The sequence below is a fragment of the Choristoneura fumiferana genome, chromosome 10 (genome assembly GCF_025370935.1).
Source record: "Choristoneura fumiferana chromosome 10, NRCan_CFum_1, whole genome shotgun sequence".
Taxonomy (NCBI): Eukaryota; Metazoa; Arthropoda; class Insecta; order Lepidoptera; family Tortricidae; genus Choristoneura; species Choristoneura fumiferana.
Genome location: NC_133481.1, coordinates 3,124,187 through 3,374,527, shown reverse-complemented (window position 1 = coordinate 3,374,527; position 250,341 = coordinate 3,124,187). Strand labels below are relative to the sequence as shown.

The 250,341-nt window shown below is 37.0% G+C and overlaps 8 protein-coding genes across 13 annotated transcripts; 3 read left to right on the top strand and 5 right to left on the bottom strand.

Moving 5' to 3' along the window:
* Positions 1–3,926: 3,926 nt before the first annotated feature.
* Positions 3,927–17,127, bottom strand: LOC141431556 (uncharacterized). The gene is made up of 7 exons (XM_074092731.1): positions 16,965–17,127; positions 11,414–11,644; positions 10,153–10,281; positions 9,102–9,216; positions 6,934–7,112; positions 6,194–6,259; positions 3,927–4,157 (listed from the first exon to the last, which is right to left on the bottom strand). The coding sequence occupies exons 1-7, from the start codon at positions 17,005–17,007 to the stop codon at positions 4,069–4,071; spliced, it is 852 nt and encodes a 283-aa protein (XP_073948832.1). The 5' UTR covers positions 17,008–17,127; the 3' UTR covers positions 3,927–4,068.
* Positions 17,128–38,306: 21,179 nt separating this feature from the next.
* Positions 38,307–55,932, bottom strand: LOC141431555 (phospholipase A1-like). Its single transcript, XM_074092730.1, has 8 exons — positions 55,851–55,932; positions 48,433–48,481; positions 47,816–47,925; positions 47,045–47,202; positions 43,292–43,440; positions 40,263–40,486; positions 39,253–39,415; positions 38,307–38,442 (listed from the first exon to the last, which is right to left on the bottom strand). The coding sequence occupies exons 1-8, from the start codon at positions 55,897–55,899 to the stop codon at positions 38,373–38,375; spliced, it is 972 nt and encodes a 323-aa protein (XP_073948831.1). The 5' UTR covers positions 55,900–55,932; the 3' UTR covers positions 38,307–38,372.
* Positions 55,933–61,896: 5,964 nt separating this feature from the next.
* toc (toucan) lies at positions 61,897–193,634 on the bottom strand. Its single transcript, XM_074093062.1, has 12 exons — positions 193,436–193,634; positions 166,984–169,334; positions 164,269–164,405; positions 132,688–132,777; positions 127,385–127,537; positions 68,911–69,074; positions 67,532–67,664; positions 67,102–67,232; positions 66,326–66,607; positions 65,627–65,926; positions 64,818–65,041; positions 61,897–64,301 (listed from the first exon to the last, which is right to left on the bottom strand). The coding sequence occupies exons 1-12, from the start codon at positions 193,442–193,444 to the stop codon at positions 64,076–64,078; spliced, it is 4,200 nt and encodes a 1,399-aa protein (XP_073949163.1). The 5' UTR covers positions 193,445–193,634; the 3' UTR covers positions 61,897–64,075.
* A 6,728-nt stretch (positions 193,635–200,362) lies between these two features.
* GABPI (zinc finger DHHC-type palmitoyltransferase GABPI) lies at positions 200,363–207,777 on the top strand. Its single transcript, XM_074093061.1, has 6 exons — positions 200,363–200,746; positions 201,467–201,676; positions 202,324–202,401; positions 202,968–203,144; positions 203,636–203,739; positions 205,118–207,777. The coding sequence occupies exons 1-6, from the start codon at positions 200,532–200,534 to the stop codon at positions 205,156–205,158; spliced, it is 825 nt and encodes a 274-aa protein (XP_073949162.1). The 5' UTR covers positions 200,363–200,531; the 3' UTR covers positions 205,159–207,777.
* A 1,696-nt stretch (positions 207,778–209,473) lies between these two features.
* On the bottom strand, positions 209,474–217,946 carry LOC141431836 (uncharacterized). 3 transcript variants are annotated; one of them, XM_074093056.1, is made up of 9 exons: positions 217,856–217,946; positions 215,124–215,173; positions 214,084–214,133; positions 213,100–214,017; positions 212,790–213,010; positions 212,534–212,679; positions 211,987–212,370; positions 211,755–211,909; positions 209,474–210,725 (listed from the first exon to the last, which is right to left on the bottom strand). In XM_074093056.1, exons 2-9 carry the CDS (start codon positions 215,124–215,126, stop codon positions 210,584–210,586), a joined length of 2,019 nt encoding a protein of 672 aa, XP_073949157.1. In that variant the 5' UTR covers positions 215,127–215,173; positions 217,856–217,946; the 3' UTR covers positions 209,474–210,583. The 3 variants fall into 3 exon arrangements, with proteins under 3 accessions (XP_073949157.1, XP_073949156.1, XP_073949155.1); XM_074093055.1 differs by having other exon boundaries at positions 215,124–215,292; positions 217,856–217,945; XM_074093054.1 differs by lacking the exon at positions 217,856–217,946 and having other exon boundaries at positions 215,124–215,387.
* Positions 217,947–218,155: 209 nt separating this feature from the next.
* LOC141431837 (post-GPI attachment to proteins factor 2-like) lies at positions 218,156–222,039 on the top strand. 3 transcript variants are annotated; one of them, XM_074093058.1, is made up of 4 exons: positions 218,156–218,237; positions 219,352–219,978; positions 220,275–220,493; positions 221,116–222,039. In XM_074093058.1, exons 2-4 carry the CDS (start codon positions 219,567–219,569, stop codon positions 221,241–221,243), a joined length of 759 nt encoding a protein of 252 aa, XP_073949159.1. In that variant the 5' UTR covers positions 218,156–218,237; positions 219,352–219,566; the 3' UTR covers positions 221,244–222,039. The 3 variants fall into 3 exon arrangements, with proteins under 3 accessions (XP_073949159.1, XP_073949160.1, XP_073949158.1); XM_074093059.1 differs by lacking the exon at positions 218,156–218,237 and adding an exon at positions 218,292–218,349; XM_074093057.1 differs by lacking the exon at positions 218,156–218,237 and adding an exon at positions 218,307–218,383.
* A 1,542-nt stretch (positions 222,040–223,581) lies between these two features.
* Positions 223,582–230,732, bottom strand: L2HGDH (L-2-hydroxyglutarate dehydrogenase). Of its 2 annotated transcripts, XM_074093053.1 has the most exons (5): positions 230,571–230,732; positions 230,318–230,477; positions 229,343–230,212; positions 227,558–227,778; positions 223,582–226,320 (listed from the first exon to the last, which is right to left on the bottom strand). In XM_074093053.1, exons 2-5 carry the CDS (start codon positions 230,389–230,391, stop codon positions 226,133–226,135), a joined length of 1,353 nt encoding a protein of 450 aa, XP_073949154.1. In that variant the 5' UTR covers positions 230,392–230,477; positions 230,571–230,732; the 3' UTR covers positions 223,582–226,132. The 2 variants fall into 2 exon arrangements, with proteins under 2 accessions (XP_073949154.1, XP_073949153.1); XM_074093052.1 differs by having other exon boundaries at positions 230,318–230,732.
* Positions 230,733–231,143: 411 nt separating this feature from the next.
* LOC141431834 (GRIP and coiled-coil domain-containing protein 1-like) lies at positions 231,144–241,649 on the top strand. The gene is given in 13 exon segments (XM_074093050.1): positions 231,144–231,491; positions 232,756–232,851; positions 233,632–233,741; positions 234,908–235,053; positions 235,139–235,221; positions 235,314–235,486; positions 235,910–236,126; positions 236,506–236,628; positions 236,631–236,896; positions 237,305–237,508; positions 238,035–238,144; positions 238,677–238,754; positions 239,835–241,649. Coding segments are annotated over 13 exon segments (1,875 nt in total). The 5' UTR covers positions 231,144–231,406; the 3' UTR covers positions 240,019–241,649.
* Positions 241,650–250,341: the final 8,692 nt, after the last annotated feature.

Genomic DNA, 250,341 nt, shown 5'->3' with positions numbered 1-250,341 from the left:
TAATCGAGTTTTTATTCTTTTGAGCAAAAATTAGACCAACACGACTCGATTGTTGAAAGCGTACAAGCCTGTTCAGACATTTTTGATTGAATCTTTGCTCAGAAGTATAAGAACTCGACCGTACTTATATAGTTGAAAATTTATGTACACCCCATACATTTGCTCAAAGCTTTTGAAAGCCAGTATACGCTTCCACTTAAACAGTTTGTTAGTGAAACTTTTGGCGCGGACACTTCCGATTCCCCTAAAGTAATCAGTGTTTCCGGGAAGCACCGCGAGACTTTTGTAAAACCTCATTTCCTCAGGGATCATGCCACTCCGCTGCTACACACTGATAAATAAAACAGGCATTAACTTGTTCAAACTAGTGGCACTTTGTCGACGCAAATATACATCGATTTATTTTTGGCAGCCATTTTATGTAGTACTTATTATAGGTAGATACGAGTTTACTGTTTTACTAAAGCATCTATTATTACACTCGCTAAAGCGTGGTGCTCGTGGTGGTTTGTATACAAACGCACGTTCGAAGTTCGTTTCAAATGCGTTTGTATCGATACAAACGCGCGTTCGAAGTTCGTTTCAAATGCGTTTGTATCGATACAAACGCGCGCTTCATTTGCTAGAAAAAAACGTATAATCTGCCAAAACGCGATAAAGACGCGCAGAGGGCACGCGCATCAAAAACGCGCGTCGTCAGCGCGTAAAAAACCGTCGCGTGGAACCTTCCTAGAGGTCCGGTGTAAGTACTTTCATGCAGCGGATCGTTGAACGTTAAACTAAGTTAATAATAACTATTAGAAAGAAAGAAGACATGTATTCACTAATACAGAAGACAAACAAATACAACAAAACACACAAATAAACAAAAAATGGAAACGCACATGAAAATAGTAAGTACATAATATACAAGCTTGCAATTATTTCTAATTTCAATTAATGAATCCGCTCCGAAAAATAGCGCAAGTTGCATTACATTGCGGTGCTCGATTGACCGCAACAAACTCGTTGGCTTTACGGCCTCGCAATGTGATGCAACTTGCACGATTTTTCTTGCAACTCTAAACTCGCTTTAGGCAAGGTCCTGAAGATGCTATTTTGAACCCCCGACACAAAAAGATGGGTGTTATAAGTTTGACCGCTATGTGTCTGTGTCTGTGGCACCGTAGCTCTTAAGTGGGTGAACAGATTTGAATGAGGTTTTTTTTATTTGGAAGCAGGTTTTCTAGCAATGGTTCTTAGATATGTTTTATCAAAATCGGTTTAACCGTTTTTGAGATATTGAACTTTGAAGCGACGAAGTCGGGGGTTTTCCAACTTTGTTAGGTTATTACTATATAGGTATTCGAATCGTCAACGATCTTATTTATCTCAAAGAAATACCATTCCCAGCTTGCCGGCTTTCCAACCTGCATGTCGCACTCTCCTCCAGGACACGTACGCAGCTACGTGTTTGCCCGATGTTGCCCGATGTTGCCCGATGTTGCCCGCTGTTGCCCGCTTTACCCCATTTCCGCAAAGTGAAGTGCAATTAGGAACTTATCGCGGAGATACTGACTAACTCGGCCCTTATTACCCGGGATTGCGGGTCACGATTAGGGGTTGCCTCTAATGCAACCTCTGAAACGATTGCCTACAGAGAACCGGTTGTAGAAATTAGGTAAGTTCACATAGGATAAGATCACATATCTTGAAATCGAAACTAATTATCCAAAAGCGGTGAAAAATTATACTAATCTTCTTTATATTATAATATAAATTAAGTACCTAACTAACCCACGCCGTGGTGGTCGAGTGGTTTGACCTATGGCCTCTCAAACAGAGGATCGTGGGTTCAAACCCCGGCTCGCACCTCTGAGTTTTTCGAAGTTCATGTGCGGAATTACATTTGAAATTTACCACGAGCTTTACGGTGAAGGAAAACGTCGTGAGGAAAGTAATTCAATGGTGTGTGCGAAGTTCCCAATCCGCACTGGGCCCGCGTGGGAACTACTGCTCAAGCTCTGCAGTGGGACGTATATAGGCTGGGATGATGAAGTACCTAACCTACCTAACTTTTTTATACCATTTGAAGAGGCCGCAGCCTGTATACAGATTTAAATGCGATGCTCACCATCGATAAGGTTTTTTTACACCGCAGGTTTATAAATTTGATATATTATTAGCGTTGCTCTCCGGTTTCGCATGGGCGTAATTTTTGGGATATTTATTTTGAAGATATTGAGCAACTTTCTTATTTACTGTTGTCTGGTCAACATAGCTAAGCTAACCGTATTATTGAATTTATCGATAAATCCAAATGGTTGCCAACCCTAATAATCCTACGAGGGGATATACCTATACATACACGCTTTCAAACAATTAACCAAGTCGTGTTGTTCAGAGATGCTTTTTGAATCAACTCATTACATTTTGTGATAGGGATGATGCTATGAGCAAATATTATGCTTGGGTAACTCTGTCTGTCTATCTATCTGTCTGTCTGTCTGCCTGCCTATTCGCTTTTGAAACCACTGAACCAATTTTGACGAAATTAATTAATCGGACCTCAATAAAATTCTTTTATCAATCATGCGAGATGACGTTTTATTGGAAATAAAAAAAAAACTACTGTTGCGTGATGTGCAACTAAAAGTTTTTACACAACTACGCATTACAAAACTTGCATGTCGGCTCGTTTTATATACCCGTGCTTCTCATTATATAACAGTCACATAAACTACTATTTCAAACTGTGTTTTTGCATAGGGTTTTCAATATACTACTCGTTATGATAGGCATTGAGGTAAATGTAATAGTCATCGACGTGATAATTTCCATTAGATGACACCCTGGTGTGCTCCATTGAAAATTAGAGATCTTGGGGCCTATTGATATTTGTTATGTAACGTCTTTAGAACCTTTCTTGAAGCTTGCGTGGTCATTAAGGGGCTGTTTCACCATCCATTGACTAGTGTGAACTGACGGTTAAATGTGATGCCGTCTCTATTTGTTTTGTTCGAATAGACGGAGACGGCATCACATTTAACCGTCGTTAACACTAATCAATGGATGGTGAAACAGCCCCTCAGTGTCGTAAGTATAGCTAATTCTATCTTTTTCTATTCACATACAGCTTTTTTCTTCGAGCGTCAAAATACATTTTATTTATAAATCTCAGAAAACATTGCCCGTGCCATAAGCTGCCAATTTCAGAGGATCCTTCCAACGACAAGATAAAGAAGATGGGTGAATATTACATAGAATCACTATCCTCCCATAATGTTTACCAATATAGAAAGACTAGTCGCCAGAACTTTGATCAAACTAGACTCAATATCGACTGTCGACCGATTTTGGTACTAACTTTCTTCTACCTATTTAAGTACCAGACTACTCCCATAGAAATATTCCCAAAATCGGTTAAGCAAATATAGTTTTATTTACTGTCTACATTTATAGCATATTATTATTGGTTAATGCTTGCAAACATCGTCAAGTAATGTATCTTATTGGTGTATAATTTTAATTGAACTTTAATTTATAATTATATTTTTTTCTGCGTTCTTTGTCCATTGAAATAATGAGTACTTACCTATGTTGGTATCTCTGTATTAAAAAAGTTTAAACTATCAAATAAGATTATGCAAGACACAAAAGCATCTCAATTATGAAAAAAACATTGATTGTACCAATTTATTCCAAGAACGTCCTCGGGCAACACTTATTTTTCGAGGCGGTTGATTACGAACGAGATTTACTCATTTCTGAAATATGATAACGAGCTTCAGGTTTCTCGAACATTGAATACTTTACTTGATTGGCTAAAATAATATTAATTCGCTAATTTACGCTTCTTCACTACCTTTTTTTTCTTTGAAACTATTACAAGCGAAAAAGAAACGATGAAATCAACGTTGTTTATGGTTTCGTCTCCTCAAATTTATTCGAAATAAAACATCAACATTTGTACAGTAATATTTAACTAAAAGAAATGCAATTTAAATTACTTAATTTTATAGTCAGACGTAATACATTCAGTTCATCAATTTAATTAAATAGCAGACTATTTTTATAAAACTACATTTTTTAAACGAGATTAAACATTTTCAGTTGTCTGCTTGTAAAGACTAATGTAGTAAAAATCAACTTGAGATCTTCTTTCAAAGCTTTCGATTCTGAAAACAGAAATTTAAACTTTCTTAGTGAAATATAAACTGACTAAGTAGGTACTTACTTAGTGTAAATAGTGGGGCTTCTTGTACATACACTGGTTCGTCTACTCATTTTAAATTCACTTATGACTAGTCTAGTTCGTATTACATACATTATCATAATATAGTATGCAGTAGAGAGAGCATTGAGTCGAATTTACTATGAAAATATTCTGTCTATTCCTAGCCTAAAGTACCATTACTCTAAACACAAACTAGCCAGTTCGTTCATCGCGGCTTTGCCTTAGTTGCGACTTGCGAAATAGGCAAGTGTCCTTCTATTTGAGTACCTATATCTCAAAAAGTTGCCCCGTCATGAATTTGACAAGAAATCAGTTTTGTCAAGAAATTATTAACCTAAGGACGAGATCATAAAACAAACTACACCAAACATCCAAATTATCTTGACGTCAAGAAAACGTCACGAAATCTTGTGAGGAAAAAATTGAAATTTTGTAACTACATCGAAACTTTCTATTGGATCCAACAACAAAGATTATCTGCTTTTTATCACTTTTACCACAAGGTTTTTTATATTATATTTAAAAAGAATATTACTTATTTTTTGTGGTGAAGTAGCGTCAGGATTTTTCTTAAATACGTGAACAACTGAAAAATTGAAAAATGTACAACTTTTTGTGAAATAGTCATATATCTGTTTTTCCTTTTTTTTATATATGGCTCCGTCCATTGGAGGATAATTTTGCCAGTGTTCTGCCGTTGTACGGTAAAGAAATTCTAGAAAACGAAATATGAGAGGTAATACTGGATGAACGATGACAGCGCGACCTCTATATATTTAATTACTCGCAGTGTGTCAGGTAGCTCATCAGAATATGTTCGACAAGTATTTTTTCCTTTGTCAATAAAAAAAGAAAATATGAAGATATAGCCAGGTAAAGCCACGTGACGTCAGCCCGTCAATAATTAATTAATCGGAACAAATTTCGCAATAAATAGAGTAAGAAAAAATGTTTCTGTTCACTACTTTAGGAATCAACCTATACAAGGTGCGCCCTGTAATAGGAGCTAAAAATTAAACCACAGCTTCCACTCTTCATCTTGAGCTAATTTAGTTCTACAACTTTTGAAAATAATTTGTATTGTGATTTTTATTACAGCTTAAAGTTTAATTGGACAGGCATGTATTGCGAAATCTGTCATTTTGTAACGTGATAGACGATGTCATTTAGGCTATATTGGATGGCGTAGGTACATAGAAAATACCATTTTATTTGTTTAGAATAATTATAACGATGAAATTACTTAATTTCTGAAAGTTGCAGAACTAAAGGGGATGGGATCATAACGACTACTTTGTCAAAACGACCAAATCATCATAAAAGGTCTAAAGGACCATCTCTTTAGTTCCATTTGAGTAGCAGAACCTGTGTTTTAATTTTTTGCTCCTGTTACAGGGCCCACCCCGTATACAATGCAGGAGACATTGCCATTAGTGGTTGCTAACAAGATAAAGATACTGATTACCAAAAACAGAAAAAAGTTGGAGTCGAGTATCTACTTTCATTTTACATAAATATGTGGCTTTTTAGCCAGATATCTCGCGGAAAACTCGCGTGACATTTTGATTCCTCTTTTTAATAATTCTGTGATTTTACACCTCTACTTTAAATTTATGCACACTGAAGAACTTTACAGCTAAAGTTTTGGGTGTCTCTCAAATGTATAAAGTTATCTTTGTAGACGGGATGGTACTGTGTTAAAATATGAATGAGTATGCATTGAAGCTGAATAATAACGTTGCTGAAAATAGACTACACGGCGTGTATTTTTACACAAACACAAACAGTAAGTTATTGGTTTTAGTGCTATGGAATATTACAATAAATTTCAAGTTGGAGCAATAAAAATCTCAGCCCTTGTCAAGCATGCTATCCTATATCGTAATACAAATCGAGTATTAAGGACCCTTCCAATCTCTCTCTTCTATTTCGTGTGTTTTACCGACTTTATTATGCTTATAAAATTATTTTACTTACTATTGGTGTGTCTTTCTTGTGGTTTGGCCACTTCAATGGCAGCACTGTATGCTGTTGGCATTAAACCTGTAACAATAAACCCAATGAGGATCCGGTGATTAGCTAACTTTTTTTTAAAGAGGTGCAGGTTATTATTTTTTCGATAGTCCGTCGTCTCTTTAGCTCTTGCTAGAAACTGAATAGAATAGAATAGAATAGAATAGAAGACATTTATTCACATTCACAAAGACACACGAATACAACCAAACTAAAAAACAACAACAGCAAACACAAATAAAAAAAAAAAAAAAAAAAGAATACAAAATTAAATATATGATTTTGTGTGTCCTCGCAAAAGTTAAACGCCTGCAGCGCTGATATTCTGTCAGAACCGTCTGTGACTCGCGCAACTGCACTCTATACTTGATATTTCCTATAGTTTTGTGTTTTTTTTTGTGAGTCGACAGTTGCACCGGTAATGACAGACAAGCTAGCTACTAAGCCTTCATGCTTGAAGAAAATTGAATCGAAGTTTAATCGGTATCGTGAGCCTAATGACGTGAATGTGGATGAATCCATACTAACATTTCTACGCGATATTCTGCGGCCTGGCAACCGAATTATCAATCACTTTTTTCAATCTTATTCCCTGTTGAGGCTGCGAAGCTGTTAGCTTTATCACACTTGCGAACTCTTTGCGTGATCGCCTTTATACAAAATAGGCTCGCTACTCGCAAGTGCGATAAGACCCTTACACTCACCCGGATAATACGCCGTAGTCCGGTTATCCGTATAGTTGGCCGGCGGCAGCGTCAGGAGGCACACGAACTCCTCCCAGGGCCTCGCGACGTCATCGTCGTGCACCACGGCGCTACACGTCATCGAGTACAGCCCCCAAGAGTCCATTTCTGTTTTAGTTTCTAACTGTTTTAAGGGGTTCCTATGAAAACAGCAATGTATAATGAGCTTTGCAAATCTGTCGTTCAAATTCCCTTTTATTTTTAAGTTATATTTCTGAGATATTTCTTATATTTATCTGCCTTATTTCTGAGTTTAAGTATTCGTTAATCTTTCATACGAGTAGATATCGACTGGTCGAAAATTGTTTGTCATAACAGTGGACCCCGCTATCGGAGGTGCAATTTGGTAGCTTGACAGTCTTAGGGATGAGTAAGAAATATTATAAATGCGAAAGTGTGTATGTTTGCACGTCTTTTACGCTGAAACGGAGCGACGGATCGATGTGATTTTTGGCACAGAGATAGTTTATGGGCCTGAGAGTGACATAGGCTACTTTTTATCCCGGAAAAATGCACAGTTCACGAGGGAACAATATGTCTTCGACTTCAGGCTTCTAATAGACTCTCGTTCGTAATTCCTTATTTACCGCCCTTAAGACACAATGTACTATTACAGAATAATGATGTTCGTGTCCTCACTGGTGTAAAATGTGACTGCGTATATTATAATTGCCGTTATTTTTGCAGCGAACGACGCCACAACAGTCATGACGTCATGACCCATTTCTTTGCTTTTATTTGAACTGAAATACTTAAATTTTGACAGCCAGTCATCCGAATTTACTTAAAAATTTTGCCATGTTGTGCGCTGCGATCGTTGTTTATCTGTACCCCCACATGGAAAAAAGGATGTCTTAGATTAATACAAATACCCTTGGTCAAGACAATAAATAATATTCCGTATACCGGGTGTGGCCTGTAACACGGGCAAATAATTAAAACACAGATCGTACTCGTCAAACTGAACAACACTTCAGCGACTTTTAAAAATAATGTATAGCCGGACGCCATATTGTATTGGATGAAAAATATTGTCTTGGGTTAAAACTATTATCTTACTTAAAGAAAATTATTACCTCGATTTAGACAAAAAAAAATTAGACAATATTTCTGAGACTATGAATATCCTTTGTCAAAGAATTCATTCATTCATTTTTGCACCACCCGCTTCGCACATAGCCAATAGGGCCGCCACATACATTCGGAATTCCGAACGCAGTAATTCCATACAAATCTATGAACCTACCACATACAAAAAGTAGTTTTCCGTCCGAAGTTATTTCCGATTCGAAATTCCGTATGGTGGCCTGTGCGTACAGAATTGACATAAATGTATGTGTGTGATGTCTGATGTATTTAAGATTGAATTGAGATACTATAAGATGTAGATTGGATACGAAGCTAAGAAAAATAAGTTTTACTTTGAAGAAAATTTCAGCAGATAAGCCCAAGTAAGGAGTAATATTGTATTAAATCGAAGGCTTTGAACTGTGAAAAAGAAAAATAGATGAGCCATATTCGGAAGGATCTGTTTACTTATATTTCTCATGGTTTAAACATTATAATACCCGCACAAAATAAGTGTTTATACTCTTAGTGTGAAAGGAACAACAAAATATTGTAATGAAATGGTTTTTGCTCATAAATATGTTAATAACTATTTTATATTAATAACTATATAGATATGTGAGCGTGTCGAGTATTTTTTGTATGAGTACAAACTATAGATGTTATCGAAAGACAAGCAGTTGACAAAAGGAAAAATTAAAATAATTACCTACTAATATTCGATTGAAAAGTCTGAGTTGAACTAAACTATAGTTAAAGTGAGAAAAGTTTTTCCATGTCAAAGTATTTATGATTGATTTTTACTCGGCCTGTGTAAAAACTTTATTCACTACATCACCACAGCTACTGCCGCTGTACAGAGTCAAACAAACTGAATCATGTACCACGGTTGGAACTTTTGTGCTACTAATGTCATGTTGATATACTACTTTTGTCAGGGAAATCATAGTGAAATTGATAATGAAAAGGTTCCACCCTGGCGCATGAATCAGTTTGCTCGACTGTATCTGTTTGCACTTACTAATGTAGTGTAATGTAGTGGTGATGTTTTGAGAACTTACCCCTTGGACAGAATGGTCATTGTGGGCTTAGGGTACAACTCTTCAGCTACGCAAGTTAGCGTTACTAAGAACACGTACTTTTTTTCTTGGACAAAGTGGAAGTTTTTTCCGGGACCTGAAAAAAAACGTTAGTAGGTACATCCTTCATCAGAATATTTAGAACAATGCCTGAATAATTTACGGAAAGTAACTGGAAGGGTTGGAGGGGTGGAAGTTCCCAATCCGCACTGGGCCCGCGTGGGAACTATGGCCCAAGCCCTCTTGTTCTGAGAGGAGGCCTGTGCCCAGCAGTGGGACGAATATAGGCTGGGATGATGATGATGAACTGGAAGGGTGAAGCCAGATGAGCGTAATTTTTTGAGTTGTGAGTTAGGTCGCGTAATTTCTGCTGCATTCGGGTTTATACCGGGTGTGGCATAAAACATAGATCGTACTCGTCAAACTGAACAACATTAGTTCAGCGACTTTTAAAAAATGATTCGTTTATTTTTATATTAGTCGAAGAAGCAATGAAAAGCAAAATGTTTGATATTTGTAGCCTCTGTTTTTAATATTATCGCTGGTTCTGGGCCACACACTGTACAAAGGTCCAGTTAACGTGCCACACGGCGTCTCAAAATGGATTGTTCACAAATAGTACTTTTGTATGAAACCAAAATTACGCGACCGATAACACACGACTCACAACTTCAAAATTACGCTTCACCCTAAAATAAACTATAATTATGTACCTACGTAGATGTTAGAGTATATCAATAGACATTCAGCCACCAAGTCAGAATGAAAAGGTTCACGTTATGTGTTTCGCATAAAAAGCTCGCATCCTTTGTAGTAACTATGACATTAGCTTCACGGGATATCGATAAACAGTAAAAACTTGTAGTACCCATTATCATCGAGAAAGAATGGCCATCATAAAATTTCCATACTAGAATAATAAGGGGGTGCTCACTTTATACATACTGTAACATAGGTTGAGTATTGCAATCGCTCCTTTTGGCTGCTTACTTCAAATATGGGCATAGATATTAATTGGGATAATAATACTTACTATACACTAACATGGATCGAGTCTTTCTGTCTTCTTTCTCAAATGTTGATACGACACATGTGTAGTTGCCGCTTAAATGTGTCGATGGTTTTAATATTTTGATTGCCCTGTACGCCTGCAGCGGTTCGTCTTGTAACAAATGAAACTACATTCCTTTAAGAGAACTTAACACTTAAATAAACTGATTGCGAAGGGTTCCGAACCGAACGAGAAAAGAAATAAACGTGTAACTAAACTAATTAACAATTAATTAATAATTGATCGAGTGAGCGCAAAGAGCCTCCGTTTCAGCTTGAGCGAAGATTTTTTTAACCGAATTCAAAACAAGGAGGACATGTCCATGATTGGCGCAGTCACGCTGTTGCATTCAAATTTTCTTCGTTTTGATCGAATAAATTTATATTTAGTAGCTTCAAAACAACAGCACGAAACGTAAGGTAGACGGGCAGTTGTTACAATATGTCGACGAGTAACCCTATTTAGGCCAATCAGTCTCTTTCAGCCACAGACAAGACAAGGAAGTCGAAAGACGGATCCAAAACGCCTGGAAGAGCTATTGGTCCATGAAAGAACACATGAAGGGCGATCTTCCGCTAGCCCTAAAGCGAAGGCTCGTCGACATGGTCTCCATCATGGTCGTCATGGTGCCTGTCCTAACTTACGGTGCTCAAACATCACTTACTGAGTTACAGAAGACCAAATTGAAGGTTTGCCAGAGAGCAATGGAGCGCAGTATGTTGGGAGTGAAACGGGTTGACCGGATCCGGAACACTATATTGCGCTCCAAAACACGCATTGCTGATGTGGATGTCAAGACTGCCAGGCTGAAATGGGACTGGGCAGGCCACGTCAGCCGTATGGAACCCAATAAGTGGGCTAAAATAGCCACAGACTGGATACCACAAAACGGACTTCGGCAGCGTGGCAGACCCAGGCGTCGATGGCGGGATGATCTGGACGCCTTTCTTCGCAACTGGTCATAGATCGCTCAAGAACGGGTATAGTGGAGGACATGGGGGGAGGCCTTTGCCCAGCAGTGGGACACCTCTACAGGCTTCTAAATAATAATAATAATAGCTTCAAAGCACGACGTATTAAACTTAACTCAATCAAAACTATACTTAAAACGGGTAAATGATGGATTATTTCTCTGTTCTATTGGTCGTTGTTTAAATTTATTACGCGAGGAATTAACTTTACTAACCTTTCCTGAACCATCAATTATCCAGTTTCGGAACCCTTCTTAATATCCAGGACTCACCGGAAATCCTAAACGACAGGTCGACTTTTCCTTTCAGCAGACCAATGACCTGCGGTCTCCTGGGAGGTATCCACTGGTACACCAGCCCTGAGGCTCCGTTGAAGAACCACTTCATCACGAGTCCTGGCAGCAGTGATTGCGTGTCGTACTCACAATCCAGGATTATCGAGGCGGTGCCCATCTCCACTAGGGCGGGTACGTCTATCCGCTTTATGTTTACTGCTACGCATTCTACGGACAATTTGTTGAATTTATTTATTTACTTTTATTTAACAGGATGGAAAACGAGCAAGTGAGTCACGTTATGGTAAGAGATCACCACCGCCCATATACACCTGCAACACCAGGGGTATTTCAGATGCGTTGCCAACCTAGAGGCCTAAGATGGCATACCTCAAGTGCCAGTAATTTCACCGGCTGTCTTACTCTCCACGCCGAAACACAACAGTGCAAGCACTGCTGCTTCAAGCCAGGATTAGCAGCAAGATGGTGGTAGCAATCCAAGCGGACCTTGCACAAAAACCTGCATGGAAGCAAGGTGGAGACTTCCTTAAAATATCCTACTAATATTATAAATGCGAAAGTTTGTAAGTCTGTTTGTTTGTCCTTCATCACGTCTAAACCATTGAACCGATATAAATGAAATTCGGTAAACAGATAGTTTGAGCCCCGCAGAAGATCATAGGATAGTTTTATCCCGGAATATTGCATAGTTCCCACGGGATAACGATAAACGAATTCTATGCGGACGGAGTCACAGGTAACGGCTAGTATATTTTAAATTTCATCTAAATCAGTTCAGCGGTTAAAGCATGAAGAGGTAATAGATGCCTAGACAGAGTTACTCTCTTTACTTGCTAGATTTTGCTTGCGACTCCGTCTGCAAAAAAAAACATTTATCGCTATCCCGCAGAAACTGCAATTTTCTGAGATAAAACTATATTATGTCCTTCTCAAGGCTTTAAACTGTTCTATCTTCATACCAAGTTTCATTTAACGCATTTATAATATTAGTAAAGATAAAAAGCTAAATACCTACTTAGTATACCGCTCGTAATCATATAGTTATCTTGGAAATAAGATATTTACATACATATGTATAAACGAAAAATAATTTATACAATTATATATATTTAGCATATATTTAGTATAAATATTAAACAGTTATTTTCTGCCAGACTACTAAACACATTTTGAGTTGCTTATTCCAGCAAATCTGAGAGTAAAGAAGGACTAAGAAAATTACATTAGAAAGTCAATTTCTACGAAAAGGTAGCTACAGCGACCTTGAATTTCATAAAGGTCTGATTGCCTAATTGTAGGGCCTATAAAGCCGTGTTATTTAGCCGTGGTGGCCGAGTGGTTTGACCTATGGCCTCTCAAGCAGAGGATTGTGGGTTCAAACCCCGGCTCGCACCTCTGAGTTTTTCGAAATTCATGTGCGGAATTACATTTGAAATTTACCGCGAGCTTTACGGTGAAGGAAAAACATCGTGAGGAAACCTGCACAAACCTGCGAAGTAATTCAACGGTGTGTGTGAAGTTCCCAATCCGCACTGGGCCCGCGTGGGAACTAGTGCCCAAGCCCTCTCATTCTGAAAGGAGGCCTGTGCCTTGCAGTGGGACATATATAGGCTGGGATGATGATGATGAGGGCCTATAAAGGGACCAGTAACTTATTTTAACAACTAGACACCTGTCTAAAGTACCTAAGAAACTGAACCATAGAAATTAGCTATTCAGAGATGAACGCTGCCAGCATCTTTAGAACCTTGCCTAAGGGTAATCCTTTAAATAATTTGTTTTAGTTTTTTTATGTAGGTTCTTAAGAGCGTGATAAGGCTGACGATTTGCGGACGAGTTGAAAGCGAGGCGAGCGAGCAGCGACTTCGCCGCGAGCGTGCAGCGACTTCGCCGCGGTCGTGCAACGAATTCGCTGCGCACTCGTGGGAAGTCCGTGACGCTGACGCGACTAGTCTTGTGAATAGGGAATCTGGCCCTATACACTATTAATACTACGAAGCGCAAAACTCGAAGTTCGTATGTTGCCGTCCCGCTAACGCTTATGTCATTTAATACGCGAGTGAAAGGGACGATGCGATACGAACTTCGTTTTTCGAGTTTCGTAGTAGCCATTCTGAGAGCGAGCCCGGGGGTTTGATTCCCGGTTAGAGTAGATATTCGTATAAAAATACGAATGTCTGTTCTCGAGTGTTAAGTGTTTAATATGTATTTGAGTATCTATCCGTTGTCGGATGTATGTATATCCGCTGCCTCGTACCAATAACACAGGTTTACCTACTCTGGGACTAGATCAATTGGAGTGAAGTGTTTGTGGTATTTTTAATTATTTTCATTTTATATTTTAAATAATTATAATGTACCTAAGTATCTATTTTAAAATAGATACATTCTATAAATAATAATAAACATAATGTATCTGGTTTGTCATGTGTCGCTATTTAAAAGACCAATCTTACTTACCATGTCTAAAGCAAAAGAAACTAGGTATTTCTTACATGTAGACTTCAACAGTTCAACTTTTATAATGAATATTTTGAAAATTATACCTATATTAAGAATACGAAAGTTTGTGAGTACATGCGTGTATCTGTTAGGTACTTTTTGGACGAATAAAAGTTTTCCGACAGGCAAAAATATCGCTAGATGGCGTTAGTATCGTGATAGTATAATATAAATGATAAAAGCCAATAGAAATAGTATAAAATGGCAGAATGTTTACAAGTCCTGTTTCTGCAAGGCAATCATTCACATTTAAGTGAAGCCAGACGAGCGTAATTTTTTGAGCTGTGAGTCGCGTAATTTCTGCTGCGTTTAGTTTTATACAAAAGTTCCGTTTGTGCCACACAGCGACTCAAAATGACTCTTAACAAATAGTGCAGAAGTACCGTTTGTGGCCACTGTACCGTGTATGGCCATTTATTGTTTAAATATACGTTTGAAGTAAATTTATAGTAATAAATCATTACACACTTTATTCGTTTCAGTATAAACTTTTGAAAGCTCACTAAACATGTTATTTTAATACTAAAACTTTTTATATATGGCTTTAAATGTCAACTGGCCAAAAACGGGTTAAGGTGGCCTAAACCGATACTTCTGCCCTAAGACTTTTGTATGAAAACAAAATTACGCAACTCAAAACTCAAAAAATTACGCCCGTCTTGCTTCACACATAGTATTAGTAGGATTTTTACGAAGAAAATTTTCGTAATACTAGTACTTTTAATGCTAGGGGCTATAGTCTAAGTTAGACACATTCAACTTTATTAGAACAAATGGACTAGTTGCCCTCGCTCGTCCAAACAAGCAATCAATATAATTCCAGTATGCAAATTGAACACTCAAGCTGATGCTGATACAAGTACTCAGGTATTCGTCTTCATATCGCGCAATATTATTTCCTGCGTCTGCGGTTCATGAATAACGTATTTTCAGGACGTAATGTATTATACAACTGTCCTCGGGCTTTCAGGCAAATTGAAACGTGCTGAGTTGTAATGTAATAACATATATTTATTTGTATCTAATAAGTTATTGTTTTGTTTGGCTTGAGAACTTGGCATTATAATTAGAACCGAAATTTTATTTAACAATTTTTTTTTTTTATTCTGATTGACAAATCGGAACCCTTATAGGACCACACTCGTGTGCTTGTCTCTCTGTCTATAACAGTATAACAATATTAGCTTCAAATTCACTGGATAGATTAAGTTGAAATTTGTTACGAGTATGAATTGTATACCTTCTTACATATTTATAAAAAGAAGTCGCCAATATTAAGTAATTTGGTCGTTGTTGTTGTCGTCGTGGTTATTTTTCGGATATTTTCTCGTTTATTAACCTAGCTTTGATAAAGAAGTAGTATTCATGTGGTGTTTGTAGCAGTTGGACTCCGCGTTGAAGTATGAAAAATAGTTTACGTCATATTCTCAGACCTACGGTAAATATACAAAAAAAAAACATAAAAATCGGTCAAGCCGTTTCGGAGGTGTTTGGTCACAAACACTGACACGAGAATTTTATATATTAGAAGATAAGAAGAAGTTTTATTAACGAACAGCACTAGGCTTCGTCAATAAGGACTATATAACAATTTAAACACATGTCACTACTTAATCATCATCTCGGCCTATATACGCCCCATTACTGGGCACAGGCCTCCTCTTAGATCAAGAGGGCTTGTGCCGTAGTTCTCAAAACACAAAAGCCTAATAGGAACTTCACAAACATCATTGAATTTCTTCCCAGGTTGTGATAAATTATTAATTAAAGCTCATGATAAATTTCAAATGTTATTTCACGCATACTACATATACGCATATACGCGTATTAGAAGCCGTGGTGGCATAGTGGTTTGACCTATCGCCTCTCAAGCTGAGGGTCGTGGGCTCAAACCCCGGCTCGCACCTCTGAGTTTTTCGAAATTCATGTGCGGAATTACATTTGAAATTTATCACGAGCTTTGCGGTGAAGGAAAACATCGTGAGGAAACCTGTACAAACCTGCGAAGCAATTCAATGGTGTGTGTGAAGTTCCCAATCCGCACTGTGCCCGCGTGGGAACTATGGCCCAAGCCCTCTTGTTCTGAGAGGAGGCCTGTGCCCAGCAGTGGGACATGTATAGGCTGGGATGATGAATGATGATGATTTCACGCATAAGGTTAGATAAATTCAGAGATGCAAGCCCGGGCTTAACCTACGACTCTCTGCTTGAGAGGCGATACATTAAACAACTAAGCTACCAAGGCTCACTGCCACTAATACTTTAATAAAAAAAATGTCTAACCCAACTCTAAATTTCATATTTGAAATGTGTCTCAGAAGTTTGAAGTTATATGTTGTACAGAGTGTAACACGACCCTCTTAACTCTGCCGCAGTTGGGTAACAATCACAAATTGGTCGGCTGTTTATCACCGGTCTCGCGTTATTTACGAGTAAACTTTGTTCTGCGGCTTTGAGCGCACTTTGTTCGAGAATGTTCTCTCTTTATAAATGGGTTTTTAAAAAAGTGTTCATTCCACAAAGAATACATTTTTAATTTAAAAAAATTGGGTGATCTCATCATATCTCATCAGGTTAATAGGATTAATGCCGTGGTGGCCTAGTGGTTTGACTTATCGCCTTTCAAGCAGAGGATCATGGGTTCAAGCCCCGGCTCGCACCTCTGAGTTTTTAGAAATTCATGTGCGAAATTACATTTGAAATTTACCACGAGCTTTACGGTGAAGGGAAACATCGTGAGGAAACCTGCACAAAACTGCGAAGTAATTCAATGGTGTGTGTGAAGTTCCCAATCCGCACTAGGCCCGCGTGGGAACTACAACCCAAGCCCTCTAATTCTGAGTGGAGGCCTGTGCCCAGCAGTGGGACTTATTACAGGCTGGGATGGAAACACCACATAGCAAGCAATACTGAAAACGGCACATAGAGAAAAAGTACAAGGAACTCTTCATTAAAAAAAAGAAAGCACAAAAACACAAGTCACGAACAAAAATAAACAAAATTCTGTAATATAAACAATACAAACTCGAGCATAGAACGAGAACCACCAATTTAGCCGAATAATGCATTGTCCATAATCTGCAACCCCGTCAACATCAACGGTTTCAAAACAAATCGGTCAACTCGTCAATTTGAAACAACTCGTCAACTCGCAACTTGTCAAGTTAGCGGCGGCTACAGGCGACCGGGCCGGCCAAAACAACCCGACTGCAAACTTTCTGTGGAGACATTTGTTGGTACCAGAGCGCATGCGTACAGCAAAAGTTTTCCGTTGTTTTGGGTTGAAATTTGGTTGTACATTGCACGTACATGTGTTAGTAAGTAAAACTACAAGTCATAAACTATAGTGTAGTTGGAGTTAGCCAGATACGAGTGTATGTAGGTATATCTAGAAATATGGCAAATGCTGTTCTGTGCCCAAGATTGCTGATGACACTAATTTTAGAGATTTCATCATCATCATCCAAGCCTATACACAGTGTTATTTTTGATATCCGTTAACTTTAAGGGGACAATCTAGAGGTCAAATGAAGTTAATCTCTCTAAGATACTAGTGGTCTAACTCTTACTGTTTAAAAAGAATCAAGAGTTAAGATAATTAATTATTAGCAGTAAAACAGCGTTAAGGTCCTTAATTTGTGTTTTTTTTTTTAAAGACCATATCTAATCCGCGTTTAATTCACACAAATTTAGCAAAAAAAAGTTAATAATGTGGATTTTTTGATGCCTCTCTTATGTGTCACGTCAATGTCACTTCTCAAGTTTGTTTATTTCACAATTTAATAATTAACAATGAATGTGAAGCTATTATATGCAAGAAAAAATATTTTTTTTTTCAATTTCGCGGAAAAGTTAATTATCAGGTAGTTCATATCAATGAACTGAGTCGTCTGCCGAAGTTAACGGATATCAAAAATAACACGGTGTATATACGTAGAGAGCGAATTTGAAGTAGCGATTACAAGTACAAGAAGGGATAAGTCCGCCTTTGTACTTAACACAACTTTTATTTATGTAACCTTTTTGTTTTTCCTTTTTGTACAATAAAGAGTATAAATAAACAAACAAACAAACAAACAAGTTTAATATGGATAAGACTAATATAAGTAAGTATTTATTTTTACCAAAAAGGTGCGTAATAAATAGGATCTATTATGTTTTATGTTTGAGTTGCATAAAACTCCTTTAATTAGAATAAAATATTTTTCTTAGCATATAATTTGTTGCAAGAATAAAATTGCATTGCGGTAAGTAATAAGATAACTGTAAGACCAATAAACAACATGATAATCTAATAAATAAATCTATCTATCTAACCGATCGCACTAGAGTCATATCCATATTAAACTTGTAATCGCTACTTCAGATCCGCTCTCTACATATACGTCCCATTGCTCGGCACAGGCCTGTTCTAAGTATCCCACGCGGGCCCAGTGTGGATTAAGAACTTTACGCATACCACTGATTTATACCCCATATTTTTTAAGCGCGCCGTCGACGCGCGTTGATTGCGCGATTTTTAATCCCCGACGCAAAAAGAGGGGCGTTATAAGTTTGATGTAGTTTCATAGCGCACTACCCAACAAGCAGATTGCTCTTGAGCATTGCATCTTATATTATAATGCTATATGTCCTAGACTAGTCACAGAAAAGCTATGGATAATGTTTGTCGTCTTATAAACGCATTGGTGAAGGAAAAAGAGGGGCGTTATAAGTTTGATGTAGTTTCATAGCGCACTACCCAACAAGCAGATTGCTCTTGAGCATTGCATCTTATATTATAATGCTATATGTCCTAGACTAGTCACAGAAAAGCTATGGATAATGTTTGCCGTCTTATAAACGCATTGGTAAAGGAAAAAGAGGGGCGTTATAAGTTTGATGTAGTTTCAGCAGATTGCTCTTGAGCATTGCATCTTATATTATAATGCTATATGTCCTAGACTAGTCACAGAAAAGCTATGGATAATGTTTGTCGTCTTATAAACGCATTGGTGAAAGAAAAAGAGGGGCGTTATAAGTTTGATGTAGTTTCATAGCGCACTACCCAACAAGCAGATTGCTCTTGAGCATTGCATCTTATATTATAATGCTATATGTCCTAGACTACTCACAGGAAAGCTATGGATAATGTTTGCCGTCTTATAAACGCATTGGTAAAGGAAAAAGAGGGCGTTATAAGTTTGATGTAGTTTCATAGCGCACTACCCAACAAGCAGATTGCTCTTGAGCATTGCATCTTATATTATAATGCTATATGTCCTAGACTAGTCACAGAAAAGCTATGGATAATGTTTGTCGTCTTATAAACGCATTGGTAAAGGAAAAAGAGGGGCGTTATAAGTTTGATGTAGTTTCAGCAGATTGCTCTTGAGCATTGCATCTTATATTATAATGCTATATGTCCTAGACTACTCACAGGAAAGCTATGGATAATGTTTGCCGTCTTATAAACGCATTGGTAAAGGAAAAAGAGGGGTGTTATAAGTTTGATGTAGTTTTATAACCACTATTACTTAAAAAAAGTGCTGCTTGAAAATTAGCATTCATTGCATAGTAACACCAGATCATGCATGGCCAGATTTCATTGTGTACACACTTTAGATTTTGCTACAGCCAGCAGAACCTCCTCTATCCGTGTGGATGCAGGCTGCTTCCAACCGAATACAATACTGGACGAGTAGGTACAATATTGGGGGTCCATATTGGCTCTCATAAAATCCTTATTCCTATCTTTTATTTTTCCATCCATTTGTGTTCATAATAATCACTCTTCATATTTTTTTACCTCATACTTTTTTTGTTCATATTTTTTATTACTAACATCAGAACTCATAACAGACAGCGTTCATATTTATTTTACTCATAATGTCATTACTAAGAACACATCTCAGCTCATAATGTTGTTTTTCAGAAAATTTTCCTTCATAACAGACGAATATCATAATTTTTTTATTAATAATGCAATGGCAAAATCAATATTATGAGTTCAATAAATGTTTTCTTATTAATGAATAAGAAAACATTTATTGAACTCATAATATTGTTTTTCATAACGGTAACTACCTATTCAAAATAAGATTTACTTATATTGTTAATTAATTTATATTATATTAGTATGAATGTCGAACATCCGTTTGAAACAAGAAGTTTGATCTTTATTACATCACATTTATTAGTATTAGTTAAAAAATATGTTCGGTAGGTAGGTACTGGCGCTTCGCAGGCCGCTGCCGCGGTACGCTCGCTTCGCTCGCACGGATCGCGCGCTGTAAGGTCACAGTTCTACCTAACATTTCTCCTCGCTTCACTCGTCGTCGTACCTAACGGAGTCCTTCCTTAGATACATCATTTCGCACTATCGAAAATTTTCCAAGTCCCTGCGCGTCAATAATGCGGATAAATAACACTTATGATTAAGAAATATATGGAAACAAATATTAGTAGGTTAACAAAGTTATGAATATTGGCGTTATGAATTAGAATGATTAGGAGTTTAAATCGTTAGTATAAGAAAATATAAATATATAAAAACCAATATTAGTATGAACTATGATTACTGATATTATGAATTCCGATGATTATGAGTTTCGATCGTTAGTATTAAAAAAAAATATGAAGAGTGATCGTTATGATGTAAAATGGTATGAGAAACATTTTCGGACTTCCGATAATAGGACTTAAAATGTTATGTGAAAAAATGCGCACCCCAATATTGGACATTCAATGACTGATATGATGATGATGATATTGATGATGAATAGAATATCGAGTCATAGTAGCGGAATAGTACGTGCCGGGGTAGAAGCTTTGTGCTACTAATGATATGTTGACATCCCATACATTTGCCAAAGAAATAAAAGCAAAGTTGATTATGAAAAGGTTCCACCCGGTGGTACGTAATTTAGTTTCCTCGACTATAATATGTACTGCTACTTCGGACCTAAATTTTTCGAGTTCGGAACGTAGTTTAGAAGCGCTTTTAGTCTTCAGTGAGTGGTAGTTCAGTCACCATTTCTTTCGAAAGTACGATACGTAAATAATTAGAATAAGAATTTTCAACATTGTGTAACAGAAATTGTTTCATTATGTCAGCAAAAATTTATAACAAAATTCCAATAGATATAAGAGCGCTGACTTATAAAATATTTGTAACCAAACTGCGGTTCTGGCTCAAGGAAAAATGTTTTTATACTATGTCTGAATTTTTTGAAATGTAGTAATAATTGTGACTAGTGGTATTATATAGGTGGTATGGTATAACATTAATTGATTATTTTTGTATATTGTTTTTTGTAACTACCTATTTTATTCTGACATTATTTCTATATAATTTAATAATAATGATTGAAATGTGAATTATTATTACTATGATTATTATTATGACTATGATTTTTATTATTATTATTTATTAAATCCGATTATAAATTTTGCATGCCAATGTATGGTAAATTTTGTTGATCTACACTGATTTTTTGTAACATCATTTGTACCATAAGTCGAGCAAATAAAACTTTGAACTTTGAAGCAAAATTTAAATATGCACTAGAATATCGTTATGCATAGATGAACCGAGTATGCATAGCATCGGAATAGTTTTGCGACCGATTCGTGAAGGAATACATTTGGATTCGTTTCAGTTTTCGTTTAAATATTTGACGAGGTTCGCCCGCGCGGTGGCTGACCCTCGACTGCTGCAGGGTTGCCAAACAAACTAAATAGTTTAAATGACTTTCCAGATCTGGGTTGCACTCTATCTAATTAAAAAGTTGTTTTTAATTTACCAAAGCGACATGTTCCTTGAGCCTCGTTCTTACTTCTGTCTATTGTGAAGGTTGACTGGAAGAGTTCGGCGAGTTCGGCTCTGGGGCGATAAGGCGGTCTATTGCTTACCTTGGAAAATCTCTATATACCTATGTTATCTGTACCGCTCGCTATGTGTTGGTGTTTTCTAAAGAGTAATTTTATTATTGGATTGAGAAGGACTGGACAATTTCTCGGGATAATTAGCCGATTAATATGGCATATGAAATATGGCATAGCATAAATTTGTCCAAGTTAAGATATTTTAATATCAATTTGGTAGTTCTACCTCCTTTCTACAAACAAATAAAAAGTTCACGTCTCACATATCAGAGTAGATTTCAGTCAACAAACAACAAAATTAAACGGGTATCGCTTTTTAAAATTACATTGAAAAGTAATTAGTTAATAATATCATCATCATCATCAGCCGTGGAAGACGTCCACTGGAATAAAATCCTCCCCCTTAGAAGGCTACAATAAACGACAACTTACCACTTGCATCCGCCGGTTGCCCGCAACTCTCACGATATCGAGTTTAAATACGAGTATAATAGTAAAAAAGTAGACGGTACATCTTTCATTTATATTCTCAACTAGTCGAAAATTTAATCTGAACTGTAATTTTATGACAATATACGGATTTTACTCACTTTCCAAGGGTATGTTCGAGTAATGTGATTAAAATTCGATTCTCTAGTTAGCAGTGCCAGCCCTACGCACCGTAAACTTAGAGATGTTTACTTTTTAATAATGAAATGCAGCACGAGTAGAAGTTCAATAAAGTGACGGACCCACAATTTATGAACACATTAAAGAGAGTAATGATGGTCAGTTTGACCTGCCCTGGGTCTTGAGACTGTTTGGAAATGTGGTCTTTCGAAACTGTCATGCCCTAGAAATGAGTAAGAATTCATAAATATCGCTCAAGAAATGACTGAAAGTCTGATGTAAATGAGAACTCATGCTTCATGCGTGTAGCAGATACGAGAATATATTATAGTAAGTAAATATGTACTGAATAACGTTTTGCCAGTGTATTTTGTTTGGAAAAGTTCGTATGTATTATGTATCTTACTTTCTCAACTAGCTTATTGAAGTTTACTGAAGCTAAATTGATAAAGCAAGATCAAAAGTGGCTCCAAATGGTTCGGGTAAAATTACACACGGTGCTGCTCGCCAGTTCTGTTAGCTTGGACTTGGCTTGACACGCTACCGCGAGTCTAAGATAAATACGAACTTATTCGACAAAAAACGATGAAAAATTGTTTTTAGCTGTACTGTACAGCTAGCTGTTTATTAAACTTTTGTGTAGGTATGTAGATATCTAGGTCTCGGGAATAACACATAGGCTACTTTTATTCCGATATTAATCTTCAAGATCAGTATTCAAGCATGTAAAATCCTATAATCTCAACCACCGAGTCTTTCGGAAAAAAAAAAATTGAACTACACCACTGCAGTCTTGTTTGCTTCTCGGTGACTCAGTCTCTTAAAGATACATCTTCCAGTTAACCGTCAAAAAGTACCTACTTACTACAATCAGCGAAAAAGTTAGTATCTAATAAAAATTGCTTTGCTTTTTTTTAATTTATTAATGCAGTTGCCTTGCATCAATCAATCAATCAACCATCAATCTTAGTGACAAGAAAAGTGGTTTCACAAAATATATTTTTCTGTGTTTAATGGTTGCAGAGTTACCTATGTCCAAACAAATTACTTAATGTCACACAAAATATCCCGTATTCTTTATCTCAAACATGAAAGCTCTTTACGTACTAACACGTCCTGTAACATGTAGGGCTAAATTCGTTTGTATAAATAAAGCACTGGGTTCACAAAGAACTACTCTAATCCCTCCCCCTTCTGTTTGAGGGGGTGATGTGAGAACGTGATAAGATTTCATTAAAAACCGGCCAAGAGCGTGTCGGACACGCCCGAAATAGGGTTCCGTAGCCATTACGAAAAAATTAAGTAATATTTTTCTAAGGACTTCGTATTTTGTACGGAATATTCCAAGTTTAGGTATATTTTATACTTTAGGCTGCTATTTACTCGTAAACTACTAATAATTTTCAAGAAAACTTAACCGTTATAGTTTTCCTAGTAAGTTTGATATACTTACTACCATCCTGATTTTTTTAAATTATTTCCACCCACCGGTTTTGATTTTAGAGGGGGCGGGGGACGCTCGCTTTTAATGAAAATTTGCACTTTAAACTTGAATATTTCGCAAAAAAATAAATAAATCGAAAAATCATTTAAGCAACCCCTAATGGTTTTAAAAGACCTATCCAACGATACCCCACACTACAAGGTCGGATGAGAAAAAAAAATCACCCCCAGTTTACGTCTATGGGAGGCACTCTAAAAAAAATTTATTTTAACTTTTTATTGTACCATTTTGTCGGCATAGTTTACATATATATTCGTGCAAAATTACAGCTGTCTAGCATTGATAGTCCCTGAGCAAAGCCGCGGACGGACAGACAGACAGACAGACAGACAGACATGGCGAAACTATAAGGGTTCCTTTTTTGCCATTTTGGCTACGAAACCCTAAAAAAGTCACCCCGCCTATTTACATACCTAGAACTGTGTGAATTGTCCGAATGGAACCTTTCCGCTTTAACAACTTCACTGTCCATGCTGTCACTCGTACATGCTTGTTGTACATGCTGAGGCAATAAAATAACTGAGGCATTGAAAAACGTTTAACGAAAATAATATCTCTTCACTTTACGCGCCGAGTATGCTACCGACTGCGCCATGTCACCTCCAACCATAAAGGATTCGCGAATTCAAAAAACGCCCACTGCACACGAAAACTTTTTTTTTTTTCAATGTACAACTAGTGAGGATATATCGGTCGTCAGAAAGGTGGTGCGGGGAATGACCACGTCACCCGCCAGTCTTTCAGTGGGTCGGTGGAATTAACTGAATTAAATTTGCCAAAAAATTGATCCTAGTCCCGAACCTATAACCCTGCGAGGCCATAGGTTAATAAAAGTTGGCTAACAAGGTTTTTCTCGCAGGTTTTTCTACAATTATATAAAATACTCCAATACCATAATTGAACAACCCAATACCCTGCGACTGTCGGTATGCCTACGCTCCGGGGTCCCGGTCTGCGCCCCACATCGGTGTCCCTGCGGAAGCGACGTGGACCGGCTTGGGTATCACGGTCTTTCCTGCCAGAGAAGTGCGGGTTGTTTCTCAAGACATGCTGCCCTTAATGATATTATCCGTCGGTATCTTGCTACGGTCAATGTGCCGGCTATTTTAGAGCCGACAGGCATATCTAGAAATGACGGCAAGAGACCGGACGGAATATCTCTGATTCCGTGGAGTATGGGACGTGTGCTAGTGTGGGATGCAACTTGTGTTGACACACTGGCCCCGTCTCATCTCCACCGAACATCAATAAGGGCAGCAGCAGCAGCAGAAATGGCAGAAACTGCCAAAGCAGGAAAATACAGTGGTCTCAGTGCCGAATATGATTTTGTACCTTTCGGCGTCGAGACCCTTGGTCCGTGGGGCCCGGGCGCTCTGAGTCTCTTCAAAGATCTATCAAAGAGACTCAGAGATACCACAGGAGACCGAAGAGCTGGCAATTTCCTCGCGCGGGGAAATGCTGCCAGCACCTTTGGTACCATGCCGCAGGGTCCATTTTTAGATTTATTATAGTTTTAGCTTATTTAATTTTATTGTACCTAATATACCTTTTTTTTAGTTGGACCTGTATTGTTCGGCAAATAATACATTAACAGGGCTCTAATCCAATTAAGGTATTAATAATTAAGATCCTGAACAGCAGTTAAAGCTTAAAATATTGATGAAATGCAAACTTTTATTATTCATTTGAAACCACGCCCAGTTCAACGTTAGTCTTGAATAGCTAGTTTATAACATAGGCTGCATTTCCACCAGAGATGTGCGTGGATGCGTTGCGACTAATGTGTTTGTCATTTAATTCGTCACGCTTCATATATCCTCGCTCAGCGCTGTTCTAGTGGATACCCTCTCATTAGACACACTATACAGATAGGTAGTCGTGGACAGCCACGATATTTTCAATAATAATATACTTCGACCCTCTCTACTCTTCTATGGATCCCCAATGAAATTCAAATCTTTATAGCTGCAAGGATTTAAGCTGTGGGCTGTCTGCCAATCAGTCAATCATGTTACGTTTTAATATTGATACAGATTGATTGATACTAAATAGCAAAAAAAGGGAGAAAATCCGGTCGTAAATGGAAGTCATGGCTGCGGCACATCCGGGAATGGCGGGAATAATAAAAACCCTTTCACCTTGCGAAGGTCTAAATAAAAAATACTAAGCTATCAACTAATCTGCTCAATAAGTTATCAATAGTTGGAAAGATCCGAAGATATTCATCATCATCATCATCCCAGCCTATATATGTCCCACTGCTGGGCACAGGCCTCCTCTCAGAACAAGAGGGCTTGGGCTATAGTTCCCACGCGGGCCCAGTGCGGATTGGGAACTTCACACGCGCCATTGAATTGCTTCGCAGGTTTGTGCAGGTTTCCTCACGATGTTTTCCTTCACCGCAAAGCTCGTGGTAAATTTCAAATGTAATTCCGCACATGAATTTGGAAAAACTCAGAGGTGCGAGCCGGGGTTTGAACCCACAACCCTCTGTTTGAGAGGCGATAGGTCAAACCACTAGGCCACCACGGCTTTTTGAAGATATTGTAAACAGATAATTGCCGAAGATAGTATTATTACTCGTACAAGCTAGCTTTTGCCCGCGGCTTCGCTCGCGCAGAATTACTAAGTAGTTGAAAACTTTTTGATCCCACAGGAACCATACATTACTTCAGAATAAAAAGTAGTCTATGTGTTAATCCAGGGTATATATGACCTGAATGCCAGATTTCATGCAAATCCGTTCAGTTGTTTTTGCGTGAAAGTGTAAGAAACATCCACCGATCCATCCATCCATACAAACTTTCCCGGTTACTTAATGTTACCTAGTGGGATTGAAAATGCTAACCTTTTGCTGCTTTTGTAACAACACAACAGGCTCATTATTCATTGGTCAAAATGTTGCTGTTACCGTTTGTTACTTTTTACGCGATAGCTCGAAGGAAAGTTATTTTTTTGAGCGTCTACTATGGTAAGTCTATTTCTTTGCTCCTCTCTGGAGCCTAAATATGGCTAGACGTTTTTCACCATACCATTGTCATTGTTTTTGCCAGAACTGTCAAAGTCAAAGTCAAAGTCAACTTGACTTTGACTTTGACTTTACAGGAACATTAATATGAACAGAGTATGAAATAAATCAAAAATTAAAAACTTGACTACTTAAAAAAAACATAAAATGACCCTTTAAGTTAGGTGTCTGCCGTTTTACACAAAAAAAAAATCAAGTTTCATTTGGGCAAATGATTAATTTCCCAACTATCAAATTTCTCCGAAACCATATTATTTTCGGAACTTTCATAAAACAAACCTAACCTGTGCTCTGTAAAACCATAAGAAAATACACTGAGATTTTTTTTGGTTTCGGAGTAATTTGATTTATTCAATAGGGAAATTAAAAAATTGGTGAAATAATGTGCAAAACAGCAGTTTAAGTTACTGAGCAGAACTCTAATCTAGAAGACATGTTTTTCTATTTTTATTCTTTTAGGGCAGTAGGTTTTTTTTACATTCATGATACAATCATTCTATATGGAAGCGCGTATCTCCCTATGTTCGTACGACAACAGCCCAGAAAGAAAGGCCTTACACAATCAACTATACCTTGTCCACGGAAATTCACAAAACAGTCATAGCTATAGCTACGAATTTCCGAATAGACTTAGGGGCTGTTTCACCATCCATTGATAAGCGTTAACTGGCGGTTAGGTCTGATGCCGTCTCTATTTGTTTTGTTCGAATAGACGGAGACGGCATCACATTTAACTGTCGGTTAACGCTAATCAATAGATGGTGAAACAGCCCCTTAGTAATTGACTAAAACTAATACTTAGCCCGCCGCTCCGTTCCCTGTAGTCTGCATAAATTATCAAACTACTGCTCCAAGGGGTTAATTTTCCTACTGCAAGTCTATAATTATCGTAAATGTGCATTCCTGGTGAACCGTATCACGACATAATGGTTCAGGCGCTGAAAATTCTGTTTGCTTTTTCTTAATATTTTTCTGAATATTTAATCTCGTGGAAACTATCCTATGTCCTTCCCCGGGATTCAAACTATCTGTACATCGATTTTCATCTAAAGCGGTTCAGCGGTTTAGTCGTGATGAGGTAACAAACAAATAAACAGACGTACGAAGTTTCGCATTTATTAGTGGGAAAAGCCGTGGTGGCCTAGTGGTTTGATCTATGGCCAAGTAAAGTATCATGGGTTCATACCCCGGGTCGCATCTTTAAGATTTTCGAAATTGATGTGCGAAATAATATTTGAAATTTACCACAAGCTTTACAGTGAAGGAAAGCATCGTTGGGAAACCTGCGCAAATCTGCGATAGAAGTCAATGGTGTGTGTGTTGTTCCCAATCCGCACTGAGCCCGTGTGGGAACTGTGGCCCAAGCCCTCTCATTTTGAGAGGAGGCCTGTGCTTGTGGGTCATATATAGGTTGAGACGATATGATTGTAATAAAATAAATTCAACTTAAACCAATCTGTAGCATTAAATTATTTTATGATCATTCATTATACCGGGTGTGGCCTGTAATACGAGCAAAAAACTAAAACAAAGATCCTCCTCGTCAAACTGAACAACATTATTTCAGCGACTTTTAAAAATAGTGGAGTCTTTGATCTTCCTTTTTTCATACAAATTAAATACTGCTATCAATGTTCGCCATTCTAGAATCCAACTGAGGTCGCCTGTCACGCTACAAACATCAAGCATTTTGCTTTACATTGCTTCTTTGAATAAACTAAAAAGTGTAATAAAAATTAAAAAAACAACTTTTTTTAAAGTCGCTGAACTAATGTTGTTCAGTTTGACGAGTATGATCTATGTTTTAATTATTTGCTCATATTACAGGCCACACCCGGTATATTCTTTTTAGACTTAAGAATAACATAAGAATAAGAATTGTTTTTTGGAATCTTTTGTATTTTTTAATTCAATTCCAAATTTTTACTTTTACGGTCATTCCGTAAAAACCTAAATTGAAAATACAAACTGAAATATAGATGCACAGAAAAAACAGAAAAATAAGACCATCACTGGGAATCGAACCCAGGTCCTCGTAATCCGTACCGCGTGCTATACCGCTACACCACTGATGGTCAACGGTACCGACACGAATTTCCCCTATGCACTCATATCTCTGCTTGTTTGTTTCTACTTAGTCACTTAAGCAGTGACGCTAGCGACATCTATGCCGTAGCTAGGGCTAGTGAAATTAGGTACAACGTAAATTCGGAATGCTAAAATTAAAAATTCGGCTTTTTGATGTTAGCTCTAGTGAAAGTAGTGTTAGTGAAAATAGGATAAATTTTTAAATAGGATAAATAGGAGTACCTTATGTACTTAGATATCAGTATACAAATACGAATTAACTGTCGATGTACCTGTTATATTGCAATATGTTACGATTTTCACAAATGTACCACAACGAAGCTCAATCCAATTGGTATAAAATTAATTTCGGTGTTCAATTTGCGGTTAATTAATTAAGCACGTAGTTTGTCCAATTAACAAAGTTTAACGTTGACTGTGAGTTATGATCCTAAACATACAGGTGTAAGTTTGGGGTTGTCTCAGTGTACGCCTAAACTTGTGACTTACAAAGCAGGCACTAGTAAATATACTACGTATGAATCTAATGTATGTATGCAAACTATTTTATGTAGGTATATAAAATATAAACAGACAAACGGAATTGACAAACGTTGAGATACAACATTCAATGGCGACTTATCTCTTTAAGGGAACTCTAGTATTCAACTTTTGAATGTAAATTGAATGTAAAATAAATTATCTTTATTTATTTAGCTAAATTAGTGGTCTAGTGGTTTGCCTCTAAAGCAGAAGGTCGTGGGATCAAACCCGGGTTCACATCTCTGAGTTTCGAAATTTCGAAACTCATGTGTGATACATTTGAAATTTAAAACGAGCTTTACGGCGAAGGTAAACAACGTGATAACCAGTAGGGCTACTATGAAATTCGAAAATCGTATCGTATTGTACCGTCCCTCTCACTCTCGTAAGAAATAATATTAGCGTCAGCGGGACGGTGCGATACGAACTTCGATTTTCAAATTTCGTAGTAGCCCTAAAGAGACCGGAATTTTCGCGCCATTTTCGATCTGTCATAGTGACTTCTCAATTATCGACTCTACCTAAATGATATCGATAATGATATTATCGTAAAATAATAATCGTAATATCTTTTATAAAGACACTTATGGAACACTTATTAGCACAACACTGTTGTCAAAGTCTGTACTTTGAATATGAAATTGAATTATAAAATTAGAAATTGTTTTCATTGCATAATGCCTATTTATGCCTATTTCACATTTTCAACTGCACAAAAGTTAATTGGAAGAGATCGCTCTTTAACGATAAAACCGTCTATTGTTGACCTCTACTTTTAATTTTTTTCTAACATATTCTGTATCGATATATCGATATCGAATATCGAATATCGATATCGAATATCGGTAGTCGATAAGTGAGAAGTCACTATGACAGATCAAAAATGCTGCGAAAATTTGCGGGAACTACAGCCGAATTAATCTCATTCTGGCAAGTGCCCAGCAGTGGGACGTAGGTACATGGGATGATGCTAATCCGACGTCGCACGGTGAATAAACCACGAAAGAACTCATCATCATGTCAGCCGAAAGACGTCCACTGCTGGACATAGGCCTCCCCAAGGCTCTCCACTCAGACCGGTCTTGTGCTTTTCGCATCCACCGCGATCCTGCGATCTTAACCAGGTCGTCGCTCCATCTTGTTGGAAGCCTACTGACAGCTCGTCTCCCGGTCCGCGGACGCCATTCGAGAACCTGGGTGGCTTTACGCTCATGAGGCTACGAAAAAACTAATCACATTAATTAATTTAATTACCGTTACAAAACGCTTGCCTGTTCTTGTTCAAATGTGTTGGTTACGATGAATTCTTATTACTTCTACTCTACAGAATAATAGCCCAGTAGGTACTATGAGTATTTCATTGAATGAGTGTTGCTAGGTATTTTGTTTGAAGATAAAGTCAGCATCTACTGGTTTATTGAAAATACAAATTGAAATATAGATGCACAGAAAAACCAGGAAAATAAGACGCTGGGTCCAGCAGTGGTGTAGCGGTATAGCACGTGGCACGAAATTCCGAGGACCTGGGTTCGATTGTCCAGCAGTGGTGTAGCGGTATAGCACGTGGCACGGAATGCCGAGGACCTGGGTTCGATTCCCAGTGCTGGTTATTTTTCTGGTTTTTCGGTGCATCTATATTTCAGTTTGTACTTTCAATTTAAGTTTTACGGGATGACCGTAAAAGTAAAAAATTGGAATTGAAATAAAAAATACAAAAAGATTCCAAAAAAAACAATCTTACTGGTTTATTTTCTGTTTCTCGTTTTTGATTCGTAATATCTCCTAACTTTTTCAAATCCAACCTGGCAACATTAAAGTGAATTACGAATTGACTTATATTTTGTAAATGTGGAAACGATTCTAATTAATTAAATAAGGCCTTTCCTTAAGCGTCTTAACTAACCGAGTTGCCGGGGAGATAAGGAGGCTAAGTCTTTTATGAACAATTGTAAATTCAATTTACAGTCGCTATTCTAAGAAATTTTAATCAAAACAAAAGATTCAAAGCCTATAGCGATAGAGCTACGCTTGTAAAACCTCGCCTAATTTCTGATGGATAACGTACCTAAATTATGATTTATTTTGTTACCATTGATGAACACTCTCCTGTAAGCATATCCTACCTACTATAATTATAAATGCAAAAGTTGGTGTGTGTACTTTTTTATCAGAGGTTCGGAGAACACATAATATTATCAGGACTTGTTCTTGTTGTGTCATTTTGTCTGGTGTATCGGACTGGAATTTTATCTATCGTCTAAAAAACTCAGTATCTATCTTCTGACTCTATTTGGATGTTATTTATACTCCCGCTTCTAATGATTTCCGCATGCGAAGCCACGGGTTAAGCTTAGTATATTTATAATGAAACGACAAATCGCACAATAAAATTGTATTCCAGTTAAAAGGATTTTTCTTAGCAATTGTAACCACTTAAGTCCAAATCCGGATATTCAATGAAATGTCTGACTTCTTTCATTCGTGTTTATTGAACGTACCTAACGCTGGCCATCAGTACAGTATATGGGCTGTCGTATTTTTGTATAATGAACAGCCCTGTCACTGTCTCCTATGAGGTTTTCTCGGAGCATTGTCATGTTTTAGAATGTACTTTTAATAAACTTATTTACATTATAGTTTCCTGACGAGTATATTAGCCTAAGTGAGGCTAGTAGGGAAGCGGTGTTCCTCCAAGCACTGTTGACGGAGCTTTTAATGTTGCGTTGCTGTAAAATAGTGCTGTATTCTGACAATCAGTCTGCTATGCAGCTTGCTATTAACCACGTACATCACAAGAGGAACAAACACATCGAAGTTCGATATCACTATGTTAGGAATATGATAGACCGCTTCAATGTTCAGATTTTATACATTCCTACAGATGTGATGGTAGCTGATGTTTTTACCAAGCCTCTTGGTTGCACAAAACATCAGTTATTTACGAGCCAACTTGGTGTGATATAGGTCACTGTATCAGTTCGTCAGGACTGATGATGTCCACGTTATGGGGGGGGGGGTATTGAACGTACCTAACGCTGGCCATCAGTACAGTCTATGGGCTGTCGTATTTTTGTATAACGAACAGCCCTGTCATTGTGTCCTATGAGGTTTTCTCGGGGCTTTGTCATGTTTTAGAATTTGCTTTTAATAAACTTATTTACATTATATTATTCGTAGTTTCCTGACCTTCTAATAGTTTTAAATAAATTATGGCTTTGAAAGAGAAATATTTACAGTGGGTAAGTAAATAAATAACCCTCCTTCTTCGCAGTCGGGTAAATACATGTAGGTCTTTAAATTTTGTCGAGCAAAAAATGTGACACAAGCGAATTTTATTTATAAAATATCTATTTATTGATTGCTGATTTGCGAACACTTCGTGAGATGCATTACTATTTTTTCATTTATTTTTATTCTTATTCTTATCCATTCTTACCATGTCACGAATAAATGATTTCTTTGTTTCATTCTTTACTCTATTTTTTCCCCAATTGTATTACCTTGGCATGTCACATGAATATTTCAACATGTTTTATTCGGAGTATCATCACCAAAATGCTTGTATTGAGTTTGTAATTAGTAGATTAATTACGAAAATAACGCTTCGCACGCAGCAGTCTAACAGTGAATACAAATTATGTAAATTTGCAAAAAATCCGGTGAGAATTCTCGAAACCGTGGATTTTATTAAGGTTGTGTAAAAAACAACCGCACCAAATTTGATGTACCTATCTAATCCTAGTGGTTGAAGTTTGAGATTTATCCTGATTTCGTGAAAAGAAAATAAAAATGCGTGTGTCCATCCAAATCCGTAAAACCCTTCAAAACGTAAAAGACTAACGAACGAACACACACACATATCACAAACTTTCACATTTATAATAATGGTATCCATTGATAACATTTATCCGTCAAATAAAATGAATCAATGGGAGGTGAAACCATGGTGAATGCCCCTAACTCTTTTAAATTGCGGGTTAAAATGATATTTGATAATCAATCTTGATTTCGTTGCTACGTATACCCCGAAACTTATTTTTTGTACTTAAATTTCAGCCATTTTCCAAAACGCCATAAAATATTAACCGCATGTGACATATACATATTATATTTCATGGGCCAGTAATAACACAGCGCGGTCGCCTCTAATTCTGCAAATCTCACCCGGGGCTAAACGGGGGCCGAAATTCGAGCGAATCGAACCGTTTGCTCGACAAAAATTTGAAGGCTTTAATTTACCCGGATGTTAATTCGTGCGCGACCGATTCAAAGGCACTGTCGCCCATTATTAAAAGCGTAAATTGTCAGGCAGATGTAGCGAACGACTTCGGTAGCGTCCCGCCTGTTTTAAAACGCAATGAAAATTACCGTACTCGGTTTGGGCCTTTGGCAATTTTGCCGGAACACAGCCGGTTAATTGATGATTGGTTAGTTTTAGTTAAAAGCGGTGCGATAATGTTTGTGTTGCAATTATGCTTTCATTAGGATCTAATTTTTAGGGCTCCCTACCCTAGCCAGCGAAAACGGAACCCTTGTAGGATCATTTTGTTGTCCATCCGTCTGTCTGTCAAGATCCTTTTTTTAGAAACACGTAGAGGTTATCAAGCTGAACTTCAAGTCATCGAAACAGTGAAAAAATGATAATTCTAAGTCAACGTTATCAAAAGATACTCGTATTGTTATACAAAATGCCGGGGAAGCAAAACCTACAGAGTGCCCACTTCCAGTCCCGGGGAAGCTCCGCGAATAGAAAAGCAGTACGCAAACGTCGCTCCGCTTTAAGGTGCGACCAAACCGCTGCTTAAAAAAACGGCGACGGCACGGAATCGCAGTGACGCACCGTACTCGTATCAGCACCGTTTTTATCGCATGCTCTCCACGCCGCCGCTTAAAATACGGAATCGCAGTGACGTGCCGTATGCGCACCGTTTTTAACGCATGCTCTCCACACCGCTGCTTAAAATACGGAATCGCAGTGACGTGTCGTAAACTTCAGCCCCCTGTACCACAGAAATTACAAGTGCTACAATTCTACAAAATTGTTACGTTTTACTAAGAGAAACTTAACAATTTTGTAGCATTGTAGCACTTGTAACTTTTGTGGTACAGGGGGCAGGTCTTTACCGAAGAAAAGTCGTGACGTTTGCGTATTTTAAGCAGCGGTGTGGAAAGCATGCAAAAAAAAACAGTGCGCATACGATGCGTCACTGCGATTCCGTATTTTAAGCAGCGGTGTGGAGATCATGCGATAAAAACGGTGCGCATACGGTGCGTCACTGCGATTCCGTGCCGTCACCGTTTTTTAAGCAGCAGTTTGGTCGCACCTTTACTTTCTCGCTCCGCTCCGCTGCGTAGCTCCGCGCCTCCGCAAGTCCGCTCCGCGTTCGCAATGTTTTTGAGGTTATTGCCACGACGGCAGTAATTTTTGTTTCACACAGAAGCTACGTCATAGTCTTGTTCATAGATTAATAATGTGTTCAATAAAATACAACACAATAAGTCTTTATTGCAACAAACACATGGTAAGCAAAGTAGTAGAGCTAACTTTGGGGGCGGCAGACGTGAACTTGCCTTCGAAATCCAAAAGCTTAATGGTTACTTGACCTGAAATGTATATTTCAGAACTACATTATTGTTATTATTATTTTAAAATTTATGACGGTGGAAGCATTCTACACTTCCACTGAACGTAGATATAGTTTAGATATACTTAGTGTTTAGTATTGTAACTAAGGGACCCCATACATCCCTGTATTTCTTTTATTATTATTTTTTATTTTTTTTTTCTTTTATTGTATAATATAGTTTTTAAGTATTTTATTTGTAATTATATTTTTATGAAAAAATGACTTTCTGCCAAGTTTCTTGCGGCGCATTCTTCTTGGCAATGATGGTCTTTCCGAAAGCGCTGGTAGTTTAAAAAATGACGTGTAAAAGTGCCCATTGCGGCCTATTTACTGAATAAATCATTTGAATTTGAATTTTTGAATTTGAGTACAGAAAAAACAGGTATTTACATAGATATTTTCTAAGGTAAGCAATGTTGTTCTTCTATTATATTTTTTTCTTTTTCCGTCTTTCGACTGGGACAAAGGTCGACTGGTTCATGCATACGTAGGTATTTAACGTGTTGGCTCCACAAAAAACCAGCGTTGCTGTACATTATGTGTGGCATCACATGCTGAGTAGAGGCCTTTTTGGTGTCCTGTCGTGTCACCACGTAACTTATGGAACCAAATAAATATTTTTTCTTTCATTCATTACTTTTTCGCTCAGTTCCGCTATCTAGCTCCTCGCCTATGGACAGACACAGTCTGCAACTCCAATTCAGCATTATCCCCTCGCTCCGCTCCATTGCCTCCCTCCGTTCCAATGGACAGGCAACCTAATACTGTGATCTAAACGGAGACGAACTTCGCCTAACCTTGGGACCACAATGGATTAGAATCGGAGCCGACATAGTGCAATGGAGAGTTAGAGGAGGCCTAAGAAAAACACCGAACTGAGCATTTTGTAACAACATACATAAAAATAGTGCAAGTAAATTACTAGATCGAAATAAAAGGGCTTTATTATTAAAGGAGACGAAACAGTACACTTCCAAGGGATTCCTTAGCAGTTCCATCAACGCTTTCAGCTTTCTGTTTACAGAGCGGCGCCTCCAGGCAGCGCCAGGGGACTCCACCGTGGTCGGTTTTAATGAGTTCTTTCCATCTCACGGTGAGATAGGATAGCTTACATAAAGGACATTCAGAGGTAATACCAGTTGGACGATTGCTAAATTAGTTTTTTTTTTACTAATTTTTGACAACTTTTTGTGCCAGTAGTATCTTTATGATGAACTAGAAACAGTAACCTCTCACCCGCGAACATGACATGGACCTCCGCAAAGTACAATGACGACGACAACGAGTACCTAACACCTGATTCAATAAATTATATTTATTATGATTGAATGCTACCAATCCTGAAAAGAAAAATAAATACATAAAACCATACATAGAATGAAACTGCAATGACAAATGTAAGGGCAGTCGGCAGTTGGCTGTTACGTTGCAGTTGGAATGCAGTACGTCTGCACTAGCCCTAAGGCAGTGTCAGTCAGTACACACACACACACACACACACACACACACACACACACACACACACACACACACGCACGCACGCACACACACACACACACACACACACACACACACACGCACACAGTTTTGAACTTTTTCCCAGGCATATATATACAGGTGCTTGAGAGGCCATAGGTCAAACCACTAAGCTCCCATGACTAAGATTAGTTAGATTTGAGTTTGACTTGAATTAATTCCCAACTATTTACTTAATAACTGCACCGAAAACCAACTTTTCATAAAACAAAAGCGGAATACTCTATAGATACCGCTCAGTATTGAAAATCCATTTGGCATACCAGACAAAAAATCCATTTCCCTTTTAAGTGCTTTAATGAGTCGCAAAAATTCCACGGGCAGTAATCATTCGCGAAATATTCGGGTGATTGTGCTTAATGATAGGCATTTGTTTATTAATTGATTTCTAAAGTGAGAAACTGTGGGCTTTACCATTTTTCTGATATTTATATACGTTGACGAAATATTTATCTACATAAAAAACGAAATAATATGTTCTTAAAAAGTATCTACCTATAAAGTATGGTAAAATATAGGTACTCGTACATTATGCTATGAACAGCCGTATCTATAAAAAATAATTTAAGTAGAAGATATACACGGAGTCGGATAATTTGGAACATCTATACAATTTTATTTTATTTCTACCTGACTGCTTAAAGGAGGGCTAAGTTTTTCAACCGTATGCATGTATGTATTTTTCATGAATATCCTCTGTAGTCTAAACTGCTGCCTCAACTTCAACTTATAAGGTATCATAAGATTCGTCATGAGCATTAAAGTGACATAGAGTATACCGGGTGAGTCCTGTAACAGGAGTAAAAAATTAAAAAAGGTTCTGCTACTCAAATGGAACTACTTTAGTTCTGCAACTTTCAAAAATTAAGTAATTTTATCATTATGTTTATTCCAAACAAATTAAATGGTATTTTCAATGTACAGCATCCAAATAGCATAAATATTGCTTGTCCAATTAAACTTTAAACTATAATAAAATAAAAATACAAGTTATTTTCAAAAGTTGTAGAACTAAATTAGCTAAAAATGAAGAGTGGAAGCTGTGGTTTTTTGTTTGCTCCTGTTGTAGAGCCCACCTTGAATACCTATTTATTTAAATATGGCGTCCGCGAAAAAAAAATTGAGGGGGTTAAAAAATGTTGTAGCAGTAAAAGTATAGATGTAGGTAGATAAAGTTTTGCTATCGTATTTTGTCGGAAAAGTTGGTAGGTATGTCTTGCTTTCTCAGCTAGTTTACTCAAGCTAATTGAGGAAGCAATATAAATATGTACGAACTTATCCGACAAATTTTTATATGTAAATTTGAGCTGTTTATTTCTAACTGTTCTTGAGATACATTTAAGACGGACAAACGGACAGATGAACAGTCAGTTATTAGGTTTCCTTTTGTCACCCTTAATAAGTTTTTTATAATGGATAAGTGATGAATTGATAAATTGACAGTTGTAGATACGATTGTCATGCAAGTGAGGCTTAGCAAATGTTATTCAAGAATATAATATAAAAATACCCTCGCGGAGCGAACGATAACAACAGCTTTTTATCGCGACGGAACATTTCCTTGGGGTTGATGGAAAAATAACAGGAATCGGAACATTTTATGGTTATTTTTTACGTTTATTGTATAAATTAAAGCTTTTTCCTAACTAGTGTTCAGAGGCCTGCCGTGCCCAGTCCGTAGGGCTCCGATGAGCTTGTTACGAAATAATAATTTCCCGCCAAACTGGAACAAAAACAAGATTGTAAGAAAAACATCAGTAAGTACCTATATTGTACTTACAGGTTGAAGAAACCGCATTACGTACACCAGGGAACCTTTTCATAATCAATTTCGCTATGATATGATTTCTTTGGCAAATGTAACATGACTTTCGTAGCAGAAGGGTTTAAATATTTGGACTTAGAATGCTGAAATTTTGGCATAGAGCTATCATTTATGAAGTCGAGAAAAATAAAGGATAATTATGTGTCAATCCGATTGAGAGAGCGAGTTCTGTAAAGCTGCCTGTTCACTGGAGCGGAGACAGGTAGCGGAACGGAGCAAGGGGGTAATGTAGAGCGGAATTGCGGACTGTTCTTCCATTAGCGGAGCTTCTCCGTTTCCCCGCTCTTCTTTATAGCTCCGTTTCCCGGTTTAGTATGAACTTTTAAGCTACAGATTTGCGACTACGATGGATGAAACAAATAAAAGGATAGTTGCTAAGTCCTGTTTATATATGCATAATTATGTGTTTAAAGCGCGAAAGTTAAATAAAATAATAAAATGTGAAAACTAAATAAATATTCTTTAACAAATTTATAGACAACATATCGAATTCATTAACTCTAATGAGGTCGCAACAGTATCGTATTCCTGAGCTCTGCATACTACTCGCGCACTAAGTATCTGTAGTTTTTAAGCTACCAACTCCCTGTCTGCTGAAGAGTAGCGGAGATTTGTTGCAATCCTATTGGTGGTTTTTTATTTGTCTAGGCAACTGGTTTCGACAGGCTACCTAACGCAAGCGCAATCTAGTAATGCTTAAGAACTTACACTCTCTTCCCAAAAGTGCCTAAGTCTAAAGTAATGGCATTCCTATCTTCTTTTGAATAATTCTTCCACATTCTATAGTTCTTCGCAAAGCTTCCCATCAGAGACCCTGGACGTTTGATGGCGTCCAATAGCAACTGCCAGCTCCGGTCGTGGTTGCACAGATCTAAAGCAAAACGAAATTATTAAAAACTAAAAATTATAACATCTTAATTATATTTTTGGACTTAAATCACGACTGAATTTATTGCTCAGATTACCCAGAAGTTTTGACCATATTGCAGCGGCTGTGGTCACGAGGTTTTACTACGAAGTATGATAATTTTTAGTAATAAATAATTAATGTGATTTAGTCCCGAAATATATAGCTTATGAGTGAAAATCGCAAAAGGTTAACATTAAACTAAAACTTTACCGCAATAATTTACAATACCAGCAGACATCCGAAAAACATCAACTTTTAAAAATCTAAGAATTCGTTTAATAAACACGGAATAGAAGAAAAATATTATTTTCCGAATCACGTACCAAATTACATTAAATTTGAAAAAATCATGGACCAATTACTGGTCATTTCATATAATCAAATTTCTCCGAAATTTCCCTCTTCACATAATTGCTATAAAATAAACCTGTAATAAAGTTTGCCTAATTATTAGTTCTACCGAACATTACATTACAATCAAATGAGCATTATGTATTTTCGCCTGTAGATCATAATTTATTCTTTTTAACTTTATTCATCTTGCCACGTTTTCATTTCCGTGGTACACAAAGTGCTTACCTTCTTAAGACTATGATTGGTTTTTTGGAGTCTTTTTGTATTTTTTATTTCAACTCCAAATTTGTTACTTTTCGGCTTTGTTTTTTTTTTTGTAGTTTTCAGCGGTGGTGTAGGGGTTATAGCAGGCAGCACGGATTGCTGAGGACCTGGGGTCGATTCCCAGCGCTGGTCTCTTTTTCTGGTTTTTCTGTGCAGCCATGTCTCAGTTTTGTATTTTTGATATGCTTACCCTCTGGTGAGAACCTTGGAGATGATTTGTCAGGACAGCCTGGCTGCAACACTCGGCCGTTCCTGTAGTTCGGCCAGAAGTCAACAGTGCCTATACTTCTCTTGAACCCATACTTGCTTGGGTCTGAATGGATAGCTACTACAACTGCCGCTGACCCAGGGTTCAGTCTTGAGAAGACTGGTTTGCTCTCGAAGGCTGCGTTGGCAGGGTCCAGTCCCGTTATCCTGAGAGTTTAGAGGTTGATGTAGTTGTTGTGAGGTTACTTGATTGCCAAAATGTAAAAAAATCAAGTTAAATGTCGATAATTAAATAAAGCCGCGGTGGCTAAGTAGTTTGCTTCTCAAGCAGATGGTCGTGGGTTCGAGCCCAGGGTCGCACATCTGTTTTTCTTATTCTATGTAGGTAGGTAGGCAGGTGGTAGGACCTTGTGCAAGGTCCGCCCGGATTGCTACCACCATCTTGCTCGTTAATCCTGCGTGAAGCAGCAGTGCTTGCACTGTTGTTTCGGCGTGGAGAGTAAGACAGCCGGTGAATTACTGGCACTTGAGGTATCCATCTTAGGCCTCTAGGTTGGCAACGCATCTGCAATCCCCCTGGTGTTGCAGGTGTCTATGGGCGGTGGTGATCTCTTACCATCAGGAGACCCACTTGCTCGTTTGCCATCCAATAGAATAAAAAAAAAAAAAAAAAAAGGTATTTTATCCTACGAGTAAAGTCGACAACATGGTTCCTAAAAACAAATCTTTGAATGTCTTATAGTAGTTAATAGACTTGCCCATACTGATCAATATATATAAATGTATCACCCTGTAGGTATCTGTATAGGTATACATCTAAATAAAAAGTTAGGTTGCTCAATAAAAACATGTTTTTTTTTATTCTTCTGGATGGCAAACGAGCAAGTGGGTCTCCTGATGGTAAGAGATCACCACCGCCCATAAACATCTGCAACACCAGGGGTATTGCAGATGCGTTGCCAACCTAGAGGCCTAAGATGGAATACCACAAGTGCCAGTAATTTCACCGGCTGTCTTACTCTCCACGCCGAAACACAACAGTGCAAGCACTACTGCTTCACGGCAGGATTAGCGAGCAAGATGGTGGTAGCAATCCGGGCGGACCACACACAAGGTCCTACCACCTGCAAAATTTTATTCCTAAGGACAAATCTTTGTATGTCTTATAGTAGTTAATAGACTTGCCCATACTGATCAATATATATAAATGTAGCATCCTGTAGGTATCTGTATAGGTAAACATCTACATAAAAAGTTAGTTCGCTCAATGAAAACATGATTTTAGTTTCTCACCATGGCAGCAAAATGCCTTTTTCCAGTAGATTATTGTATGTCTTATAGTAGTTAATAGACTTGCCCATACTGATCAATATATATAAATGTAGCATCCTGTAGGTATATGTATAGGTAAACATCTACATAAAAAGTTAGTTCGCTCAATGAAAACATGATTTTAGTTTCTCACCATGGCAGCAAAATGCCTTTTTCCAGTAGATTATTGTATGTCTTATAGTAGTTAATAGACTTGCCCATACTGATCAATATATATAAATGTAGCATCCTGTTGGTATATGTATAGGAAAACATCTACATAAAAGTTAGTTCGCTCAATGAAAACATGATTTTAGTTTCTCACCATGGCAGTAAAATGCCTTTTTCCAGTAGATTATTGTATGTCTTATAGTAGTTAATAGACTTGCCCATTCTGATCAATATATATAAATGTAGCATCCTGTAGGTATCTGTATAGGTATACATCTACATAAAAAGTTAGTTCGCTCAATGAAAACATGATTTTAGTTTCTCACCATGGCAGCAAAATGCCTTTTTCCAGTAGATTATTGTATGTCTTATAGTAGTTAATAGACTTGCCCATACTGATCAATATATATAAATGTAGCATCCTGTAGGTATCTGTATAGGTATACATCTACATAAAAAGTTAGTTCGCTCAATGAAAACATGATTTTAGTTTCTCACCATGGCAGCAAAATGCCTTTTTCCAGTAGATTATTGTATGTCTTATAGTAGTTAATAGACTTGCCCATACTGATCAATATATATAAATGTAGCATCCTGTAGGTATCTGTATAGGTATACATCTACATAAAAAGTTAGTTCGCTCAATGAAAACATGATTTTAGTTTCTCACCATGGCAGCAAAATGCCTTTTTCCAGTAGATTATTGTATGTCTTATAGTAGTTAATAGACTTGCCATACTGATCAATATATATAAATGTAGCATCCTGTAGGTATCTGTATAGGTATACATCTACATAAAAAGTTAGTTCGCTCAATGAAAACATGATTTTAGTTTCTCACCATGGCAGTTAAAATGCCTTTTTCCAGTAGATTATTGTATGTCTTATAGTAGTTAATAGACTTGCCCATACTGATCAATATATATAAATGTAGCATCCTGTAGGTATCTGTATAGGTATACATCTACATAAAAAGTTAGTTCGCTCAATGAAAACATGATTTTAGTTTCTCACCATGGCAGTAAAATGCCTTTTTCCAGTAGATTATTGTATGTCTTATAGTAGTTAATAGACTTGCCCATACTGATCAATATATATAAATGTAGCATCCTGTAGGTATCTGTATAGGTATACATCTACATAAAAAGTTAGTTCGCTCAATGAAAACATGATTTTAGTTTCTCACCATGGCAGCAAAATGCCTTTTTCCAGTAGATTATTGTATGTCTTATAGTAGTTAATAGACTTGCCCATACTGATCAATATATATAAATGTAGCATCCTGTAGGTATCTGTATAGGTATACATCTACATAAAAAGTTAGTTCGCTCAATGAAAACATGATTTTAGTTTCTCACCATGGCAGTAAAATGCCTTTTTCCAGTAGATTATTGTATGTCTTATAGTAGTTAATAGACTTGCCCATACTGATCAATATATATAAATGTAGCATCCTGTAGGTATCTGTATAGGTATACATCTACATAAAAAGTTAGTTCGCTCAATGAAAACATGATTTTAGTTTCTCACCATGGCAGTAAAATGCCTTTTTCCAGTAGATTATTGCCTGCAATTCCAAAGACATGGGCGCCGAGGGAATGGCCAATCAGATGCGTATTTGCCAGGTCCAGACCGACATTTGACAGCTTATATAGTGTGTCTGCTACGTATACTCCCAGCTGAAAATAACTATTCTGTTAGAAGGATCTTACCACACTTTTTGCCGAAAGAACGAAAGAAAACGAACATTGAAAGTTAAATAAAAATCCCACTAAACCTATATGTATGTATGTGTGTTTGTATGTTTGTCCGTCTTTCACGTCGAAACGGAGCGACGGATCGACGTGATTATTGGCATATAGATAGTTTATGGGCCAGAGAGTGAAATACCTACTTTTTATCCTGAAAAAATGCACAGTTCCCGAGGGAGCAGCACGCGATAACCGAATCCCACGCGGACGAAGCCGCGGGCAGAAGCTAGTAAATTTATAAACGCGAGGGTTTGTATGTGTGGATTGGATTTTAATGAAACTTTCTCATAAATTAGCTCATGCATCAGAATATCACATAGACTACTTTTTATCGCGATATTTCCACGGAATATTCCTGTGGGAATTTAGTGCGATCTCGGAATTTCATTTCAACCGCTATGTATTTAATGGTTTACCAATTAGTAATAAAAAGCCGTGGTGGCCTAGTGGTTTGACCTGTGGCCTCTCAAGCAGAGGATCGTGGGTTCAAACCCCGGCTCGCACCTCTGAGTTTTTCGAAATTCGTGTGCGAAATAACATTTGAAATTTACCACGAGCTTTGCGGTGAAGGAAAACATCGTGAGGAAACCTGCACAAACCTGCGAAGTAATTCAATCGTGTGTGTGTGGAGTTCTTAATCCGCACTGGGCCGCGTGGGAACTGCGGCCCAAGCCCTCTCACTCTGAGAGGAGGCCTGTGCCCAGCAATGGGACGTATATAAATAAACATAGGCTGAGATGATGATGAATAAATAAGTCAGAAGTAACCAAAACAAACAAAAGATGGAGTCAATAACATTCGGTGATACAAGAACCAATTGATGTTGCCGCAAATTCACGGAGATGATAAAATATTTAATTCATTGTGTCGATATAAATACCTAATTTGTTCCAAGTTGATTTTATTTCCAAAAGTAGAATTAAGTTGATTAGTCGATTTTGCTTTAGATACGTTCAAATTGGGTCAGAAAATAATAACAGTAATTATAGAAAATTATGGAAAAAAGTTCGTTACAATACGTTTTCCCCATTTAAATTTGAATAGGTAATTATAACTTAAGAAAAAATGGATCTAATTTTAATTTAAATACATATTTTGTATTGATTTGAATTTTTATCGTGGACTCGCAATTGCCATTTTGGCAGTTTAGCAGGTTAAGTCAAGTTAAGAGAAGTTTCCCTGCCGCCCGCGCGGCCGCGTTAGGTATTCGTTTGGGATATTGCTGTCTTTATCGCTCGTGACATAAGCGCTCGCAGCCGTCCCCCCCATGCTCCCCCTTGCCTTCCGCAACGACGTCCGCAATTTATATCGAGATAGCTGTAGGCTAGGGTAAGATTTGGGCGGTTGAATTTTGGGTTTCGTTGTCCTCATTATACGAAAAATATAGCACAGAAATCAATGATATTTTACAATCAAGATATTCATTATATTTTCTATGCTTGTGGTTTTTTCGATTTTTGTAAAAATGCTTTGTTAGTATGTAATTCTCGTTCAAAGTTGACATCTTTTTTTGTCGACTTTTGAGCTCCTGTAATTCTGATATTACACATTTATATGAAAACCTGAAAAACCACAGGCACAGATAATTACGTCTAGTCCATACTTACAAAATTTCGTCTATTTCTGTTGCCTAGTTTTAAAATGAGACCGGGACTACGTTTGTATGGAGAATGGAACGGAGACTTCTCTTATGGAAAATAAGGTGGTGTTTGAGTAGGTACAGTCCAATTCTTAAACTTCTGAGACCAAAAATATATGAATACGCCTACGTTACGCCGTGAATAATAGATTGGTTATTTGGAGACTTTTTGTATTAAAAAAAAAACACACTGTAAAACCATAAAACCATATCGAAAACCATATTTCGATGTGGTTTTACGGGATGACCATGAAAGTAACAAATTTGGAGTTGAAATAAAAAATACAAAAAGACTCCAAATAACCATTCATAATTTGATTGCTTAGTAGCGACATCTCTTGTCTGGGTGAGCAGTTAGTTCCAAAAGTGTGTTACGTCTCTCGATGAGAGCAAAACATAGATGTCGCTAGTGCTGCTACTTAAGTAGCGTAGTAGATATAAGCAACCTGAGATATGGGTGCATAGGAAAAATTCGTGTCTGTATTCCTGTCCAGTGGTAGTGTAGGGGTATGGCACGCAACACGGAATGCTGAGGACCTGGGTTCGATTCCCAGCGCTGGTCTCTTTTTCTGGTTTTTCTGTGCATCCATGTCTCAGTTTGTATTTTCGATTTGAACAATAGAGTAGTGGTCACATATTTTTTATCAAATTATTGCTCAGAAGTTTAAGAACTGGACTGTACAACACGATTTGATTGAAATTTACCATGAGCTTTACTGTAAAGGAAAACATCGGAAACTGCCCACTATCTCTATGTAAAGATCACGACGATCCGTCGCTACGTTTCGACGTGAAAGACGGACAAACATACAAACACACTCACTTTCGCATTTATAATATTAGTATGGATATTTCATGCTTTTAGGCCCTGTGCAGTGGTGCAGGTGATAGGTGAAGCTGTGTGAGAATAGGTATGTTATATTATTTTAGGGCGCTTCGTTTTCTTTAGCATTAGAAAAAGGGTAAACAATCTTAACGAGTATTTTTATTGAAAAACACTTTTGAAAAATAAGTCGCAGCAAATAGTAACAATTAGCAAGGACATTATGATCATTTACATGCTTTCGGTATCATACAATACAATATGAGTACAATAATAGATTATTGTCGTGGCCTGGAAGTAGGCAATTGCTGGCTGAGTATGAGTATTAAACGGACGAGCTTGCGAGTCCGTTTAACTAATACGAAGCCAGCAATTGCTATTCCAGCCGAGACTAATATAAAGCTTTTCTCAAAAATGGTGAATAATTCTGAAATAGAATAAACTTTTTCTCAAAATATATTATAAAATTTAATTTTATTCCAAAAAATTTCTTATGCTTTCCCGCTATTTTTCATTAAAAATAAACTGCAGGTGTATTTTTCCACCGAAAACACTACAAGCTATTTCAGACCCAATAGAAAAAGTCCGGAGTTCCAACAAAATATCTGATACCGGCCATTAGACTTGGCTGTATACGACTTGTGCCAACATTTCCATGGCCTTTTTAACTTTAAAAAAAATGTGAATGATTGCAGGCGCGCTAATTCATTATTGTCGAGCTAGCGCGCCTGCAATCATTTTAACTTTTTAATTTTTCGCTGACCATAAACTATGCACTTCACCTTCTGATATGTAAAGAATAATGTCAACTTTTACGGACATTTTTGAGAAATAACTCTTTATTGCACACCAACACAGTTAGCAGTACAGAAAACACATAAGTAATAGATACTGTTTTTCTAAAAACGTTTTTTAATAAAAAGACTCATCAAGATTGTTTATCCTTTTTCTAATGCTTTTAGACGAAGTATAGTTGGTAATACCCGTAGTATTGTGGGGTCCATTTTACAACTTTGCCGATACTAAAGCCATCTAGCGGTATTTTAATTTACCTCTTATCCTTCACGTACCTTCCGTGCATTCGGCACAGCCCAGTTGAAGTACGAATTCCCGAAGTTAGAGGTCACCACCGCAGCCATGCCAGCCCAATTTAAGAGTACCACGTTACTGTCTCCCCGCTGAAGGTATGCTGTCACCATGGTGGTCATGGTAGTGCCGTTGGGCTTGCCTGTAATGTCACCAGTAAAATAAATGTTAATAATGGCTGTTGTAAGTTGGCAGAGGAAACAGCGGGAATTAAAAAAAAAATTGGCAACACATTTTTGTAGGAAAACGAAAACCAAGGTTTACATTGAAAACCTGTAAATGGATGGAAGAAACAAAAGTGATGCTTTTTAAACCTATTTTTTTAGATTAGTATAAACGATCTATAAATATTTTGTTTGATATAAGACCAAACATTGTGTTCGGTAGTTACTTCTACATAAGAAAAATCTATTGTTGATGTGGGAAATAGATTCCATTTGGTTTATATAACCCTTAGCTGCATGATTTAATATTTTCCGTCGAAAACACGAAAAATTGTTAGAAAACACCATTTTTATAATGAGAAAAGTATTGAAAAAATTTAGGGTAAAAGTTCAAGTTATACATTTTATTTTTTAACGCTATGGTATCATTTTTGATACAATTGTATTCTGCTTGCAAAACAGAATAAGGTAGATACAGTCTTATAATAAAAACAATTAAACAGTTAGATATTTTTTTGAGGAAATGAAAAATCCCATAGTATCATTTTTGATACCATATGCATCTAGGGTTAATAGTAAACGCAGAAATACCTGTAAATCCATGTGCTATAAAGACGGTCGTCCGACTGGAATTGTACCACGTATAAGCGAATATGTTTGCCGCTTCCGCGAGGGGTAACTCCGTGAAGTGCTCAACACCACTGCAATTATTTAACACACAATATTATAACCTCATTCTCCCCATGTTATTTGTAAAGAACCAACGAAAAAATGAAATAAAAATGCTAGCCTGTATTATACGATTTTTTTTTATAATTTTTCAAATAAAGTCCTAGAAATTATTATATGTATGTATGTTGTTATTATATGTATGTATGTTGTATCGTAAAAATACAGGCATACAAAAAATCGGTAAATAACTACAGGCTATCATTTTTATTTTGCAATTTTTTTGTTATATTTTATGTAAGTAAGTATTATTTTGTGTATACCTACTCACAGACTGACTACCTACTTAAGAATTCGAGGTCAAAATTAAATTCACTAAGCTCTTAGTTTAAAAAATTTACCTCAGATTGTTATTTCGTCGTAACAAGGCCGTGGTGAAATATTTTTCAGCGATTCAAACACACACATTTTTTGCGCATTACTATATCTAACTAGACTTTATTAGGTGACTTTTCTTTTTAAACTTCATAATTTCTTACCTGTAGTAAAACCTAAGTTTTGGTGTGGTATCATCATTGGCGGAGTAAACTGAAAAGAAAATGCTATGTTTAGAGTGTTTCTAGACATATTAATGCAATATTGTGATGTGATTTCATGTCATACGTTCATACGATGAATTTTGTCAATTTTAGTCATAAATAAGATAATTTGTGAAGATGGTTTTATAAATTATGGTTTTTTAAATCTGGCCCTCAAATGTATTGCAGTAAAGGTATTTTTTATGTAGAGTGGGCAAAATTTTATGCCGCTGAGTATTATAATAATGCCATAGTTCCCGCAGCGCAGGATACCAACAAAGCAACGAGCAACCTCAGGTAGGTACCTAATCATTTAAATTTATCAACTTGAACTCGGCAAAATTCTCTAAAAGTTTTTTGACTTTGCGTACGGCGTGTATCACACATGTTGCGTTGCAATTGCAATGCCACGGTCGGCCGTTCGATCACTTCATCCATTAAAGTCCAAAAGCTCGCACTGTATTTTTCGCACCGTGTAAATAAATACTAGTAAATATGCGCTGTAGAGCGCACGAGTTTTTCAAAATGTAAACAAAAAGACTTCCAAACTTTCGCGTTTATAATATTAGTGGAATAAACACATGAAATTTACAGTTAACATGAGAAAGAGATGTATAGTCATAGTTCATACATATAGCAGCAACAGCGGAACAGCTCAAACGGAGCAAATATGCAGCCCTTGGGGAAGGCTATATTTTTGCGCCGTTTGGTGTTGAGACCCTAGGGCCGTTGGGGGCCAGGCGCACGAGATATCCGCGCGCCTCATTGATGTTTCAGGTGACCAGAGGGCTGGCAGCTATTTTGGGCAAAGGATTAGTCTTGCGATACAACGCGGGAATGCTGCCAGCCTTTTGGGCACAATGAACAGCGACGGTGACCTAGGAGGGATTTTTTATTTATAGGTTAGGCTAGCTTAAGTATATATTTTGTACATAGTCACATTTTTAAATGTTTAATGTATTGTGTTTTATTGCTTATTGTTATAAATAAAAATAATATATACATAGAAATATTACTTGTAAGTATAGATTTTAGGATTAGAGTAAGTAAGTTAGTTTTAGTTCTATTTTTATTTTTATTTATTTTTGATAATTTTTGTACCTATACATTACGTGTTATGTATTAAATAACATTTTTTCCCGTAAATATCTAATCTAATCTAAGTATGAATAAAAATCAAATCTATAATTATGAATTATACAAACTTAAGCACACAATTACTCATGATTATTTATAACACGTTAAGATTAACAACGTAAATACTCAACTAATTGTATTTGATATGCCATAATAAATATTTGATGGTTAAGGTAATAAACTATAGGTAAAATGCATTGTAAATCTGTTTAAAAGTATACCTCCTCGAATTTATTCGTGCCGGCTTCTTTTCAATAGAAGTTTTTTCAATCAGTAGAAGTTTTTTGACAATTTACCACTTTGTCCGTGTAATTAACTAGCACATGCATGCAAAATTAGCCTCCCGTAAGCCACAGACGGACATTGCGAAACTGTATTGTAGGATTACAAAACCCTAATAAAATTTGAATGAAAACCAAAATCAAAATTCGCGAATAGGTGCGAATGCGACTCTCTAGAGAGAGAGAGAGAGAGAGAGAGAGAGAGAGAGAGAGACAATACAAAAAAAAATCAAAAAGATCAAGAAGATGGAGTGATCTAATTTAATTAATTATCTGTAGTAATCTTGACAAAATGTTTAGCATGCTGATACTTTCCTTGGCACAGTTTATACCAGTGCGGCTACTCGTTTCAACATCCCATTCGACGAAATCGTTTACAACAGTTTTTATAACACAATACTTGGCTACCGTGTGTTTTAGATTGTTTGTGATGTAAGAGGTAAAAGAATATTGATTATAAATAAAACTTCAAATCATCATCATCATCATCATCTCAGTCTCTATATGCTTCTTTGCTGGGCACAGGCCTCCCCTCAGAACGAGAAGGTTTAAGCCAGAGGTTCTTACGCGGGCTCAGTGCAATCGGAAACTTTCCACATACCATTGAACGGCTTTTCAGGTTTTGCAGGTTTTCTCAAGATATTTTTCCTTACTGCACAACTTATGGTACCTATATTTGAAATGTTATTTCCCACATGAATTTTGAAAAATTCAGAGATGCGACCCCGAATTTTAACCCACGATCTTCTGCTTGAGAGGCCATTGGTCAAACCACGAGGCCACGATGGAATTTTAATATACTTAATTATACCAAAATAAATAAATGTAATGTAGCGGGATTGTTTAGATCAAGTGATCTAACTGTAGCAAAGGAAAACAAGGAATTCCTCGATTATTTTCGGTGTCCAGCATCTATACAACGAAGTGCAAAATTCGAACTTCCTCTCTTGCCGTCCCGCAGACGCTGATGTTATAGAAGACGAGAGTGAGCGGGGACTCGAATTTCGTAGTAGCCCATAACATGGATTCATAATATTTTCATATTATGAGAATCTGCTTTACCATTATTTTTTATGAAGAAGAAAATGCTATTAATATTATAGCTGATAGTAAACTGTAAATCTAAATATGGTGAAACAATTTATCTATATAGAAAGTGTAAAACTGATACACAAATTGTGACCATAAACTCGTGACCACGGCCGCTGCTATGTGGTGGAAACGTCGAGATAATTTTGTCGATAAATAAGATAAACGTCCGCGTGCTCGACATGCCCGATAGATGACACCCTGCTGTCATCTCAATTGATTATATAACGTAAAATCAAAGATGGCAACTACTGGGACAGTGAAGAGCATTCGTCAAAGTCAAAGTCAAAAAAGTCAAAATATCTTTATTCAATTCAATTCGTCTTACCTTATTAGTCGTGATTAGGTCCCGAAATATATTAGATATGAGTAAGAATTGTGAATGCTTAAAACATTACATATATTATATGTAGACCAATGATTGATAAATCAGGTAGATTAATAGATTTATCTTAATTAAAATCACACGTTATGTTACAGACAGGTCAAAACAAAAGGAATTCACGAAAAATCGTCGAGAAAAATAATATTGCAATAAAAACATGATCAAAATAAAAACAACCAACTAAAATAACACCAAAAATAAGTTTTTTCTTAAAAAAAATATGCATACTGATATGATTGACTGCTGGAAGTGGGTCAATTGACTGGGGATCCATAAAAAGAGACTACAATGGTTCTTAATTCGTAAACATTCGACTTTACGACATCAGTGATACTTTCATTACATTATCGGTATAATATAACCCATAATTTAAAAATCTGCTCTCTCCTTGCATCTTGTTTCCCGTTATTTTTGCGAATAACAACGGTTCTTTGGTTTTTTGTACTCAAACGTAAAGCTCATTATCGTTTTCTTCACTTATTTCGCAAAATAATAACATACTTTTAACCAGTTGGAAAGTTTTTTTATAAATAAGTTCATAATAAATAACAGATCGAAATATTTTATAGCAAATATTTTGTATAAAGGAAGACAATCACGATCGTTTTAAACTTTTGTTCAGTAAAATAACAGAGTATATTATTTTATTAACTTGTTTATTATGGAACAAACAATTTTACATTATATTGAGCTTGCATTGCAAAGCTTTTTGTACAACAAGTGTTGCCAGGAGGACAACTACAGAGAAGAAAAAGAAATGGAACTAAAGGTTCCTATTAATGTTCAATCATGTATTGAACAACTTTCGTAATATTTCACTCATAATTAATACCAGAATCAGGGCATATCACGCTACATACGAGTAAATACCACAAGTAGACCACGTGGAGTGTCTCCTCGTGACCACGGCCACTGTAAAGCACCATTGCGAGAACTTACGAGCACATGCAAAAAATTGTAATAAAATCAAGGGAATCAAATTAGAACAGAATATGTAAACAATTATTGTAATTTGTAGGGCTTGGCGGCTACGTACGCCGTAGCCGCGTTTGTTGTTTATTCCTCATTTTTTTTTTTAGTTATAGACAAAAGGATAAAGGAGTGTAGCTTATGCTTACTTGGTAACCTCATTTGTTATGTTGAGTCTTAGATAATTTTATGTTTAGTATTTTCTTTTGTATTTCTTTTTTTCTTTTTTAAACGTAATAAGTATTGTGTCGGTCTTCACTTTAGTAAAATACATTTATTATTAACTAGCTTTTACCCGCGGCTTTGCACGCGTAAACTATTCGGTCTGGTGGTTGCAATTGAAATTTTCGGGTTTTTACAAAATTCCCCTGGAAATTTCCAAAATTTATATCGTGGTCTTCATTGAGGTTGTGTTGTAAATATCTGTACAAAATTCAAGACTCTTATCCCAGTACTGAAATTTCAAAATGTTTCCCTATACAAATTCAAATTCAAATCATTTATTCAGTAAATAGGACGCAATGGGCACTTTTACACGTCATTTTTTAAACTACCAGCGCTTTCGGAAAGACCATCACTGCCAAGAAGAATGCGCCGCAAGAAACTTGGCAGAAAGTCATTTTTTCAAAATAAAAGAATTACAAATAAAATACTTCAAAACTACAATTAAAGAAAAAATTACAAAATAAAATAATAATTATAATACAGGGATGTATGCGGTCCCTTAGTTACAAAACTATCCCGTGGCAATATCGGGATAAAAAGTAGCGTATGTGTTATTCTAGACGTCCGGCTACATACATACCAAATTTCATGACTCTAAGCCCAGCGGCTATTATTTCGAGATTTTATCCCTATCCCGTGGGAATATCGGGATAAAAGTAGCCTATGTATTATTCTAGAGGTTCAGCTACCTACATACCAAATTTCATGGCTCTAAGCCCAGCCGTTGTTATTTCACTACATTAACAGAGTCGTATCTACAATTTGGCCATTTTAAGATTATTACGTCAAAGTCAATATATAAAAAACAGTATATTTGACTTTGGCACAATAATTGTAGATCCGACTCTGTTAATTGTCACGGTCGATTTGTTTGATCAACTGAATTCATTGTCTCTTAATAGTCTGTGATGTAATGCAACTTGCATGCAAGTTCTTGCATGGTCTAAATGAGGCCTTATGTGGTCGAAAAGTGGAGGTAATTATTACTCGTGTGTTAGTGTGATAAGTCTCGATTTGGGTATTAAATATACTAATTACGATCATTCATCTTTTCTTCCTTCCAACTGTTAAAGATAAGATAAAATAATGATTGTGAATGTCATGGCAAGTTGCAGTAAGCACGACTACCAGGCCTTCTTATCCTACTATCCTACTAATATTATAAATGTGAAAGTTTGTGAGTGAGTGAGTGAGTGAGTGAGTATGTTAGTTACTCCTTTACGCTGAAACGGCTAAACGGATTTGGATGAAATTTGGCAAAAAGTTAGTTTATAACCTGGATTAAAACATAGGATACTTTTTATCCCGATATTCCCACGGGATAGGGATAAAATCTTGAAATAATAAATAAATATCATGGGACAATTGACACCAATTAACCTAGTCCCAAACTAAGCAATTAAAGCGTGTACCTACTATGGGTATTACATAAATAAACACATACATATACGTATTAAACATCCAAGAGCCCAGAACAAACATTCGTATTATTCATACAAATATCTGCCCCGGCCCGGGATCGAACCCGGGAGCTAAAGCTTCATAGTCAGGTTCTCTAACCACTTGGCTATCCTTTCCTCAAAAGCTTCTTAGCTAACTCTTGACTTGAGTGGTCGTGGTCGTCGAACAGCAATCACTATTCAATGTCAAAGTCAAAGTCAAAATATCTTTATGCAATTTAGGCCACAACAAGCACTTATGAATGTAAAAAAAATCTACCACCGGTTCGGAAAAACCTCTGTTGAGAAGAATCCGAACTATAAGGGGCTGTTTCACCATCCATTGATTAGTGTTAACTGGCGGTTAGGTGTGATGCCGTCTCTATTTGTTTTGTTCGAATAGACGGAGATGGCATCACATTTAACCGTCGGTTAACGCTAATCAATGCAATACAATACAATACAAATATTCTTTATTGCACACCATAAAGCAGTACAAAAAACTTATGATATAAAATATAAACACTTAGATTCAGGGTAGACAATAGGCGGTCTTATCGCTTATAAGCGATCTCTTCCAGACAACCATGGATGGTGAAACAACCCCTAAATAACGTAGAGAATATTTCTTGAGTTAATAATATTGTTTCTTACAGAAGTTGTTTGTACCTCTGCCTCTTTAGTATTTTATAGGAAGGCATTTCTGTTTTTAAAAATATAGAATAAGTTTTTTTATTGTTTTTAAATTATGATATTATTAAGAAATTGCAAAGTTAATCTCACTAATATAATAAGTATTTATTATATATGCGAAATGTTATAAGTCTGTAGGTATGTTTGTTTGTTCATACCTCTTCATGTGTTAACCGCTGAACCGATTTACATGAAATTCGGTATACAGATAATACAAGTCCCGGGAAAGACATAGAATAAATTTTATCCCGGTAAATTGCATAGTTCCCACGGGATAGCAATAAACGAATTCTACTTGAACGGAGTCGCGGGCAACAGCCAGTTAATGAATAAATGAAAGTAATATTGATGTATTCGATATTTTAATTAGAATTAAGTTTGGACTGTACACTAAAAAAAACAATTTATTAAATTACTTCCTAAAGCGTGCACTATAAAGAGCCTATTTTCCTTCCGTCCATTCCTATCCTGAACAGACTGTAGCTGTCTTTGATCAAGCGAGCGCAAAATGGGAAGCGCCTCCGTTTGCCTTGGGCAAAAATACTTTGTATGCCAGTTGGGCTGTCTGTTCTTCTCTACATGTCACATTTTTCAACTTGCTCAAAAATTAAAATTGTGATAATTTAAAATTGTTTTTGTCGCTTAAGTAAATTATTTATACTTGATTTGGATAGGTATTTAACTAAATGTAAACAAACTTCAGCTGCCAGATTTGGTACATTCAAGGTTTTTCTACATTTTACTTATCTATCATTGTAATACAAACTAGACTAGTGTATATCACAACAGAAATGTAAATGTCTAGATAGTTTAATGGGGGAATTTCAATATTTAAGACACCAATTGACGATATTTTGTTTACATTTGGTTAAATACCTATCCAAAACAAGTACCTATAGCTTTAAGCTTTGCGAAGACAATAATACCTAAGCTCTCGCGAAACATTTTTAAACAAATTACAAAAACGAAACGGTTCAACTCAGAACTTATAAGACAGGAACTATCCCACTAGTTTCGATCATTTGAGAAGATCTTTTTCATAGGCAACAACACTATATGACAGCATTACGCTAACACACTTGTATTACAATTACAGCTTAAAGACCCACTGGCTACACACAATGCAATCTAAAAATTACAAAACAGTTGCAAAATACTTACCGGCGTGGATGCCGAGAATTAAAAGACACACGTGCGCCGCGACGGACATTGCTCGATTGGCTTGCGGTTTGGTGACATTCGGTCTCGGTTGTCGGTTATATTATGTAGATGCTAGCGTTTAACCGCGGCTTCGCACGCGTAAATCATTTGATACAGCAGTTGAATTGAAAGTCCGGGATTTTATTAAATTCTCGTGGGAATTCCCTAAAATTACATCGTGGTTTTCATTGACGTTATATTATAACAACCATGCCAGATTTCATGACTCTAAACACAGCGGTTGTTTTTTCGAGTTTTTATCCCTATCCCGTGGGAATATCGGGATAAAATGTAGCCTATGTGTTATTTCTGACGTCCAGCTACCAACATACCAAATTTCATGACTCTAAGCCCAGCGGTTGCTATTTAGAGATTTTATCCCAATCCCCTGGGAATATCGGGATAAAAAGTATCCTGTTTTAATCCAGGTTATAAACTAACTTTTGCCATATTTCATCTAAATAAGTCCAGCCGTTTCAGTGTGAAGAAGTAACAAACATACTCACTCACTCACTCACAAACTTTCACGTTTATAATATTAGTAGGATAATATCGTCATGTTCATGCATGAGGGCCAGTATCAGTTGTCGATGGTGGCGCCTTGACATCATCGTGCGACCCATTTATGATGGGGGTGGTTTCGATATTTAACCTTTCGTATCATCATCCTCATCATCGCAGCCTATACACGTCCCACTGCTGGGCAGCCTCCTCTCAGAATGAGAGGGCTTGGGTCGTAGTTCTCACGCGGGCCCAGTGCGGATTTGGAACTTCCCACACAACGTTGAATTGCTTCGCAGGTTTATGCAGGTTTTCCTTCACCCTTTCCTTCATGCTGAATACCAACATGTCGGGCTAAACTCGATTTAAGACGTGAGTTATCCGGGTCAATATATTTAATTTGAGTGAGTCTCACGGTAGTTTCATGTTCACCCTTTCCTTCCCTTGCTTTCTATCAACCTTTCGTATGCCTTGTCCAAAATTTAAGGCTACTTACGGCTATAATACGAGGCTATATTATGTAGTACCTACTGCACTGTGTGCAATGTCTTTCATTTAAAATAGTACCTACTTAGTTCTATTTCCATAGTATTACTATTTCTATAGTATGTTTTTGTAATGCTTTGTTTTAAACTTCAGGATAATTTAGTAAGGGACAACAAGTACAATATATATTGTACTTGTTGGAAATAGAACTAAGTATGTACTATTTTAAATGAAAGACATTGCACACAGTATATATATGTATATATATGTGTGTATATAAGTTTATCCCTATCCCGATTACAAAAACATACTATAAGTAAGGCCGTAATATTATCTAAGCGTCGTCTTTTTTTAATTTAGGTGACCTGCATCTGATTTTTTTTATAACTTAGGTAAATTCTTCGTATGTAGGTACATTATTTAGACGACCAGATGGCCTAGTGGTTAGAGAACCTGACTATTTATATGAAAAATACGAATGTTTGTTCTCGGGTCTTAGGTGTTTAATATGTATTGAAGAATGTATCTATATCTATATAATACAATTTCCCTGAGACTTGGGAATGCACCTCATATCTTCGCTGTGCAAAACTCGTTCAACGGGACGACATGTCTTTCGTGTGCTAGAAGCGCCGGCCGATTACCGTCATGGCACCATAAATGTTACGTCTCGCTTGACCGCGTCAGGCCTTCGGCTTAGAGTTTTTAAGGGATGGCTTCCAAACGGCGTCACCGGTGCCGTGGAACTCGGTAGTTGTGGACGCTACATCGTATTTTTCACTTCACTCTGTCACATCCAGTCACCAAGACCAGGGGACCCAAGAGCTGGTACGTATTCATCCCAGCGGATGCTTGCGGTCCAAAGTAAGCGGCCAGGCATCATGAACTCTCCACAGCAGACCTTTTGGACGGGGTTTTTTTATAATTTTTATTTCTATAGTAACATATAGATATATTAGTTAAGGTTTCTTAGGTAAGTTTCTTTGTCTTCTTCTTATTATTATTATTTTATTTTATTTAATCTGTACCCTTATAAATTAAATTTCTAATAAATAGAGTCTATCTATAATTATATTTATCCGTTGCTTAGTACCATAACACAGCTTTGCTAAGCTTACTTTGCGACTAGGTCAATTGGTGTGAATTGTCCTATGTTTTTTTTTATTTATTATTTTGAGACCGGTTCGACTTGAAACTTGGTACAGTTATGTAGCTTCCCTGTACAGATCTATTGAATAATGTTTTTCCATCGTATTTTGTCGCAAAAGTTCGTGTTTATCATTCTTTCTCAACTAGCTTACTGAAGTTTACTGAAACTACTAGACGAAGCAATTTAATTACGAACTTTTCCGACAAAATACGATGGGAAAACATTATTTAATACATCTGTAGTTAGCTAAATTCCCTAAATTCGAAAAAAAAAACACTACCAATTTAAATAATTTATTGAATCAGGCGTTACTTTGCGAAGGTCCATATCAATGAACTAAAAGAATAAGAAGAAGAAAGAAGAAAGGTCGCGGGTGAGCAAAGAAATTATTTTAGTTCACAACCAATTTACCATTTTCATTTACCTACCACAGCCTACCACCTATTAGGGTTATTCTCGTAATCCAGCTATGCCATGCCATAAAAAGCTTTTTTTTAAAGCTTTTATTAACTTGCAATGTATCTTGTATGTATGTGTCTATGTATGTGCGGGTCAAATCTTGCATGTTAAATTCGACCAACTTCCAGTAGTCGGATTGTCTTAAAATTTAGCATACTTATGTGAATTGCGTGACAATACAATAATCTCGTAGTAACATCCTGGTATTCCGTCCAGGATTGTCTCCACAGGACGGAACTCTTCAGTGGTTAATGGCATCGACTTGAAATATGGTACCTATGCAAATGTAGTTTGGGTGACAGTGCAACTAAAGTCGACAAAAAGTACAGTCAGCAAAAAAATTGTATTAAAAATGTTTTTTTACCAAAAACTCTTTCTAGTCAAGTAGTCCTAATCCTCAGATAAACAAAGTACGTAGAGAGGTTATGACCTTGAATTTCAAGGGAAAACCCCATTTACTATCATATTTACACTATTTAGTCATCTTACATCCATGACCTTCAGGTTCTAGGTGATATTTGAAAAAAACTGTTTATACTCCTATTTAACAGTCACGCTTAATGTGCCTTTTGCGGTCAAAGTCAAAGATAAGATATATATGTGTAAATATTTAATTTTTTTCTTCATCTACGGCAGCCGAATGTTGTCTACTGCTGGACCTTGGCTTCCTCCAAAGAACGCTGCAATGACAGAGGCGGGATCCTTTTTACTGCCATAATTTTATAAGTCATAATCTAGGTAATGTTTATTATAATTATTTTCAGTCATAATTTTTTTCCCGCTGAAACCGTACATTTTTCAAAAAAAAAATGGTCATCCTGTAGAACTCTATAGGTTAGGTTAGGTTAAGTTTGTTTTATAACAATTCTGAAAAATTAATGGTTTCAGAGAAAAAAAGAGTTATGTCAAACATTACATTATGACTAACAATTTCCGACCAGTCGATATAAACCCGCCGCATCCACATTTATCTATCGTGTTGTGTCGTAACGCATCAGAACGGTATCGGTTTCATACATTTTGTATGGTTGCATTTATATTTATCTGATGCAGTGTGTTGTGACGGGATTACTAATATATGGGCAAAAACATTTCCCAAAGTATCACATCCCAAAATATTTTATTCAAATAATCATTTGCTGAAACAACTTATCGCAATTTTACAGTTTTTTTTTTTGGCATATTATTGTTTCAAAAATAATTATTTAGTCATGTTTCATATTACCAAGTATTATTTAGTCAAATGTATCGTTTGGCATGAAGCACTCTTCCTAAAATATTGCATGGCATAATACTCTTACTTTTCTGATAGCAGGGGGCCTACCATGATCTTTTCATAAACGATCCAAATGCAGAGCAGTTCAATTTAGGCACCTAAACTGAATCATCGAAATTGGTACCACGACGTTTATTTCTCAGAGCTGAGTCTCAATGGTTTACAAGTGAACGAAAGACCGATATTGTCTCTGGTCCGAAACTGAAACGCTAAGTCGCGAAAGGGATGCCGCTATATGCAAACCAAATATTGTATACCTCTTTATTTTGGAAAACCATAACTCTATGTCATTCCGTGCTCTTAGCAACCGTTGTGTTGATTACAAATAAAATGTTTACGCTGTCACTAATCCCTCTAAGTCTCTTTTCTCACTGAAAAATTAGTTTTATCAATGAGGAGTTAAGAAGCACAATGTCGTGATAGTACCTATGAAAAGTTATAAAACTTGAATAAAAGTTTAAAAGTTCTTGAAATTTAAAAATATTCCAAGTAAAACACTTAAAATTCCAAAAAAATTGACAGAATGAGTAACTTATACTGAATCGCTAAATTTGACACTGAAGCGATTCAATTCCCACTCAAGTTAAGCGTCATGGTACGAAAACCGCTTGAAGTGAGTGAATGAAAACGTCTGTATCGCTGTCGCTGAACCGTGCTTGAACTGAATCGCAAAAGTAACGTCGTGGTACGAAATACCGATGCAGTTCAGTTTAGAGCCTAAACTGAATCGTATTAAGAGAGCGTGGTATGCCCCCAGTTTGTTTCTGCGGGGGACGCAGATCTAACCTAACCTACTTTTCTGATAGCAATTTGTTTCTGTGGGGGACGCAGTTTTAACTCTAACCTACCTAACCTATCCTACTTTTCTGGTATGGTAGCAGTTGGTTTCTATGGTTGGTTCGTGTGCGAAGAGTCATTTTGAACAAACATTTTTTTGAAATATAATATTAGCGAAAAGAAAACGTTTGCTTAATAAACGTTTGTCATAATAAAACTTGACAATGTAAAATTATGCCAATTGATAATTTGACCAAATGAATAAAATGCGAAATTTCAATATGCTAAAGATTCGTTTGGGAAATGAAACTACTGCGATAAGTTTTTTGGGAAGTAAAAAATGGCGAAAAATATTTTGCCGAAACGGCAGTACACCGTTGTGAACGTGTGACGGCTTGTGTTGTGTCGCATCATAAGCTATAGAGAGGGAGAGAGACAGAGAGCATCACAACATAACACGACAGATAAATGTAAATGCGGCTGGGCGCTGTTGTTCGTGATCGCATGCCTATCTCATTCTACCTTCATCTTTTACCATGTGATAGAAAGAAGTGGCGAAAACGATTGTGATTCCAAGTATGTTACACAATAAGGCCGGTACCTACTGACTCGTGCAACCTTTGAACAGGTCATCCAGACCAGTTTATATGGAAAGCTACCGAAGCTGTGACCGACCATGTCTCAGAGTCATGAGTAATCACTGGCAACACACACCCGGTCCGGTCAAAGGTTTATTCTGTGTATCGACCTCCCTCTCTCTCTCTCTCTCTCTTTTTCACACATACACATACACACACTAAGTTTCACACAGTCTTTCTCTTTCTCTAAGTTTAAAAATTTCAGTTCAACTGGTCAGATTTAATGTTTAAGCTCCGATTGAGTGAATGCAATTACGAGCATGAATGCGTGAATAAAGCCTTCGGGAGGCCGACTCGAAATCATAATTAAAGGCGTGAAAAATTAATTTTAAAAACTAGTGAAGAAGGTAATACTAGTTTGTACCCGCGATTTCATCTGTGAAAAAATCTTTTCTCGCTATCCCGCGGGAACTATGCAACTTTCCGGAAAAACTACTAAAGGGCCTTACACTATCTTCATACCAAATTTTATTGTATTGAAGAGGCGACAGACAGACATACTTTCGCAATTGCAGCCATATTTAATTTTGTCAACTGCTCTAACTAGAGTTGTAGTTATGTTTTTCTGTGATATAATAACAAAAATCACTTCCTTTCGACTCCGAATTTATGAGCGACGTGGCGCAATCTGAAGCATACTCGGCGCGTAAAGCCAAGAGAAGCGAGTTCGCATCCCGTCCGGAACACCAGAAATTTTTCCCTTTTAAAAAAAATCGAGAATCAAACTCCAAATAAAACGATGATTTATTTAGCCATTTTTATATTGATGTATTACTTACAATTTTTTAATTGGAATGGTATTATATTAGCTTAGAAAATAAATAAAAATTAAAATTACCTGACTTTAATGCACATGCAAATCGAACACGCTAAGAAAACGAAGAAGAATACAAAGAGTAGATAAACGCGACTCTTTGGTACGAATCATGTTTCCAGCGCGGCTAGCACCAGTGGCCGTGACTCGCTCTGGCGCTCAGTGTATGCCTTACTAAACAATCCGAAATAAAAGGGACACACCGAGCGACAAACGAACAACAGCATGTTGTGCTAGCCGTTCAAATGCAACCTGTTGCGATAGATACAAGACATTGACTCGTTAAAAAATGTGCCGGAGTGTTGGTCTTTATCGACGGACCTCAGAATGTCTCTCTCGCACTGGGCAAGTTGAAAACAGATAGAGGCTAAAATACACGCGATTTATACTCTATTCTTTCAGGAATTGAAACATTACAAATATACTGGCACGTGTCTCGATATATCAAATAATCAGATTAATCTGTTTGTTTATCTTGATTATCTGAATAATCGGGTAACGAAATATTAAAGTTGTTTCATAATAATTACCTGAAAAAATAAAATAAAAAACCAACACGGCCTTTTCACACTACTGCACTATACTTATATTTCAACGTAGTACATCTTAAATCTACGTAAGTTAATTTTCATCATTAAAATTGTTATTTGTACATAAAAATAATACAGTGCCAACAACCACGATAAACTATAATCAATTTATAAATATAAGTAATGAATACAAAACAATACAAAATGTTACAGCTTACTGACAACAGCGGTATAAACATTTATTTTCAACTAACGTAAATAAATAGAAACAATTTGCGCCAATATCAAGTGGGGAAATAGGATAGAGGAAAGACAGCCCCGATGGGGGGCACAGGCGATACAAAAAGAATCAAGGAGAAATAAAACAAGTACTTAACATGCACTTTAAATATCAGGACAGAAGAAGGATTACAGGGGAAGACATCCACAATAACACGGAACACAGTGAGTTACAGTACAACTGTAATGTATTATTGCACAGGACTAGATAATAAGAAAAACAAGAATGTTGCCACGTGTATTTCCTTTTAAAATCGCCCAACTCGCTAGATGGCGTTAGTATCGAGAAATCCGATTAACATAACAATCTCGGTTGCGATTGGCCCATTTATACTTTGTTTGGATAGGTATTTAACGAAATGTAAACAAAACAACACAATGATAGATAATTAAAATGTATAAAAACCTTGAATGTACTAAATCTGGCAGCTGAAGTTTGTTTACATTTAGTTAGATACCTATCCAAACCAAGTATAGTTATTGAACCAATCATAAACGTGACGCAATTGTCAAAGTTGTCAAACGGATTTCACGCATAGCGCCAACTAGCCTGTCATAGAAACCCTCATTGACGTTGTCGCTATTTCACCTATTCTGCTAATAGAGCACACAATGTAACCCCTTTTCAACATGTTTGGGTAATCAACTCGAACTGCGTTTACAGATTGAGCTGAGGACATAAGGCGCTACGCACTTTTAGCTCACGTGATATTATTGTTCCTCTTACCATTAGCACTGTGGTTATTTCTAAGGTTCACATTTGAACTCCTCAAGTCTAGTTCATGCGTATTTGTAGGTGCATATAGACACTTCTAATCGACGCAATTCACAGGTACAAAAACACTCTTCTTTAACAGCCAATCCATAAGCAAATAGTTCAATTTTATAGACCAGAAATTCAGGAAGCATACACGCCTATCATAGATCCTAATATCGCAATGCAAATTCTATATTTCTTACCTAAAGTTACATAAGAACTATATCATTCCAGCTACAGCGATAACGGGATACAATATATCAATGCTATGCAGATGCCCAACTGCACGCTCCACTAATTATGCGGAACGCCATTCGAAGCTAGGCATCGCTAAATTAATCTTTACGATTACAATAAATATGTTAGATTTCCAAACTGCAACTACCTACTAAATTATATAGGTACTAAAAAGACATTCCGGTCGGGTCCCTCATTTTTATAAAACTATGATTCCTCCGGCAAGAATAACAGTCTAATTTGCCAGAGCACTGACTTTCACTTCAACTCACTAGCTTCCCTTCAATACTGACGGTCGTCGTAGATATAGATGGCTTCTCCGGCGGACTCCTTTAGGGGCGGTGGGGGTGGGGGGAAGTCTAGTTCCCCGGGCCGGAACAGCTTGGAGGCGTTGGGGGCAGGCGAGGCCGGCGCGGGGGAGCCGCCCGGCGAGCCGCCGCCGCGGCGCTTCACGCCGGACGCGTTGGACGGCGAGGACGTCGCCCGGAACGATGAACGGCGCGCCAGTCTGTCAAAACAAAATGCTCGTTGTCATTTCATCATCACCATTAGCATATCAGCCTTAGGATATCGACTGTTGGACATAGGCTACAACGAAGAATATTTATTGTGCTATCTTGTCTTGACGGTGCCTAGGGCCCAACTCACACGAGTTGTAACCCTAAGTTGGCTCTATTTTAAGTTTAATTTGACTTAGTTACAATGCACTGCTTAATCGCTTAACTGTCGTACAGGGCGTTTCCCTTTAGTTCGTTTGGTACCAAGTATGCCTTCTTCACTGGCAATGTGACACTTGGCCGCACACCATAGGGGTAAATTACGAAAATTGGCGTTCGAGGTTATCCTATTCGGCTCGCTAAGACAGCGACACTAAAACTATGTAGTTCGCTAATGTCGCTCGGAACTCGACACAAAAGATAGGTTCTCTTTTTCTTTCTCATTTGAATCTTCAGAAAAACGGAGAAGCCGACGAGTCACGAGCGACATTAACATTCTGGTTAAACCGTAAGTATGTAGTACCAACCTGGATGCAACTTCCTCAGGGGTCTCCTCAATTTCCAGCACCCAGCTGACACTGTCGTGTTTTTCGACGACGCCCTTGACGGCGGGTATTGGCGCTTCGGCGGGCGCGGGCGACGCGGGCGACGGCGGTGACTCCGGCGACGCCGAGCGCAGCGACGAGCCCGACGCCGAGCGCGTGCGCATGCCGCGCTCGAGGTAACCGCCGCCGGCAAGGAGGGATACCACCTGGGGACACCATAGTTAAACTTAGTCGGTAAACAATATTGTGATCTGTATCAACGTTCGTTGTCTTTCCTTAACAATCCTTATGGTGCATTATACACGGACTCGTCTCCTAAACAATAAATTATTTTGTTTCAAAAATAATCTTAGGTATATTGTATAATATGTCACAGGGAGAGGGTCGAAAAAAAGAGTTAAACACTAAGGGATATGATATGAGTATGACAAAATCGTGCAAAATGTTCTGAGAATTCATTTTATCATTTGCCTAGAATAAATCAGTGATTTGATCAAACCCCTGAATATGTTTAGTGAAATGACGAAGTAAGCCAAAAAGGAGCACTTGTCTTTCATTTCAATAGACACGATCAGCTGTTTTGTTCTCGTTGGGCAAGGGCCTATACTATCTGACGCGGTTTGCACGATCGAGGCGGGTGGACGCTACACGCCTATTTATTGAAAAATAATATGTGCAGTGCCACAGAATAATAGATAATTGCTCGCGCCGCGTGCGACGGGTTCTACTTGTACCTGCACCCCATCTGCGCCAGCTAGCGTAGACCCTAAAAACCACTGCTACAGTCTCACCTGAGATTTCTGCCGCAGCTTATATCTGAGCTCTTCATTCACCGCAGCCACTCTGGTCGCGTGATCGCGGTCCCTGGCAGCGGACTCTCTTAGCCGCCGGTTGTCGTCTCTAAGTCTATCGGCCTCCCTCTGGCGGGCAGCAGCTCTCTCTCTCAGTTCTTCAGCGGCGTGGCGAGCGGCGCGCGCGTCGCGCTCGCAGGCCGCGCGACGCTCGCGCTCCAGCGAGAGTTCTGCGCGAGCGTCGCGGAGGGAAGCCATCTCGGCTTGTTTAAGCTCGATTACTGCGCGGAGGGAACGCACCTGGAAATGGATAATGATTCAGTGAGACGTGGTTGCTAAAAATGAATCTTTTTCTCGTAAAGGTAAAGTCTGCCGACGGGACATTTTACACGGATAAAAACATGGGTTATGTAAACTCCTGGTGTTGCGTGTTTTTCAATTTATTTTAGGTGTTATAAAAAATTAGATCCACAATATTTGGTGTGACGTATGGTTGTTGTAATAGGTAGGTATGGGTGTAATACAAACAAGGGATACATAGTTAATAGATAGATGAATACAATTACCATCCATTACTCAGGTACAAGCATTCATATCCATCTTACAATGATCTTTGGTTGGGGTAACCCTACCAAAATTCAATTCCAAAACTACAGTTCACTAAATAATATTTTATACCCTAATGGAAATCCGAAATACCTCAGCTGCCAATTCATTGGCATCGGTGCTCAACTCTTCATTAGCCCTGAGCCTCAGCTCGCACTCTTCCACCTCGCAGCACACCGGGTCGCACGCAGCGTCGCTCTTGTTGCAGGGCGCGTTGCAAGGCGTGTTACAAGTCGTGTTACAGACTGTGTTGGCGCGCTCAATCTCGGCCCGCGCCGCTTCGAGCTGCGCGCGCAATGTACGCTCGATCTCGCTGTGCGCGTGCAACCGCGCCCGGCTCTCGGCGACTTCGCGTTTAAGGGTGTCTATTGTGTCCTGGAATAAAGACGGCGGCGTAAAACATCATTCTTTACAAAAACCTACAGTAGGAACAGGCTGAAGCTACTTACTGTTCTAAGCCTAGCAACAACATCAAATTATGCTTCAAAAACCTAACCTAACCTTACCTAAACTAAACCTTAGAAAAGTTGAAAACTCTCGGCATTGTTATTTCAAAGTTCAATATCTCATAAACGCTCTCATATATCGCAGTCAATATCGAATAAATAAAATATAGCTAAGAATGATCTCGATTAAACTAGCTTTCGACTAAAAAAATCCGTATCAAAGTCGGATCTGTTTAGGAGCTGAGCTATAATGCTACAGACATGTAGACAGACACACAGACTAGTCCCACTTTTTGCGTCGGGGATTAATAACAAAATGGTTCAATTACCTCGAGTTAGTTAAGAAACTGTGTTACAATTCCAGGACTCTAACAAATAGGGATTCAGTACGTTTCGCAAATAAAGTATTTATTATTAAACTACCTTGAGCCCTTTGATATCGTTTGCCAGGGCAGCCACTTCATTCACGTGACTAGCCTGGAGTCGCGCGTTCGCCTCCTCTTTGGACGACACCTCCATTTCTAGCTCCGATATCTTGCCCAAGCATTCTGCGACTGGAAATAGAGAAATTCGCAATCAGTTTCAATCACCACATGTTCCTGAATAGACGCAAAAGTCATGGAGCTAAAAAAAAGACGAAATGGTCACGACAATTTTCTGTTCTTTGCACATGTTCCTGGATCGCTAATGCGGACATGTTCTCCGTAAGGCCTGCGCATTGCCACTTCATCGAAGCTAATTGGCTTGGCTATACCGGTGACCCTTCTACGTATGTCCTCATGTCTAATTGAATACAAGACTTATTACGCCATCAATGTTATGGCGACTATTCTAAGGGTGATCAAGTACTTACTGGTGTCTAGGTCTTTCTGCGCGCGTTGCTGCCTGTCGTGGTCTGCGCGTGCAGCGCTAGTGCGTTCGGCTGCGGCCACGCCGCGCCACCGCTCCGCCTCCACGCGCCAGGAGCCGCCATTTAGAGCGTCCAGCTGGAATAGGTAATTCAGGCAATTAGATGAGGCAACTCCACAGATGACTAGTTGTTGGGGCTGAAAAGTTCTCGAATGCAGGCCGTGGTTCGACACAGGCAGCATACGAAATGGATGGATGACCTAGTTAAAGCCGCAGGTTCATGGATGCAGTTCTCTTCCAACCGAAGCAACTGGAAGTCTATGGGGACAGTGGACGCCAAAGCCCTATGACTGATAATGCTGATATGTTTTTTTTGGGTCGAGTCGCCTTAAGGGCCAAAGACGCTATCCTTGCTTTTGTTTACTTTTTTTAGTTTTCCTAATTTAAAATTAGGTCCTTTATAGGAAATGGGGGCGTGCAGTCGGGAAACTGACAACTGGGAAGAAAGGTCCCAAACAATGCCGGATTCTCACTGGTCAAAAAACCCGGTTTCACGTTTCCAACTCCCTGAAACTTACTACGGGGAGGACAGGGTTGGAGAGGTTACTTATCTATCCTCAGTCTTGCATCAGCCATTTGCTAGAAAACCAGGAGAGGGCCTACATTATCCTATTAGACTCCGTGGGGGCTTGGGTCAGTCTTTTTTTTATCCCCATTAGTTTCTTCCTTGACCCCTGATATGATGTTTAGGCTGCGTTAATTACCACCAGAGATGTTCGAGAAATGTGCTTTTCCATGAACGAATGAGGGCTATCTCGTATAAATTCGCCGCTAGAGGCGCTAGTGTAGCGTGAGGTCTCCCAAATGTCAAATCTCATAGTTTTTGGGTGAGCTACGCGGGTTTATTTATAATTAGAATAATTTTGTGAATATTTTGCATTACCTGAAATTAATTATGCCAATTAAACGTTACGGGGCAATAAATGTCTGTGTTTTGAGATAGTTTTGTCTTTCGGAAACTTTTGTCCTCCTTTTTTTCCGAACAAAACGGGACTACGCAACACTGTAGTTGCTCGATATTTTTATGGTACGGTTTTAAGGTGTATTAAATATGATTTTAATGTAAGCTTTGTTTTCACACCCGTAATAACAGACTTTGAAAGCCACACTTAAAAACCTCACGCAACAGTGGCGCCATCTAGAAATGGCGACTATTGTCTAGAAAGACAAAAAACGATAGTCCTCATTGGAAACAGCTCGGTGTGAGGTAAATGAAATGTTTCTATTGGTCACGAAATACACATTCCTCGCAACAAATCCTCTCACATCTCTGATTCTGGTTGAAACGCAGCTTTATAATGATTTATACACTAATACACTTACCCGGAAGACCAGATACTGCACGAGCACCCCCAAAGCCTCGACGCCCTTGGCGGCGTGCGCGAGCGCGGCGGCCTGCGACTCGCGCGGCGCGGCGGGCGGCGCGCGCGCCGGTGTCGGGGCGCGCTTGCCGCGCGGGACCACCGCCGCTGTCACGCGCGCGGGCTCTGTAACAACAACAAACACAACATGTTATAACCACAGAACTAATACAAAATCAAGCAATTGGCTGATATGACGTCTTTAGTTCCTATGATTTCCACCAATCATACAATACAATACAATACAAGACTTTATTGTTATAGTAAGCGATACAGAAAACAAATTATTAAAATTACAAGGTGAGCAATAGGCGGCCTTATCGCTTAAGAGCGATCTCTTCCAGGCAACCTTTTTATCATAATAAAGCAAGCCTTGATTTTTAAATCGAAAAATATAATATTATCGATTTTTTCATCTAACAATTATCGTGTTCTTAGCTCTTGAAACGACGAAGAAAATTTTATTTTAATTTTCATTCTAATCTAATTGAAACTAGTTTTTGTGTTCCTCCTTGCCTAGACAAATACAAATGTAAAGAAATCGATATTCCCGTTATTTTATTTATGTGTTATAATTATCATTAGATATTATGAGCTAATGCTGTATTTATAAAATAACAAAAAAAAATTTTTATGTCGTGTATATAAATGTTATTCGAACAGAATCAATAAATTCAATTTTAAAATAACTCTCCTAAAAAGTATTACTTTCCGAGTTGTATCAATCATCACAGGAGGAACAGAACTTGCTCCACCATTAATCACACTATTCACATCCCACGGGGCATTCGTGTAAACCAGTTTATTTAGATTTGCACCACAATTCACTATTGTACACATGCATTACATAATTCCCATACAACTGGTGTCATCAGCTCATCACTATTATAAACAAAGACAAGAGATAACTATAGCCGAGGGAAACCCAAACAATTAAAAATAAGACGCTTAAAATTGTATGTTCCTTCCAGATCTACATTATTGGCCTATGGAAATGTAGTTTGGTTGAAAAAAACACGTAGGTACAATCAGCAAAAGAAAACTTGTTTTTATTTTGCTGATACATTTAGACATCCTCTGTAGGTCTTTTTTGAGCATTTGAATCTAAAAAATAATGGTTTTTAAGCCACATCAGTGCTTCGCCTATTTCTATTCCTTATTATTATTTCTGTGCAAAACATCACTTTATGCGTAACTCGAAATCATTTAACCGTAGAAAAGAACAAACACTAAATTAAAAAAAGTTGCGCATTCGTAATTTAATTACACAAACAGCCATTACAGAATCATTACGAACTTATCGGATTACAATCATGAAACGGGAGTGTTCATCGTTGAAATTGTTTCCACTGTATGCTAATACACGTCGCTAGTTTCCTTAGTTTGTTACACAACCTGGTTCTCACGCGCAGAAAAAACAATGACGCGCTCTGTAATGAGAAAAAATCGATAGCTCGTCTACTCAGTTTGAATAGCTAGCTGTTAGTATTTTCGCGTTGCCTTTTTGACATTCTTCGGCTTTTTTCTCAAGATGTTAACACATTCTTAATAGTAAACATCGACACCATAGATAGAACGCTATTTCCAAGACGAAACTCTAGTTAAATAACAAAATATTTAATTTAAGGGTTATTTTAGTTAAGGGTTAATTCCTTTCTAGACTAATTTTCACATGCCTGATGGCCGAACATATTGCGGATCGCTATAATAATGTACCTACCTTATGTATATGTACCATATGTTCTGTGAATAAATATTCATTCTCCATTCATTCATTCATTCAAGTAGGTGAATCAGTGATTTTTCTGATTTTTCCCTTTATTTGTGTGTTATGTGTGTGCTAGCCGAATTTCATAATTCTGCGTGAACTGGAAGTACCGTATATCTTTGTTCGTTCGACCTTAGAAAACTTAGTTTTTTCACAGCTTTAAGTCATTACAGATCTAAGTAGGTACCTGTTATTAATTTCAGCTTGACCTACACACGTTTCTGAGAAAAAGAATACTAACCGACTGACAAATAATGAAGTGATCAGAATCAGAATTTATTTGTCAAAACATAGGTTTATACAGGTTTTAGGTTTACATTAATCCTATTAAAAGTTTTTTCTTTTGAGGTACAGAACCCTAAATGCACAAAAACTCACTATTAACATAACGTATTCAAATCTTGTGCATGCTACGCTGACATGCATGTAACACGATACAAAAAAGCGCCACCAATAAAAATTGATATCAATTGCTGTTTTTTTTTTCATTTAATCACCGTATTACATAACGAGTAATCTTCGTAATGGGTGATTAAACCGACGCCTTATAATGACATAAGGCGTCGTTATAATGACATGGATTATACAACTTTAAGTGGGTGCGTGTTATTTTTGTATGTTAAAACTCGTCAATAATCTGTGTGAAACAAGAATTCGCTGACCTCTATTTAAATTAGTAGGTAAATCGAACAAGCTATCACAGATAAATATAGAAGAACTTAGGGCAGTAGCACTATATGTAAACTTATTGATATGCAACTGGAGTTACCGGTTCAACCTGGAGCTTTATTGTCTAACGCACTCGGAATCACAAGTATAATAAGTTTTGTGAAAAAAAAACATTTTAACACAAGCTTATTTTGCTGACTGTAGTTTTTGTCGACTTTACGTGCATTGTCACCCAAACTACATTTCCATACCAAATTTCAAATCAATGTCATTAACCGTTGAAGAGTTCCGTCCTGCGGAGACAATCCTGGCTGTCTACAAGAATGTCACTACCAGATTTCTGCATTGTCACGCAATTTACAGAAGTATGCCAAAGATGCCAAAGTTCAAGTCGATCAGACTACTGGAAGTTGGTCGAACTTAACTTGCAAGATTTGACTACAGACAGACAGACTAAATAAAAGCTTGTAACAAAGAGATGGTGAATGCAAATGCCTGTGCCAGAGCCTTAGACCATACAGTCATTGGGCTGCAATCATTTTAATACCCGTTTAGAGGTAGCGCTAACTTTGAACACCTCCAATATAATAGAGAAAACTGAACCACGCATGAGGATTGAGGATGGAACTTTGCCATAATCAAATTTCGCGATGATTACTTGGGCTGATGTATGGAATGCCAATGTGACATTTGCAGGGAAAAGCTTGGTACGGAATTCAGTTTCTTCGACAGCGACGTCTTCGTCGGGTCAAATAAATTTGCAGCCCTGTAGTCGAAGACATGTCATTTGTATTTTATATAGGCAATTATAAACAACAATTGTTTGTACTTTTCCTATCAATCATCGATAGGATTGGACTAATTTTCAATGAACCCACTACGTTGATACTTTTCTTAAACTTAATATTTCTCATATCACCGCGGCACCGTCCATATTAAAGGTTAGTCAGTTACGTAAATAAATAAAGTAACTAAGTATTTATTTATGTAGATATTAGTGCCTTCATTGACTTTAATAACCAATCACCAATTTTAATTTGCCAATGAGATCATTGAACTTTCGTCAACGGAAGCAATCCCTTCACTGCTCAAGACAGTTTACCTGAGTACAGTCAGAGTTAAAAGTCGTTGTTCACTTTTATACTTTACTTTATCGATGGGGTATGTCAAGCATTTTTTTTCTCGCCCCTCTTTTTTTATTATGACCCTCCCTTATTTTTTGTCAATTTTTACGTTACGTACAGCTTTGGATTAACAAGATACTTAATACAGTTAAAAAAGGGTATATATTCGTTCCCTTGGCGGTGGAGACGGCGGGCTGCTGGGGAGCGGATGCAAAGCGTTTTGTGGGTGATTTGGGCCGTCGACTCAGGCAAAAAGGGGAGGACCCTCGCTCCGAGTCGTTTCTGGTGCAAAGGCTGTCCATAGCTATCCAACGTGGAAATGCCGCGAGCGTTATGGGCACCTTTGTGCCGGGAATGGCGAGGGGCGAGTTATTTGACTAGGTCGTAGTTTTAATAATTTGTAATTTGACTAATGTTTTTTACATGATTTATTGAAAATGGAAAGTTAAAAAATTAAGATTGTTGCTCTACCGTTTGGCTGTAAAACCTATGTGACAAACGGACGGACGGACGGACGGAGGGACTCATGAGTGACAGCAATAGGGCTCCGTTTAGACCCTTCGGGTACGGAACCCTAGAAAAAGTGCAAAAAAGAATGAGGCGTTATGAAAAACACAATTCTGATTTACGTTACGCAAGAGGCTATATGTAAGGTACAGAAGAAACAGCTACTTTAGCTGACTGTACGTATTAAACTTAGGGTGCGAAGTGAAATCGATGACATATTACTATTCAGTACACGTAATAGTACACGACGCACCTGTTAACGACGCCCAAACATTTTTAACACGTACAATTTGAATAATTATCATATGGGTTAGCGGGTATTGCTTATCTTTCGTTTGCACGTGTTTATCAGTACAGTATAACTTCACTCAGACCAGTTTTACTCAACGTGCGGCTCGCTATTTTGTCAGTGTTGCCAAAAGCAATAGCTATTCAATCATAAGTTACCCATAGACATCTATAATACCGGAGCGATTGCAAAAGCGTGAACAAACCAGGGCTAACATGAAATTAATCATCCGCAATTTCCCATCACATCTCTACTGAACTCCTGAGAGCCTGGTACTATCAAAGTAGCCGTTATTAATTGGATACAAAGTCCGCTTTCATCACTTTGCGTTTCATCTGCATAGGAATAGTTCACAGCCCATTGCCGTTTCTTGTACGCTCAGCGCTCACGCATCAGCGCCCTGGGCGGCATTGGACGCCGCCCATTTCCGCCACACGATAGCAAGTTCATAAACAATTTAATAACGTAACCACTGAACCGTTTTGATAATGGAGCGAGCAGTTACGGTTACGTTTTTCGAATACTTTCAATGCGGGTGTTCTCGATTATTCACGCTATAAACGAGGCGAATGTGTGGAGGAAATGTTATTAAAAAAAAGTCATATCAATAAATAAGTACTTAATAGTCACCACCATCAATATCTGACACAACAGAGCGTGCATAAATATCTAGTAGAGCCGATAGGACGTGTCAGATATTTTTTCACGCTACGCTGTGAATGTACCACATGTACTCTTGTAAAGTTGTGTTTTATATAAATATGGTAAGAATTAATTAAATACATTATCGTAAAGTTAATTTAGAACGTCTTCACTACAGGAAACAGGAGAAATAAAACGAAACGACAAGATTTTTTTCCCGACCCTCAGAAATAATTAATAATTATACTTATTTAGAAACCTTTGGTATTTATGTTGAATAATTTTAACCGATCTAGAAACTTAAATAGCCTTTCATGTTGCCCAAGAGAACCCACTTGTGGTCAATATTATTCTGTTTTTGGCTAAAACTTGCTAAAACGCCCTATGTATGTTTATGTTGACTCAAGTAAAAACATCGTTTATAAAACTTTGATTTTTTTATGTATGGAGAAACGATGTAAGTACCCTTTTTCATCCCTTGTATATAATTTTTCTAATTATTTTAAATACATAACAACCAAAGCGTCCGACACTAGCCGGCTTAGTTGAAAATTATATTTATCATTCAAAGAAAATATGAATTATTGCATAATTAGAAAGTAGCTATATTACAACTAACACCAATAAATAGTTTTTTATTTCAATGTAATTAAGACGACTAAGCGCTTACGTGCAAAAATGTGATACCTGTATTAATTACAAATACCGTGCGATTAACTTGAATAAGAGCGTATTAGTTAATTTTCATACTCGTATTATCCTCTTAAAACTGCGCGTCGAATCTTACTTCATCTTCTTCTTCTTCGTACGAATCAACTAATCACCTACGGCGTAGGATCTTATAAACCTGCCTTGGCTATGATGCCTTAGATAACGTAAAGTTTTAAAAGCTAGACTCTTGAGCCTGAGGATTAAAGTTTTTTTTAATTCTAGATACCGAAACAGAATAATCGGTCGGCAACTTGTTGTAGCCATACTTAGTAAGTGTTGAAATGGTTCTTTGGGCTCACAAGCATTCATCTCATTGGTGTTCCAAAGGAAATAATTGCGGATGATGTCTCAATAGTAATTTGGTGAACGGTCAGAGAGGGTCAGCGGCGCGGGCGCAGGCGGCGCGTGGGCTTCAATTGAGCTGGTGACGCGACAAATTAACACGATAGGGCTGGTGGTGGGGTAAAGAAAGTTGCTATAGGAAATAAAACTGTTTATAATGTAAGAAAATTGCAGTGCCCTGATAGGGTATCATGTACCAACTGGCATGTTTAATTGTACACATACACACATACACACACACACACACACAAACATCACCGCTGTATTCCCAATAGGGTAGGCAGAGCACCCGAACGTTACTGCTTCGGAGCCACTTTTAGCAATTTTAAGTTTTAAGTTTGACAAAAGCGGTACAATAGTGACAGGTTCTAGCCTGCCGCCTACGGTATATTAACCTATATCCTCAGTCGCTCTTACGACATCCACGGAAGAAATGGAGAGGAGTAATTCTAACCCGACACCACACGGGATTTAATTGTACAAATGAACAAAATCGCAATGAATTAATATGAATATGAATGGCGACTGAAAATACCACTGCACCTACAGTACGACTAGAATGTTAGTGTCTCTCGGCACTCGTCGATTTTCTTAGTTTTCTTGAAGATTCAAATGAGCAAGAAAAAGAAAACCGATCTTTTGGTTCGAGTTCCGAACGGTATAGTAAACTAAAGTGTAATTGTAAATGGGAGACTTTTTAGGAAAACTAAGATTGGAATTGGAAAATGTTATTCATGTACAAGAAAACTTCAAAATTTAAATGATTTATATGAGAATTAGAAGTCAAAATTTATTTAGGGTTCCACGCGGACTCTGTTAAAGACGTGTTAGGGCCCGCCCTTGAAGTTGGTAAACGCTGGTGTAGTGAAACAATCAAAACATTAAATACTGTGAACCTGCAAATTAATCGGCAACCCTATTAAGCGCAAGCGACGAGCCCCGTCTATTCAAACTATTGTTAGCCCTTTTTACGAATTAGGAAATGCATCGTTCGCAGACACAAGTTGAATACGCAATGGGTACACGAAGCTTAGGTATAAACAAAACTGCGTTCTAAGCAAAGTAATGGTTAAAATCGAGACAGCTGATTGGTGTCCCACAGTGGAACTCTTTTACAGAAAAAATAACAGCGACATCGCATTGCTTGACAAGGGGATTCGTGAAGAATCTTACTGTGAGAACTTGTACAATGAGACACATATCAAATTAATCATTTTGAGTAAAAAAACTTACACGACACTGACGTGCAAATTTCAGTGTTGATCATTAACTCGTAATGTTTTTCAGCATAACAACTTTTTATTGGATTAAAATCTTGAAAGTCAAGTTTCAATCATTCCCAGTATTCAATATAGTTAAAATGGTGTAGATTGGATGACAATGTGAATATCTACAGCAATCAAAAATGGCAGTCACAACAAAAAGTTATGACTACTCAAGGCACTAAGGATAGATTCTCAACAGACGTGGCATCAAAATTATTAGATAGTTAACAGTATACTATAGTTTTTCGACAAGTCAATTGCTTGAGCCCAGTTTTATCATTACCCTGATGACTGTAGGTCATCACCATTAGCTGTTTTGTCGCTATCATCGCCTGCGGCTAACGGGGCTTGGGTTGGCAAGCCGTGAATACCCCATCGCCTTCGGAATAAGTTATTAACCATGCATGGATACCGTTGGGTTACCGAGCCGTTCACTTTGTGTAATAGGGAAGGATTATGGATGACTTTGGTGAGATATACCTCGCGATACTGTATCGATACCATTTAGTAAGTAGCATTTGAGGAATATGTACTTTAAGAGGCTAGTACCTACGTACAATGGAGGAAATTGAAACACGATTTTATGATGTTTTCTTTAGCAGATGGTATGCAATTTGTAGTGAAAATGTACGCGATTCAGTTTCTTTGATTGTACCTACAATCACCGATATAGCTCGAAGAATATGCAAGTTGGGGTGTCGGGCCACATGGCTCGAAGAACAGATAACCGTTGGGGGAGAAATATCCTCGAGTGGAGACCGCGAAATGGAAGACGAAGCGTTGGCAGGCCTCCCGCTAGATAGACTACACTGCAAGGGTGGTGCTGGTGGTGGTTGTGGTGGCTGAACAAACATACGAAATCACTACCGTATTTATAATATTAGTAGTAATGAGTACAGTTATATGAGACTAGCTGTTGCCCGTGACTCAAGCCGCGTAGAATTCGTTTATCGCTATCCCGCAGGAACTACATATGAATTTTCTGGATGAAAACTATCCTGTGTCCTTTTAAGGGACTCAAACTATCTGTAGACCGAATTTAGGTTTAAACGTGAAAAGTAACAAACATAAAGACTTACAAACTGTCGCAGTTAGGTATACACAATATCAGTGTATACCTAACTGGTATCAGTGGGATACACAATCATAATGAAAATGGAGAATTCGTAAATTACCCGAGTGCTTTCTTATATGACCGCTGCCATCGAAACATTAACACTTTTTCCTGACTCCTACAAAATTAGAAATCATCGATATTTCGCCATTGATTGACACATAAAACAAACATTCGCTTCCTATTCCAAGAAAACGGCGAAATTAACACATGGCGGCTGCAGTGCGACGCATGCTAGCGGTGTGGAAGACATAATAGCAATCGTCCGCTTCGCGTGAAAGTAACCGTTGTCGTCACGGTGCACGGAACATTGTGTTTTCCAACGCATAAGTGATATTTTTTATTATCTGACTGAAGTGGGATCCAGTCTTTAATCAAATGTATACAATACAAAAATACAATGACTCTATTGAACACCAGAACATGTATACACCAATACATAAATAAGAGATCACTTTTGTACCTTGTCATTTTAACATCATGTTTGAAAAGCCATACGAAATTGTGTACCGACTGAAAGCGACAACGTACAAAATCGATCACTTATTTATGACCTTGACTGGACCTACCTATGCAGTACAGAACACACAGGTGTATAGAGATTTTCCTACGTAAGCCTTATCGCTAGTGTATTAAGAATTTGATAGTCCGTGCCGTGCTTAGTTTTGGAATAGGACGAACCCTTCCAGTGGGTATCGTAAAAGGCGACTAAGGGACCTAATAATAATATGAAAGTGGGTGAGGCGGCGTTACCTATGATGGTGCAGGGTGTGCGTTGCACGCGGGCGCAGCGGTGCTAGGGGGCTCGGCTCTTTCAACGAACTTGGCACCGGGCGTTATAACTCGACCCCATGGCCATGTAATAACCTAACCAACAAAAATTTGGAAACTTTGTCACTTCAAAGTTCAATATCTCAAAAACAGCTACACCGACCGAAAACCTACTTTCAAATAAAAAAACCGCATTCAAATCGGCCCACCCGTTTAAGAGCTACGGTGCCAGTGACAGACACACATAGTGGTCAAATTTAAAACACCCCTCTTTTTGCGTCGGGGGTTAAAAAGAGCTCAGTAAATCCCTATCCTATTTTGACCGCACGCTTACTAGAAGACGCTAAAGTAATGATTACACACGGGCGCTCCATGGGCTAGAGACGCCTCTGTGAGCAGCAGCGTTTTCTATTGTCATCTACGAACTCCTGACTCCAGCATCAGAAGGTAAGGGGGAAAACACCACACTATTTTCCCAAGAAAGTCGTCTATAAAGGTTCGCTGATGCTCATCTGACGACCACGTTCATTCTATTAAGAATTATTTATTTTTTTATTAAGTAATATTGAAGAATTTAGACGACCAGATGGCCTAGTGGTTAGAGAACCTGACTACGAAGCTTGAGGTCCCGGGTTCGATTCCCGTGTCGGGGCAGATATTTGTATGAAAAATACGAATGTTTGTTCTCGGGTCTTGGGTGTTTACTATGTATTTAAGTATGTATCTATCTATATAATTATATTTATCCGTTGCTTAGTACCCATAACACAAGCTTTGCTAAGCTTACTTTAGGACTAGGTCAATTGGTGTGAATTGTCCCGTGATATTTATTTATTTATTTTTTAAGAATATATTGACTTAAAATAAATTATTCGATAAACATCAGTAGCACACTCAGTTAAAAATCGATTCTCAAATCGTACAAATGCTTTCTGGTGAATTAGTGAATCGACTGCATTGCTGATAAATGAATGAAATGTGGCGTTAAATGTTCAAACATAGCCTAAATAAACACTGACATCAAAATAATAAATTAAATTAAATTAGACAATCTGATACTGCATAAACCCCTGATGCGCCGTGTGCGCGGCGGCCCAACAGCCTCCTAGCCGCGGTGACGGATAACCCAGCTAGTTCAATGGCTAAGCACTGGAATTCCATTCAAATGGCTTCCAAGGGCGGCATTTACTCATATAAGCATTTGAATTAGAATATTCGAAAAATAAATTTTAATTTTGATTGTATTTATGACTGTATTTTATTTTGATTTTAATTAGTAATTTTGATGATAATTTTATTTAATTGTATTACTAACCCTTTTAAATAAGATTGCATGTTACTAACAATCTATGGACCCTGGCCTGCAATAAACGCTTATTATTATTATTATTAAAACATCATTGAAAGTTTATTTTCGCTTTAAACTCTACAAAAGTTAAATAGTGATAGACAATAGAGACCAAGCACACAAGACAAATAAAAAACAAATGAAAGATGTGATTAAATTTAAAAAGTTAAATCAAGATAGGTATAGACAGTAAAACCGATGAAAATGAGGCCAATATGCAAATGCATTTATAAATATACAAAATTACATACAATACGGTCTCTATACATAAACAATTCAATACCTTCAGCCGCTGCATGCTTACAAAAACGTAAATAACACTCCTTTATTTTTATTCATCGGATTGCGGCTGCAGTCAATAGATCAACCGAATATTTCGAACACATGACGATCTAATAATACAGTCGGTTTTCGTCTAGCGTGTAGTGAGAATCACAAGTCTAATATTAGGTTTGTTTGTATGTCAGGGGGCCGTGGCAAGCCCGCAGTGCTGTAAGGGTCATCTGCCGCCAGTGTCGCGCTATTCAGATGAGAATTTTAATTATTAAATTATCATAGATTCCCTAGTGAGGTTAGGGTAATTATTTGGAAGGAGCGGTCATGGCCCGGAGATGGTTAGGTTAGTAATTTCCTAGTTTTGCTAGGTAGCAATGTCATAACGTCAATAATAATAACTCGATTCCCATTGGGTTGCATTTTTGGGGTTCCGTACCCAAAGAGTGCCAACGGAACCCTATTACTGAGACTCCGCTGTCTGTCCGTCCATCCTTCTGTCACATGGCTCTATCTCTTGCGTCGTAATAGTTAGACACTTGAAATTTTCACAGATTATGTATTACTGTGACCGCTATAACAACAAATACTAAAAACAGAATAAAATAAACATTTAAGGGCGGCTCACATACAACAAACGTGATTGTTTTTCCGTTTTGTGCTTGATATTAATAACGTCAGCGGGTAGATGCTTGAAATATTCACAGAATATTTAGTTGTATAATCACTTTAAAAATAAATAATTAAATTAAAATAAAATAAATATTTAAGGGGGCTCCCATACAACCAACTTGATTTTTTGTCGTTTTTTTGCTAATGTCTAAAGTTGTATAGATACGTACGGAACCCTTCGTGCGCGAGATCGACTCGCACTTGGCCGGTTTTTTGCGCGATGTTTACCGATAATAAGGATAAGTATCGTAAAGATTATGTGCACAAGCTTACGCTTCTGTCACTCTCTAGATTGACTCTACGCCACTGTTATTTGAAATTACAGAAGCACAAATCGACCGTGACAATTATCAGAGTCGGATCTGCAATTATTGTGCCAAAGTCAAATATATTGATTTATATAGACTTTGTAGATCCGACTCTGTTAATTGTCACCCGTCAAAATGACTACGACGATATAGTTCCGAAATTTAATAGAGACCATTACTCAGCATTAGATAAATGTTGCAGAAGAGAGTAAAGAAATCCTAGTATGTAAGGCCCTCACAGTGATGGATAAAGAGTGTTAATCTAGATTAAAAGTAATAAATTATTCTAATACGACAAGTTAAAAGCCTGGTGTTAAGGTAACGATCACTTAAAAGGTCTGCCGCCTTGATCGGAGTCGAGTAGCATTCTTCACAAGTACCTACCTAACATCTAATGTCAAAGGTAAAAAAAAAACAAAGTGCTTGTCAAACTCGCACACGAAGCAGTGCAGTCAATTTGAATCCTAGGCCTCCAGAACCCTGTCTTCATGACAGTTACGTATGAAATTTAGGCTACTCAGTGGGGACTGGGGAATCGAGTTGCTTCCATCCCATGGCGGCAGCACGGCTGTATAGCTTCACAACATAAAAATATCCGCGTAAATAAATTGGAAAAGCACCACAACGCATTGGCACATCATTTGCGCTCTAATTAACTAAGCACAAAATAGATGCAGCGCCAAGTGAGATATGGAAAGCAGTCCCAACTGTCAAGGATGTGAATGACCGTAATCCTTAGATGAATTTTATACAACGTAAATCAAAGATAACTACCACCTAGGCTTAATGTCTTGTACATAAAGTCATGAAAATGTTTGGAAATGCCAGCAGAATGTCAATACCCTGGCATTTATTGACTGTACCACGATATCGACGCCGGTGCATAAACATGAATAATTATGATATTGAAATCAAGTCGCGTGTTACTGCATTAAAATTTCATGTTAACTAATGTTATAAATATTTACAGTAAAAAATGTGATTGTAGGCTCACATAGAAGCTGAGCGGAGCAGCGAACGTGTATAAACCGACCAATCGTATTCGATGAAATCCACGTCTCAGTCTGCTTTCCTTTTAAACACAATTTAAAAAGTCAGGGGCCACTTTTGGAAGACCAATTAAAAATATATTTATGTACATATATAGAAACCATATTATGCGACACATCAAAGAAAAGGTTAGTTGTGAGGATTTCAATTTATATTTATTTTAAGAAAAATACTTTTGAAATTCCTTAAGAACATAGGTGAAATTTACCATTAGGTACTTAACCGCTTATCGAAACTAGTGGACCTAAAAATATAAAAAAGTACAAAAAAATGTCTTTGTCTGCAGATTATTGGAAAACTTATAAAAAGAGTTTAGTTTAAATATGGAAGGCACAAGTAATAAAATAATTTTAAAATATGTCATCTTAAAGAACCTTCTCTACGTGAGTTCGATTCTTACTGGTCTGGTTTTTTACTGATTATTATAATCCTAATAAATATTATACTGAATTCCTGAACCTTAAAATAATATAAGAAACTTGTTGGTTGACTATTCATTTTCTAAATGTCTAAAGGCAACGTGTGAGTCTCTCAACATTGTTTATTGGGTTCACAGTGAATCTACGCCCGGCAGTTAACGCGGTAAATAGTAGATCTACTCTCGTCAATTCCTAGTTTTATCGGCCTATCAATCTACTTTCTGTAATGTTTTGTCTATTATTTAACCACATATACACGAGTACAACTACTGTTTATTTTTTATAAGCCCATTGAGTGTCTCCTGCTGGAAAAAGGTCTGATTATATTTTACCCGTTTCAGAGGAATCAATTTCGTAAAACAAACTTTCTTTGCTCTGCAATATGCTGATATGATCAAATAGTGCATTGTGTCTTAAGGGCGGTAAATAAGGAATTACGAACGAGAGTCTATTAGAAGCCCGAAGTCGAAGACTGAGGGCTTTAATGAGTCGATGTTCGTAATTCTAGTACCTACCGCCCGTGCGACATATAATGTTTTTCATCACATTTGCGAGTAAAATTGTATATTTGTAAAAGAAAAACTAATCTTTTATCAAAAATTGCCGATACCGCTGATTGCGCTCTTGGCAATCCGCAGCATGTGCATGGCGTGCGTGTGCAGCGCGCGCACGGAGCAGCAGCACACCATGCAGTAACAAACTCATTTACCGACCTTGGGCTTCATGGCATGAAAATTAGTACGGGCAATGACTCATTTACCGACCACGGGTTTCATGACAAGCACATTAAGGTCGAGGGTTTTATTTGGGGGGTTGCAACCAAGGTAGCCTGCATGTTACGACACTGTTTACGAGCAAGTGTGATGAAAAATATCTAAACACTAGCCTTGAGAATAGAGTGTATGTTCCGATATTTTTAACAACGTCGGCCGCTCCGATATATCCGATGGCAATTAGCGTTCTCGCTTTTAAAGATCACTTTTCTTATTGATTTAAAAATAAATAAGGAAAACGTTCGTCAATTGTGTTTTGTTTTTACATAATCTGTGAAAATTTCACGTGTCTAGCTATTACGGCTCAGGAGATAGAGCCCTGTGACAGACAGACGGACAGACAGACAGACAGACAGCGGAGTCTCAGTAATAGGGTACCGTAAGCACCCTTTGGGTAGGTACGGAACCCTAAAAAGGACTAGGTATGCCAACATTATTTTATTCCCTAATCATAAAGACTCAACTATTTTGCGAGTCGACGGATAAGTCAGCCAATATTAGCTAAAGGTAAATGATTTCCGACATGTTTAACTACATAAAGTCAAGGTAGTGTCCTCTCGATAAAAAACGGAAAACGCGCGTTACATTCATTCACTCATACAATTGACCTTTACTCTACAATATAACACAATACATGCATTGGAACCGAGCCTTGTTGTCCCATTATCATAAACGATGCATTTTACATAAAGGGCTTAGTTTATATAAAATAACATAAAAGTACACACATTTACTTATCGACAGAATAACACATTATTCTGACGTAAAATGAAACCAAGACGGTACGTTGCGCATGATTTTCGAGAAAGTTTAGTATTCTTTTTATAAAGGCAACTACTTATGCATTTATAACATGTGTAATGTGTCACTGGGTTTATAATAGTTATTTATGTGTGGCATGGTGCGATATGAGAGCCTAATTATGTATAGCCGCATACATAACTTTATCTACATGCATATCATAAGTTTTCTATAATATGTTCAGATATGGCTGTATTTTGACTTTGACTTTGACTTTGACTTTGACTTTGAATAATAATTATTATCTACATGCATGTCATAAGTTTTCTACAATATGTACAGGTATATGCATTGTTAAAAAAAGTATTACCTATACTTTAATGTAAATATTAATATGCACTGTACTTTAATGTGAACATTAAGATGCACCCGCAGATACCAGGTTTCTTAATAAAGGCCATTTGATAGTCGTTTCTGAACATATAATAGGGAAGTTATGATATGCATGTAGATAAAATATATTTTTTTCTATATGCACCGTGTTTTCTTAATTTTACGCAATTAACTTTTTACTTAATTGTTTTTAACACATAATATAACTTTACAGTCATTAACAACGGTCGCATTGCACAAACGGTCGCACAAACAGTGAACAGTGACATTGACGTGACACATAAGAGAGACATTAAAAAAACTCGCTTTTTTATCGTTCTTTTGATAAAATATCCATTTTTGCATTAAGCACTTTAGTAACGGACTTTAAAAAAAACATCGTAAATTAAGTACCTTTACACTGCTTTACGGCCCATAATATATAAAATATTTTTATTCTTCAATATTTAGGCTTCTCTAGATTCTTACAGAAATGATTACTTCTTTTGACCTATTGAATGTTCCCTTAAAGTTAACGGAAATTAAAAATAACACGTTGCATATTAAATAAACCCAGAAAGCTGATTTGTGATTTTGCAATATTCGACCCAGTTAATTTTGTATCACACATGCAAAATCACACCGATACGACGAAACTTGAACGAACTAGGTTGGCAAAAGCAGAATTTCAAAATCAACAAAAGTACTAACCCAGTATTATTTATTAAAGTTTCTCAGTGTATCTCGTTTGTTTCAGAATAGTCAGAAAGGATACATAGGTATACTAAAAGTGGTTAAATACTAAAATCAAATAAATAAAACCAAGGACCTAGTAACTTTGGCCTCTAAGTCGACTCAACCCAAAAAAAAAGATAAAAAAAGAAAACTAAAGAGTTTATACTTTCTTCTGCCAACCACACTTTGTTTGTTATTAAAGTTACTACAATGAGAGATGATTCACAACAAGTCGGTTCCGTATATCTGTCGCCACATAATAACGATACGCACGTCATAAAAGCTGTGTCGTTATTTTTCAAGTTTCTTAGTATCGCACAAAGGGTAGTACGAAAGTTTTTTTTTAGCTTTATTACCAACACGCACATTTGTAGCTGTTACACTTAAATAACAAAGGTCGTTATTTCGCCAAAACGGATTAAATATGGTATATTAAACCACCAATTAATTGACTTACTTTTTGAGAATTGTCAAAACACGATACCTATTCCTATAGGTTTTTTACAGCAATACTTTTGGATATGACGTCATTTATTTGTCAACGCAGAACACAACCGGCTAAGAAATTAAGTATTCGTTTAGCTTATAAATCTAAGTTAAATATCTGTTTGTAAGAGTTTTTAGGGTTCCGTACCTCAAAAGAAAAAAATTACAAAAACAACAAATTTGACAATTATTGACAAATTAGTGCCGACAATTAGCTGCAGTCCCCTTCTCATTTCCACCGAACATACCGTCAACATTCCCTCACATCTGTCGCGTCCAATGAAATCTCACTTAACGCGAGACTAATATAGTTTCACTTTTAATAATCTGTTTTATGGCATTGCGGTGTCAATATCCGGAGCAAAGCGGTGATTTGTGCTGTAAATTGATTCGTGAAATTGCATTGGTTGGTTAATTTATTTGGGCATCAAAACAAACAGGATTTTAAATATAAATAACAACTGAGTAATTAAATACCTACTATTCAATATTTATTAGGGAACTATTTATACATTATACCTTTCAAGTCTAATTTCAAGTGAAAATAAAAAATAAAATAAAAAAACTTAAACCTATAATCACAATCTAAGACTAACGCCTAAACTACATATAAACTAAGCTATCAACTGCAACTGAGTTACATTTATTTTCAACAAATAAGTCAAAACCAACAGGAAAAACTTTATGAGAGGAGGCCTGTGCCCAACAGTGGGACGTATATGGGCCGAGATGATGATGAACAGGTAAAACAAAGCGGTCCCATACTTTGCCTAATTTTGAGGGTTCCGTACCTCAAACGGAAAAAGAACCATTATATGATCACTTTGTTGTCCGTCTGTTAAGTCCGGAACGCAGGGGTATCAAGCTGAAATTAATATCAATTAAGTCTGCTACTCCACGAAGCAGTGAAAAAATCAAACTTCTAAGTCAACGCAATCAAAAGATACAGTCATTAACAAAAGGTATTTCCAATACAATTAGCCGTATCCCATAAATCTAAAAGTTTTTCAGATACCTACTTCCGATTGTCTTAGTCTTAGAAGCTTGAAAGGTATGAAAATCTATTCTTATCTTATTTTTTTATATCTATCTATGTCAGTAACCCCTCACAGTACACCTACATTTTGCTTAGAAGAGGGTCTCTGCTAACACCGGATATTCATATCTAGATACCCACAAATTTGTCCGGAACCCTCGATATGCGAGCCCAACTCAAGGTTTTTATTTTTCATAAACAATGACTCTAATGCGAAATGATTAGGAAATCGCCTCGATTTATACATCTGATAAGCCAAAACAAAAGAAGAGCTGAATTCAAATCTTAATTGCAAACGCTTGTTGCCGAAATAAACAGTACAATGGGTGGCGAGACAATCGTATCGCTAACATGGTGGATGGACGAGAATTGTTCTGTAAACCTCTTGCTTACTATTCGCATGGATTTATACACGAGTTTTAAAACACAATTAGGTGGTTTCCTGAAAAAAATATCAGTTAGATAATAAATAGAAAATATTGGACACGCATTTTTTCTTTTGTCAATCAAACAAAAAACAAAGATGAAGCATATCAAAGTTCGGTAGTGGGGCCCCGTGACGTCACGCCGTGCCAAATGTGTCGCACTCCTAAAAATTTGTACGGGACCCTCTGTCCACGAGTCTGACTCGCACTCGCTCGGTTTTTAGGTTTCCGGAGCCAAAATGGCAAAAACGGAACCCTTATAGTTTCGCCATGTCTGTCTGTCTGTCTGTCCGTCCGTACGCGGCTTTGCTCAGGGACTATTAATGCTAGAAGGCTGTTATTTTGCACGGATATATATGTAAGCTATGCCGACAAAATGGTACAATAAAAAAATAAAAATAAAAAATTTTTTAGTGTACCTCCCATAGACGTAAAGTGGGGGTGGTTTTTTTTCATCCAACCCTATAGTGTGGTATCGTTGGATAGGTCTTTTAAAACCATCAGGGGTATGCTAAGACAATTTTTCGATTCATTGATATGTTTGCGAAATATTCAACTTTAAAGTGCAAATTTTCACTAAAATCGAGCGTCCCCCCCCCTCTAAAATCTAAACCGGTGGGTGGAGAAATTTGAAAAAATTCAGGATGGTAGTAAGTATATCAAACTTTTAAGGACAACTATAACGGCTAAGTTTGCTCGATAATTATTAGTAGTTAAGTTATTAGTAGTTTAAATATACCTAAACTTGGAAGAATCCGTATAAAATACGAAATCCTTAGAAAAATATTACTAACTTTTTTCGTAATGGCTACGGAACCCTATTTTGGGCGTGACAGACACGCTCTTGGCCGGTTTTTTTTAAATAAAATCATAACGGCTGAAGTTATGGTGTGCAAGACCGAATGAAGACGTACTTAAGTTAAGTTACGCGATAACTATCTAGAAACGATTGCGGTAACGCACATTAGATAAGAGAAAGTTTGAAAGCAAACAGTGATGCGATTATCTTTGTAAACTAGGAAAATTATACACCTTATTGTCTAGTACAGTCGACTACAAAAAGATCGATACGGCCAAAGTTACAAACATGTCACGATTGTATTGACTTAAGTTTATTTTTGTTACTTTGACCGTAACGATCGATATTTTTGTGGTTGACTGTACTTGGACGAATGAGCTTTGATAGTTTTTTTATTTAATCATATTTTTTAGAAGATACTCGTACGTACTGAAATAAGCTTTAAAACTAAATCTTAAACAAAAAAAAATTAAGTCACGTCTGACCTATTTAGATTTGAATTAGGCTCATGACAGAGTTATCGAAATTACCGATTTTATAGCAATTTAGGTGCAATGGGTAAACGTTAGCGATATAATAGAGCCCTTAAGGAAAATTTGTTGACGCTATTTAGGTATACAGTTTATGGAACACCGCCAAAATTGTCGTTACTTTGTCTCCTCTAAAACTGATCTTAACTTCGTTATATCCTTATCTCTTTAGTCTAATGAATTTCAATGAACTAAAAGAATTTCCTTGCTCACCCTCTCTCTTTTCTTGCTCTTTTTTTTTGTTTTCCTTGTAAGGTCGCGGGTGAGCAAGGAAATTCTTTTAGTTCATTGATATGGACCTCCGCAAAGTAACGCCTGATTCAATAAATTAATGAATTTCAGAACGTCCTCGAGATCCGTGACGTGACGAACATGTATTGTCTAGAGTCCTGGCATCACGCCAATGTCAGCGTAAGAACAAGCGGTCACCACCTCATTTATTATATCGTTAGCCTTATAGTCTAATCGATAAAGACGCCAAATGAAGGTGCTGTTGGGCAATTGATAACAACGTGCCAAGCTTGCATACTTTATAATTTAACTATATTATTCATCATCATCATCATCATCGGCCTATCTTAGTCCACTGCTGGGCTGGACCGGCCTCTCCAATTGCACGCCACTGAGCGCGATCCTATGTTATTATCAAGGAGCAATTGGTTAAAAAAAAACTTTTTATAACTCAGAAAGTCACTATACTCTTGGCAGAGTGGTCGTGGTCAGTTGAAGATCAGTAGTGAACCATCATGACGACTTTCTTGAGAAAATAGTGCTGGAGTCCGAAGTTCGTAGTTGCCAATAGACAGCGCTGCTGCCCAGTCTCACATCATTACTATAACTAGCTCCTCAAAACAGCGGCGTAGCTAGGGACCAAAGGCCCTGGGGTAAAAAGTAAACTAGGGCCCCAACTTAACTAATTAAAATCGTTCGTTCCGTATTCCAAATGTGGGAGAAATTTTCACTAGTTTTTAAGTCAGAGTCCGAGGGGCCCCCTGAGCTTAGGGGCCCCCAGGGCACTGCCTCAAAATAAGCTTTTCGAATACAAACACTAAATATAACGGTTATCTCAAAACTATTTTCGGCCATAGAAACGGACCCCTTCCGCTTTCCAATTACACTTTAACATAAAAAATAAACGAATACGCAAAATAACTGAAATATCGCAAAAGGTAAACGGTTCCTACTTCACGGTTACTTGACGGAACGAAATTCGTGTAAATGATAGTTATTTTGCAATAAACGAAGTCATAGCGTGCATAGCGCCTAAGTCTCTAAGGTTACCTTGGAAAGTTAGTTGAAATATTGAACGTGATACAAAATTTGTGTTTCAAGCTCGAATGCTGGACAATATAAATTAACTCATTTGTTGTAATTAGTTGGATAAAATTTAGGATAATTTTTGTATAAACCTAGTTAAAGCTCTTTGTATCGCCATTTTATCCTATCAGACAGATTAGAATCGAATACTAGTGCTATTAAGTGAATTTAGACTATTACATTTTACTCGTGTCTATTGTGCAGTATAGCAGTAGTGATTTCTAAATCACACATGTAATGATAAAAGATGATTAGATGAAGCAAGGGAGAAAGACGAGCAAAGGTTACTGTTCCTTATAAAAAATGCTCAACGCAATACTAAGAACAATGACAACTCTGCAACCACCACACAACTGGGTACATGTCATTATGTCACTATGAGGTACTGAAACGTAAACAATGCGTCTTTTACATCATTTGCATCAGCTAAGTATTTGGTAATTGGTTCCTTGAACCGTGGAAGTATCGATTGATTTCTTCACGCTATGGAGAAACAATGGTGCGCCGTTCCGTGGAAATCGACGGCCTTGGCAGAGGCAAGGTCACCCGGAACTTTTCAAGTACACCGCTAACCCCTTAAAGAAACTGTCGGGTAATAAAATTTCTTCAAATGTAAGGTAAATGTCCGAATGTGCATGTCATATTTACTTATTAATTAGTTTAAGTAATGGTATAATAAAAAGGTAAAGTAGTTTTTAATGTTTCTATACGGGTAATGTCTGGAACTTTTAAATGAATTTTAAAAATTCTTCCACTAATGGAAAACAACGTAATCCTTGATCGAATTAGGCTTTGTTAGGGAATATCAAGGAAAACGCACAATTCCCATGGGGCAATGACGAAGTTGATGACGACAGCTATAATTCTAAAATTTCGTATCTTATAAATCTTTAAACGAACAATTCTGGGGATGTCTGAAACAACTCTAAAGATCAACAAAATGTGTAAATACGGGAGCTTTCGGAAGCAAAGAATAGATAGCTTGGTCCTATCTCTGGGAAAATGTGTTTTAAAATTTTTGTGGTTTCGTGGATTCAATTGGTAATATTGGATAGTTTTGTCATCAGCGTTTTGGTGCAGCTTTTTGTGTACGATGTGACATATGTGTATATATTGTGTGTACTCGTATATAAGAGTATCACCTGCTAAGTGTAGGTCTAGGGTTCCAATCTAGGGCGAATGTGACTTAATTTTTATGTAAGTATATATTAAATTTATTTATATAGTTTACGTTTTACTTTTAAAGTTTACTTTATTTAAATACGAATCTTCTCCAAAAATTTTAACAAAATCCAGATCAATCTGAGCAAAGATCATACGCCCAGGTACTGATTTTTTTATAGTAAGGAAATAGTTGACCTTTTTTAATTATTTATCCACCATAGACATTATCAGATGTCCTTTAAATAATAAACAGGGACAAAGGAAGCGATGATAGCCAAAGCGTGTTTGTAAACTTTGCCAAAAGATATTTCCACGCATTAGAATGGTCGCCAAAATAGTAAATTACTCATCACTCTCACCTACAAAGCACTTATAACGGGAGCAGCCAATGCATGTTTTCCTTTCTGCCAAAAGTACACGACCACCTTGATCATGAGCTACTTAATTTTTCTTATTTATGTGAGCATTTAGGTTTGCGTTTATAATCAATTTTTCTTCTCAGTTCACCAATGTTAAGGATTGTGATACCATCAATTTCAGTCTACAGACTTTCGTCACTCGCTCCGGTCTTCTACTAAATACTGAACCTGTGTATACATTTCCAGATTTTTAAAGATCTGGTCAGACAGACCATCTCAACAATTTTTTATATTAGTATGCGTAATACGCAGAGGTACGTTGTATATTGCTATAAACGCCGCCCACCTCAAGAAATGGCAAAAAAAAGCGTAGCGTGGAGTTCAAAACGACCGTATTAACCGGTAGTTACCATTAAAAATTACTGACTGGAAAAGTTCACGAAGCAAAATGAAAATTACCCTTTTAATTACATGGTTAAGTTTCTATTAGACAACGGTATGTTTCATAGGATTATTAACTATCAGTGTTAAATACCCCACTTTTTGAACTGTACAAACTAAAGCCAACATCCGTCGCAAGTGCTGTGTACTTTCATCTTTCTTTCCCATGGTTGACTGTACTTTGGATGTAACTATTTCGTTATTTATTAAAGCCTTAGACGGAAATCTAATGAATATGAAATAGATACGAACAGTAATGTATGGAATATTTATGTTGGCACATTTCTACATGCAATTGCATTGTAACACGCGACGTTATGTGATTCTTTTATATGCATTTATTCAGCCTAAATCATTGCTTTTTTTGTATTTCTACTTATGGAATTAGTTATTGATAACTATGAATTTTTAAATGTTGTTATAATAAAATCACCTTGACGTTTTGGCTACATTGCAGCAGCCTTGGTCACGAGTAGACTAAAGTATGGGGTACTTATAACTCGGTCGAGTTTTTCGAACCAATGAAATACAAATACAAATATTGGTATAGGTGGGAAAGTAGGTAGGTACCATCAGCCAAATATGTGGTCTACCACCCTAAAGTAGATATTCGTTTGCTTGTCATAAAAGAATAATGCCAATAGACGTGTCTGTCAACTTGAAAGTTCGACTTTAGCGGCATAGGGAACTTGTAGAAAAAATTGATAGACCACTTATTTGGCTGATGGTACCTGAATACCTGATATAAAAACTATTTCGCGCGAGTATGTAGGTATGTATGTAAAGCCTTTATTGCAAAAAAATCCCGGGAATCCCGGCAAGGCCCGGGAATGGTTGTAATTATGATAGAAAATCGTGAAACATGATGTTTCCTAATAGCTTCAAAAACCAATAAGCATCGTTTAAAACTAAGCAAAACTCACCACGTCCGTCCACAAACATTTGGAAAGGTCAGCACACTGTTTCATAATATGCCATGGTTTCCACCACATTCGAACATCACTTCACTAACACGAATGCCCATTGTACAAATGTTGGTCCCAACGTTCGACGATGAACGTGACGATGTGCGAGCGTGCGTCGACGCGCGCGACGCGTGTTCAACTGGCGTCCGAGCGATATTCGAATGCTCTTCTTCATTGGAGCTGATCTGATGCGGCAGAAAGCGCTGCATGCGGCATTCTGTGATGATCAAGGAATTCAATCGGAAATGATGGCCAAAGAGTGTATTGATCTTTTCCGCTCTTCCTCGCAGACATGTTCAGCTCAGTCCCACTGTAACTTAGCAGTCTTTATACTCATGTGGTAACCTCCTAAGTCCTGGCATTTTTTAACAAACTTAGCGTTTAAGACCTAGATGTGGTTGACCAGCTTTGTTATTTTGGATTTTATTTCAAAAATCTTAGAATTCTTTATTCAATGAACAATTTGTACTTTATAAAGATCATTCGGCCGTTATTCTTAGTGTTAATTAGTCCTTTATAAAGTACGCGAGGAGTTAGGAGGGTAAGAGTTTTCAGAATGAAAAAACCCGTAGTGCTTTTTTGCATCGTACTCGCTAATTCTGCCATTAAGTAACAGTACTTGTGTTATTGTGTTTCAGAACACACAGAAACTCGGAAGGTTCATTATTTCGAATTTCATAATCGCAAAAGTAACGCTCTGCTATACTCGTAACAAATCTTGTGAACAATACAGGTTAGATTCAAACCTGTATTGAAGTAAAAGAAACAAACCTTTGTTTCAAATCTTCTTCAAAAAATACAATTGAAAAAATGGCTTTTGACGTTACGAAAATTAAAAATAAAGATGCATTCGGAAACACATGTTTATCTTCTAATCTTATAGTGTATTCGGTATGTTTCAAAGCGAAGAGTCAAACAATAGCCACTAGCAGCCTAAGTGGCAAATCAACAGGTGTCCATGGATGGTTCCGCTCACTAATAGATGACGCAATTGATCATATGTCTTGTTACCCTTTCAGCTAATTATCGCAATTTGAGATTAGCTAAGTCGGTATTATGTGGAGAGAAGGAAAAGTCAATTCTTTAGTTACTGATTATACATTTAGCTGCGAATACAAGAGATATATAGCAATGTCACATAATAAATTACGATTAACTAACTAACCATGCGGGGGAACTGGAATGTAAATGATGCGTTTGAATATATGCTAAGGCATCAAGCAAGGCGTCCCGCGTGGTTAGCCAAAACTGCTTAGGGCCCTCGCCCACGGCGACTTTTTGTAGCGATGCTGTCGCACGTTTTGTAAACAACGCGCTACAGAAGCGATGCCAACGCGCTACTAACGCGCGCGACGGTTTCGGACGACATCGTGGACAGAACGGAGGGAGGGTGTGAAGGGAGGGAGGGTGAAGCGCGACAGTAGCGCGTTTGCATCGCGACTGAATCGTGGTTATGTGGGCGAGGGTACACAGCTAGCGACCGCATCACTACTGCATCGCTACAAAAAGTCGCCGTGGGCGAGCGGCCTTACGTGGCAAATCACAACAGGGGTCTTAGTACACCCCATTTCACATCAGCCTCAGCGTCGTTTGGAGCCTACAGGTTACCGCTGTTGGTAAACTTTTAGTTTTTTATTTAATCTTTATTTATATGGAACTTTAATCAACAGGTTATGAACATGTCAGTTCCAAAAGGCCTAATCTATAAAAACAATACGAAAACCACACGATTTAAATGAGTAACGACTCCTGCCACGAGGGATATGACACGTCCTCCAAACCATACCACCGGAACAGAATAAAAACTTAGTTCGTGCAATAAATATTTTCTTTGTTCTTCTTTCTTTCAAATATTTAACAAATAGTGTTTCACACTTACTTCAACCAACTTTCAGCGCTGCATAAAAGTGAAAATCGCAACTCGTATGCGATTGCAAGTGCATGAATGCAAATGAAGATGGCTGCAATTTACATCTTGACGCGATTTAGAATTGTTGCAACAAAACGTTGAATATTGGACCTTACAATGTTAACACACGGTAGTTTCTAAGATAATACAGTTGGTTGATAAAGCCGTGAAGAAACAAGTGCAGCACGCATGCGCGTAAAGTGGTTTTCCCTTTTGAACTGGGCGGTCATATGACACTTATTACAGGAGATGATTCCGCGCTACCCCTCTACCTCGAGAACGGGCTGTGTAAAAAACTATGAGATTATTCAAGACGTGTTAAAAATAATCCGTTCAAAAATCAATAAAAATAATCAAGGACTACTTACTTGTAATAAATAAGAGAAATTAAATTAAATGATATTGTAACGGAAAACTCACGTCTAAACATGTCGAGCTAAACTCGATTTAATACGTTACAATATCATTTAATATGAGTGAGTTTCACGGTAGTTTCATGTACAAATGAAATTGCCCTACAGTCACTTCTAGTCACTTCGTTTTATTTATTAATTAATATTATTTGACCTTCGCTTAAAAAATATTTATGTTCTATCAATGTTTAAACAAGTTCCTATCAAATGAATATGATGCTAAATTCGAACTTTTAAGTTGACGGACACGTCTATTGGCATTATTGTTTTGTGACTTGCAAACGATTATCAAGTTTAGGGTGGTAGACCACAAATATGGCTGATGGTACATTATTTAACTCATTTCGTGTAAAAAGATCAATTTTAGAACATAAAACAATATTTGCATGCCAATGTTTCTGACTAGACATGTCACTGCACATTAGCACTATAATTTATTATAAGAACAATTTTATCATGCTTAAAGCAAAATGAATTATTGTTAAAGACATTTTTTTTAATAGGTACAAGCTTTTTGCTGACTGTATTTTTTGTTGACTGTACTTTTTTACTGTCATCCTAGCATATTTATACCAAATTTGAAATCAATTCGACCATTAAAAATGGATCAAAATTAACATGCAAGATTAGGCACAAACAAAAAACACCAACAAACAGGGCAAACTAAATAACCGCTAATAAAGTATTTCGTTTCATAACGGTTTCGTTTTATTTTGACATGAAATCAGACGTGATACCTTCGTCATTCACGCTCCCAAAAAGTGTCCTTGTGCAACGATAAGAAAGACAACTCCCGTCGTTATATTCCATGTGGGCGGTTCAACGTACGGTCAGTCACAAGGAAAGTGGACAGGTACAAGTATCCGCAAGCTTTGGCCACCGGAACATTAACTAATGCTTGTTTTTCAAGCTTTCTTACTCTTCCTATTTCAGGGCGTGTAAGATAAGTCCAGCAGCATTCCAAGAGTGGGTATGCTTGGAGTTACAACTCAACTAAGCAATACCTGAGCAATATAGCACCAGACTGACAACATTGTGGACTGACAACATCGCGAGAGTTGCGAGCAACCGGTGGATACAATTCTAAAGGCCTTTGTTTAGCAGTGGACGTCTTTCGGCTGATGATGATGATTAAAACCCACCGCGGCAATTGAATACCTTGACCTCCATTTGATTGGATCAAATCTTCAAACGACCCTCATTCATCAATTAATCTTTCAATGGTAAATCATTGTAAACAATCATATCCGCTATATACGTCCTTTCATCAGCACAAACTTCTTACTGTACTTACCTGATTCACATACAATCCCGGCTACAAATAGCGCGACCGGCGCGCATCTTCCTAATCCATTGCGCGTATTCCCAATTAACTGTCCTGCAGTAAACGTGTCGACCGCGCAGTGAACGAAGGCTTTGCCGTGTCGGTCGCAGTCGTGGCGGAGCATCGCGTGTCGCTAATAAGGCATTGTTGTGTGACAATTAGCGCATACTAGGCCCCGATCGTAGCGGAAACTTGGTGACGCGCGCTGAATGCGCCCGGGCATCCGCTCGCTCCGTAGGGGAAAACAAAAAGCGATCGATGACTTTTAGCGCGTACTAGGAGTCCATAACTTAGGGACCCCTTTCTTATGCGTTTTAATGGAAAAGGACTAGAGAAGATGATAAAGAAGCTATTATCATCTAGTAGGGCTTTTCTACTTTAAATTACCTATATTAAAGGTAGACGTCCGAGTACTGGTCGTTGTGAGATCTTATTGAACGAGGGCAGTTCATTTATTATATCAAATTATTATTATTAACAGTGATATCTTGGCTATCAGGTCGTCAGTATCATGGTTTTTAAGTTTCAGTTCCGTGTCATGCCATTTTTTCTTTACAAAATTGAACAGTAATAACCAAAAAAAAGTTGGAAACCCCCGACATTGTCGCTTCAAAGTTCAATATCTCAAAAAAGCTGAACCGATTTTGATAAAGCATGTTTAAGAACCATCGCTAGAAAGCCTGCTTTCAAATAAAAAAACCGCATTCAAATCGGTTCACCCGTTTAAGAGCTACGGTGCCACAAACAAACAGACAGACAGACAGACACACATAGCGGTCAAACTTATAACACCCCTCTTTTTGCGTCTGGGGTTAAAAATGATAGTAAAAATCAATGAAATTAAATTCTAGCTAAGGATAAGACTAATATTATAAGCATGCATTAATATTTTAATAACATGAAATCAAATAAGCAGATGCCATACGTCACGATCTCGTCACAAAGTACTGTGAATAAATACCTAACATACGTAATTTCCTCCGACCCTAGTAACTAATCCCGCTAGATGGTAACTGCAATACCGATTTGGTCACTGCGCACCCTCTTCATCTATCACCATCAGAAAAACTCAACTTTCTTCAAACGTAAGTACTTCGCATAAGTAATCTGTTCGTTCATATCCAAGCGACAGAATAAATAATAGTACCCCAAGCGTGTCGTTTAATATTGATAACACGGCTGATTCAGAAAGGAGCATAATTAATATGTGACAAGACGATGCTGTTCTTATTAGGCGGGTTAATAAACTTTTACGACAAGACTAACCACCATTAAGTATTACTTACAATCCACATTGCTTATTTTCTATGATGATTGCGTTTTATTTGAAAAACACTCTTAATTTCCACCCTAAAAAAAATACCTAGAAGAAATTAGGGAAAGCCTATATATGCCCAGAGATAGGACGTGACGCTTAAATTAAAAAAAAAAAAAACAGAAAAAGAATTTTGAACATCAATTGAATTTTTTACCTTGATAATTCGTAATGATTAGTTAAAAAAGGAAGTTGGGTCTTAATTTCATCGATATGGCAGTAAAAAAGTAACAGCTAAATAAAAATCTATTATAGAAAAATTGATCATTTTCTTTATCTAGAACAACGTATTCCTAGGAACTAACTAACATGTGCATTATGATTGAGTAGCTCTAACAGACCGCCGTCTATATGTAAATTATTTAGAAACTGAAGTCAACGACTTATTGTATGGAAATATAAAAGCTACTGATATTTCGTTCCCATGACAGATAAGACAATCTAGACCGACGTGGATATAACATCTCCTTTGTTTGATTAAATCTCCGGACTGGTTAACAGATCAGTGTTGTTTCTCTTCCTAGAAAACGAAAAGTAGCCAAAAAAATTGTAGAAAACATAAATATTATTATTTTTAAACTGTAGATATTTAAATACTTACCCCCATTTTAACGTGCCACCTAACGCTAAACTATATTGTCAAAATGACCTCAACGTTTCAGCCATGTTGCAGTGGCCATGGTCTTCTCATGACTACATAATGTTAGTAACAAAAGACGTGTTTAAGTCCAGAATATGATGGAAACCGTAGGCGAAGTTTTGTTCCCAAATAGTCATAGCCACAATGTCTAGCCTTGTGATTCTTAGTCAACGTCAACAATAACGTTGACGCCTTAACCTTCCAACGGAAAATTTACGTCTTCTCGTTTCTACTCAACATTCTACACATAACTAACTTACGTGATCGCAATTGGTAATGCTTAATTAATAGTATCAACATCAACATGTCAGATTTATAGCAACTCGGTACGTGTTGGTTAGAAATATAGGAAGTCGTTCAGTATCGTTTTATCGTGTTTTAAAACATGACGCGGATACAGATTTGGTATCAGTTCAAAGACAATGTACCTATGTATAACTGGAAAAATTAAGTCAGGTGTTCTGATTGAAACCAGAAATTTTGAAATTCGAAAATAATAAATAAAAATTATGTACGGAGATAAATTCTTCATGTGACTCAACCTCCATACAACATTTACAAATTTTTTAACACCATTATGCATAAGGAACGAAATGGAAAAGTTTAACAACAATGAGACCGCCATTCATCGAGAAACACATCTAATAGAGACAACTGCAGCAGTCCATTGTTATCACAATTATTAGGCAATTGATAACGATGACAAATGTAAATTAGAATGCAATTTACTGCCGGCATTCGAATGAAGATCTCTTCAAATTTAACTCTCGCGACCCATATACCTAGTTCCGAGTTATTAAAAGGAGATGAATCATTGACGTGCAGGGAAATGTCGCTTTAGTGTTATCCAACATTTGGCGCGCACCTGAAACGTGTCCAGAAATAAAAATGTTTAAGGTAGACGTCCGAATGCTGGCCCTGTACTACGAAGTGAAAAATTCGTATCTTTTTATATTATTGAGTGGGAGGGATGGTACGATACGAAATTCGCGTCGAATTTCGTAGTAGCTCCCCTGGTCACCGTTCCTATTAGTAGCTGTTTTTTTTATTTATTCAAAATTAAGACAGCAAATGGTTCATCATCATCATCATGTCAGCCGAAAGCCGTCCACTGCTGGACATAGGCCTCCCCCAAGGCTCTCCACTCAGACCGGTCTTGTGCTTTCCGCATCCACCGCGATCCCGCGATCTCAAAAATGGTTCAATTGTTAGTAAACACAAAAATACTTACCTATGCTAGAGTACAGTCAAAAATGTTTTTTAAATTAAACATTGAAAAAGGCTTATGACCAATTGGGAGCTTCATATTCTGGGCAACCTGGGCAAAGTTACGCACGCAAGGCGAGTCATATCTATATATTTTATGTAATTAGCAACAGAAGTGATAGCACGCTGCCATTTATTGGGCATAAGTATGTCTACAATGGACACTAACCTTATACCCGTACCTACCAAAAACAAATACGTAACTACTTCGCTATAGGCGTGGGATACATAAAATAAACTGAGTAAAAATAAAGATGTTAAAGTTTCTAGCTAATAATATCTAAACAGATTTAAGATAGCCTTGAAGGAGACAGCCGAGAACTGGTAGCAATCTAAATGAACGCATTGCTCGTTGCTCTAAAATAAAATATCGTCAGTGCACTTGAAAATTGTACGAGATTTTTTTTAGCACGAAGAAATTCGCGCGTGTATTAATACACTCGAATGTTTTCTGCGAAAACAGAACGTAATCATTAGGGCATTGACTCTCATTATAAATCAGCATAACATTATGTTACGCACAATCGAAACGTTTAATTGTTATTAGGATAGTTATAAAATAAACGTTAGATATCGTACCATCAGCCAAATAAGTGGTCTGTCAATTTTTAATCAAGTTCCTATCAAATGAATATGTCGCTAAAGTCGAACTTTCAAGTTGACAGACACCTCTATTGGCATTATTGTTTTATGACATGCAAACGATTATCAGCTTTAGGGTGGTAGACCACATATTGTGGCTGTACATTTATATTTACTAACACAATCGGGACTTATCAAGCTAAACAACGTGTAATGAAATAAAATAAATCACGATAGTTAAAAACATTCTACAGACATTTAGTCTTTGGATACTTAAATAAAACTTCTAATTTCACACATTTTTCATGGTAATTTTTTTTGTAATCATCAAATTTTTTCGTAGATGAATTTCTGGTCAACGGAATTATTAATGGTGATCAGATCACTTTATTTGTTCCCTTTAGTAATATGAAATAGTAACGTCAGGACCAGGACACATTTTTAGGGTTCCGTATCTCAAAAGGAAAAACGGAACCCTTATCACTTTGCTGTCCGTCTGTCTGTCTGTCAAGACCCTTTTTCCCAGGAACGCGTGGAGGTTTCTAGCTGAAATTCATATCAAATACTCAGGTCTACTGTCCCTTAGAGCTGTGAGAAAATCAAACTTCTAAGCCAACGCAATCAAAAGATACAGCCGTTTATGCTGCAAATTTTCGACACCCGCAAGGCAATCAAGCATACATTTTTTTTTAGTTAGGTACATCATATAATAAAAATATTCGTACGGAACCCTCGGTGCGCGAGTCCGACTCGCACTTGGCCGGTTTTTGAGTTACGTGATAATTCACAACTGACATTGTAATTCCACGATTCCAGAGACTTATGTTATTTTAGCGACGACAAGGAAGGCCCGGTCGCGCGCTGAACCGATTCCGTGTGAAAACGATTAATTCTTTATTTTTAAACCGAAAGTTACATCATAAAGCTTAGCGAACTAACTGCTTTATTTATTATGTCTATTGGCATCATTCCCTGCTTTATGGTCCAGAATAGTTGTTTAAATTGACGATATGTTTGTGTGATAGTTTCTGTTTCCGCCTTCTTGTCTGTGAATGGGCTAAACTCTACTATTTGACTGAGTGTGAAGTGCGAGCAAATAATCATCATTTTAGCTTAGTCAAACATGCTTTTGAACGCCTAGTTGATGTCTTTTTTTTTATTCGACTGGATGGCTAACGAACAAGTGGTTCTCCTGATTAAAAGGGATCACCACCGCCCATAAACATCTGCAACACCACCAGGGGGGGGGGAGATGTCTTTCGGATTTTCGGTTTTTTCCCTCTACAGATCGTTTTTCTCAACTGATTCTCGTAAAACTTTGCGAGGTTCGATAAGTAAATTACATAATAAAAGTAGCTTCTGAAGAATTTGGTTTTGAAAAAAATTCAAATTAGCGAAAGACTTTCAAATTGGTGAAAACAACACTTAGAGCTTTAAAGACAAAAGTATATCCTCGTTCAATTAACTTTAGCACTCACACTGACAGCAATTAACAAAATATAAATATCCTTCACACGTTACGTACTCGTGCCTATTTAGCATACACACTACGGCCCGTCAAATCTAAACAGGTACCTAACCTAAATTACATTAGGTACCTACACACATTGCAATTGAACTAAAGCTCCTAAAATTACCATAAGTACTCGTAATTTACAAAGTTTGCACATTTATAACAAGAATCGACACGCTCACGGCGGATGTATACGAATACCCAACAGGATTGGCTGCACTCCATAACTCAGGTTCCCTTAGAACCGAAAGGAACTGGCAAGTCCAAACAACCAAAGCAAAGGAGTGCGAACACCTAAATCTTGCTAACTAAACTGGGATCACTTTACTCGCAATTAAGAAGGGGAAACATTTCTCGCTTGCGAAGCGGGCTCGTTTAAAAGTACGTGAGAGATTCTGTTAGTAATGAAGTTCTGATTTAATGGAGTCCCAATAAGGTAGACGACCAAGTGCAGAACACTGCCCCAATAGTTTATTTTTAACACCCGACGCAAAAAGAGGGGTGTTATAAGTTTGACCGCTATGTGTGTCTGTGTCTGTCTGTGGCATCGTAGCTCTTAAACGGGTGGGCCGATTTAAATGTGTTTTTTTTATTTGAAAGCAGGTTTTCTAGCGATGGTTCATCGCTACACGTTTTATAAAATCGGGGGTTTTCAAACTTTTTGTTGTCATCCCAGCCTATATACGTCCCACTGCAGTGCACAGGCCTCCCCTCAGAATGAGAGGGCTTGGGCAGTAGTTCTCACGCGGGCCCAGTGCAGATTGGGAACTTCACACATACCATTGAATTGCTTCGCAGGTTTGTGCTGGTTTCCTCACGATGTTTTCCTTCACCGTAAAGCTCGTGGTAAATTAGGTTATATTTTATAATATCATTAGCAGTGGAGGACAGGAATCTATTGAGGATCAGCATGATAAACACTGAGGCATATACGTCAGTTACATACGCAAAATAACGAACTGAAGTTCATAGACATGGAGTTCGTGGACATTAAGTTAAAATCTTACGAGTCATCAAACGTGTTTTCATTGAATATTGTTCTTTTAACATTGTCTGGACGCCGCTTACGAATAAAAAATGCAAAATATTACCTAAAACTCCTTTAGTAAAACACACACAAAATTCTGCGTATGAACAAGATAGATTTTAAATTCCACTTAGTCACAAGCAGATAAACCAAAACCAACTTGAGACAAAACATAAACCAGACTGTAACTATTAAAAAAAAATGAGTAAACAGACCTGTGGTTTTCATAGCAAAGTACACTTTCCTCACTCGACCAACCGCCATATGAAAGGCAAGCCCATAAATACTAAAAGAAGTTTGAATTTTACTTCCATGGACAACGTTTTAGCAAATAACAAAGACTTGATTGCTCTAACAAATAAAAGAAGATTGTGTTTTTTTTTTTTGGAATCTTTTTGTATTTTTTATTTCAATTCCAATTTTTTTCTTTTACGGCCATCCCGTAAAACCTAAATTGAAAATACAAACTGAAATATAGATGCACAGAAAAACCAGAAAAATAAGACCAGCACTGGGAATCGAACCCAGGTCCTCGGTATTCCGTACCGCGTGCTATACCGCTACACCACTGCTGACCAAATAAAAGAAGCTCAACTAACAGCAAACATCTCCATATTACAACTCGATATGCGTTGACAGCCAGCAAAACGCAGTTAATAACTTACACCAAAGTTATTTGTAATAACTGCACATCTAAACCGGGACACCAGTCATTAACTTACATGTCCACTGAACAAGCAGACAGATGCAACGAAAGTAAAAGGAACATCATGACCTGAACGATGTTGACATTACTGAATCATTCATAGTTAATGACAGGTTAAGAGCACTTGTCGGTTGTGGAGAAATATAAGATTTTAAGCTGTGCAAATGATTGGATTTTAATCTCAGAGTTATCAAGTTAATTTATAACGCAGACCATTTGGGTATCGATATCGAATAACTGCAAAAAAAATTTTTTTTTTAAAAGCTTTTATTTAGTTTCACCTTTCACCTGTCTCGATGTTTGTCATCAAATCCTGCAAGTTTAATTCGATCAACTTTCAGCAGCCGGATTTTTTTGAAATTTGGCATAATTATGTAAATTGCGTGACAAATTACAATAATCTGGTAGTGACATCGTGGTAGTCCGGCCAGGATCGCCTCCGCAGGACGGAACTCTTCAACAGTTAATGATATCGAATTAAAATTTGGTATGCAAATGTAGTTTGGGTGACAGTGTAAGTACACTCAACAAAAAGTACAGTCAGCAAAAAAAGTTTGGATTAAAAATGTTTTTTTTTTACCAAAAACTTATTAATTTAATCAGGCCGTGTATCCGGTATTAGAATAGGACAGGTCCAGTTCCCGTGGGTGTCGTAAAAGGCGACTAAGCGATCTGATGTCAGAGTTGGCAGCAGCATTCTCTATTGTCATCTATGAACTCCAGACTCCAGCTCTGTGGTGTGGAAAACAAAGGGAAAACACCATACTATTTTGCCAAGAAAGTCGTCACTAATGTTCACTACTGACCCTCAAGCGACGACCGCGGCGACTCTAACGAGAGTGTAGCGACTTTGAAGAGAATGTAGTAGTTAGTAGTTATTTGATGTAATTACTAGAAAAAATAGAAATGTTACAAGCGTATACTGCAATCACAGGATAGTATACATATAAATAGTAAATGTTTTAATTAGGAAGATAATTAAATAACCTCTTTGCAAGAAAAATAAGGCACATTTCAATGCCACTAATTAACCCCAGCCGATTTGCAAACAATGAGCACGCGTCACATCCGCCCACCCGCTTCATTGAATCCACCTGAACGAAAATACAAGTTCCCGCAACAATGAAACATTCCCAAAAGAGACGAAAAAGATACAGCTTCCGATACAAAAGCATCGCGGGTCCATTTCTGGGAAAGGGAACTAATGAAAGGTACATAAATAGTTAGACGGAACTGCGCGTCGACGCCCGCGCTTGACGGATCAGCGATTAGAAGCCACTGTCACAGTCTGACTTTTAAAATAGACTATCTTTATCCTTGGTTCACTTTAGGACATGACAGTACACGGTTAATTTTGTTTTTATTGGCAGAACATTTAATAAACGAATACCCCAATACTTTATGGAAGACGGCTATTCGTGTGACAAACATCGAATGTAAGCAAATATTCCGAAAGATTTATTTTTTGATAGAGGGCGTGTGGTGCCATCTATTGAGAGCGGCGTGCATTGCCAAATATTCACGGAAGACATATCATCATAATTTACGCTGATCCTATCTTAGCTGGCCAGCTATAAAATGCTAAACTGCAAAGCACTTTGAAAAGACAAAAATAAACGACCAGTAACTATTCTGGTACAATTTGTCATATAGGGGCAGGGGCACAAGACGCCATAAAATTAATCACTACTGTGCCGAGAGCACATTCACTGCACGGCTTATGCTTTATTAGACGTGCGAGAAATATCATGCGAATTGCTTTACATTGCTGTGTTTGATTGATGACTTATAAATTTTAACGTAGCTGCACCGCAATGAAACGCAACTCGCACGATATTTCAAAAATGAATGCATTCATTAATTACGCTTTAAGACGTCCATAAAGTTGATTACACACAGTCCGTTAGTGAATACAATTTGTAACAGATGTTTTTGATGTTTCACTTTAAAAGGAGAGTACTAAGGTCTGCTTTGGCACGGAACGGGGAGAGATGATATCAATCGGCGCATCTTGAGATGTGCATCAATGAGCTATGCAGGTCATTATCAGAGCAGAACTCAAGATCATGATGCACGATTTTGATTATCAAGGAAATTTTGTCAAGATTACGTTACTTTTTCTTTGACAGAGTTATGATTACTGTCTTAACTAACAATATTTTAACTATCGTTACTTAATTAAATATTTTTTGCAATTTAAAATATAATAACTTGGGCACGTGACAGCTGTGCAAAATGAAGGCTAGGCACTCTTGCGATTTTTTTAACATTCTTTTTACAAAATTTACAATTTGCTGACGAATTTTTAAAGTAGGCAACTGGCAGTTAACAAACTGGCAAAGCAAGAATTTTAAACTCAAAAGCAGATTAAAAAGTTTATCGGAATAAAAAAAGCGTGCGACCGAACGCGTGACATGACAGCACAACAGCTCATGCGGCTACACCATAGCAATTTGAATCGTAACTATTGCATATAGGGTTGAACTTAACAACAGTGTAAGTTACTTCATGCGGGTCGCGTAATGAACTTACTGGTTCACAACAACGGCTCTACCTACTCCACTTTTTAACCGATTTACGATAATCTAGAATGTACATAAACTTTCTTCTTTCCTCCGATTCGAGCTTCTATCAACATCTGTCGGCCATTACTACAGCCTTAGTTCTATATACATACCGCGTTCTATATAGTACTAAAAAAATCGGTCAAGTGCGAGTCAAACTGCACGAGGGTCCCGTACAAATTTGTGGGTATTTATAGATATTTCGTCTCTACTTTGAAAAAATCTCGTATCTAAAATCAATATTTGAACGAAATTGAACCTTGACACATTATTCTTAAAATTCACTAAGAAAAAATATCTATTTTGAGGTAAGAGTTTCTTTTTAAGTAGTGATGATTTGTAAGTGTAGGCTTTTTTAACGACTATATCTTTTGATTGCGTTGATTTTTTTTTCCCGACTGCGAAGAAAGATGGTTATTCACTACTTCAAATTGTATGGACTTGAATAATTTGTAATCAACTTGATACTTACACGCGTTCATGAGGAAAAAGGTAATGTGTTGATAGATAGACAGGTAGGCAGAGAGACAACCAGTGATCATATAAAGGTTTCGTACGTAATCCTAAAAACAGTTCAATTGAATTTATCCCTTCCGATCCGACTGGACAGGGAAAAACTCAGATAAGTACTTAATGGTTCGACAGGTTACTGTACTTATTCGGAAAGCATGTGCCACAAATATTATGGTGTAGGGTTGAAATCCCAGCCACATCTATATTTATCTGCAACTCCCGTTTTAGCAAAAATTATGACGACTTATACCAATCGCGTGTAACAATCACGGCATGACATCACCAGATGACTCAATAAGCTTTATCCATTATTTCTTATTGTTAACTTCACTTTAATTACTTCGAAGCTTCTGCATTAAGCACAGTGGCGCCATCTATCCACGTCAATTAGTTAACAAGTTGCAGGACTATATACGTGACTAACTTCAATGCTTACAATAACAAAACTATTACTCAACGCCATCTCCTGGCGTAGTGACTAAGTTACACTATTATCGTTTTAAAGCTCATGTTAACTATTATATTTTTATCTTAGTTCGTTATTGCAGAATAAGTTTATTTTTTTACTTTTTGAGATTCTCTTCAAATAAGGTTTTAGGCTCAGTTTAGACTAACAAGAAAAATCGTGCAAGTTGTATTACATAATTTTTTACTTCTAATGAAGACACAATACACGTAATGTCACTCGTAAAGATTCTAACGACCCTTTTTCTAGAGATGGACTTAGTAAAAGTAATGAGTTAGTGGAAATTGTATACGATCCAACATAATTAAACTGTGTTTATGACGTGGCTAACAAGAAAACATGGCGTTTACAATATTGCTGATAAAAGACGTTTGCAGTGGTTAAAATTATCTTACTTTCGATAGCTTTGTATTTACATTTAAAGAAGAGAGTTTGCCTGTGCCAGGATTTGTTATAGTACCTTTATGCACTATAACATATTTCTGACCGCTGAACTACCGCAATTGCCAAATAATAATCACTTATTTACGTAATGGTAAAAACTGCATCAAAATTTAAACGCTGGAAATTAATTTGCTCTACCTACAGATATTAGTCTTCCAAGTGTATATAAATAATCACTTTTCAAGTTTAGTATACTGCGTGCATCTTTGTTACTACAGCAAACTTTTAGAGTAGTTAATAAAGTTCCGTACACATTTATAGGTATATAAGTAAACGGGAATCGAGTCTTGAAAATATGTCTCGCTTTTTCAGAGTGATTTAATATATCCAGTGTCTGCAGAGCCCTACTCTTAAGCAAAATGTACGCAGTGTGGGGTCAGATTATATTGGTCATTGTCATTTACAGACAGACATAAAAAATCAAGATTTTCAGACTTTTCTAGTCGGTTGTCTTATAATAACTACCTTCATACCAAATTTCAAGATTCTGAGTTCACGGGAAGTACCTTGTAGGTTTTGATTCCCTTGCTAGTTTCGAAAATTTACAGAAATTTACAGCATAAACGGCTGCATCTTTTGATTGCGTTGACTTAGAAGTTTGATTTTTTCACAGCTCCAAGGGACAGTAGACCTTAGTATTTGATATAAATTTCAGCTTGATAGGTACCTCCACGCGTTCCCGAGAAAAAGGGTCTTGACAGACAGACAGACAGACAGACAAAAAGTGATCCTATAAGGGTTCCGTTTTTTCCTTTTGAGGTACGGAACCCTAAAAATGAGTCCGATAGAAACATAATTAGAAATCTCATGTTATAATTTTGCAATAGGTACTTCCAAACAAACAAGCCCGGGTTTCCCATTCCCAACGTTGCCAAAATACTTCTTATCAGCAGGATACGTAATGCTCTAATGGCACTTGAAAACTAGCCAGAGCCGACCCGCGCGTCTGGCCACTCGTGCGCACTGCGCATTATGATAAATGGCCGGCTTTAATGTTTACATGCGAAAAAATAATTTACAACCAATCGGAACGCGACTTTCATGTTTTTAAAGGGCCTTCGCACTGACACACAAATGTCGGGGGAAGAAATTAGATTGTAGGTACGTAGGTACTTACTGTATTGAACTTGATTATATATGTTTATACTTACACATTTGGCAGCCTGTTTATAGACTAGTAAAAATTCTATTGAATTGTTTACTTACTTTATAAATAAATTAAACATATAATAATGTACTTAGTTTGCCCAGCAGTTGTTAGTAGTTAAAAAAATGCACTTACTGAATTGTGAAGAACATTCAAATGTAAAATTAAATACCATGTACCAATTTTGTACCGCTTTTAGTGTTAGATATAGCCATAATAATCTAATACAAATAGGTGCTAAAAACAAAAACACAAAACGAATAAGGGAAATACTTCGTTTCTACGTTAAAAACATCATTTTCATTCATCAATTAAGTAGGTAGTTTCCTCGAGCATTTCAACAAGGTGCTGGTTAATAGTAAACCTTAACGAGCACGTGAATGAAATAAATAAATTAATAGGTAGCTAGAATAGTTCATAAAATAATAATTTTACTTTATCCCTTATTATTATTACTTACATAGATATAAGATTTTGTATCTAATAACATGGACTATGTAATTGTCTGAATAAAGAGTTTAATTATTATTATGAACCTACTTCAGAATTTAGTGCATTTCAGTTAGGCAGCGACAGAATCAGGAAGTGTGTAGTGTTTGTGTACTGATCCTTGACTGGTGTTTAATTTTTCATTTTCTCACAAGGTTTTGCAAAGTTTACCGCACCGAGTCCAATGTCAATATGCTAAAAATAACTAAGCGTAAACATTTCGGAGCTTTTACAGCCCAATTCATAATTTGGAAGCGGAAATTTATATTCAGTTTAATCGGTAAATATTAACACCGCTCAATGACGCTCGAGTGTAATTATAGAGTTGTGATGTGATACAAAAAGATTTGTATGTTCTTAAAATTTAAATATTATGTCTCCCGAAGTAATTAAGCTAAATCAAATTAAGAAACAAACGATTTAATAATTATTTACTTTAACGTTTCAGCTTTTTGGAATACTCAAATATCCGTGCCGCTTAAGGATATACCTACATATGTACTTATTTATATACTTACCACGAATTTCGAAAAATGTTGACTGCCAGAGACAGTTTCTTACCTAAAACAAAAACACACGATGTTCATTAAACTGTTAAAATAAAACTATTATTTTACACCTACAAACACACAAGTATACAATACGATACAATGACCCTTCATTGAACTCCAAAGCATAGTTAGCAGGGCAAAAAATACAACAGATAAGTAAGTATATAGAAATTTTCCAAGATAAGCAATAGGCAGATCTCCTCCACTCTAGACAACCTTTATAATATACATACCTACCTAATACAGCTGTGTAGGTGCCTAAATGTTTTAGGTGACTCGGTGTTACCTTGTTTAGAATTAACTTTAATTTAAAAACGCATTTATTTATTTTATAAGATCAAAATTGAGTTGAAAAATCCATTAATACCTAATGTAACCTTAGAGTTTTAAAATGCTTATATATACCTACTCTAAGAATGAAACATTTACTTCAGTAACTACTTTGAAAAAATCTCATATCTCAAATCCATACGTCAACAAAATTGACCTTTGAAATAATGTTCACTTAGAAAAGTATCAATTTTGAGTTACGAGCTTTTATCAAAGTAGCGACGAAATACTTAATCTGAATTATCTCTCTCATGGACCGCTAAACCATTAGATATACACCGTTAATATGTATCCATTACTGTTGTAACATTTGATGTGAAATGACACGGTCCATTGGCAACCTTCGGAGCATGGAACCACACAAAAATTCTACAAAAGTCAAATCGCATCCGATTTCACTTATGTTCCGCGATGCCATTGAGGCATCGGAACATACAATGAAACAATGCTATATTAAGATTTATTAGCCGTGCAGCTCGTACGACTTTCCAAACAATTGGTTAGACTGTAACAGAACGACTAGCACACAGTATAAAATCGGTAACTAATCTACAAACAACATCTCAAATTTGCTTTTCATCATCATCATCAAGTCAGCCGAAAGACGTTCACTGCTGGACATAGGCCTCCCCCAAGGCTCTCCACTCAGACCGGTCTTGTGCTTTCCGCATCCACCGCGATCCCGCGATCTTAACCAGGTCGTCGCTCCATCTTGTTGGAGGCCTACCGACAGCTCGTCTCCCGGTCCGCGGACGCCATTCGAGAACCTTTTGACCCCATCGGCCATCAGTCCTGCGAGCAATGTGCAAGTTTCGCAATTCTTCGGAATTTGCTTTTGCAAAAGAAATATACGACTTTTTTTTTAATCACATCCAAGACAATTACATTCGAATGCATCAAAAGTCTAAGTATGTATGTTATTCTCTTAATGATTAGGGCCCGCGGATCTAGCTCTGATTGTGTGTGGTATCTACATTGATCAACATCAAAAGCTGACTCTGTGTATATTCTAGCTAATGGTTCTTGATCGCTTTCTGTCGAGTGCCCATCGCTGAATCCACGGATGAGTATTATATAAAAAATTATACCCCTACGAGTACCTTCACAAATCGCCGCCGATCTCCGACGTATGAGCGAGCGCGGGATAGCGGACGGAACGGAATCGCTCAGATTTAATTTTACGCAGTTTGTAGATTAGTTGCTGGATATATACTGTGTCTGGGTCATGTTTTTGCTCACGATCAATCTCCATTGCGGTTCCTTCTTGCAATGGTTACATTCTAGCTGAGACATTTTCGGTGACGCTTTGTATTACGGGAAACTAGGTACCTACCTAAGTGTGCAGAACTGCTACTGATAAGAAGAATAGAAATGGCCGTTGGTTTTTTCAGCTCGCCTATAACATGTATTTATTTTGCCATATTGTCTTGTTATTACTTCTGTGATTACATTACATGCATAAGAAGCAGTTAATATACTTTTGTCTTTGAAAAAATACTGATTATTCTGAATTTGATTATTATAATATTTAAATTGAACAGTATACAGCGTATGTATACTGTTCAATTTGACAGGAACTTACCCGGTAGTAGTCAAAAACAAACATGTACAACTGACATACATAGATAAACAAGTGCTAACCAATTGCATAACAGAAAATAGACATAAGACTGAAGACCTAGTTGACCTACTGCGCTCGCGCGTCGAGCTATACTGTTACGAAACTCTATGATTGACATTTACACGCCTCTGAATGAACACGTTAAGTCAATAATTTGTTAAACTGTTCTGCTGTTACTTGGTTTTTAATGTCTTAAAGCGCTTTCACGTCACTGCGAATGCCAGCTCAGCTTTCATCGCTAAGCGTGATATGCTTATGCTATCTATAAATATTATTAAATCTTTTGAACAGAAATCGATGAATATAATTTTGTCAGTAACTAAAACAAACAATCATTTAAGAGTAGAATATAATAAGAAATAAAAATAAATTAAAATCAAAATTATAATACAATAAATGACTCTTTATTAAGCACCACTACACGATACAGTAAGAATTACAGAAAACAGTAGGTCGCCTTATCGCTTCAGAGCCATCTCTTCGGGTAACTTTTACAATAGAAAAAAGTAAAGAATAGTTTTCAGCAGGTGGTACAATTTAGATTAGAGTAATACTCGTAACAGAAATACATTTTAAAACTAATAACCATACAAAATATCTAGGTACTTTATAAGATTCCGTGCCCAAAAGATGACAAACTACAGGTTTCGCTAGGTTCCGCCGATTTAATTATGAAAATACACTTTTAAAAGTTTGTTTCATTTGATCAAGTGAAACAAACTTTTGAAAATACGTATAATTTATATGTGGAAAGTGCGTGCCCGTCTCGCGACTTCGCAATAACTTTCTTTGACTTTTTACTTTTATTTTGTTTTGTCTTAAACTGTACTATAAAACTGTTTTTGCGAATATCGAATAAATGATTCTTATCTTATCTTATCAAACGCGCAAACGGACAACGTAGTGATCCAGTTCCGTTTTTTTTTATTGAGCTATAGAACCCTAAAACATTATTGTGTTGATATTATCCAGCTATTCCGATTCGGAAATCACGATTACATTACGTAACTCGCGTAGCTTGTATAAAACAATAAAATCCGTGAAACGATAAAAATGGTACAGAATTTGACAGTTATTGGTAAAACAGTCACGACTGTAGATCGGGCTTTTCGGTTACACAAGAAGCGATCGTGATCGATTCCCGACCATTTTAATGTCTAGGTACTTTACTGACACTTACTTTTTGAAGTATGTTTTTGATAAAAAAATAATAGATACTGAAAAGCTCGTTTTTCATTTCAACCACTACAGTTTAGCTAAATTGTAGTTATACTTATTACACTGATCTTCTAGAGTTCGAGAGCAAGTAGCAGTGAGAGTAGTGTTCTAGAGATAGTTTATTTAAATATTTCACTATCAAATCGACAACAGAATTACTTCCCATAATACCTATTGCACCTTTAAAAAAGTAGCGTTTTTTATATTTATAAGTGGGGTGGACATATTCCTTGAAGATATACAGCTAGCCAATTTCTTTATCTTCTTCGCGGGTAAGAACTAGTTAGAAGACGAAGTAGATATTTCAGTAAATATATAACACTTTGATAATAATAGTCATCCCTTTAATTCAACTCAGTCAAACTAAGCTGGCATTTAAATCGACGCCAATTAATTTTAAAAACAAAACAAATCTTCAAACTGGCCGCATAGAAAGGCGTCGAAACAAAGAACTTGTATTAAAATTATCTGTGGCTCTAATTGGTTGACGCTTCTAAATGCGGACCCGAAATGGATTTAAAACTATATTCCCATCAGTTCAAAGCGTAACTAAACCGTTAATGGGTGAGGAATCTGCTGAGGGAACCGACTTCCGTGGTCGTTAGGTAAGGTTACATTCTACGGTAATGGCTTTATGCTCGGTAAATGTAATTCTTATCTCTACAATCCAAGGAGAACCTATTGAGTTTTATTTATTTTCTGCCTATTATGAATTGAGTGTTGAATAAAAACTAAGTACCTATATTGCGCCAACAAGATGGAGCGACGACCTAGTTAAGATTGCGGGATCGCGGTGGATGCGAAAAGCACAAGACCGGTCTGAGTGGAGAGCCTTGGGGAGGCCTATGTCCAGCAGTGGACGTCTTTCGGCTGACATGATGATGATGATGGTGACCTATATTGCGTAGCTGAAGTAAATCCGTGGATTCAACATAGCAATGTACCTAAACTAGTACTACTATTTACTACTACTAGGCACCTACACTGCTGTGTTCTGGACAGTAAGACAAGCCGGTAAAAATACTGGCCAATCTTTTCTATCGGCCCTCTACATAAGTAGCAACAAGCCTTTGGTGTTGCGAACGTCTATTGGTATTCACCTACCCAGTTGCTCGTTAGCTGCCGTATTTTATAAAAAGTAATGCGGAGTCCACATACCTATAACTGACAGACAGAGCAGTCCTCTAGACAGTACAGTCAATTATTTATATTTATTTTTGAGTGGTTCGAATAGATACTTACTTTTGCTCTGGACTGTACAAAATATCTTCGATACAAAAACCTTGCACATGATGTTCGTTCGTTTGACTTCTGACGTTCAGTAAATATCACCCCTGACCATGGTATTCATAAAAAAATTACCTAGTCCCAAACTAAGCAAAGCTTGTACTATGGATACTAGGTAACGGATAAACATACTTATAAAGATAAATACATAAAATAAATATAAATATCACGGGAATTCACACCAATTGACCTAGTCCAAAGTAAGCTTAGTAAAGCTTGTGTTATGGGTACCTACTAAGCAACGGATAAATATAATTATATAGATAGATACATACTTAAATACATATTAAACACCCAAGACCCGAAAACAAACATTCGTATTTTTCATACAAATATCTGGCCCGCACGGGAATCGAACCCGGGACCTCAAGCTTCGTAGTCAGGTTCTCTAACCACTAGGCCATCTGGTCGTTAATAAGTAACGGCGCCTATTACCGGGGGTATCGAAATCGACGGCCATCACCGCGGCAATTTAAAATACGCATTTTATAATCAAACCGATAGATTTCTCAAAAAATATATTTTACACGATAAAAGCTTATTTAGTCGACTCACGGATCTATTAGCGCTAGTGTATGTGAATGAATCAAAGATCTCGCAATTCGTGATTTTCCGAAATGGCACCGACGGAAGAGGATTTGCCATACTAACTCGTGACACCACATACAAGTGGACTCGAATCTTATTTAGTGTTTTACAAAATATTTATGGCAATTGATCTAATGTTATGGATTTTAAATGGCTTTTTATAGTTTTTTGTACGAGTTCTGAATACTTTTTGTATATTTTTTGGCCCGGAAATACGATTAAAATGGAAAATAAAATACAGCGGCGATAGGCGCCATTTTTAACTGTTGATTGTAATACCGTGGTATATCACGGTAATAGTTAAAGTGGTAGTTTTGGTTCTTCAAGCTTTATTTTTGGTATAAATTATCGTTTATATAATTTGTTACAGTTATTCCAATCTTGATCTATTCACGCTTTTAAAAAACTATTTCCGTGGTATGAAAAGTATTAACAAACTCTTAATTTTTAGCAATAACTTCAATACTGAATTTGTAGTTTCTATAGAAACCGTTATTTTGCCAAGTTGTTTAAATATTGCGATGAAATTTTATATTTACTTACCAGTTATGTAATTTTGGTTATATGCCAAGGATGTAATAAGTATATTTGATTTGTAATTCAAACACAACTCTATCCTATAGTTTTTATAGGTCGGAATTAGATTTTACAATACTACAAATTAAGCCAATTAACGATGGTATGATCGCATAACCCTCGGTAATAGAATGTTTGGGAATCTATTACCGACCCAATCAATTGTCTTTGGGTCGGTAATAGGTTCTTAAGAAGTCCCTATTACCGAGTGTCATTTTATTTTTCTGTTAAAATAATTCACATTTAGGTACCGTAAGTGCAGATTTTTTTTGATAAAGTTGTGACTTTTACTCAGCATGCATATATCAAACTATAACTGGTGGCATAAGCATAATAAAATACAATGGGCTGGATACACTATTCGAATCATACTTTAGTTTTTTATTTAAATTTTCTCAAAAAATATTTGGTGTACAATATATTATACAGAACCAAAGCCATTTCCTTTTTTTAATCCCTCGGTATTAAGTTCCAAAACATGTGTCGGGTTTCTTTTACCGATGGTAGAAAATTGCCGTTTTTTTATACCCTCGGTAATAGAAGCTCAATTCACGGTAATGGAATCACAGCCTGTCCATTACCACGGTAATAGAAGATTTGGGTATTTTGATTTCAAAATTAATTTTATCAAATACTAATAACTAAAACGAGCCCAAAAAGTTAAGACACTGAAAGTTCAATAAACGCTCTTAAACAAAAAAATATTCTCGTTTGTTAAGGAGATTTGATACCCTTAATTTTTGGACTCATTTGAAAACTTCCTTAAGTACCACGGTAATAGGCGCCGTTACCTTACATACTTAAATACATATTAAATATCCATACCCGAGAACATACATTCGTATTATTCAAACAAATATCTGCCCCGGCCGGGACCTCAAGCTTCGTAATCAGGTTCTCTAACCACTTGGCCATCCGGTCGTCAAGCACTACAAATCATAGTATTTTGTGCTAACTGTTCTGCTTCAAAAAGGGTACCCCAATCAGTTTTTACCCCAGAATTTCCTTTACATCGTAACCCGTGCAAATTTTAATCTCGACCACATTACCTTAATCGGAACCAGCTCGCAAATTAGCAAAATTACCATTCTCTCTGTAGCTTGGCCACATAATTATGACTTTCACTACTTATTAAGATTTCACCGAACAATAACAGGACGAAAGGAAGCAATAAATAGTGTCTGGGACGTCCCCGTCGGTTCCCGGGAACTATGATGTATTTTAGGACTTTGATGATTTGATGACAAGTCAAAGTGATTGGGTTTTTCGGGACTAAACAGAACTCTAAGAAATCGGGTTCTTTTGCCTACGAGCGAAAGTATTAGCTTTGTGCTAATTCAAAATTTCCTCAAACCGGTAGTAATCTAGTAATGACTATTTAAGTTTTTCTTTGCTTCTGACTAAAATAGAAAGAAAATAAATATTGTTCAAAATATTGAATGGACCATTCACATTGGCCGTTGAAGTTGGAGTGAAAATATATAAAATAATTAATTACACATACGAGTTAATATCATATACCTTTATGGTACAATGCCTCACTCTGCGCTGCATTTGGAAGACGTAACCCGCTTTAATTAATGTGTACTGTGTATTTTAGATAATAAATGTTTTTTGTGTTACGTTATTTTACTAGTGTTCAATAATTACAAAAACACTTTTATAAAATCCTTTAAACGAGCATTTCTTGGTAGTACATTCATATTTATTCAGTTTTAGGCAGAATAAATGTATCAAATTTATTCAAGCAGCAATGTATAAAAGAAGTTTTATCTTGTGATTTTATATTAAATTGTAAAAGACAAGCATATTAGGTAGGCGCGTGAACCTCTACTAATTGACGAAAAGTCATTACTCATTACTTTATCTACCTTACAAAACTTCTTTGAAACAAGGTATCAAGCCATTTAATCATTTATTAACACATGCCTTTAATGAAGACAATTAACCTGATATTTCTGAGTATTATTTGAAAGTGATCGTCCGCATTAAGGATGCAGTTTCCCAACGGCTGCCCACGGCCGGGCACAACACACTTTCTTCCATTGAAAGAACAACCCACGAGCATTGATTGGCACAAATTACGAATGTCTACGCGCATGACAGTGCGCAAGCCAAGTTACCGAAATATTAACACAACGCACGCAAGTCGCAATTCATACTTCGTTGCAAAACGCGCTTCAACTACGAAATTGGAATTAATAACATTATATTTTTGAAATTTGAAGCTTATTGCAGGGTCTCGTCATTATGGGATTAACGCGCATTCATTGGAACATAATCGTAATATTAGCGCAACTCATCACATCAACGTGAAACATTTACGATACAACACAGCAATACCTATTTTTTTATCTTAAAGCCAGTTTTTGTTTACTTTTTTCTCGTTTGCTACACAAACAGATGCAGCTGCACGCAATTAATACATATTTAATGGTAATCCCTACTAATAATATTATAAATGCGAAAGTAACTCTGTCTGTCTGTCTGTCTGTTACGCTTTCACGTCGAAACCACTGAACCGATTTTGATGAAATTTGGTATCTATATACTATGTAGTTTGAACCTCAAGGATCATCATAAGATACCTTTTATTCCGGTAGAAGGCGCCACCGCGCGATAACCTAGATCCGCGCAGACGAAGTCGCGGGCATAAAGCTAGTGGGATATAAAAACACTCTCACATAGTACAAATCGCGGCGCCTATGTGATTTTATAAGGGTTTTGATTATTTTTTTCTAGGTGAATCTATCTACCCTTAAAGCTACCCAAATAATCTTAAAAACTTTGAACACAACTAGCTTTAGGCACAAAGCATTAATTATATTATTTAAACACTCGCAACGTGCCCAAAACTACATTTTTCTAGGAACTGACAATGTCTAATGGTCGTCTAAGTTTAAGTTGCATTTACCTTATTTTTATAATTAAATCAATTAGGCGTTACTTCACAGAGCTCCAATCAATGAACTCGGGCGTTACTTTATACTTCACTAACCTAAATCTACAACCGAACTTGGCCAATTTTTACGTCACTAAATGTCGTCGGATACCGGTTCCAAAAAATAATACAGAAACTTGTAGCTTCAAGTGACATAACAGTCGCAATATTCTGCACACGTTACAGTCAAATTTACATATCTATTAAAATGTATCTGGATTAACTATTGGCGATATTAGATCTCGAGCCTTTCTAATGACTTAATTCAATTGAGCAATAAAGTTTGCCGCAATTTTTTACGGCAATTTTATGGGTTTCTGGTGCTTAATTCCCGTTCCAGTGTAGATTATTGCTTTAATTAACTATGTGTTTGTCTGTACTTATTTGAAAAGCGGGTCCTATACCACGAAGTGCACTACTCGAACTTCGTATTTATTGCTGTCCCGCTGACGGTGAGGGGGACGATCCCATAGAGCTTATGGGAACGGAAGCAATCCCATGCCCTCGGTACCGCTCTGCTTTCAGAGCATGACATGAGTACGTGTGAGCTAACTTTGGGGGCGGCAGACGTAAGCTTGCCTTCGGAATCCAAAAGCTCAATGGTTACTTGACCTGAAATGTAAATTTCAGAAGTAATTTATATATTTTTTTTTTATTTATGACGGTGGAAGCAGTCTACACTTCCACTGAACGTAGATAATAGTTAGTGTTTACTTTTGTAACTAAGGGACCCCATACATCCCTGTATTATTATTATTATGTTATATTTGTTTTATTTAATTGTATACTGTAGTTAAGTATTTTATTTGTAATTATTTTATGTTGAAAATATGACTTTCTGCAAAGTTTCTTGCGGCGCATTTTTCTTTGCAATGATGGTCTTTCCGAAAGCGCTGGTAGTTTAAAAAATGACGTGTAAAATTGCCCATTGCGGCCTATTTACTGAATACCTATAAGATGTGAAAATTTGAAATTTGGTACGATGCGAACTTTGATTTTCGAATTTTCCAGTAGCTCTCCAGGTTGTTATATGGACCTACCATGGCCTGAGAAGGTGTTCGAGCACGTCCGCGAGGCAGTAAAGGCCCGGTTACAAGGAGCCCAGCTAGAGCTGTCTATCATCCCGCTCGAGTCTCAAAGGGCTAACAATTTCAGCTCATTTAGACTCCAAGTGCCTGCCAAGCACCAGCAGATGTTCCTGCGCTCCGACTTCTGGCCGGAGGGTGTGGTGTTCCGTCGTTTTAGGGTAGCGACGAAGACTGCGTTCAAAAATCCCTAACTATTAATAGTTTTTTTTTAATGTATTTTATGTCTTTTTTTTGTACAATTTGAATTTTACAGCGCATTAGTGTCTAACTGTAATGCTGTAATTTTTTTTGTTGGAATAAATAAATAAATAACAAGTCGTTCGTGTGATAAGTCAACCATGTTGGAAAAGTTGAGAAACTCTCAACATTGTCATATCAAAGTTCAATATCGCAAAAATTGCTGAACCGAAACATAGCTCAGAACTTACCGCAAGGGAACACTCTTTCAGGTAAAAAACTGCGTCGAAATCAGTCCATCCCTTTGATAGCTATGATGCCAATAGACAAACGCAGACAGACAGATATTGGCGTCAAACTTATATTTAATACCCCTCTTTTTGAGTAGGAGTTTAAAAATATACAAGGACAAGTGAGAGTTTTTTTTTCAGCCCCTTTATCCGATTACTTAAAACAATTGAAAAGTAAAGAAATATATTGCCTTGTTTGAACTATAGGCTTATAATGTAAATCCATCTCTAAAATCAATAAAGCATGAAATCCTATTGGAAAATGCTCATAAATTGACAAAGACAAAGGACGATCTTAAGACAATAATAACAAACGGTGCGCGCGCAGAAACAATAAATACGATTTATACACAAGCAAGTTCAGTTTCCACGAACAATGAATTTTACTGCGCATTGGATTACATTGCGCCGTTCAATCAAAATAATTATAACCCGCTAGCACCACAGCCCCGCAATGGATTGCGACTTGCACAATTTTTCTTGCACGCTGAATGATTCGCGATGGGGTAGACATAATTAGGGCAGGAACACAAATAGAGGATTGGTAGATTGGTAATGGAGTCAACAATCAATGGGCCCACCCACCGTGTGTTTATAAATGGCAATGCGCATCCGTTGTACAGTCGGCTGAATTATTGATTGGTTCCGATGCTCGTAATTACTGAGCATGAACGTAAAATGTGCCGATGTTTTTTTTACCGACTGTACACAGACATAAGGGATTCATGTGATCGCGGTTATGGCCTAACGATAGTATAATTAGGTACGTACAGTCACCCTTAAACATGTGTTTCATTTTGATACCAGCGGTTGCCCGCGACTATGTGTGTGAATAATAAATTTATAGCGCCCCAGCAGGAACTATATTTTCCGAGATAAAAGTATCCTATGTGACATACGCTATGTCTTTCTCAGGGCTTCAAACTATCTTCATACAATCGGTTGAGTACTTTAGGCGGGAAACAAACTCACTTTTGTATTTATAATAATAGTAAATAAGTACTCTAGAAAATGTGTGCGGAGAAATTGAACGCGTAAAATACGTACGGGTTAAATTGAGCAAAATTGAGCCACTTCAATTTTAGCACAATTAAGGCTAATTCGTACTATTGATGTCTATTAAACAATTAAAAGGCGATTCGCGCACCTACGATTTAAATTACTTACTTCATAATTATATTATTAAATTTAGAGAGACGCTTTACTTTATTAATCATTGAAATTGTTTTCTAAATAATCATGTATGTATTAGATTCCTGTTAAAGTAATGGGGCATTTAAAAAAAAAGTGCACCTTTTCTTTCAAAATTTATTTAATTTTTTATACAACATTTTTTGAATCAGTTTTGTCACGCCACAAAACTGTAATTTTTGGGGGTTTTTTAAACTATCCCGATAGATCGATTGTGCTCTTGATTCTGAGTAGGAAAAACCATATTTTTTCCAAAATTGCAAAAAAGAAAAGATACACTTTTTTTGAAAACGCCAAATTACCTAAATCGCTATGATCATACCTTTATATCGTCGATTGATCGGACTAATCCCCCACTTCAAGTCCTCCAACTCACTACAAATGTTCAGTTCACTGAAGAAAATCTTCTGCTGTATCTTCTTCCGGCTTACATTAGTATCCGGTTGGAAGAACGACACAAACTTGTGGAGCGGACTCATTGTGACCCAAACTTTATTATTATTGTTATTTTAACTTGATCCAGATTGCACGTAACGGTTCTTTAAGAGTTCAACGCTCGTCAGTTAATTCGGCTATTAATAACGAAATTAACACGCATTTTAATTACTGCTTCAACTGGTACACTAAATGCAAACACTAGAGATTTTTTTATTTCTTTTTTTATTGACACTTAGTGCAAAGCCCGGCCGTTCAGACTATTTTTTGTCGCAGGCCGGCGCGTGCGACTCTGCCGCCGATCTTTTGACTATTGCGCGCTGCACTTTCTTCCCGGTCATCGGTGCTCACGCCAAATGTCAAGTCAATTATGAACGAACGTGCAATTATGAAAAAAACACTAGCGTTTGACAAAATTACTGGCAAGCGCGAAAGTGTGAGGAGGGGCGGGATTATCAGACCAGAGCGACGGACGCTATTAAGGTTTCTAAACTGATTTCCCGTCTGCGAAAGAAGTGGTTGGTTGTTTAACCGCTTCTTTCTACTAATGTTAGGGGGCATCCACTAATCCAAGGGAAAAAATTAAAATATCATCACTTATTGCTTTAAAATTGTGATATATAAAAAAATCATCATTTTTTTGGTTGAAATACATAATTTTCAAGAGCTAAGTGCCTACATGTAAAGGAGTTAGGTTGGGTTTATGTTATGTATGATGATTATCGTGTAAATTCGATGGTTCCACATCGATCATTCTACGAAACGTTACATCGGGATAGCAAAATTTCGATCACCCAATACAGACCCGTTTTGACTATACTATATGCACTTAAACTGATGGGCAAAATCAAACGATTTGGAAAAGATTTGTTCTTCTTGTTGTTTCTTTCTTCTTTCTAAAGATTTCTCAACAAAAACCATAATTGGAAAGCGGCGGGTCAAGGAATAGTAAAAAAACCCGCCAAGTGCGAGTCGGACCCGCGAACGAAAGGTTCCGTACCATTATCTATACAACATTAGACATTAGCATAAAAAAACGGCAAAAAAATCAAGTTTGTTGTATGGGAGCCCCCTTAAATATTTATTCTATTCTGTTTTTAGTATTTTTTGTTATAGCGGCTACAGTAATACATAATCTGTGAAAATTGGCTTCCGTTGGCATCCTTTAGGTACGAATCCCTAAAAATTGATAATTTCACGAAATATCACCAAGGGGGGGGGAGGCAAAGAAACTGTCAGAAACCTAACCAACTTGGAAAAAATAAAAATCCCCGACATTATCAGTTATCATTGTAAAGTTCAATATCTCAAACACGCATAAACCGATTTTTATCAACCATAGCTAAGAGCCAGGGCAAGAAAACTCGCTTTCACGGAAACAAAATCGCATCGGAATCAGTCCATCCGTTTGAGAGCTACGATGCCACAGACATACCGACAGATATTGACGTCAAACTTATAACTGGGTTGATAGTGTTTGTGATGGTTGGGTTTGTATGATTTGTGTGCGTGTTCTTACAGTGTGGAGGTGAAGGAGCTGGATAAGCACACATTTCTCGCAAAGACGTTGCTATTATAAGGTCGCGGGTGAGCAAAGTTATTGCTTTAAGGTCATTAAACTTACATTACCCCTCTATTTTAATCCTAAACACAAAAAGAGAAGTGTTATAAGTTTGAGTGCTGTGTGTCTGTCTGTCTGTGGCACCGTAACTCTTAAAAGGGTAGACCGATTTGAATGCGTTTTTTTTATTTGAAATCAGGTTTTCTAGCGATAGTTCTTAGACTTGTTTCATCAAAATCGGTTTAGCTGTTTTTGAGATATAGAACTTTGAAGTGACAAAGTCAGGGGGTTTTTTGTCGGGGGTCATAAAAACCTCATGTTAAACCGTCGCGTTTACATTATCGAATGAAACTTTTCCACTTTTAAACTCATCAACCACTTAGCCCATCGTATCTACCCACAGCCTTCAAGCCGAATTATAAATTAGTAAACATTCACACTCATAGAAAAATTGTAGGCGTGCGCTTCTTTACACAACACACCCACACATCCACCGTTGACCTGGATATAATTTGGCAACAAAACTCGCTTTATTCGTTTAATTTTACAAAAGTGTTTCGCAATTGTTTTTAATTTTAACAACACGATACGATTCCATGTGTATTTCAGAACAGTGCGTTATGTAAACGCGTATAACTATCGCGTAAGCTCATTATGATTCATGACTACTTTACTTATTTTAATAATTAAATTAAGCACCATAAAGTAATTTTCACTGTTTGCAGTGTAACGCTGCTTACATGTTTTCGTTCCCATTTGTATTATAGCATTCACTACTGAGTACAGAGATCCATTGAATTGCATAGCAATGAGCGCAGTATTGAGTAAACGTTAACTTATCGCTTAACACATTGATTTCAAGATGCATGAAATACTACTTTTCAATATGTAAAATGCAGATGGTACGGATAGATTTACTTGTACATTTTCAGTGACACTTCAGGCCTAAATAATATATCTATAGCCATTACTTCTAACTCTTCTACAGTCGAGTTCATAAACTTGTGAGCACACATTTGATCAAAAATATCTGAACACTACTCTATTGTTAACGGCGTAGAAGCGTGTTCAGATATTTTTGATCAGATTTTTGCTCACAAGTTGAACTTGCCCTCGACTGTACTTAGAAGTGTATACCTAGTGCCATTCACGAAGACGCGTGATTTTGTCAAAATTAGACATTAATGACATTGTAATAAGAACCACGGCACGCGTCATCGTGAATGACTCTACCTATAGCGACTGCGCTACGCTTAACAGATTATTAAGTAAATAATATTGTACCGGATAAATCACGTTTTAAATCGAGTTTAGCTCGACATGTTTAAGGCTAATTCGTACCCCTTCGCGTCAGCTTCGTACTAATAGAAACGCTTTATTTACCTACTAGCTTTTGCCCACGACTTCGCTTCTGGAATTCGGTTATCGCGCGCTGTTCCCACGGGAACTGTGTATGTTTCCGGGATAAAAAGTAGCCTATGTCACTCTCTGGCCTATAAACTATCTCTATGCCAAAAATCACGTCGATCCCTCGCTCCGTTTCGACGTGAAAGACGGACAAACATACAAACACATTTTCGCATTTATAATGTTAGTATGGATCCTCGCACAGCACCGCTCAGCGCTCAGGTGGAAACAGCTGAGCGGAGCGAGGCGAGGTAAATCAAGCGTTCCATCCTTGCACATCTCTGGTTGAAAAGCAAGCTTCAATCTGGTATGCGCCTCACACCATGACTTATTAACTCCAAAAGCAATTAAAACTACCAATTACAGACTATGGCAGAAAACAACACAATTTAATTCATACAATTAAGTCGTAAATCTCTATATGTTAATTTAGTACCGACGATTTCGAACGTGAACAGAACAGTTAAGGAAAGTGATGATTTCATTTAGTTACACATTCGCCTACGCAATCGGCAATTCTATTTACTGTTACTTTCTTTAGACTCCGATTGTGGTGATACAAAAAACTAGCCTTTAAATAATTTATTGAATCAGGCGTTAGGCACTTTGCGGAGGTCCATATCAATAAACTAAAACAAGACTAAAACAATTACTTTGCTCACCCTACAATACTAAATCTAGCAATAAATGCGCTATAGTTATTTGTGTCACAAGGGAGTAAAATGGTGTATTTACGGCGAGGGCGTACATTGAATCCAGAATGTAGCGAAGGATTCTTCAATAGAATCCTGAGCGTAGCGAGGGATTCTTAAGTAGAATCCTGAGCGTAATGAGGGATTCAAGTGTTAACGCCCAAGATGAAAATAATTTTGATCCCGAGTGGCTCATACAACTTTTCACACCGAGCATTAAGAAACTTGAAAAAGTAAATTCTAAATATTATTAAAGAACAACCAGCATAGAAAATGGTGTGGCTTTACAATTATCAACTTCAAAAAATGGCATTTGCAATAAAACACTTAGAAAAAGCCTTGAACAGAAAAGTTGTACTTTGCTCCCTCTCGTCAGGGAGGAAAAGTTACTTTTCTGAAGGAGAGGTGTGAAAACATTATTATCTGGTAGCATGGGGAAAGGTTGTGTTGCTCTGAAGATAAGCTCTGGTTCGAAACGCGTCAGCGTAGGTAGTGTGGTGGTGGTGATAGTTGGGTTTGTGTGATTTGTGTGTGTTCTTACAGGGTGGAGGTGGAGGAGCTGCAGGTACACTCTTTTGTTGCACTTAACTATCGTAAGGTCACGGGTGGTGTGTGAAGTATGTAATTGTTTTTCACACCTCTCCTTCAGAAAAGTAACTTTTCCTCCCTGACTAGAGGGAGCAAAGTGCAACTTTTCTGTTCAAGGCTTTTCTAAGTGTTTTATTGCAAATGCCAATTTTTGAAGTTGATAATTGTAAAGCGACGCTATTTTCTATGCTGGTTGTTCTTTAATAATATTTAGAAATTATTTTTTCCAAGTTTCTTAAATGCTCGGTGTGAAAAGTTGTATGAGCGACTCGGGAGCAAAATTATTTTCATCTTGGGCGTTAACACTTGAATCCCTCATTACGCTCAGGATTCTACTTTAGGATCCCTCGCTACGCTCAGGATTCTATTGTAGAATACTTCGCTACATTCTGGATTCAATGTACGCCCTCGCCGTAAATACGTACACCATTTTGCTCCCATGTGACACAAATAACTATTAATTGACTAGCATTTACGCGAAGTAAGAGTGTGGCAGCCAAGTTGATATTCTATAGGCTATGTAAGCCATCTTAGAGCGCAGGAGTCGAAGTGGTCGCCATGGCCGAAATCGGTCGGCACATCATCATCATTCTGTAATTTAACTAAATTATGATTAAGAATTCCTAAAATATATTGACCAGATTGTCCTCATTTACCTTGTCAAAATAACTAAAAATAAATTTAATGTCAACGCTTATTGGTTAAAGATTTTAGGGTTTTACTTCTCGTTGTTTTCTGATACAAAATCTGCTGCGTATAAGCAACCTATGAAATACTTATCATTACTCTAATTCGAGATTTTCTATTAAAATTCGATGTATTTATATCTTAAAGGATGATATACTTACACGGGTATCATTCACATGTTATGTGAATCGTATGAGAAAATAAGCATGGCAGTCATATTGCACACGTTGTCCCGACACATGTGTGAACTGTAATGCAATACGATGAATGTACAGACTACATTGTGCGACTGTTACACTGAAAGCATGTTCACAACTTTACTTTTGTGCGTCAATCAATATTACTCTTATTAAGAATTTAACATCAGATTTACTTAAAACAAACGAAGAGATAGATGCACCATGCTGTCACCTCTATTGCTATGAATGACATAATATTAGAGATCGCAGCTACTGGGACAAGTGACCAGTACTCGTTTACCTTACTTTTTCTGTTTTTTTTCTTACAATACATAGAAAACAATAGATACTTACAATGATTCTTATGTGATGATCGATAAATACTAAAAAGTCGTTATTTTTTACTGTACTCTGTCTTAGAACTGTTTTCTTTATAAAGTAAGTGCTTAACAAACAAAAAACTAAAGTTTAGTATATTTTACAATAATCAAGAAGTTTATTGGATGCATTTAATAAAATTCTAATAAGCAGTTGTAGTAAATCACGCAAGATGTCGTTACCGTACGATGATCTTCTCAACTTTTGATATAAGCGCCATCTATCGTTTGAGCGTTGAACGAACGTGTAACAAACGTGCTATAGCGGCTCGCAGTGATTGTAGCTCACGGCTCAATAACTAGATGGCAGCACTAGGTTTGTAGTTGAAACAGATCTCAGTCAATGAAGAGGTGAAAGGAGTAGTATTTTTTGTCGGTAACGATATCCAGATAAGTATTGGCGATTTTTACTACATGTACTTTAAGCGTTATTTAGATGGCTGAGATTAGAAAGACAGAGGTTGGGCTATAAACAGACACTTAGGTCGCAAAGACACCTACTACTACCCATAGCAAGATCATTTATTTACACGATATACCTACCTATAATAACGCAGTTTCATTATAATACACGAGAAACGTTGTTACGATTAATAAAAATTTGAAAAACGAAGCAGTGTTCCCGTTTTAGCAACTGTCCATTCAATCCCGGCTTTGAGGACTACGCTAGCGACTTTTTCTTAACAATTTCTTACATTATAGCAACATTGTTTTGATATAAGTGGTCCATAGCTAAATTTAGCGACATTAGGAACCAATTTCACGGTATCTTATGAACATTCTCAGCTACCTACTTTTGTAAAAGTTATACGGCAACACTGAAACGAAAAGAACTGGGTCACTTGCAGATAGTAGTGATAATACCGTGTATTTATTTTAAGCAGTCTTGTCTACCCATTGACCATACAGTAGCACCTACCTTTGTTAGTTGGTAGTGTGGTAGGCCGCTGCGCCGGCACTCGCCGCGCGGCCGGCTTCCGCGGGGAGGGGGGCGGGGCGAGAGACGTGCGCGCCCGCACCGCCACCGGCGAAGATGACAGCTTCGGGACGACGCCGATGCCATTTTTCTTCGCTGGAAAATTAAAAGTTAAATGTTATTAGGACAGAAATTATCATATGAAGGGCACTATATTGTCAATGTCAGAGTTAAGCTTCGGATAAGTACGAGGTCGGTTCGGCAAGGTAAATGTCCTAGTGTTCGACATTCTAAATAATGTTCAAAAAATTATAACCTGCTGTCACCTTTATTTCTAACAACATGACAAATAATTAAAAAAAAAACTATTGGGACAATAACCAACACGGACGTCTACTTCAGTTAAAAATTAATTATTTTGCATTAGGTAGGTAATCACACGAAAATTATAATGTTTTTAAGACTACTTATTATTATATTATGGCAGGTTTCTTATATTAGTTTAGATACCTAAATATTACAATACGTCACTATGGCATATAGGTGATAATAAATTTAGCAAACTAGGCACAGTCAGCCAAAAAGTAAAGGTTCAAATCTCTCGAAAGCACACGAATTACTAAAAAAACCCAAATTTGGTTGAACAAACATTCTGCTAAATAATAAGCAAAAAATAACCTTATCGATAAAGTTTACTAAAATACACGGTTCACGATAGCAATGTGTGTTTTATTAAATTTTAACAATATGTCTTACGAGAGTTTAAGTAATATTAATACCTTTTTTTAGACTTATCAAAATTATCACGCAAATTTACGTTTGTCAATTTGAATACTACAGCCTACACTAGACGGCGAAGGTTCCGTTAAGCCTAACTAATGGCTCCCCGTGAATGGCTGCGGCCGAACCAGTTGCATCTGACACACTTTTCAAAGGACAACCGTAGCTATTGTCTATACTTAATAGTTTGCATAATCGACGTTACGCAACGCGCCTTGTATGCACAGCTTAGCGGGAGTTTGGGATTGGATTAGATTTTTAATTGATGGGTTTTTAGGGTTCCGGAGCCAAAATGGCAAAAACGGAGCCCTTATAGTTTCGCCATGTCTGTCTGTCTGTATGTCTATCTGTCCGTCCGCGGCTTTGCTCAGGGACTATCAATGATAGAAAGTTGTAATTTTGCACGGATATATATGTAAACTATGCTGATAAAATGGTACAATAAAAACTTAAAAAAAAAAATTTAAGTTACCTCCCATAGACCTAAAGTGGGGGTCATTTTTTTTTCTCATCCCACCCTATAGTCTGGGGTATCGTTGGATAGGTATTTTAAAACCATTAGGGATTTGCTAAGACGATATTTCGATTCAGTGATATGTTTGCGAAATATTCAACTTTAAAGTGCAAATTTTCATGAAAATCGAGCGTCGTGCCCGCCTCTATAATCTAAACCGGTGGGTGAAAAAATTTGAAAAAATTCAGGATGCTAAGTATATCAAACTTTCAAGGAAAACTATAACGGTTAAGTTTGCTTGAGAATTATTAGTAGTTCAAGAGGAAATAGCAGCCTAAGGTATAAAATATATCTAAACAAACTATGGAAGATACCGTATAAAATACGAAATCCTTAGATAAATATTACTTAATTTTTTCGTAATGGCTACGGAACCTTATTTCGGGCGTGTCCGACACGCTCTTGGCCGGTTTTTATCGTAATGTACATCTACTGAGGGGTTACTACGAAATTCGAAAATCGAAGTTCGTATCGTACCTTCCCTCTCGCTCTCGTATTAAATAATATACGCGTTAGCGAGACGGTAACATACGCAGTTAGAATTTTGCACTTCGTTCGTAATATAGGGCCAGTTCAGCATCAAAATACTGAAATAGTCAAAAGACAGATGTAACTACCTATTTGTCTGTTTATATTAACGCCAATACTAAAATAGGAGCTGATCGAGGCTTACAAAGTAAGCTGACTTGAATTAAAGTTTCATTATTTACGAGATGTTGACTAACATTATCATCGAGAATTTGTGTAAAAGCGCCGATATCGTCTTCTTCATTCACATTTGCTTAATCTGATAGCTTATGAGCTGTTCTTATCTTTCCTGTTTTAGAGTTCGCCGTTTACTTTAGATAATCTCTGAAATTAATCAATTTATAAATAGCTACACTATCTTTGACATGCATATAGGTAAGTTTTTATCCTTTCATATGCAGTTTCCGCGGGGGGCAGAAGAAATGGCTATGTTACCATCGACATCTATGTATAGACTGCATGTTTCTTACATCAAAAGGGCGCATTTTTTTTTTTCAAAATAATATTGATGCTCCGCGCGGTTTGTTCCAAACAGCCAGTCTAGTGCCGTAAGGTAAATACATAGATGTCAATGCTACTTACTAATACATTGACTTGCCGATGTATACCTCTCTACATTGACAGTATTATGTTCTTTTTAAATTTTATGAAACATTATTCATATTTAGAAACTTTTGATACTTATCAGATCACTGCTCCTGTGTTGCCAGCAACACAAGTTTTTTATAGTTTCAGGTCCATACAGCTTTTTGCACTGACATTTCCGTTAATATGGTGGTCGCACTAACTAACTCTCTCATGTGTTAAACATAAATGTTTGCTTCTCTTATTGTAAGTGTTGGTGTTTGCTAATAACTCCATGAACCGCAGACTTTCCTTACAACGACCAGTCAGTAGTGAAATTCTACCCAGAAATGCTTACTTATAAGACAAGCTAATTTACAATAAAGCTTGTAATAAAACATCTGTTTTCCAGACCGCATAATACGTAAGATAAAAACATAGTGAGTGCTAAATCACACTAAGGAAATACCGCAGCCACTTAGGCTGGCTGAGTCGAGTAAAAGTGTCAAAGTAAAAACTACTATACCGGTTATTAGGAATTGATATCCGACCAGACTTCCCGCTTCGCTGACTGCCTGGCCGTACAGTCACCTTGGACATCACTTCACGTTACTCAAGATTTTTTAAAGATGGAGAAGACTCAAGATATTCAATTTAGGATTTACGCGTTTAATAAAAATATCTTAGATGGGAATGGTGGATAATTATAACGACAATTGGTGCCCTAACAGTTAGGGCATACTTAAATACAAAAGTTTGTGTGTGTGTTATTATGGTTACTTTTTCATGCTAGTTATAATAATTGGATGTATTTGGATGAAATTTCGTTTGTAGATAGCTATTTCGGATATACTACATAGGCTATTTTTTATTGTTATTTTTATCCTCATCATCATCATCATTCCAGCCTATATACGTCCTACTGCTGGGCACATGCCTCCTCTCAGAACTAGAGACCTTGAGCAGTAGTTCCCACGCGGGCCCAGTGCGGATTGGGAACTTCACACACACCATTGCTTCGCAGGTTTGTGCAGGTTTCCTCGCGATGTTTTCCTTCACCGTAAAGCTCGTGGTAAATTTCAAATGTAATTCCGCACATGAATTTCGAAAAACTCAGAGGTGCCAGCCGGATCAGGATTTTTATCCCATTTCCACGGAATCGAGATGAACGCATGTAAATGTAATAATCAACCACTAACTTTAGAGGCATGAGATTTTGCACGGGATCTTACAAAGAAAATGAAGAACACGCTAAAATTTTGAGAATTTATCACGAGAAATTAGTAATATTCCAAATTGTAATTGACAGATGTAAAGGCGGTAAAATAAATCGTTTCAGTAGTATATAGGTAGTTGTTAAAGTAAGTGCACGACGGACCGATTGACAAGTTCCTGCAGACCGGGTTCCGCCGCTATTACCGCTTTATTTCCTCAAGCACTGCCATTAGGGTTCAGTCAGAATATTCAGAACCATAAAATGGGTCTGTTAAATGCATGGCTTAAACTTATTGAAATAAGGTTCCGTCTGCTAATTTGATAAATATTCGATGAAAGCAAATCAAACCATTCAAACGTTTTGAAACGTACGTAAATAGTGCTTAACACTATTATAGGTACATAATTTTAGGTTTTCGTTACATTATTCTGTGATATAGTACCTACTATAGTACCCACCTGGGCGAGGCTGAAACCCGAAAACACGTGATTTCTCTTCTCAAAGATTACACCCAGCTTGATCAATCGTTCGAACCAAAAACCCTCAATACCAAGTTTTATCGAAATCGCTAAGGCCGCCTATTGCTTACCTTGTAATCGTCTCTATGTGTATCTGTTTTCTGTGTCGTATTCTATTTCTGGTATATAATAAAGAGTCTTTATATTGTATTGAAGACGCAAGTATAGGATAGTCTTTATTTCGGAAAATTTAATTATTCCCCGAGATAACAATAAACGAATTCTGATCATACACTGTCGCGGGCAAAACCCAATAAATAAACAAATTTACAATAATTGCTGGTTCAAAATATTAGATTAGATTCGATAAAACAAAATCATTTAGTAAACCAATTTCAAAATTTCAACGAAGTGTAAGCTGTGGAAGTATAAATTGTAAAAATTTACTAGGTATCTATTTGTACTGCAACAAATCGCTCAATTCAACTGAACAACATCGTTATAAAATCAACTATACTAGTTCACCCTTTTAGAGACTGGCAATAGTTTCCTCTTTTCCGCAGATAATCCCATTTATAATCCAGACTAACTCCAGCGGTACCTTTCTTGACGACATACCGTAAAAGCCCGCTCAATACTTAGCGATATGGTCATAGAAAGCTGTCAGATATGTTTCACAAAAGACCTGCCGCTAATGCTGTGGTCACAGACCACACGATCTGTCATTTATTTATTACGACACTTGCTTTACGAACCATTAATCTGTCATTGTTAGTAAATCTATTAGATTCGACATAATAACACGTTTTGCTTACCATGGTGTCTGTAGCAGTTAATGTGTATGAGAAGCCTATCTATCTACAATAATTGCATGTGTATTCCTATTTATGTATAAAACCTTAATTTTATTCAATAATTATAATGGGAAGAACTTAAATACTGCACGAGGAAAAAAGTTTGTGTTGTATATAAAAATGTTATCAAAGGCATTAAAATATTTGTGGGTTACCACAAGGCAATTTCGTGGGTCTAGTTTTTAATAATACTTATGATCTGACTAGAAGTGTTATAGATGCTGTGTAAGCTAACCTAAAAAAAAAATACACAGAGCACACATAGCTAGTCTATGTGTAGCTCCTCAAAACTTCAACGACAGTTGGCAACTTGCCTCCAATTTTCCACCCTTACATGCGTTGAATCATAAACTGGTGTATGTATATGTATGATTATATTGGGGATGACTCACCTTGGGCTGGAGGGGGTTGCGGTGGAGTTGCGGGGGGCCGTGCGGGTGGAGGCGGGGGGGCTGTGACACTGTCCCGCTTCTTACCGTTCCCTGGAAGAAACAAAAGATGTTGTGAGAAACTGGAAGGTACTAATGTATCCCGAACGTCTAGAGTCGGCTTGCTTTCGCTCAGTGTGTCCCTTTTCTATCGGGTTAGTCAGAAAAGGACGTACTACGCAACGAACGAGAAGCTAATCTCGTGGGTGTCGGGAGGCTGTTATTAAAGCAGTTTATTTTTTTAGAGATATGAGTATACCTACTAGGTAAATAACTAATACTATTACATGGTGTAAGATTTATTCCAGTTAGACACGTTACCAGATGCCAATGTCGTTATTTCATATAAATGTTACAAGCTCTGGATCCTTATAGGGATCCTAAGAATAAGAGATGCAATTAAGATTTAGTCTAATAAGTAGATTTAACACCAAACCAGTTCACCACCATTTCAGTTGAAAATCTGATTTTGTTTTCTAGATCATCTTTCCAATTTACAACTGGCTCCAAAAAAGTATTTAGAAATACCTTACATAAATATAATTTGTAATAGATATAATTTAAACATGCCATTCAGAAAAAAAAAATCACAAGAAATCGGACAAAAAATGTAATATTGACTCGTAGGCTTAATATTTCATTGTATTAGGCGTAGGTGGCGCCCTGCAGTAAACAACTCGCTTTAAAATCCCCTCAGGCATACTGACCAAAACATCGATAACAATGAAACTATTTACAAACAATTAGGTTTTTTATTAGCATTAAATGATCACAAGATTCAAAACCCACGCTGTGAAAGTGTAACATGTTTACGAACAAAAAGTGTGCATTGCCGTTACGACATCGTCTAGTAGGTATCTTGACTCGAATGTCGTGAAGACGATATCGTGGGAAGAGATGTTGCGCAAAACGATAAGGCAAAAACTGTATGAAAACGAAAACAATTCTATGTATAAGTACACTGGCACAAACTCGCGAAACTCATAAACACGTAATCTCAACCATAAACGAAGCAAGATATTAATTTTGGGTAATGTTTAACAACTAAAAGTGCTATGCAAATGGGTTACGCAATACAATTTTTAAGAGTGCCATAATTTTACGGTCTTGCTGCACGAAGTGAAGTTTATGGAAAAAAAAACATCGTATTTTAAAGTAGATAGACGTAATTTGATGGAAACGTAAAGAGAACCTAAAAAATTACGATACTAAGATACAGAATATTCACTGAACAACGAAGACAAAAGTTAAAGCCAAAATAGCACCCGAAGTTAAACAAAACGGAGAGAATTAAGTGTTAAAAATAACAACAAGAATGATCAAAGTCGTATTAAAGCAGCAATAAATGTGAGAATAAAGTTTCGTTCCAAAGCATTGGATGCAGTATGTAGTAGGTAGGTAGGTACTGCATTCTTTACGAATATCTTTTGGCAACAGTGCAACAAAATGTTTTTTTATACTTGATAGTGCTAAAAACAGGGGAGCAGGCGACTACTAAAGTTAAAGAAATTTAAAAGAATGCAAACATATTTTGTTGGAAAGATAATCTGCCTGAGTGATCTCCCATCTTACCGAATAACTTCAACCCCTGCACCTATTTAAACACTACTCCGTATAAAGCGAATACATACAGCAGGCACAGCTAAAGAAGTCGCGACGATGGAACATGGTAAGATAGCAATTTTAATAATGAAATATTTTTTCATATTTCAGATTGTTGCACTCCGTCAACTCACACGTCGCTTTTAATCCATAAAGACTCAATTTAAAAACTGAAATGGGCTGACCACACATTAAGGAAATCTAATGAATCAAAGGCGGCAGAAATGCAAAAATCTGGAGAACGACCAAATTCAGTATTGACAACGTAATAACTACATATAGGTACTTATGACATTAGGCCGTAAATATGTACCCGTACGTGTGTAAACACATTATAAATAATTATTATCTACGTGTTCTCATCTCATCACACAACAGAACAGATCATCACACATCACACAACTATTACCTATTTATTTACTAATTCTGTTTAGTTCTTGTATTGTAAACATCATATCATGCCACGTGTGCAAGGCAGATTATATCATGAAAGGCTTCCAAGCGCTGCTGCGGCTACATGTAGCCACAACAGATTTAGAAATATGTATTAAATTAAATATAACATCATAAATACCTAAACGCTTACCTTTCCAATATAAAATTTAAATAGTATTTAAACAGTCGTACTTTGATGCAATTCAAAAACATTGTTTCGTTAAATTTAATTTTATTAAAGGTAGTTTTGTCTCGTTTCTTAAACGTATACAAGTTAAAGTTTATGCAAGCATTCTGTGATAAATTTTAAGATCGTTATGTTGAATCTATTCCTTCAGCTAAAATTATTTTAACCCTGTCATTGTTCACCATTTTAGGTTAGTTCTTTTCTTTCATTTAATTCAAAGGTCAACGTATGAAGAGTGGTTAACCTTTCGGATTAGCGGCTACGTCAGCTATAAGGGAGCCAATAAACCTAACTTAATATTCAATGAAAGCTGAATGTACTTCAAGAACTACAACTAGACCTATTATTACATATTAATATAAATCAATCAACTAAAACACAATAATGTACAGATAGGCACTTTTTATTTAGCCTTCTATCCATTGTGGTATGCATTGTGCTATTGTGGCAAAGGACCTACCAACTTAGGTATAAATAGACGCATAATTTGACTTCTTTTATATTCTTTGTAATACAATATAAAGTTCTCTCACAAATACACTTTCGATGCCAACGAACCCAACTCTTACTCATATTAAAGAAACTATAAGTCGCGATCTTAAAACTTGTCAGGAAGGTCGGTGGGTCACTCACCCCGCTTGCGGTACCTAGCTGACTAACGTATTCTACAGAAAACGAGTCTTTCACCAAATTTTCCACTTTAGTGCTATTATAAGGCTACTTATTTGAGTTAAGTACCTAGTCCTTTCACCTAGTTAAATGTCTTTGTCCGCTAGAACGTAGACTTACGTACAATGTCTGAAATTCATCAAAAATTTAGAAATGTCTCTATTATCTTAACGATAACTAGCGTTGATAACATTTTGTTTGTCATCATTATCATACCCAATGAACACGTCGGAATATTGACATGTATTCAAAACGAAAGATCACGAAATATAGACGTTCTGTTTACCTCAGATGTACTCCAAAATGCTAACGAATACACTAACATTACAGAAACAAACGATAACATAATTGGGTAGTTTCATCATTAAGATTACGTGTTTTGTCTTTTATCAATCAAACAAACATTCGGGATTCAAAGTCAAAGTTCTGGATTGGTGACTTGTGACGTCACGCCGTGCTAAAAAGTGTTCCACGACGTGCGACTTCACACGGATCTTTAACTGGCTACCTATATCTTCACTATTCAATATTTTCTGATAATCTAGCTGATAGACTGTTTATCTTATTCGATTTTTTAGTACACTAATTTATTGCATTAGTTAAATGCTTACCTCTTTATATAATGTCAATTACACCTTATTTATACAACTCACCTCTTGCACCAAAAGAACCGAATCTCTCGCGGTTCACCGCTACTTTATACTTCTTGTCGTTAGGAACCGGTAGTTTGGACGGAAACTTCTCCGAGTTTGCCCTATAAAGCTTCTCCTTCGACCCGTGCGCTCCCATCTTCTAGGTTTCGTTAAAATCTAGGATTTCTGCATTATAAAGGTAGGAACTTCATCGTTTCTCCTGTCTTACTTTCACTTGAGTCACATCACTACTTTAAAACACTAATCAGTCTTGCTTATCACAATCCTTAGTCAGCTAGTTTCCATACCTATAAATCTTTAAAAACTTATACATCAAGTCGTTGAAGCTGAAGATTATATTTTCTTACGCGGTGTCATATTTTTATTTCACGTAGCTAGTTTATCTTTTCTTAAACTCAGTTTGATAGATGTGTTTGATTAGATTTGGAGGAAACGGAGCGATCATAAAAGCGCACACGTGTTGGTTTAGTGGTCAACAAAGCGCCGTTCGCTGATATAATTATTGCACTGGTTTAGTCATCTATTTCTGTATTCGACTCACTGCAACGGACTAGTATAAAGTGAGCCACACAACGACAGCAAACAAGTTAACTTTATAAGAACTCTGCTAGTCTTACAATGCAGTGGCTTAGTTCAACGCTCAGTGGACGCTGCCACACGTATTATGAAGTTTTCTGAGAGCTACTAAACTGCCATTTATCCAGCGTCAATCGTACACCATTCAACTTCTGAACACTACACGTTTTTGCTCTTCACACTATTAATCATATTGCCTAAGCATTCACTTTCAATGGTCGCTTTTTGTTGTTAGAAAGTTTAAGATGACTCTAATTTGCTGCGTGTATAAAATAGTCAAGCTTATCACGCTTAAGTCGCAACGTACTTATTGCATAAACGTAAATCCTGTCATTTCATCCAATTTGGTACGAAATGGAGAGAGCCGATATAAATTAGTTCCAGAATAGCCCTTATAAAACAAATATAATTTCTCGCGCGGCGTCCCATTTTAGCTCTAATAGTCAGTATTAGTCACTCGAAAACAGGCAAGTGTTACCAGTTCTCTTGGGATTTATGGCTATTTTGGTCAACGTTAGTTTCAGGGTTAAATAACTTAATACCGTGCTCAGATGTCCTTAGCGGTCGTGCACCTATGTTGAAATATGCACTTAACAAAAGTTACAAATGGCAAAAATAAGGGAAGAAATATTAGTGGGGGACTTACCACAAGGAAACAAACAACTTAAAGTAAAATAAATAAGTTTTTGTTGACAATTTCATTTTTTAGAGAACTTTTTTTATGCTGACTGCACTTTTTGTTGACTATACTTGCATATTCATCCAAACTACATCGTCAACAATAAGTTTCAAAGTCGATGCCTTTAACCGTTGATGAGTTCCATCCTGTGGAGACGAACTGGCTGAACCACCAGAATTTCACTACCAAATTATTGTACTGTCACCAGATTTACTTATGTATAGCAAATCCCAGCTCAAACAGACGCCAAAAGACAAACTCTGTTTTATTTTCAAAGCGTCAAACATAAATATGGCAAACTTCGCACGCTACTTAGAAGTTTAAACAAGGTAAGCCACTTTGACTGTACTATTTACTGTATGTCAACGCCGTCAACCGCTTAATGCGTTTGCGTCGTCACATAAATAGGTATAAAGTTTAGTTTAGTCATTAATTCTTAGAACAATGCTATTATGAGTTGATCCGAAAAAAAATATTCGTGAGACACGTCAGTCATAGTATTATTGTATATGCGACAGCACTGATTGTGACTGTCTGCTAAATCTTCGTGTACATATAAGCTGGCCTCGAGGAACAAGATCCTCAGAGCGAAAAACGATTGACAATAATAATATGGCTTTGTTTGTTAAAAAAAAATGCAACCTATTCTCAAACTTTTTTATGAACGTTTTGGCAGGATTTTTCACCGGACTTTTCAATTTTTCACGTGGCCCTAAGCAGGGGTGAAATCAGATGTAGAGTAGCAATAGCAAGACTGTAGTTCATAACAAGAGAAATTATTGTGTGGCTGTAAATTTATAAACTGATAACAAAAGTATGGACTGTTTTAATGGTATCTGAAAGAAAAAAATCAATACTTTGCGGAGAAGTCCCCGTCTCCGGGAATATTTTTGCAATTAAATAACTACTTTAACAAAAAAAATTAAGCGCGAACATAGCATATAGATATGAAAACATCGCGCTTCAAAGCAAACACTTCAACCGAAGAAGCAAGTTTGCTAACTTACTAAATAAACCTATATGTCCTTGACAGATGATGTTATACCTACCTGAGGCTGCGGCACTCACTTTTTTACTTGATTTGCCACTTTTCGACATTACATCACGTACCTCTAAATATAAACCCGACCACATCACTCGTATCGTAATGCGAGGTGCGATAAAACTGAACGTTACTCGATAAATTACCAAACGGATGCGCCATTTGCGAGCAAATTAACGTAATATAACTTTTTATTTCAAATTACTTTGTTTACGTCGTTGAAATTTGCAGCACCGTTTTTACCACAAAGACTTAGGGCCTCTGACCTCATGGGTTTCCCGTACTGAACTTTACACGTCGCTTAGGCGTAAACTATTAGATCTAGCACTAGAAATTCCCAAAAATTACAATACAATACAATACAATCTCTTTATTGTGCACCAGAAATAGTAAGCGATACAGAAAACAGGTACACAGAGAAAATTACAAGGTAAGCAATAGGCGGCCTTATCGCTTAAGAGATTACATTGTGGTCTTCATTAACTTTACCCATGATCATTTTTTTATCTCTAAACCTAGACAAAGTTACAAATTTTAGGATTTTATTCCGATCCTGTGAGAATATTGGGATAAAAAGTAGCGTTGCGTTTATGTTATTCCAAAAGTCCAGTTATCTTCATACCAAATACCATCTAAGTCCCGTCAGCCGTTTAGCGTGAAGGAATAACATATTATACACCCACGCACGCTTAATCTTTCGCATTAGAAATATTAGCAGAATATAATGTATTAAGTAGGCAGACAAGCTCGCGGCCTACATGATGGAAAGTGGAAACTGAGGTCCGTGGACATTAGGCTCTAGGCAACCAAGCAGATGCCTTATGCGTTGCTTATCCTGAGGACTAACATGGAAGGCCTCTATGTCTGTGCTAATAGGTAATTAATTAGACCGACTATCTTACCCCCAAACCAGACTTTTACACGAAGAACATCCCTATCCCGTAGGTATGTTGGAACAAAATTTAGCCCATGTGTTACTCTCAAGATTCAGTGAACTACGTACCAGATCCGTCCAGGCATTTAAGCTTGAATAAATAACGAATACACACACTTCAAATTTATAATATATATTAGTGAAATATCATCAAATTCACCTTTCCGAATCCGATTACAATATCAACTCACCCATATAATTTAAACTCAATATAGGACGCGTCCTGTTTAGCACGACGCGGTAACGACAAGACTACATCTAGAGATCTCTCTTTGGTTGCAAGGAATCTTTAAACTGGCTGGTTATTAGGTCGGAAAAGGTAGTCATGCGCAACTTTGATGTGCCCTAGCTAGGTACTAGGTAAATTACTGGAGCACGACTGAACGAAATATTCATCTGCGTCACCATTCCTAAATGTGTATCAGGTGAGGTCACTACATATGGATATTGGTACTAAAAACAGGCAAAATTTATGTTAACATACATGTACAGAGATCATATAAACATATTCCATTAGCAACATTAAGGTACATTCACAGAATAAATAATAGTACAAGGTATATTTCCTGTTATCATCCACTAAAGGCAATATTGAGTACCGGCGCGTGCGGCGCTGACAACATTAAACAGCGTGATATTGTTTCAAAGTCGGAACAAGTATCGGGCCTGCACTGCGCTTGTCTTGAGGTACTAACATATTGCAGCATTTGCAGCTGAATTTAGTTAAAATAAACTGTGGCGAATTAGGGCAGCTAGGATAAGCAAAATCTGCAACCGTAGCTAAGCTGAGTTAGATGATTCCAGCGTACAATTTACTTGAAAATTTAACGAAACAACAACAATATGGGAAGAACATTTCACGAAATCCGTAAAAAGGAATAAAGTACCAGCCACTATCATAAAGAGAACCTTAAGAGAGAGAGGCAACTTTCGGCTTTTTAGGTTCCAAGGATACTTAGCTTTAGCTGAAGACTTTATGAGTCCGTCAGTACTTCAGGACTTTTATTCCATATTCAATAAAAAGAACGGATTGAAAAGAAGCTGCACCAACAATAACATCCCTATCATCCAACACCAGGTTTATGGACTATTTTCGTATTCGCTTTATAGAAAATTGTTCCTTTTTAAGAAATATCAGGTGCAAGCATTCCACCATCCCATTTTATGTCGGAGACCGGGTTCCAGATCGCTTGGTGACGTCAGAAATACAACAAAGACTGGATCTAAAATTAACAACGACCACTATTAGACGCACGCAAAGCAGCTCATTTCGATGTATTCGGATAACTTATAAACCTACTTATTGAAACGGGTTTATAGTAACGTTTATGTTAAGTTGGGCGTTAACGTTAGTTAAGAAAAAATTAAGAAAAATAGCTTTGGCTGAAAACGAAATGAGTCCATTCAAATTAAAATAATTGTTTTGTAGAAGACTTTTTTGCTGAATATACTTGCATTGCCATCCAAAATACATATCCGTCCCAAATTGATGTCAATCGTATCACTATAGACGTGGGTGAATAACGAATTCCAAAATTTTAAGTAAGTCACATATCTACTTTCAAACTCAAACATTGTAACATTTGAAAGCTGCCTCAATAAAAGCTTGGAAAATAGACACATAATAGAAGTTTAAAAGTCCTACTAATGAACAATTTTGCATTCGTAACTATCTCGGAAGACGTTTGATTAAACAACAAAATGGAACCACTGCCATTTCTGCTCAATTTTAATTTGTTCCTTTGCTGAATTAATCCAATGTAGTTAAAAACCATGAACTTTAAAATAATCGACAACGACGAAGCGATGTTCATTGAACGAAACTAAATTAATTTATCTAAACACGCGTATAGTTTAAGTCAGGTAACTAATGGTTAATGACAAGGTCGTTGCCCCCGTCATGATGCGGTAGCCGCTTGAATAATGCATTTCCTTCCTTGCATTAACTGCTTATAAAAGTTTAGAAACTTGAACCGATCAGGAAACCATCGATAAATGTAATCCAAAAGTTTCACTTAAATACATTCTAAAATGCATCCTTTTTGATGAAATATTTCACATCTCAATAAAATTTTAGTTAGTAGGTATGTTTTAAAATATTTAGATAGGTAATTTAACTGATTGAGTTTATTGGCGGCAAAATAAGGCTTGATTTTTAACAATACAATTTTTATGAAGTTCAACATAGTCAGTAAATAATTAAATACATAAGTAACAAAAAACAGTAGAAATGCAACCCAACACTCAATAAGAATTTAAAACATGTTACAACAAAAATACAAACGCGCAAACAAAGAGACGAGACAAATCGATCAGCTAAAGCCAGCATACACGTTCGAAACAGAACTGGAAACTATGCATACTAATTTCAGCTTATCACAATTCAACCTAGTTTCTTCGACTACAAGAATAATATTCGAGGTAGGTAAAAGATCAACAGAACTCTATGTACTGTGTTTGAATTAGGTCGGTGCCACTGCAACATTTTTGGCCAAATTTCGTAATAAACAAACCGGGTGGGCACGGTGCCAAATGCAGTGGCCGTAAACGGAACCTGGGGGGCTACTACGAAATTCGGAAATCGAAGTTCTTATCCTACCGTCTCTCTCACTCACGTATTAAATAATATTAGCGTCAGCGGAACGGCAAGATACGAAGTTCGAATTTAGCACTTCGTAGTAAGTATAGGGCCTGCGTTAGATGCCATCGCGGCTCAACCGGTTCGTTTCTTTTTAATTAAAAAAAAATCAAAGCGTATTTTCTTTTCTTTGATGACTATGTGAAGCGTTGAAAGTAAGAAGTATGTAGCTTTCGCAAAAACCATTAAATTATTTTTAGATCGTCAATATTGATTGAATGTTTGTTTGATAAAACCTATTAACTCTCGCAGTTTCTCAAGCTACTTTTATACAAGTATTCCTAATCTTTAAATTATGTATGAATTGTCGTCAAGCAAGAATAGTTCAAAATCACGAATCATGATCCAGATATTTAGCGTGTTCCATCATCACTGGTTCACTGCTCATCATGTAGTTATCGTAATGTGTGTATTTTGGTATATTTGAGCATAAACATAGTACGAGGCGTACTATAGCGTTCATATAGGTTAGTTACAGATGAATTATTACATCGTGACGATCGTGATGGTCGCGACGTGCGCACATAGCTTAAATTGACATCCGGTAGGAATGTCAATCTGTTCATCCTCTTTTATACGGCTCAGCTGTTACATCGTAAATATAACAACAAAGCAGCGTGGGTGGGTCCATTGTATACAAAAGGGAACCTATTGGCGCAGTGTAACGACATGATTCTCACCGAGTTGCCTAAATTTTTTACGTGCATCAAGTTCATCATCATCATATCAGTCGTCCTCTATTCGACACAGGCCTCCCCCATAGATCTCCAGTTGCTTCGGTTGGACGCGGTTTGCATTCATCGTGAACCCGCGGCATTAATCAGGTCATCCGTCCATCTCGTTGGTGGACGTCCTACGTTGCGCTTGCCGATCCATGGTCCGCGGAGCGAAGGTTAAAAGCGAAGTTTTGCGCCTGAAAACACCTAACTAATAGCTTTTTTCACTCTCCGGGTTGCTTAACGAAAATGATCACCCTACACCATTGGACCTAGTAAATGTAACTTGACGCGTGAAAGTAAAAAATACAAAAAACCTCATGAGGTAATTGAAATCAATCGAGACATTACGCAAAACTGGCTGTTGCTATGTTCGTTTTGCCTCCGAAAGACGACAATATGCGAATTTAATAAGCGAAAATTCACTCAGTGTCCAAGCTATTACAGATGTCGATGTCTGTGTTATTGCCGTGGTTTTTGCACACATTCGTCGATATACTAGATTGGATTTCTATTGTGAAAAAAGCTTGATATTCTTCGAATTAGAAACCTTTAAAAATAGTTTAGTAACTTAAACCCATGAGCTTGTTTCGCGAGGCTGCTAAATGCAAATAAAAAGAGAGTTGAGTAGCAAAGAACAGATTTGTATAGACATCTCATTCTAATTAGTGCAAGAAAAGATCCTTTATGACTATATCTATTACTCTCTTGTCGCTTAATACAAGGATGATTACAAGTATGTAATAAGCGACAAGAGAGAAATAAGACTGGATTTTTGGAATCTTTTTGGATTTTTTATTTCAATTCCAAATTTTTACTTTTCCGGTCATCCCGTAAAACCTAAATTGAAAATACAAACTGAAATATAGATGCTCAGAAAAACCAGAGAAATAAGTACCAGCACTGGGAATCGAACCCAGGTCCTCGGTATTCCGTACCGCGTGCTATACCGCTACACCACTGCTGGTCAACGGTACAGACACGAATTTCCCCTATGCACCTCATATCTCAGCTTGTTTGTTTCTTATTTAGCCACTTAAGCAGTGACGCTAGCGACATCAATACCGTAGCCCTCATCGAGAAACTTTTCGGCACTCCATTGGAACTAACCGCTCACCAGGACAAGAGATGTCGTTACTAAGCAATCAAATTAAGATATCGATTAGATTAGATTATCTCTATTTAATTATCGAATGGCATAGTGAATTACATAAAAAATAGTAAAGTACCAAAGTTTCACGACTGACTTTTCCGGACCGGACTATTTCGCAAGAGTTTTCAATTTCAAAAGTAATTCTTGATTATTCTAAATAGTTGCTTGAACTAAAGGTGCCGTAAAGCTAACTCAAGGCATTAACATACACGCATGTTTTCCGAAAACCAATTAAAGCGCCCAGTAAAATTAGATAAACAATCCACAAGACTCGCCCATACGTTGCACATTTTGTATCCAACAAAAACAATGTAACGTATACCTAATGCTTTAGAAATAGGGGTAACATTGCAAGCCAACGCTTCGGTCGTTAATATGTTCCGTTAGACACACAAATATTCGCAACAAGATAATTTGTACCGCGGATTACAGCGTCAGCGTCGCAAATTTCCAAGAAAAACGTAAGCCTCAACACGACACTTAAACAAACAAATGAAGTAATAACTTGTAGGCAATCCTATGAACCAAGACTTAAGTTAACTTTAATACTCCATGACGAATTTTTGAATTACATCCGATGTTCCCATGATAAAGATTTCGTTAAATACCTCGCTGCCGCAAAATATCGAAAGTCAATTTATTAGAGTCACGTAACATTCAAATTAAGAGTCTGTGCGTGTAGCCATTACGCGAACGGACTCACTGACTTAGGCTAGTCTTAACTATCGGACTGATCGGAATTCATACAATAACGCTGCTAAATTATGTGATGCAATAATGTTGCTGTTAACCGGTCGTTTGGAAAACAAGCTTGCTAACCTGTGCTAGGTTAGTGCTCACACAGTAATTTTGAATAAATTGGGTTGGTATACCAATTAAATTGCTGCCAGCTCTAAAGCCTGGTTTAGACCTGCAAGAAAACTTGTGCAGGTTGCATTAGGTACATTGTTTTGTTAATGTAAGTACATGTACCTGATACTTTGTTGTAATGCTGTCGTTATGGCAGCGTAACTACCGTAGTTCTAAGTAGACGTTAAGTTAGTTTTAGTTTGGTTGGAGACTGAAAACCAGTGACCTCGCTGAGTCTTGTGTCCATTTTGGCTCACTTAATAATGTTATCTGTCAAGTATTGTAATTTTTAGATTGTGATGGTGAATAAAAATTTCTATTATTATTGTGCGATATATCGCCTTTTTTATTCTAGTTTTAATTTACAAAAGCGCTGCGCTAAGTCTGGCTGAAACGAAACGCAGCCGACGAAGGTATTGGCTATGGTCTGCGCGCGCAATTAGTGTCAATTTGAACTCGCCAGAAGAAGGCACATTTTATTTCAATATTTTATTAATTAATTAAATTAATTAAAATTAAAGGTCATTCTAAACATGTAATGCAACTTGCACGATTTTTCTTGCAAGTCTAAACTCGGCTTAAGGCTTAGCACGCATTGGCAACTTTGGTCGCCATGGCAATAATTATGTCTCATTTCTGCGCCTTAAAAAATGGCAACCCCAAAATCATAAATTCCTTCTGGGATAGTAATTGCACTACGGCAAAGAATTTTACGTGTGAAAATCCGACTTAATCGGTTTTTGATTTGATCTTGATAGTAAGAATCCGAAGTTACTGCACGAAAAAATAGAAATAATTTTAAATATTCGCTAATTTCGTGTGACCCGTTACCAATTTGCTTTATTCGATGAAAGAGATGAAGAACCTCACCAAAACTTCTGGAGACTTCTGCGCTGAAAAAGATGCGGGCAAAAGCTAGTAAAATATAAAACAACTGTTGACATATAAAATCGCTCTAATACTTCGCACTCCTAATACAAATAACTAATAAATCGCAGTATAAATCGATAGACCAGTTTTATCCGCTGTCATACCTTAAGCGAGATGGCACGCGGCAAAAACCACGTAACGGAACACTTGCACAGTTAGACAGAACTATTTATAAATACGCAATTACATTCAAATAGCATATCGCTAATTCATTTAACTTTTTTAATTTGAATATGGCACGCTCGTCTGAGCAGTAATTGATACTCGTGGCAGCGATAACTATGTGTAGATATTAAAACTGTAACACACATCAACATCATCTATAAACTAAACAGAGATTTAATTTGTTTTTTTTTTGTATAATTAGCAGGCAATCTCTGAAACTACAGAATGAATAGTAACTTTCGTTACAAGTAAGCTATTATTATAGTAGATTATCATAAGTTTACTTTTTATCCCGGAATGCAGACAAAATCGCGGGGAATAGCTCATAAATTATATATAGTTGAACGTCAACAACGTGCGTGTAAGATGTATTATTAGGTACTCTTAATTAGTTTAATTTGCTATTAATAATTTAGTGTAACACTGGTAATTTGCACTTCTGACTTTTATGTTAGTAATAAATGATAAACTAAAGTGGCAGTGGGCGGGGCACATTGCTCGCAGGACTGATGGCCGATGGGGTCAGATAGGTTCTCGAATGGCGACCGCGGACCGGGAGACGAGCTGTCGGTAGGCCTCCAACAAGATGGAGCGACGACTTGGTTAAGATTGCGGGATCGCGGTGGATGCGGAAAGCACAAGACCGGTCTGAGTGGAGAGCCTTGGGGGAGGCATGTCCAGCAGTGGACGTCTTTCGGCTGACATGATGATGATGAATAATATGATATAGGAAACAAATTATAAATATAAAACAATTTGACCACTTAATCATCACACAGGATACAGTTTTTTAGGACACAAGATAATAACAATTTATATTTAATAACGCAGACAGAAATTAACATTTTGCAACATTATTACAGACCACCATGCTAGAATTTTTTCCAATCAAATAAATAATTTAAATGCGTATCTTATAATAAGTCAAACGTGACCAATTCCAACTTGAAAATAACAAAAACATGACAGCAAAATATCTTTCCCGCCGATTTAATAAAGCTATCAGAAAATCAGTTATCGGTCTAAATTAGTTCCTATTTTCTAACGCTTAACGCGTGAAAAGCGGGCATTTTTTGCTGCCAACTGCAACCGTGGCACTGTTTATTATAGATAGATGAGAAATTGAGAATGCATGTACTAAGATCGGTGCAACGGCGCAGGTAAAAACTACCTTTAACCAGTAATTACTTCACTTTCGCAGCTATGCAAGTACTTTCTTCTAAGAGATCTCACGATACGGCAGCTAATCATTGTATAACCACAGTATGGAACACTGTCTACAAAGTTACCTTTGCATAGAGCATCGAAGAGAAGGCGGGAAGGTTAGCAACTGTACTGGTAATAATCCTCCTTTTCAGATACATCACATAAAGGGATAAGGGTTAAGTTCGCCTTTGTACATATATCTCATTAATTGTCAATTGTGTTTGTTTACTTACGTATTTTGTACAATAAAGAGTTTACATACGTACATACTACAACAGGTCCCTCTTCCCCACTGGGCACACAGGGCACGTGCCCACTGCCCAGGGCCCCGCGATGCATTGGGGCCTCCTAGTCCCTACTCCATTACCAAACCATAACACCTAACTACTCCACTCTCGCCTGAAAATCAGGCTTACCAAATGCAGCATGTTGTGCCAAGGGCCTCTAATAGAATAGGTGAAAGACGGCCCTGCACTCCAAGCAACAGTTGATTGAATCAGAAATATGAACTGAAACCATTGGTTGCATCGCACGTAGTGGAAGAGTGTAGCAAAGTGATGATAAAATAGATTACATAATTTATTATTCTATTGGTGCAATTAGTTGAGTTTATAGTTGACATACTGTTGGGCTTTGAGGTACTGCCGTTACGTTACCTAATAGAAGATATAATAATATGCTCTGACATCCCAGATTTTCAAGTGGATGTAGGCAAATTCTTATTCCCTTCAAACCACGAAACTGATATTTTGAAATCACATCTATGAAGATAGTATTCGATGGAGAAAAACTTAAATACGTGTGAAGTAGAACATTAACGCCGTCCTACTTCATTTTCACACTAATCAAAGATTTAATACGAACAGTAGGTACTTTTGTAACTACACACAAATTTTAATTATTTACTCATATGACTTCAAATATCGCTTCTCAGTACACACCAATCTAAGGTAGAACGTGAAGGAAGACGAGTGAAGGGCCTGTTACACCACACATTGACAAATTTTATGTGACAATATTATTATATGATGCCATCTCTGTTTATTCGGACAAAACAAACAGAGACCGCATCACAGGTATCTGAGACTCTGCCGTAAAATTAAAGACCAATTGAAATTTTATACCCCAGGCAGGATGTAGTGTAAACTCTAATCACTCCGTGTTTTGATTGCTGAAAGTTTCTCACAGCACGTGTCAAGAAACCTGGACAGGTCGTTAGCTCGTCGCGTTAAACACTCACGAAGCCTTTCTAATGGGATCCCGACAATCGTCTTACGTAAAAACAACCTGATACGAGTACAATTGTTTACGTCGCTCCAATTTCAGAGATCACTATCGCTGTAATACGCAAAGTCGAGAAACATACGTTGGTTAAACTACGTGCCTAACTTTCTATTAATGATAATGCTAGAAGAATACGAGAAGAATAAACCAGATAATTTTAACCTTCGTCGCCAAAAGAGGGGTATTATAAGTCTGACGACACTGTCTATCTTCTTGTTTCTCTCTTTCGTTCTAAAATCAGTCCAGCTATTTTCGAGATATTGAACTTTGAAATGACAATGTTGGGGTTTTTCAACTATTCTAAGTTTTTCTTATCTAAGTTAGTTAAAATCGAAATCAAAATGCCATTTATTTGCTAGACACAGGTTAGTAAATGTCTTAGTTATTGGTATCACATGATTCACATGGTATCCCCATGTTTTACCTGTCGGCGTACAAATAGCTTGCAGTACCTATATCATGCAACATGCTTGTTAGGTTATTCCATTTATCTTTTGTTAAAATTAAATGATTCAGAGCGTTTGTACTAGTCTAGACAACTATAATGTAAATGTGCACTAAATGCTAATGTCCAATAGATGACATGCTACTGTCACGCCTATTGCTAATGACATGAAATTAAAGATGGTAACTACTGGGTCAGTAACCAACACTCGATCGTTTAAATACTTATGAACAGCCACGTAAATATTAAAGTAACTGTTACAATATTATGTCCATGGTTAAGACATGTGAATGAGGCTGCCGATGTCGTCATTGGTAACAAGAGAGTGGTAATGAAGCTGTTAACCACTTGACACGAAAATAAGTTACTTGTTGTAAAACCGCTATTTCCAGTGGTCCGTACAGGGAAACAGCATTTAGTTAAAATATCAATCAATACCAATTTACATACATGAAACAGGAAAAAGGAAAATTATTGAGTTCCTAAAAGTCTCGTAGGTATCTAGTAATACTGAGTGTGCGTTGCACCAAGTTAAAATAATAATAACTATTGTCAAATCGTCTGTAAAATCCCTTAGATTCGACGGCTGGTTTAACATTGGTTAAAGTACCTAACTTGGTGCAACTCAGCCTAAGCAGTTGCGAAAACTTTTATAATTATTATTTTTATAAAATACATACTTACTGAATTATCTAATTCAAACTGCTAGGCGTAACGTGCTGTACTAGCAACATTAGCAACAACATCAACAGCTACACAAATAAAATCAACAGCTCAATTGTGTTGATGATTTAACCATTACCAACAGGTATTAATAAACACAGCGCATCACCGTATTAGACATCGATTTTGAACAATACCTCAAACCCGTTTCCTATTGAGATCCACCTGCGTTGCACCAGACCGGTTTGCAGTCGAAACCACACTTTACGCTTTGTTAGCCGGCTTCGAGACAGTAGGTACGCAGTGCAAGAGTCAGACTGTCATACCACAGCTGTACCTGTTCCACGAAGCTACATAGGTAGTTACAAACGGAGTTGCAACTTCCTTTTTGAGACTTTACAACTTTACTTTGTTATGTCTGCCTTCGTGAAACGGGACCTCGTGAGACAAAATAACCGGTATCGATTGCACTGTTAATCGAACTGTCCGCTCTCTTAGCCTAATTAGCTCTTAATTCACTTTTTAATTGATTTTTCAACATAAGGTATTAAAAGAACTAGTAATAAAAGTCACAATAAAAAGGTCTTATACTTGAAAAGTGACAGTTGCTTTAAAGACGCTACTGGCTCCAAGTAAAATAAATAATATAATAAAAGAGGTCCGCTTAAAAAATATGAAGTGGATTATAAACATTTGGTTTCCAGATTAAAATCCAGTACCGATAAATACAAACGGGATTAAAGGCTTATGTTATGAATAAAAGCAACACCGCTCATAAAACGTAAGTAGACGGAGAAATGAACTGGATTCATCAAACGTATGCGTATACGACTGACCGCGTTCGTAGAAACGCGTGCGCAAGTTAAAACAAGCCGTGGGATGGGACAAGCTCCAAACAATCACAGCGGGACGCGCTGGGAACTGTTCAGTTATACGCTGTATCATTAAAACGGTTAGTTTATCTGATGGTTGTACAATAACTAGAATTCAAGAGATACATCGAAAAATATCGATGCTGGTTGAAATAATAAATACTAAAACGGAAAAAAATCAATAAGCAGTGGCCTTTTACCAAGTACACAATTTGATCGTTTATTTTAATGAAACAATGATTAATGTTTATTATTCTTTCCGGTTCGACCTAATTTTTGGAACACTACTGATGCATTTTAATTTGGCATTATGTCGAGCTTGTCCTTGCTTTATCGTGGGAACACCATATGGATAGCCCCATAATATGGCACCACCGTGTATCATTGCGGTTATTAAATTTGCGACGTCTTTTGTATGTATAATAAATAGAGCAAAATTTAAATACGAACTAACTTCGCAGTAGTCGTTTCACCAAATTTAATTGTCCACGAAGTAAAGTTACGCCACGTAGAAGACTGCTGACTACAAGTTGTTTATCAAAAATATATAAAGTACTAACTACTTCAGTTTGTTGAATCAGCTGATTTCAACTCTCTTACTCCATGTAAACGTGTTAGTTATGTAATATTTCTTGTTTTCCTTTGTAACAATCGCAGAAAACAATTAGTTTATTTCTATAAAATATTCGGGATGATTTTCGTCACGCAAATACAACGCTGATCAAATTATTCTCTGACCCTATTTCAGCGTCCTACAAACTCTATCGTCGTCGCATCTAGAACAAACTAATGTTTGTTGGTACTAGGTAACTACCAACCAAGCAATTATTACTTAATATTAACAACATTATGCTATTATGCCGTGTCACGTAGGGTTTTCAGGACATAGACAAATAACAAAAGAATTTGGGTCAGATGACGCTGTGAAACGTATCGAGTCATGTTATAGAATCGATGTTGACATCGAAAACTGGGGCGCAGCATTAAGCCAAGTACATTAATCTTTGAAATTAACTACTACATCAAAAAGCTATTAAAATGTTCTTTCGTTTATATGTATGCTCGTAAAGATTCAGTTGATCAGAGGAATTTCGACTTCTGCCACCTGTCGCGCGTATTTGGCTCGAGAATTATCTTTAAAGTCATAAGCATTACAATTTATTAAAAGATATGTCTTTTGATAAATGATAGGCATCTGAAACGTGGAACCAATATCATATTTGTCAATGCCACCAGTTTTCTTAAAGCCGTGACTCTCGTGACACCTGGTGGGCGGTCTCTTGATTTAGAATATAGACGTAGGAGCAAATAGTTCACATAAACATTATATTTATCCATCTTATCATCTGACAGTGGAAATCAAGTGTTATCTTAGCAGAGATCTTGAAAACCGTGATATAACCGATCCAAGTTATGTGCAAGATGGATTTAGTGAATTTTGTTTTTGCTGTTTAAATTCCAGCGAGTGGTTTTTTCGGATAGTTATTTTGCATAACCAAACGATTTGTAAAAAGAAGATTAATATCACGTAATTCACATTAAAATGTATACACTGTAGGTTAGTTTTAAAACATCAGGAAAGAGAAAAAAGAATACAACTGATTAAATCTGAACAATAAATTACTTATTCCAACTATGTAATGGTCGTTGCCTACCATTTTGTTATACAGATTAAATCGAAAATTTTAACCACCCACATTCTCATGAGATGCTACAATATTCACATCATAAAGTTAAATTGCGTTAAACTTTTAACCAAATATGTAAAGTTCCATTCAAATTGCACATAATGCACATGAAGAACTGGATCAAAGTCTATTTCCGAAACTTTTCTACTACGCCAAGGGAAATGGTATGGTGGAGAACTAAATATTTTGTTTGCAGGGAATGTTATGATTTTTTTTGATGACATTAGCGTTCAAGTTGTTAAAGCCAGCCTTACCAATCAGCTACGCTATAAGCTTCTTGTATAAACTACATATATGACAGATCTAATTTGGCAAGTGTTCGTCGCTAGTTTTGTTGTCGTATCAAGTTAGTTCCGCCCACAAAATTTCGCAATACATGTCCGTCCTTTTGTACCTATTTTGCAACTCAATTTAACGTGAAGCTACGTCTTTGAAGGATGGCGTGCAAACTGGCTGTGGTTAGCGAGTGGGCTGAAGTGCTTACTTACGACTATTTACACAAGACCAAAGGCTGCGATCTAAGCTTTACTTTAGTAACACTATGAGATCTAGTAACTGAATGAAAATGTTTAAGTTTATGTTATAAATTAAATTGCGCATGCTTAAACGCAGATCGGTGAAAACTTTATGGCTATCTTTTTTTATTTTTACTTTTACCTATAGGTAACATTGCAGTTATTTTTTAGAAAGGTCATCATTGAACATGGATCAAAATATTATTACTTCGAATCGAGCTTAGTTAAAGAAAGGTAGCAATTCCTTAGTTCTTTATAGAAATCATATTCGTTTTAATAAAATACGACTAGAAGTAGAAGGTACGAATAAGAACGCCACAGGCGCTATTGATTTCGCTATGGAGAGTAAGACAGCCGATGAAATAAATAACTTTTTTTAACTTAAAACATACCCGTGATTGACCCCCATCTCCGGTGATAAAATGTGCAGATGAGGTCAAAGGTGTATCTCACTGCTACAGTAACAACCTACTCACTCTAGCCTTGAAGAGCCCCAGGTTTATATAGCACATAAGGTATATTTTAGTGGCTTCTCCCAAATTGGACAATTATGCCTTGTTGAGGGTTGCGTTTGGCACAGATAAAACATCAGACTTAGCGATAGACAGCGGCCTACAGGTATCTTCAGTGGAAGGCAACCGCTGCGCAAGCGCGGGGTCAACGCTTCGCCGCGTCAAACAAATCCGCCGACGAGAATAACTCGTTACACCGCGTCGCCTTTCAGCGGGTTTCGCTGGACTCCACAATCCATTAGGACGATAATCCTATGATTTAAAAATTGCATATAGAACGTCCTGAATCTGCCCAAAAAGGTAATAAGACTAAACCTAAGTTTGAACGTCAGTAAAAGGCAACTTTTGCAAAAGTTTGATACACTTAACTCCGAGTTCAAAGCGGAAGATTTTTTGTGAGTGTTCACAGATAACTTGAACATTTGTGATCCGTTTTGAAAGTGATGCAATAAAAAAAATCGGAGATGGCTCCACAATATTAATCAATGGATCCAATAGTCAAACTATAGAGGTAGGTTATGGTCGGATCCCATTTACTTGTACAACTCAACATTTCCATCAAACTGCAAAGGCCGAGATCACAAGCAAAGCAAGACTTCAGATTCCAACAAAAACATTCATATTTTAATTTGCCATTCAGTAGGTATCGTTAATAGAACACTATAAAGCATTTTTATCTTCTTCATTATGTGTGGATCTATGGAATTCAACAAATCTGGTCAAATCACTAAATATAACCAAAAATTCAAAATTTTACCAAAATAAACATGGCACTTTAATCGATGCCTAATCACATATCAAAATTAGGATCGTTACAAAAATCGCTTTATTTACGAGTAGAGAAATTGCAGTACGATAGTCGTCCCATTTTATTTAGCCTGTTTCCTTGGCCTTTTTTGCTTGTTGCTTTTTATATTTATTCGTCTCATCTGTATCAAGGAAACGTTCATTCAGTTACTTCTCGCGTGCTAGCATGTCACCAGTCACGGTGAAAGTCAGTTTAGCACAACAATATTCGGTATTCTCGATAACAATTTGACAGCTATGAAATTCGCCACGCCATGCCTAGAAGTTATTGAATTGCTTTCTATATTGGACATTTGAACTTGTGTGTGTTGTGTGTGATTTTTTTCCCGATGTCTAACAGGTTCTTTAATACTTGTTACTACGCAGCAGGTATTTACTTGATTTATCTGCTCCCATTTATTAAAAGCGTCGTAGGGCTTTAATGGCTCTAATTTATTTATTATCTTTCTACTTTATTCATTAAATTTATCGACAACTTTAAGTTTAAAGTATGTCTTTAAGTTTTGAAGTTACACCTTCAAATGTATGTCACTTTTAAAGTGGTTTGTATGTATCTATTAGCAAATTTTTCTGTAGCCTTTGAGTGGACAATCTGCAGCGAGTTAGAAATCCACTAAACATAATTGAAATGGTCTTTTGTTTCACAATATTGCCACGCTCCTTGAAAAGCGCTAAGTATTTTGTAAACAAATGACAACTAGCTCATGTTAATAAGCTAGAGGTATACAGTCAGAAGTTATATTTAGACATGTTTGGCAAAGCGCGAAGTTTTTTGCAATTGCAACATTCAAAGTAGCAAAAGACAAATTAATACCCTACGAGTATAATTATGTTTCCTCTGTTTGAATGTCCAATGTGCATAGTTATCGAACGATGAAATTACAAGTTTTTATTTTACATGCTTTGTTCGAATCGTGAGTTTTGTCTTTATGTTTTGCATCTTAAATTCACGAACTTATAATTTCAGATGTAAAGGGATAAATTATAGTTACTACTTGTTGATCAAATCTAGCAAGTCACCCACTTTTACTAGTCAGAAAGACTTTAAATTTGGCCTGAAGAACAATTAAGAAAGATAAAACACAAATGGGGAAGGAAATGTCTTTAGTAACACGAATTGAAAGATGCATCATTGGCAGCCCTCCCACTAGGTGGATCGGTGTTGTCCTGCTAATAAGATTTTGTTTTTGTTCAAAAGAACTGTCAAGTAGCCGGTATGCTCTTTTAATTACTTGACACTCGGTTGCACATGAAACCAGCGTGCATTGTGCACTTTCTATTTTGGTCTGTTATTTTCTTTGGTGTATAATTACTAATTAACTTGCAGTGCTTGGTTACATCGGCTTATGTAAGATGCGTTGTTAAATTCTACGTATGTTTTTATTGAAATTTTAAGCCGATCATAACAATGGTAGTATTGGTAGTTAGCAATGTTAACGTAATATCACGCAGAGGTTAAACTACTTAATTACTTTCTTTGGAAACGATAATAATAAGCAATCTCTTCAGAATCGACAATGTTAATATTTGCATAGATATTGATTACTTTATCACTTTTGCGCGGTGTTAATCATTAAACCGAAAACTTCAGACACTACAACTGTCTTTAATTTTAAAGTAATTTAATGTTATATTAGTATACTTATAAATAGCTAATATTACTTCTTAAAATATTCTTATGTTTTGCTTACTTAGTAATTCTAATTCTACACTCGCACTTCATATATTTATGTCATTTACGCTTCATCGTTCTATGAATAAAATCAAAAGTGACATAATAAGGGTCCGTAAATGTCTCTATAATATTGAAACCTCGCTTAGATATTTGGCAAGGGACAGTCAAAGAGGCGTTTAAAAGAAGAACGCAACCTGGTTTAAAGTTTAGTTTAATCGTTCTTCCTCTCGATTCTGAACAAACTAGTTACTTTCAGATTTTCGGTTATTTTATTAACAACTTGTATAACTTGTTATGTTCGTTTGTACAGTCACTTGCATTAATATCTGCCACAGCGGAGCGTGCAAAAATATCTGACATGACACGTCCTACCGTCTCTAGAAATAGAGTCGTATCAGATATTTATATGCGTTTTGCTGTGTCAGATATTGATGCTAGAGACAGTGACTGTACGAATATCAAATTTAGCAAACTGAATGTCATCCATTTTTAGTGATCGGATTGGGTTCGAAGGATCCTGGACCTAACGTTTGGAAAATGTGGTTTCAGTTAAATACCCTGAGATTTTGATATGTTATGATTTCAAAGTCTTGAATAAAGTCTCTAAAAAACCAAACTAAACTCTGAAAGGGACTCGGAAACAGAGACTTTTGTTCAGGACTTGGAAATCTATAACATATCAATATCCTATCCTTTAGTAATCGTTTCTATACTTAATCTGAATTTTACAGCGCATTGGTTTGAACTGTAATTCTGTATTTTTTTATTGACAAATAAATTGACAAATATTTTTAATAGGATGACAATGCAAATACAGTCAACACAGAATATCTACGGTCTGCAAGAAAACTTATTTCTTCAAAAAGTAGTAGGTAAGAGTTTCATGCTAGCAGGTAATGTATTGCACCGAATTTGCCCTTTAAGGCGCATTTAAACGATTGAAGAATATATAATTATTATTCTGATCAAAAGACGGTTTATTTCTCTCGAAGTTAATATTATTATAAGGTATGGGTAGCATTGTTTATAATTATAACCGTGCAAATTTTTTATCATGCAAACAAAATATTTACACAATCTGAATTTCAACAAGCATCCTGTCAACGCTTGCTTTGCATAACTAAAGAATTTCCTAAGAGCATCCAGCGTCCAGTCTTATGAAAGTGCAACAACAATAGACGTAGTTTATACTTAATATGACTTAAAATTACAATGGCAAAGAAACAGTCCACGGTGAAGTACAAGCCTAGACAGCAATAGGTACGTAGGTGTCGTTCTTGTTTACTTTTGAATGGCATCCCATACAGTCAACAAAATACTTAGCTGTTTAACCAGTTGCCGTTGATGGCGAAGGCCAGTTAAATTAAACTCGAAACTTAATCATACGCAACCAGCAACTGGCTGTTTTTATGAAAAATAAACAAATGATCACTCAAACGTGTGCGCTTTTAGAAAAAAAAAAACTCCGCATGTATCCATCCGCAAGATCGAACTGAAATTATGACACCGCACAAGAAAATACTGGAAAGTGAACCGTTTGAACGCGCCGCTTTTCACATCCGCCTTGTTAACACTTCACTGGCATATGGCACATTTTCGTCGTGAAAATGCGGTATGCGGTTAACCTATTGGGGAAGTCAGGAATCCATTGATTTTTCGCGGTGCAAGTTGACGTCAGCGACGCGACGGACGGGCGGCGGCGCGCGCCGGCGTCTGTTAAGAGACTGGCGAAGTGGCGGCCGGCTAGAGGAAATGCCAGAATGACAGGATGCCAGTTGCCATGCGGTCTAACTTGACAATAGCGTCCCGTGGCAGTGCCAGTGTTGACCTTCCGCATCGATTTGTGCTTGAGATTGCTCAGCTGATTTCTGATGGGGGTGGATGCTGTTTCGTTTTTAACCGACTTCAAAAAAGAAGGAGGTTCTATGTTCCAATGTTTGTATTATTATTTTTTTATGTATGTTCACCGATTATTAGAGTTCATGTTTATAAGTAGGTATAATGAGTTTAATAATGTTTGCGTTGGGCGAGTATATAACTGCTATAATGATGCCAAGTTTGATAAACAAGTAAGTAGGTATACATTTAGTTTTTTGTTCCGTTGGCAGGAAAATATGTCATTAATGTGAGTTTAATCTGAAATGACTGTAAAATTGAGGCTTGAATAATGGGCTGACTGTGTTATTTTCCTGTTCAAAGTAGGTATAAACTTAAAAATAAATAAATATGGTGTAATAAAAAACATATTGAAATAAAATTGCTAAGTAAATTAAATGATTCTTAATTATTAAGTTTGAATATGTGATTAACCCTTAAATGCCCAGAACTATTTCTACAATTATTCTCCTATCGTCAGACAAATGACACCTGATAAAGTATACTGGCAATCATTTCTATCATTCTTAAGAAAATGGCAAATAAACTGGCAATCTTTAAAAAGGCAAATAAATAACTTTAAATAGATACCTACGTAGAAATGAAGCGAGCGTTATGGGCACTTTTGCGCCGGGAATCGCAAGAGGAGGGTTAACTAGTTAAACTGTTATTTTTGTAAGAATTGTTTTACTCTCGAAAACGGCTCCAACGATTTCGTTGAAATTTGGTATGTAGGAGTCTTCGGGAATGACAAATCGATCTAGCTTGGTCTTATCTCTGAGAAAACCTGAAGGGAAAACGCTTATTATCGAGTTTTAGCCCGAGCAAAGCTCGGTCGCCCATGTTGTACCAGTAGCCAAATATGTGGTCTCCCACCCTAAAGTTGATAATCGTTTGCATGTCATACAACAATAATGCCAATAGACATGTCTGTCAACTTGAAAGTTCGACTATAGCGACATATTAATATGTTAGGCACTTGTTTAAAAATTGATAGACCACTTATTTGGCTGATGGTACTTTAAATCCATACTAATATTATAAATGCGAAAGTGTGTGTGTGTGTGTTTGTGTGTATGTTTGTCCGTCTTTCACGCCGTAACGGAGCGACGGATCGACGTGATTTTTGGCATAGAGATAGTTTATGGGCCCGAGAGTGACATAGGCTACTTTTTATCCCGGAAAAATGCACAGTTCCCGAGGGAACAGCGCGCGATAACCGAATTCCACGCGGGCGAAGCTGCGGGAAAAAGCTAGTTATTTATAAATGGCAAAAACAATTATTATTCAAACTTATTTAAATATTCAAAAGTTAGTACTGTAGTTTGAGCCTTATCTGTTATATACAGAAAAAACACATAACCAAACATGGATTAGGCGACACATTGAAATTTCGTCGACATACGATAGCGAAATACAAGTTTTCACGCCTGCTATATCTCTACGAGCAAACTCACTTTTTACGCACCGACACAAAATAACAGGCGTTTGTACAATAATGCCTGATACCGTAAATGAAAAGGCAATAGACATATTATAACACCCCTCTTTTTGCGTCGGGGGTTAACAAAATATAGCGATTTTCGGTGAACCAGCACACATCTGCCAAGCAGTTCCATAACGTGTATGCGGTCTCACTCAATGAGGGCTATCGTTTTTTGTCTCACTAGATGGCGTGAGGTTTTTAAGTATGGCTTTCAAAGTCTGTTATTACGGGCGTGAAAACAAAGTTTAGATTAAAATCATATTTAATACACCTTAAAACCGTACCATAAAAATATCGAGCATGCCACTGTGTTGCATAGTCCCCGTTTTGTTCGGAAAAAAGGGAGGACAAAGGTTTCCGAAAGACGAAACTGTCTCAAAACACAGACATTAATTGCCCCGGAACGCATATTTGCCATAATTAATTTCAGGTATTGCAAAATATTCACAAAATTATTCTAGTTAAACCCGCGTAGCTCACCCAAAAACTATGAGGTTTGACATTTCGGAGACCTCACGCTACACTAGCGCCTCTAGTGGCGAATTCATACGCGATAGCCCTCATTCGCACTGAACTGGGCCCAGAAACTACCTAACCCAAAGCACTCACAGAAAACCATTGCCCAGCAGTGGGACGCGTATATAAGTACAGTATGAAGCAAATCATGCAGCCAATTATACCAGAAAAATAATAAAAATACCGTAAACTGCTTCAACTTTGCCCTCTAGCCCCAACATTGCCTGATTCGATTTAGAGTCGATAACTTAGCACCCTTTAGGTTTTTAAACTTTTGTCTCCCCGTAATAATAATGTAGATAAAAGTTTAAAACCTATAAGAGTCCTAAGTTATCGACTCTAAATTAACTCAGGCAATGTTGGGGCCAGAGGGCAAAGTTGAATCAGTTTACGGTATTTACTGTTATGCCAGACACTGCGTAAATTGCTTTACATTGCGTGGCCGTTGGGCTATCGAGTTTTGAGCGACCGATCCAAACGCCGCAATGGGAAGTTAGAGTTCCGTATCTATTCCAAAAGGAAAAAAACGGGATCACTTATATAATCACTTTGTTGTCCGTCTGTCTGTCTGTGAAGTGCCCTTTTTCTCAGGAACTCAGCTCTACTACCCCTTGTAACAGTGAAAAAAAAAATGAAACTTCTAAGTCATTTGAAAAGCTGTTTCCATACAAATTTACGTAGTATTTACCTAACTGAAAAACCTATGGGCGTATGTCCTAGAAACTTGAAATTTGGTATGAAGGTATAGCACAACCAATGAGAAAAGTCCTAAAAGCTTTTTTTTATGTCTGTCTGTTCATGTCAATCAAAAAACTGGCCAAGTGCGAGTCGGACTCGCGCACAAAGGGTTCCGTACCATCTATACAACATTCATTAGACATTAGCAAAAAACGGCAAAAAAACACGTTTTTGTATGGGAGCCCCGCTTAAATATTTATTTTATTCGGTTTTTAGTATTAATATGTATTTCACACACACATATATCGGTCACAGTCGGTCACAGTTACACATATTATCTAATCTGTGAAAATTTCAACACAGTGACCGACGCACCGACAGACGGACGGACGGACAGCGAAGTCTTAGTAATAGGGTTTCCGTTTTTACCCTTTGGGTACGGAACCCTAAAAATGATCCTATAAACGAGTATACTGCGTAAGTAAATTTTGCATCGAGGCCCTCTGCTAACACAGGATATTCTGTGAATACAAATTTGCACGGAACCCGCGGTGTCGCATCCGAGTCGCGCATAGCCGGTATTTTCTTGCATATGTGTTTTTGTAAACTTGTTAAGTAAGCTTATATTATAAGTCATACAATACAATACAATACAAAGACTCTTTATTGTACACCAGACATAGTATGCGATACAGAAAACAAATTATTAAAATTACAAGGTGAGCAATAGGCGGCTTGAGAGCGATCTCTTCCAGGCAACCTTTTTTACAGAAAGAAGGAAGGACTCATTTACAACGGGTGGTGCATCAAAAGTAGATCAGAAAATTTAAACGTAACAGCAATACATCTACGAATACATACATAATTATATCGTACATATACTATACGTCCAAAATAAATATAAGTCATACTTAGCTACTTAACTGATCGCTCAGATCACGTGTTATTTGTTTGACCTCTAATTCGATTAGATGCTAGGTCACCCGCTTTATAGACTTAAGACTATATCAACTATGACCTAAGCGTGACGACGAGATTGTAAGGACGTTAAGTACCTATCTTTTTAATACGCTCTTACTTGTAACTATGTACCTATGGGGAATGAATCTTTAAACTTGATTTTCACCAATTTTTACTGTTGTATTGTCACGAAACTTGGCAATTATGCGTAACTCAACTTATGTTGTGGGTGTCCATGCGTGGCGGTGCTTGCTTTCCATCACAGGTGACGGTGACCCGCCTTCTCGTTTTCCCCCTATCATATTTAAAAAAAGTTTTGATAACAACAGTACTTAGTATGGTAACTATAAAGCTGATCTGAATCAGATCATCTGACGATGACCTCAAGAAATAAAAACATAAGTAAACTATGGTTGGTTTTTTTTATGATGAGTCTTTTTGTATTTTTTATTTCAACTCCAAATTTGTTACTTTTACGGGTATCCCGTGAAACCATATCGAAAATACAAACTGAGACATGGATGCAAAGTAAAACCAGAAAAAGAGACCAGCACTGGGAATCGAACCCAGGTCCTCAGCATTCTGTGCTGCGTGCTATAACCCCTACACCACTGCTGGACAGTAATCTAGGCACGAACTTTTCCTAGACGACGTGACGTTTTCGAGTGTGACGTCTGTCGACGCAACATAGATGTCGCTAGTACTGCTGCTTAAGTAGTAAAGTAGAAATAAGCAACCTGAGATATGTATGCATAGGAAAAGTTCGTGTCTAGATTCCTGTCCAGCAGTGGTGTAGGGGTTATAGCACGCAGCACGGATTGCTAAGGACCTGGGTTCGATTCCCAGTGCTGGTCTCTTTTTCTGGTTTTTCTGTGCTTCCATGTCTCAGTTTGTATTTTCGATATAAGTAAACTAGCCATTTCATGGGCTTGTTAGACCCTAAGACTATTCTTAGGGTGTACTGTAGGGTGGTATGCAATATTGCAATGATGATACTAGGGTCTGATGATGGAGCAGCTATGCAAGTTTACCATACGTTTTAACTAAGGTATATGAACTAATATCTGGTGCCCGCGGCTTCGCCCCCGGTGTACCTAGTTTTTTTTCTAAATCTTCTTTTATAAGAACCTTCTCCTGACAATAGCAAACACAACAAAAAAATAATTAGCGAAATCGGTGCAGCCGTTCACGCGTGATGCCGTGACCAAGGGAATTAGGGATTAATTTAATGCAAATTTGTTTCTTTAAAAAATAATGAGATAACTAAAGTATTTAATGTAGTTTCCCGCCAGAGCTCATCAATTTTTTCCACCCTCTGTATATACGTTGGCGAAGCGTAACCAAATATCTAAAGCCGAGTTTAGACTTGCAAGAAAAATCATGCAAGTTGCATTACATTGCGAGGCCGTAAAGCCAACGAGGCAACGAGTTTGTTTGTAGTGATCAATCGAGCGCCGCAATGTAATGCAACTTGCACGATTTTTCTTGCAAGTCTAAACTCGGCTTAAGATGTCTTTGAGCATTCGTTATACCTACTTATATAACCAAAAAAAAATGCTTTAATTATTTCCTTGACATTTTGTTTCACCCGCGCAATTAAATATTGCTCAAATTACATACGTTATTTATTATTGGCTTGTGAATAATAATGAAACGCCTACTGATTCCTTCGTAGCAAATTGCTATGAACAAAATTATAGGCACTGGACATAAATGGAGAACTGAATAAGAACTAAACTAAGTACAAATGCAAACTGTAATCTTGACCTTCACAGGAGGCCAGACGGGCGATGCACTTAGTTATAAAATCAATACTACACGATACTATACTATTAGATGTTATTTTTTTTATTCTTTCCATCTAATCTATTTTTATGTGTATCGAATATGCGTAAATAAATGTCTCTCTCTCTCTCTCTCTCTCTCTCTCTCTCTCTCTCCATACATGAAATACCTGTTTATTCGTTTTATTTAAAGTGAGTGACGTCTGGCATAAATTAATTATACCTATCTGAGGCGATAGGTACTTAATGTCACGCCTGTGAAAAACCCATGCAAAGAACCCATGATATAAATCATTGTTTTAAATTTGAAATTCGAATGAACTATTCGAAAACTTACCGGTATGGTATGAGTCTTCAAATTATCCAAAAAAAATATAGCAATATGGACACGGATTCATAATTTACGAATAGAATTTCGTGGGGTACCTAATTGAAAAGAGAAGACTTATAATCATGTCGCAGAGAATAAAACAGCCAGTGACATAACTGTCACTTGACTTGAGGTATTATAATTTAGCCCTTTAGGCTGGCAACACACCTGCAATACTCTGCAAAGAAGGGTGAATATTGAGCGTCTTTGCGACATTTCTTTCAGCCATTACCGTTTCGTCAGTATTGTTAAAAAAAGGTGATGCTCAGGTTTACATTTTTATGAAAACTAAAGATAATACCGATACTAACATCTATATCCTGACAACTTCGTACGTGGCACTTGGTGGAACCCTGTCGCAGGGAGGATCTGCTGTTCCTACTAAGTTTTTTTTATGAGTGCGGCAAATGTTGACTGCGACAGGAACAGAGGGGCTACATGAAACTCGCAAATCGAAGTTCGTATCGCACCGTCCCTTTCACTCGCGTATTAAATGACATAAGCGTCAGCGGGACGGCAAATACGAAGTTCGAGTTTTGCACTTCGTGGTATAGGGCTAGGATTCTACCGAGTGTGCTCATACAAGCTTGTCACGCTATAGCTATAGCGCTAAGCTATACGCTATAGCGTGAGCAAAATTCTTGCGGGTTGTCCTTCCGTTGTGCTAATAAACATGAGATAGTAACGCTTAACCACCTGTAAGTACCCTTAGTGTACGTTTTCGGTTACAAAATACGTCACGATCGCGTTCGCGTTAAAATCTCAATTTATATGGAAACACGAACAGCGGAACTCTAGCGGAAGGTTTGCGATACACTAAGGGCACCGATCAAAACCCGATGAAATGTAATTTATTTATTAATCAAGTGTATTTTGTTTCTATGATGTGTATTATTATTTTTTCTTTCCTTTTTGTGTTCTATGAGTCATGTTGCTTGAAAAAAAAAAGCTAGAATATACAAAATGTAAAAAAAGACTTACTCAGCAAAGGGAACCGGCTAGCGGGGTGCTTGCCAGGGGGCGAGCTGGTGGCACTGAGGTCGCTCTGCGAACTGTGGAGGCTGCTCTTGCCGCTGCCCGCCGCTGAACCAAGCTCCATGCGCACGCGCATGTGGCGGCTGCAATGGTAAATAAAACGTTACCAAGGTTCTATTCTATACAATACAATACAAAGACTCTTTATTGTACACTAACTAACCTAACCAACAAAAAGTTGAAAAAAACCCCGACCTTGTCACTTCAAAGTTCAATATCTCAAAAACGGCTGTACCGATTTTGATAAAACATGTCTAAGAACCATCGCTAAAAAACCTGCTTTCAATTAAAAAAAACCGCATTCAAATCGGTCCACCTGTTTAAGAGTTACGGTGCCCCAGACAGATACAGACACACATAGCGATCGAACTTATAACACCCCTCTTTTTGCGTCGGGGGTTAAGAATGACATGCATCAGTAATTTTCGTACAAAAATGTCTAAGTGACATTACTTTCGTTCAATCCATTCGTGACAGCTCTTGTGACTCGACCTGTACACGACACATTTAAGAAGTTATAATTTATAGATATTAATTAAGTATAAGTACGTCAGCAGCAGAAGTGGATGAGCGTGACTTCTACTGCCAAAGTAATATAATAAGAGATCATTTTGGGCACCGCAACCGCTCATTCACTTCAGCTGCTGACTGTACTCAGAATTCAAATAGCTCCAAACTGTCCTTAATTGCTTTAATGGGGAATCGAACTCCATCCTCTGCGACAGGAAACTGGCAATCTCCAATCGTGTCAAATGACCCAATCGTCGGGTCGGATGGCGAAGCAAAATTGCGGATTGGCATAGGTTCGTTCCGCTGATCGCAGTTGATCAATATTAAATGCATGTGATTGGAACAAATGAGGAGTGACCATTCTAATAGGCTCGATATCATGTGGATCATTTGTAGCATGTTAAATGTGCGTGCAATACGTTGATATATTTGGATCTAAGTCCTTACTCATGATAATCACTGTATTTAGCATTGAGTTTTTATAGTAACGCACTGGAATGACTGTCACTCGCGCTCCAAAATTACAATACAATAACTCATTATTGCACACCAACACCAATACAGTAAGCAGAACAGAAAACGCAAGTATAATATACTCGTACATAGAGATTTTCTAAGGTAAGCAATAGGCGGCCTTATCGCTTCAGAGCGATCTACCCTTTTTAATAATGGTTACGTTATTTGTATTTTGTTTTTATTTTATTGCTTTTGTATTAACGTTAGTGACTCTTCATTTAAATTTATAATTTATTAATTCTGTTCCTGGTTATGTTTTTCAATGTATTTTTAGGAGGTATACTTATTTGATCTTGGTTTTAATTTTAATTTTATGGCACTAACTTAGGTAATAAGACAATAAAATTGTTAACAATATGAACTTTATATGTTTGAAATAAATTATTAATGAACTAAAAGAATTTCCTTGCTCACCCGCGACCTTACGATAGCTAAGGCTACGTACACACTATGCGGCTAACCGTGCGGTTTTAGCGCGCCGTCCCTCTTCAAAGTATCGGTCGAGAAAGAGAAGACGCGCTAAAACCGCGCGGTTGGCCGCATAGTGCATACGTAGCCTAAGCTTATGCAAAATATGCGTGTTCATGCAGTTCATCCACCTCCACACTGTAAGAACACACACAAATCACACAAACCCAACCTTCCTCCCTGATATGGACCTCCGCAAAGTAACGCCTGATTCAATAAATTATTAATATAATGTATAATATTTACTGGGGAAAACCCTGTGGTAGCTTAACCAACAGCCTCTAAATCAGAGAGCAAAACACTAAAACAAACAATGATTTCTATGTTAATTCTGTTATTTCTTGAAACTCTACATTCATTAGTTGTGTAGCTTAATTAGATCGAAAGTGAACGAACCTTTAATTATGCTTATCACTCAGTTTGTTTTGACGATTTCAACATTTTTTGCAACTTAGTAAACAAGCAATTTGCGTGTTGATATCAATTCATGTTTAAGTGCACAAGCTCGATGAGAATTACTATGTATTAGAAATTAAATGCTAAATATGAAAAACGTAATCATAATTTGAAAGGTAAAGCTCAGACAATGGGGCTATCGTTTTTTGTCTCACTAGATGGCGCACTGTTGCGTGAGGTTTTTAAGAATGGTTTTGAAAGTCTGTTCTTACGGGCGTGGAAACAAAGTTTAGATTAAAATCATATTTAATACACCTTAAAACCGTACCATATAAATATTGAGCATGCCACAGTGTTGCATAGTCCCTGTTTTGTTCGGAAAAAAGGGAGGACAAAGGTTTCCGAAAGACAAAACTGTCTCAAAACACAGACATTCATTTCCCCGGAACGCATATTTGCCATAATCAATTTCATATATTGCAAAATATTCACAAAATTATTCTAATTATAAATAAACCCGCGTAGCTCACCCAAAAACTATGAGATTTGACATTTCGGAGATCTCACGCTACACTAGCGCCTCTAGCGGCGAATTCATTCGCGATAGCCCTCATTGAGGCCAATCATTAAAAATAGCATGAGCATGTAGTTAATATTGAAAACTAATTTAAAGATAGCTCAAATCACTTGAATTAAGGATTAGTTAAGGAAAAATAGCATTTGATACTACTTATTAATGAAAGTTAGAGATAAAATAATAATGCGAATTACCTCTTAGGCTTCAAGTTAGTGTTAGTCGATTTAGAACTTAACATCCTAGTAACACTGCAAGCAGTTTGAGATCTTTGCAAGGAGAATGAACAGTCCACCTTCGATTTAATATCTTTGAAAGATTTCATTTTGTAATCTGCCTTGAGGTCTATTGTGTTTTTCTTGGTAAGGCTTTCACGTCTTTCGGGCTTCTTTACTGTCTTTGGGCTGCTTTGGACGCTATTATCAGCATCTGTACTACGGTTTGCTAACATAGTTTTCAATTTACTTGGCACATCACGTTTAGGCATTTTGTACTTCTTAAGTGTGAAGCTCCTCTTTTCTTCCTTACTTTTAACAGTCGATCTAACATCTTTTTCGCTGTTCAGAGAATTACGCTTGCTGGCTTCTTTAGGAGTTTTGTCTTCGTCCACAACATGAGTCGCAGCTGGAGCATCTTGGTTCATAGATTCCTCGATAGGAGTAAAATAGGTATTTATTTGACCAGGACTAACATTCTTTTGACTGCATTCCGAGTGTGTCGACGGTGTCGAGCCTTCGGGAGACATATCATCGATGACATTTAAAAATACCGGTGACGTACGGTGATTTTCAAAGTCAGTGTAAACGCCACTGGATTCCATGCAGGAATCGTCGTTTCTGTTCACAATCAGAGGTGGATTTCCATTGCTACTTTTGCCACCATACAAGGCCCCATCTATTACTTGAGCTTTTCGGTCTCCTCTGTGCATGTGATCATCCAGACCGTCGGCGTCACTCTCGGTGAAGAAATCTGAATCAGTCATCGGATCTGCTCGTCTAGTCACGGGAACATTTTGCCATTCCATTTCTATAGCATCTTCACGGGGTTCTATAGAATGATCCGCGGCTCTGCTTACTGGCCTCGACATTTCACCATCACCTTGATACCCATCTAAACTCGTAATACTAGTAATACTTGTAATAAAACTATTGGACACTTTCGATGTTTCCATAGATTTTGGATACTCATTTTTATTGTCCGAGTAAGTCTGTGAATCGTGCAATGTAGAGCTAGAGAACTGAGAGTAAGTACTTATCTCACCGTTTATGTCAGAACTATCGAGAGGTAAATCTTCCGGTGATGGAGTTTGTTCAATTCTTTGAACTACTGATCGATTTTCATGTTTACAATCCAGAGGCAATTCTAAATTAACTGTTGTCTCAGCTATGGAACTGACTGGCTCTAAAATGCTACTGTGAATAGAAGGCATGAATTCTTCATCTATCATATTCGGAATAAATTCAGCTTTGACAACGTCGATTTCTTCAATTTTATTTTGTTTATCGTCACAAGTCACGATATCGGGAATAACTGACGTTGAACTTATGTTTTGAGCAGATAAATTATCACAAGACTTAGATACTATTATATCCTTCTTATTAGATTCAATATGTTTTACCATTATAGGTGCTGTGCAGTCATTCTTTTCAAATTCATCGTTTTGTATCGTTGAAACTGCTGAGTTGCTTTCAGTCTTATCAGTAGACGGCGTGTCACTATAATCGGGTGATACTTTACTCTCATTATTATCACAGAATATTGGAAGCCCCTCCACTGTTGGAGAAAAGGCGTTTTCTAAGTAGCAAATATCATCCATCTGGTCAGGCGTTAAAATACCCAAACTATCGTCAAGTGAATTCTCTTCATTTGTCCTACTTAGTGAATTATCATTAGGACTCAAATTTGAGTCAAATATTCGAGTATGTATTTGCGATTTGAGTTGCAAACAGAGGTCAGACCGGGAATGAGTATTAAAAGTTTTCGTAACAGGATAAGTTATTTGATTTTCGCATGAGTATTCGAATTCTCGCATTGGTTTGTCATCGAAGTTTATAACGTTAGGCAGCCTTTCGGCACTTTTATTTATGGAAATCATTGAATTCTTTAAACTTTGTGTGCTTAAAAGATCTCTTTCAGTGCTCTCTTTGAACGTAGATGTCGCTGGTTGGAGATCGAATAGAAGACTGTACGGTCCAGATTCATTTTGATCTTTCTCATCCACGAGTTGTGTGATACCGTTAATGAGCCCTTTAGTTTTTTTATCAACGTTCCGGTCCTGCTTCTTAGTTATTTCGTTTAATTTTTCTCTTAAATCTAATATTCGCGGGTTTTTCTCTAATCCCTTATCTAAGCTTAAGCTCATTTTTGGAACTAGGTTTAAGTAGTTGCTACGGAATAGCTCTTTATTGTCTCCTGTGGTTCCGGCATCTATGTTAGCCTTCTCCGCTCGTTCAGTAGCATGTTTATCTTTGGAAGAATTCATAGCATCGATACTTTTCATCGAGTAAATGCCTCGAATGCGCAGCTTGCCATTTCGGTCGATGGGGATCTGAAACAAACGAAATTAATATTAATGAGGTGTTTTTCCTTGACGCTGGCAACCTTGCTCGGTACTTTACTACTGATACCATGAGATTTTATCTCAATGCGGTAGCTGACGTCAGTTACTTCACTATATTGCACGACTATGATGTTTAAATCTCTTTGATACTACATATACCAGCAGGTTGTTGCAGATTTTTCTTTCTAATAATTATATATCTGTTTAATCAAATGGTACTACTTGTATATTAATTTATTTCGGGGATCTCAGAAACCATTCAAACTATTTTGATCAAATTTTTTATGTGGGGGATTTCGAGGGCTCGCTATAATCGCTACATTTGAAATTTACTACGGGCTTTAAGGTGGAAACTAAAAGCCAAACCCTTTCGCTCCGAGAGGAGCTCAGTATCAGTACCTAGCTGTGGAACAGCGTGAGATATATAAATTACCGTTATCCATTATCTACGACATCTCTAATTATCTTTAAGAATGTTGGCCAGTCTGCGCTGGCGCTGCCTTATAAGAGGTTTTGCCATACATAATGCATGGAGTGGATTGGCAGCCAATACATACACGTGTGACGACATATAAGTCACGCTTGCTGCATTCAAAAGCTTATGTTCAGTTCTGGATATATTTATCGTGAGTAAATCGTGTAAGTGTAAATTGCTCAGTAAGCCGTGGTGGCCTAGTAGATTGACCTATGCCCTCTCAAGCAGAGGATCGTGGGTTCAAACCCCGGCTTGCACCTCTGAGTTTTTCGAAATTCATGTGCGGAAATTACATTTGAAATTTACCACGACCTTTACAATATAATACAAATATTCTTTATTGATCACCAAAAGCAGTACAGAGACATTACAAAAATAATAGACAATAGGCGGTCTTATCGCTAAAAAGCGATCTCTTCCAGACAACCAACGGTGAAGGAGAACATCGTCAGGAACCTGAACAAACCTGCACCAGCAGTGGGTGGGTGGGATATAATATAGACTGGGATGATGAAATACCATAGGTTTTAACTGGGGTTACCAATGTTACCATGTCAACATTTTTAATTTCTTAGAAAATTCGGAAAACTTTTTTTTATATAAGAGGGGGAAAACAAGCATGTGGGTCACCTGATGGGAAGCAATCACCGCGGCCCATGGGCACCTGTCAACACGAGGGGTATCACAGGTGCGTTGCCGGCGTTGGTGGCGGTTGGGGTGCGGTATTCGGACATTTTTTATTTTATTTCAGAGTGTAAAACCGTGTCCACAAAACAAATAGGTACAGAAATCAATCTAGGTACATACAAAGTGCGCTCGAGCAACGCACACATAGACACTGCTCACGGACATCTCGGACCGGTTGGGAACACAGCGAGCGCGAGTGCCATCCGCTTGAGACACGCGTCTGTGAACTTTTTTGTGCAATAATGGAGAATGCGAACTTATTACACTCTAAAATATGACAATCGTGAATTTCGCCAATGTCGAAATCGTCGCAAGATATTTTCTGTGACGAATTTGTAATATAACAATGACATTAACATTAAGTGTTTTGATACTTACAGAATCGCACCTAAGTATATCGCGGAGTGCGCCGCGCCTGCCGTGAGCGAACATTTTGTATTATCCATACCTACAAAATTATCTGCCCCGACCGGGCATCGAAACCGGGACCTCAAGCTTCGTAGTTAGTCTTACCACTTGGCTATCCGGTCGTCAGACCAAATACGCTCTAACAGTGCTCCAAATTAAGGGTAGCCGCCATAAAGGAGATATTTTTGACGCCTTAGTAACGTACTCGTACATATAATAGTTATTTATGTGGCTGGTGCATAATGAGAGGCATCGAGTTTCATAATAAGATCACACGAGTGTTTTAATGCCTAATTATGTATAGCCGCATACATAACTTTATCTACATGCATATCATAAGTTTTCTATAATATGTTCAGATATGGCCTGTATTTTGACTTTGAATTTGACTTTGACTTTGACTTTGACTTTGACTTTGACTTTGACTTTGAATAATAATTATTATCTACATGCATGTCATAAGTTTTCTACAATATGTACAGATATGCATTGTTAAAAAAAGTATTAGGTACCGATACTTTAATGTAAACATTAAGATGCACTGTACTTTAATGTGAACATTAAGATGCACCCGCAGATACCAGGTTTCTTAATAAAGGCCATTTGATAGTCGTTTCTGAACATATAATAGGGAAGTTATGATATGCATGTAGATAATATTTATTTTAAGCCCTTTATAATCCCCATTTACCTACTTTACGTACACATTTACTTTATATGCTTACCCAATGTAACCAAACCGTTAGCTTTCTAATATATGCCATTGTCTAGCAGCAGCGCAATGGCGAACTATATTTTTAACTGAAAGAAATTATTACAATCTTAGCCTTCGATGTTTTACCTGTAGCCGTTCGATAATGTTTCGACATTAGCAATTATTTGCGACGCAGTAATTTTTGTCATTTCGAAACGAATTTTTATTGTACGCGTAATTAAACCACACGCTATAAGTAAGTATTTCCACGATTATTAAAGAAACAAAATACCTGGTAAAATGATGCAACTTTACATTACACGGAACTTCATGTTTTTATTTTCTAGAATATATCTTAAAGTATACTTCGTTAGTGGCCCTAGTTTTGGTACGTAAGCTAAATGAAGATATGAATCGCAGAAATTAGAGTTCAGCCTTGCGGCTGTCCTCTGCTAGACATTATGGCACTCATTGGGCGAGGCCTATGTCCAGCAGTGGACTGCTATGGGCTAATCATAGCCATAGCATGAATGTTTTAAATGTACAATCTTCAACCGTAATCGAATAATAATAGATGCAACTAATAATAATAACTAAGTACTATATTTTTGCCTGCTTCTCCACTACTAACAGAGGAACAAATACAAACACTATGTTCTTCTAGTAGCGAAGAAGAAAGGTATACATATATTGTAGTTCATTCATAAGGACCCTCACAAAGTAACTTCGGAATCAATAAATTATTTAAATTATGAAAGAGAGAGAGAGAGAGAGAGAGAGAACAACAACACAACACACAACATGGAAAAAAATAAGAATAAAATACGCATCATGACATGCCACGAAATGTTCCCAAACAAGTAATCTGCCGGTCGTTTGAAAGATGTTGATCTACCTTCGGGACCATCAGGTATACCTAAGTACGTTGAAAATACACTAAATCAAAATGAAACCGACACAAATTTCAAACTCCAAAACACAAACATTATAACCAATAAAAAAACAAATTCAATATTGCAAAAAATGACAAAAACATCGAGTATATTAGCAAGTTTATTGTCAATACAGAAACCCGGCTCGAGCATTTAGCAACACAATAGTCATTACTTGCATATTTGAATAAACGCATCAACTCACGATTATTTCCGTCGATGATAGCAGAAAACTTAGCGAAATCGATCCAATTCGATTTAATCGCTTGTGAAGTGAATTCCGGGTAATAAGGAACAGGCAGATATTCAATAAGCTTCCTTTTGTTACAAATACCATCCAATATTATCGAAAACGTTTCACGCAATCACATAATATTGCGTAAATATTTCCAGTGGCAATTTACTTAATACGTTGAAGGATATTTTCAGGCAATACCATTAGGGCGATGGGGATCACCAATTATGATCGACAGACTACAGTTCCGTTCTGTTTGGGCCGCGCGGCCGTAGAGGATGCCAGGTTACACCAATTTTTAATCGTTTCTACTAAGACTAAGCCATTGGACAAGAATAGCAAGTACATCTCGTACAATATACTATACTTAGATTGGCTAAAAATAAAAAGGTTAATTGCTTTTATTTCATAATTTATTTCAACTAGACTTAATGCAATAACAACGTTTTATGTGCTACAAACTACAAAGCTACCCGACAACGTGTAAGTGTCATTAGCTAACTAAATAGTAAGCAAAAAACCGGCCAAGAGCGTGTCGGACACGCCCGAAATAGTTCCGTAATCATTACGAAGAAATTAAGTAATATTTTTCCAAGGATTTCGAATTTTGTACGGAAGATTCCAAGTTTAGGTATATTTTATACCTTAGGCTGCTATTTACTCTTAAATACTAATAAATTCAACCGTTAAGTTTCCTTGTAAGTTTGATATACTTACTACCATCTTTTTTTTCAAATTTTTCCACCCACCGGTTTAGATTTTAGAGGGGGGAGGGGGGCCCGATTTAAATGAAAATTTGCACTTTAAAGTTGAATATTTTGCAAACAAATCACTGAGTCGAAAAATTGTTTGAACAACTCCGTAATGGTTTTAAAATACCTATCCAACGATATCCCACACTACAAGATAGGATGAGAAAAAAAAATCACCCCCACTTTACGTCTATGGGAGGTAAGTACCTACCATTTTGTCGGCATAGTTTACATATTATATTCGTGCAAAATTACAGCTTTCTAGCATTGATAGTCCCTGAGCAAAGCCGCGGACGGACAGACAGACAGACATGGGGAAACTATAAGAGTTCCGTTTTTGCCATTTTGGCTACGGAATCCTAAAAAAGGTTTTTGTACCTACCCCAAGTCACAAAATAGATAACAGTACAAGTACCCACCAGAAGATATTATGGGTCCGTCTTATTTTAAAACCAGGCACGGAATCACAAATACTCATGAAAAATGCGTGTTCAATTCATCTTATTCAATCTTTTGAAATATTCCAGATAATTCTAACAAATGATCTCTCTGCCTAGTCGCTTCCTCATGACTGTATGAGGATTATGGTCATCAACGAGCGGTATATACTTGAAATGGATTATTTTTGTTTCTATCAGCTTCTGGTCATCGGCCACATGGCCACATGTCCATCCTGATTTATCTCACTTTCGAAAAGTTACGTAGTTATTGGATAGGGATAAACGAATTCCTCATAGGCGAAGTCACGGACAACAGCTAGTTTAACAATGTATGTATTTGTCTAACCCATACAGTCTGCGGTTTGTTTGGAGCCGTTGAATTAAGTCGCTCACCACGGTTCAGGGAGTTGTCACGGATGGTGCCTCCGTGGGCTATACTGTCATAATGGCATTCTGAATGGACTCTGTACCAATACAACTTTATTTTATAGTTTTATTTTGACACAAGCTAATAGGCCCAACATCATCACACTATCAGCCGGATGATGTACACTGTTGAACAAAGGTCCCTTTAGAATGCCACAATGAGCGACGGCTGCCAGCAACTCTCATGATGTCGTCAGTCCACTAAAGAGGGTGGCTTGCCAACGTCTCGTCTCCCGATTTATGGTCGACGCTCTAGGAGATTTCTCCCTCAACGGTTATCTGTTCTTCGAGCCATGTGGTCCGCCCATTTCCACTTCAACTTGCGTATTCTTCGAGCTATGTCGGTAACTTTAGTTCTTCGGTGAATTTCCGTATTTCGATTTTATGACACAGTGTATGTAAATAAATATTGAACACTAATATACGAATGATTTATCCTTTGTTGGTAGGTACAGTCGAACCATTTGATTCCTGGCCCACCATAGAACGGTCACACAGTAAGTGTCACAATTAATTCCCTTGCCAAGCAATGTGAATGTTACTACCTATGACAAACCACCGTGGTTCGATAGTACGTTAGTTTTAAAGGTATACTCGTTATCGTGCAGTTTCTCGCGTTAGATGCCTTTAAGTAGATGCTCTTTAGCAAATAAACGAACGAAAAAAAATAAAGACGTTAAATCGTGTACTATTGTACTACTCGTACTCTCTACTATTGCGAGTCAGGCTGGAGGAAACGCAACGCGAAACATTTGAATCGCGGAAACCATTTTAAAAGTATTGCTATATCATTACGTATCTTTAACACTCACGCAATCCAATCTATCACTTGCCAAATTTATTGGAAACGAATGAAACTCAACGTCTACCTCCGCATGCTACCTATCAGAGCGCAAAAATACGAACGCATCTGCAATACGATGAATCGTTGATGCCGAATGAATCCATAATTGGCTTGGGTGCGGAGAGCATATCACAAAAGAAGCGCTAAAAATATGTATACAGGACTTTATTGCCTGTACATTAATGTCATTTAAACATATTTTTGCACTTTGGCTGTATTCATATCTTTGTTGCTGACTGGACATGAAAAAGGAAAAAATAGCATAGTACGAAAAATACTTTATTTTTATCGCTAATTTAACTCGGTTTTTATAGGTCTTTTAACTGCACTGCGAATAGAACGCACTAGGAATTGAAAATGAATAACAATACGCATGAAAAATAAATAGGATTAAAAACAAATACGCTATTTTTTCTCAATTTTTAAAAAGTATGTCTTATCAAGTTTAAAAAAGATATTTTTCTTTAAAAAGTATGGCAACCATTATTGTAATAAGTATTACACTACTAGTAGTCTTTTCTAACACGCAGTAACGCGTTGACCGTGTTCAAGTTAGAAGTATCTTTATCACTAACTGTTTGGCTAGTCAACGCCCTGTAGATTAGATACGTGCTGTAAAATCGCACATTAATGCGTTGAGCTATTTGGAATTGGCAAGTGCATAGAACGTTATCGACTATTACTGGCCCAGATATCAAACTAAATAAAAGTCCATCAACCAGTTCTTTAACTAGTAACTACTAATAAGTATGAAATTTTGCTGAAAATGTTATTTTTAACACAAGCTATTTCGTGAACTGTTCTTTTTATTGACCGACCGTAGAAACTAACCAAGAATTTGTTATATAAATTACTAGATGATTGTCACGTTTACCCTTGAAAAGGTGAACCAAGAATTAACACAATGTGTAGCAAAAATTCGGCGAACCAGAATTATAAATAGCAATCCAGTTTACGGCGATATTATACTTTAAAACTACTTATGACGAAATTAGGCGTAACCTTGTCTTTATACGACACAATATTTATGTTTATAGACAATAGTCTTAATAACCTATACGTCGTAAACCAGAATAGTGTGTTATCACATCGAATAGGTATAATGTTTGTATAAATTGTGTAACCATATCATCGACAAGACGGCTTCTAGACACCTTATCAAATGAACCGTCTCTGTCATCACATTTGTGACTTTAATGTTTTAACGCTCAGACGTTCGCCATCGCATTCACCATCTCTCTCTATCCTCATTTTACACCATGTGAAAAAAAGAAGTGGTGAAAACGTTTGCGATACCAAGTGTGTTGGACAATGGCCTGTTGTTGCTGCTCGGCAAATCCGAGTTAGTTTCTATCCTACCACTTCCATAAACCGCATTAAACACTACTGCACCTTAGGTGGTTGCCAGAACGATTTCTTTGCATCATGTTTAGAACATTCAAGCATCTAGAATTCCTCTTGTCGATGCAAAAACATCACTGCCCTGCCTCAGATTGTTGCCAAACCATTTTCCTTAAAATAGTTCTAACATTTGACATCCGGAGGATGTCTTGTTGATGCACGAACAACACTGCCCTACTTGAGAATGTCGCGAGAATGATTTCCTTGCAAGAGTCTCACATTAGGCGTCTAGAGTCTATTTTATCGATTAATCTAATGAATCAGCATTGAATCTTACAACATCGTTTTATACTTAATCAACTACAAAAAGACGTGTATAGGTATGAGGTGGCATGGGCCGGGCCGCATCGCTCGAAGAACAGAACATTTGGGGGAGAAAAGTCTTCCAGTGGCGACCACGAAGTGGAAGATGAAGCGCTGGTAGGCCAACCACTAGGTGGGCTGACGGCATCGCGAGGTTTTGCGGGCAACTGGTGGATGCTGGTGGGTGGATGAAGAAGCGAGTTGTCGCTTATTGTGGCTTTCTAAGGGGGAGGCCTTTGTTCAACAATGGAAGTCTCCCGGCTGATGATGATGATCATTTTTGCTAGTTCGATAGGCAAATATCAAAAATAACAGCGTTTGACAACAACATAAAAAATAATCTTCATTATATTTCAGTTCTGCTTAAAGCCTGAGAACAATATTAATATTGATCGCGCGATTCCCAGAAACCGAAAAGCAAGTCGTGATGGTGCGCGCTAAGTAAAAGGTCAATACGATCACAAAAAAAGACCTGCGCAGGAGCAACTTTAGCAACCAGTTTACTCTCACGTATTACATTATAGATCTAGTTTTTCAAACAAATAGTATTATTAAAAAGTTACACCTAGTCATCACCATCATTCCAACCTAATGACTCACTGCTGGGCACAGGCTTCCTCTCAGAATGAGAGAACTTGGACCGTTCCCATGGCACGCGGACCCAGTGCGAATTGGGAACTTCACATAGTGAATTTCGTATTCAGTAAATTACTTCAATGGTAATTTTTTAATGTAATTTTGCTAGTCCACGACCTTACACCTAATAAATACCTAACGATATTTTACTCAGGTTTGCACTCAAAAATTAAAATTATGTTTGAATAAACTTTACGAAATCTGCTTCGTAACAAGGGCCAAATTCCCACGAAGAATAAAAAGAAATCATCACCCTCATCGTGATCGTCAGCAGACAGGCATCCACTACTAGACGGGGGCACCCAAATGTGATTTAGAAAATCGGTATCTAACATTTTCACAAGTGAGTCAGGATTCACCCTAAATCTTGCTCACCATGAATCCCTGCCACGACCAATGTCTCAGTCGTGGCTAATCTATTAGCATTGGTTGCAGCAGAACGAATAAAATCAATACACGTACGAAATCTGGGCCACGCAGTAAAGGCTGGCTCTACATTGGTGCTGTTCTAGAACATCGTCTCAGTCGCATGTCGCATCATTAAATGGATGTATATTTAGCGGGGAGTGGATATTTCTATTGGCAACTTAAGAGTGAGAGAAGAATAAGGTAGGTATATCTTCGGGTGCAACATTTTGCAATTCGTGTACACAAGCTTTGCCATAATTGACATCGCTCACATAAAATAAAATAGTGATGCAGATGAGTCAAAAGAACAACACCACTCTGTCTGCTCCCTGTCGTAGATGGTGTGTTCCCACCAGTTCTATTGACAGTACTAATAATAGGGTTCTATAATAGTACTGGCAATGGAACTAGTGGGAACACACCTCGGTGTGATCTGTATGAGATTAAATTTGTTTTTATTGACTTTTTGATTGAATGAAAGTAATATTACGAGTATACCAACTACGTTACCTTTACCAGCGTGGTGTTAATGTGAACTCGCCTTTAGCAACTGTCACTAACTAACTAGCGCCGTGAATGCTTTCAACTGAGATCTGACTGATTTCAGATAGTTTAGGTTCCTTTGTGAGGCGAGTTGCTAGCCTAGTTTCATTGGGCCTAATTGTTCTAACAATTAACGGAATTAGGAAAAATATTCATTGTGTGTGTGCGTCGTAGCAAGAATACGTAAACTAGGTATAAAAGTTATACCAACCAAATTAAAAATGAACCAGACCCACAAATACTTATTATAGTTATATATTAAAGTTGGTTGGTGTTAAAAACATGACAGGTACAATCAACCGGTTTGATTCCTAGGCTATCATATAACCTTATCGTAGTAAATCAAGACGATCTGTTTTTCTGAAAGGAAGAAGTCATTGATATTATTGCCATACAAATGTCATTTGTTTGATGCTTAGTATTTGTCTTGGCTATAGCTTACCTACTGTGTATACAGATAATACAAATACAAAATCGTTAAACGATTATCGTTTTAAACTTTCGCTTTTATCGCAGAGCGTGAGTAGTCAATATTTATTTTAAACTTTACCTAACAACGCTGTGCGTAATCCAATAGAGAACTTGTCAGCTAACGAACATTATGTCAAAAGATTTTGTTATTACATGATTTGATAACAATAGTTAAGTAAGTAAAAGCCACATCAAAATTTAATGAGGATAAAAATTCTGCTGATCTTAGCCTTCCGTAGTCAAAATGGTTGAAATTAACATTGAACAACTATTCGTAGTTTGGTCGTGTCTGTCTGTCTGTTCGCTGTTTGACACAGAGAATCTTAGAAAGCTATAATTTAGATAAATTGGTAGAAGATTTTTTATTTTCATTTAAAGGTAGGTCCCTATTTCAATTTAAATTTATATTTTTTGTTTAAATTATTATCATTATTTGTTATTATTTCCTAAGTCTTAAGCGTAAGCAAGATTGTTTTTGGAAAGGTACAACAAACAACTAAGTGATTTAAATAAATAAATAATATAAATAAATATCACGGACAATTCACACCAATTGACCTAGTCCAAAGTAAGCTTAGCAAAGCTTGTGTTATGGTACTAAGCAACGGATAAATATAATTATATAGATAGATACATACTTAAATACATAGTAAACACCCAAGACCCGAGAACAAACATTCGTATTTTTCATACAAATATCTGCCCCGACACGGGAATCGAACCCGGACCTCAAGCTTCGTAGTCAGGTTCTCTAACACTAGGCCATCTGTCGTCGACTAAAAGAAAACTGTCACAGTTACATAGGTTTTAAAGATTTAATCTTAATATTGAACATTCGCCGCCTATTCGCCGGTTCTTTTCTAATAAACCATTCCGTGCGTTCCTGAACAAAAGCAGCTTAGAGATCCCTTCAGGGATAAGTCTGCCTTTGTACTTAATTTTTTTTTTGTAACCTTCTTGTACTTACTTATTTCCTTTTTGTATAAAAAACATTACCACTCCTCGCAGTCGGGTAATAAAGAGTATAAACAAACAAAAACTTAACGAATTCAATTAAATAGTTTGAAAATCATATGTGACCATTATCATTACGACCCATCACAACATCAAATTCAACAGATATCAGCAGTAACGTGTCCATAAGGATGGGAGGCTCAAGGAGGCACATTAAAGCCCTTGGCTGCGAGGACGGAGCTGGGATTCTGTGAAGAATAGACTGCCATTGCCACCACACGAATTCAAGACATTCTCAAACACACCGACAGAATATTTACAAATATCACCCAAGTCCCTACCTTTTTAGGGTTCCGGAGCCAAAATGGCAAAAACGGAACCCGTATAGTTTCGCCATGTCTGTCTGTCTGTCTGTCTGTCTGTCTGTCCGTCCGTCCGCGGCTTTGCTCAGGGACTATCAATGCTAGAAAGCTGTAATTTTGCACGGATATATAAGTAAACTATGCCGACAAAATGGTACAATTAAAATTTAAAAAAAAAATTTTTTTAGGGTACCTCCCATAGACGTAAAGTGGGGATGATTTTTTTTTCTCATCCAACCCTATAGTGTGGGGTATTGTTGGATAGGTCTTTTACCACCTTTTACCATTAGGGGGTTGCTAAAACGATTTTTCGATTCAGTGATTTGTTTGCGAAATATTCAACTTTAAAGTGCAAATTTTCATTAAAATCGAGCGTCCCCCCCTCGCCCCCTCTAAAATCTAAACCGGTGGGTGGAAAAATTTGAAAAAAATCAGGATGGTAGTAAGTATATCAAACTTTCAAGGAAAACTATAACGGCTAGGTTTGCTTGAGAATTATTAGTAGTTTATGAGTAAATTAGCCTAAGGTATAAAATATACCTAAACTTGGAAGATTCCGTATAAAATACGAAGTCCTTAGAAAAATATTACTTAATTTTTTCGTAATGGCTACGGAACCCTATTTTGGGCGTGTCCGATACGCTCTTGGCCGGTTTTTTTTATTCGACTGGATGACAAACGAGCAAGTGGGTCTCCTGATGGTAAGAGATCACCACCGCCCATAAACATCAGCAACACCAGGCACTTCTGTATTATATACTCTGTGCTTGTGTCTAAATAAAAAAAAAAACAAAAGCCAGAGGAAAATATGTAGGTACCTAAATAGCACCAAATATATCTTCAGTCCGTTTGAGGAAGGTCATTTTCAATCTTACTGGCATCTATTTTTTTCCTTCATTGTCTGCGGCTAAAGAAAAATGTTGCGTATTAGTCAAATAATTGTTATTATAATTTCCAAGGTTTGAAGTATCTACGCATTAGTGACTTCTGCTTTACTAACGCAAAGTCAGATCACTTGTGTTAACTCGTGACAATAGGTGATCAATATTCTAATCAAAATTCTACAATGGCAGTCTTTGTATATACTTTGTATTGTTTACGAAAAGTTTTAACAAAGCTGTGGCCTGGTTATGGAATCCGTCGTAATTTTACAGTAATAGTGAAAACCACGATGTAGGAAAGCGCTATTTGAAAATACCTCTCCTGTCTCTCCCTAAGTCCATTGCCCTCTAGTATTTTATATTCGAATTTATCAATTATTTCTTAACATTACACAAACAAACAGAAAAACAAAGTCACAAAAAGTCTTGTATGTTAGCCATTCTCCAGATAGCACTCTATCAAATTTTTTGCACAAAAGCAATGCATTAAATAGTCTCGAGTGCTCAAATTTGGTTAGTGGATAGCGATTAGATCATTCTCCAGATCTATGCAACCGATCTACTGAATGCATCGCTTATTTTTGCTCAAAAGCAAAACGCATGAATTTGTTTGAGTGCCCAAATTTTTACAATGGTTGGCAAGAATTCTCCAGATTTGTGCACTCCATCTATTTAAGACGTCTTTTATTTTTGCACAAAAGCAACGAGTTATTAGACAGAGTGCACTGTTTTGGAAAATGGTCCAAATATAGCAGTTTACATAGATGAAATAAAACAACGAACAAACGAAATAAAATTCGTCAGTATAGTTGAAACGATCATCAACATCAAATCCTCTAGACTAGATGAGAAAATCCTTGGCTCATCGGCTAACTCCAACTCGTTATCTTCGATGTTCTGAGAGAATGCTTTTACTTAATATTCGCTACATGCGCTGGTACTTAAGGCACTATGTAGTAGAAAGTAACATGACATAGTACATTTCGGGCTTTCACGGGACATCTACTACATTTTAAGCATTACTAGCAGCATTTTAAGCATTTGTTTTGAATTCCTTCAACTTCAGTCTTTGAGAGATTTTACGTACTTGCACATTTAAGAAGATTTCGATAAATAGAAGTACCTTTTTGGCGTTCACTAAAGAGTGAAGGATTGGAAATTGAACAGGGGTGGGACAAAAAGTGCGGATGACGTAAAAATGACGTAATCATGCACACAAGATGATGTTTTTATTTAAACTTCCGTGTGACATGTAGTAACAAAGTAGCATTAATGAAGTAACAAAATAATCGTAAATAAATCAATGGAATTCAGTGAATAAAATAAATTTCATATCGTTTAATAAAGAGGTTGATAAATGATGTGATTATTGTTTATGAAAATTAAAAATACTATTTGAAATCATCCTATAAGTGGTTTAACGTCATCGGCACTTTTTGTCCGACCCCTGATAATAAACAATGTCCTTACTCTAAAAGTATTATTTTCATTCCATAAAAGAGATATAAAAAAAGCAATCGATGATTTAATCTAAATATCTCCATCTAGCAATAGGCACATTATAGGGACCAAATATTTTACAATACTTTATAGTGTAAACAAATTGCGAGAGGCACAGTCGTCGTAATAAACATCAAGAGTTGTCTAAGAGCTCAAAATTATCTGAACAACACGCACTTACGCAATTGATAACAAAGTACATGGTGAAGTCATCCGATCCGTTCACCTTAAATCCAAGGATAAGGATAACTGAATCATGAATAACTAATCTAGGGACGATTGATCCAGAGATACTGATTCAAGGGGGACTGATCCAGGGATTCCAACTAAACTAGTTCTGCATGTGAAAAAAATTGGTATTACCGAACCCAATTCGCCATACTTACGAGTATTCCTATTGTACCACCACTTCGATAGACGAAGTAGCACTAAATCGTTGTCAATATTTGTTTACGTAAAAACTAGCCCAATAGCACACTCAAACGTGCTGGGCTGGGCAAGGGTTTCGTAACAACTAAGAGCTATATTTTGACTGCCACGTGTATTTTGTATATATTATGCTGTGCAATAGCTCTGCTGGCTCGTTAATTCCATGGCATACGCATAAAGCTACAAATAACAATAACAAAATAAACTAATTCAATTCAAAATTTAAACTACACGCACACGATGAATTTTACGACGACATGTTGATCAAAGGAGAAGTAGAACGCATTCTGCGACCACAATTAATCTCCCGCAGTACGCCTAAGCAAAGGTATGGCATTACAGAAACGGCTTAAATAGCTGCTCCACATGCAATATACCAATAAGCATATACTCGTACATAATAAGGCTTATTCGATATCGTGATTGTACTTACGAAAATTCTGCTGAATCGAGCATAATTATCGTCGATATAAATGTTGTAACTATAAAATATGTATTGATCGTGATGCAAGCCTGTTTTGGAACGATCAAACTGGACACGCCACTAAAAAAAACCTTGTGGTCTGTAGACGCGGAAACCAGATCCGACCAGTTAATTGGTAATACTGTATAGCTTGCTTCTTCCTTTGGTCTTAGAACTTAGTTCATATTTTTATGGACATAATTTTCTGCCATCCGTCTGTCACAATCCAAAATCATAATAAGTCATCGAAAGAAGAAAGAAGAAATCGTAGGTAACTTTGCCTTTACGATTATGGATCGAGATTATTTACAAGTGATTCATATTCTCAAAGTCCACTTATATTGTATTCAAAGCCTTCAAAAGAACGTCCCAAGGCCTTTATTTCTTAAGCCCTCTTAAATATGCAGTCTTCCTGTGTATTCTGGTTAAACCACAAATGACTCGGCCCTTGAATTAAGGCAAGATCACGACAGTCATATTTACTTTTACCGCGCTACTTTTTGAGTAGTTCACCCAAGTCATTAACGCGTCCGTAATAAAATTCAACAAAATGGGTTCTCAGATGCTTCGCAATTTGCAACTACACATACATTTCTTAGGCTTTTCTTCGAAATAGCTTATTGTGAAGGCTTTCGCACGGTCTTAAATTCTAAATATCAGCTAACGTTTTGTTAAAGTTTTTATGGAACCTAATTGAATACTCTCAAGATACAATGCCATTGTACTTTACATACCACCTAATTTCTCATATTATTAGCTCTAAGCATGCAGGCCATAAAAATAACGAAAAAACATCTTCCTCATTAAGAAATCTATTCAATTAGCAGCGCGTGCAAGAATAGCTTGAAGATATACATCTAACTTAGAGATTGCAATCCGGATAATCCGAAGTTCGAAAATCCGGATTTTTTAGCATTTAAAGCGTGAATTTTAAATCCGGATTTTCAGTTCTAAAATCCGGATAATCGGATTTTTTATTTAATTTTTTTTTATGTTTGTTACCTCAGATCTCCGTCTTTTATGAACCGATTTGAACATTTTTTTCGTTCGTCTAGGAATGCTTTCAATTAGGTCCCATAAGCACCAAATCATGATAATTGGATCCTAGGGAAATCGAGGGAACTCTTCAAATATTGTAGGAACGCCCATGCTAATTTCGATATATGTATATAGGATTAACTCGTTCATTTGCTCTTAAAAATCATCATTTGGTGAAGTGTAACTGATGATGAAGACCAAAATTTGGCCAATGGAGCGACTACTCAATAACAAATACTTCATGGGTTGAGTTTCAAATACTTTAACGCAGTTGCTAAGCAATTTAAGCTCATCGCAATTCATATGGTGAAATGCAACGGGTGATGTGATGAAGCACCAACCAGGACTCATTAATAATGAACGTCTCTGCATCGGAAAAAAGCAATTTTTCGTAAAAGGTGACGAGCAGTTGACATTACACTATTGTATCTTAGATCTTTTACACTAAAAAGCATGAAAAATTTTTTTTTAAAAAAAAATATAACCGATTACAAGGAACCATAAAAGTGGTTTTCTGCCACTCTGGGGTCGGTGCCTCGGCGCGTGCCAGTGGGAGTGATTGAACCCCAATATACTCGTATAGTTGTAGACGGCATGCCTGCCATAGTCTTGCTGTCATGTGCGCCTGACTGAGTTGTCCCCTGTTATGACTCGCCTCTGAATCTTGGAAGATTGCCAATGTCCAACCTGTCCGTAAGAAAGGAAGTCTCCTCTACTCTGTAAGATTATGGAATGTGTTTTAAACAACCGTCTCCTTGCATACCTGAAAAAAAAACGACCATCAATTCGGGTTTCGTCGAGGCCGGTCTACTGGGGATCTTCTTGTGTATGCTACTCGCCTCTGGAGCGAAGCCATTGAGAGACATAGTGACTTGGTGAGGCTCTTTCCGTGTCTCTTGGTATCTCTAAGGGTTTCAACAAGGTCTGGTACGCAAGTCTCATTGGCAAGCTTACGGCATACGGTATTGCTCCTGGGATTTGCACCTAGATAGAAGATTTCCTGAGGAACAGATCGATTCGGGTTGTCGTTAATGGCTCCTCGTCCATACTCCTTGGTATTAGTGCCGGTGTCCTTCAGGGGTCTGTGCTCTTCGCGACTCTTTTTTTGCTGTACATCAACGACCTGCTGGTAACACCCGGTATCTTTGGGTATGGAGATGACAGCACAGTCTCGGTGAGATACTCACCCGAAGCGAAGTCTGAATCAAAGGTCTAATGTTTCAGGGAGTCGATGATCGAGGCGGTGAACTTGACCTTGGAGGCTGTTTCCCAATGGGGTGATGCCAATTAGGTCGAGGGGGTTGCCTCAAAAACACAGGCTTGTCTTTTTTGGGCGAAATGGAGTCCCAAGTTCAACTGACTCCGACTTTCCGGAATGTCCCCGTTCCGATTAACGACCGTCTTGAGCTCTAAGGACTAGATCTCTCATCCAATCTAAATTTCGGTCGCTACATCGAGTCCATGGCAAAGACTGCTGCCAAAAAACTGGGTATCCTCTCCAGGGTGAGACGGTACTTCACCTTGGAGCAGCTCTTAAATCTTTACAGAGCTCAAGGTCGCTCTTGCATGAAATACTGTTCCCATCTCTGGGATGGGTCTGCTAGATATCAGCTGGATGCTTAGGACTCGTTGGAGCGCCGAGCGAAAAGGATCATAGGCAGTGACTCACTCGTAGGGGCAAATCTTCTGAGCCTCGAACACCGTAGACGAGTTGCCTGCCTTTCGGTTTTTTATAGGTTACATTTCAGTGAGTGTGCGGAGGTTTTACATAACCTGATACCCCCTTCCCCTTTCCGTCACCGAACGACAAGGCGCAGCGAGCAGTTTAACCCTAATGTTGTAGACATTCCTCCATTACGCACGAGCACGAAGCGGTTTGCCTCTTCTTTCATTATGCGGACTATAGAGTGGAACTCTCTGTCGAGGTCAGTTTTTCCGGAACGCTATAATCTGGGCATCTTGGCTGGGGCGCCGGCTTCGGACTGGGGAAAGATAATTTATTGAATCAGGCGTTACTTTGCGGAGGTCCATATCAATGAACTAAAATAATTTCCTTGCTCACCCGCGACCTTACGATAGCTAAGCTTATGCAAAATATGCGTGTTCATGCAGTTCCTCCACCTCCACACTGTAAGAACACACACAAATCACACAAACCCATCTATCACCACCACCACACTACACTGACGCGTTTCGAACTCAACCAGAGCTCATCTTCAGAGTGACACAACCGTACACCATGCTACCAGTTGTGTGGTGGTGGTGATAGATGGGTTTGTGTGATTTGTGTGTGTTCTTACAGTGTGGAGGTGGAGGAACTGCATGAACACGCATATTTTGCATAAGCTTAGCTATCGTAAGGTCGCGGGTGAGCAAGGAAATTATTTTAGTTCATTGGGGAAAGATGTTTTCATGGTTTTTCTAGTCAGTTCTATTTTTTGTTAAAATTTTTGTTTGTTGGTTTTTATTGGATTCTTGTCTTATTTTTAATAAAGAAGCCTTAAATTTTGAATTTCTTTCATTTTTAACAAACACAGGCGAAGACCAGTAGGTAATAAAACAAAGTTATTTTACTAGTTATAGAAGTGCTAAACCTTTTTATAAACTAAATATTTACACCTGTATTAAGTTACATAAATTTATATAGAAAATCCGGATTTAATCCGGAATCCGGATTTAAGTTATAGGAAATCCGAAAATCCGGATTTTCCAAAATACGTCCGGATTTGCAATCCCTAAATCTAACTATGACCGTTCTATCAGTGTGAATATAAGTGTTTGTTGTAGATGTGAAATAAAACACACAAAGGCTATAAACGTGACAGTTAAACGTAACTAGTACGTGTAGAAATGGCAAGTAATGAGGGAATCATAGTCCTCTTGCAAGCTGAAGTAATACATGTTCAAACGTAAGTCATAAAATCTCAGTTATATTTCACGTGGTGTTGGGAACTGGATTGAAAGGCACCCAAATGTGCAAGAGTTAAACAATGGGTTGCCAATTTGTATTCTGAGGGCACAAATATTTTTTAGCCTCGTCATCTTTATGTAGGTTTAGATTTTATTCTCTCATAATTTAAAGATGTTAAACAAACACAACTTTAAATAATAAACACAGTTTCAACGTTTCACTTTGAGTTTATGTACCTTTAACGTTTCCCTTGCTTTCTATTGGTGGGAGTGCGAAGCAATCTATTGAAATTATTGTAGGATTCATTAATTAATATAGGTACAGAAATTAGATATTGTAAAAGAAAAGATTTTAAAATAGTAAATAGATAATAACAATTACAACAACAAATGCTATACCCTACCAGGGTTCATGTTAACTTTAAGAGCTTGTTACATGTATGCAATATATAAATAAAAATAAATGAAAAAAAATCGTTAAAATTATCATCCAATAAAGGTGCATTCAAAAATAATGCACCGTAATCGTCCTCAAGAGACATGTCTGCCAAATTTTAAGTCTCTGGCTTCAGTAGTTCAGGCTGCGTGTACGTCTGTCCTGTTAGCCAGTGACGTTACTCTTTTAAAGGTATCAAATAGATATACGTAGGTTCACTTTTACAAACTTTAACCAATCCAAACACCCATTACATTTTCTGAACAATTTTACGTACCAATGCTTTATTTACTCGTTTCTTATTTCACTCTTATATGTTTCCATTCTCCTGCTTTGGCCTGAAGATAAATCCTAGTCTACCTAGAATTTTATTGACCGCAACAGAACTAGACGGATTACGAAAATGCGCACGAGCCCATGTCGCAGTGGCACAACTCAACTCATGAGACGTTTGCGAAATGTTTACTTACTACGCAATAGTTTAAGCGTAGTTTGTATAGATCTTGATCAGTATTTTTTTGATAAAAAGGTGAATATAGCCCGGGGCAAGCTTCGTTGTACTGTAATTTGGGACGTTGATGATAATGAAGTCACTGACAGAGAGATATTCGAAGTCAATGGCTATAATAATAATAATAATAATTTATTTTATTTAAAAAGATAACATAGATCTCATTTTTGTTAGTAGCAATCTTAAAAATAATGTTAGTATTTAAAAACTAAAAACTAAGTTGGATTTTACCCTGAAAATAATTTCGTTTAAAACAGGACAACAAACATGATCAGCTATGAGTAGCTGCAATTGTTAAATATGATTCAAGATTAGACGACAGTCAAAATGGAGGAAGGCGTTGAAATTTTTGAAATATCGGGATCTATAGATAAACGTGGAGTTTGTGAAGTCAATGTAATCATAATTAATAGAGCTACCTCAAAATTACCAAGAATAGTGGCTTCATGACGATGCAATGCATAAAACTCAAATTGAGTTTAGTTAGGTACGTATTAAATTAATTGAAAATAAAAAGAACAATATGATGAGCTTGTGATAAAAACGTGATTTATCGAACGATCAACGTCTCAACAGTGTCCGATTATCCTCGCACCGAAGATTATAAAATTAGCGAAGCCATTTTTGAAACTAACTTTAGACAAAACCCGAATAACTAGCCACTTATCTTTATTTTTTGCGACTAAAAATAACAATGTGATTTTCAGTTTTTTAATGCGCTTCCTCAATTAACAGGTAAATTTAACCAATTGTTTGGAGATTATTATTAACTATAGTAAAGTTGCACATGAATTTAAAATTGAGTGCGAATTGCATAGGGTTTAAAAACGGTTAAAAAATCAAGATAAAAAATTGCTTAATTAAATAAAAAACTACGTTTGTATTAGGGTTCCGGAGCCAAAATGGCAAAAACGGAACCCTTATAGTTTCGTCAAGTCCGTCTGCCTGTCTGTTTGTCTGTCTGTCTGTCAGTCCGTCCGTATGTCACAGGCATTTTACTCGAAAACTACAAGATGTATATCAATGAAATTTGGAGTACAGATGTCTTGTCAAAGTCGCTATTTAGTTTTGTACTTAAATTTAAATTAGCTTGGGCGTGTCCGACACGCTCTTGGCCGGTTTTGAGTAAACGTTCTACCAATAAAAACAAAAAATATATGAGAGTTACTCCATCAGAAATATTTTCTTGACCTGAATATTTTATTGTTATTGACACCATTGGCATTTTAATTTACTGAAGCTTATGGAAGCTGCACTGTATTCTCTCTTGACACTCATTTTACAGTCTGCTACAGATTTTAGCACATTAATGGTTTTCCATCGGAAAAGATCGCAATCAGAACACAACAGCACCTGAAGACCTGAAGCAGTCAATCAATTATATTATAAATGAGTGACATTTTCATATCCATTAATATGGAACTTTATTATTTAGTGTCAAATTTCGAAATGTGTTCGGCTGTACGACGGGTACTGAAGCTAATGCTGGTGTAGCAGATGTTTATGGGCGGTGGTGAGCTCTTACCATCAGGAGACCCACTTGCTCGTTTGCCATCCAGTAGAATAAAAAAAATGCGCAAAAATGACGAAAGTATTTCTCTAGGCAAGAACCAGTGGACCACTCGCGTCGTGAAACCATTGTTTTTTGTCCTTACCAATCTTTACAAAAACACGCTTGCCCAATACGTTAATCACGACTTCGTTCCGCGTCTGGGAACGGTTTACGCTTGACCTTTTCTTTTTATTGATTTTGATTTACTGTAATTCTAATTTAATAGCCTTGTAAATTATACGATACTTATTATCAGTATCGGAATCAACAGTTTGATTTCTTAGTTGTTTTAATGAATTCATTCAGCTATACTAACGTTCTAAAATAACATACTAGATAAGTACTTTGTTGTTGATTTTGCATTGCCTCTGGAGCTATAAGCACGTAGGTTCGAAATTTTAAAACACTTGGAATTTAATGGGTTAGATAAAAAATCGTTTTTAAGATTTCTTTACATTGTTAGTTTGCTACAAGTGCTAGTAATTATGATGGTATTAAGAACGGTTAAAAAGGATAAAGGTTTTATATAAGTACCTAAGTAATGTATATTAAATTTGTGATCCTCCAATTTACTTTATGTTACTGTAGTTTAAATAATTTGTTGTGTTTTGTTCGTGTAGTTATTGTTGTACTTGTATATGTTTCGTTGGGCGCGTTGGCTTACACTGTAAGTGTACCACCGACATTGTCACTTCAAAGTTCAATATCTCAAAAACGGCTGAACTGATTTTGATAAAACATGCCTAAGAACCATAGCTAGAAAACCTGCTTTCAAATAAAAGAACTGCATTCAAATCGGTTCACCCGTTTAAAAGCTACGGTGCCACAGACAGACCCACAGACAGACACACATAGCGGTCAAACTTATAACACCCCTCTTTTTGCGCCGGGAGTTAAAAAGGTTAATAAAGAAATTATTGGTGTAGGAAAATGCCACCCTCGCAAAATAATCCTATGCTATTACTAGGCATACCTATCCTAGAGTTTCAGACTATCGCGTCCTAGACTAACTCAAAAAAAAAACCTCAATGTTCTTCTTAGTCTTAGTTTGGCAAGACCTTGTACTACGATATACTTAATTTAAAAAATATACCTTATATTGTATTCCAATCCAATTTATGACAAGCGTAAACAAAAAACGCCATTAACCCAACCATAGACATTTAGTGATGTGAAAACCTAGAACCTATTGCAAAATAATTAATCTGTTCAGTATATCGATTATTTATTAATTGAATAGATCAACGTATTTTTGACTATTTTATTATTTACAATAATACTTGATTTAATTCCAAAGACTGTTTATTCATTTATAAAAGCAGTACTTAACTATTTTTTAATTTTAAGGAAAGTAAAAAAAAAATTATTAATCCGCGCATTAATCGATTTTCAAAATGTCAAATTTTCCACCATCTCTACGCTAGTCTATGCTACTACAGATTATACACAGTTAAAAAAATGTTTCAATCAAGAAATAACGTCAGATTTTGGCGAAGATTTTTCAAATGAAAAATAAATATTGAAATCAAGTGAATTTTGGTGAAAAAAGTGATAAGACATCTAGTTAAAAGACACGAATTATAAATAAATGTGTTATTGATTCGATCCAGTGGGTGTTTATACAAGAATTTTGATGAAATCGGTTTGTTTACACTTTTAATAAATTGGATAAGCATAATGTATACCTATATAATTTCAGTCATAAAGCATCGGTTTATGAAAAAATCTTCGATTACCATTACGGCATCATTATACCATCTCCATATTCGGAAAGAGGAGTTTTTTGCCCCCAAAACTGAAGCCGAACCGGTGTGAACGTTCTTTGCAACATTTTTTGCCAAGCTCGAGGTTGATCTTAGCTCATCCTTAACCTTTCCAAATTGTATACTTTAGAATTGTTTTTGTTTGAAGTCACATTTAGAAAATAAATGTTTTATTTATTTTTAATACAATCTTTTTTTGTTGACTGTTCTTTTTGTTAACTTTACTTGCATTGTCACTTAAATTACATTTGTGTACAAAATTTTAAGTCGATGCCATTAACCGTTGAAGAGTTCCGTCCTACGGAGACGATCCTGGCCGGACTACCAGGCTATCACTACCAGTTTATTGAATTGTCACGCAATTTGCATAAGTATGTCAAATTTCAAGTCAATCCGACTACTGGAAGTTGGTCAAATTAAACTTGCAAGATTTGACTACAGGCAGACAGACAAAGTTCAATATCTCAAAAACGGCTGAACCGACCTTGATGACACATGTCTAAGAACCATCGCTAGAAAACCTGCTATCAAATAAAAAAACGCATTCGAATCGGTCCACCCGTTTAAGGGCTACGGTGCCACAGACAGACAGACAGACACACACACACACACACAGACATACAGACACACATAGCGGTCAAACTTATAACATCCCTCTTTTTGCGTCGGGGGTTAAAAATATAAAACATTTTAAACATGTAGTTACGCAGTAGGTACGCCATGCTGAATTGCGTAGTAGGTGGAATCTTTTCAGCAGTTCAGTAGACAAAACCAAAAGCTAAAGGTGTATGTAAACATAGCGAGGCAGCCACATCTTAATTTCAATTTGTTACGGAACGTTTCCAACAGACATAACACTTCCGAGTCATTATCAATTAACACTCAATTGAATTAGATTGATGTCTATTTCAATTCGGGAAACCGGCAATAAGATTATGACATCATGAAGTGATACAAGGTTGCAAATAAGTACATTTACCCATCTGACAGGAATTCAAATTATTTTCGTTAGCTAGACTGTTAAAAAAATCCCTAATTTGAGGGTAGATGCCGAAAGGAGTTTAAAAGTAAATAAACTAACGATTTTTTTACTGTAACGGTTAAACATGGAACGTTTAACTGTGTCATATTCCTTAAAAACAATAGCATTAAATACCCGATTGTTAGTTAGGTACTTTGTATGTAAGTATTTATGTGGGTTACGTTACGAAGCTCCGGTAAAAACCTATTGTGTACGTTTCTAGAGGTACCTGCCGAACGTTGATTCGGTGTGATAATTGCTACCAAATTAACAAGTGCTTCGCGCTTCGCTCAATGCCGAGATGTTTGAAAATCTGTGCTACTCAAACATAAATGCCCTTATCAGAAACCAATCAAAAAACAATTTAAGAGAATCGTAAATGCGAAGAATACCCAAGGTGCGGCAAACGTACAAACGACAGTAAATTGAAAGTAATTGACAAAGTAATTGGTCAAACCGACAATGGCTTCCCTAGTTCCAATTCTTCCGATTGAACACCATAATCAAAGTTACGCGTAACAATTAAACCATGTCCTTGGTGCATGGTCATGGCAGTGATTTCCCCTAACATTTTTTGCCGCAGCTTTCGTACGCCAAAACTGAATTTAACTTACCTTCGACATGTTTCCAGCACTAAAACACTTCACTCCATGCTAAATAGTCTTTATTTATGTTACACACGGGCAGTTCTTTATCATTTTAAAACGATGTAATATCGTCAAGCGCGCGATCAATACTGAAGCGGAAAGCCGGTCGCGGTTGGTGCCGAACGAACGAACATTGCTCGACGCATGCGCGGTGTTGACTGACGGTTGCCGGCACTTGGTTGGTACTTGATAGTTGTTGGTTGGATGTACGATGACCTGCGAAGCGAGGCCACCTACACAGCTCATTGCGAACTATTATACATGGACGACACAAGCATTATCTATTATCTATCATTGATTGCTGATATTTATACTAAAGCCGACAAACTAGCATACGGTTCACCTGTTAAGTCGCCTACAGCATCGTCGGAAACATGAAATGACAGCGACAAGATAGTGTGAGAAGAATCGAAGATATCTCTGACTTCGACTGTACGAACTGACTGTACGGGACAAGAAAGTTCGCTAACCGTTAAACCGCAGCATCATCAGCAGCAGCATATCAAAGCAGCATCCGTCGACATGGTGCTGACGGAAATTACTTTTACGTCAAGTAATACAGATAGAACTTGGCATGGCAGCTGGAACAAGATATAATATAATGACTTACAATCCGGCCATTCATACAATCCCAAACCCCTGCTGCAAATGTGTGATTTAAATGCTGTGACCACCAAGCTAAAATACTGGACAAATCTGCCGTCCATGCCTGCATCCGAAACTAGCGGCCTAAACACTTACAGATAGTTGCCTCCCGGCATTCAGAAGCACTGAATGGAAAACTTTAACATGGACCGAGTGGAGTGGTAGAAGCATCACCAGTTGGTTGTTTTTCCATCGTAAACGTCGGGTACACAAGTCGGAAATGAACGTTCTCATTGATCCATCTTTCACATATAATGGGAAAGCTTAATTAAAAAAAAAAACAAGTTATTCCGTCAGTTAGCATTATAGACATAAACAGAGAACTTAAATCATTAGACTTAGGGGCTGTTTCACCATCCATTGATTAGCGTTAACCGAAGGTTAAATGTGATGCCGTCTCCGTCTATTCGAACAAAACAAATAGAGACGGCATCACACCTAACCGCCAGTTAACACTAATCAATGGATGGTGAAACAGCCCCTTAAAATAAGAATGATAAAGCTACAGCCAGTTACAGTTCCGTTACCACGCCGTGCGACACTTTTTAACACGGAGTGATATCACGGGTCTCCACTCCTGAACTTTGATTCGCTTCATCTTTATTGCGTAAGTAGCTTTGATATGTAGGTAAAATAACTAATCAAAAACCAAAAACTGCTTTTACAAATAGAAATCTACTTACACCATCCCAAATTAGGTATCTATATTATTCATTGTCTACATAAATATATCAATTACACTAACACCTGCTTGCACCACGTATTATAAACAACTAATCATCATGCAGTAAGCACTTTAAAATAATGTATCAAAAGAATCGATTGCAGTAAACAGATCCATTACATTGCTGCAGACATTTTGGTGCAGGCAGGGTAGGTACTAAGTTAAAAACCACCCAAGAGCGTGTCGTACACGCCCAGGATAGGGTTCCGTAGCCATTACGAAAAAAATCAAGTAATATTTTTCTAAGGATTTCGTATTGTACAAAAAATACAAAATATTTTATTTAAATAAACATAGGCAATACAAGAGAAATATCCATCAGACTCCAAACTAGGCTGAGCCTGTACTGACTGTGTACTGAATCTTCCAAGTTTAGGTATATTTTATACCTTAGGCTGCTATTTACTCTTAGGGGCTGTTTCACCATCCATTGATTAGTGTTAACTGACGGTTAAATGTGATGCCGTCTCTGTCTATTCGAACAAAACAAATAGAGACGGCATCACATTTAACCGTCAGTTAACACTAATCAATGGATGGTGAAACAGCCCCTTAAACTACTAATAATTCTCAAGCAATCTCAGCCGCTATAATTTTCCTTGTAAATTTGATATATTTACTACCATTATGAATTTCAATCGACGCTCGATTTCAATGAAAATTTGTACTTTAAAGTTGAATATTTCGCAAACAGATCACTGAATAGAAAAATTAGCAACCCCCCAATGGTTTTAAAATACCTATCCAACGATATCCCACAATATAGGGTTAGTCGAGAATAAAAAAATCACCCCCACTTTACGTCTATGGGAGGTACCGTAAAAAAAAATATTTACTTTTTTTTATTGTACCACTGTCGGCGTGACAGATATGTATATTCATATCAAATTACAGCTTTTTAGTACTAACGGTCTCTGAGCTTACCCGCGGACAGACAGACGGACAGACATGGCGAAACTATAAGGGTTCCTAGTTGACTACGGAACCCTAATAAAGTAAAGCGTCTTAGCCTGAGCCTGTTTGACACTTTCATAGTAAAATTAGACACTGTCCAAGTTTTAGGTCCAAGTAATAAAAAAGGCTCAAGCTGATGTTTAAGAAAATCCAACTTGAGTTCTAATCTTTTTTTAGGCAGAAATAAATCCTGGATGACCTTGTGCATACAATGGGACAAGGTCATTGGTCCCAGTTTACGGAAGGCACACCATTTTCGCGGCCCTTTCTTTTAACTTTGATAAAAAAAAACATCAGTATAAAAATGGATCTATTTTGAAGATCAAGCTGAAAATAAAAGTGAAACTCAAAGTATATAAAGAAAAAAATCGTCACCATTATAATATACATAGCGGCACAAAATTTGGCCCAGTCTACATACATTTACTGCATAAATTTGTGGGCCAGATTGTTTTCCACTCAGTATATTATTATACCTAATAAAACTAATCTATTTAAAACTTTATGAAACATCCAAAATTGAAGACTTGAAGATTGATATTTGAAATTCACCACGAGCTTTACGGTGAAGGAAAACATCGTGAGGAAACCTGCACAAACCTGCGAAGCAATTCAATGGTTTGTGTGAAGTTCCCAATCCGCACTGGGCCAGCGTGTGAACTACGGCCCGAGCCCTCGCATTCTAAGAGGAAGCCTGTGCCCTGCAGTGGGACGTAGGTATATAGGCTGGGATGATGAGCTAAGTACAACAAGTATGTATTTGTCTTGCTTTTTCAATTAGGTGGTTTATTGAAGTTACTGAAGCTTATTGAGAAAGCAAAATACGATTGTAAAACATTATCACTACATTTTGTACGTATTTGTAGGATTTGTAGGTACGTGATGAAAGTTTAGCGGGTTTGATATGTATGTATGTTTTCATCTCCCCTGTTCGGAAAGTTTAATTTTCATGGGTAGATAGCCGGGTGGAAAATTGCGTTTTCATCTCTAGGGTGGAAAGTATTTTTTTTTTAATTTTTCGATTAGCCACGGAGTCGAAGGTAATTGAGTTAGGTACGTCAATGACACTTTTTTTCACCTTTCGGCATGGCCATCTAGATGCACGTCGTGACCAAGGAGCTTATATACAACACTGGAGGTTGAACGCAGAACATCCGTTTGAAACACGAAATTTGATCTTTATTACGTCACGAACATATTCCATCTCTTTCTTTAGTTAGGTTAAGAAAGTGATGGAAGTCATACGTGAAATGTGAAAGAAAGAGATGGAATATATAAATAAGTAATAAAGGTCAAACTTCTTCGTTCGGCGTTCAACCTGCAGTTTTGTATAATAATATACTTAAGCTCCTTGGTCGTGACCAACTCGATTTTTTTTTATAGTCGGCCGTGGCATTCTCATTTTTTGTAGTATTTTACTTTCCTCACAGTCGAAATGAAAAGTAAAGTGTCTAATTCGGGTGAAATTACCCATTTACCCTCGAACTATTGGCACTCTCAGCTCATGTTGGTTATCAATACTAAAACTCTTTATTGTATAAAAGAAAAGAAACAAAACACAATTAACAGACTTTGAGATAGGGTAGACCGGGGACAACTGAAACGATTTGGCTTTAATCGCCTGTAACTTTTTTATTTTTATGGTTAGAAAGATGTAGACCTAAATTATTTTAAGCTTAGTTATCTGGTTCCTAAATAAGATGAACTTGAAAGGTCTATCACCCATAGTTATTTGACCATAACGTAATAAAGACATTGGGGCAGAGTGGTTCAATTGACCACACATGACTGACAATTGAAACACTATGTGGGGTCAATTGAAACACCCTAATATCTTCGGCACAATTAAAGTAATTTTATCTGTTACATCTTTTTCATCGCTACTATAGTATACAATGAGCTCATCAAAATTCCACATGCGTAAAATAAATATTTTACAACTTATGACCTTCTGAACATCTCGATTAAAAAAACGCGCATAAAAAAAAGTATAGGACTTTTAGCTGTCTTTGTTGCTGCTACCTTATACATTTAACTTAATCGAAGTAGTTATGATTCAATAGTAAACAAAACAATACAGAATTAAAGTGGAAAAAGCATGTTCATTTTTCATACAAAAGTGCTTGTTTCAATTATAACAATGTTTCAATCATAACCACTCCGTATACTTAGTATAGATAGGTACGTCCGTACCCTGTGACAACGAGTGCTGTAAAGAACCCGTAACGTCGGGATGCAAAATTAAATAATAGACTCAAGATATTCAGTTTAAATTGTTTTATTTATAAAAATATTTAAGAGTTCATATGCCATGATGAAATAAAAATGTTCTTTAACTTTTTCTGATATATTTTAAGAGCGTTTATACCTGCTGAGCTGGCAACGTAGCATTTTTGTTAGTTTTTCTCGATTATTCCATAAAAATTTAATGAAAATTAAAAATGTGGTCTGTTAGAACTGTTCTTAATATATAAGTTAATGTGTCTACTCCAATAATTATTCGTGATAGACTTTTATATTCTTAATAAACGAAAAAATGTTTATTAACGGTTCCTAAAGAAAATAAAAGCCTATCACGAATCATTATTGCAGCAGACACATTATATATTAACAACAGTTTTATCAGAATACATTTTTAATTTTAATTAAATTTTTACAGAATAATCGAAAAAACTAACAAAAATGCAACGTTGCCAGCTCAGCAGGTATAAACGCTCTTAACAATAACCAACCATCTCTATTAACAATTGTAGGTACTTACCTACTAATAGTCAGTCTCGTGAAAATACTGAAGTATGTGTAGTTTATACCTAACGCCTTTAGGCGAATTTGAAAAAGGAATATTATTAATTGCACATCAAATAATAATTGCCTATCAATTTATTCTCATCATTTATATACCTTTGTATGTACATCAATTAAATTATTTCAATACAAATAAACTAAATGTTTAGCAAAACTAGTAGGTACTGCAGATAATTCGAAAATATATCAACACAAACTATACAAAACATCAAAAATACTGACTGCACAGCAAAAATACTGACTCCACAGCCCACCCGGCCCCCTCTATATATACGCCTATAAGGAGCGTTAGGTACAATTGCGACCACAACGCGACGCGCAAGCCGAGCGAGCAAAGCGAGCGCGCCGCGGCAGCGGCCGGCGAAGCGCCAGAACCTTATTTATTTGGCCCTACTAGTGCTGGTTATGTAAAAAGTATATACATGCTGAAAATAAATTGATAGGTAATTATATTTGATGTGCAAAAATAGAAGCTATATTTAAAAAAAAAGTTACAAGGTTTTGTATTTTTTTTTGTATTAAGTACGTAATATTTTGGGTGGATTATTTTGCTGTGCAATCCGTAATTTTGATTCAGATTTTTTTTTGGATAAAAAAGTTTTTTTTGATGTGCGTTTTAATACTATCCTTTGAAAAATATATTAAAAAGTATTATTATTTAGCGGTTTTAATTTGACACTACTAAATAAAATATTTTTAACTGGGTCAAAAATAGCAGAAATGTTAGAAATGTTTGTGAACAGCATGTGCATCAAACACAGAACCTCCTTATATTTGAAATGGGTTACTTTTGGGGACGATTAAAACGCGTGGACGATAGAAACGTTTCAATCGTCCACAAGCAAGTTGTTTCTACCGTCCCCACATCACATTTTTTAATTCAAGGTCAAATATTACTCATCAAAGACACTCTAAAGCTGATCCATAACAATCAAAACACGCGTTTATTCCTTACTATAACCCTCCAATAATTTAATCAGTCAAAATACAAGAGTAAACAAAGTTATAAGAAAACAAAGTAGATCACAAATAGTTACTTTTGACTGCGAAAAATTTCGATGGCTCCTTGACAAGTCCACGCCGTTCGGTCGCTCGAGCGCTATTGGTCGGGGATTCAGCCGTGGCCGACCGCGTGTTCTGAGTGTTGCGTCATACCCGTAGGTATTATAGTTTTCGAGAAATTTGACTTGTTTCAGTCATGACGTGTTTCTATTGTCCCCGGTCTACCCTATGTATTGTAATAATTTCATGAACATTTTGTGCTGTGCGGTTATACCTTAATATTTGCAGCCTATATTTCCGCAAACTTCTTTACAAACACTTCAACATATACGTTTTTGGAATTAATTAAAAGTACTTTACAGCTTTTATGACACTGCATCAATATTTTATCTGTGTTTTTAAGAAAGAAAGCTTAATTATACCTGGGCGACCGAGCTTTGCTTTTCCCAGAGATAGGACCAAGCTAGATCGATTTATCATCCCCGAAAACCCCTACACACCAAATTTCATCGAAATCGTGGAGCTCTTTCCGAGATCCCCGAAATATGTACATACATAATATACAAGAATTGTTCGTTAAAGGTATTATATATGGGTTAGGAAACTATTTGTTTTTTTATACAAAAATGTATTTACGCGTCTTTATGAGACGTGTAGGCAGGCTTTATTTTTCGAGGGATTTAGGGGTTATTAAAAACCTAAGTATGGTAACCCATATGGGGCCGTCACTGTCAAGTCAAATCTGTCATCTTCATTGTCAATCGTCAAACATCACATCAACGTCAAACAAAACATATTGTTGCTTGTTCCTGTAGTTTTCATTACGAGATCCCGTAATAAATGTTTATTCGGAACAAAACAAACAGTAAGATTCGCTTAAGAAAAACGATTTACTAATGTCTTAAAAGTTCAGCTTAGTCTGTGAATAGCGAGATGGTTATCACCGCACTAACGATGGAAGATATTCTGCCTTTCGTTACAAGCAAGGCGAATAAAAAGAAAGTGGATACGGATGCCATTCTACCGTTTATTATCCTGCCGCTTTTGCTGTTGCTGTGTACACTGTCCCGTACAGTTACTATTATCGTTATGGTCACCATAGCTATGGGAGTATTATACGTCTGTACCAGGCCTCATCAAAAAAATAGGTTGGTACATTATTAGCTATAACGTTGCTGTTTACATTAAATTATAACAAATTCCATATCCCAAATTAGTGTAGGTATTCCTGTAGTCAAAATAATGATGGCGAGTCACAGGTTGCCTGAAGGAATCATGATGCTTATCACTATTCATAGCTATGACTAATTTATTTGAGTCTGCTGCAATTATTGAAAAATTTTCTTCATCTGAATTTACTTTGACACAAGCCTGCTATTTAATATGCCCTGAGTATTATTACTAGAGGTTGTTGCCATAAAATATCAGATTTAGGGGCTGTTTCACCATCCATTGATTAGTGTTAACCGACGGTTAAATGTGATGCCGTCTCCGTCTATTCAAACAAAACAAATCGAGATGGCATCACACCTAACCGCCAGTTAACACTAATCAATGGATGGTGAAACAGCCCCTTAATAATTGATGATTCAATAATATGTGTCTGTAACACTAGTTTTTTTTTTATTCAACTGGATGGCAAACGACCAAGAATAATAAAGACTGAATTAATAGAAACAAAAACACTATATTTACAAAATTAAGAATTGAATTGTTCAATTCATTATTATGCGGCCCTCTTAAAGCAAAACACGGTATCTGGAAAAAAATTACCTCAAAACATTAATCACCAGGTAGTTTCTATCAATGAACTGAGTGATCAGTCAAAACTAACAGAAATCCAGAATAACACGATCTCTCTGTCTCAGGTCATCATTCTTTTACTCCTGGACATTATCATCAGGGATCTACTTGTTCCTCGTGTTTGAATTTGGAGTACTGAGGCTACTGGAGATAACACAAGTGGAGAACTTTGTTCTGCTTGTCTTAGTGGCCTGCACTTGCTATTTCTTCCATAAAATGAAGGCTGTGGCCGATTTCGAACTGGCCACTGGATCCTCCAAAGGAAAGGAATACAGGTAGGAAAGTTATTTTTTAGCATTTAGACGGCAGTTGTTTTAGGACAACTTGGTTAAAGGAGGTGAAAGTCTCTAAAACTTATTCCTTAATTTGGCTATTGATATGGTGTATCTATGTAGGTTATTGGGTCAATGACCTTTAAAGTGTTTTTATTCTGTCCTGTACCTCAGGAGACAATAGTGATACACTTTGTTAGAATGATTATGACAATGTATTACTAGCATGCTAAGATGAGCCATGAAGGAATTGCCTTAAATAAAACATTAAAACAGAGGTACAAGTCAACGCACGTAAAAAGAGCTCTGGGTGGCTCGTGGAGGGGGTACGTTTGCGCATCTGTCAACTAAGCCAATGGCGTGACGGCCGCGCGCGCGCTCCTACGCCCCCTCCCGCGTCCCCCACTGCTCTGCTGCCAATTTAGTCCGTATTTCGCTCACTGCGCAGGTATATCGCCAAGAGCTATTTTTACGTGCGTTGATTTGTATGACTATGAATAACTGAAGAAGAAAAAAATTAATACAATTAAATTAGATTTTACAGCACTAATAGACTACTTTTGAGAATGTGAACCGCTATAAGTATCACATGCAGCAATCAATTTACTGAAAAGTAATAGAGTTTAAAACAATAACTATGTATTTTTCAGCCCAGTACTGACATCAGACTCGCACTACTGTCAAATATGTCAGATTGAGGTCAATGAAAGATTTTTCCACTCAATTTGGTGAGTAGCTTTTATTTGCTTCTTATTTAAAAGAGATTAAATCCTATCCATGGATAACATGTATTGCTTATTTAAAAAAAACTTCTTGGAACATGTTCAGAACTCACACTTGAAGAATTTTTGGGGTTTGAAAGCCATGCACAATAGCCACTTCAATTGTTGGCTCTCAGAGCCGACATCTGACAAAGCCATTATTTGCATTTACCACTGATCTCTCCCTTGTGTTGGGCACAGAGCGAGCACCCATAAAGCTGATTTGATCACCTGGAGTGTTCAAAGCCTCAACAAAAATAAGTAAAAAATCTCGCTAGATCTCTTACAAATCGAGTATGAGGGCCCTTCCAACTTCTTTTGCCTAGTTCACAACTAGGAGAATGGAGTTAGTCTCGTAGGTAGTGCCACAAGAGTTGAAGTGAACAGCTACAAGAAGAACTGATTTGATTGCATAAAAGGAAAATGAATGATTGAATGTCAAAATCCTGCTGTCATTACTGTCTTGTGTGTGTGACCTCAACTCTGGTGGCATTACCTACACCTGCAGTTAAATAATTTATTTCTAATTTCAGGTGGGACTGTTGTGTACTCAGACCAAACTACCCTTACTTCCTCGCTGGCCAAATATTCGCGTTTGCGACGCTCCTGTTTGGCACCAACCTCGGGTTGACCACTGTCTGCCAGCCGTTCATATTTATTGGCACTATACTCATGCCTGAGGATTGTAGCGATGTATACTATCAGATGGAGTAAGTATTGACATAACATCTAACCTGGGAAATTTAGTAGCATCATAATTCATGGAGTCGACTTTAGTTTAAAAATTTTTTGAAGTGAAAATGAAATGTAATGTGATTTATTTTGCTGGAACATCACAGGTGTTACTTTGTACATGTTAGGTGGGTGCAGTTACAGACTCTTTATAATACCTTTTTATAATTATACTCTTGATATAATTAATACTCTTTATAATTATAATATTTTTGATTATGATGATGGGATGGAACCAGGAGATGTGGTCACTAAAGGTGATAATATTATTACCATTGTGTTACTTACCAATAATATTACTCTGGACTTTTATTATTATTATTGTTTTATTTTCCCCATAAGATGGGGAAAATGAGCATCAACATCAGGGGTATCTCAAATTAGGAGGTAACTAGTCAGGACAGAAGAGGTTTATTTCAAGCAAATAAACTACTGTTTATCAAATGATTCCTATACTTTCGTTTTTCAGTTTGGCTATTTGCTTCGTGTCCTCAGTTTATGGAGTGGGCTATGTGCTCATCATTGCATTGGTCCTGCTCAAGCAGATTTTCGTGTACATACCGAAATACTGTGGTAAGTTTTTTTAATTAATTGATCACACGGGAAATAACTGATTTACATCCAAAACAGGGCCGTCGTACACAAAGCACGATAAATTGAATCGGACTTTACTTTGCGGAGGTCCATATCAATGAACCACAAACAATTGTTTTGCACAGCTGTGCGACTTTAGACGAGTTTAGACAAGTGGCAAATTGCATTACATTGCGAGGCCGTAAAGCTAACGAGTTTGTAGTGGTCAATAAAGCGCCGCAATGTAATGGAACTTGCGTGGTTTTTCTTGCAGGTCTAAACTGGGCCTTACGATAGCGATAGCGATGGCTATCGGGGTTAGTATTATTTGGTCTAAAAAAGCAGCTGGTCTAAGTAGTAACTGGTCTAAGTAGCAAGTGGTCTAAGAAGCAACTGGTATAAGAAGCAACTGGTCTAATTAGCAAGTGGTCTAAAAAGCAACTGGTCCTAACCTGTTTTAGTCAAAAACTTAAAAAAACATAGGTAGGTTAGGTTAGTTGCGTCAAGGTGCGAAGCGCTTCAGCCACGCGGAATAGGAGCTCCGCACCGCAGCGGAGCTCCGTTGACTTTGAGTCAAAGAATTAGAGACCACTTGATACTTAGACAAGTTGCTACTTAGACCAGTTGCTTTTTGGACCACTTGCTACTTACACCAATTACTAATTTGATACATAGACCAGCTACGTTTTAGACGAAATGATTCTAACCCCGCTATCGTAGGGTCGCTGGTGAACAAAATAATTGTTTATAGTCAAAGCACGTTATGTGGCATAGATCGAGAATCGAGACGCGACTTCGATAGACGGTGCTTGCAGGGTGGCACGAAATTTTGCTTTTGTCAATTAAACAAAAAAATATGAAGTTATAGCCAGTCGGTTCTACTTTTAGCACGGCGTGATGCACGGGTCCCTAGCCCCTAACTTTGACACGCTTCACCTTTTTATTTTTTGTTTGTTTGACAAAAGAAAAATACGTGTCTAATATCTTCTATACTTGAAACGTTTAGGTAATTAACTAAATGTAAACAAACTTCAGCCGCCAGATTTGGTACATTCAAGGATTTCTGACTTTTTACTTATCTATCATTGTAATACAAACTAACTAGACTAGTGTATATCAATACACTAATATGTTTAGATAGTTTAATGGGGGAATTTCAATATTTAAGACACCAATTGACGTTGTTTTGTTTACATTTAGTTAAATACCTACCAAAAACCAAGTATAAATGTAACTGAAAGACTAAATCGAGTATTATTTTTTTGCCCACGAAACTAGCCAATTGACTTTAAGATTAGATTTCGGAACCTTGCTAGTTAAGTACTTTTGACATTTATGCTGTTTTTAACATTACATTAAAGGTACAGTTGTCTTTCAGAACCGCAGTGGCGCAGAATAGTGAACGTGTTGAATGTATAAATTGACTGATGTGTTGTGAAATTAACTTTTACATAAAGGGAATTTTGGAGACTGAATCTATTGAGATCACAGTTTTACTTTAATGAACTAGTGCTCATTAGAATAGTTTGTGTTAAACATGAATTAAGTATGTCAAATTGAGGGTTATTTGTTGTATAATTCATCATTAATTATATTAAAATATCGTAGCATATTAGGACGCAAAATTAAGTCGAAACGCTCTTTAGCATGCTAGCTTTTATTGAAATTCTCGACTTTGAACATTTCTCGCTACTATGTATGGGCTATTTTTTACTCACACCCTGCAATAATGGCAACACTGAGATTTCAAGGTAAATATACGAGATTAAATACTTAATATGCGAATGCGTCTGTGATAGAATAAAATCATACATTGTTAGAAACGTAGAACGTTCTGTATTTGTGTTTCATATCAAAAAGCCATGGTTTTTGCGTTTATTTTTTTTATTAATAAAAGGCAAAGATATTGTGTACTAGATATACAGTTTCTCGGTGTTTGTTTTGATAGACGAAAACTGCGTTTACTTTAAAAGTTTACGCAGTATGATGACAGAAGTAAAAAAAACTTTAGTCCCGTAGTACTTATTGTACTCTAGTGATTATATTATAACTTAGCATTATAATTAAATAACATGTATGTAAATATTTACGTTATAGCTATATGTTATATTTATAAGCAGGTATTTATACTCCAAATCAGGCACAATAAAACTGGGTGGCTTTGATAAATTTGCGGGTATTAAGGGTTGCCAACTGTTTTATTTTCCCGAGACCCGGACGGTTGACAACCCTAAGTCAAACTAACCCAATAACTTGAACTTCTTATCGTACCGTCCCTCTCACTCTCGATTTAGTTATATTAGCGGCAGCGGGACGGCATGATACGAAGTTCGAAATTTGCACTTCGTAGTATTGGGCCTGAAATAATCCAGGAAAATTTGAATACAACCTGTGTACCGGTGGCTGTACAGTCAAGGAAACAGAATCTCGCCGCGTACAGTCTAGGGCATAAATATATGTACGTTACCAAGCCGTCAAAAATATCTATACTTACATCTTTATGCCACTAACCATAAGGTCGATGTGTACGACGATATTTAAGCCCTTGACTGTACCAGTGGGACCTTTTTAACAGACGAAAAAAAACGTGTGATAGTCAATTTCGCTATGACTTCAAAAAGTATATTAAAGAGTAGATGTATGCAATGTCAATATGACATTAGTAGCACGAAAGCTCCACTCTGGTATACGATTCAGCTTCTTTGACTACATTATATCTTTTCTTCCCTTTATCGATAAATATATTAAGTGTATTACTGTAAATTCAAATATTTATTAATGTGTATTAAGCCTGAAATTTAGTCTTAAATTGAATTATTTTCGAAAAACTATTGGTCAATTTATAAGAGTATTTTGTAAATTAATTGTATCTCTACTGAGGATAATGTCGGACCTAAATTATGTAGATTTAATCAAATGATGCTAAAATGGTTAGCCTGCTTCCCCGTATATAACCAGCACTGGTAGATCCTGACGATTCACCAGCCGCTGACGCGGCTCGCGTGTTGCAATTGTACCTTACTTACACTCCTCGCTTCGCTCGTTGTCGTACCTAATTTTCCGGAATCTACATTGGCTGTAAAAGTGGCCAGTTACATTACTGAAATATCTTTGAATGTGGAAATATTTGCCCCCTTCCAGTGCTGATTATGTGCTGGGAACAAGGTTTATGAATAAATAATATAGAAAGTTAATTGTACTTAGTGAAAACTGAAAGAGTGTAAAAAGTATGATTTTCCATACTAAATTATTGACGTATTCTAGTATTTTGTTTTAAAGTATTTATATACTATATCTTTTCGTATAGACAATAGAAATGTTTCCGTGCGATGAAGTCTTATTTTTTCGAGGATTTGCTCTAGAGGTTCGAGAAATTAAGTTTTTAAGAGAGAAAAAATAAAAAACTATGTAATTATGATTATTTATTAAGCCTGCTTTGTAATAGGTACAATACATCATTTTGGAACAATATAGCTGTGAACATGTGGTTGTATTTTACCTATATCTTGGCAAGTTCTTATGTCGGGGGTAGCCTCTGCTGTCCTTATCAAGTTTTTTTTGATAAATGCGGCACTGCTAACTGCAACAGGGTTCTACCGAATGCCACGCACAAGCTTGTCAAGGTATAGTACCTAACCTATATATTTGTTTAATGTAAAAAAAAAACGATTGTGGACCTTTCTATTGCCTGCTTGTATGTCTAAATAACATAACTTATTAACTATGGAAAAATCCTTCATTCGATCATTTTGCCCACATATGTATAACAATAAGTACCATAACATTGGCCTCAAAATTATGTAGGTACGTATAAAACGACGACAAAACTATAAAGAAGTACCTACCCATAATAGAAAAGTGTTTTAAAAATGTATTTTTTACCTTTAACAATATTTTGTATATTACTTCAGCACTAGTCTTGCCTTTCTTTATTCTGATAGTATTATTATTGTATATTATTACACTGACGATTTATTTATTCACCTGTATTGAATTCTCATGTTTTTCATTTTTTAATATACCTATACTTACATTACAGTGAAATCGTTTCTTTTTTGCTTTGCACAACTAGAAAACATTGGCATACGGGAAACATCATAACAACAAACAAATGTGAACAGTCGTGTTCACATTAAAGGTCTCTACCCACTACACTACACCGTAGACCATGACCGTAACAGCAAGCTGTCAGGCAAAAATATATATGATTGGGTCAAAAGTGGCTCCAAATGGTGCGGGTAAAATTACACACGGTGCTGCTCGCCAGTTCTGTAAGCTTGAACTTGGTTTGACACGCTTCCACGTGTCTAGATTGTTTGTATTGAAAAGTATGAGACTTTCCACTAACTAGCACGTTTCCTAACCAACTGTGATTTTTGGATATATTAATACCCAATACCGAGCCACTGGAACAAACTACATTCTGTGGTTGTTCCAGTGACACGGGCATGGTAGGCGTAGAAATTAAGTATTACAGATTTAACTAACACTTAGCTAATAAGTTCTTACTAAAACAATTATGTATGAGTCACTAAGTTACTCGAATTAAATGAATTATTATTATTATTATTATTATTATTATTACTAATATTCCCTCAAATTTGTAGTTATGTTAAAAACTTCTTTTGTTAAACGTACATTGGTACGTTTCTAATTTGAATTTACGATTAAGAGTGACGAATCTTACTTCACCGTTATACAGTTTATAACTAGTACGGGGAGTAAAGGACATCATTAATACTCAAAGAATAAACCTACAACATATGTATGTACCTACCCACCTTTAGACTAAAAAAATGTACTTAGGTAGTACTATGTACTTAGGTACTGTGCGTGATTGTAAAATGTTTTGTTGTTGTTGGTAAAATAAAGTTTTTATTATTATTACTGTCGCCGTCGTGTGTCATATAATTATGCGCTTGACATTCCGTATATTTTACGTGTTCATGGCCATAATTAACTAATATTGATATTGTCACCATAAAAATAGTCCAGGAAAAAGTGTGCATGTTGCACATGGTGTGCAGCGAATTCCCATCATCGAGCTTAGTATTAGAAATCACGGCTCTAAAGTGTATCGTCTACACTACGCTACAGCACACATGTTTTATTTGGCCACGTGAAATAAGTAGTATACCTTTACTTGCCCGAATTTCATGTGCTATAATATTCAACCGCCATAATATTGTTTCTTATAAATTAATTTGCACTCCTCATTGTTTACCATATTAATCAGACATCATAACAGAATCTTTGTTTACCATAATATTAATTTATATAATTGCATTTTTCATTGTAATCCATAAGTATCACATGCCATAATGTCATTTGCCATCCATGTAAATGGTGATTATCGACGTCGCGTCAAACAAGCCTTTGAATTAGGTAAATTTTACCCACATAGGTTAGGTTAGGTTAGAACTGCGACATTTGATTTGTGCGAGCGAGCGAAGCGAGCGAGCAAGACGGATCGGAGCAGAAGCGACTCGGATAAGGTTCAGAAGGCTAAGGTGGCAGCGAAGCGGAGCGTAGCTCCCGCCTTAGCCTTTTAATTTCGATATAGGTATTTTTTTTATAGCAGCCCGGACAATAAAGAAAATAGATAGATTAGTAATAGAAAAAAGCAATTTTAATCAATAATCATAAGTTGTTAATAACACTATTTAGTATGGCGTTTGAATATTCTATTAAATAATATTATTGCAATAATAATATGGAAAACAATACATATTGCATTCGTATCATTATGACATTTAATTTTCGGGAAAATAGGAATATATCAAATAAATTTTCTAGTAAACGAAACATTCGGGCAAATGAAGTTTCGGGCATATAAACTTCGGACAAATGAAGTTATAGCATATAACTTTCGGGCAAACAATAGATAACCGAAATAAGTATCCCGATTTTGGTAAAAGACTAAAAAAATTCTATGCTACTTTGCTTTGGCAGCTGGTGATTGTGGCACTTATAATAATTGTCTTAAAATATTAAGTAGTATGTAAGTATCCGACTTCATGAATAACACTATAGCTATGCGGAAATTGCTGAACATACATTTTTTGTACCTAATCGATTGAAAAGTAAGTAAGAATAATTTGTATTTATCCATACAAACTTTCGCATTTATAATAATTAGTAAAATTATCGAGTAAAATGCGGGTAAAACTACTTGTAATATTACTTATTCTGTGGTAAAACTTACAATGATGTCCATGTCCAGCAGTGGGAGTTTCTGTGACAAGCTAGTTGTAGTTGGCGCCGCGCTAGGTGCATTTGACAACTTTGACATTTGTGTCACATTTTTGATTGGTTGAAAACCCTCGCGATACTAATGCCATCTAGCGATGTTTCGCCTGTCAAGAAACTAATGACATCTATGTACTAGACTGCATGTTTTTTACATCAAAACGGCGCACAAAATTTGTTCAAAGCGCAGATTTGTGAACCTTTCACTACCTATAGTTTGTTGACGTCCGTGACAGCAGGGCTACCACGAAACTCGTAACTCGAAGTTCGTGTTGTGCGGTCTCTCTCGCTCTCGTATTAAATAGTATAAGTGTCAGAGAGATCGCACGACACGAACTTCGAGTTTCGAGTTTCGTAGTAGCCCAGCAGGAGGTTGTGTTGTGTCAAAGTAATATTAATAATTGATGCGCCGCGCGTTTAGTTTCAAACAGGCAATCTAGTGCCGTAAGGTACATATTATGTCGATGCAAGACACCCTATCGTTTCTGACTAATATAAATGTAACTCTGTCGTCTATTAATATTCTTATTGCCTTAAGATCCTACTCAAGTTCTAGTTTTACTAATAACGCTGTAAGTATTTCTTGAATGCTATTTTATTCTTCCGGCGGCGTATAATCCGGAACTACTTGCAGCACTTTCTCCCTCCATCTCGCTTTTCTAGCTTCTTGCTCTCTCTTTATTGCGTTTAAAGCTGGCAACGTTCGCCAACAAGTTAGGATCTTGAATAGAAGATTCCTGTAAGGAATGAGGCAAATAAACTTTAGATAAAACTGTTGTCATTTAACGGTATAGGTATTTAAGTAACGGTGGATTTTAAAATAAATGAGATGAAGTAGAGTTTCTCTATTCTAGTCGTAATTACGATGATCCTGAGTCAGTTTAGTAAGAAAAAAACATCTTTCTTTTTAACCCCCGACGCAATAAGAGGAGTGTTATTATAAGTTTCACGCCCATGTCTGTCCGTCTGTCTGTGGCATCGTAGCTCTCAAACGGATGCTAAGAAAAATATTTAAAAACGTCTTTTAAATATCGTGGCATGCTACCAGTTACTACAGTCTACCTAAGCAACCCATGTAGTAATTTATTCGGATTACTAATGTATGGGCAAAAAACTTTTCCCAAAGTATCACATAACAAAATATTTTACTCAAATTATCATTTGGCAAAAAATCATTTGCTAAAACAACTTATCGCAATTTTACAGTTGGTAATTTTTTTTTGGCAAATTATTCTTTCAAAAATTATTACTTAGTCATGTTTCATATTACCAACCTATTATTTAGTCAAATGTATCGTGATGGTTCTAACCTAACCTACTTTTCTGGTAGCAGTTGGTTTCTGTGGTTGGTTCATGTGCGAAGTGTCATTTTGAACAAACATTTATTTGGAATATAATATTAGCCAAAAGAAAACGTTTGCTTAATAAACATATGTCAATGTTACTTGACAATGTAAAATTATGCCAAATGATAATTTGACAATTTGAATAAAATGCGAAATTTTATATGCTAAAGATTCGTTTCGAAAATAAAACTACTGCGATAAGTTTTTTGGGAAGTGAAATTTGGCGAAAAATATTTTGCCGAAACGGCAGTACCTACACCAATTTATTCGTTCTCATACGCGACGCGATTAGTGACATCTGCTAGAAGAATCAACAAAGTTCAGAAAACATAACAAACTCGGGACTTCGTTCGATCCAATCGACGGTAGTTTAGTAAAATCCGGTTTAAAGGACTACCATGGTACACCGTAGTTACTTACCTGTTGTGATAGAGCTTGGCTTTCTCCATTTTTAACTCGATCTCTTTCTTAATGACTGCAATCCCTTCTCGTAGTTTTCTAAATATTAACTGCGTCACGTACAAATCATAATAGTCTTCTGCAACTTGTTTTTGCAAGACATACTCGTGATGATTCTAAAATAAATTTTATAATTATTTGTAGTGTTTGCATCATTGATTTAACTCTTTAATGTTTAAATAAATGAACTCACCTCTTTAAATGCTGCGAATATCAGTTTCAAAATTTTTGTTCTGTAGAATTTTTCTGCCTTATAATTTCTCTCCATCCACATATCTTCTGTATAGAACATCCAGTGTAAAAATACGTTTTTCTTTAATTGAAACTTGTAATGTGCTTTTGCCTTTTCCATATTATCGCGTTTTAATTCCATCAGCTTTTTTAATGGTCTAATACAGTATTTGGCCATCAGGGTTCTTTCGTAGTGAAGGTCCGCCATCACTATCAAGGACCTCATCCTGTCGGCGTACTGCTTTTTCCTTATGCTTTCCATTCTCTCCTTCTTGCGTTTCTCTCTCAACTCTTTGATTCTCTTGAATTTCTCTTCTTTATCCATTTCTAGTTTAGCTAACTCCGCCTAAAAAAATATTAAGAAAAAAGGCAAAATCCTCAGTTTCCTGATTTTGTTTGTATGACCTACCTAACTTATGAGTACTTACCTAGAGTCAAAAGTACATTTATTTTTAATTGTTTAAAATTTAATTTAATTTTAATTTTAGATTTATCATCAAATTACCTACCTGCTGTTTTAATCGAATCCGTTCTTCCTCCATCTGCTTTCTTCTTTCCCTTATCATTGCGTGCTTCTCTTCTCTTTCTCGCGCTCTCTTCTCCATTCTTTGCAAAAACTGAGGCACTTTTAAACAGTGAAGAACGAGAGATGGCTCTGAAATTGATAATGAAATAATTAATGAAGTAGGTAGCTAACTGTGTCAACTACATTATGATGGATGTTGCGTACAACAACGTTTTCTTCAATTTATATTGAGTAGGTACCTTCTATTTCCTGAATCTTAAGCTCATTCGTCAGCAATTTTATCTTCGGTTTCAAATTCCTGTCCATTTCGAAATACGTTCTACGCACTTCTTCCTTCATGGCATCAACAGAATGTTTCGAAGCCTCTATAATTTTATTGTATTTTAGTTCATCTATCATTCTGTTTTGCTCCTCCAGTTTGGCTTTCTGGAGAGCAATTATATGTTTTTGCATCTTGTATCTGTAAGATAATAATAGTTTTGTAATTTGTGGTTTCAGTTATTCAACTTGGGCTAACTTAAATGATTAGAATAAGTTATTGTATATTACCGATGCTGATAAGTGCTGTAATCTCTTGCTAATTGCTTCGATTTATTAGCCACTTCATTCGGATTCTTAAGATCAGTCTTCTTTTTCTCAAGTTTTTCAAAAAAGTTGTTAATCGCTTCTTGCCTCTGCTGTGCGATGTATTCTTTTCTTTTATTAACATAGTTTCTCCATTTTTTTATATATTTGTTCATAAGAATTCTTTGGCGATCAGTTACAATTATTTTCATTTGAGTTATATTCAGAAAGTCTGGCCTTGCTTCTTTCTGAATGGAATTTGAAATTAAAACCAAATCTTCTGGGTTTTCTGGGCTTTCCCTTAACAAATCACTTCGAGTTTCATTCATATCAGGTTCTTCGTCTTCATTAGAGTTTGAGTTCATCGCCATCATAATTAAAACACTCTGCAAATCATTTATTTGGGTACCTATTGCCAATTGTCTACTATTTGCGATACTTAAATCACTATAGTCAGTTGGTTCCACGACGTTTTCTTCTTCATTTTCTTGCATAATTTCTTCTTTTACTTCATTTTCTAATTGCGAATGATATTTATACTGTATGCTAATAGTCCTGCTTTCATCAATTTCATCGAATTCTTCGATTACATTTTGTTTCAATTCAAGTTGATCTAGGGGTCTACGTTTAAGATGTCTGGTTTTAACTTTAGTATGAACAGTTTCATTGTTAATTATTGTATTTTTATAATTATTTAAAAGTACTTGTTTGTCAGTTTCTATTGTTTCTTTTCTCTTATTGAAAATTTGTGTTGTATCATCAATAATATTTTTATGCCGTGTATTATTTTCAGCGTTGTTCTTTAACATAATCTCATTTCTCAAGTTCATGTTTTGGAAGCTGTTGCGTAATTTATCTATCTCTTTGTTCATTTTTACCCGATCTTTTGATGTTTTTGTTTTTCTGAAAGTGTGAAAAATGTCAAATACAATTCTTAAACTGGAGTAGCATGACATACATAATACCTACCTTTGACCATGGTTGTGTGTAAAGGATCCGTGTATATGCGTGTCTTTGACCTGTAAAACGGCAAACAAATATTAATTTTCTCTACCTACTCTATTTATTTCACGAAAGTTAGCTACCAAGTTAAAGTGTAAAAATAGGCCTTTTTTGAACTTAGTAGGTATAGGTACGGCTGAGCAGTAAAGAAAGTACTTAAAGGTTTAAATTAAAAGTAGGTACAGTGATCATCAACCAACAGAGCTAACTAGGTGCTCAAAAATATTTTAATACGCACTTACACGATCGACAAATTATTAGATCGCGTTCAGATATTTTTGAGCATCTAAACAGTTGCTATTTACTATGGAAGTGACTATAGTACAAACCTATTATTATTCAAAATTAATGCCACGAATCCCTTTACACGCGAATTGGTATTTTCTATTATCAATGTACTAAATTAATAGCTCTCATAAAGTGCATGAATGAGGTCTCTCATGTTACAAAAAGAAACAAAAGATACGCGATTCCAAAATCCGATATTTTTTTCGCAAAAAAAAACAGCCAGTAAGAGAAAAAATAATTGAGCCAAGGTATAATTATAATATCATGTCGATTATTATAAAGCTCCTTATTTTACTGGATGTTTTCCAAGTAGTCAATTTTAAAGAAGGAAGGTTTTATATGCACCGCTGGCTCTAGTCCCTGACTGATTAAGGTAGAACGACCGAGATTGTTTCTACCGTTTCCGCGCCTTTCAAAAGTCGCCATCAAAATTTTATTTTGCAGTCGAAACTGGAAAATAGCGTCCCTTGCCATCTGGTGCCTAGAGTGACCACTCTTCTTGCTTTCCCAGGACCGGCTCTGGGGTGTGGGGTACAGATTATTAATATGTAGCTAGCTGTGTGGGGTCATGTGAGGAACATTAGACCTTTTCTTCATAACATGTCAAATGGCTGCCAAGGGCCACCTACGTAGGTGATATTTTAATGAGAAAAAGTTTCACAACGGTTAACTGCCTGTTTATTTTTAAACATGACTTATGCGCTGTATTAAAAACTTACCATGTTTCTTCTCGCTTGCAGCCGCAACAGTGTGTTCGATGGAACGTAATCTGGAGAGAGTTTCAGAAGCGCCGTATCATTGAATATATTTTTATTTAATATCTCTTCCATAATAATTCAGTTCATTGTTGTTACTAATTTTAACTACATGTTTGCAGTATCGGGAACTCTGATATTTTACTTCATTTTTAAATCAATAGGTAGACTTAGTTGTTACGTTGTCAGAGAAAGTTTGATCGATATTGGAAGAAAGCAGCAGGGCTACTCCGAAACTCGAAACTCGAAGTTCGTGTCGTGCGGTTCCTCTCGCTCTCGTATTAAATAGTATAAGTGTCAGAGGGACCGCACGACACGAACTTCGAGTTTCGAGTTTCGGAGTAGCCCTGCAGTTTACGCTGTCTTTTCACGTTTGCGCATGTTTTGCATGGTTATTAATGGTCATGTGCTGCATGCAGCTTCGATTTTCATGCAAATAGATAGTAAAAGAAAATTACCTATAGGTATGAATATTTTATGGTGCAACAAACTTCCCGTTGCTTGTTTTAAGGGGTTTGCTCCTGGTTAGCTCATGAGCAATGTCCCGTTAGATGGCGCTGTTATAAATAGTTCCTTTTTTCAGGTTTTTTTCGTAAATTATGAAGAATTATTTCACCAAAAACTAATGGCGGGAGTATCTAAGCGTAACCGATTTTTTGACCTTTAAATTTACAGAGATTAGTGATATGGAGATAGAGTTGTACAATTAAATATATAACATTGAATACTATGATACCTAACCTGGGTATTAAAAATAAACTGGCCAAGTGCGAGTCGGATTCGCGCACGAAGTGTTCCGTACCATTATCTATACAACATTAGACATTAGCAAAAAAAAAACGGCCAGAAAAACAAGTTTTTTGTATGGAAGCCCCCCTTAAATATTTGTTTTATTTTAATTTATTTATTTATTTTTAAAGTAATTATACATCTAAATATTCTGTGAATATTTCAAGCGTCTACCTGTTGCCGTTATTAACATCATGCAAAAAACGGTAAAACAATCACGTTTGTTGTATGGGAGCCGCCCTTAAATATTTATTTTATTCTGGTTTGAGTATTTGTTGTTATAGCGGCCACAGTAATACATAATCTGTAAAAAATTCAAGTGTCTAACTATTACGACTCAAGAGATAGAGCCCTGTGACAGACGGACGGACAGACAGACAGACAGGCAGCGGAGTCTCAGCAATAGGGTTCCGTTGGCACTTTTTAGGTACGGAACCCTAAAAACTAAATAATAGTTACGAACCAGTAGAATTTTATGTAGGTACATAATAAATCCCATTTTTTCCTTATCTTAAATTTCAGCTTTTTAGGATAAAAGGTTTGGTGTGTGCGTTGGTAAACAATCATTAAAAAAATAGGACAATGAATTTAGTGTTCACTTCGAAACACAGACAGACAGACAGACGGACAGACAGATGGACAGATCAACAGACGGACGGACGGATGAGCCGACGGAAAGACATGTACGCATAAAATTAACAACCTGTGTCACTCCTAACAGAGACAAATGTAACAATACCTCTTCTGATCTCTCTATCTCCTAACATGAGCTATTTCCCAAGACTCTGCTTCTAATTATCAATAAAATACTTATAAATTTTAAAGGTCGTAGTAAAGTTTTCGTCTAAAGTACAGTTGGTACAACTTTATTCACCATCATCATCATCATCATCATCATCTCAGCCGTAGGACGTTCACTGTTGGACATAGGCCTCCCCCACAGACCTCCAGTTGCTTCGGCTGGCAGCGGCCTGCATCCACCGTGAACCTGCGGCTTTAACCAGGTCATCCGTCCATCTTGTTGGTGGACGTCCTACGCTGCGCTTGCCGATCCGCGGCCTCCACTCGAGAACTTTTCGGTCCCAACGGCCATCCGCTCTCCGTGCTATATGGCCCGCCCATTGCCACTTCAACGAGCTGATTCGCTTGGCTATGTCGGTGACCCTTGTTCTTCTACGTATTTCCTCATTTCTGATTCGGTCCCGTAGAGAAACCCCAAGCATAGCTCTCTTAGCTCGCTGAGCAACTCTGAGCCTATTTATAAGGCCTAAAGTAAAGCACCACGTCTCGGATCCATATGCCATCACTGGACAATGATGTAGTGTTCACTTCGAAACACAGACGGACAGACAGACGGACAGACAGATGGACAGATCGACAGACGGACGGACGGATGGGCCGACGGAAAGATACACAGACAGACTCACATACGCATAAAATTAACAACCTGTGTCACTCCTAACAAAGACTTATTTTCTTGTCTCTTCTCTTGTCTTGTTGTTTGTTGTCTTTCTTGTTAAGATGCATCAATGCCTTGTCGCATAGCGTGCGAAAGAAATGACCATACATACGCTCCAAAACCATAACCCCTGCCGTTTCTCACACTTATAAATAAAATAAAAAATCTTGAATCACTTCATAATAGAGTACATACAGTACATACTCGTACATATGCAGACAGACGGTGGGAAGCGACTTACTTCTATGGAGTGAAAATGTTCACGACGCTACTAAGAGTTAGGGAAATTTGGTATGTTTTCGTAGTAGGTTGCTGCAGACCACAAGTTTGGTACACACGATTAGCCATACTTTGGCCACCCAGTAGGAATGAAATTCTTACAGCCCTGCCTCTGGTGTTCTTGTAACAAATATTAATGTTTCTGACAAAAATGATAAAATAAACATACCCGTGTATCCAATTACATATTATTCTTTTCATCATCGAATCGTACATACATAAATAGTTTAAGAGTTGCACTCTTGCTAATTTCCTCTCGTCCGCCAACTTTTTGACTTCTTGATTTGTGTTCAAACCATAATTATTCAAACATAATTGCTTTTGAATATCAATCTCATTGACTTGACGTTGTGACAAAAATGTATTATAATGAAGTTTAAATTTTACTTATCTAGCCAGTTATAATAATAAAAAAGGTACGAAAACTACTTCGATTGTGAAAACCTTTTTATTTACCGAGCCTAGATTTAGTGGCCGTAAAAATGCCGTGATATGTAGGAATTTATTTGAGCCTCACTGTAAAACTTGATATTCATACATACAAATGCAATGTATGTTGAATGTAGACCTTATTTTTTAACTAATTAGTTTAGTGATTACACCTAGCACCTTTTATTGTGAGAATAAATATGCTTTATATAAATTAGTGGCGCTACTGTCTACGTAAGAGTAAATAACTAATATCTGTTCAGAATTTGTAAGTTGAATTTAAACCACTTGTCCTAGATCGAAGCACCGCATTATAATGTATGTAAAGTATGCAATATTATAATTTTTGCCGAGGACTGGGTCTGTTACTTAAATAATTATTATTTTAAATGACAATTTTAAAAGTAACTTACCTATTTTTCGTCTTACTTACAGTTTGTGTCCTTGCATTAATCAGAAATAATAGTTTAGGCGTTTCAACTTCCGAAAATAACAGATTTAAAAACAAAAAAAGTAAATACTAGACTCAGAAACTTGAACTTGATCTCTCAGTGATCTAATGCTTTCTTCATTTAGTTGTCGTATTATCTGAGCCAAAGGTGATGGTCACGTGACCACACGAAATAGTCGATACCTATTTACAATAGTTTGATTTTGTGACATTGACTCACGCACCCATATAAGATGTCACTACATGCTCGCTGCGAACACTGTCAGTTGTACTCATACAATGGTAAAATGCATCAAAATTTACTGCATCACGCTGCGCTTTTGATGCAATAAAGTTACTTTTTTTTGGATTTTGCTTGAAGAGCATATCCATAATTTACTATTCTCAAAAAATCCTCTAAGAAAACATGTCCGTGGAAGCTATGCGGGGTGTCCGTAGGTTTGTATGGAAGAGCAACCCCCTTAAGAATACGCCTACATTTATAAAAAAATATCATAGCTATTTTTCCATCTTGAAAATTTAACATTAAGGATATAATAGACTTTTAGGTTTCTTTTAATAAGATTCAAATAAAAACATATTCATATTATTTTAACATAAAATTTGGGGGATTTGATTTATTATGGCAACATAAGGTGTATTTTTCGATTCTGTTAACTTACGGTCCTTATTGCACATTGTGTGGGTTTACTTTATGCTAATCTATACTTGAAAGAAAAATATTATCAGCAATAAAACAAATTCTTAACGTGCAGCATGATTATTTTAAAAACGATTTCTTTTAGTTTCTAGGTGAACAGAAATACTAAACTATCATCTTTAGTTGGAACTTGGACCTGACTCTGAACCTCGTTGCCCTATAAATAAAATACGGCTTACTTCTGTCACCATCTTTTTGTCACTGTCAGTGTTATTGACACAAAACCAAAACAGCTGGAAATCACTGCTGTGCTGAGAATTAGAAGCAACACCTTAATTTCTTTACTGGATTATCAATTAAATGTATATACCTTTATACAATGAGTCGGAGAGAAAGCATTTATTTAGAATATCAGTCTCTAAACTGTGCGTTATTACAGTTTCGTTACCTCTTTTTGCGTTCATAATTTGTGTTATGATGACCATGTACAAAGATTTCGAAAATGCAAATTTCACGCATTGCAATGTACCCAACGTATTTCCTTCCATATCAGCGTCTATAGGAAACTATGAGCCTCAGAATACAATATGGAAAACGGCTATTTACACCCACGCTCCTATGAGGTTCTTTATAATTTATTTAAGATGGGAGTACTACAGAAATGTGATAAGTGAATATCTTGATATCGTAATCAGATTAGCAGTATTTTTAAATATAATTGAGAACTTAGCTTTAATAGGACTAACTCATTGGACGTCTTCCGTATATTATCGTAAGTCATTCTTGTTTATTTAGAACAATTTAAGTAGTCTGCTTGAAAGTAATTAATTAACTTTAGTTTTAATTAAATCCAGTCACATTAAGCATATTTTTTTTAAAAAAGCTGGCAGCTAAAAAAAGAAGTATAATGGATACTTTAGGCAATGTGTAAAATTTTGTAATGGCACAACACAAACAAAACATAAGATGTAATACTGTCTGTCAAAGTTTTAACAGTTTCCAATCTTATTCATAGATCATTTATCATAGTTTGTGTTAATCTCACATCTAGGTGTAATTTTTTTTCAGCATATCATGAATTCTGTTTTAAAACTTTCATCGGAACATCAGTCTTCTACATGCTTTTTACTTGCATGATGCTTACGAAGTACAGGAGAAAATCACATGTGACTAGCACAGAGAAGCAGTCCGTCAAGATGAAATGGAGAGCTTTTATTGTCAACATATCATCTTTTGCGGTTGCTGCCTATTTCTTCTTGCGACACAACCGATTATGTGAACCTTATGGTAAGTTTGGTGGATTATGGTACGGTACATGCAGGCCGGTTCCAACCGAAGCAACTGGAGGTCTATGGGGGAGGCCTATGTCCAACAGTGGACGTCCTATGATGATGATGAATAGATGCAAAAGAATTATTAATTAAAAATGTTCATTCATAAATTTCATAATCTATAGATGACCCCTAATGTGCTTCTAAATAGGTTGAAAATGAGTTGCCTAATCAGTAAAATATACACACATATATATTAACATTTTTTTTTTTTTACCATATTATTATTTTATTTAAAATAGCTTTATTTGAATGCATAACCTAACTAACTTGGGATTGTTTGTAAAAGTGTATCCGCAAGGACCCCTAAGTATAAGATAAGATAAGATAAACCCCAACATTATCATTTAAACATTCAACATCTCAAAAATGACTGAACCGGTTGTAATAAAACAGCAACTCGCTTACATGTAAAAAAACCGCATCAAAATTAATGCTAACCTGTTTCAGCATGTCTCATTCTCATTTTTAAAGTCAAAAATTCTACTTGAATAAAATATATAATATAAACTATTATGCTTGCAAAAATACTTTTTTCTACAATAAATAAATACCCATGGTTTTTTCTGTTTTTCCAGTTTATTCGCTCTTCGGGTTTGCAGAGTACATTGTGGTGATCAGTAATATCATGTTTCATTTAACGACAGTGTATGATCTCAAACGACAGTTTGTGAGTGTTTCTCAAAGGGGAATTTATCTAGAATAATATTTGAGGAAATGCCAAAAAAAGTGCTTATGACAATTTAATAGTACAGGATCCTTTATACTATAAAGTTTAAGGTAACAATCAGGTAAATGAATAAATTGAATTTGGTTACATGATTGATGCAGGTAGACACTAAGAGGACTAAAGATACTGTCCTAGCCACTAATTGGACAAAACAGGTGGGTTGTTAAACTTTCTTTTTTCTTTTTTTTTATTCGACTGGATGGCAAACGAGCAAGTGGGTCTCCTGATGGTAAGAGATCACTACCGCCCATAGACGCCTGCACCACCGGGGTATTGCAGATGCGTTGCCAACCTAGAGGCCTAAGATGGGATACCTCAAGTGCCAGTAATTTCACCGGCTGTCTTACTCTCCACGCCGAATAACAATAGGAACACAAACTGGAGGGAAAGCCTAAATGAAAAATTGTTAGGTATATTATACCTTATCTAGATTATTCTAGATTCCATGACTGTAGATAAGGAATGTAGAAACCCTACTGTTGTGGTGTTTTAATGTATTAATAGACTATTAGTATACCTACTAGGGTTAATCTGAATTAAATCTTATTTTTCAATTAAATCGTACAACCGCGACATTCTGCTTACCAGCTCATTTTTAGGGTTCCGTAGCTAATATGGCAAAAACGGAACCCTTATAGTTTCGCCATGTCTCTGTCTGTCTGTCCGTCCGCGGCTTTGCTCAGAGACTATCAATACTAGAAAGCTCCTAGAAAGCTGTAATTCTGCACGAATATATATGTTAACTATGCCGAAAAAATGGTACAATATTTTTTTTTTTAAAATATAGTACATAAAGGGGGGTGATTTTTTTTCTCATCCAAAATGTTTTTTTAAAACCATTAGGGGGTTGCTCAAACGATTTTTTAATTCAGTGGTTTTTTTGCAAAATATTCAGTTTAAAGTGCAAAGGTTTTTAAAATCGAGCATCTCTAAAATTTAAACCGGTAGGTGGCAAAATTCAAAAAATTCAGGATGGTAGTAAGTCTATCAAAGGTAAAAGGAAAACTTCATAACGGTTAAGTTTTCTTGACAATTATTAGTAGTTTAAGAGTAAATAGCAGCCTAAGGTATAAAATATACCTAAACTTGGAATATTCCGTACAAAGTACGAAATCCTCATAAAAATATTACTTAGTTTTTTCGTAATGGCCACGGAACCCTATTTCAGGCGTGTCCGACACGCTCTTGGCCGGTTTTTTAAAGTCTTTATGCTTACTGAGGCATACTGCAATTTGTTTAATTGTTAGTCATTCTGCAATTCAAGGTCCTTATGGACCCGTGCCTATTAAAGCGGCTATAATAATACATCCATCAATGTCAATGTATTATGGCTCAAAAGATACGGCCCTGGTCATAGCCGGATTTAGAGGTCTAGAGGCCTTGGGACAACGAAGGAGTGGATGCAAAAAATAGTTGTATTGTCATCCAAACTACATTTCCGTACCTTTAATAAAATAAAAGCTTGTAAAATGGTTCAAGGGGTGCCCCGTCCCACGTCTCTTCTGTGTGGCTTGTGTCTTACCCTTACTAACTTAATGTAAATGTTTTTATTTATTTTATTTATTAATTAAGCAAATTAGTATTGGACAAAAATATCAATCAATTGTTCATGCATAAGAATAAGGTTGTATTGTATAGTTTAAAATCAAATACCAAGGAATTTGTGTGCAAAGAAAACTTATTTTAAATGTCTTCCTTATGTAATAACAGTGGGTTTTGAAGAGGAATTAAATTATTTATGTACAGAGTTTTTGTCTTTATTATTTTACCACTTTCTTGTATCTAGGGTTATTTTTCAGAGGGGCCTTGCCTGGATTTTTGTGTGAAGATATCAGGTATTATAGAATTTTGAATTGGTAGCCCAACATCCTGGGGTGGGCACTATAGACCATACTGGTAGGTATGGAGATAGTTTGGGACTCAGCTAAGATAGTATTTATCCCGGAAAATTCCATAAACGAATATTCTTGGCAGACAGAGTTGCGAACAACAGCTAGAAAAAAAAATTAACGGCCAAGCTACTGAAATAGCGAATGATGCTCTACCGTTGGCACTTCACTCGGTATACCTTTGAAACATTTGCGTGTACGAAAGAGATGTACTATTTCATTTATAGCATAAACGATATGGAGATTCCAATAGCGCAACGCGAAAACACAACGCCAAGTGAAGTGTCACCTTAACGGCCTTGATATTCAGGATGTTTGTGTTCCAACTATCTGCTGATTTTACAACAACTTAGAGAAACATGTTCCGATATCTTTGAGCATTTTAGCCACTCCTTATATTTAATTCTGATTGTACAAGACAAAAATAAAATTATATGAATCTAAAAAACATGTTTATTCATTACTATTATTATATAACAAGTTTTTAACATTCAATGGAATAATTTAAATAGATCTGTTTTTGCCGTAGCACCATACTTTTACGCTTAAATTAAGTTTTAAAAATATGATTCATATTCAAGTGTTTTGTACAAAAATAACGATTTAATTTACATTCTCATATATATTTTAATTTCATTATAATTTATTCTAAACTCTTGATTAGCCACCATTTATTACAAGTCTGATACATTACCTAAATTCGACATAATTTTCTGATTCTCTTGAAAATACAGGAAATAAAATTATATAAAATAAAACGAATAAAAAAGTACTATTTACAAAAAGCAATAACGTTAACTATAAATGAAGCTAGCACGCTTGTCCTTTTCGCACAGTGTATCCCTTTCTTGCAGGCTAATTAGACAGATGCACAAACGATGTAGTGGTAACTCATGCTAGCAGAGCGCAAATTACGTATTCTTTAGTAGTAAATATGGCTTAGAAAATGACTATATATCTACTCGTCTAAATTGATTTTTGTTTTGTTGGATGCAGGGCTTGAAATAGATACCAAAAATATGGGCATATTGCTTGAAACAAGAACAAGACCAGTACTGGTTTAAAGCATCTGTTGTATCACTTGCAGGCCTTTGTTACCATTGTCAAAAAAAAAAATTAGAAATAATTATTAGTGCCCAATTCGTCGGATTCTGGTTTCGTCGGAATTTTTCAGTTGAACAAAACTATGGAAATATCGTGGCTTTACTCATATTACTACTAAAAGGTAGACTTACATTTACAAAAAAGGCACAGTCGAACAAATTGAATCATGACCCAGGGTGGAACCTTTGTGCTACTAATGTCATGTTGACATTTTATACTTTTGTCAAGGAAAACATAGTGAAATTGATTATTAAAAGGTTCCACCGATAACGATATCGGATCGGATAATCTGAAAGCGCTCTAATGCGGGCGAAGACGCGGGTTAAAGCTAGTAAAATATAACCGAACGCTTTCTTTACCTAACTGATTTTATTGCATACTAGTGTCATTTTTTCCGACGAAACAAGAATCCGATGAATCGAGAACTAGTCAAAATATTATATTACCGAGATACTTAAGCTCTTGTGAGACATGCATGATATAAAATTAAATAATTAAACTGCTCTGAAACACCGAATCTAGTCAGGCCTTGCTCGGACTTATTAATCTTGAATTGAGCCATTTAATAATAAAAAAAAATTCCGCCTCCGTACCTTACCTACTCAGTTTTCACGATAAAATCGTCAATGTACAATGCTGTTCTAAATCAATCGTAATCTTCATTTAAAACTGGTATAAATATGAAAAAATCGAGTAAAAAATATGACATATCTAAATCTTAAAGTAAAATAAAGATAAAATAACATTGTTTTGGATTTGTGCTTTAGTCAGACAGTCGAAATGGCCACCAAGGCAGTTTTTATCCCTTTACGTGATGGAAGAAGGTGCGTGGCGCCCGGGCACAGGATTCTACAGGGCGCCAGCACAACCAACCAACAAATATACCTGCCAACTTTTAAAAAGAATACTTTTTTTACTAGCAAGGTGTAGGCTGATTATCGCACCCCAACACCAAATATGGTTAAGACTACCCAGTCGGCCATTATTTTAAGAATTGCGTAAACCAGGAATGGCGAACTCATATCACGCATACCATTTTCGGCACGCTACAAAATAATTGTCCTTATAGTAATCATCGAATGTAGGAGCGGAATTCTCATAGCAAAAATCAAATGCCACGTGGGATTGACCATTGTGTTTTATCGACTATTCCAGTTATCGATTTTTCGCATGTTACCGACCTTTAACATTATTCTGTAACATTTGACCTCTCTGATAATGATAATTCATTGATAGTTTTATTTTTGTCCATGAAATCACTAAGAATCTTTAGTGGCAAGTCATAGCCAGATTCATCATCATCATCATGTCAGCCGAAAGACGTCCGCTGCTGTACATAGGCCTCCCAAAAGGCTCTCCACTCAGGCCGGTCTTGTGCCAGACCGCTAGCCAGATTGATTTTATAAAAAAATAAAATAAAAATTTGACCTTGAAAGGTTCGCCATCCCTGGAGTAGACTTAGCATAAAGCTGGGTATCTACTACAGCTGTTTCTAGTGAATACGCAGTCTAAGAGTGATTTTGCACTACGTCCGAACCCGATCCGGATCAGTGGAAATACGGTCCCATGCAGTTGTAGAACTATTTGTCTGGTAGTTCACCGAGGTATATTTAAAGATTGCCAGTTAGCTTTGCCGCCCCATTATGTTACGGCAAAGTATTTCATTTAAGAAAAAAAAAACCTGCAATAGGTGGCTTCGCCCTGGCAGTTTACGCACTGGATCCGAGAGGAATCGGACGACTGAATCATATAAAAAGTTAGTTCTACAACTGCCTCGGACAGTATTTTCACTGATTCAGATCGGTTTCGGATAGGACGTAGTGGGAAACCCCTCTAAAACTGCAAGAATTCGAGTAGAAAAAACACGTAACATTACTTCGAACTTGCACTAGTTTTGTTGGACAGTTTGAACTGGTCGTCCATTTTGTCGGCGATCATTTTGGCTATCGCAAGGGAGGAGGTGGCGCCGGGCGAGGGCGCGTTCCGACAGTGGAGCACCCGGCTGCCTATCGCGCCTGAGCCCGGTTGGGAGTCGAACACGAAGTCCTCTATTAGCGTGCCTGGAATTATAAGGAGTTCAGTTATTATTATTATATTTAGCCTATAACTGCGTCTCACTGCTGGGCAAAGGCCCTCTCCTCTTAACTTCCGGAGTTCAGTTACACATTTTAAATATTTGGGTAAATATTCAGTGTTTCTGCAGAGTTTTTTGTCGTTACTTTCGTTTCGGTAAGTATTATTGAAAGAGATGATGCTCGGGGTTAATTTTTTATGAAAGGTAAAGACAATACCGATGCTAAATGTAGCGTGATAGTATGGCTAATAAAAGATGAACCACAGAATAAGTAGGTAATAGTACAAACACAGAAGCTCCTCTGCCCTACAAAAGTGACGATTAGGCATAAGAATCTTGCCTACTTTATGCTTCTGTCTATCGCATCCCTATTGGAAAATAAGTAATTATTTAAAACGATATGTTGAACATTGTAAGGTATACAAATATTTTTGAGAAAAAATTTCTCTTCAGAAACTCAATTTGTATTGACTAGTTCTGAAAAGGATATTAGTATCAAAACACACAAACCCATCTATCACCACCACCACACTACACTGCAGCTTCGGCCAGTTCTGTATCGCATGTCAACCCACACATAATATTAGCGTCAAGTCAACCGAGTCACCTCTGTGGCCTGACGAATGCTGAGTGGATTCCATTTTCATAACAAACGTATTTAAAATAAGTAATAAATAAATATCATGGGACACTTGACACCAATTGACCTAGTCCCAAACTAAGCAAAGCTTGTACTATGGATACTAGGCAACGGATAAACATACTTATGTGGATAAATACATACTTAAATACATATTGAACATCCAAGACCCAAGAACAAACATTTGTATTATTCATACAAATATCTGCCCCGGCCGGGAATCAAATCCGGAACCTCAAGCTTCGTAGTCAGATTCTCTAAACACTTGGCTATCCGGTCGTCGATTAAGATAGTTATTGGAATATTCGTTACTTCCTATTGATTATGTTAGTTATGAAATAAATGGTTCTTATTCATAGTCTTATTCTTAAAATATTACTAACCTACAAATTCAGTCACTGCATCTAAAAACTCTTTTTTCTGTTTGAATAAGGTTTCCCTCTCTGCATGTTTTCGTTTGAATTTGCTTATCATGGTGAAAATAATCTGTTGCACACCACTATTGTCTTAGTTTGGGACTAGGTCAATTGGTGTCAAGTGTCCCATAATATTTATTTATTTAGTTCATTAAATCAAATCTCACCATCACTACCCATAGCCTGTGCCCTGACCCCCGAAGGCCCGGCCTCCACGTCAGCTGTGGTCAGCGACAGCACAAATTTCCTCAGCTGGGCGACTTGGAGTGGCACCAGCCAGGACCGAGCCATCTCCTTCATCCCGAACCCTGCGTACTTCATGGCAACCTTGCGGAAACCATGGAAGCGGAATATCTCTTTGAGCTCCTGCATATTGATGTCTCCCCATCTGAAAAATTATTGATTCATGCGTTAGTTTACTATATACTTAAGCATTTATATATTTCAGGGGGGGTTAAAATAAATATTTTTTTGTAGCAAGTTGTAATTAAGTTAAAAAGTTTTTGGCAAAAAAAAAACATTTTTAGTAAGTAAGTACAAGCTTTTTTTAACTGACTGTACTTGTATTGTTACCCAAACTATATTTGCATACCAAATTTCACGTCTATGCCACGTTGAAGAGTCACTGGATGTCACTACCAGATTATTGTATTGTCACGCAATTTACACCAGTATAGCAAATATCAAGTCAATCCAACTACTGGAAGTTGTTTAACTTGCAAGATTTGATTACAGACAGACAGACAGGCAATGGGATAGGTGAAACTGAATAAAAGCTTGTAATAGTTCTTTATTTGTTCATTTCAATAATTCATTTGTTAATCTTATCTAAAGGAGTTAAACTTCAAGTGATATAATTAAACAACTAATGACCATTCAAAATCAAAGAATGTTTTTCATAATATCAGTCGACGGCATAGTTCCCAGGAGTTTGCTGAATGGCCAGGCTCAAACGCTGGTGGAAATAGCTACCTGCCTTCTGGTCGTCAGTCGTTTTTACCAGGCTCAAAAAATCCTCTTACGAGCTCACGCCTGGACCCCATGGACCTAATTCCTATCTCAAACGGCAATATGTTACTATGTCCTAAACAGTTGTTATTGTTTTTGTGGTATTTTCCGCTTAAAAATACGGAAACCTACAGTATAGGTGGCCTGACACACTTGATTTAGTTGTCTAGGCCTGAATGAACTATTTCATAACATTTGTTGTGCTCTTATCAGCAATCAGCGTCACAACTAAAGATAATAGAAACAGAAATATAAATAAAAGATAACATTGATGCTATCAATTCTCATCACATAATTTTTATGTAATAATTATTGTGTAATTGTTTGAAACTTTAAACATTTATGAATAGGTACATTACATGTGCCATAGGTTCAGGGTGAATATATCCCACAGTAATATTTTATCACCTTTATAAATCGTCCAGAATGCTATGTCATCAACATACAATTGTTAAAGTGACACTTTTCTAACTCAGCCACATTCTTATGTTATGTTGTCAATATCCTGTTTTGTTTACATTACTGTATGGCCCACAGTGGTAACTCGCCCACATTTTTATATAGGCAGTGTGGACTGCAGGGCTACTACGAAACTCGAAGTTCGTGTCTTGCGGTCCCTCTGACACTTATAACTAATACTATTTAATACGAGAGTGAGAGAGACGGTACAATACGAACTTCGAGTTTCGTAGTAGCCCTGCTGATGCCAATTCCAACTTGTCCATATTTATCAGACAGGTTCAATGAAAAAGGATGTACTCGTAATAATGTTGATAGTGCACAACTTCGTATTTGTCAACCCAGAATGAACGGCAATAAGTCAAAACCTAAACACTAATTACATGAGTATGAGTATTGTAGTAATTGCAAATTACATTACATGAAGTGTTTGAATTATAAGGAAGTGTAGACTTATGAGTATAAATAAAAATAGTTATACTTACTTGTAACCTTCTTTTGCAAAAGCCAAAATAGCATTTGGCCCAACAATGATTCGTCCATCTATCCTTGGAGTCAAATGGACTCCAAGGAAGGGGAACCTAGGGTCAGGTACGGGATAAATGTTAGCTTTGACTATATCACTCTTTTCTTTAACTATGTACAAATATTCTCCACGGAATGGTATTATCTTTGGTTCTTCCGGACATCCTGTTAGCACAGCAATAGTGTCTGAGTGAAGACCACAACATGTCAGCACATGTGAAGCTCTAACTTCTTGTCCTTTTTCATCAGTTATTATTATAGGATAGTCAGAGTCTTGAGCTTCGGCAAACTTTCTAACTTCGAAGTTTAAATATTTGTGGCCACCTCTCTCAACAAAGTCTTCCACAAAAGATTCAGTAACTTTGCCCCAGTTTACAATACCGGTATGCGGGGACCAAATACCTTGGAGCCCTTCGCAGTGCGGTTCGATTTCTTTCATCTGCTGTTTGTCCATCAGTTCCATATCTTTGACGCCATTCCGTTGTCCCCTTTCATACAGATTTAAGAGACGGGAAACCTCTGATCGTTCAGTAGCCACAATTAATTTGCCACATTTTAAGTATGGTATATTTTTCTTGTCACAGTATTCATAAGCTAAAGCGTGGCCTTGAACACAAAGCTTGGCTTTCAAAGAGCCAGGCTTGTAGTAAATGCCTGCGTGGATCACTCCACTGTTACTCCCGCTCTGATGATGAGCCACTCGGTGTTCCTTTTCAAGCAGCGCAATTTTAATATCAGGGTATCTTATTAGGAGTTCTCTAGCTGATGCTGCGCCAACTATACCTCCGCCAATAACAACCACGTCATATTTAGATCCTTTGCTAAACGACCTGAAATGAATGACTATAAATTTCAAGGTTCAACTTAGTAGAAACTACTTTGAATATACACTATTTTTTAAAGCAATATAGAGCCAAAATAAATAACGGACTTACCGAACATTACGAGTGCCAATAACAGCACTGTATCCCTTCGTTAGTAAACATTTGCTTATGATAGAATTAGACATCTTCGGGTAAAAGTATGTTTCGTTCTAGATAAAATACCTACTACGCTTCAGATTTGGTTGTAACTCATAATTCACCGCCACTCGAACTATAGATTGATAAGATTGTATGTAGATAAGGACCCAATTGACGAGATTATTTATCCCATTAACACTTGCTAAATAAATTATTCCGCACTGACCGCACTTGTAGTTGCCCAACAATTTCGGAGGCTAGTGTAACGACGTTGTTACACGTTGGGATTAAATTTGAAATTGTTTTTTTTCTTAATTATTTCGTCTAATTAGCGGTAGTTATCAATGGAATGTGGTATTAATTAAATGTGATCATGCATCGCCATCTATGCTATGTACCTTATGTACGTATGATACAATTACAATGTGATCATGTCACAGACTAATAAAGAGATACCCATGTCATGACCCCCGTGTGTGTTGATGTGTAAACGCAGTTTTAATAAAATAAGATTACACCACAGACAGATTACTAATATTATCTGACAGATGCGTTTCGCTCTTTCTACGCGTTCACCCATGTCATCGCACCATCGCGAAGAGTATTTAAGATTAGCACAATGATTGATAAAACATTTTTAGATTAAAAATAACTTCAAGGATTGTATTCGAGTAACTCACTCTAAATTCGCTTTAAACAAAATTCCTTGTTACTAAATCAGTTGTTTTGTATTTTTCAGAGATTACGTTGGTCGAGTGATCGAAACTCTGACATTTGACATTGACTAAAAAAAACATTTCATATGACATATTGTGTTTCATGTCATCAGTGTCATCACGTAGCTAGCTCTTTTACTTGTTTTCGTAAGATACAATAGTTCTGTTTTATAATATCGGCAATATAATGTTGCTTTAGCAAGTGCATTCAACTCAACACTATTTAACCTAATTTCTGGGTGGCTTTGAATTATCGACATCTATGGACCTTACGGCACATAGATGTCAATGCTTTGAATGATAATATCACTTACAAAGTTTCCGTATGTTGATCGTATAATTCACGATGGAGTCGTTATCAAAACAGGAGTTAATATCTACTATAACTAAGCAAGCGGATCAGATTAAACGCTATGAATCAAGACTTAGAGGTACGTATATTTCCCTGTTTTTCATCATTAGTGATAGAACCATGAGATGATGATGATGAATAAGGAACCATAAGGCTGCATTTCCACCAAAGATATGTGACGATGTGTTGCGAGGAATGTTTTTCACGAACCAATAGAAACACTTCATTTACCTATCCTCGCACAGCACATCTTTAGTGAAAACAGCTGAGCGGACGAAACTATGACGACACGATATGACAAAACGAAATGATACTATGTTAGCATTGTGGGAAGCAAAAGAAAACTAATTATACATTTGGGTCAGTTAACTTTTTATTGTATCTGGTTGCCATTGTAATGTCTCCTGAGTCACTTAATAAAAGTATGATTTAATGGGGTCCAAATCCACTAAAAGTAATGATTTGTGGCAGTTTTAAGGCTCCTTTGTAGCTCATCTCCTAAGCATGCAAGTACAGATCTAGTGAACAATGTTTTTCCCTTTTTTTTTGGATAAGTTCGTATTTATCTTGCTTCTCAGTGGGGGTTCAGTAAACTTCAGTAAGTTAGTTGAGAAAGCAAGATAAAAACGAACTTTTCGGACAAAATACATGGCAATACATTATTCAATAGATCTGTAGTATATATCAGGGATGTTACGGAGTTCCGATTCTATTTCCATTTAGTCGGAACTTACGTTTTATATTAAACATCGTTTTCTGTTCCGGTTCCGTTACTTTTGAAATGGAAGTTATATCAGGTGTCAATGCTTACCGCGGCAACTGGACATGAGACCCGTAGATCAAAAACAAACAGAAGGCTAAATTATGTAACGTTTCTGACACTTGCAATCACAATTTTATGACAGTTTTTGTATTTGAAAACTATTACTTGATTGTGGTCGCGAGTGTCAGACACGTTACGCAATAGACTCTCAGGTTTAGTAGACCTACCCTTAATATCTCGTCCACCTATCACTCAGGCTCTCGTTCCGGTTCTGTTTTCGGTTCCGATTCCGTTTCTGGTTCTGATAAACTAAATCGAAAACATCTGGTTCCGCTTTAGGTTCCGATAAAACCACATTTGTTACATCCCTGGTATATATTGCAAACATTTTTCTAAAAAAGTGTATGACTGGTGTCACTTAGGTCACGGGACAGAATAACAACACTAAAATGTTGATTGACCCATTTAACTCTCTCTGAGCTGAGTTCAACGTAATAGAAATGGTGATTGTGATGAACATCAAAGAGTTTAGATAACAACCCTACAAGAAGTTAAAGTTTGAAGTTTTTTCTCCTTATAGATGTTGTTGCTGCTTACAAAGGATTGGCGAAGGAGAAGGAAGCTTTGGAAGTTAGTCTCAAAGCCTTAAACAAAACAGAAAGCACCAGCGAAGGAGGTAGACTACAACTATTAAGACTTGAATACCAAACATACCACAACAGTACCTGAGGTCAATCAACTTATGTCTCTTGAGTCACTCATTAAAAATATGGTTTCATGGGGTACAAACCCATCAAAACTGTTGTGGCTGTTATATTAAGTCAATCTCTTCATTGCTCATTGTTCAGTAAAGATACATAACAGATAAATATTTTTTTTAAGCACCTGTATTACGGTAGTTTCATGTTCAAAACCTGTATCACTGTTGGTTCCTGAATCACAAGACAGAACAACAACACTTAAAAGTTTTTTGACCCACCTGCAACTTTACAAAGAATTCATATCCCTATCCACCACCACCACACTACACTAACGCGTTTCGAACTCAACCAAAGTTCATCCTCAGAGCAAGATAACTGTTTACCATGCTACCAGATGTTAGACTTACGAACTAAAACAAACATTTAATTTTGTCTTGTAAGTCCCCAAGTAGCAAATTTATTTTCTTGAACAAACTAACCACAAATATTTTACAAACTTTAACCGCCACTTAAAACTACCTTCAAAATTAATCTATTTACTTTATGGCATGTAGCCATAGCCATAGTAGGGAGAAGAAATTAAATTTACCAGTTCATCCATTAATAATAGATCCCATACTGTTATACCAAATTATTTCCATGCAGAGACATTCAGATGCCAAATAAATAAATAAAAAAAGTCTAATGGTTAATGTGAGTAAAGCCACGCTTAAACGCTAGTTTGTGAAATATACAAAGCTTTGTGTTTCCCACAGTGACTGATGACTCTGTGGCAGCTCTCACAGAGTCTCTATCAACTCTAACGGCAGAGAAATCTCGAATGGAAGAGGCTTTCCAAGCCGACAAGAAGGTTACAAGAGAAAAGGTATGAAATATTATTGATTGTTTGCTATGGGCATGTGTGTCAAAAGTGTCTTGTGAGTTGTTACATTACTGTTGCTAGCCATAGGTAAATTTTGACGTGGTAAGAGGCTTATCACACTTGCGATTTGCGGGCGAGTTGAAAGCGAGGCAAACGCGCTGCGAGCTGCGAGTTTGCCGCGTCTAGAGCTGGAACGCCATACTAAATTTCCCGCTAGTACAGGATACAAAATTCAGAGCTATTGTCAAGAAGACATTAATATCTCAGGCATATTATATATTTTTTTTTTATATCATGGACAGGGATATTTGGAAATAATTCTGATCCATATTGGCGATCCCTTTATTCAAATAGCGAACCTTCTGTGTTAAAAATAAAGTTGTGTTAAATACTTGTGCTGTATAGATATCATTTAACTAATAAGATTGTAAATCTGTTTAAAAAAAATACCTTGTTGAGTTTCTTGTCGGATTCTTCTCAACAGAGGTTTTTCTGAACCGGTTGGTAGATTTTTTTTGTCATTCATATTAAGTGAATAAAGAAAAGATATAAGTATTTTGACTTTTGACTTTGAGTAAGCAGTGAATTTGCCGCAAGCGCGTATCGCGGCAAAAATTTAATTTTTAATACAAGCTTTTTTTGCTGACTGTACTTTTTGTTGACTGTACTTGCATTGTTACCCAAACTACATATGCATACCAAACATCAAGTCGATGCCATTGATCGTTGAAGAGTTCCGTCCTGCGGAGACCATCCTGGCCGGACTACCAGGATGTCACTACCAGATTATTGTATTGTCACGCAATTTACATAAGTATGCCAAATTTCAAGGCAATCCGACAACTATAAGTGGGTCAAATTTAACTTGCAAGATTTGAGCCATACATATAGGTACATACATTGAACATACATTGCAAGTTAATAAAGCTTTTAAAAATGAAAACTACTTTTGTCCCTTATTTCTAGTAGCCTTTCGCGACTCGTCCGGATCGCAACTCTTCCTGTTCGCATAAGGGACTCGTTCATAATTCCTGCCGTTAGCAAATCAGCCCGAGTTGTCATATCGTCTCTTTTGCAGTCGATGTGATAACAGGATGATCTGCGAACGGGTCCGTACGCGACGGAACCAAGTTTTCTTTTAATAAAAACTTGTCTAATGTTCTCTCCAGTATGAAAACATGATCTACACTCTAAGAGAGGAAACAAAAGCAATGATCCAACAGCATCAAGCAGAAGTCAATAACCTGAAAGCAAAGATAGCATATGAAATCCAGGAAAGAGAGAACGAGAGAGCTGATCATGCTGCCATGTTGAAGTAAGTATTTTTTACATATTATTTAGTGCCAATAAACATCTTTGTAAAGTTCTAAAATGAAGTTCTATCATTTAATTATTTACAGAGAATTACATATCAAAATCAATACGGAAAGAAAATCCAAAGAGAAGCTAGAAGACAAAGTTGGACTCTCAACCGAAGCTCAATGTAAGTTTTGTTTCTCCCCCTTTTTCACCACCACTCAACTAAATAGACCACTTAATATATCTTTTGCCATAATTTGTTATTTATTTTGTTAGCGTCTCAAGCGGAATTAGAGAAGCGTGTCCGCGACTTGAGTAGTTCTTTGGAAGCGGCGCAGAGACGGTTGCAGCGAGCGGAGGCGCGGACAGTGGAGACTCCGGCTCTGCTGGTGCGGCTACAGAACAAGCTGGCTTTGGTCGAGCAGTCGCACTCAGTCGCTATCAGAGAGGTAACAGGAAGCAACTCAAATAGGTTAGAGAAGCGGGTCCACGACTTGAGTAGTTCTTTGGTAGCGGCGCAGAATGTTGCAGCGAGCGGAGGCATGGACAGTGGAGACTCAACGGGACAGAGACGGTTGCATCAGAAGTCACCAACCAAGCCAATTTGGAAAATGAATATTTAATTTTCCGTTTGGTCGTGTTTAAATTTGAACAAGAATTAAGTAAAAAACCGACTGCATTAAAAAACTTTGTGAAAATTTAAAAGTAAAAAGCGACTAGTAGTGTAGAGCTTTGTTCAGTAACGTAAAGTTTTTTATTAATAAATATAAATATCTCAGGATGAAGGCATTACTGTCATTTATATTAGGAACGTATTTGTTTAGATTTCTGTGACTGCACACCATTCCTAATCAACCCATTCTGCAAACCAGGAGCAAATCAAAGTGAAACGTGCAGAGGAATCCGCTCGAAAAATCTGCGCACGCCAAGAAGAGAGGGTAGCTCTGCTAGAAGGCAGAGTGGCTGAGCTGTCTGCCACCGTCGGGGAGTATGATGCGAGGAGGCGGCGCGACCAACAACTCATACAGCAGTTGCAGGACGCCATGAATGGAAAGCTGGTTGGGGAGATACGTGCCAGTGTTGCTAGTGGTAAGAAGATTTAGTTGATTTAGGCGTTACATTGCGGAGGTCCATATCAACACACTAGTAACCTTTTATACGGCAAGCTGCGTTTGTACGACATACAAACAAACATACATTCAAATATTTTAAATGGCTATCCGGCGGATGTGCCCTTTTTACGGCGCTTAACCATAACCGCTTATAACCATTTTTTAAACAATAACGTTCCTAAACAAATAAATAAATAAAATTGTCCTAACAGCCCTGTCACCCATCTAAGCCGTTGTGCCTTGTAGTATCTGGCAATCTTCCTCAAACTAATCTATTGTGACATAATACCTAACTACAAGACTGCGGAATCTACTTGTGACCAATTCAAATCAATACCCCACTTCTATAATTTCAGAAGAGCCTCAACAAAAAAGTGAGACTGACAACGAGAAACTAGCAGACAGTGAATACCTACAGACCTTAATAGACAAAATACACATCCTCAAAAAGGAGTTAGTGGCCGAAAACGAGAAACTAGGGAACCCATCGACTTGACATCCATTTTCAAAATGGACGGCTACGAAAACGTACACACCAAGTGTATAGAGGAGTTTGAAAATCTGAAGCTGGAATTTGAGAAGTATAAAGCGCAGAATGTCAAAAAGGATGAGAGTGGGGATGTGAAGAACGAGATAGCTAATTTGAAGAGTGAGAGACTGTTGCTGAAGGAGAAGTTGGAGACTTACGGAATGATGCTGGAAGACGAAAGGTTGGATAAAGCAGATACAGTAAAAGCTTGCGAAGAGGTACAGTATATTTTTCAAACTGTAGTTATACACTGCCCTAAAATAGAGAAAGGACCCATACTTTAATATTACTCATCTCTTGTATTAGTGTATGTGGTATAGTAGGCATCATGTTGAGGAATTGGATTCGATTCCCAACCCCAACTTATTTTGCTACCTTCATATGGGTGTAAGATGAAAAGTTTATTCACTGTTCATTACTTTTCTGTTATAAAATAATACTTAGTTCTTGTAGTAACGAAAACCACATATTTTTACCAAGGTGTAGAGTTCGTGAAGTTAAGGCTTGTAGAGTTTGAATAAATAGTGTTAGAATAGAAGCTTGGTTTGGCTATTTTTGCAGTGCAAGCCATAGTCTCGTCTTGGCAACATTTTACATGAAAATGTTTTTGTTGGATTCTTTCGCAGAAACTGAAAACCCAACAAGACTACCACAAGGAAATAGTTGCTGATCTGAAGACTCGTATCCAGAGCTTGGAAAAGCAAGTGGTCACCCAGCGGGACCGATACGCGGCGTTACTGGACGAGACTGACAGCTACATACGCGCCAAGAATGACCGCTCCAGGAAAGTCAGCGTGGAGAATTATAAGGAAGGACATGGGTTGTTGACGGTGAGGTTCAACTGCTATTGCTTAAGTTTTGCGGGTAGGACCTGAGCAAGGTCCGCCTGGAATGCTTGCACCGTCTTACTCGCCAATCCTGCCACCAAGCAGTGATTCCCAGTAGTAGTGTTGATTGAATTAGGCATCCTGGAGAGTGAGAGAAGCGCGAGTTAGGTAATCATCATTCTAGCCGCTAGATCTAGCCTTTGCGGGGCCCAAATTTGAGCTTCTCTGCTTGAGAGAATATAGGTTAAAATACGAGGCCGCACGGCTCTCGGCGAGTTAAGTACCCAAATAAATGCTCTGACAATTTTTAAACACCTTCCTATCAAATTAATATGTCGATGAAACTGAATTTTAAGGTTGATAGACACGTCTTATCGACATTGTTTTCTGACATGTCTTCGATAATCAACTTTAGCGTGGGTATGTCTGTCTGTCTGTGTGTGTGTGTCAGACCTGTGGTAAAACGATACTTATTTACTTTTTATCCTGCTATTCCCAAGAGATCTCTGAATGAGTGTAATGTTTGCAGGACGTGATGGCACCGCCGCATATGCTCCACTATGCGCACGAGTTGGCCAGAAAGGATCTCGACATATCACAGCTCAGGAAAGAGAAACATATCCTTGAGGGACAGTTCAGGTACTTAACACTGTATACAGGTTGTCTTCCAATTATTACGGAATATTTCTGAAGGTGCATCACGTTTTGGTGGGTTACTTTGACTGAACGAACCTGTACAAGTTTTTTTAACGGAATTTTTAAATGTAGTCGCTCCTTGGGCACGATCGCATTTGTACAGTCGAGTTCATAAACTTGTGAGCAAAAATTTGATCAAAAATATCTGAACACGACTTTATTGTTAACAGCGTAGAAGCGTGACTCTGACTCGGATGTTTATTCGTTCTCTTAGTTCTTGTATGCTTAGATGGGACTAGGTCAATCATCCCATATTTTATTTGTTACATTTATGTACCTGCACATATATTTATGATGCCGTCCCTGTTTATTCGAATAAACTAAACAGGGATGGCATCACACACAAGTATCTGTCGCATGAAATACCAGGTACTTATCAGAGAGCGGTGCTCACAACGATCGTGCCTTGCTTACCAATTACCAATATATGACAACTAGCGCTGGCTCCCATACATTGTTTGTGTTTTATTTTTAGGGATCACCAACGTGAGGCTACCATAGAGAAGGAGCGGTTTAAAGAAGTTGTAAGGACACTGAAAGAAGAAATTGACAGGTAATTTAAAAAATACTATTTGCTATTTTAAGACGAGGCATTCGAAATCATTACCACGCCACGCCTACCACTTCTGCCACCCGCATAGGGATAAAAAGCAAACAATAACCAACTTAGAATGGTTGAATTTCCCCGAAGCTGTCATTTCAATGTTCAATATCTCAATCTTCTCTCTCAAGTTCTCTATCTCCGTCTGTTTGAGAGCTCGATGCCTCAGACTGATAGATGGACAGACATTGGTGTCAAACTTATAACACCAACTCTCTTTTTGCGTCGGACGTCTAAGGGCTAAAATATCGATTTTGGATATCGAACGCAGTAAATCCATACAAATCTATGGATCTACCACATACATACAGTAGTTTTCCGTTCGAAGTTTTCTCTTGATTCGGAATTCCGCATGGTGGCTTGTGCGGTCTGTGTGTCATGTATTTACGGAATCCCGAATCGATATTTCAAATCGAAATTCCGAAACGGAATTCCGAGTGTATGTGGCCGCCCTAAAAGTAGGCAAAAAATTGAATGCCTTGTCTTAACAATGAGGGCTATCGCGTATGAATTCGCCACTAGAGGCGCTAGTGTAGCGTGAGGTCTCAAATGTCAAATCTCTTGAGCTACGCGGGTTTATTTATAATTAGAATAATTGGTAAATATTTTGCATATATCTGAAATTAATTATGGCAAAATGCGTTCTGAATGTCGGTGTTTCGAGACAGTTTTGTCTTTCAGAAACCTTTGTCCTCCCTTTTTTCCGAACAAAACGGGGACTATGCAACAACTGCATGCTCGATATTTTTATGGTACAGTCTAAACTTTTTTTTAAAACTGAAAGCCATACTTAAAAACCTCACGCAACAGTGCGGTATCTAGTGAGACAAAAAACGATAGCCCTCATTATCGTACTTGTACCAAATGCCGTATAGACTGAAGCGCTGACGACCGCAGTCGCATTCATCATCTCTTTCTACCCTTATCTTATGCCATGTAATAGAAGAAGTGGCGAAAACGATTGTGATTTCAAGTATGTTAGACATAAAGCCTCAGAACGACGAACTCATAAACAAAGACACTCCATTCCAGATTAAGAAGAATCCAGTCTCGCGAAGGGGCGAATCTCGAATATCTAAAGAACGTGGTGTTGTCGTACCTTACGTCGACGAACTTCGACGATCGCTCGCACATGCTCAACGCTATAGCCGCGGTGTTGCACTTCACTAAGCACGAGAAGAACCTTGTACTATCAACGCCACGCGTTGAGCTGTAGTCTTGTATTTTTAAAATGAAAGAAGATAAGGTTAAAGAAGAGAGAACTCGAGCGGCGTCATCGTAAGAGTTGCGAGCAACCGGTGGATGCAAGTGGCGAGTTGTCCATTGTGGCGTTCTAAGGGGGAAGCCTTTGTTCAGCAGTGGACGTCTTCCGGCTGATAATGACGGTGGTAATGAAGGTTAAAGAAATCTATAAATCAATAATACACCTAAGATCATATAATTTAAACTAAAATAACCTAAAACGTACAGTCAACGTCATAAATAAGTGAACACTTTTGTGCCTTGTCATTTTAACGTCATGTTTGAAAAGCCGTACGAAATTGTGTATCGACTGAAAATGACAAGTATAAAGTGTCAAATTGAATTGTGTGTATTTTGACTATGAAAATGTCAAGGTAGAAAATTGATAAGTGTATTTATGATGTTGGCTGTATTTAGGGATGGTATTTTTTCTTCACATTTAAATGGGACCAAACTGGAAGTATATACAAAAAAACAATTATCCGAATCGGTTAGTGCAAATTGTGGATTACAAACTTAACACACACCATGAATGGTTTCAAAGTCAAAGCCAAAGTCAAAATATCATTTAGGCTTTATTTATTCAATTTATATAGGCTATGACGAGCTTATGAATGTCTAAATAATCTACCACCGGTTCGGAAAAACCTCTGTTGTAGGTTCGTAGGTTTGTACAGATTTACTCACGATGTTTTCCTTAACTATAAAGCTTGTAGTAAAAAAATAATAATTTCGATAACTTAGAGAACCAGGGCTGTTAATTTATTTCTTGCAAATTTATTATTTATTTTTTGAATTTTTTTTTTTACTCTTTATACAAGGTTTCTCAAAAATCATCCAGAGTATTTCACCACATTTTGTTAGTTTCACTGAACACTACTTGATTTTTTTTTGATCATTTTTGACGAAAAGTTTAGTCCCTCCTTTGACCATAAAGAAAAAATCCTGAAAGCATTTGCTCAGGTTTTCTGTCAAATGCTGAAATATGCAGAATAAATTGTTTAGCCACTCACGTGCTTTGAGCAACTACGGTTGCCTAATATATTTTAGCAAAATGCTTCTGGCAACTGTGGTTGCCAGACATACACTGCGTCGCTGTTGCAGCGCAAGGCAAGAGCAATTCATGGCCTTTTTTTTCACGCGAGCAGCTGAGTGGGTATTTGATTTTAAATATATGATAATGTGATAGTAATGTAATAAAAAGTATTATTCAGCGTCTATGGTTACTCTATGACTTAGTACTGTGTAGTCTTTACGTTATTTGTCTTCCTAAGATATAGAAATGAAAAAAGAAAGAAATCATTTATTGCCACAAAGAAAAAAAAATGAACAGTTGAAAAAAGAAAATGAAAAAGTGTTTCGGTTACACTGGATGGAAAACCCGTATGTCCTGGCTACATACATGAAAGTGCTACTAACTAGATCTGTGTTGTAATGCGAGTAAATCACAGGTGTTGAGTGCGTGCGTGCGTGCGTGCGTGCGTGTGTGTTTGTGTGTGTGTGTGTGTCTGTGTGTGTGTGTCTGTGTGTCTGTGGGGAAACAATAATGTACAACTCGGAATGTACGCGCAATAATGTACGACGTGATAATCCGAAGCATTATTGCTTCCATTATCATGCCGTAATTATTCATGATCGCGCATTATCAGGGTAAAAATATTGCGCGCTTTGTAATGTATGTAGTGATAATGTACGACGTGATAATCTGAATCCAATCGATTCCAATGATAGACATTTTTCGCCGCGGATCGAGCGAGCCAGGAGTGAAATATAGTCGGAGCAGAACCGACCCGGCCGGGTTAGTTGAAGGCTCGCCGCTCTCGCCCTTCGTTAGGTTTTTTTTTATTTCAATCACGGAAATCGTAAGGCATGATAATCGGAAGACATAATGCTTCGGATTAACACGTCGTACATTATTGCGCGACATATTGTTCCCTGCTAGTTTGGTACGGGGTGATAATGCACGACATGATAACGGTATTTGACTATTTTGTATATGTTTTATAAATTAAAACTACACAATGCCTGCTATCGAATAGAAAAACAATTTTTAAGCTACCTTTACAAATAACAAAGTTATAAAGGTTTGAAAAAATCCAATTTTCAACCGATTTAAATTTTCTCTTCGCTAAACACTATCTTTATATCTATATTTTCATAATAATATTAAGATATGGCAAAATCAGGAGTTGTCAAATACCGTATCCGTGCACATAAGCACGGATTATCAGGCCGTGCATTATGTAATCGTGCATTAACAAGTCGTACATTAACTACACCTTGTCTGTGTGTCTGTGTGTGGTATCACGAAATATCACGCTGCATACATTGCACGGACTGCTCGAACTCGCTTGGTATATAGGTACGTATTTTATTAAACATTTTTTGATTCGCGATTAAGTTTAAAGTTTCGACATGAAGTCTAAGAATGAATAGCTTATTAAAGGTTGTTGCGTTCTGCGTCCCGTAGAAAACATGTTAAGAATAACCTAATCGCGAGACGTTTGAAATATTTATTGTAATTCAGGTTTTTTATAATGTATAGAAAGTATGTTGAACTCTAATCTTTTAATCTGTTGTTGTTTTGTATTACGTTAAATACATTCCTATTTTTGAATCAAAAGCTTGTTTTATTGCGCTAATAGTAGTTCTCAATTCACAAGTTGGATGTAATCTCACTAAAGACCTGATTCGCCAAGCTTTGATACATTTTATGTGCCTGATATTGTGATGCCGCCTCTGTTTGTTTTGTCTGAATAAACAGAGACGGCATCACATTTATCTGTCACATAAAAGTAATAAAAGGTTATAAATGAAACACAACACACATTGAATAAAGCTACTGCTAGACTAATTTTCAACTATGGAGTGTATACTATTGCAGACCAGGGGTCGGCAACCTTTTGAGTTGGAAGAGTCAAAAATTACAATTAAAATTTCAAAGTTTTTAAAGAGCCACAATTTTTTTTCTTGCCAACAATACAAGTACTTGTATAAATAAAGTTTGGAACTAAACAGCCGCAGCTTCACATCCAAAGAGCCACATGTACTGTTGTAGATGGAAGAACAACAATCTCTGTGTATGTAAAGTGCCCGTCGAAAGGTTAAATAAGCGAGTTACAGCAAGAGGGTAAATTTTAAAGGAAGCTTTAAAGTATAATAATAAACACAGTAAAATCACTCAATAACGTTTTAAACGGATCAAGAAAATTCAGTCTCCGTTCACGTTTTCTCACAGTGTTTATTTTAGGGCCTTCACTAGCTGTTGCGGTTTGCAGGGACCAAGTGCACGGCACGCCGGGTGACACTCTTTCCCGGCCCAAATAATACCGGGATGGAAATACAGACCCCGTTTTTCGTGTACACGCCTATAGAAGATCCTGTCAGTTTCTATGGGCATGTACACAAAAAACAGGGCCGGTATTTCCATGTCGGTATTATCTTGGCCGGGAAAGAGTGTCACCCGGCACGCCTATTGAAAAATAGTACGAGCAGCGCTAATTCATTGGGAGCGCCAAAGTTCGCATACTCTTCGCTAGTCATACCGTAATTTTTGTCCGAATCATCGTTTGTCATAATTTTTTTCCCAATAAAACCTTAAATTTTTCTGAAATTTTTAAATGGTCATACTATAGAAAACTATAGGTTAGGTTAGGTTTGTTTTATAACAATTCTGAATAATTATTGGATTCAGTGAGAAAACAGTTATGACAAACGATCATTCTGACAAATATTAAATTTGGACTTTCAGTAAGTATGCGAGCCGATATGGACCCTAATTCATTAGAGCAGCATCAGGCAGAGCTGCCTCGACCTGAAGCAAACAGCCTCAGTTTGAGGCTACTCGCTCTGAGGCATACGCTCGAGACACGTTGCGGATCAATATGAGGCCTGTCGCCGAAATCGATAATCGAAATCGAAGTTCGTATCGTCCCGTCCCTCTCACTCTCGTGTTAAATAATATTGTTGAGGTAAAATTTTATATTGACAATCAACAATGATAATAACAAATCAAATAGACAGGGTTACAGCCAGTATTGTTATAGAGTAGAAGTGTTTGCTTAAAACCTCTTCTAACATCCTCCCTTTTGGCAAACTCTATCTACAGTGTTAGGCCAATTAACCCACTAATAAATGCCAATCTAGGCTTAAAACAGCTTTTGTGAAATATCTGCACATTGATATTCTGTGGGAACATATTTAACTTGCAGCTCTTTGTCTGTTACAAGTTCTCTGACATAAAATGCCTTATCGCAATGTGCTTCGTTCTTCTGTGCATTTCTGGGTTTTGTGCAAGCTTTATAACTGCATCATTGTCAATTTGTAGAGTTGGGATATCTTTCAGTATGGTTATTTCATTGAACAGTCTTCTCAGCCAAACTATTTCACGTCCTGCTTCACTAGCCGCAACTAATTCAGCTTCTGTGCTCGAGATCGCTACAGATGTTTGTCTGCGACTTGCCAAGAGATCACACCTCCTGCATAGATGCACAAAATTCCAGATGTAGAACGTCCTGTATTTGTGTCTCCGCCGTGATCGGAGTCGCTATAACATTCCAACACTCCGGGTTTGTGTCCTTTTTTGTAAACAATCCCTGAATCGATAGTTCCTTTCAGGTAACGAAAATTCGTTTAACTTTGAGAACGTCTTCATTAGATGGATTGTCTAGTGTTCTGGATACGACGCTTACGGCGTACGATATGTCTGGTCTGGTTCCTGTCTGGAGGTATGCCAGTGCACCGACAGCTTCGCGGTAGGGAACTTTACTTCCTTCTCCGTTTCCGTATCTGGTTGTGCTTCTTTAATAATTGGTGTACTGATAGCCTTGCAGTCACTCATTTTAAATCTCTCTAGAAGCTTGTTTGTATAGTGTTTTTGAGACACTTTAATGGAACCATCTTTATCGTTGAAGATTTCTAGTCCAAGAAGTAGGAAGCTGGCTTTGTGGTTATCTTGAACCTTCTTTTCAATTCAGCCAAAAACTTTTCAGATTCCTTTGGATTCGTTGAGGCTATTAAACCGTCATCAACGTAAAGTCCGATTATGATTTTATTTCCATTCGTTTGTCGAATAAATAAACATGGATCTGTGTCACATTGTTTAAATCCGATTGATTTTAAATAGTCAACAATACATTTATTCCAGCATCGTGGAGCTTGTTTGAGACCATAAAGACTCCTCTTCAATTTGCAGACTTTGTTTGTGCCATCACTGAACCCTTCTGGTTGACTCATGTAGACGTCTTCGTTTATTGAGCCATTAAGGAAGGCAGTGGCTACATCGAATTGCATGAGAGATAGTCCTTCGTTAGCTGCAATACTTAGGATTGATCTGATTGTAGCCATTTTAGCAACTGGACTAAATGTTTCGTCATAATCAATTCCTTTTTCTTGCGTGTAACCTCTTGCTACGAGTCGAGCTTTGTACTTATCGAGACTTCCATCGGCATTAACTTTCTTTTTGTAAACCCACTTACAAGAAATTAGTTTTCTGTCTTTTGGGCGATCTACCAAGATCCAAGTCTTGTTGTCATTTAAAGATTTAATTTCGCTATTCATTGCTTTCATCCATTCAGTTTTCTGCTGACTTTTCATGGCGTCTTTATATGTGGTGGGTTCATGCTCGTCATTTAATATAGTCGAGACAATAAAGTCGTCATATCTACTTGGAAGTCGCAGTGTGGATCTGTCGCGAAGAGTTCTGGTATCAGGGACGTCATCATGATCTTCGTCTGAATAATTTATTCGACATTCATCTGGCTCGGGAGACGAATCTTTGGGATCTTCTTCTTCATCTTCTTGACTTAAATCATTTGATGTTTGGGGCAATACTCTATCGCTTTGTGCTATATCCTCCCTTGCTTCAAACATTGGATGATTTTGTTCATTCTTTCGGAAGTTAAGTTCGATTTCAGTCGTAGTTCGTGCATCCTCTTCAGATATATCAGATTCTAATCCTACCGATTTAATCAACGATTCCTTGAACGTTACATCTCTTGAACGGATCAATATCGGTTGGTTGTTCTTATCAAAACCCAATAACCGATAGCCATCATCACCATCATACCCAATCAAAATACATTTTTGAGCTTTCTTGGACATTTTTGTTCGCTTTTGTTTTGGAATATGTGCATAACATTCTGTACCAATAACCCTTAAATGTTTTATGGAGGGTTTCTTTCCAAACCAAAGTTCAGATGGTGACTTTCCTTTTTCAGAAGTAGGCCCAGTCCTGTTCAGGATGTATGCAGCCGTGTTAACAAGCTCTGGCCAACAGGCAAGTGGGAGTTCTTCGTGAGCATGCATCATGGTGCGAGCAGCTTCTACGAGAGTTCTATTTTCCCTTTCACTAGATCCGTTTTGCTCAGGGGTGTAGGGCATTGTAAACCGGTGCTGAATACCATGAGAGTGGAGTATTTTCTCGATAGCTTCGTTTTTGAATTCTCCACCATTGTCGCTGAGTATTGTTTTTATAGTATGACCAGCAGTCTGTGCTTCTTTGATCATTTGCACGAGCTTATCTTTGACTTCAGATTTGTGCTTGATGAAGTAAACATGACGGAAGTTGCTGTAGTCATCTTTAAACAGTACAAAGTAGCGAAGTTTTGTGAATGAATTTGGAAATGGACCACACACATCCGTGTGTATTATCTCTCCTTGTTCTTTAGCTCTTTCTCTTGTTCCAAATTTATGACGGTGTGTTTTTCCATATACACATCCTGTGCATAATTCAGAATCGAGTTTAACTTTGATACCAAGTTCCCTTTCAATCACTTGTTTGACATGCCTTTTACTCTGATGAGCAAATCTTTCGTGATAAAGTTGCAAAGTGTTTTCTGTTGACAGGGTACTCAATTCTGGAGTTTGATTTTTTAAAGTTTGAACTTTCAGCTTATAGAGGCCTCCATTTTTGACTCGTGTGCCAATCAAGTTAACCTTTCCATTATTTATCAGTTGACAAGATTCTCTTTCAGATTTGAAGACACTGTTTTCAAGTTTATCTTGTGCGGCAAGAACGGAAAATAAGTTTCTCTTTATTGCGGGAACATACCATACATCGCATAGGGTGATGCGTTCTTGTCGACCATGAACGTTTGCTATCAATTCAACTGTTCCTTTTCCAATAGCTTCTGTTGTAGACCCGTTTGCAGTAGTGACCATTTGATTCTTGGTGAAATGTTCAAAACTGGAGAATACGTCAGATTGACCGGTGACGTGACTTGTGGCACCATTATCAACGTACCAGTTGTCAGGATCTTCAAAGGTGGTTACTGCTTCATTAGTCTCAACTTGCATTAGAGTCAGGTTTAAGTTTTTATTGTTAGCTTGACTTGTAGATGTAGATGGTTTTGTTTCTTTAGGAGGTTTCCCATCCGAGATCCATTTACGACAATTCTTGACTTTATGGCCCAACAGTTTACAATATCCGCATTTTTTCTTTGTTTTATGACTCAAGTTCTGTACTACTAGCGCTTGAGCGTCAGGTTCCTCTTCTTTATTCGCCAATGATCTTTCGTAACTACAAATTTGAGCAGTCAAATTCTCAATGTTGCGATCCTTTTTAGACATGAGCATCCAACTTGATTTGAACGGGAAGTAACTATCATCGGGTAGCGTTTCTAAAATCTTGCATATGATTAAAATCTCTGGAAGATCATACTTAGCTTCATCCTTTTGTAGCTCAACCTTTAATTCATGCCATATATTTTTCAATTTGGATATGTGCATGGACATGTCATGTAGGGGATCTTTGCGATAACTGAAGAAGCTGTAGCAAAGGTTATAGCTTTTATCCTCAGATGTGCCGTCGAACAGAGTGTGTAATTCATCCCAAATCTGTTTCGCACTTGTTAGCCTCATTACTTTTTGTAGAGTAACATCTGACATATTAGCCATTAAAATAAGCATTGCGGCGCTATCTTTTTCGTTATAGTCTTGTAGAGCTTGTTGATAAGAAACCATGGCTGCCGGGTTCGCTGCTGCATCTGGGTGCGTAGGTGGCTTTAGGTTGCCGTTGATAGCGTCTAATCCGCCAGGCGTTCCTCTTAGCAATAACAGTACCTTGCAGCGCCATGTAGACCAATTTTCTTTTCCTTCTAAACGACCGATATCAATTTTGCAGCTCGTTGATGAAGTTGACATTTTGACAGGCCTTGTTAGAAAAAAACTTGTGAAAATTGTTATTAATTATTCTTCGATAAATAATTATGTTTCGCTCATTAGAAATATAACATCACAAATATTTTATTTTAAAATACTTTTCGATACGCATCTGCTACCATGTTGAGGTAAAATTTTATATTGACAATCAACAATGATAATAACAAATCAAATAGACAGGGTTACAGCCAGTATTGTTATAGAGTAGAAGTGTTTGCTTAAAACCTCTTCTAACAAATATTAGCGCCAACGGGACGGCAAGATACGAAGTTCGAATTTTGCACTTTGTAGTATAATCCAGGTTTCCCCCCTACCGTCTGACCAGCCTTTTAACACCGAAAAATTCCTTAGCAAAAAGCAACTGGAAGGAACCCCAAAAAAAGGTGTTATGCAATATTCAGAGCATAAACAGCCGTGTGCGGATGGAGTGCCGACCTCAGGTGTGCGTATAAAGTTTTTACGATGCTGCATAAACCCGTCCAATCATTTCCATGATGCGCCGCGAGTAAAAATAAGTTACGATATGTGTGAGAATTCGGTCGGTGTTAATTTTACGCGGGTTCCATTAAACAAGGTAGCGGGGTTCTTTGTAAGTATGACGCCTTTTGCCCTGAAGCCCTCTCATTCTGAGGGGAGGCCTGTGCCCTGCAGTGGGACGTATATAGGCTGGGATGATGATGATGATGACGCCTTTCCCGTGTACAATGGAGGTCAACGATCAGTGGCGTAGCTACCAAGGGGCTAGGCGGGGCAGTGCCCCGGGGCCCTCAAGCTCAGGGGGCCCTCGAAATTCTGCTTTATAACTGATGATAAAGTTGCTTAGCATTTTAAAGTATTTGTATATATAATGATTTTACTTCAAAAAACCTTACCAGTTTTGATAGCAGTGGGCCCCATTTTTTTATTTGCCTCAGGGCCCTAGGTTACCTAGCTACGCCCCTGTCAACGATGTCTTTACACTTACTACCTTGTCGTTGTCACTTGATGTTCAACTTTTGTATACAATTGTCAGGTGATGTGGTAGCTATGCACCTACAGTGACAAAGTACTTAAACTCGTAAGTCCTGACTTTTTTTTATCATACATAGTTCTATAGACCAAGGCGAGAATTCTAAGTGTTATGATTTTGAAAATTACGTAGGTACTTAATAATAATAATAATAATAATAATAATAAATTTATTTCGACCAACTCGGATCATACACATAGAAATTCACTTAAATTTGAAATTCATATTTCATTGAAAAAATTGTAATCCACCAAGTACATTCGGCAGTTATTCTCAATGGATTTGTACTTCGTGAAGTACACGGGCACTTAAGAGGTTATTGGGATGTTTCACAATCCATTGATTAGTGTTAACTGACGGTTAAATGTGATGCCGTCTCTATTTGTTTTGTTCGAATAGACGGAGAAGGCATCACATTTAACCGTCAGTTAACACTAATCAATGGATGGTGAAACAGCCCCTAAATGTAAAGACATCTCGACCTCGACTGTATACATTTGGGCAGACCTAAATGTTGGACCACGTTAAATCGTTTTAACTCTAATCAAGTTAGATAAATTGAAAAATCCCCAACATTGTCATTTCAGAGCACAATATCTCAAAAATAGCTGAACTGATTTTGATGGCCCGAAGGCTAGAGTGAATAGGCTGTTACTGAGCCAGTGAGATGTATACACCTTTGGACTCATCTGCACTTAACATCAGGCGAGATAGGGGTAATCACGGAAATAAACGTAATTTCGAATATTATGAATTTCAAAAAATTCAGACGTGCAGGCCCAGCTTTGAACCCTCTGCTGCCGCAATTGACCGGCAAAACGCAAAGTTAAGTCATTCGGCGGCCAAAATTGGTACTAATATTGTTTTATAATAATTCTTTCGAGGTGTAGCGACAGTGGCGCCTCAGCGACCGGTAAATGTCAGTGGTGGTAGCGGCAAAATCTCGCATCTATCATTTAAAATGACAGTGTAGGGTGACAATGAAATAAGTAAACTACCGATATCTGAGAAATATATAATATTTAGAGGGACCAATGAGGATTTCTGTGACGGTATCCGTTCATTTCGCAAATAACGTTTGGCAACCTGATTAATTTCGCAAATTTCATTAGAAAACTCTAAACTGAA

Excerpts from the sequence above, each read along its gene's own strand:
- LOC141431556 (XM_074092731.1), bottom strand. The coding sequence starts at position 17,007 with ATGCATTATTCGGCTAAATTGGTGGTTCTCGTTCTATGCTCGA. Across the intron at positions 7,113-9,101 it reads ATGACCATTCTGTCCAAGGG|GAACCCCTTAAAACAGTTAG; the intron begins GTAAGTTCTCAA and ends CTGTTTTCATAG. Across the intron at positions 6,260-6,933 it reads GACTACGGCGTATTATCCGG|GTTTAATGCCAACAGCATAC; the intron begins GTGAGTGTAAGG and ends TTATTGTTACAG.
- GABPI (XM_074093061.1), top strand. The coding sequence starts at position 200,532 with ATGGTTATCACCGCACTAACGATGGAAGATATTCTGCCTTTCGTTACA. Across the intron at positions 202,402-202,967 it reads AGATTTTTCCACTCAATTTG|GTGGGACTGTTGTGTACTCA; the intron begins GTGAGTAGCTTT and ends TTCTAATTTCAG. Across the intron at positions 203,740-205,117 it reads GTACATACCGAAATACTGTG|AACCGCAGTGGCGCAGAATA; the intron begins GTAAGTTTTTTT and ends GTTGTCTTTCAG.
- L2HGDH (XM_074093052.1), bottom strand. The coding sequence starts at position 230,391 with ATGTCTAATTCTATCATAAGCAAATGTTTACTAACGAAGGGATACAGT. Across the intron at positions 230,213-230,317 it reads ATTGGCACTCGTAATGTTCG|GTCGTTTAGCAAAGGATCTA; the intron begins GTAAGTCCGTTA and ends CATTCATTTCAG. Across the intron at positions 227,779-229,342 it reads TTTGCAAAAGAAGGTTACAA|ATGGGGAGACATCAATATGC; the intron begins GTAAGTATAACT and ends ATAATTTTTCAG.
- LOC141431837 (XM_074093058.1), top strand. The coding sequence starts at position 219,567 with ATGTATATACCTTTATACAATGAGTCGGAGAGAAAGCATTTATTTAGA. Across the intron at positions 219,979-220,274 it reads GACGTCTTCCGTATATTATC|CATATCATGAATTCTGTTTT; the intron begins GTAAGTCATTCT and ends ATTTTTTTTCAG. Across the intron at positions 220,494-221,115 it reads CCGATTATGTGAACCTTATG|TTTATTCGCTCTTCGGGTTT; the intron begins GTAAGTTTGGTG and ends CTGTTTTTCCAG.
- LOC141431555 (XM_074092730.1), bottom strand. The coding sequence starts at position 55,899 with ATGTCCGTCGCGGCGCACGTGTGTCTTTTAATTCTCGGCATCCACGCC. Across the intron at positions 48,482-55,850 it reads AATTCTCGGCATCCACGCCG|TTTACTCCGCCAATGATGAT; the intron begins GTAAGTATTTTG and ends TTTTCTTTTCAG. Across the intron at positions 43,441-47,044 it reads CTGTGCCGAATGCACGGAAG|CTGGGAGTATACGTAGCAGA; the intron begins GTACGTGAAGGA and ends AGTTATTTTCAG.
- LOC141431836 (XM_074093055.1), bottom strand. The coding sequence starts at position 215,234 with ATGGAAGAGATATTAAATAAAAATATATTCAATGATACGGCGCTTCTG. Across the intron at positions 214,134-215,123 it reads TGCAAGCGAGAAGAAACATG|GTCAAAGACACGCATATACA; the intron begins GTAAGTTTTTAA and ends GCCGTTTTACAG. Across the intron at positions 212,680-212,789 it reads TAAGATTCAGGAAATAGAAG|AGCCATCTCTCGTTCTTCAC; the intron begins GTACCTACTCAA and ends TATCAATTTCAG.
- toc (XM_074093062.1), bottom strand. Across the intron at positions 132,778-164,268 it reads TAGCCGGTTCCCTTTGCTGA|GGAACGGTAAGAAGCGGGAC; the intron begins GTAAGTCTTTTT and ends TGTTTCTTCCAG. Across the intron at positions 67,233-67,531 it reads GCAGAAAGACCTAGACACCA|TCGCAGAATGCTTGGGCAAG; the intron begins GTAAGTACTTGA and ends CTCTATTTCCAG.